This window comes from Xiphophorus maculatus, chromosome 10 (genome assembly GCF_002775205.1).
Source record: "Xiphophorus maculatus strain JP 163 A chromosome 10, X_maculatus-5.0-male, whole genome shotgun sequence".
Lineage (NCBI taxonomy): Eukaryota > Metazoa > Chordata > Actinopteri > Cyprinodontiformes > Poeciliidae > Xiphophorus > Xiphophorus maculatus.
Genome location: NC_036452.1, coordinates 7,581,212 through 7,852,146, shown reverse-complemented (window position 1 = coordinate 7,852,146; position 270,935 = coordinate 7,581,212). Strand labels below are relative to the sequence as shown.

Genomic DNA, 270,935 nt, shown 5'->3' with positions numbered 1-270,935 from the left:
ATGGAACATATTTAATTGGGGCATTTAAACAAATGAATTTGACTTATTGTCTATAAAACACAAGTGCCATTAAAGATAATAAAAACAAAAAAATCAGAATGCAATACCATCTACCTCTCTGTATGTGGGATAAAGACACATGGATTTTTGGGTAACACTATTTGACGGGTTGTGAATAAGACTGTCATGACACAGTCATAAACATAACATAACACCTGCCATGAACATGACTAAGTCTTCATGAATATTTATGACTTGTCATAAAGTGTCATTCAGTAAATCATGACACTTTTAATAGAAAGTTGACATAATTCAAAATGTCTTTGTTATGACAACTTGTTATTTACCAAGAAATCATGATTTGACATGCATTTGTTACAAAAGTATTATTGATTAAACTTTAAAAAATATGTAGCTTTATCTTAATAATGCTAAAATTTAAAAAAAGATGTAGCTTTATGTTATTAAAGCTAAAGTTTAATCAGTAATACTTTTCTAACAAATTTATGTCAGATCATGATTTCTTGGTTAATATCAAGTTGTCATAACGAAGACATTTTGAATAATGTCAACTTTGTATTAAAAGTGTCATGATTTATCGAATGACACTTTATGACAATAGTCATAAATATTCATGAAGACTTACTCATGTTCATGACAGGTGTTACGTCATGTTTATGACGGTGTCATGGCAGTCTTATTCACAACCCATCAATTTAAGTGTTACCGATTTTTGCAACCTTGTTTGTCATAATTTCAGCTTCTTTTACTTGTATTTTTTGCTGTAGATGTGGAAATGTTCAGTCACTACTTTAGAGATGTCATTACTTATGAAGTTATGAAATAAAATTAACTTGAATAAAGTGGTGCCTTGTCTTTTTGAAGAGTAGCTAAGAAAAACAGGCCTGCGTGTCAAGTCATATTTAAATATGTTTGATTTTTAGTTATGTTTTTATTAGACAGTCCTGTAGTTAGTATTTTTGTTGGTATTCAAGTGCTTCATTCATGAAGTGGTATGGTTTGGTAAGACAAAAACATAAATGTGACATAACCACCTACCTTAGTAAACACACAGGTCAGTTGAGTTTCTTGGCTCTGGCTCGCAACACGTGAAACCCAGTGCACCTGATAATGCGACTCCCTGTCACAAAACTAAACAGCATGCTAGAAACTGAATTAGCAGTAATCACTGATGCAGGCAGCCCATGTACTGATTGTCACGTGTGTGCTGAAGTGTAATTTTCACACCACGACGTGTGAAACCTGAACTCCCATCTTTGCATTTGTTGCCTCCCAGGGTAGGTTGGAGCACAAGCAGTGAGGCAGAAGATGCCTGTAAAGAGAAGGGATGCGTCACTGGATTAGTGCCTGAGAATCTGCCCCAGCCTCTCCTCTCTGAGCCTGCCGAGACATCTCCAGAAGGGCACGACACTCACCGCTCGCTTTCCCTCCACCAAGCCTTCCACATGAGCCAGCCAAGCCTTAGCTCCGCGCCAGGATGAAGAAATACAAGAAAACGCATGCATTCATGTTCCTCCTGCTACTTCACTACAGTTTGGGTAAGACTGTTGTTTTTCTTTTGCTTGTGTGTGTGATCGGGGGCGTGCGTGTGTGTGTGTGTGTGTAGCTAAGACTTCTTGCCTTGCTCTTATCTGCTTAATCCTCCAGCATAAAGAGGGGATGTCCGTCTTACAGTAGACTGTTCAGGCTGCTTGTGTGTTATTTACTTCATTGTAATTTGATATATACATTTGAATTTGAACAATTAAACTTGAATTTATGCATGGATAAATTATTTCTTATGCTGATCCTGGAAAAATGCTCTTTGATTTGGTCCGACTATGATTGTGGCACATAGGCTACCCAATAAAATTTTATATATATGCATATATACAGCTCTGGGAAAAATGAAGAGACCACTGCACTGAACCCCATTGAAAACCTCATGGTTATTCCACCAAATATTGATTTCTGAACTCTTCCTGAGTTAAAACAATAGTATTTTTGTTTCTAAATGAATATGATCTTGTTTTTGTTGTATTATTGGAGATCTGAAAGCATTGTATCTGTTTGGTTATTTTTGACCATTTCTCATTTTGTGCAAATAAATACAATTTTTTTTGTTGGAATTTCAGAGACATGTTGTCAGTAGTTCATAGAATAAAAGAACAATGTTCATTTTACTCAAATATATACCTATAAAAAGTAAAATCAGAGAAAATCATTTTCTGGTGCCTTAATTTTTTCCAGAGCTGTATATAAATATACAGAGAGCATAACACACACAGGATATAACTCCATTATTCCCACTCTTGTCTAGGATTTCTGCTGTTCTTCGTAAATGACTGCAGTTGTTCATAGTCCATAATTAGCAATTATTCATAAAGAATACTCATCGATGTTTTGAACATAATCTTGAATAACATCTATATAATTTGTGTTATTTATCTTATTTATGGAGTGCATTGGACACCTTTGTTTGCTTATTTTTTCCTTCTCAGAGTATTTTCTTCATCCTATTTATCTGTCTTGTTGAACAGGGCAATCAGACTATGCTCCATATTTCTATGACAACGGTCCTAGCAGCATAAGTGGGAACATGGCCTTGTTCAGCATCTCTGAGGATACACCTGTTGGTATGTCCACTGTGTTTTTGAATGTCTCCACCTTTTTATGTTAAGATTTGAATAATCTGTGACAGAGTTTATACTGACATATGTCAGAGAAAACAAATTTTATGCACATTGTTTGGTTCTTAAGTCTAAAATTTCTTGAATATGTACTGGCACTGTTGCTAATCACAGTTATAATACCTTTAGGATTGTGACGCACGTCGAAGGGTTGCAGGAAGAAAACAACACAGTGCCTTGCAAAAGTTTTCATACGCCCAATACAAAGTAATGCATAATTATGGAACTGAGGAAGCTAAGCCACAATTTTCAATCCTTTTTTGCAAACAAAAATATGAAAAATCCATTTAGCAAGCGTTTGTACTTAAATCTTTGGCCTACATACAAAATGTACATGCATTCCTACCCTGAAACATGGTAGTGGTAGCATCAAGCTGTGGGAATTTATTCTTTCTACAGGGCAGCAAAGCTGGACAGGGTTGATTAAAACAGAAAGCAGCTAAATAAAAATTATTCATCCAGTAGCTGATCTGACTTAACTACTCATGAGCTATGAACTTCAAGTTATGCTTTTCAGGCATGTAGCCTTAAATTTAGACCTGTGTTTGGTGGTTGACAGGAACACAGATATACATCCTGAACGGGACAGATCCGGAGGGGGATCCTGTACGATACGGCCTCACATTTGAAAAAGGCTCCACTGAATATTTCAGGGTGGAGCCTAAATCAGGAAATGTGACTCTAATTCAGGAGCTGGACAGAGAGGTGAGCCTGCTGATGGACACATTAGAGTTTAAAGCAAGCTAGCCCTTTCACCGAAGTTAACTGTAATCATATTCTTTCTCCAGAAACAAGATGAAATCTCTGTGATTGTCAGCATAACAGATGGACGCAATAAAGTAAGTTTGCTGTGTAGATTTTGTTTGCTCGATTATTATTGTTTCTGAACAACTTACATACGGCAGTGGTTCCCTGCTGTGCGGTTGCTTTGGGTCATGAAGACACTAGGTGTAGGGTCACCAGAAATTATACATAAAAAGATTTTACTAATGGTGCTACTAGGCCATATCTGTGACAACAGATAAAAACAAATGCAATAAATTAAAACTAATGTGAGAAATTAATTAGAAGTGGTACATGTGTTCTTGTCACCATTGTACACAATATTGCTGGCTTAAAATAGAAAACAGAGAGTTTTATTCATGCAAAGTAGTGTTGTTTCCTCTTAAATTTAATTGGGGAACATAATTTTTTGCTTTTTCTGAATGCTTTTATTTATTTATGCTCACTCGTTTAGATTATTTTTTTCTGTTCTCCTGACATTATTTACTACATATTTTTCTGTATTTTTGATGCAAAATGAGTGACTGTCTACAACATACTTTCCCTCCGGTATATTTGCAGTTTAGATGGTGAGTAATTGGCCTAATAGTTTAATCCTCCAAGGTTAAACTATGTTTTCCTTGCTTTCTGAAGTTTATCTTTCTATAACTTTGACTGTTTATGTAAATTGAAAACAATGTGATCAGAAAATAATTCATAACTGAATCCTATCTGTAATGGCTGAACTCTTAAAACATAAAAGTATTTTTAAAAATCTTTTTCATACAATAAGAAATAAAGTTATTTTTAGTCACAGACAAGTATTTGTTATTGTTATTGTCCACAGGTTGTTGAGACTGTGAGAGTGTTTGTGACAGACGCCAATGATGAGCCACCAGAATTTCAAAGTCTGCCTTTTATCACTGATGTTCCAGAGGTAACGTGCCAAATTAATACAAGCTCACTGAAAGCCTCACAATTTGTACTGTTACATCTGAAACCTGATCATAAAGTTAAGTCTCTTTACCAGGACACTGCTCCAGGAAGTAGCATCTACAGAGTCCATGCTATAGACAAGGACTTGGGTTCAGGAGGCAGTGTTTCATATTATCTGCAGGTAACTTTTCAGAATGCTGTTTGTTCAATTTTTTTATGTTTTTACTTTGAGTCTATATGTAACTCTTTCATCTTGATCAAGCACATGGCTACAGTGGAAAGAAACTACTCTGTTTTAATGGGGAGAACCTCTTGGAAAAACCTGCCTCAGCATGAACAGCCAATTGAATTGACCAGTTGTGTGTTGGAAGACTAGGAGACACAAATAATACAGAATCACTTAGCCAGACATGTGTTTTATCAGTAAGAAAAACAAATAGTAGCAACACTTGCTCTCGTCAGTAGCTTCATTGGAAAAGTAGAATAACTACATATAGAAGAACTGACCCAGAAGTACCTTTTATGGATGGAAAAACAAAAAGTACACAGACTAAATGGAAGGCTTAACTCTGTCCTGAAACACAGCTAAACACAGAAGAACAGAACCAGGAGTACTTTCTATAGCGACAACAATGATTCCTGTTTTTAAGGTACACACAAACAAATGTTTCCTAAAGGCTTTCAATCCCTTTTATTTTAAAAGCATTGAATCTACTATCTTCACTCCCATATCAATTTGAAAAAGCTCTCATATTTATACTGCAACAGCTTTTATTCGCACAGAAAGTAACCCAAGATAACCTCGTCACACCTCCCTCAGCCCTCTTTTGAGGAATCCAGCTGAATTTAACGTGGCTTTCAACCTCCGAATTCTCAAACAATTAAATTTGTCCTGACATCTCTGTTTCCAAAGCCTCGTTTGGAATACATCATTAAAGTTTTCTGTTACAATTTAACACGGTGTGTTTCTTTTTTATGCATTTAGTTTTATGTTTACTATTATTTTGGGGCTTTTTTACTCAGTTTAAAAGCATGCATCATCTTTTCACATATGGTGGTGCTAGCAGCTGGTCTAACATTCAGGGTTAGGAACAGAGGTCAAGCTGTCATCATGAGAGTTGTGCTGCCATGTGGACGGAGGAATCGAGTGATGGGACAGCGACAAAGAGAAAGATTAATCTGATACCAAAGAGAGCAGTCTGGAAATAGCGTTACTTTAGTGGATTAAATTTCAATTACATTTGAGCAAAGCACTGAGAGCTTAATGGGAGCTCAGATGTGGTGTAGGCCCAAATACTGGCAATGCTGTGTTTGTTATAATTCATGTGTTAAATGTCACATCAAACTGTCCATGGCTGAAACTGCTGAGAGCAAATAATGCATTAGCATTAGCTTGATTGCTTCTCGTTGTTTCTGTCCCAGTAACTGTTTGATTTCTTAAATCTTTAGAGTTCCCCATTTGCCAAGTTCACTATAGATGGACACAGCGGGATCCTCAGAGTAAAACCTGGCGAGACTTTGGATTATGAGACCACACCAACACATTTTGTTACAGTGGTCGCAAAGGTGAGCAGCTGTTTTCACTGAACTAGCAGTCATTAGGAGTTACTAATCTATTGTCGTAGAAACATTTCACATTTAAGTCATGTCTTTTTTGAAGTACGTTATACTGCACTACCTAAGCAAAGCCTTGATGACTAAATCAATATTAAAACTACTGAGCTTTAATTAGCTGCTTTGGAAAGTGGTGACAGTTGTTTCTGCCAACAATTCTCTCACTTGCAGGAATACTGTGACAGCTTATATAAACGTCTATTTTTATTCTTGATTAGTTTTTTTTGTCTATATGACAGGTCATAAATAGTCAATATGTTATAAAGGTCTGATTAATAAACATCGATAAAAAATACAGCAGCATAATATTTATACCCATATATCTTTGTGAGTTTTTACCCTTTAGAAATTATTTTATTGAAACCACTAGTTGAAATAAGTTAGTTTAGTATGAAAGTAATTTTGTGTTTTTTATAACCTACTGAAATTTGTGCCATAAGGAATATTTTAAAAGCTATTTTCAACTTTTTTTCAGTGTGTCTCATGCCAAAAAAGTTTTTTTTTTAAGTATCTCTTGCCATAACTTTATAATTATGACAGCAGTCAGTAACTTGTCAGTAGTAGTGCCACTTCTCTCAGAATGACCTCACTTTGAAAATGATTAGTTGTAAATGTAGAGTTGAGCCTTTTTTGTTATTTCATCATCTGTCTCTGAATGGGCCATAGTAATACCACCACATTACAGGAGAAACTCACATTCAAATCATATTTTTTAAAAGTGTGTTAAGTGTATATTTGTTTTGTATTAAATAGAATAATTTGAGTACAGTGAAGTGCCTTTGTTTTCACAGGATGGAGGTGGAAAGTACAAAGGGAGGCACCAGGTGCTGACCTCCACGGCTACTGTAACAATCAATGTTCTTGATGCCCAAGACATGCCCCCAACCTTTGTGGGAACCCCATACTTTGGATACATCTATGAAGTCTCAGTCCCTGTAAGACCTTTGCTCTCCATATGCAACATACATTTTACAATATTGTTTCTTTCTTCACCCACTACTTTTTTTTTTTTTTTGTAATTTCAGGGGTCTGAAATATACACAGTGTCTGCTAAAGACGGGGATCAAGGCAATCCCAACCCTATCCATTATTCCATTGTGAATGGTAAGGATGAAAATTTACAGAAATATATCTCTAGTTGAGCTTCTTGTTGTTAATAATACCACGTTTCTTGATCTGACATGTTTCCGTCCAGGAAGTGATGGTGTTTTTGACATAAATAGCACCAGTGGATGCATTTCTCTAACAACTCCTCCATCTCTGCTGAAAAATGAACTCTATGAAATAAAAGTAAAGGTAACTATCTTTTTTCTATTCCATCACAATCACTTTTTTTTCGGGTGTAGCTACCTTTCAGACAAGCAGTGCCTGGCAAAAGTAACCAGAAGTGAACCAAAATTAAATACACTAAATTTCACTTTTTCTCATTTTGTCAATCACAAAATTGATTTTATGTGAGTAAAGAGCACAAAAATTAAGACGTAGAAGTAAAATAAAAAACGACAAAATCTGAAAAGTGTGGTGTCAACGTGCGCTTTAAGTGTACTGCACTATGTCTTTATTCTGTGGCTTGCAATAGAGTCCTTACACCTTAAATTCTTTTCACATTTTTCTAATATGCAAGAGCAGACTTCAATATGTTTACCGGGATTTTAGTTTGATTGACCAACACAAAGTAGTCCACACTTGTGGAGTGGAGCCACATGGTTTTCAACATTTTGAAAAAATCTAAATCAGAAAAGTGTGGTGAACATATGTATCCAGCATCATTTACTCTGATTTGCCTAAAGGAAATCTGTCCATCTATGTGACTGAAATTGAATTTCATTTTCCTTCCAATCCACAAATACGCAATTATACAACCTTTTGCTGTCCTGTCACACAAAATCTCAAAAAAGGCATAGGGGACTTTAATTGAAATATGACAAAATATAAAAACATTTTGCAGCACACTGTGAATATAGTGAATCTCTCATACGTGTTGATCTCCAGGCATTTGAAGTCGGATCCAACAACCAGCAGTTAGACTACGATGTTACCACAGTGACTGTCCGGGTGGTGGATCTTAATAACCATCCTCCTACGTTTTATGGAGAAAATGGACCCCAGAGCAAGTTTGAGGTCACCATGTATGAACATCCTCCTGCTGGAGAGATCCTCAGAGGCTTTAAGATCACAGTGAATGACTCTGATCAGGTGAGTTCATTCCCAATATTTCATCAAATGATTGGATCAATTCCTAAATATTGATTTTAGTCATCCTTAGCTGGACATTTCACTGGCAGATACAGTAATACCTCTATGTACAGCATTACATAAATATCTATCCAACATTTCAAGTACAGTACATCTGATTATGCAACAAAAGATATTCAGAAAATCTGTCAGCCATCATGTTTATTCTCTCCATCTGGCATCGTAATTACCCTTTTTTATGGGTATTATTTCTAAAACATCTACCCTGGTTTTGTCACAACAATAAATTGGGTAAGCACCTTTATATTCACTAGACATTTCTGACTGTTTCAGGGGGCAAACGCTAAATTTAAACTGAGACTGGTGGGACCCAGTAGAGTTCTTCGAGTTGTTCCCCAGACGGTCCTGAATGAAGCGCAGGTGACCATCATTGTGGAGGACGCATCTGGTATAGACTTTGAAAAGGGACCAACCCTATCTTTTAAGGTAAACTCTGGTCAGTGTACAATTTAATTTTATTAGGAATGACATAGAAACTGTACTTCTGCTTAAAGAGACCATGTTTTATATTTTAAAATAGTTTCAACGGGTTATATAATGTTTTGTGCGTGCAAAAGAATAACAAAGCCAAAACTATTTTGGACCAGATTAATTCTGGTTTAAAGAAGCCTTACCTTTTAGAAAAGCCTTTTTTGTAGTCCAGACTTTTCTTCTGTCTTTAAGTCATTGCCATAAAACACTTTTTCCATAATATTTTTGTTAATGATGGTAAGACAGAAAAAGTTTTTTTGTTCTGGCATGTCTGCCAAATACCTGGATAGCAAATATTTAATATCTAAAACTTGTTATGAAGATTCAGTGACCAAAAGATAAAACTGTGCTGCAGTTTTTAACATTTTTCTTCACTTCCTGTATCATCCTTCTGAATGTTTGTTTGTTCTAATAAAACGTGTAGAGGTCAGAGGATGAAAGAAATTGAGTCACGTCATAATTATTCCCCAAAGAATCATGTTTCAGTGTGAGACTTTTTTAAATTGCAATGAATGTCACATTTATTTTTAATAGCATTTCATGAAACTAATTCATCTCCAAATTATTTTTTTTAAAATCAGTAGCAAGTCTCACATCAAATATTTTAGAAGCAATTCAAAACAAAAAATTTGTCCTTTTTTTATTCTCCAGTTACCGAATGTTTCATGAGAATTTAAATGTGTGAAGCCCCCAGAATATAAAATGTATTTTCTCCTTGTGTAAACAATTGAACTATAAAATAAACTGACCCGTCACTTTGTCCGTTTCTCTCTCCAGCTGCTGGCGGTAGAGATTGACACGCCTGAGCGTTTCAGTGCGACAGCCGACATAGTGATCAACCTGCTGGACACAAATGACAATGTCCCTGTTTTCACATCCGAGTACTACATCGCCAGAGTGCCTGAGAACTCCCCTGGGGGCTCCAGTGTTCTGTCTGTCACAGTGAGTCCATTGTTGGTTTAACACTGCTCTTGTCAAATTTATGCACACAAGCTTGCATAAATTTGTGTATATTTTTGTATAATAAATATACAAAATGTATTATTATCAAAAATGCATTTTTGATATTTTGTATAATGTGGAAAATAATTTTTTACCCTTACTTAAATTTTTCACATCATCAAAAAAATACTTAAAATTACTTAATATCAGTGTTTAATATCCAGCGATAAGAAAGGATCTGGGCAATAAAGACATCCGCTGGAGAGTTCCCAGGCCAAGACAGCTACATATAAAACCATCTGATAGACATTTTGATAATCTCCAAAATTTGGGTGAAAATATTATGTGGTGTTCTGAGACATTTTGGAAGCTGTGTGCCCCAGTGTATGTATTATTGATCTAACAGTGTTTCAGACAGATGATCATATTGACAGTCAAATATGGTGATGGTGTCATTGTCCATCAGGAACTACGGCTATAAATTCTGCAGAAGCATGTTTGACCAGCAGTTTGTGGCGATGATCCAAAACATACCACCACGTCCACCTCTGAATGGCTAAAAGTTGGACATTGTCAATGAGATAGTGGGCACTTAAAAGCACCTGAACAATAAATTGGACTGGAGTCACAACACTGATGGTTTTTACAGGAAGGGTCAGAGCAAACTCTACCTGATAAGTAAACAGTAGTCTTCTGGAGAGCAGAGGGTGCTCCTAAACACCCCTTTTAATTCTGTGGTGGCACCAGCCTTCTCCTGTGGTGTAGTTTGTTGAAGCAGCAGCTTATCTATGGCTGAGAGTAAACAGTTTGATAAGCTCATCAGGAAGGCCAGCTCTGTCCCAGGATGTCCCCTTGCCCGAGTGCAGTTAGTGGAGTGCAGATCCTTCCTCCCAGCAGTTCTAAGATTTTATAACCATCACCCTGTCATCTCCCAACAAACAAAAACTCATTGAGTATTTGTATGCCAGCTGTTAATTACACAAATCTTTTAATTTTCTTATACTTTGTTGCTTTTTGTCAAGATGATATAAGCATCATAGATGCAAATTCTTCTGAGTTAAATTTGCTTCTACTCAGAAGCAAATTTTTATTTTTATCTGAGTATGTGACTTTTAATAACTTTACGCTACTATATATTCTAATGTTGCAAATTTGGCTGAATTTTCTTACTCTTTGATAGATGTTGTTGCCAGTTGGAGGAACAGCCAGTTGTTATGTTTAGGGGGAAATTAATTTTTCATCACCAGGTTGGCTTGGTAACGTTTCCCCTTTAATAAATGAAAACATAATTTACTGTCGTTTTTTTTAATTTACTCATGTTGTCATTGTCTGACATTAAAATTTGTTTGATGATCTGAAACTTTTAAGTGCAAAAAGGTAAAAACTGAAAAAAAATACTTTTTCACAGCACTGCACATTCATTTACTTCCTAACTGTGTTCAGCAGTTTTTTAAAATTAAAGAAACAAAGTAAAAACCTGGAAAAAAATGTCTGTTTTATAAGTGAAAGTCATATGAAATGTTTAAAAAGACCACAGTGAATTCCAAATTCAAAGAGTTATAGCATATATCATCACATAATGTTCAATATAACATGCACATTATTGGATAAACAATTTCAATGTGCACATATTTTACAAAGCATAATGGATTAACACACTGTACTATTTTGTTTTTCTTCCAGGCAAATGATCCAGACTCTGGTTCCTGGGGTGAAGTCAAATACACGATTTATGGATCAGGATCAGATTTGTAAGTTAAAACCTTTTACTCCTGCCAGTTTATTATTACATCATTGATCAGATATGAAATTTCCTCACTTCCACAAAAGATTAAGGAGATTTTGGTAAGCTCAACAACAGCAATACTGGTTTGAATTCAACTTTTTATCAAAGACTAAAACAGGAAAGCCTGTCTATACTGTACTGTTCAAACAGTTTACTCCAAAATGGCTGCAAGATGCCGACTAATCTTCTAATTGGATTGGAGGGTTAAAAATAGCCATCCTGGCCCCATCTCACATAGGCAGAGCCAATTAACATGCAATGTGACAGCTGGAGCTACAGAAAACGGTAGCTTTGAAAAGCCAGGCAGGCAACACGAAGCAGAGCAAAAGTGAGAATTTATGCTCGTCTGCAGACATCAACATTAATTGTGCGAAAGTTATCAGTTTCAAAGCAACTTGTGAATTTTCACTGAGAAGAGTATGTAGAAAAGAAAGATAAAATGGCAGCGATATCAACTAAAAATAAATTCCAATTTACATTTGTTAAAACTAAGTATTTATGTGATTATATATTAATATTTTAAGCATAGTTTTTATTCAGGGAAAATAATTTTGGTTATAAACAAAAAAATCCTAATGAGGGGGCAGCATAACATGCTGCTTCAACTAGAATAAAGCCAAGAATGATACAGCTCCATACCTTTTTCATACTAGTTTTATAAAAATCAATAAAACAACTACACAGTAATTAACGGTATTAATTACAAAGTAATTAATACCGTTAATTACTGTGTAGTTGTTTTATTACTTTGTAATTAATACCGTTAATTACTGTGTAGTTGTTTTATTGACCATGATCATGATCATTGGGACACCTGTCAAAGTTCAGGTACATTTTTCTAATCATTATATACAAATGTAAACTCTATGAGTTGGTCATGGAAGAAAATAAAACCAGACAATCACCTGGTTTATGTTGTCGTACGTATTGTAAAACCAAATGGTACACTCTTTTCATTGGGCAATATCAATACAATCATAAAAAACATTGGAAACTTACAATTTAAAGTCAGAGGTTTTTCACAACAATGTTTTTAGAAGTTATCTAATTACTAAATACAGTCCACATATGCGTTATTTATTAGTAGATATATTGTATAAGCTTTAAAAAAAACATGGTGGTGGATGTTTATGTCAAAATGCTAAAGAGTTCAAAGAATATCAATACCTTGCAAGGTGTTCTAAGTTCTATTCAGTAATTTAAGATGGTGACACACAATAAAACACCTTTGACAATGACTCATTCAGTAGCTAATCTTGTCTTGTCTGCAGATTTGCCATCCACCCATCAACAGGCCTTATCATCACACAACCCTGGACCAGTCTGGACGCAGAGATGAGGTCAAAATACAACTTCTATGTCAAGGCAGAAGATTCAGAAGGCAAGTACAGCATAGCTGAAGTCTTTGTCAGCGTCCTTGACATGAATGACCATCCTCCGGAGTTTGATGAGGAATTTCAAGAGAAGACCATGATCATTGGGACACCTGTCAAAGTTCAGGTACATTTTTCTAATCATTATATACAAATGTAAACTCTATGAGTTGGTCATGGAAGAAAGCTGAATTTACGTACTATAGAATTATTTCTATGTTCATTTGTCTAAATATTTTTTCAATAGTGTACTAAAATGTTCCGGTTATTCAAGGGTTCCATAATAGTGTACACTCGGGGAAGGTTGCAGGGAGTTTCAGAGAGAAACAAGCTCCCAGTATGACAGATCCTTCATCTGGAGTGTTTTTAAAAGTTCAAACTTACTCACATTCATGTTTCTGGTGTTAATCAGAAAAGTAATTTTCCAATCAATCTTACAACCATTTCCTGGTTTAGGAAGACCAACAAAGCTGCCTTACCTAAATGTCATGTTCTCTCCTTTTACTTATTTAAAGAGTGACAGTAATAACTGAGCTACACCTTAAACTGGAAGGTGTGGACTAAATTGAACTGAGACTCTGTGGGAAGACTGTAAAACTAATATGCTCACTGCAACTCTTTCTTCATGCAGGCCGTGGATGAGGACGCAGAGTCTCCTAACAACGTCATTGAGTACTCCATCATGACAGCCGATCCCGACAACGCGTTTGACATTAATGCAAACACAGGGGAGATCCAGCTGAAGCCTTTCATCAAGTCTATGGAGATTGTGCACAATATCACCAAGCAGAAGGATTGCAAGTGGTCTCTGGTGGTCCAGGCCAGGGACCGGGGATCTCCATCCTTTAGCACAACAGCTGTGGTCAACATCGATATCACAGAGGCGGTAAGGCTTTTGTTCTAACTCGAAGCATCCTTCCTCTTCCTCCTTCTGCATGCCTGAGCTGTAGCTTGAGGCAGTTTAGTATGAAGCAGAGAGCATCATTACCATGCTAATGTTACTTTGTTTTATCTCCATCTCCACAAGCTCCATCCTTTTTGCATCCTGAGTTTATTTTTGTCTTGCTCTTTTGTGTAAAGTATAAAAATGATTTAAACTTCATAGCTATTAAATGCAAGTTTTATTTTTTATTTAAACACCATGTGTTCACAGTACATACATTTTGTCGCCGTTCATCATGTTTTTGGCTTTGTTTCTGTGTTGTGGTCGTGCTTTTTCCAGATCAAAGGTCGAATGGTTTCATACTTCATGGGCCTTAGCAAGCGTCCGCTGACGGTTTTTGGAATTTGTTCCAGCATTATCACGTCTCTCATTTTTCTGACCGTCTGCATTTCCACAATCCTGTACTGTAATGCAGTGAAAAAGTCCAGAATCAACCCTGAGAGTAACTATATCAAAGTGATCCGCAGAATGAAGTGAGAAAGAGCCGGTACTTCAAGACCTAGCTCCAAGCATTGGTTAGCTGGTTGTTGTCTGTAAAAGAGTACTGTAACAATTTGAAAATGTTTTTTTACGTGTTTTAATTCTTACTATATTTTATGACAAAAAAATGAAAAATGTATTATTTAAAAAAAATAATAATTTTTTAAACCTATGATCTTAATATTTTTCTTTAAATAGAGCATGACTTGACTAAGTGATTTTTTTAAATTAATTTATTTTAAAGGTGTACACCCCTGATAAAGATGAAGTCTCAAAATAATATCACCTTTTACCACAGTCGCAAAATCTCATATTGCAAATATGAGAAAAATCCAATTTATAATTTAACCCTCCTGTTATGTTGCATTTTGACAAATTGACCCGTTTTAAAGTTAAAAATTTTTTTTACGTAGTTGGAAGTAATTTTTTTGCATGAAACTTTTACTACTTGTCTTAACAGGAGCACTCTACATATAAATTGAAAATTTATTCATTTTACACATTTGCAAAGACACACACACACATGCACACCCCACCCCCACAAGCCCACTTTCTCACTATTCTCCTTACTTCACTAGGAAACTGCGAGGAAGCAGGTGTTCATGCAACTTTTGACTGGAACATTTTCTGTCCTTGTGGGAAAACTCCACCCACACTGAGTGACCCTCAGCAGAAGTGGAGGAAACATAAATGCTCTCTGCATGGCTCATTTGTCTTGATTTTAATCACCGGGTCAATTCGACCCAGAACACTATACGTGTCTCATATTCGATTATAATGATCACCATTGAAAAAAAAATCCAAATGTAATATAAAAATTTTTTCAAAAGATCAATTTCAAGGAACTTATAGTTTTTTTGTGTCTAGGTTTTTTTCAGTGGACACAAAAAATGTAAATTCCATTTTTTATGAGTAAATGAGCAGGTTGTCGTCATTGATCCTTTATTTGTGAGCATTGGAGTTAATAGTCAAATACAAATATGTTTTGGAGGAATTTTTTGGTTTCTTTCACTATTGCATGATTAAACACTCCCCGGGTCAAATTGACCCACGAATATTATTGCTGTACCCCAGAAACGAACATAACAGGAGGGTTAAGATAATTTAATCAGTTGGGAGAAAAAATATTCTGTTAAAAACTTTACTTTTTTTTGACAGAATTATTGAGGCCTCAACAGACTTTTTCTTTTCCTGGGTTGCAAATATAGTGTGGCCTCATTCTTTTGAGTACTAGGCACCAGCCTGCATGAGGACCCATATTTATCTTGCCACCATATGCAGTGAAGAGGAAGTCTGTTAAAACTGGGTCATCATTGGGTTTTCCAAATGGATCATAATCCAAAACGTGCAAAATCAAAACAGAAACTGTATATTTTAGGGCTGCCACAGTCTTCAGTTAATGAGTGTGTAACTGTGCTCAATTTAAATGTTGCGTTTTTCTAAACTTTTCAGTTTGAGATTATGCAGCTTCAACAAAAATGTAATTTTTCTTAGTTTTTTACACGTCTTTGCCAGGGGTGCCAAACAAGTGCACCAGTATCTGTATCTTTTTTCTGACTTAAGCACCACATTTCTGGTCAAAAGAAATCGTTCTCGCTATTCCCAAGCAGTCAGAGAAACCCCATTGCAGCGCACTGCCAGACGTATTCCCAACATCTAGTAACAATAGTTCTAGGCTTTGTGTCAGCAGTTGTATTTATTAGAGCAGAGTAAAATAGAAGAATGAGAGTGAGTGGGAAACTGTTTGCTTGAGTGGTAGACATGTTGCCTAGCTCTCCTCTGTCAGTGCTTTGCAGCGTCCATTGTTCATGCTTGCATGCTCTGTAAGAATGCTTTACCAAACCTTTGATTCAGATTCAACTTGATTGTATTTGTGCTCTTTCACAGACTCCTCTCAAGGGGCCAATGGGAGCATTTTTAATGAAAAGTAGGGACAATCCTCTGAGAGCTTTAGGCATTGTCACTTTTATCATTCTCGTACTGGTAGGAGTGACTGTAATGATCTCTACAGTCATGTACATGCGCAACTCAAAGTCAAACAGAATCATGCCAGTCCGACGCATCATTAAGAAGCGACCCAGGGACCAGCAGACTTGGAAATTCAAGATTCCTGTCATCAAGTTGTCCAGCCCAGCAGAGAAGTTTCTGATCAGTGACCCAGAAAGCAACCCACTGCAGGAAACCAGCAGCCCCAGGCTGAAGCCTCCACCTCCTACTGCTCCCTGTCTGCCCCCTCCGCCTCCATCTAGCTCTCGGGCTATTGAGCGGCCCCGGGCGGTCCCAACCATATCTGGTGCACTGGCCTCCAAAGGTTCAAAGAAAGCAAAGCCTGGCCGCCGCAAAGAGGGAAACATCAGTTCTGCGTTGGTGTCTGAGCTTAAAATGAAGCTGGAGCAGAAGATTAATGAGAATAACCAAGGGTATTATTAAACAGAACCTCAAACACATCTGGTTTAAGGGTTACTCAGTCCATTTATCAATGGCTCTGTGCTCTTATCTTACATGCAGCCATCGTGATGATTGGTTGAAGGATCTAACTTTGGATTTTTTTTTTAAGTCTTAACAGACATCAAAGAAGTAGGCTGCACTTCATCCTCCACTGTATTAGATTTAGAGAAGTGCAGAGAGTCAGTGGTGCAGTCGCAGATAATTCACCACACTGACATCTTGAGGAGGATTATGTGATCTTAACAGTAAGAAGCACTAGTGTAAATTGTCCTGGGAGAGGATTACTAAGGTTTAGTGTCTATACATCAGTTGCATAACATCCTGAAAAGTGTGATGCTCACAAATGTGCAGTGTTTTCAGCACAAAAAATATTTTTTACCAGGTAAATTCCCATTACAGAACGGTGTGTTTTCGCTCAGTGGAGCATGCAGCTAAAACAATATGGCAACATTTTACAATGAAGTGCTAAAGGACCTGTGTGTTGATATTTTACTGTGTTACATCAGCCGCTTCAAAGCTGAGAAGTTGCTCCTTTGTATGAAGACAATGTGCCACTGTAGTAACATGAGCCTGCTTGAGTAATTCTAGGAAAGAAAATGCTTTTATATAAATGAACATGCATCCATTTTAAGTGTTCAGCACTGTATTATTTTTAACTACATGAGTACAAAAAATTTAACTCTATTAGTGGGGAATTGTTGTTGATAAGAGCTAGTCATGCTTGAAATTTCCAAGCTGACGATGCTGAGAGATTTTTATTTAAATAAATGTTTATCTGGAGCATCTTTGTCAAACGTGTAGAAACTGTGCATGGATACTTTCCATCTCATTCTCAAATGCCTTTCAACGTAGGCAAAGAAAATATCATTGCTGTAACCATAACTTGCATCTGGGTAGTTCTTAACTTACACTTATTTTAAATAAGTTAAGATAAACTATATACAATAAATATGAATTTCACTTGCCTGGTCCTTTGAAAAAAATTTATATTGTCTTTGTACTGTCTTGATTTTAAATAAATATTTGAACATATTTTGATCTATGTTGCGTTCTTGTGTATAGAGGCTGGATGACTGCTCTGTGATATTAAGCTATGTTCAATTATATTAATGTTCATATAAAAGTACAATAATGAAAAATGAAAGATTGAAACCTATTTAAAAGAACAGAAGAATATTGAGCCTGATTTGCATGCTGAGCCTGAAGGTTTACTTTAAAGAGTTGTTATAATATCCCCGAAAATCTTAAGTGGAAAAAAAAAATGGACACTATCATTACCACATCAAGTTTGATCACATCTGATTGAATCTTAAATGGTGCACCTGAGAGGAATCTGCCATTTTGTGCTTTAAGCCTCTGGCACCTCCAGGTGGATCTTCCTTTCATCTACTGCTTGTCCTCTGGGTCGCCTTCTTCACCAGCAGGGTATAAATCCTTTAATGCCTTCTGGTCACTATAGGTGCGATACAAAATAGTAATTCAATTTGAGGCTAGAGGGGTTTCTTCATTATTTTCTTCTATCACGCAAGAAAAGTTATTTGCTGTTTCAAATCTCTTCTAAAGCGTTCCCTCTATTACGATTTTCCTTTGCACTGTTTTTTGGCAACTTTGTCTCTGGTCTCCGTAAGTTCTGTGGTTGTCTTTAAGGCTTTTTGTATGGAAAAATTTACTAAGGTCATTCCAGTTGCTCCCCTGACACAAATGACAGGAATATGTTTCAGAATATTGCTCTTGTTGCTGCTTTGTATGCAAACATTTAACTCTTACAAATAATTACTGAAATAAGATGTTTAGATTTATCTGGTCAAGAATCAATTGTATGAATTAGAAACTGAATTGAAAATACATTTCATACCTTACAATGGGTGTAACAATAATTTAAGACCACATTCTGAAGGTGAATGGTCAAATCTGGTGTGTGTGAGTGTAGGGGTGCAGGCGTGTGTGTGTGCGTCTTGTACATCTGAGATTTATTTACTCTTTTTACTTCTTAATGTTCTACAATGTTTTTAAAGATTTCAACCAGAAATTTATAATGCAAAACACTTCCCAATGTTTCCAATAAAATAGACACTTTGTCACTGCAGACTCCTATTTTTATAGTACATTTGATTTTTGCTGGAGTCTCAGACTCCTATAAGGGAAAATGACAGAATTAAAACCTTCATACACCAGCCCTCTTGCTTGCTCACTCTCATCACGCCTGGATCCTTACATTATTTTGTTTATTTTCTCCGTAAATTCTAAATTTCAACTGTTCTTTTTCCAGTTTGAAATGATGAACAAACACCTTTAAGACATAAATTCATAAATATTTCAAAACGTTTCTAGACACTCCTTATTTTAGATAAAAAGCCAGACATTTTGTCCTAATTAAAATTTGGTGCACTCAGAGATGCTGTTAAATAGAAATATCATGTCCTCCTGACTAGGATTCGGATGGAAATTCACTTTAATCTGCTTACTGGCGTATGTATAAATTCATGAAAATACTGCTTACGTAACAAATCCTCTGAGTGATTGTGCTGAACAATCCCAGTATGTCTCAGCATTTGTTTTTTTTTTTTAATCCAGATCAAAAATCCTGCATACCATTTATAAGACTTCACATTTAGAGATCTGGAAAAGGAAACAATAAAAGATATTATTTTTATTCAAGACAAAATGCAACACACTGTGCCCATAAAATCACACACAGTTGATATAATAAAATTTATTCACAAACCTGTGACAAAGGAATAACAAAGTATTCATTATGACTTACAGTGCAGTATAAAAAACAAGAAAGAGTACTCCAAAATACTTCAGTTTGTACACGTATATATAAATACAGGAAATACAGGGTATCAGCAAAGGAAGAAAGGCATGTTAAATCTCTGGTGATAGTTTGTGATTTTCTTTTACATTTGATATAGGAACTTTTAAGTTTTCTAAACTTTTCAAGTTTTATGTAATCATTAAACAAAATAATTAAATTTAAAATTATTTTGAGCTGACTGTTAAAACAATATAGGCTTGATACAAAGACTAAAGCTGTAAGAAGGCACAGACTGGAGCTAAAGATACATTTTTTTTCTTAAAGGGAGACATACAGTATTTTCCCCACATTGATTCTAGTATAGATGAGCAGCACTTCCCCCTCTGCACCTGTCTTCAGATTTCCGCCTCTTTGTTGGTTTTTCCTCTGAGTCCCTATACAGGGCTTCATCGCTGGCTGCCTGCAGGCTGTCAAAGGTGTTCTGCCTTTCTGATCCCTCTGCGTCCTCAGCATGCCTCCTCCTCTTCTTCCACAGATCCACACAGCGGTCCAGGCAGCTGAACCTAGCCTCCGTGGTGCATGCGTACATGCCTGCTGGCACTGCCAGTACCATGGCGCACACAATGACAATGATGTGGATGAGTCTCTCCCTCTGCTCCAGCTGACTAATGTCGCTACCTGTCACAAAGACGATGCACTGGCCCTCTCTGGGGGGGTGGTTTTTCAAGGTGACGCACACCTCATATTTGGTGACAGGAAGCAAGTCGCTGACCGAGTAACTGTTTATGCCAGGGCCAATGAAGATCATCTCTTTCTTGGGTGAATCGTACTTACCAAAGTGAATGGTGAACCAGGTTTCTGCTGGATTGTCCGTCACGGCATGCCACTCCAAGGTGATGCCATAGACAGTCTGCTTGGCGATGCGGATGTCAATGTGGGGACTGTCATTAGATGACAGCATGGGTACAGGTGGAGGAAGAGGAGCTGAAGAAATGGGGGAATCAATGTTGAGTGAGATACAAACAGAGGAGTTGCCAATGAAGTTGTTCGCCATGCAAGTGTAGAGTCCACGATCTACCAGGTGCACGGACGGGATCACCAACTGGGATGTGATGGTCTCCTCATCTATCTGAGTCTGGGTAGCTACAAGGATACAAGAAAAAGACATCATTCTACTACATTAGAATTAACAAAAGTCAACATCTTCCCTTTATTGACAGCAGTTTCACACCCCAGATCTTTGGTTTCATTTAAATGAACCTCTGATTTATTTTACAATTGTAATCTGCTTTCTTTAGGATGCAACACCAAATCCTAAATCTGTGCACATTTGGTGTTGTTCCACTTTTTGTTTTTGCTGTGAGCAATCAGGAAAAAGGGTGACTGACTGCTTCTTCTTTCTTCTTTTCCTTACTGGTCAGTGCATGTGGCAGACAATACTGTCCCAATTAACAGCTGCTGAAACTAAATGACGCTATGATATGCATGTGGTTCTAAAGAGTAGTGTGAAAGTGGCCCAAACCAGATGAAAGCGTGACATTTTTTGATAGTCCAATCTGACTGACTAAGAATGGTGAAGTGAAAGGGTCCCATGTCAGGTTATGCAACAGTAGTTTGAAATATAAATGTACATAATAAAATGAGTTCACATTTCTTTTAGTTTTGTAATAATTAAAACTTAAGACTTACAAGCAAATCCTCTGATGATCTTGAGAGGATACAGCCATTGAATGTGTGAAAGTGGCCTGGCTTTGACTAGGCACGTCAGCGTTGCATTTGCTCCCAGAGACAAACTAACGTTAGACTCTGCCACCGAGGCCACCGGCTTCATGCAGGTTTTCAGCTGGATCTCATGGAAATATTTGTCCACTGTGGTGCCTGGGCCAGAGCACTTCAAGTAAGAGTTCATGAGGATGACAGGAGGGCTCACCTTACGGATGAATTCAACGAAACCTTTAAGGCGGCAGTCACACGACCAGGGGTTGTCATGTAGCGCTAAGACCACATTGGAGACCAGACCTTCTTTCCCCCACGCTTTCTCTGCTATTTGGTAAAGAGGCCAATTTGTGAACACTTCCTTTGATGTGATGCTAAGCTGATTGAAGGATAAATCTAAGTAGGTCAGTGCAGGCAAGTATCTCAAAGCGTGCTCCGGCAACACATCTAACCGATTGTGCTTCAGGTCCAAAATTTTGAGTCTTGGTGTGCTCTGAAATGCTGTCCATGGTACCGAAGTCAGCTTGTTGCCTTGTAGCCTTAGCTCGGTCAGGTTGGAGAGGCCCTCCAGGCTTTTGATGTTCATCAGCGTGATCTCATTGAAATTTAGCCAGAGGAACTCTAAGGCATGAACTTGAGAGAAGGAACCTTGGGGTAACTCAGTCAGGTGGCAGTTTTCAATTCGGATTTTAGTAAAATCATCAGGGATGTTCTCTGGGATGTGCGCCAGGGGGGTTTCCATGCACAGCAAAGTCCTAGAGTGATACATGACAAAGTGTTTACAAGACCATCTATTTCTGGATTTCATAAAGTAGATGCATCATTTTCTCAAATTAGTCAATATTTTCAGTTTTTGAGACGTTTGTCTTCCATAGAACATTTTAAGAAACATTTAACATTCTCAAAACTAGCTCATAGCGTTGATACAATCAGATACTGAATGTTTCTACAGACTTAGTGATTTGCCTACCTTCCCAAGTTCTCATTAGTGCAGGAGCAACCCAGCAGACATGCAGATAATCCAGGGGTGATGATATCAAATACAAAGAACATCCCAAACACGGCACAAAATACGTCCATGTTGCTGGATGAGCATGTGAAGCAGGCCAGTCGGAGCAGAACATGCCTATCGGCTGCGTGGAAGAAAGCCTATTACCTTAATCTCCCTTGACGTAATGCTTAAGACACCAAATGACATGTGAGACTAACGAAATGAGTATTTATAGCAGTGGTCCACTTTGCTCAAAAACATTGTCAGACCTGTTGAAGAAATCTTTCATGTCTCCTTCACTCAGAGTTGTGCTGAATTGTACTTTGACCGTATTGGGATTTTTCTTTCAGGTGTGTCCTCAAAATGCTTCTCTTCAGTCTAATTTAATTTATTTGAACCCAACCAAAGCAGCAGCTCTGACATGATAAATAGGAGGCCCATCTGTACTAAGTGGGCCGGAGCCCGTCAGGCTTAACGGCGCTGAGAGGGAGGGCCGCAGTGAGACAGAGACAGATGTCTGGAAAGGACTGTAATCTGACCTCAATAATCTGAACACTGGCCGCCTTTCAGGTTGCTCGAGTCATCATTTGAAAGAAGAGGTACAGGTAGACAAACAATAACAAAGTAGATTCCATCTTTTAAATTTCTCTGTCAACTTTTGGGCAACTTAAATTTAGTAAATTAAACTCTTGATAAGTAACAAACATAGTCTCTTAGTTTTTAGGCACCAGGACATTTACAAATTCAACTTTTGGACTTCAAGTGATGCTATAATATGGCATTAGCATTTTTTTTTATCGGGCACGACTCCTAATAATGTTTTACGGTTTTGTCATTCTGGCTGTTCTGTAAGGTTAAACTTATATGTACAAAGCACAACAAATATTCCACATCAATTTTGAAACTAAAACTTAACATTGGATCCATTGATATGATTGGATTAATAGTTATAATGCTGTGAGTTAACTTCAATATATGAAGAGATGTCAAGAAAAAAAGATTATAAGCATAATTGGATATAAAAAAATATTTATTTTCAGTTGTTATATGCATATCATTGAGATTACAAATGTTTACATATTATAAAATGCACTGTTGTTTAAGTTTATGAGCCAACAACCAATCTGGCACATTATGCTGTATGCTGACATGCAAAACAGGCTAAACAGACGGTTGGTGCTCTAAACTTTTCCTTTTATCGTTCATACTTAACATACTGTGCTTTTAACACAAAGCAGAAGTTACTCTTAGGGTGAAAAACAATAACTGACAGGGTTTATGAAAGTTGAGGACATCAAGAGAATTTTCTTGGAAAAAACATCACTTTCAATAGTGCACCACAAATAAAAAAGTTGCTCTTTTAATCCATACACAATATTAAAACCAATCTGTTCTTATTTTCCCTTTCCCTTTTCAGTCAAAGAAGTTACTGATTTTGTTCCTGTCAAGGCTGTAAATTAATCTCTTTTGACCATTAATGACAGAGACAACTCCACAAAAAAATGTCCATTTGAGTCTCTGAGCAGTCCAGTCCTTTTTTCGATAAAGATTCCTCGAAAACAAAGTGCATCTTCTTGACACTGTCTGCTCCATTTTAGCAGAAGTATTCATTAGGTGGCCCTTCAGTCCTCGCGATAGCTTCTGAATCGACACTTGACCTCGCCGACAGGAGCCTGTTGGATTCATCAGGGTTTAGCCTGGTCAGATATTCCCCCTCCATCCCTTTAGCCTTGCCTCCAGGACCAAGAGTCTCAAACGTTACATAGGAGTCTTGCATGTCTTTTGTCTGCTGCCCCAGCATTTTTTGGCAACGTTTCTTTATTGCCCCACAGCAAACAATCAGAGTCAGGGGGACTGCAATCACACATGCAACAGTTATCACCACCACATTAATGAGCTTCTGTGTGCCACTGGCACTGGCAGCCTCATCCGTTGAGAAGATTACACACTGTTCCTTTTTCGGAATCAAACCTTTGACGCAAACACATGCTATGTACTTTGTCTTTGGTACAAGGCCTTCAATGGTGATACGGTTCTTTCCAGCTTCCACATTAATACGACGCATATCTCTCTCACCAAAAACGGCATATAGGACACTGAATTCGGTGGTGTTTGTGGCTGTGGGGGCACGCCAGTTCAAAGAGACGGTGTGATCCGTGTCCCCAATCACTTTTACCGATCTTACCACCCTCTTATCAGGAACTTGCTGTAGGGACGAGGCATTTGCCACCAGGTTACCTAAACCTTGACTCACCTCCCCTGACTTTAGAGGGTAAGAATTTTTGGACTGTCCTTGAGAATTTCCATCAGAAACACTGTAGCTCTCAATTTCATATCTCCCAGTCACTCCTTTGCCATTAAGAGGTTCAATGATGGGTTGAGCTGCAGTGCTGGTGGGTGGTGGAACATATCTCGCAATGAGTTTTTCCTGGTAAGCTGCTCTTCCCATGCTCCCTGGCTTCTTTCTGCTGCCTCTCTTAGAAACGCCACCAACTGCTTCCTCCGATCGAATGGAATCAGTGATCACCAAGGAGATGATGGCATCCGCAGTGCCCACAAAGTTGGTGGCTTTGCACACATACTTCCCAGAATCCCTGTAGGAGACTGCGGGGACACTCAGAATTGACCAAATGATGCCTTCCTTTGAAATCTCTTGCTGAACTGAAAAATCCAACAAATATACACATAGAGTTAATTAGATTGACACACAAGGGAAGACCTTTAATCTCTCTGATATTTAGTGTTGGACAAAAGTAACTGCTCTGAACTGACCTGTGCCATTCATTTTCTTGCCATCAGCACGGCTCCAGAAAAGGTCCGGAATGGGGACCCCAACAGTTCCACAGCGCAGTAGGACGTTGTTGCCCAGTGAGCTCCGAACGCGAGCCACAGCCGTGTGCACCCTGGGGGCCTGGCACCTCTGAAGCTCTGCTTCAGTAAAAAAAACCCCAGACAGGCTTTCAGGATCAGCGCACCTCAGCCGAGTGTCAATAAGTGCCACGGATGATGAGGGGGATTTCTGAAACTGGATCAGGTCGTAGAGTCGGCAGTCACACAGCCATGGGTTATCATGAAGACCTGCAGAACCAAGAATGAACAAATGCTATAAGCTTTGACAACATCAAGTCCAGAATTAGCCAAACGCTCTGACATACAACAGAGAAGTACTATAGTTAGACTAATCCCTAACTCAAAGAGGGCAGCTCTAAAAAGAAAACTTTCCAGCATCCTAAACAGTCAGAGCTTGATCCTCACCCAGAATTAGCTTAGATGACTCCGAGTCTTGGGAAGGCTTCACGCTCAGCCACATTGTGAGAGCCTCTACTGGAAGCGTTGTGAGGCTGTTGCTGGATAAATCCAGATAAGTGACGTTTTTAATGTAAATGGTGGCCGAGGCCGGGATAGAGGAGATCTTGTTGTTGTGCAAGTCGAGGAGCCTCAGGATGGGCATGTCACTCAAAGCTTCCCAAGGGAAGGAAGTGAGGGAGTTTCCATCCAGCCTGAGCTCATCCAGGTTGTAGAGGCCTCGAAAACTGTCTGCATTAAGCGAGTTCAGGGAATTGAAAGACATCCAGAGAAACTCCAGGCTGTTGAGGTAGTGAAAGTTGTTGCTGGCGATGCGCGTGATTGCCGTCTTCTCTATGCGTAGCTTTGATGTGTCAGATGGGAAGTTTGGAGGAATCACAGTGATCTCTGGGTCATTGCAAAGCACGCTCCTGTAAAAGCAATAAGTAGAATTGTGATTACTTTAAGCCTGAAAATAAATGCAAGAATAATTGTGAAATTGGAACTTGGGAAGCTTATAGGTGAATATTTGCAGAAAAACTAGATATCTATAAGCTTTTGTTTCAAATAAAAAAACAATCATTCTGAGGGAAAAGGTGGTAACCTATTGTTCAGTTATAAGGAAAGGAGATTAAAGAACAGCAGGGCAACCGTTTACTACAAAGTGACTGAATTGTAGAAAGCAGCAGTAAAAGCAGTTGGCATGCAATACAAATTTAACTGCTCCCAATGTGAGCTAAATTAAAATAACTTACCTTGCCTTTGAGCCGTCACTTAACTTGTGAAAGAAGCAGCTGCATTGTGCAGGACATGATGTGCTTAAAATAGGAAAAAAAACTAAAGCCAAGCAAAAAGCAGCAGCAAAGTGCCGGCTCATGTTTCCCCCCTATCTGCAAGCAACTAAAGCTCTACAAGACTAAACTACAATTAATTAAAGAGCAACAATTAAGGTCTAACGGAACATCGGGTGCATGGTGGTGGTTCGAGGCTCACAGCTCCAACTGCTCCGCCTGCTCTGAATCCACAGATAAAAAAGGGATAGGCAGGGATTAGAAGAGGACTTGGGTTATTTTCATTCACACGATTAGGCTATTCTTTCCTTGAAGCTGATAGGCTGCATGCTTTTCACTTTCAGAACTGCTTTCCAAACTGTTTATTGGCTGCTAAAATAATAATGGAATATTGAATGTGGCATCACAAGCCTCAAGCGGATGTGCACAAAAGAAAATAACCAGATTTAGCAGTTTTGAGTATTTTGCACAATACATTTGTGTTTAAAAAAACTTAAACATGTGATGTCAGTTCTAGTATTTTTGAGTTTTTACTTGTAATTATTATTGTTTTCACACAAAAATATAGTAGACTCAACACCCTGACGTTGTTATTGTGTCTTGTCTCTTGTCTTGTCTTGTCCCTATGCTGTAACTGCGAAGTAATTTCCCTGCTGGGATGAATAAAGTACTTCTATTCTATTCTATTCTATTCTATTCTATTCTATTCTATTCTATTCTATTCTATTCTAAAAAGGATACAAAAACAAAATTGCACTGGTTCCCCACTAGATGGCAGTTGAGAGTAAAAAGAGGTACAACGTGTTTTGTTTGGTTTTATTCTGTCTTGTTTACATATCAGTACTCAGATCTGATGAAGGAACCATGTTGGTGAAGTGCATCCTTGTCTATTTATCCGTGCTTTTTGACTATAATAAGTTCCCATAAGAAGGCAAAATGTACCTTTTACAAACTGAGCTAGTTTAAAGTGAGTTTTGAACTTTGCATTGCTCATATTCATCATATGTTTAAATTCAAATGCATAAATTCAAATGTATAAGTTAAAATAAACCCCTCCCGACCCCACTGGAAACAAGGGTGTACAGAAAATGGATGGATGGAAGTTAAAATAAATCATCAAGAACACATAAAAGTATATTCATGCTTATGATGAATGTGTGTATACGTCCTTGCTGGATGGAAATAAATGTATATTTTTTTTATCCAGTCTGTAAAGTGTGCCTGCTTGTGACACACTTTCTGAATGAGTCACAGTCCCTGGGTTGTTTTTCTTTTTTGCAGGTCCAGAAGTTTAATGACACGGCGGCTCTGATGGGATTTTAAATCCTTTAATCCAGTCATCTCTCTGTCTCTTTATTATTTTGTCTTTGTTCTGTTTCTTCATACAGAGGCTCTCCTACATAAGAAAAACGTCCATTTTTGCATCTATCTCCATCGTAGCACCTCATCCCTGGTAAAAACCCAAATATAGCAGCTCTTGGCTCAAGCATGATAAGATGGCATGGTATTTCAAGGAACACATTTTTTTAAAATCAGAATTGCTGTACTGTTTGACCAACCCTGAAAATATTGTTACATTTTGCAGTCAAAACTGATGTATCAAGATGTATGTTACGATGTTATTGATAAAGTCAGAAAGAGGGTGAATGACACAGAGAAACAAAGACACAGTAACAGAAACAATAGACATACATACTGAACAAACCAAGGGACTCAGGGGTAAAACACACAATTCTGCAAATTTTCTAGAAAGCATATAGCCAAGCCACCTTGCTCATTTAGTCAATATCTATTTTAACATCTTTTTTCCCCAATATTTAAGACAATGACAATAAATATAGGATCTTAGTTCAACCTCTTATTTTCAGAAAATGACAAATTCCATGCAATTTTCATCCTCCCACTTTCTGCTTCCCTTTGTTCTAGAACAACATTTTGCCATTTTACAGTCAAAAACTTGCTTATGAAATGGACCAACTTAAAGCATCGCATCATTGGGTAATTCAAAAAAAATAATACATCGTTTTTAAATTCTTTTAAATAAATATTTGAAAAGCTTGCTGGGCATTTATATTCCATCCTAGTTCTTCAATGTGTTGTCCTCTTATGATATCTAACAAATTTCTGAGGCCCTCAGAACAGTTTTAAATGTGCTGAGATTAAAATACACACAGGTTGAGTCTCGTTACTAATTGGGTCACTTCTGAAAGCACTGAATTTTATTTACAGTTATCAGAGTAAAGGGGGTGAACACAAATTGACTCCAAGTTTTTTAGATTTGCATACATTAAAAATAGAAAGATTGCCTCCTCTTCACAGTTATACATTACTTTGTGTTGATCTATCACATTAAATCAGGTTGGAGTTTGTGGTTGTTATGTGGTAAATAGTGACGTTTAAGGAATGTGAATACTTTTGCAATGCACTGTAAAACAAAACTACTTTCATTTCAGTGATTTACCTCTGTTGCAACAGTTGAACCTTTGTTTCATTGCAAAGCTAAAAGATTATCTTGCAGTTATTAACTATTTGCCAAGGGACTAATGTTCAACAGCGAGAAAATTGCAAATACACCACTGGCAGGTTTTAGGGTCAGGTAGGGCAATAAGTTTAGCTCATAGTTTCTTTTTTGCAGAAACATGTAAACTAAAACTAAAGAGACATTTGATATTTAAACTAAATAATGGTTCTTTGTGGATTGATTTGCAACTCACAGACATTTTCACTGGGGTCTGCATTCTTTCAAATATCAAAATCATTAAGAAATGTATTCCCCTCTGATTTTATTAAACTTTCATCAGCAGGTTTCAACTTGGCTCATTTACAGAAGTCCACTACAATCATTCTCTGTAAGGCTGGCTTAGACCAGCTCCACTTTCATCACCCTTAGCTGTGGTAGCTTAAAAGATTGTTATTGAATCTTGCATGTTGTGAAATTTGTCCCTGTTTTATGTTCCAGCATGACCTCACACTACAGCTTTAGGTAAACCTATCGGGCCTCTTGTTTGTGTTAGTGATAGCGAAGATAACTTTCTGCATCGAATGCTCCACATGAAATCTCAGCATCTTTTGTTGTCGGAACGGCAGATGCAGACAAGCTTCATTGTTGTGGCTCTCCTCTGTCTGGGACCCGGAGTTGTACACAATATGGGAGGATTCAGAAAAATTGGATTTTATAAGCCCATTGGGACACATTGTTGCTGCATGGTTAATGAGTTTGTGGTAATCTGGGCACAGATTAGTAGAGCCATCAGACTCAGCCCAAATGTTGCATTTTAAAAGGTTGAGGTTGCTTTGGGTGAGTGTCACAATTTTGTGCTGTCCTGATTTTTTAGGGGTGATTTTGGTAAACAGATAAGTATTTAAATAAATGAGGTCCTGATGTTTTCAGTGACCTTTCACATTAAATGTAGCATGTGAAGTAGACAGGATCCATATTAGTAAAAGGCCAATATGTGAAATGTTCTGCTTTTTACAACCCTGAAAGTCGTATCCGATTGGAGCCACAAACATCAACTATTCAGATTTTCAAATTATAGACAAACACAAAATAGCATTTAAGGTGAATTCAAGTCAAAAAGTTCGTAATGTATTGCGTACAAAGTTCTGGACGAAAACCAGTTACAGGCTGCAAAACAATTAAGACTAAGTATAGAGTTGCATTTTTGCAAAACCAGACTAATTTATTATTGGACTTTGATTTAACCATGTAGAACTGCCTAGTCAAAGTACAGACCAAATCCAGGATGTCTGTGTCAAGACTTAAAAACTGATTTTCACAATAAATCGAGTTAGGTGTTTTGCTAAGAAGAATGAGCAAAGCATCTTCTCTCTAAAGCTTGTAGAGACACATCTCAAAAGAGTTGCAGATGTAATTATGGTGAAAGATGAGCACTAATATGTAAAGCCGGTATAATTATATGCACACATTTCAGATTTTGAGTTTGAAAGATGTTAAAATCATATTGTTTTTCTTCCTATTCAAAACAATGCACAACTTTGTTTTTGATATAACATAAAAAATGGGAAACGTTTCACATTTGTGAATACTTTGCAAGGCATATTACACTTTTCCTAGACATAGCCAACATCACAACTACACCATTGCAATTAAATAAATATGTCAGAGTATTTATATTCTCGTTATATTAGATACTCATTGGTTTCTCTTTTTTTTTTTGCCCAGGATCTGGGACACCTTTTAAGCACTTCCTGTTCTAATTAACACATACAGCTGCTGCCAACTAAACAAGAGATTACAAGAAGACAAACGTGAGAAACTGCTTTGATTTCCGAAGAGTAAATCAAATGAAGAAAAGAGCACAAATATGATCTTACCAGCAATTTTTCAGCAAAAAATTAAATGTTAGAGCTGAAAAGATGAACAGGAAGCTTTGGAACAACACAATAAATAAGATCTAACATTATCTAAAATGAGAAAAAAGAATTAAAACGTATTTTCATTTATAGTGCTTTTATTTCTGAGCATTGTATTTAGATCCTCTCCAAAAAAGAAAGGACAGTAAGACATATATAAACTGTATAGTCTGAAGAAAGACAAAAAAAATCCCACCAATTTCTCTGTCATTTTTGTGTTTTGCAATGTAAATGAATACAGTTGTTTCCATAAAGTATTTAAAAATGCTCATTATTCCCATTAAACCAGTTGAATTACTGTATGAGGAAAGACTGTGAGATTGAGTCCAAATCGCTGCTTAAAGACAACATTTCCCATGCTCCCATTGTTTCCTTATCACACACTCCAAGTTGAAGTAGGTACAGGAAAGGCTATAGTTTCTGTCCACCACCAAAGGTTCTACCCATTAGACGTTTCTCAGCCTTCAGATCAAATATTTATTCAGAAAAGACCCTAAGATTGTTTTCTTTCCCTTTTTTATGCGATCAGTAAACGTTGCCGTGAGTTTGCTAAAGGTTTGCTCGTTAGGACATTCCTCCGAGGATTGCAAAAGTGGACGGATGGGGGGGGAGTTTAACCCAGATTAGTGTCTTTATGCTTTTTCACGTGAAAAAGCCTTTATAAAAAAAGACGACATCTTGAAGGAAACGGTGGTTTGATTGTCGCTGTTTGAAGGAAAAGAACTGAGTTTGCAGCTAAGTTTACTTTGTACATCCAAACATGGGAACATATACACTACCGGAGGGATTCTCGGACTTTGACATGTTTGCATTCGGCTCTGCGCTTCTTGTTGGGGGTAAGTTTGCAGCGCAGGATGGGATGTTTGTGCAAGATTTAAAGAGACAGACACCTAAAAAAACACACACACACACAAAAGTTAAGCATTTCAAGTACAATGGTTGAAAGGTGCCGTTTTGTGTGATCAGGAAGTCCGATGTCCCCTTACAATAAATAAACTTCATTTTAAAAAGAAGATAGTAAAACAGGTTTAAGTTGCGAATATGCGTCAGCTGTAGAGGTCCACAGTTTTTATGCTTCAGAGAATGTTCTTTTTTCCACAAATACATTTCTTATAAATCCCAAACTATATTTTAAAGCATCAATACTTTGTGCAGATTAACAAAGTTAAAGCTTGCTTGATTGTAAATTTTTTTATGTCCTGTCTCCTCAAATGTTTTCAAGTACCTATATAAAATATCAACTTACTTGATGTGTTGGCTCATCCCTGCAAGGATTTGATGCCATCAAAAGGTGGCTGTAATTTATAGGTTGTTTTCACAATTGAACCATATTGCTACAATAGAAAAAGAATGCAATGTTTATGTTTCAAGTTTTAAATGCTGAAATGAATCCTGTTGCACAGTAACAACAGATTACAAGTCAATTGACGTCAATTCTAACAAGTGAAATTGTAAATATTTTATATGTATCATATAAGGTTTTATTTTAATGCTTGATCTATTAAACCTTTTTCGGTTTTGTCGACTTACCAAATTTTGCTTCTGCTTTCTTCCTTATACTCAATTAGTTGTTCATGTCACATGTCCCATGCAGATTGAACTTTTTTTTTAATTTATTTATCATATTCATTGAATGCATTAAAACTAAGCACTCTCACTGTTTTAGCCATAAACTCAAATAATCAGAAAAAAAGTTGGGGAAATGCACTTTGAGGCAAATGTTGAAATGGTTGCTGAGTTAAAAATGAATGCCTAAACACTTTAATATTGCATTATTGAACATTTTTAATGTACTGCCCTACCCAGTGGTCCCCAAACTACGGCCCGCGGGCCAGATGCGGCCCGCCTCCACATTTGGTCCGGCCCCCTGAACAATACCAGAGTATTTTCATATATGTGCATTTTTATTTGATAAGTTGGACTTTTGCAATAAAATAAATGTTCCTTAGTAATGAACTGTATTTATTATTAACTACTAGTTAGTAACTATTTTATACATGCATATAATTGACCCTAACCCTTTTTTTTATGTGGAGAACCCAGTGTTATTTGGTTATTATTTATTTCATAAATAGTGTTATTTCCTGACTTTTGTTCTCTGAAGAATCCAGTAAAGGTTATTTGATTGTGCTTTCTGAAAAACAATACATTTTTATGTTTAGCACTCTTACAATCGTCACACTTTTTCTGTTACAAACTGACCCCGGCCCCCCATCAGAGAAGGGACAAGTTATGTGGCCCTCACAGGAGAAAGTTTGGGGACCCCTGGCCCTACCCATTCAAGCAGTCGTAGCATTGATAAATACCATTAAACTGTTTTAATGTACATTCATATCAGTTTCATATTCTTAGTTTGATTATTGGGTGACACCAAAATAGATCCTGATTGACACTAAACATGTCGGGTTTGTAGAAGAAAAGAATATTTTGCAGGAACAACAAGCAAAGCATGTAAAGAAAATAAACATCTATTGCAGCCAAATCCCATGTTTGATCAATTCTCTGAACCATTTAGGAAATACTTCTTGGTAGGCTTTATTTTATTTTATTTCCTTATTTCATGTTTTTGTTTTTAAAACTTAGCTGTGCCTCTGAGTGTGAAAGCTAGAGCTAGCAGGAAAGGAGTCTTCATAAGGTAATAGTCAACCAGTCAGAGTACTTTAGATACCTTATGGGTTTTGTTATATTTCTCTTAGCCAAGAGAAAATGTTTGCCTTTATTCTCCCTTCCACATTGTTGAAACGAGAATGAGCTGCACTTGTATTGTGCTTTATCTAGTCTAGAAGACTCCAAAGAGGTTTACATTATATTCAGTCATTCAACCACACTCGTTCACATGGTGGTGGTGGTGGTGGTAAGCTACATTGTAGCAAGCCATAAACCAGCATTACCGAACCCTCTGAGCACCATCAGCAGACAAGGTGAGTGAAGTGTCTTGTCCATGGACACAATGACTGAGATACACAGAGTGAGGGTTCAAACCAGCAACCCAGCAGTTACAAGATGAACTCCTACCTCCTTGATCCACTGTGTTTATATAATCAACAAAATATTCTTGTTAATGAGACTATTCCTAGGTTAAAGCTGTTTCCACATTCAAGGTTTTAAAATGTGTGATCATTGTATCCTAGCATACCATTGGCGCAATGACCATTGTTGTATGAGGCTCTTGAAAATATCATAAACAGTTTTTGGTAAAATCTGGTGTGCTTGTGAAAACTACAATACCGTAGAGAGACTGTCATTATCATTAACCTTTATTTCACTTGGAAAATCCCATTGATTAAAAATCTCTTTTCCAAGAAATCCTGGCCAAGACTGCCAAGAGCATGGTTTACAGGAGATTAAGAGCAAAACAGAAAAACAAAATAAATTAAATAAAAGATTCTTCAGCTAAAACATTTACAGAAAGATTATTCCTTCTCAAACCCAAAAAGAACAGTCGTAAAAACATTTAGTGACAACAGAACCTTTAGGTTCACGTATTTCTGGTGCAGGTTCCAATAAAATGGAGCAGAAAACTGAAATGATTTCTTTCCAGGTTCCAGTATCAAAATAATCTCTATGCTTTGTGGTTGACCACAATTACATGATTTTATTTCTCTTAAACATCTAATAAAATTTATGGAAAGATTGTGATGATGATTGATGATGTGTTTAAAGGGAACGCTGTGACTTGTTTTCACCTGCAGGGGTGCTGGGATTCTTCCTCAACGCCATCAGCATCCTGGCCTTCCTCCGAGTGAAGGAGATGCGAACTCCCAGTAACTTCTTCGTGTTCAACCTGGCCTTGGCTGACATCAGTCTGAATGTAAACGGTCTCACAGCTGCTTATGCCAGCTATCTCAGGTAACAACCCATGTTGTCTTATATTGTTAAGGCTTTTCTTCAAAAGTAAGGCTACTTTGGTTCTGTACAGAATCTGCTAATATTTGAATACAGGAACTTATTCTGCTCCAAACAAGTCAGCTTCTGTCTTTTATAATCCAGTCTACAATCCACTTTGCTTGGACTCAAGATTTTGCAAGCAAATCTGTAGGGTTTTAGAAACCACATAGCAAACCTTAACACTTCAATAAGGTGGATAAAATAAAACAATCTCCACAAGTTTTGGTCAGAATGTTTCATAATCTTAATTTTACTGTAGCACCTATTTATAATTCAAATATGTCAAATTAAATGCTTTTTTTCCAGCAAGGGTTTTCTTTTCTCTTTCACACCCAACTTTAACATGGAGTTACATTATCTTCTTGCAACAGTGCAAGAGTTGCCCCACTTACAATAAAATCTTTATTTCTTTTAAGTTCATACCATTTAATTCATTTTAAATAAATCCCAAAGTTTTATGATGCATGTGACGTAATGCAGCTTTTGTTTTGTGGATCACCAGTGAGGGAGATTTGAGCTGATGTTTAATCTGTTAACAAATCCCTGTTCTGTTCTGTGTAGCAAAATTATACAGTTAAACTAAGTGTGATTCATGTTTCCTTATACTTTATAGGTACTGGCCATTTGGTCAAGATGGTTGTAATTATCACGCTTTCCAGGGGATGATATCAGTCCTGGCTTCTATCAGTTTCATGGCTGCGATCGCGTGGGACAGATATCACCAGTACTGCACCAGTAAGTGGGAAAAAATTCCATTAAAGTACAAAAAGGTGATTTCAAGTTGGATTCCATTCCCCATTTGATAGGGACTGCAGTTTTCCTAGAAACCCTGGCTTTTGCACCCCTATATTTTCTGATTTGTAAACCTGAGATTAAAAGGTAGCCTGATCATCAATGCTGTCTCTGCTAAAGGTGTGTTTTATAGTTTGTAGATACAGTTTAACCCCGGTAGTTCACATCTTTAAGTTTGGGTATACAAGTACAAATTCAATTCCAGTTCTTAATATTTTGCCGAAGAATGATCACAATTTTCTAGGTAGGAGACTCAGAAGGAATTCATAATATTTAAAGTATATTTGCGTGTTTTGGCTTATGTAGCTCCTAGATAATAATGATCATTCTACTGTTGAACTCCACTCACATTTTATAAGGTGAATGTGTATACAAATTAACTAAAACAAACATGGATATTAGATAAATGGATTTTGACTTAAACAAGGAAAAATAATCTAAATAAAGCTGTGTGGACATAAATAAAATGTGTTTTAATAAGATTGTCCATTTTAATTTAGATCTACATTCACATTTGATGCCTTTAGTTTACCTGGTTGCACTGCAATCTTTGCAGAAATGATAAAAGCTCTGCTAAATTAGATTTATGTATCAAAATTCCTGACTGTTTCACTAAACATTTCATCATTGTCAAGTCTATAAAAATCTGTCCTAAATCTGTCTTTAGGTGCAAATTATGTTTATCAAAAATCTATCTTATCACAAAAATGAAAAAGGACATGGATGAGATTCATATATTTATGAAAAATTGTTTTAATAAACACAGTATTGACACTTTAATTGAAACTGAATGATTAGTGGAGCTATTCACTAATAGGATGAATAATTCTATATTTCTATTCTATTCTATGTTTCTTTTTTAAATGTCGATCTTCACAGTTTCTTTCTCAGACACATATGAGAGAAAACATTCATTTTCTATGCAGTAACACCTTAAATGTGTTTTATTTTCTCTTATTTTCTATAAAAATGGTTGATAGAGGGGAAATTATTCCTAACACAAATGTGCTCTTGAGCAGAATGTTTCCAGCATGTGTCGCTGTAGTGATTGATTGTGGTTCTTGAACTATAAAAGGTGCTGTATAAATAAAGTTTACGTACATTGCTTACTGAACCAGTTTTGTGCCAGATTGATCCTGGAGTTAACTCACTAAGCCACTAATCCTGCTTTATAGTACATGCCTTAGTACAAACCTAAAGATTAGGACGTCAGATGATAAAATAAATTAAATTAGTCTCTAAACAAACATGCTGCAGTATATATATATATATATATATATATATATATATATATATATATATATATATATATATATATATATATATATACCCTGTGGTATATGCTTGATTGCAGAAATTGTAATGGTTCTTAAAAGTGATAATCTCTGGGAAAAAAAAGTCTCAAACACAGACCTTGGAAGTGAGTGTCTTGTTAGATGATTTCACCCTTAGTTAAGGCATCAATTAACAATTTATGTGTAATCCACAGATAAATGTATTTAATTTGTAAAACTAAATGGCAAAAAATTATGTTCCATTTAACTTGACTAAAGAAATTATTTATTTTCACTGCAGTAAGAAAAATAAAGCAATTAAAATGTTTAATTCCATTTGTGTTATAATCAAACATCTTGTTTGCATCCAATCTGACTGCTGTGCAGGACAGAAGCTCTTCTGGAGCACGACAGTGACGATGTGCAGCATCATCTGGATTCTTTCCATCTTCTGGGCCGCCGTTCCACTCATGGGATGGGGCGTCTATGACTTTGAGCCAATGAGGACATGCTGCACGCTTGACTACACTAGAGGAGACAGGTAGAGTTATGTAAAATTACAGAATATACTGAGACTAATGCTCCGCTCAACAGAATGAATTATTTTATATGAATTTCCTTTATTTTAAGCCATAAACCTTTTTTTTCATTCTGACAGGGACTACATTACCTACATGCTTACTTTGACGGTGCTCTACCTGACTTTCCCAGCTGTCACCATGTTTTCTTGTTATGATTCCATCTACAAACACTTCAAGAAGATTCATCAACACAAGGTAAATTTGCTGAAATGTCTCTAGCTGCAGCATTGAATTCTGGCAGAGACAAATATAGGTGGAAGAAAGAATAATTAATGTACAAAAAGAGATTCAAAGGTTTCCAATATGATTATATATTGTATATTTATAGTAGCTGATTAAAGAAGTAAATCACAAAATTTAGCACCTGAAAGGAGTATGTAAGCCTTGAAAGGAAATTCCAACAGGGGATATTTGTAAAATGATCTCAACTTTATTTGGAACAAAGACTGATGACCCATTTTTTTGTTTTAATTCTTATTTTTTCTTGTGTTTTTTTTTTAATACTGTAAGAGTTTTTGATCACATTTCATCCAGTGATATACAGGGAAGCTACATTTGGCTAGCTGAACTTTTTATATGCTTGCATTTAACTTGACAGCCGTTAATTGTACGCTTCAATCATTCATTAAATAGAAAACTGTTTTATTTGGCTCTGACATAAAGAATGGCTCCTAATGTTACTTAGGCATGCTTCCAAAAACCTTTATAGAAGTATTTTTTTATGGCAATTGTTTTTTTTTTATAAAACGTTATATGAAAGAATCTTGGCAGATTTTTTGTGTGTATAATTTCTGTTTCACACATTTCCACAACCCTCCAATCCAGCCATGTACTGCTTAAACATGACAAGCTATTCTCTGCTTCCATCTTTACTTTAATCACATCACACTGAATTAAACAGCATGTAATACTGTCCACTTATTTTTCAGTTTAACACCAGTTTGCCTTTGAGAGTATTGCTGTCATGTTGGGGCCCTTATGTCCTCATGTGCATCTATGCCTGCTTTGAGAACGTGAAACTTGTCTCTCCAAAACTGCGAATGGTAAGCTCTTATTGTCAAAGTATGCTGTTTCTGTATCCAGGACCCCTACAGTTTCTATGTCATAATTCCAGATTAAAATTGTTATTTTAAATTTACTTTATTGTTTGCTATCTATTTTTTTTAGATAACAAAATAAGGAAGGAAGTCTAGAGGCTCAAAATATTTTTCATACTGAATTTACTTTTTCCCTGCTGGATCTCGAAAATAATCATAGAAAATTCTAAAATCTAAGAGTCCTGTGTATCAGCAATGACTTTTTGTCCCTCTAAATACTCACAAAATTGTTGTCATTTTTTTGCAGTTGCTTCCAGTTGTTGCAAAAACAAATCCCATCTTCAACTCTCTTCTCTACTCATTTGGAAATGAGTTCTACAGAGGAGGCATTTGGAACTATCTCACTGGACAGAAGATTGTTGAGCCAGACGTTAAGAAGTCCAAATAAATCAAACCAATTAACATGTTTTTCAAATCATATAAAACTGTAATTCGCTCTTATGATAGGCTCCTTATACTAACATACTTGGATGTAAAGCCATTGTGATGGCTGCACACTTGCTCTTCTCTCCCTTAATTAGACAGTAGTGAACTCTCTGGACAGTCTTTCTGTTTGTACCTTTCTTCACCAAACAACTTCAAATGTTTTCATTAACATTCTACTCTGTAAATGAATGCTGCTGCTGCTTGTCTTGCTGTGTGCTTTGTTTTGAAGCTGTTGAACCTGGTTATGCAACGTCTCTTTAATGAGAGGAAGCAGTTACTGTTAAGACTGTCTTGTACAATTTTACTACGCTTAAAGTGCAGCGAGTTTAATCATTTTTTTACATGTAGAGTCTGATTATTGTAGTGTATTCATGAAGTAATAAATACAAACATGTTGTAGTGATTATTTTACTCTAGATTAAGGGAAAGATTTTCTTTAAAAACAGACTTTAAACTGTGTAAATAGAGCCTTTCTACTCCGTAGATGCTGATGTGGTCAAAAGCAAATAATGGGGGGAGTAATGACCTAAAACAACTAAAACAAAAATCAAGCTAAGTTCTTTAAAGATTACAATACCAAAAAAATGGTTCAGGGATTTAACTTGACAGTTGATTTTCTTTGTTTGTTTGTTTTTTTTTTTACATCCATTGCATTCATTGGTCATTGATGTCCTAGGTCATTGACTGTCAGCAGTTAAATATACACACTCCATAAATAACCTGCAATGAAGCAAGTCTTAGTTACACTAACCCCAGCGTTCTGACCTTTAGGCTGTCTGTCAGCAGATAAAATCCTCTCAGTCAGTGGTTCAGTCTTGTGGAAGGAGAAGTTGTCTGATGAACAGCACTAATGCAGCCTTTAAAGTTCAACATCAAGGAAAGTGTCAACAATTAACTGATATTCTTTATTTCAGAGTTAAAGTTGCAGCTTTTTGATGTATTTATTTGGGATTTAAAGTTATAGTCTAGCACCAGAGGACATAAATGTGAAGTTACGCTTTAGAGTATACTCAATGACAGTAACAGGAATTAGCAGAGTCATTGGTGTTAACAGTATTTTTTTTATATTTTATGCATTCAAACACTAAAGGCAACACTTTCACAAACACATGTTATGTAGGACTGAGTGTTTAGCTGACTTGGTTAAATACAAACTGTCAGAAATGTAATTTAGTTTATTAGTTTATTGGTGATCCTATTATGGCGGCACTAATAAACCAGCAGCATCAATGGATTTTGAGTTTGGTGAGCTGTGGTCTGTTGTGTTTCAGGTCCAAAGCCTCAAAAATCAACATGAAGTCAAAATCTCAACAGTTCAAATCCATAAATCCAAAATGGCTGCCGGGTGCACAAAATTTGGTGCTTGCTGCAAGTGAAAAATGTTTATATTTCTTTTGATATGCAAGTCATTAAATCAGGGATACACAACTTCAGGTCAAGAAAATGATACTACAGTGCACATGTAGAAGAGATATTCTCTCTCTCACTCTATTCTCACTCTTTCCACTCATCTTCTTGGAGTTTAGACGTTTAATTTGAGTGTGACGTCATGCCCAGGTTCATTTTTAGACATTTAAGAGTCTAATAATAGCTCTTAAATGTCAATTTTTAGACACTCTACTTGGAGTTCCAACTTTAAGGTCCATTTAGTTTTTTTGGTTCCCCTAAAAGACAGTTTCATACAACGAAGTGCAAGGTGGTTCCTAATTCCTGTACATTTTTGACAGTTCATCATTTCAACAAATCATGCATTTGCTACCTTATTTCTGCATTTGTTTGTTTTTTTTTAATCAAATGCAGAAGTAGGATTTCTACCAAATTACCAAAATTGTACCTGGCAGGTTGAACCTGTTAAATATTTGTAAGCATGACTGATATTTTTTAGTTAAGGAACTTCTGCAAAGCTTTTTCTTTGAAGAAAAAAGACTGAACTTGTTAGATAATGAATGCCCCAATGAGCCGCTGACTCAGGAAAACTGCTTACAGACGTCTCCGCATCGGATAAACACAAACAAGCCACTCATCGGTATTTAACACATACTCAGAAGAAAAAGATTCGTCCTTAAACTGCTGGTGCCATTTCATTTACCTGGGTTGTTGAAGGATTTCCCAGAAGACTGAAGAATCCAACGGATTAGCGCCCAATTCCTGGTAAAAGCAGTCCAATTGACTAATCTCTGATCAGAAAGAAGAGGGTGTGTGGAGTCGTGATCTAATTTGGTCAAAGCCGTGGATAGAAAAAGTGGCCACACACTCGAAGGAGAAAAGTAAAGCTACTTGCTGCAAACAGATTAAACCTTGTTAAACTACCAACACATTCTGCTTCAAGTTGGGCTTCAATATTTCAGTAGAGTAGGAATACAGACTGATAAACACCAAAATACGATTGTCAATGAATGTTGCTTTATTAGCATTAGGGATCACATTAACATTTTGCCACCTTAAAGCTTTAAACTTAAGTGCATTTTAATTGGATTTCATTCAATAGACCCAACACAAAGATGTGCGTAATTGTCTCAAAAACTGGGAGAAAAATGTTACAATATTAATGTGTCCAGATATGCAAAGCTGGCAGACGTATCCAATCAGCCTTGCAGATGGAACAGCAGCAAAAGAGAAATCCAGAAACACTGGACACAGCAAAACCTTGACACAGGGGGACTCGACACAAATGGACACCACAAGTTTTATTTAAAAAATTTTTTAAAACCACATGTTTTTTTTCTTGATGATGTTGAACATATTTAAGTGAAGAAAAGCAAAACTTTGGAGGAACTTTACACAAAATTGGGTAAAAACAGTAATGCAAGAAGCAAATAATGATTAAAAAAATGATTAAAACCACACAGTAGCAAGTAATTTGGACTTGGTCTTAATTGGGTTGGACAAAAACTTCTTGCTCTTTGTGTTGTATTTATATCTGTTTCTTCTGTGCTGTAAACCAGCACACACACCTCAGCTGCTGGCAGCTTAGAGTATCCAGCATGGAGAAGTCATGAGGCTCATCAACTAATCAGATGAGAACTTTGGGAGAGGTGTGGACATGTCACATCACAGCAAAAAAGAAAACATGGATTCTGCCTTTTTATTTCAAATGCATTGTTTAAAATCAACAGAACTCAAGGAGGCAACCAAACTTTCATTTTAGGCTAAAACAATCTCCTGGCTAGAGTCTGTGCAATCAAGGTTTCCAACACATAATTGTTCTAAGGACTACAGATATCATATTTATACATTTATCACTAATTAGAGTTAACTATTCTGGAACTATTTAAAGTACGCTGCTAAATGTCTAAATCAGCAACGTGTGATCATTCAAATAGGAGATACTATAGAGAAATATTCACACACATTGACAAGACTTTTTTTTTAACAATTTAAAGGTCATAATACCACTGATGCACTGGAACTTAGAGATATCATTGATATGTGATAAGAGGTTGTTTTTGCTTTTCTAGTAGGTCTGCAGGTTCAATGTGTGTGAGAAGCAAGATTTGGTGTGTTTGTGGTATCTCAACAAATGACCCCAGGACCTTTAAAGCAGTGACTCATGGGAGTGTGAAACTTCTGGTTTTGTAACATCCTACAACACCTTGCTGTGTTAAAGTTCAAACACCATCTTACATTTTCATGGGAACTTTAATGGGAGATCTGACTTTGGGATGAGGGGGTTAATTCCTTATTTTACCTCTAAAAGCACTACCATTTTGTTGAATGCTGCATTATTTAACCAGTTTATAATCCTTGCATGAAAGGGTTAGAAAAACGTTATTTTTTTGTAAATAGAGTAAAATTTTGAAACTCACAACGTACAAGTTTGAACCCAACAGCAGGTCTTCATTCAGTATCACCTCGGCAACAAGCATGATTACTCCTGTGGACAAGGGTGAAAGCTACTTAGAGAAAAAACAAAGGTCACTGTAAATCCTTTGAACATTATACACGACATGTTACAGGCCAGATTATACCACAGCTAGAAAGAGACATAATAAAAAAAAGTATTGTCTAAATCTCAGTTGCATGTTATGTAATTCTGTGGGTGGGTTAGTTCTTAAGAGATAGACTGAAAATGCAATTTTAACTCCTCACAACAGATTAATTTAAAGATGTCATACATGCCATGAGGATTTTTATATGACATATCTTTTATCGGATTAGACTCCATTTGCATAGAAGAAGATGAATCTTTCCTTTTTTGCATAATACACTTCTTGTTCACAATGTCCACACACTGAGATAACAGCACATCATCAGTAACTCGTGAGGATTATTCTGACACTTGTCTATTTGATTCTGACAATTTAAAATTACGAGTCAGCAGAGATTATCCATACAGTCACAGCCTCTCATGTGACAGATATATTAAAAGAAAAAAGTCAAGGCATAGTATAGGATTTTAATATGAACGCATTTACAAAAAAAGAGTATTTATGTAATGGCTGCTGCAGTGCCAAGCCTCTGTCATTAGTAAAATTGGGCAGTTATTTCCAGTGGCGTACTAATCCTCCAGTTGGTGTATTCATGCTGCCTTTTCTACTTCAGATAATCCACTGAATACTGAGAGCAGCGGTCAATATAATCTACTGTTTTAAAAGCACGGCAATGTCCCACAGAGAAATCATGACGGCAAAAAAGACATACAGCTAAAGGGAGAATTTTGTTTTTATTATTATTATTATCTTTATTAGCTGCATTATCAGCAAAATTTAACATTATTTTTGCTATTTCTATGTCGCCCCCCCCCCAAAAAAAAAAAAACAGCTGCCATGTGCACTTCAGTATTGGTTAGCACCAAAAAAGAGCAGATTTAATTTTAGTGTTTTCTTATTTACATATCAACATCTTCCTAAAGTAATGGCCTAGGTCATTTTTTGCCAACAGGGATTTCTTTTTCTGCCTAAATCATGTTTTGGTGAAAAGGGGGTGACAACTTTTAAAAATAAATCGCTTTTTGCAAAAAAAAAAAAAAAGCCCTATATGTCATTATTTTTGGAAGGTGACTATATTGTTGCAGAACACAGTCACACTGTGTGCTGCCAACTGAAAGACATTTTTGCTATGAGCAAGTCTTTGCTGCCCTCTTCTGGGAAGATTTGGACATTTTTCGATCCTGAACAAAATGTGAAACCGAGGGAAATTACAAGAAGTTGTAACGGTTCCACGAACTCATTTTAGAAACAGAAGAGGTAGGTCCTTTAGAGCTGTGACTTCTAAATAGTAAAATGAGTTACCTTCTTCTCTGAACTTTCTTGACTCTGTTCATTCGTTTAAGACAAAGCCCCGTTTGTTCAGATTGGCTTTTATCTAGCTTTATGCTGGTTAAAAGTATCATGTATGTTATTTTACTCTCCTTAACGTTTTGTTTTTCTGTCGTGTTTTATAGTTGCATTAGTGTGAAGCAACTTGTGGTTTTATCCCGTGGAATGTGCTATATAAATAAAGTTTAACTCACCTTACAAGGGTAAAGGCAATATCCATATTTTCCTGTGTGCACCTGTTCATAATCACCACCAGGTGGTAGTATTATCTACATAAATACCAAGCTGAACTTCATGCTAGAATTTCCAATCCTACCTTTGAGGTACACTTCTTTCCCGCCAATGTATTAGGCGTTACTTTGGAGACGCCTGGTTCTAAGAAATGAATTACATCTAGAGTGTATCATTAATTCACCAGAACCCAAATGTTGTCTTCTCAGACTAAATTATGTGGGTTAAAGAAAGAAAAGATGCTAACCAAGCATTGTCGTGTACCCACCTCACCTTGGAAAAACTTGACTTGTTCTTCAGAATTATTCATCTTTTATTTGAATATATAGACTGTGGTTGACTTGATTTCGTTGTCTGGTGGAGCTGTCCAGAGCCTCGGGGTGCTGAAAACGATGTAAAGGTGGCCTCTTATATTATTTAGTATTCTTTAAGATCATCAATTTAAACTATGTTCATTTGTATATTTTGGTTTGGAATATTGATTTTAATATTGTGGTATATAAATGTAAAAACACCACAATGCTGCCACCAGTATTTGTCACCAGGGTTGGTGTTTTCTGGGCTATGTGCAGTATAGTTTATCTCCACACAGAGTTTTGCATGGAGTTTCGGTCTTATCTGACCACTAAGTGACCTGGGCCAAACTGTTAGGTTTTTTTTGTTTGTTTGTTTGTTACTTCTACAGTGCCTTTCTTCTTCCCACTTATTCCTTAATGACATATTTATAGAGTATGTATCTAATCATGTCAACAGATTATCTCCCCTTGACTGTGTATTTCTGCAGCTCCTCCAGAGCTGACATGGCCGGCCGCTCAGCTTTTTCGTTGATTAATGTCGGCTCAATGTCTTATCAATTTCTGATAAGTTTCACCAAAACATGATTAGTTAAAAGACAAGATTTAGAACTAGATTAGCCATGTGTGTTTACATGATGACAAAGTATGTTTTTTTTTAATCTAAAAATGTGTGTATTTCCTTATCATTTTGCAAAAAATCTGGGGTATTCTGAATGTCAAATGTGTAGTGGTGCTAATTGTGTAAAGTGTTCTGAAAAAATAGGAGTTTGATTTTAGAAGACGCTGTAATATAGTGTAATAATTTAGTTGAAATCTTACTATCTTGATCACAATTTTATTGACATTTCAGAAACATATGGGATTTGTTTTTCTGTTCTTGCTAAAATAAAATGACAAGTAGTATGGTGAATTTCTGCCACTTTAAAGAAAGAAACACTAGCACATGGTATTTGATGATTATGGCTTTTTAAACAGTCATGAGACTAAATCTCCTACGTGTGCCTTTGACACTAAAAGTCATGACACTGAACATAATTATTATTTTGGAAGTGAAAGTCACAATTTACCACCTAATGTTTGGGATGTGAGATTTAATGTCACAATTTTGAGAGTTAAAGTCATAATCTTTATGTTATATCTCACATCGCTTCACTTAATAGTCAAAATTATGTTTTAGAGTATCATAAGTATGAAATTGGAAGTTGAAATGTCTAGTTATGGTATATTTATGTGTTCCAAGTGATATTGATGACATTCAGAGTTATCATTTTTACTTTAGATTTCATGTCATCGACTCTGAAAATGCAAATAATATACTATGATTTATAAATGTAACTATGAATCTCAGAATTATTCATTTGAAAGTCAGACTTCTGAATTAATGACAGTCTTGTAATTTTGACACTGAATGTTACACATGCATGATATTCAGTCATTATTCTAACTTTAAATCTTTAATCTGTTATTTTGACAGTCAAAAACATCCGTTTGAAACTCAAAATTATAATTTTACATCTTAGAATTGTGAACTTGAGAATAAAAATCGCAACTGAACTTAGAAATAATGACTATGAAACTCAAGATTAAATCTCAAATTAAGATCTTTAATCTCACAATTATCACTCATGACACTTGTGCCAATTTATGTCTTCTGTGTACCGAAAACAAGATTCCACAGAAGCAAAGAGCCTGTTTTTTGTTGTTGTTGTTTGTTTGGTTGCCCTTGTCTTTGCTCTTCTGGTCATCACTTGCTCTCATTGGCTGAAGTGATTGTAGAATTACCATACAGGAGGCAAGTGGCTAAAGGACCCACTCGGTGGCAAGCCGGTGGTGCGTCACAACTCCTTAAGAAAAAAAAAAAAACGGGGGGAGATAGAGGTGGAAGGAAAAGAGGACTAAAATAGCGCAGAACCTGCGGGTTAATGTGCACCAATGGCCACCAAGCCATTTGTGGTCTCAGAGCGGAGAGAAGAAAAGTGCCACAGGTGATGGAAGACATGAGCTGCTTTGAGCGTCACAGTGTATGCGGGTAGAAGGTAGCAAAATTAATCTCTGTATCGAAAACTTTGCCATGTGGGGGAAAAGCGGCTCAAAAAAACCTCTGCAAAGTTGCAGAAGTTGAATCTGTTTAACCACGTCACTTCTGGGGAGATCATGAAAGTGCATCGCATGAGAGCAAGTGGAGGAAGCTGAAGAAAGCCATCTCTTCACCGATGAGGCAGCCAAGTTCCCCTGCGCCTCTCCCTTTACGCACAGGCGAGGCGAGGACGGAGACCACCACATCAAGACACTGAAAGATCGGAAGCACAACTACTTTTCTATTTTCTTTTTTACTAAAACTCTTAACTTTTTAATAAGAGAAAGGGGGAAAGCACATCATGGATGGAGAAGGAGGATCGTTCGGGCTGGCCAAATCAGCCGCAGTAAAACTCTCCGAGATGGGCGAGAGGACCAAGCAGCTGGGCTCCGCGATGAGAGACCCTCACCAGCAGAAACGGATCATATTAGTGATTGTTTGCGTGGCTCTTCTTCTGGACAATATGCTCTACATGGTCATTGTGCCAATTATCCCAGACTATCTTGCTGACCTGGAGAGCGAGCAATCAGAGCACGTCCACTTAGTGCTGCACCCCAACACTTCCTCAGCCAACAGCACAAGTCAAGACAACAGCAACAAGGACAATTTGGACATCCAAATAGGAATCCTTTTCGCCTCTAAAGCCATCCTGCAGCTCCTGGTCAACCCACTCTCGGGAACTTTCATAGATCGAGTCGGATACGACATCCCTCTCCTCATCGGGCTAACCGTGATGTTCGTCTCCACCTGCATTTTCGCCTTCGCGGAGAACTACGCGACGCTCTTCGTGGCCAGAAGCCTGCAGGGTCTGGGCTCTGCTTTCGCGGACACCTCCGGCTTCGCGATGATCGCTGACAAGTACACGGAGGAAGCGGAGAGGAGCCGAGCGCTCGGCATCTCCCTGGCGTTCATCTCGTTCGGGAGCCTGGTGGCGCCTCCCTTCGGGGGCGTCCTGTATGAGTTCGCCGGAAAGAGGGTCCCCTTCATTGTGCTCGCCTCTGTCTGCCTGGCTGACGGTTTTCTGCTGCTTACTGTCATCAAGCCCTTCTCCAACAGGACTCGGGAGAACATGCCAGTGGGTACCCCGATATACAGACTCATGGTAGACCCCTACATCGCCGTGGTGGCCGGGGCGCTCACCATGGCCAACATCCCGCTGGCCTTTCTGGAGCCGACTATCGCCAACTGGATGGAGACCACCATGCACTCCACTCAGTGGGAGATGGGACTCACCTGGCTGCCGGCTTTCTTCCCTCACATCCTTGGTGTGTTCATTACTGTTAAACTGGCCGCGAAGAACCCCCACCTGCAGTGGTTCTACGGGGCTTTAGGCATGGTAATCATAGGGGCCAGCTCATGCACGGTCCCTGCATGCAAAACGTTCGGGCAGCTCATCGCCCCGCTGTGCGGCATCTGTTTCGGCATTGCGCTGGTGGACACGGCGCTGCTGCCGACACTCGCGTTCCTGGTCGACGTGCGCTACGTCTCCGTGTACGGCAGCGTTTATGCCATCGCTGATATCTCGTATTCGATCGCTTACGCTATGGGTCCGATAGTGGCCGGCCAGATCGTGCACAACCTTGGCTTCGTCCAGCTGAATCTGGGCATGGGTCTGGTCAACGTGCTTTACGCGCCGGCGCTGCTGCTGCTGCGCAACGTGTGCCAAATGAAGCCGTCTTACTCGGAAAGGGATAACCTGTTAGACGAGGCTCCGCAGGGGCTGTACGACACCATCAAGTTGGAGGAGGTGAGGGCTAAAAAGAAGGGCTACAGTTCTTCGGGGAATTGCTTGTCGGTGGACGAAAATGGGTTCGATCCCTTCAGAGTGCAACAGTCCTCCGATCCAGACTACACCTAGACATTCCCAGCAGTGAGGAGTTTTGTTCTAAGGATGAGACAGACAGGTCCTAAACTAGTGATTTCAACTTTTATGTATGTACAATATAAAACACCCAATCAAGAAAATCATGATTGTGTGAGATGATTGCCAAAGCATCTATTTCTTTCTTTCTCTCTTCTTTCTTTTTCTCTTTATGTCTTGCTTTGTTTGTTTCTTTTTTTCTTTCCTTCCTTCCTTCATTCTTTCTTTCTTTTTCCTGTCATACCGTGTCAAAAAAAAGTCTACGTGGCGTTCGTCAACAGGAGTTTTTGTGACAGAACTTGTTGAATTTGTGTGTACTACTGAGTATTATATTAAAAGGATAAAGACAATAATTAATGTATGGGACCAACCAAACTGTCAGCAGCACATTCTCTCCCTCCTTCAGCACAAAAATAGAACATTATCTTCTAGTTAGTTTTGCACATCGAAAGGCCTCCGTAGATTAACGACTTTGTGAATTATTTTCCAGATCAGTTTTATTTTTCTGTGGATATTTGAAGATAAATGTGTCATGGTAAACGGGATGTGTACATAATGTGGATATATGCACAATGTAAAATTGTTTACGCGTTTGTTTGTTTGTTTGTTTGTTTGTTTGTTTGTTGGCGTGTGTGCGTGTGTGCGTGTGTGTGTGTGTGTGTGTGTGTGTGTGTGTGTGTGTGTGTGTGTGTGTGTGTGTGTGAAGACGACGGAAACAACAATGTCCTGACGATGAACAAATGTGTTTATTGGGATGAGCTGTGGTTTAATAAATCTTTGTTTGGATCTGTGTTATAACACTGGTTTCGTTTTTATTTCATTGTAACTAAATAAAAAACGAAGTCTTACCGTTTAGATAGATAGATAGATAGATAGATAGATAGATAGATAGATAGATAGATAGATAGATAGATAGATAGATAGATAGATAGATAGATAGATAGATAGATAGACAGACAGACAGACAGACAGACAGACAGACAGACAGACAGACAGACAGACAGACAGACAGACAGACAGACAGACAGACAGACATTTTCCTTTTATTTAATGTTGCCGCTTAATTGTAAAACTTGCACTTATTTTTAATAGTACAAATACGCCTGTCTGTCTGTCTGTCTGTCCAGTGAGATGGTAAAGTAATCCAATACATTTTTTAAAAAAATCATAGTAGAATAGAGAGGCAGTATGCTAAAGTTGCGCAATAGTGCAAATGCAGGAAACGCACAAAACCAGTTTATAAATGCGGAAAAAATATGCAAATATTTTGCTTTCCACAAAAGTCAACTCTTCTTGTTTAAAGGCAACTGCAAAACCTATTAATTCCAGGAAAGGCACCACGCTCCACCAGTGGGGTCATGACAGGAGCCCGGAAACTGGACTCCGTGTCTTCTTAATAAATGCAACCAATTTATTATCGGATGCGAATGAGGATTGGGGGGGGGGGGGGGGAGGGTGAAGGGGAGGGGGGTGAGCTTGTCGGATAATATGTTATGAGCTGATTTCGATGGGAGGAGTTTATTGCCCCAGGGGAGAAGGTGAATACAAACACCTTCAGCATCTTTTCAAGCTGCGCTTTCATGTGGAGCCGCAGCATCGCGGCGAAGCGATGTTTTTTTCCTCGCTGCAACTCGTAACATGAGAATGCCGTCTGGCCACAATGTGAACTTTAGCGCTTTCCTCGGACTCCCCGAGTGCTGCAGAAACAAGGTAAGAAGATTTTTTTTTCCCTCATATACCACTCCTAAAATTTGATTGATTTGATTTTAATTTAATTTAATTCTGTACGTATAACATTACCTTATCTAACAATATTTATTGACCTATAATTGCGTGTGCATTCATCCGCTTAAAAACATTCAGAACTTTGAAAATATTTAGGCCGACTTCTGGTACTTGTTCGTTTATTGAAAAGTCTAAAGTTTTTCCGTTTGTAACTTTTAACATAATTGACACAATCTTCTTTTTCAAATTGTGTTTTGTTACTAAGTTGTACATTTCATTTCGGACATCATTCAAACTTTAAACTGCCTATAAGATGTTATTTTCTAGTTTCTTCAACCATTGTTGTGAAGCGGAGGTTCGGATAATGATTAATATTTTTCTTAAGCGGTCCAATACAATCTTTTCACTTATATTTTAATAGTTATATTTATATTTCATTACTTTTGTGTGATTGGATTAAAATAACTTTCTTTGTAAAGTGCCTTGAGTTGATTTGTGCTATGAACTGAAGCTATGCAAATGAATTGAATTGCATTATGCTTGTGCGTGCGTTAAAAACATCAGAATTTCAACTTGTTAAGAACTGCAAAAACATTCTGACTTACTTTAGGAATTTGTTCGTGGATTTTTTTTAAATATCGTTTTTTCACTCAGTGAAATAAATTGACGTGTGTCTTTATAAACTTTTTGTTTGTTGAAAAGTTCATAGGCAGTTTTAAGGAACTGATTTTGGTCACTTTCATTCTTAGAGTTTGACATTTTAGGCAAACTGGCTACTTTTTGAGATGACTAAATTTTTAAAAACTAAGTATGTCCCACAATTTTGCAAAAATACAAGGTTTTGCTGTAAAACACGTATTCCAGTGTATTCAGTCAATGTTTAAAAAAAACTACAAAGTTGTATCAAGTTGACTTTAATTACATTGATAATTATCAATGTAATTAATGAAGTAATACATCTGCTGGGGCGTTCATTGTTCACCTTAGATAAAGGACTCTATTTGTTGACTAAATGTGTCAGTCTCCTCAGGAATGAATGATGAGAGTTAGTGTTTAAGCTGAATGCCTCGTTGCGGCGCTGAGCAGTGGGACGCAGCTGGAATTCAAGGACATGAAACAAATTGCATTTAAGCTGCAAAACGATGAAGAATGGAAGCACGTCGAGTCATTTCCAAACAGCATAGATGCATTTCTCAAAGGGGCATAATTTTATTTATTCCCTGTCTTCCTTTTTTATTTCCCCTCCCTGTCCTCTTTTAAATGTTCCCCCATGTTTCAAAGCAGGGACGGTCCTGAGAGGTTATTTTTCACCCGATCGGACTGAACTGCAGCAATGTCAGCACTACAGAAACAAGTGACAAGAGGCCAAGACCGCCATGTATGAAATGCTACTTTTTTTTTTGATTGTTTGTCTTCTTTAAGTTTGGACAAAGAACTTTGTTCTTCTAGAGTCAATATTGGGGGATTTCCGAATTCAGTACCGCGGAGAGCGCACAGATCAGAGACCCCATTTGACCACTAGGGGTGTATATTTCAAAACTGTCTTCAGATAATTACTTGAAAACTGCCGTTATTTCATATTATCCCGTCACAATCACGAGTTAGTTTGTTTGCCGAATAACAGAATCACTATTGTTATTTTATAGCTTCCATAACAACCACTTGGAAATATTTCTTCAAATCCACTGTGGAGCCTCATTTCATTACAACCCCCAACTTATCAATATTTATCACTTGGCTTATAAACAGTATGCATATCAACATCAGACAGAAAACATAATCACTTTGGATTTTCTAACAAAACCCAGGAGGTGGTGGAATTTATTCTAAGACAAGCCTGGGAGCCAATGGGATTAAATGTTAACTCAGACACAAATGAAACCAGATTCATTAACCCTCTTTGGCATGGCGTTGCCCTCAGGCAACAAACCACATAGCTGTACCTCACATTGCTCCTTTATTTTATTTTTTGGGGGGCATGATTTTTGACATATTTTTGTCCAAAAAATAGTTCTTTTATGAATATAGTTTTTGTTTGATTTGTATTTCATTTCTCATAATCAGTGTAGACAATCTTGGTGTTCTAGACCAATGTTACCCTGAGGCAACAAACCCAAATCTGGTTCCAGGAGGTGTCAGAGTCCGATTTTATGATTGACATGTAATTAGGGACCACCAAGCTCCCAAAGAATGCAGGAAAATATTTCTTCCCCACAAAAATAAAAAGTCATGCCATAGAGGGTTAAAAACATCTTTATCTAAAGAAAAAATACCCTGAATCTATGGAAATACATACAGGTGTAGTGTAGCTTTTGTAATCGTATGTTTCTCATTGACTGCAGTGGATTGGTAATGTAGAAACACACATAAGTGTGGACTTCATACATTATTTTTTTTCAGGTTTTCAAGAGTTTGAATTCATTTTTGATTATTTTCTTTTTCCTAAAAAGCCAGAATCTGACTAAATTTACTTCAAAAGTCAAGTTGGTTGGGTTCGGTCGATCCCACCAAACCTTTATGCCTTTTCACCTGTAACTTTCCAACCAAATTTTATTTTATTTAGATGTAAGATGACTCCTTTAAAGGGAACACTCAAGCCATTCATAAACTGGTATATACTAGAACACCAGTATCATGGTCCACAGTGAATTCCGTTTTATATCATACTGAACTGAGGAAGAAAATAGCCTGTTCTCCAAAACTAACAAATTCAAGATTGGCTGAAATTTGCGGCTGAACACATGGACAAAAAAAAAGTCTTCTGGACAAATCTGTTATTGCGAGAGCAGACAAAGACTGAGCTATGTTGAGAACCGTGGTGTGAAGTAAGTTTTGGAGGTGTCAAAGTAAAGCTTTCAAATCAAAGAATACTGTGTCAACAGTAAAGTACAGTGGTGGTAACATCATGGTGTTATGGATGGTATTTAACTCTACCATTTTGGCTTGTTGGTGTTTTTAAGGAGCATGTGGTGTTACTGGACATTTAGCCAAATATTATTTGGGATGCATGCACATTTGCGCCTGTAGATACAATTTTATCCAATTTTAGGTTAAAGAAATTCTAAAAGACCTGACTCCACACTGAAAAAAGAACAGTTTGAATCATCGTCAAAAGCCAAGAATGAGTTTATGATGAGCTTGTGAAGACTTCTACCCAACACTGTATTTGTTTTTACTTCAGGTCTTGCCGAAGGTCCCTGTGCCCCCACTCAAACAAACCCTCGACAACTACCTAAAATGCGTCCAGCATCTTGTGAAAGAAGAGCAGTTTAAGAAGACTAAAGCCATAGTGGAGAAGTTTGGGGCTCCAGGAAGTGTCGGGGAGATTCTTCAGAAAAAACTTTTGGAGCGGAAGGACAAAAAAGCCAACTGGGTAAAGTTTTAAAAATGTCTCTACCAGTACTATGAATGTTCAACTGAGAGTTTTTCCTGGACCAATAAAGCTTCTTGCACCAGGTTTTTTCTTCGTGAATATGTGTATGTGTTTCTCCTTTGTGTATATAACAATATTTCATAAGTTCAGTCACTAAAAAGGATTTATAGAGCATTCCCTTGTCTTTTGCCACCTCATTTTTCCCTTATGTGTCTGGGTAAGTGGTCCAGCTCAGTGAAGTCCATCACACTCCCACTCCTCTTTTCACCTGGTGGATGATGCACGGCATTGTTTTTCTTTACTCCATTGCCCATTGTTCTCATATCTGAAAGCAATAGAGCTTTAAATAAAGAGCAATATTTCTTACAAAGTGTCCCTGTGCTTCCATTCAGGTCTATGACTACTGGCTGGAAGACATGTACCTAAACAATAGGTTGGCCCTGCCAGTTAACTCCAATCCTGCCATGGTGTTTCCAAAACAGGCTTTCAGAGATCACAAAGATGCTCTCAGGTATATGCTGCTTTTTTATTTTCTAAGTTGTAGATTCTATTTCAGTTTGTTTGTAGCCAGGACGAAAACTTTGAAAAATTTCTTACAAAAGTAAAAAAAAAGAAAAAAAAAAACACTTTACATGTTAAAAGATTGAAGTACACAAGTTGAAACTCATCTGAATCGCTCTGATGATTCAGATTAATCCATCTGATGAATCCATCAATATAAAACCTGATAGGTTTATTTTAATTCCTAACTTGCAAAGATTCAACCAGACACAATTTTCTTTTCTGCAGAAAAGGAGAAATTGATCCTCGAGACGGTAAACCATTGTCAAACACTGTCTGGGATCAACTCTGCCAGATCTTTGTCTGCATTTGGCTTTATTAGAAAATGCAAAGAAGGAGGTTGGGCTTTTTCACATAGTCACACAAAGAATTTGACCAATGACCTTTGCTACAGGGTGTTCTGGAACCTTCTGTGGACATGCCCTTAAAAGGGCATGTGACTGACCACAACCAATCAGTTACACATGTAGCTGATAACACAGGAATGTGCAAACGTCTCTAGCCTCCAGGCAAACATCCTAAAAATGGTTAATAGTGTTTCACAGAAGAAAAGGAGTCAAGTAAACACCAAACAAAATAATAATATGAAAACAATACCTTTCAAATAAACTCACAAGTAAATGAACTTCGATAATTATTCTAACAAAACCCCTTTTAAATATTAATATAAAACCCATTTTTTACTTACTTAATTTCTGGTTTGACTCTTAAGATCTTTTATTGGGATTTTATATGACTGACTGAAAAATACTGCATAATTTTGAGTCGGGGGGAACATTACGAATAATTTTATGCTTCTTTACACTAGTACAGCTTTATTTAAAAAAAAAAGAATATCCCACCCATTGAACTTCTCCCATACAACTGCTGGTTTACATGACAAATGTAGCATGTGGTGGAAAACCAGCATTGCACATAAGCCTGAATGCATCATTTCCATCACAAAGCATAGTAAGTGGGAACATCTCTGTCTTGAGGATGCTTTTTTCCCCCCAAATTAATAAAACTATATAGAGAGCAGCCCTGGAATAAAACATGTTAGAGGCTGCAAAAGACTGGGGCAGAAGTTCATCGTCCAGCACAACAAATGCTCTACACACACGGACACAGCTACAATAGGAGGGATTACATTAAAGCGTGCTCATTTACTGAAATGACCCAGTCAAAGTCCAGACCTAAAACCAATTGACAATCTGTGGCCAGACTTGAAAATCGATGTTCACAGCTGCCCTGCATCCAATATGATTGTCTTAGACGTCTTTAAATGATTGAGGTTCTATTAAGCCTTAACTCAGAAGTGTTGTATACTGAGCACATATCACACATTAGAAACATTTTGTAAAAATAAAAAAATAATAACTATGTAGGTTTAATGGAATCTTTGCTTCAAGTTTCTTTCGTTAACAAAAAATAATCTATTTTTGCTGTTGACACCTAACACTGTTTTGACAAAGCGTAAATAATCACAGAGAAAAGCAATAGGAAAGAATATGCAGCAAAGCAACTTGTAGCATCAGTTATACAGTGCAGGCAGCATCAATCCTGTCAGTTGCAGCCTGTTAAGAGGGATTATCGTAATGTTTATAAATTCCACATTTATCACAAACAGTATAAAACATACATGTTGAGTTTGTCAGCTGATGACAAGGTTTATGTTCATTTCAATGATGCTTAGATTAAGATCTGAATTACAGTCATGCACATCTATTAAGTGAACCCTGCGCCACCAGGCATGAGGTCTGCTCCGTCCATCTCTGTAACCCGACATCAGCTTTTGTCAGCTCATGACCCACAAGCTGAATGTTTCCAGAACACACACACAAAAAAAGCAGCTGGATACCTACTGACACGGCCACTTATTAGATCGGGAGTGACAGGGCCAAGCTCTCCACAGAGACCGCCGCTCAGGCCCCATTCAGAGGGTTTGGTGTGCTGCAAATGACTCCTCTGTATCGATTTGGCTTTGAACGTAATAACACTGAGACAAATGACATACAACATAAGACCTGACAAGTTTGCCTGCTCACACACACAGATAAATGCACGCACTGTATCCTAGTAATTTACCATGATTTGATTACTGTTAGCCTTTTGAGAGATGGGACGTTATTGAATTATACTCACCAACCAATCCTCTTTGTGGCTTCAGTGTTTTACACCAAACATTTGTTGTGTTTTTAAAGTTTCATCTATTTCTGCTCCCCTAAGATTTGCTGCTTGTCTCATCTGTGGGGTGTTAGAGTATAAGACTCTCATTGATACGTAAGTCCAGTCTGTAACTGATCAACTACCATATTGTAGATTCTTCTGATTAATCCTGGAAACCCCAAACAAAGAGTAGGAGGTCTGACTCAAATGTCTGTAATGGTGTGTTTTAGGAGACAGCTGCCTCTGGATGTTGCTCGAGGACAGTTAGCAGGAACTCCTTTGTGCATGGCGCAGTATTACCGCCTCTTCACCTCCTACCGCTACCCGGGGCTGAAGACGGACACGCTGAAGGTTGACTTGAACGCTGCCTCCTTGGTGCCAGAGCACATGATTGTGGCGTGCAAAAACCAGGTCAGTTAAATGGCTGCTAATGAGGCTTTTTACACCGCATCACACTTCTAACTGAACATAATATTGCATAATTAAGAGGTGGCTTTGTCAATACAATTGATGTAAATAGTGTGCACAATGTTGTTGAAATGCATATTTTTTGTGATTTGGAGTGTCCACAACTGTAAAATAAAACATTTCACATTTGATTTAATTTCAACATTCAGTCTTCTTTGGTTTACACCAAAATCAAGATCTCACTACCATCAATGGCATTCCTTATCTTAAATATGGGGCCCAGACATCCTTCTGGATGGCCCTGGCTCCAAGGTCAGTTCAAAAAGGCAACAGGAGGCAGATGGCCTGAATGTAGGCCATCTGCAAGGGATGGATCATCCCTTGCAGATGTGGCCCGAGAGCTGTGGTCAGAGGTCAATATGCCAGTTGAAGCTGCAACCAGAGGTTGTAAAAGTAGACACCAACAGTGATGCCATTATGCTAGACAAAGAAACCTTTAGGACCTGGTTGACTCCTAAAGCAGCTGTCAAACCAGACAGACGGAAGATTCTGTGGTGAAGAATCGTAACTGGAAGAATGAAGTCCTGGACAAAGAAAATATGTCCAGGACCACCTTAACTGATTCCTGGTCAAAGGAATCAGTTAAGGTGGTTAGGGCATCTAATGAAGATACCCCCAAGGATGTTCATTGAAAGGTTTTCTGAGTATGTACCAAACAGGAGAGAGTCTCAATTCAGACCAAGACCACAATGTAGAAGGTAAATTCAAGGAGATCTGGCGAGGAATGGTTGTTTTCGTCATGAGAAAACTCTCCAGTCACTTCAAGGGGGGCCGGAGTTATCCTCAAGAGTTATCCTCACAATCTGATCAATTTCGGGAATATTTGCAAGATAGAGTTAGTAAATAATGACAAATAAAGAACACGTTATGCTGCAGTTTAATCTAAAGATGCTTTCATGTTTTTTGATCATATTTCAGTGCAACTGTTAATTCCAAACATAAAAATAGGGTTTTTTTTGTACATTGTACCGCTGAATTATGTAAATTAGTATGGAATGTAATCTTTTTTTTTTTTTTTTTTTGCTAAAGCTTCAGAGCAACAGATTTGACAACATATTTAATGCTGACCATAGTATCACTTTATGAGTCAAAGTGATATTATGTCATCACTTTGACTCCAATGGTCCCTTCCATTTGCTCAACAACAGTATAACTTCTATTTGACCTGGTAGCTTCATCTGTAATTTTAATATTGTCTGGGATAAGACATTGAAACTCCAGTGTAGTGAGCTACACATGGCTCAATGTCAAATTTTGAGGTTTAAAAAAAACAGATGCTTTCAGGAAACTGTGGTTTTCTTATCTGATGTTACAGTGTCCATTTGAATAGATTTTTCAGATTACGAGGACGAGGAAGTAGGCCTTCTAAAGGACAGACAGCTTTTTTATCCATGATAATAGTGACACATATCCTCTTTTGAGTTAGAAACCAAAGCTTTAATAGAACAGTAGTAGCTAAGAGGAAAAACACACTGATTTACATGTTTAAAGACATGAAATATGCCAGAGAAACATCAACAATTCTTGTGCGTATTTATAACAGCTGACAGATTGATTTCTCTCCTCTGACTGCAGAATCTGAACTCCACTCCAGCAGAGGCTGATAGTATTGGAGTAAAATATAACTAGAAATATTTTTTGTGACTTTAAATGTCTTTTATGAGAGATTTTGTGGTTTAAGACTTAACTGTTCCCAAAACAGCTTCCCTCAGACCTTGTGTGTGCCCAGTGCCGTCTCGTTCCCCCCAATTCCAAGCAATTCTCATCATTCACACAAATGCATACAAGCCAGCGCCACCAACATCTGGAGGAGCTCTCACCTGGAAAAGGCTCTGGGAGCATTCAGCAGTCTGTTGAATATAAAGGTCTGTCTCTGTGGAAACAGGAAGGAGTTAGCTTCATTACTGCTGATTAAATCTGCCACTTTGCTTTAGCTCTTCTTCCAGTAGCATTATTTTAATGAATGGTAGCAGAGGAGCTGGATACTAACAATGGGACATTTTTAGTTCATGACATAACTGTCAGTGCCACAGATAAAAACACTTATTTGCCAGGAAGCCATTTTAACAAATTACAACAAAGCCTTGCCAAGGTGTTCACATGCTTTTGCTTTCCTCCTGAATCCATATTTCACACAGTCACACTTTGCCGCAGTTACAGTTGGAAATGGCTTAGTCTCAGTCAGATTGATTAATACCGTTTATAGGACCCCTGAATAGCAATTCCACAGACCCTCCCGGCATGACGCAAAAAAATAAATAAATAAATAAGAAAATCTTAAAATGAGCTCTAAAATGCAAGTGAAGGGGAGCCAGGATATGGGGTGATGTGCTCCCTATTTCCAAACCCCCATTAGAGGCTGAGCAGCAACATTCTGGACTATCTGCAGACATTGGAGCTTGGACTGGCTGACTCCAAGGTAAAGAGCGTTACTGTAATCAAGCCAGGATGCAAGGAAGGGATGAATTACTTTTTCAAAATGTTGTTTCAAAAGAATTGGCTGCACCTTTGCCAGCTGTCTAAGGTAGTAAGAACAGGATTGCAGGATTGGATTCATGGTTTTCGTTTAATAAATTAAATCATTTAAATATGCATTCAGGGTTTCTTTGCTGGTATTGAAATTTGCCTCATGATTTGATGATGAGTCAAAACAGCAAAAATAGGGAAGTAAATATTTTTCCACAGCTCGCATTTTGTCAGAAAGTTCAATTTTGGTCTAATTCCAACCAGAGCTCCTCCTTTTACATGTTTGCAGTTTCAACTATGTGATTTTGGCAAACAGTAAAAATAATTAAAGTTTCTCAATAGTTTTTTCTCATGCCTTTTCCACATAGGACTGACTGATGGTGCATGACTAGTAGTTGTCCTGCAGAATTTTCCATCGGGGATATTTGTTGATTTTCCACAGATTATTATGGGTCTTGTCCCTGCTTCTCTCATTTACGCTCTTCTTGGATGGCCTGTCAGTTTAAGCCTATTGAGTTGTCATGCTCTTTCCATTTCCACTTTTATATACCTAACTCTTTAAGGTATCCAAAGCTTTGGATGTGCTTTTGCTGCTTAACTCTTGAGCTGTCTGCTGTGTTTCTTGGCCCTCAGGATTCTGTTTGCTCATCAATGTCATCTAACAAACCTCTGAGACCTTCACAGTACTTTAGACTGAGATGAAATTACCCTTTGATTACTAATTATGAAATCTATTTTTCCTCATTAGTTTTTCCTCTTGGATATAGTCGCAAACAACAAGCAGCTCAATGAGGCAGAGATCTTTCTCCAGCTGGAGAAGATTATGAAAATGTCAGAAAATGCTGAAGAGAGACTCCCTCCTTTTGGGATCCTGACCTCAGACGGAAGGACTGAATGGGCACAAGCTAGGGAAGCACTAATAAAAGGTCATCCAGTACCTTCTCCAACTTCCTCATTACTATCTTGGGTTTGTAATAACCTGACAGACATGTAAATTCCCCTCCTCCCTTACTGTGTCCAGATCAAGCTAACCGTGACTCTCTGGCTCTGATTGAGAGCTGTATATGTGTGGTGTGTTTGGACGAGCCCTGCGGCATTCCGCCCAGCGACACCAACAGGGCTCTGATGATGCTGCATGGTGGTGGCGGGGAACGAAATGGCGCAAACCGCTGGTATGATAAATCAATGCAGGTGAGATTTTAATACAGTCATTTCACTTTTTCTTCAACGTTATAATCTGGGCAACTATTTACTCCACCTTCTCTCAGTTTGTTGTAGGAATGGATGGGGTGTGTGGGGTGGTGTGTGAGCATTCCCCATTTGAGGGAATAGTCATGGTGGAGTGCTCAGAGTTCCTTATGAAACGCATGTAAGTCAGCACCCTACAGCGACTACCATGCCAGTCAATGCATCTGACACAGGCAGGGTATTGTTGTTGTGATCAGAACAGGGAGTCCGTTCAGAACGGTTCAGCCGTCCAGCACCAGAGCACTCCCCCCTCCAAGGAGGCTGCTGTGGAAATGCAACTCCCACGTTCAGGCTCTCCTAGAAGCATCTGGAGACAGACTGCAGAGGCAAGAACATCATGCACAAAAATTTCCTAATCTAAATGTACTAATTCAGTGCCTTGCCAAAGTATTTATATCTCTAGAAGTTTTGAATTTGTTGTCATGTTACTTTAAACTTGATAGAAATTTTAGTTAATAGACCAACATAAATAGTGTCTTATTGTGAAGTGGAAGGAAAACAAAACTTTTTTTAGTTTTTCGAATTATTCACAACTAAAAATTTAAGGTGTGCATTGTCTTTGATTTGTATTCCACCATTTACTGTAATTATAGCAGCGAGTCTTTTAGGGTTTCCCTGAATTTTTGTATATACCTCTTTCCAAACCAGCTCAAGCTAAGTCAAAGTGGAGGCAGAACATCAGTGAACATCCATTCATCCATCATCTATACCCGCTTGTCCATGCAGGGTCGCGGGGAAAGTGGTGCCTTTCTTCAGAGGTCACTGGGCGAGAAGCGGGGTACATCCTGGACAGGCTGTGAGTCCATCACAGGGCAACACAGAGACACACAAGGACAAACAACCATGCACACACACTAAGAGCAGTTTAGGAGGCCAATTAACACTCATGTTTTTGGACTGTGGGAAGAAACATGGAAAAAAACATGCCAACTTTATGCAGAAATACCTCAGACTGAGCTTCAAAACCAGGACCTTGTTTCTGCAAAGAAGTGCTACAATAGTATGACAGTAGTTTTCTCAGTTGGACAATAAATTTGTGCTTTTGAAATCATTTAATTTTAGCTCTCTCTATGCAAATCTTTGCATAGAGAGAGGCAGGCTCCCTTCAAAGATTTCTCTGTATTCTGTTTAATCTTTCTTCTCATCAACTTTTCTGTTCTGGATTAATCAAAGCATCACACTGCCATTACCATGTTTCATAATGGGAGTGGTGTGTTTGTCTCATCTATCCAGCACACCCTTTTTCACAAGTTTGTTATGTTTACTACACGGGTTTTCCAAACATTTTGAAAGCTGCAAATGCTTTTCCTTCCACTTTGCTTTTGTGTGCCTCTTAATGTTGGTCTATCATATAAAATCCCAATGACAGCATTTAATTTAGAGAATATAATGTCACAAAATGTGTAAGAGGTTAAGGGAAATGAATACTTTTCGAGGCACTGCAATTACAAATATTCCTGTTTCATATTCTGTTTCATACTCTTTCATGTCTCCCTTCAGGCTGGTGAACAATCTTGATATGGATGTTTTCACATTTGAAACTTATGGAAAAGAATTTATCAAAAAACAGAAGATGAGCCCAGATGCATTCATACAAATCTCCTTGCAGCTTGCATTTTACAAGTAAAGCATGCCATTCGCGCAGTGCATAGTAAACACCATGTGGAACATGTAAATATAATCGCTCGTTTCAAATCAAAACCGTTAGATGCAGAGGAAGGTTGGTGTCCACGTATGAGAGTGCTTCGCTTCGTCGTTTTCAAGAAGGTCGGGTAGATAACATCCGTTCAGCCACAGCTGAGGCCCTGGCCTTTGTGAGGTCCATGACCGACGAGAGAGCAACTTTCACAGTGAGTCATTTGTCTCACTTTCTCCCTGATAATCAACTCCCAGAACAATGGTCACCTATAAATGAGACAGGTGTGAACAGCCAGTTAAAGGCATGCCAAACCAAGTGACTCCAATCAAACAGATGATCTCCCTGCAGATTTATCCAACGCATGAAGCATAATATGCTGCACCGCTTGATGTGTTTTATGTTGCTTGAAAAATACATCTTGTGTTTATCTTTTTTAACCAATCCAAGGATTCTGAAAAAATGAAACGATTGAAGGATGCAGTAAAGGCGCAGACAGACTACACAATCGCAGTGAGTATTGTGTCTGTTGAAAGGGTTAGGGCCAAATATACAAATATATTCTGATAATTTTTCACAAGATAATTTTGTAAAATCTTTTTTAAATTACTCTTCAGGTCAGTATATTATAAAGTAGGCTTAAAGATGCAGCATAACAAACCTCAATCTAAAGGAATACCAGAACTGAAAAGAAATGCCATTGCTGACTTCAATCAGCCTGGAAAAGGCTTCAATCACATTTCTTAGGCTTCGGGATTCTAACGAACTACTCTAAGATCAATTATTTATAAAAAAAAAAAACAAAGGTCCATTTTACATTCGTTAAGTAAATATCTTGAATGTTCCAAATACAACTAGGGAATATTCTTTGGCAGATGAGCAAAAAGGGAAAGGTTTTGAAAGATTTATATCCAATTCACTGAGGTGAAAGGCAAAGCTCTTGATCTACGTTCGAAAGACAACACTCCATCATCACTTTGTGATGTTCTGGAGTAGCCTAGTCAAAATCTGTTTAGAAGCAACGGAGAAGCTTTGACCAGATTTTAATGCCTAAAAAAATGTCCAAATTAAAACAATTCTGGATTAAAATTTCTCCAAAGCAATGCCTTTGATCATAAATGTTTGGTGGCTGTTTCATAAAACTTAACCAGTATAAAACTTGGGCTGAGCCTCTTACCATTTTGGTTTTCTAATTGTATTGATTTTTCCTCAGGCAATTACAGGAATGGCAATAGACAATCATCTCCTTGGACTTCTGAAGGTCTCAAAGCAGCTGAACATGGAGAAGCCAGAGATCTTCTGTGACGAGACATATCTGGCCAGTAACCATTTCACCCTCTCTACTAGTCAGGTACAATTATCTGCTATTTATTTTCTAAAATATCCTGAAGCTTTTAAAAGTATTTGAGGATTTTTTTAAAACTTAAATGAATTTGTAATATCATCTCTGGTTCAGTGAAGATGCAGTTAGTATATTCGGAAAGAGAACTTTTAAAGAGTGTGATTGCAAACTCTTGTACGAAACAATAAAAAATGTGCAACACCATTTTAGAGCCAATTAAGACATTTAGCTCATCCAGTTGCACAGACTCATGCTGATGGCTCAGTGTTTGTTGCAAGCAGTCTTATTAATTTTAGACTCCAGTAAAACAAGCTGCCTCAGCAAAACGTTTGGTTTTTCAGACCTCTTTTTTTCCCCCATTGGACACTTTCTTGGCAGCACTTAACGCCCACACTTTAAATAATTAGTCTTTCTTATACACTCTTTAAACGAGGGCATGCATCAGGTTGATGAAAGGAGCTTTAACAATAAGCTTCCACAGAACCTGGCAGTTATAGTGCTTGGCTAAGAGGTAATTATATTAACCTTGAGCATTGGGGAAATATTACTGGCCACAAATCCAGTAGAGTTGAAATATAACAGAACTTGTTAGCACAGATAAAAAAATATACACTTATCAGTCATCTACTATAGAAAAGAGGATATTTTATTAATCAAAACAGACCTGTCAGGTAAAAACAGAGAAGATTTAGTTGTGCCTTGTCCTGGGTTAAAAGAAAATTTTATTCTAACGTTACTTGACTGTGAAAAAAATAATGACAACAGCTTTTTTTGTACTAGAAATAACATAGAAATGTCCAAGCCACTCAAAAATTCCTGAACTGTATGTGTTTATCTCCAGGTTCCTACAACAGTGGAGATGTTCTGCTGCTACGGACCTGTGGTGCCCAACGGCTACGGCACCTGCTACAACCCGCAGCCGCATCACATTGTCTTCAGCGTGGCGAGTTTCTGGGAGAACACAGAGACGAGCTCGGCCGTTTTCGTCAAAGCCCTAAACGAGGGCCTGTTGGAAATCAGGGATCTGTGCAATAGAAGTGCAACTGCAGATACCAAACCACCCGAAAGCAGCCCGGTGGCTGGCCAGCCTCGTAAATCAGGAAAGTAAACTATACAGATAGAACCTCCCCTATACTCGCCTAATCAAATCTTAGAGTTAGTGTCAGTTAGCCGGATAGTTCAAGAGAAATGAAAAGCCTTATAAATGAATATTTAACTACATAAAATATATATATAAATCTTTAGAAAATATATAGAAAAGAAAAATGAGTAGGTAAATTTCATTTTTGGATGTGTAAGAGTGATGTGGGGCTCAAAACTGACTCTGGTGGACTGAAGTTAATCAGTCTGCTGCACTTAAGGAACTTGAAGCCATGTCTGTTAGTAGCACCAGTCTGAGGATTCAGACTGAAAAAATCTGAATAGAGTATAGTATAATTTATTAATGCCATCTGGTATTTGTGAATGAGCTTTGCCATTTGATCAACACTGTGATTTTAAATGTTCAAATATATGATGTATTAATATGTGTAATTTATTATTTTTTAATCATAAGGTTTCCAAAGAGGTGTGTATATGTGAAGTATGTCTTTTAAAGCACTTTAACACACACACAAGCACGCCCACACACTCATAGAAAATGTAGTTGAAACCAGATATGTACAAACACTACAGATGATGCTTTCAAGCCTCTATTTTATGTAATTATGATTATGTTCTGCTTCCAGCTGACTTAAAACCTCACATTTAAGATTAGAACATTTCCTCAGCCTAATAGAAGAAAACATTTTTACAACAGAAATTGGGGCTTCATGAAAATTACATATAGGACTTGCTTAAAGGTTGTTATCTTGAAAAGGCCCTTTAAATCTGACAAACAAGCCTAATTGGAATTCATATTCTAAGTCAACCATTAAAATTTCACAAAGACACACAACAAATACAAGATGATAATTTATTTGTTGGAATTCCAGGGTAATATTTATAACTATCTAGACGTGTTATGTATTACAGCAGTAGTGGCAATAATAGGTGCATATGTGTTATCAGTCATCAGTGCTGCTTTATTATCAAGTTATTAACAATATGCTGTATATATTTACCATATGTATATATTTAGAATTTGTCTTTTCATTTGCATTTAAAGCAGATGCAATAGAGAAAATAGATAACAAAACCAGTGATGTACTGCATAGCTTAATCAATCTGTGCAATAATATACAAAGTGCAGTGAAGGTTTTGTGCAATCTGACAGATGAGTTCATTATGTGCATGGAGCTTCTTCATTGATAAATCAATACGAGTTGCTATTTTTATATTCAGAAATAAAAGAAACAAATACTATTTGAAGTTATGAAATTAAAAATGTTTATTCGTCAGAAAAAGTCCCTGTAAGTACAGTATGTGTTGTGGGTCTTATTTATTTTGTGAACTCTAAGTGGCAATCAGTGTTAAAGGTGTCAAGATATTTACTGTCTTGTTGTATATCCACAAACCAAAGTGAATGTATTATAATTTTAATGCTGAGATAAGTATTATACCTGAAATGTGTGTGTTTAATTCTCTATAAAGCTACAACCATTTTGATTAAATATTAATAAAATCTCATTAGTGCAAAATCAGAATGCCTTAAAACGATGTAAAAGTATTGCTGTCATTTGTCTGAAGAAAACACCTATTAATGTAGGAACAACATGGGTAAGATGTATTTGTCACAAGTTGTTTTTTTCGTATGTATCACCCAATAATGTATTTATTGATAATTATAGGAAAACACTGTATAAATGTGGCTTCTGCTGAAGAAGTGCTCACATCACTTGAATTCTTTTCTCATTTTGACAAGCTGTGGCCTGTGTATTTTGACCCATCATGTGATGGGTCCACACAAAGTGGTACAAAACTGTGAAGTGAAAGAAAAATCATAAAGTGTGTGTGTGTGTGTGTTTCTTTTTCTTGAAAAATAAAAATCTAAAGTGTGGTAAACATATTAACTCAGATCACTTTACTGTGAAACCATTAAATAAAATCTAGTGCAGCCAGTTGTCTTCAGAAGTGGTTTATTTAGTAAACAGAATCCACATGTGTAATTTAACTTCATTGTGAAACTGCTGTGTGAAAACCTCAGTTGAAAACTAACACTGCACATCACCATGAAAACATCATCCCAGCACTGACACATAAAGGTGGAACCATCGTTCTGTACAGATATTTCTTCAATAGGAACTGGGAAGCTAGTAAGACGTGGTGGAAAGTTGGATGGAGTAAATGCAGGAAGAGGCTCGTTTTCCATCAAGACCACATTCACCTCAAAGACTTAATTGGATGCAGTTCTTGTACCATGTGGCGCACATGAAAATGTTTGATCTCCTTGTAATGGTACCCTGAGCAGTCAAACTGAGAGATTTTTCAATGCAACTGTACACAGATGGCTAAAGATATGAACCTAGAAATCAAATTAGGATGCAGATGCAAGCGTTACCTACTATAAGATCAGATTTGCTATAACATCAAAACAAATATTTTGGAGAGATTTATCTGGTAGTTTGTCTGTAGTTTGTAGTAATGACAAATGGCCACTGAAAAACTGCCACTGAAAAAATCATGAACTTTAAAAAGCTGTAATTTACGAACTCTTCAACATTAGCGTTAGCTCTACTGAGAGTTGACACCCACAAAAATAACATTATATAATCAGATTATCTATTTACAAACCTGCTGTGATAAAACATCTGTCTACTGAAAGCAAGATACTAACAAGAGATAGTTGCTTTACTGAACCTCACTTAGGAGAGGCTGAGCTCTTTCTTTTAATGTGTAATTTCATGTTTCACTTCAACATAAATTCTCCTAATTTATTAAGCCAAATACTAGTGGAGGAGTTAATTAATTCTTTGCTTTATAATTTAGTTGGTTTATTATTTTTAGTTTGTCTCATTTTTTTTTATCAGTATTTTTTCAGCTCTCTAATTGCACAGTTGTTGCTCATTTCCTCACGAGGTAGATACCGCCATCTGCTCAGTGCCTGCACAAGACCAATCATAATTTCAAAAAGAGAAAAATAGATTTTGCTCCATGGCAGAGATCTAAAAGTACAACAGGAAGCTCATTACAAAACGCAAGATACCCTTAACACTTACACTGAAGTATTTAAAATGATAGTGCTACACGTAAAGAGCCATGTGCTCAAATAAGATGCCTTTCCATAAACATATATGGAAATTTTTGCCATATTTTGAGTTTGTTACCACATCAGACAGATGTTTCTGTCTAAAACAGATGCTTCACAGACATTTCAAAGGCGACGTTTTACTGCCTTTTTGGCCTTGATCATTTTCAGGATATGATTAGATTCCAGCATATGGCAACAGCCACTAAGCAAGGAGAAAAAGTAAAGAAAACAAGTCTGAAAACATTTTATTTTCAAATAACATAGTAGGGGCTTAATGCTAGTGAAGATTCAATTTATTTGAAAAGAGATATTGTCTTCTTTTATTTTTAAACTCTGTAAAGCAGTACTTTTACTTGCAAAACACATGATTCCATAGCAATGATGTGGTGGTTTATTACTGTGTGACAACAAACTAGAATTGTTGGCAGAGAAATAACTTTTCATGCATACTAGTTGTTGCACGCCACTCTGGTTGGGTCATTGGATAGAAGCAGAACCGGCCATGCTGGTTTCATCACAAGGTTGCAGCCAGTATTTGTGTCGCATCCCCCCACTGCTCTGGTTTCAACCAAAATGTGTTACAGCTAATAGTCCATGCTTTCGGCATTAACAATGTGCCATGCACAGGACCTATGTACAAAGTTCTATATAGGACAGAAAACTAATGCTTCAGATTACAACACTTAAATAATAATTTAAGCAATCTATTTTGCAAAGATTTTGGAAAAATGTTTCCACATTACAAAAGTGGTAGAGGCACACACAACTTAAAGCTGTACCTACTGGGAGTGGGGTGAAGCAACAACCACCCATTTCTCTGAAGTTGGAAAGAAATACCAAATATACAGTAAAATACTGATGATAGATAGATAGATAGATAGATAGATAGATAGATAGATAGATAGATAGATAGATAGATAGATAGATAGATAGATAGATAGATAGATAGATAGATAGATAGATAGATAGATAGATAGATAGATAGATAGATAGATAGATAGATAGATAGATAGATAGATAGATAGATAGATAGATAGATAGATAGATAGATAGATAGATAGATAGATAGATAGATTGATTAAGATCAGAAGAAGAATCAACAGCTTCTTGATGTTGATTCTTTTTTCCCTTTCTTTTTTGCAGCATTTTGAAAGCCAATAAGACTTCACTGGTGGCTGAGAACTTCATGCTTAATAAGAAAACTCCTTTTTGCTTTTTGTACAATATTAATTGGATTTTGTCCACAGAATCCCTCCCAGTTACTGAAGACACATAATTCTCCTTGTAAATAGAAACTATTATTTTTTATTGTGCTCAGCATCTTGTTTCTGCCATGATCAATAATGAGTTGGTATATTTAAACCAGCCTAAAAAAAAAAAAAAAAACCAAGACCTTGTTTATTTGAAAACTGCCTTTTCTCAAGATAAGACAAGTTAATTTGTGTAGCACATCTTAGCAACGAGGCAAATCAATGTGATTTACACAACAAAAACATAACAAAGGAACCAATTGGGAATCATTTTGTCAAATGCCATCATCAAAATCATCAAGCAAATATACATAAAATATATTGATCAATGTTTCAAAAATTTTAAACAAATGGGTTTTAAACCTTGATTTAAATAAATTCAGTGTTTTGGGTGTTGTGTAATTTTCTGGAAGTTTGAACCAGATTAGTGGAGAATAGAAACTGAAAGCTACTTCTCCATGATCGTTCTGGTTCTGGGAATGCAGAGTAAAATAGAACCAAAAGACCTGAGTGGTTTGCCACATCTGCTTTTAATTTTTTTAAATCTTTGCACAACTTATAAGTCTGTATAACTACACAAATTGAAACACAGAATATTATGTGTGAACAAGTAATCCCCGAACTTTACATAACATGTTGAACAGAATATCATTATAACTATAAAGCAAGCCTTGGCATTTAATGGTTGTAGGGACCACAACTGCTTAAATCTAAAGTATTTTACTAATATTTGAGGCCCTCTCTAAAAACTTTTACTTTAATAAAAACCTATTTTAATAGTTCAGTAATGTAACTCTCAAAACCGTTGTTGTCAAATGAAAAGTTAAAAAAAATAAAGTCAGAAAATTACATAAAATCCCTGTAACTTTAACCAAAGATAACCTGAGTTTAATTGCTCAGTGAGACACTCTTCAGATACCATTACATCTGGAAAGAAATGCAGACTAAGCACATATGAAAAGCACACGATGGGGATATTGTTTAATGATCCAAAATGTCTTTGAAATATGGGAAGGATTCTTTCTTTTTTTTAATCAAATTTCTGAGTGGTGATTTGTACGATTAAGAAAAAAGGCAGAATAAAGCTTTCTATTTGTTGCTTTTAAGAGTAATTTACATTTTGGGTTGACCTACAAATGCTTTGACTTCTGCTTTTTTATCAGATTAGAGATAATCTTCTCACTTATTTGACACCAAAGACGTTATCCCACCTCACATGCCATGGTTTTTGTCATCTCAGTGTAGATGTGGAAAAGGCTTTATAGTCTTATAGTTTCTTTCTGTTGGGTAATTGTAAACCATACAAACAAAGCCTATTTGTCTTGGGCATCTGCGCTGTCCTGCATTTCCAGTTTCCTTGACAAGTGTTGCTGGAAGGGCCATAAAGAGGCAGAGGCGTCATCCTTCAGCTCTGTCCTCTATTACATATGAACTAACCTGACAGGCTTATTTACACCAGGACACATGCAGCCTTGATAAGACCATTGCTCCTCTGCCAAACGCTCGTGGCTCACAAAGAGATCTCACAAAAAAAAAATTACTTATAGTTAAAGTCAACAGCGACGGTTGACAATCCCTGTATCAGTACACTATTCATTTTGTTTAGATACTCTTGTTTTATAGTTAAGTGGTTTATACCCTTTTCCTCTATTGGTTTTCAATCACCAGAGCGTCCATAAAAATCCGAAGATCCTCCTCCAGAGTGAGATATTGTCACACTGCTGGTAGCTATAAGAGAAAGATTTAAGATGTGGCCCTTCCCTGTGACAGAGACCCAGCAGGAGAGTCTGCTCTGTCATCAGACAGCGCACTGCTTTCCCAATTCGCTTTTTAAAACACAGAACAATTATCCAGCTTTGACCCTGCTCCCTTTCTCTCTATCCACCATCCCTTTTGTGCTATTTAAACACAAATGTTCCCATAAATGCATACAGAAGAATATGTTTTTTTTTTCTTTTGCAAAAGTGGCAATTCAAAAATTAACACATCTGTGTGGCCCATAAACCTCCTCATGCTTCTAATTACGTCTTAGTGCTTGGATTATTTTTATATCATAAGGAATTCCTTTGCGATCTATGCGGCCTGATGTGTTCGTTGATCACAGTGTGTAAATCCCCTGAGGTGCTGTTTGCATTTCTGCTTTGTGATTTTTCCCAACTTGCTCCAAGAAAGTTCAAGTTTTGTTATTTCTTAAGAGTCAATGGCATTTACCTTGGCTTCGTTGAAAAAAAAATTTACTTCAGTTTATTTCAATAATTATTTTTAAACTTGTACTTTTAAAGGTACTCACGTATTAAATATTACTTTTTTTACTCTTGTACAGTGATCTGTTGTTTTTCATGAGATGTCACTCTGTGTAAGTCAGCTTAACTGAACTGAATAAAAAATAATTAAACTAAATTGAATCAAACTAAACTGAATTCAATTAAATTTATGTCAGCTGTACTGATGCTTCATTAAGACTGTATGGCAAACAAGAAAGCCTTTTCTGGCAATAATGCAGATTCAAAAGATCAATTATATTTGTACCCAAAACATGTGCCAGTAACAAATCCTGTTGAAAAAGTCTAACATTTCTTTACACAAACTATATCAAATCAGTGGCATATTGGGAAATCTATGCACATTCTCACCTGTCAATGTCTTATCTGTACTATGGTCCTATCATAAGTGGAGATGCTTTCTGTAACATTCAATTATAACTTTGCAGATTAGGTCTGATTTTTCAACAGGAAGCTAAAAAGCTGATCAGCATCAGCCTTTTTCTCCTCCGTTATCCCGAGAGTGAACTAACACACCTCTACTGTCCCATCTGCCGAGACAGCATTTGTTCATCATTAATGGGCCGCTGTAATTGGCAGGAATCAGGAAGCAGGAGCTGCTTCATGGAGCGTGTTCTTAGTTACTGGAGTCTTGAAAGTGATGGAGCCAGTAGCAGCAGCTGTGGGCTCCAGAACGCTGTTACTGCCCACAGAGGCCTCTGCTCATCTCCTCTCCACCCCACGACGTTCTGCTCCACAGGGACAACGTTACTGGGACAAATGGCCACCTGGGAGCCACAAACCAAATGAAGCACGCTCTTATTCTTTTTTTATTTTTTTTCAGCGTCAACCACTTTCCCTAACGTACACAATCTCTACATCTCCCATCTGGCTTGACAGGAAAATAGATCTGCTCTGGAACTGTGGGGGGTGGGGAGGAGAATTGCATTTTGCACACTGTGCTTCACATGACCAGAGATGCAAAGCTTGCATGCATGCAGAGCCATGCCTTTTTATTTGCCTTCATGACAGTACGGCCATTAGCTGCCTGGTGGTGGTTTTCACTTGTCAAATATTATGAGAGATCCTCCAGAACTCATGGCCAGTTCACAAATTCCTCTGCATTACTGAGGCGGGTTTCAAAAGAGGCTGCAGTTATCCTAATGAGTTCCTTCCATCTAACTTTTTTCCTTCCTGTCGCTCTGGATCCATTCAGATTTGACTCTTCTGTAACCAGCACCCATGCTGAACGAAAAGGCCGATGCAGGCAGACGAACGGTTGTTACTCCGATGTGAGGAAGGCTTTTAAGTGTTTGTCACTTTGCAGGACTGTAGCGGATGACTGAAGATCAGCCTGGCACAACCTTTTACCTTCCAGAGTTTTACTTGCCACGCTCTTGCTTTTTTTTTTTTTTTTTTGGTTTATCTACATAACGTGTGAAATATTTAAAGTAGATACAGGTGCCTCTCAATAAATTTATTTATAATAATTATAATAATTTATTAAAGTGTATTTAAATAAAAAAATGAAAACTCATATATTACATAGACTTGTTACACATATTTTTTTTTTAAAACTGCAATATAACACAAAAACAATAAAAAAAGATTAATTTTTATCAAATGTAAATGTTTTGTCATGGCAAAGCAATCATGAGACAGACTGCTGACTTGACATTTTTTTTCCAGCAGTGACCGCCACTGACTAGAGTAAGCCACAGTATTGGATTGCTAAAGAAGCTGGCTTATCATAGCATGTTAATTGAAAATTGAGTGGAAGGAAAAACTGAATTAGCAAACATGCAGAACAAGAAAAACAGCAGCCTTGAGAGGCTTGTGAAGTCAGAATCTATTTAAGAGTTTAGGGGATACTCTCGAGATGTGGACTGCAGCTGAAGTCAATATCTTAAGAGTCACCTCACACACAGACAATTCATGCAAAAGGAGCCCCAACTATGTAATAAATGCATTACATAGACATAACTTGAACTTGGTTGATATTTTCTGCATCAGATACCCTTTTTATTGTGTAGGTAATGTTTTAACATTTAGATAAACTGAATTTTGGGTTTTCATTCGCTGCTCTGAAGCTTCCCTGTGTTCATTCCCTACACTATGTAATGAACACATAAGCTCAAACTAATGATCTTCCTTGTTTCATAATTCCAGGTTATCCCCCCAAGCTGCTACCTGTTATTTCTGGGATTTCTTTTGCTCAAGCTCTCAGTGCAACAATCATCAGGATCAGAATTACCACAACCAGCAACCTCAAGGTTCCTCTAGCCCATCATCCTGCAGTCTAGTCTGTCAGCCCTCTAATGCTCCACTTGGACGAAAAACATGACATAAGACGTCCTAAAGAAAGCAGTGTGTGTTGGGTTGCTGCTTAAACTTTGAAATGCCTTGCTGCTGAAATGTGCTATACAAATAAAATTTGATTTGATTTTGATTTAAAAATACATCCATATGTATGCTTGCGTTGAATTGAAGTATTTTGAATTATCCAATTAGAAGCTCATAAAATCTGAGTTTTCCTAAATTATTTAAAGGCATACAGGTGTTTACTTGACTTTGACTGGGCATTTACAAGTTTATTAAAACTATTTTATTTCCAAAAAATGTATCTCTTTCATTCTTCTGGCATTTAGCAAATGGAAAAAAATGAAGAAAGGTTTAGTTGTTTTATTTTAGATAAAAAAGGAGAAATGATTGCATCTTTCTATACAAAGTACGTAAACATCTGGTTTCAACTGTATGCGAGTTTCACTTTTCAATGGGATTCTGATTTAATCAGATGAACCTGCATGTGTGCACAAAAGCATAATTGCAAACATGAATCTATACAAGTCATGACTGTCTGGAGCTACTTTCACATCCTGACCCTTTCACTTACCATCCCTACAATTCACAGAAAATCCCGTTTCCACAGAGAGCCTCTCAAATTAGCCAGAGCTGTTCGGTGAAAGCCCAACCAGCGTTGGACCTGTCAGAAGGACGAGGCATAAATCATCCCGCAGAGCAGGAGCAATGGCAGGACCAGAAACGCATCCACCGGCGGAGATTTACGCCGCACATCGAAGCAGAGAGCTTGGACCCTCTCCACCAGGTCATCTTCAAATTGGTTATTGATCCTCCAATCCCAAAATGAATCATATGGTGCCAACTCTGTTTAGGTGCTATGTTTACAGTAGTGTGGTTGCAGCTAATATGCAGCCCCCTAGATGGATTATAGTTTGGAAACCTCGAGAAAACACATAGCTGAAGCTGAGCAGGGTGTAATTTACCTTGAGATGAATGGATGTCCTGTTGTCATGCAGCTGAGCCTCATTAGACCAGCTGAAGCAGCCACTGACAGCAGTGTGTGTGAAGAGTTTGAAGTTAGGCATTTTACTCTGGTAATTATGACAACAATCACTGGGAATAACTGAAGAGCTTATGACATAGTTACAGTGCAATTCTTGTAAAATACACAATTGTTTGGAAATAGGTCTCGTATACTGAAAAGAAAAATAAAACTAATAATATTCTAAGTTGTTCCCAATTTATGAGCTGCCGTAAAACCAACCAGATTCGAATTTTAATGTTAAGGATTCTTTCAGAGAATAATCGCCACTTTAGTCCAAATCTGCCTTAAATGAGACTTGTTCTGTCAAAGCAGTTCGTGTCTACTCTTGGCACGTAATTTATGTTGGCAGATTACTTAATGGACCCTTGCTTCTCGCCCAATTACGCGCCAATATGGTGTGTAAACGTAGCTCCTTCCTCGGAAGCAGTTTCCTCATAAATGCCAGAATGGCCATTATGACAGTCCCTTTGTGAGTGAAAACAGACACCTAAAATAACGTCTGGGCTTTAATTGAAAGATTGTAAGGGTGGCCTTGGTCCTGTTTCTTTTTGGGCTTCCTTCTAAATGTCAGAAAGAAGACAATTAGATGCGTTTCTTCTGTTCCTATTTGAGTGAAAATGTCAGGCTCATTTTCATTTTCAAAGATATCTGGATCACTGGTCCAGTTTCTGAATATCCTTGATAATATCAATGGTGCAATAAGACACTTGATAGGACGAGCATTGATACATCTTTGCATCTTATTGGGATCGTATGTGATAAGCCACCACAAAGTAGTGAAACGTGTCAAGTGAAAGGAAACGGATATATGGCTTTCAACTATTTTTTTCTATTTAAAATCTGCAAAATATTGTGTAAAATTGCAATATAAAACAGCCAAAACACTGAGTTCCTTTAAATCTAAACTAAAAACCCTGTTTAGAGTTGCTTTTGAACCATAATAAATGAATGTGTAATGACAGCACTAGATAAAATGTAATGTTTTAGTTGTTGACTGTGTATTCTATGACTTTGTACTTTTGTATTTTTATGATGTAAAGCACTTTGAGCTGTCTTGTATATCTGGAAAATATTTCAAGTTTTATTTTTTCACAATTTTAATAACTATGGCTTACAGGCTTTGAGTTTTCTTGTGGTAATGAAAACTCAAAATTCAAAGTCTCGGACAATTTGAACTGCACGTCGGACTAATTTGTTTTAAGCACAAACGCAAGCTTCTGAAAAGTATGCAAATTTCTATACTCTCAACACTAAGTTGTGCCTCCTCTTGCATGAATTAAGTGAAATGAGTGCCAATAAAAAGAATTGTTAAATAAAATTTAGATGTGAAGTGAGAATAGCATCAACCCCTCTCTATTTCACTTGCACCTTTTATAGCCAATAATGAACAGGAAGAATTGGGTCTGGATGGACAGCTCTGGGTCCTTCCTCTCTGTTTCCAGTCGATAGCAGCCAGCAGGTGAGACCTCGACTATCTGTACAGCGTGGCAGACGCTTATTAGTGGTAATGTTCTCCCATCATCCATCTCCGGGTGGGTTTCCTCCATTGATCTCGACGCCAAGTCTTGTGACAGGCTGTTCCTCTGGTAGCGAGACCACTGGTCGCCGCCGGTGCTGGCGTTCAGTGACGCAGCTTATGGTTCAGTCAATAGACTTGAGAATGGAAAGTCAGAATTTGATTTGGGACAGAAAATGTGTTTCGTGCAGTGCTCCCAAATTTAGCCTAAATCAAAAACGATCACCATAAATGAAGGTATCTTATCCCCAAAACATGTAAACTTATTTAAGACTTAAAGGGACAATTCCAGTTTTTTGAGTGATGTTTTGATTATTGTCTATACATAACTCTTATTTGGGCATTTTCATTCAGCATACAGACAGATTAGTTTGTCCTTGAGGATGAAGCTAAACAAAATCAGAGACATGCCAAGATCCATATTAAAACAAATCCAGTAGTAATTACTGATAGTGATGGTCTTTTCTCAGAAACATACTGAGAACAGAACACGCGCATTTGACTCCCTTTTACTTATGGTTCAATATTTGTGGTTTTCTTTAGAACACAGTTTCATAATATTCACAAAAATGTTTTCATAATGCAAGAAAATGCAGCCTGGAAAGCTGAAATACCAAGTCGCAACGCTCTGTGAGATTTATTGGTAGAAAGAAATGCTATTGTTAGCCACACAGTAACATTTAGCTTATAGCTTTACTTGCATAGAAAGCTATACCATTAAGAAGAAATATTTTTAATCAGCTCAGATCTCTTAGAGTACCTAGATGCTGGCAATCATTATTTCATTCTTTATAAAGTTGAGCAAAAACAAAAACACCAACATTTTAATTGTAAAAAGAGATCAGTACAACATGGGCAGCCGAATGTTTCCTTCCTCACTTCCTGCAATAGCTTTTTTTTTCACACCATCTGCCTTTATAATTGGTCCAATCCTTACTCCTGTGTGAAGGCAGACATGGCCTTGCATCATCTTTCATTCAAGCTGAGTCAGTATCAATCATGTGACAGTCCAGTGATGGATAGGCAATCTAATAACGGGAGCAAAAATAACTTCACTCACTCAATCCTTGACCTTACAATGCAAGCATTCAGTTTGGTTAAAAGCTGCAGCTCTCACATAAAATGGATTTTTTCCTTTAGGATCAATTGCAGAGGAAATATTTGAACTGTAAGTGGCCACAGAAATCTGTCACTAATAAATAATTGCTGTTGTCAGGGATTTATACATTGCCTGCACCTCCTCTTTCGAGAGTATTTTCAGCTGCAGGCTGTTTAGCCCGAGTAAAAGGCGACGCAAGCAGGTTTTGTGGAAGAGTTAAGGAACTGCCTTTGGAGAAGGAAGCTTCTCAGCTGCTAAATTACCACTAAAAGGCTTTGACTATGCTGCTTCTGAGGAAGAATAGAGGACACTGAGGAAGGTGATCAGACATGCAAATCATGCAGAGTTCAAACAAATCTGAATTACAAATTAAATCAACAGACAAGCAGATTTTTTTTTATAGATGTTTTGTATAAAATTACAGAACAAACTTCAAGAATATCAAGATTAAACATCAAATTTGGGCTGAAGTGGGGTGCTGTGGTCACACATTAGCTAATCAAATGTTGCAGGTAGTAAAAGTTTAGTTTTTGTATTTTTTTTCCTGTTTCTGTTAACATGTTATTATAAGTATTATAAGTATAAGAATAATTGTTTTTGATTTGGAATTACTTGTAGATTAACAGTAAACAGTTTAAATTTGATCTCACATAAAACAAGTTTCAACATCAGCCTTCAAAATATCTGATTTAAAACCTGATTTGAACAAGTCTGAGTTCAATTATATGGTACACTGCAACATTTAGATTTTTAATGTGCATATTACTTCCATGAGAGGACTTTAATAAGAACTTACTGTCTCCAAATTTTAATTTATATGAGGAAAATGCAATGTAATGCAATGCAAATGTGCCAAGATTGAGAATTTGCCATTTTGATGTTACCCACTTTGATATTAACCATTTCTGTAAGTACTAATGGTACTAAAAGTATAAGAATGGCTAATTAGCATATCAACATATCCTTATTAGCATATGAACCCTAATATCCGAGGTGCATTTGCAATCTTATGTCTATGTTTCTTTCCCCAACAAACAAGAAGTAGTAAAAAAAAAGGAGGCTTGGGGAAAGAGCGGTCACGACACCAAGTATTACAAACACAAGCCTCAGCTTCCAGGATTTCAGTCAACAAATCAATATTCAGCTGATTATACCTTTAATCTGCAGCCAGGAGAAGCCAGCATTACTCATCCAAACACTGCAGGGAATTTCCACTAATGATCAAAAATGATAAAGAAACATGAAAAGAGAACTTTTAATTACCTTAATTAGGCCCTATAATTCATAATACAACACCTTACGAAAACACAGATAACCTTGTTGGATGGAGGCAGAGAAATGTTGATTATTTAACTTCAAGAATGAAATTATGAGCAGTCTAAAGAGGCCATATGTATCTGACACTTGCAATGAAGAAATTAGAAGAGATAAAACAGGGAAGGAAGGATGAGGAAAAACACTTTATTTCATAATGGAGAACAAAAATGTATATTACCTAACTAGTTTTTAAGTTTACTGAAAGCAACAAAATTCATAATAAAAATTTTATTTTACATTATTCAATTTTACATTTTACCCTTTTCTTTTAAAAAAAATCTTTTTAAACACAAATTAGACTAGACTAAAAAACACTTCTGATACTAGTTTTAACATGATGATGCCATAAATTAGCATGATATGGATAAATTAATGCATACATTTTATGTTAATAAAGTATGTGCATAATTCATTTGAAAAGTATCTCCAAAGCTTTATAAATTTTAAAAATGTGCTTGAAAACTTCATGTGATTTTTTTTTGGCATGTTCCCAATTGTCCTAAAATGAAAATGCACAAATATTGCAGCTGATTTCTTACCTACAAAAGTACCACAACAGTTCCACAATTTCTTCTTTGTTTCTTATTCAATTTAACAATGAAATACAAATGTCTGTCCTACAATAGTCTGTCCAAACAGAATAAACATAGGATACCTGACCAAAGCTACAGAGGGGGTTTGATCAAACCTAAATCAAATTAAGGAATCTGTGGCAACAAGCATTCCCAAACACTCCAAGTTAATGCTTGAAAAAGCTCTATGTCCAGCCTGAGCTGATTTGTGTGGAAGAATGGGCAAATATGCAGTCTCTGGTAAATTTGTTAAGATAGCGACATTAATCAATCAATCAATTTTATTTATATAGTACATTTCAGCAACAAGGCAAGTCAAAGTGCTTTGCATACCACTAAAGACCTATATTTATGCACAAAATATTGAAGTAGCATGTATTCAGGCTCTCTGTGATAGTAATATGCTTTAAAATTGTTGTTAAATTCATCATAAAAAGGTTTTTACTGTTGTGGTAAAGTCATTAAGAACCTGCATATTTTATGTTTGCATTAAACCCAAACTAGACAAACATTAACACTGTTGAGTATTAATGCAAATCACATTGTTTTCACTGCATTCAACAACATTTAGATGGGGTCAATACAAATGTATGTTAAATAAAAGTCTATACTGTAACAGTTTTAAGTGGATGTTAGAAATAGTTAAACGTGGTATGAATACTTCTGCAAGGCTCCGTCTCAGGTATTTCCAGCACTAGGCTGCAGAACAGGGATCATGTTACCAAAACAAAAACACTTTATGTTTGTGACTTTATGGCAGGTGCCAGCCTAAAGGTCAGAAACACACATGACGTTAACTGCAGTGGGATCACTCCAGTAGGATACCCCCCGTTTGTGTCTATGGTGTATCCCCTCAGGAGATAGACCCCCAAAGGCTGCTTTTTGAACTCAGCATGCAACAAAGAGCGACCCCCTGCCTCGGGTCCTGATTTCATAAAGGCAGGCGGTGCCAAGCTTTGACACCTACACTCTCTTTAGTAAACTTAGATAAGCCCACGAGTTCATTCAAAAGAAATTAAACTAACTTTCCATTCAGCTAAAGATGGTTTAGGTTCAAACAGTTTCTGCAAACAGAAAACAAAACTAAAATGTTGAAATGGTAGGCAGCATAATTAGAGATTTATCAATGTAGTGCATAAAATTTTACTCCTAATACCGAAGAAGCTTGTCACTCCAGAAATGTGTCCAACTCTTAGATTGGCTGAGCTGTGGTCCACTCTTACATAGTTTTATTTTCAGATTAAATAAGTGCAGACAAATACCAGAAAAATTCAATATTTGCCTTAAACATCAATGTATCAGGCAGCTATCAATCTAATATTTCAGCAATGCATCAGTTACATCTATAGCTACATTTGAAAAGAGCTGGTGGAAAGAATTAAAACTGAGACAACATTATTTATTAAATCCAATTTTATTTGGACTCCAAAACAAAATACATCAGGAAAAAATATAAATTAATTCTTGTGTTAAAACAATGAATGAATAGCACTAAGATCAGTGGAAAAATAGAAAATCACATCAAATTGAGCGTAATCGCATTCAGCAAAAATCAAAACATGTTCACTAAACTGTAGTCTGAACTCATTGTGATAATGAAATAAATTACACCCAGAGGAAGACTGCTCTTTTAATCTAAACTGCTTTCCTACTGGTGATCCGAGTCTCCAACAACAATTCTTGTCCTCCTTTAACTTCATTTCTGACAGAAAACCTAATTAAACTGAATAAGTGTGGGTATAAAGACCAGCTACACGACAGAGAGAAAAGATGGATGGCAACCTTTGCCTCAGCATTAAACATCCAACTTGCATCACAGTGGAACCCAGCGTACCCATTGCAACAAAGTGACCAGAGCAGCAGGCAGGGCCACAACTGACCAGTTTGGTTTTCATCTTCATGTTCCTCGTTTCTTCATGTCAACAGTGAGAACGTAATTTGGTTTATCCAGGGCTAATTATAAAAGACCAAACAAACTGCCATAATCAAGATTTTATGCCAACTAAAAGTACAAAACTAACAAAAAGAAATTTAGATGTATAAAATATGGAATGCAATTATACCAGTGTTAATCTATTTTAATTTGCCTTTTATTTTTTAAATCATATTTACTTTTTCCGAATCATTTTTTGCTTGTATATAAAATGTATTGTATCCTATTTACTAAAATACCTGGGCTATTTCCATGGGTAAGGGAGACGATGGTGGAAAAAAGCATCAGGAGTAAAAAACAAACAAAAAAAACCAAATCTGAAAAATAACAGGCAAATAAAAATAAAAATAAAACCTCTTTCTAAGAAAATTTTCTTCACAATTTAAGTTCTGTATTTCTATCATAACAATTCATTTCTGAGCCATTTATTTATTCCTGTGTTGATTACGGCAAGGTGACAAAAATCTTGGCACTCTGTATTTTCCCAATTTAAAGGCAAAGTGACTCATCAGCATCATGAGCTTAATGACGCTGTGTGGGTGAGTGTGGGCCGGCCGAACCTCTGATGGACTCATCCGGCGCCTCTGAGGAGCCGACCTGTCCGTAGATGAAGGAGTAGAGGCTGATGTCAGGGCGCCGGCGGAGGCAGTTCTTACAAACCGAGCTGTAGTACTGCCCCAGGAGGTCATACACCTCCCCTGTGATGGAGACAAGGACATTGTATAGACTGCCTTGTTATGATGAGAAAGAAAATGTTGACTTTCAAAAATCTACAATTATTAGTTGAGGTTAACTTTACATGCAATCCTATGAGCATGAACGAAGCATGAATTTGTTGAAGCACTTTTTTCGGGTTGCAATGAATATACAACATACAACTTAAAGGACATTTTAAAATATGGATTAGATTTAAAAATGTACAGTATTTTACAACAATCAAGTTTCTGTTATAAAATGAAATAAATGTTTGTCTACTTTTCTGGACAGAGTTGGTGCAGTTTGTTTAAATTGATTGGATTTCTGTTAGCCTGGTTCATTCACGTTTTTGAGATAGTTTGAATATTTTATCAACTTTGTGCAGAGCACCAGCACCACTGACTGACAGCATGCTGCCACCACCTTCCACCACAGCTACTACAATGTTCTTAGGCTTGAAAGACTTTCTATAAGACTTTGCTATAAAGCTCAAGCATCATCTCTTCTGATGAAACACTTAGTTTCATGTGGGCTGTTGAGATGCAAATTCAAGTCTAGCCTAAGGGAGATTATTTTGGGATTAGAGCTCCGTTTTGTTAGATTTACTCTTAGCTGAGGACAGTGACACAAGAGTTTGAGAGTTGGAATAATCCTGACTCTCAGAACCACTCTTCTTTTATCTGAGGGAACCATTTGGACATTGGAACTGTGGTTACCCATCTGAAAACATTTTAAGTAATACGAAAACAACTAAGAGAAAACTAATAGATGTTGGACTTATTGGAAGGCATTTTAAAACTTCAGCACAACATACTGTATATACACCTACCAAAATGTATGAAGACATGGGAGGCTGTCTTCATAGAAAGAATAAACAAACCAAACTCAAACACTGATGCCATTGGCTAAGCAATAGTGTTAGTGTTAAAACCACGGGCTGTAAGACTACTTTCAATAAAAAAAGAAACAGACGGGATGTCTGACTGCCTCACCAACACTGATATTCCTCTGGGTGAGGAAGGAGTGCATGTTGTGGACATCTGTCATGAGCTGGTTGTCACCAAAGGTGAAATAGGCGACGTCTCGGCCCGCCTCAGCAGCTGCCAGCATCTGGATCAGAGCTGGAGGAAAAGAGGGCTGTAAAACCTCAACAACAGAGAATGTTTCTGTGCTCGGTGCGAGAAGAGCAAAGCGGATACAATGAAAGCTTGGAAAAAGAAAAAAATTATTTGAAAAGATAAAGAAAAAGATTTAAATAAATGAATAGTTCCTCTAAAGTTGATGTTTCCATTAAAACCACATTAAAACCAGTCTCTGTATCCTGTACTGTAAAAGGTGAGTAATCAAGGGATTAGATCTCACCCCCACTGTGAACTCTGGATCTGTTAGTAAGCAGAGCCCCGACTGGCCCCGGAAAGCTGTGAATATTTTAAGAGACTGGAAATACGAATGCTGATTAATTAAAGTGTGGAAAGTGCCGACGTAATGAGCAAAAGTGAAACAACATCTCGATCAGCACTCAACACTGAGCACTTCTATCCATCAGCAGTTTGTCTCGCTGCCTCTGCTTCAACAGCTGTCCTCAAAAATAATTTTTGTAACTAAAGAAAACGTGGCAACGAGGGACCAGAGAAGCTAGTCCTCTCAAGTAGGAAATATCGATATAGTGAGTCATTAAACTGACTTTGTGTCCTCAACATAAATGAAGCATTTTGAATCACTGACCCCAGTAGCAGTCCACACTAAAGGTACACAATATATCACTAATTTACTGTTATTGCTTTGTGACCGTATTCAATATTAATATTTCAAAGAGCTGCATGAACTACAGTAACAGCTTATCAGATAACCACACATTCAAGCTCTCTATGCCAGTGATATCAGAAGAAGCTTGCACAATATAGCAGAAAATTAGGCATTTGGATGTTTCTGGTGCAGTCGGCAAAAGTTATAACTAAGTTATTTCATCACAATTAGAAAACGATGACTATTTGTTTATCACAAGTCATATTGTTCCACATTCACAAGCATTATTGCATATTGCTGTAGCAGAAGTCCACATCTTGTGAAATCTCCCCTAAATTCTTGAATAGGCTTTGTGTTACAAAGTATTTTTTTTTAAATAAATGCTCAACTTTAATATATATGGCTAAAAATGTTGTAGTTATATCTCATGCCCCCAATTTTACCCATCAATCTGCAATTTCTAGCCTTTTAATATCTCTTTGTAAACATCCTGCAGATCTCATTATTTCTTTTTTGTTGTTGTTTGTTTGTTTTTTAATTATTATTATTCACCAGTAGGTGTATGTATATACAATAAGCATTATAGAGTGGCAAAAAGGGGTATTGACCTAAAAAATAATTAACCAGATATTAGAATTAATAACAGAAGTCAAATAACCAAACAAAAAGAACAAAACAAAAAAAACAGAACAAAAAAAAAAAAACACACAAACCTCTCAAGGAGGCAGTTATGTCTGTTACTCTACACCTTTTACTACCAGTTTCTCCTTTCAAGCAACTTTCCATTAATATACACGGATAGAGCGTTTTGTGAGCCATAATTATCAAACTTAACAGAAGTAAACATTTCAAATAAATCAATCTGTGTGTAACATGCCAGTTTCATGCCCTTGTACTGGATCACTGAAGTAAAGCGACTTTTCAATAATATATGCAATGTATAAAGTGTGATACAGATAAGGGCTGAAATGCATAAATATAGTGAAAAGCTAAGTTGCTATTGCAAATGAATGGAAAAATGTCTCCTAAAGCTCCCTGAGGAGTAATAACAACACAACACACACAGAAAGCTGGAACTGATTGATGGATTCAAGCAGGCAATCAATTTCACTATTAATGCAACATATCAACTTTGGCATTAGATCAATAGGAGGAAGGCAAAAAAAAAAATGCCTTAAGTAAATGTACAAATTCCTGGAAGACAAATGGATGCCCATGCTGGAGCGCTTTCTAGTTGAAATTTATTCTGCTGCATCCAGGAAAGAGAGTCCAATTAAAGTGATGATCTGAGCACTTGTCTAGTCAAAATGTGCTGACGTCAACGTTACGCAAGAGACGTGAACCTTACCTTTGAGTCGTGTGTCGCCTCCGAAAACACCACAGCCCCAGTTTCCTGTTGCCACTGCGGCGAGGTTTTGACTTTCCTTCTCAGAGTGAGAAAAGCCACAGTAAGCCTACAAGGAGAATCAAAAGATTTAACAGCAGTGTCAGACAATAAGTTCAAAAAGAGGATGTAAAAAAGCGCAGAAGTTATGAATATTAAAATAAAACATATATGGCCTCACAAATCCTCTAAATTAAGCTCTGTATTACAATGTACACACATAAATTTATTTATTTCCTTCGTTTGATTGTATTTTTTACTGTATTTCCTTAAAGTGTATGAAACAATTAAGCACCCAGAATAAAATAAAAATGCATGCCAACAATTATAAGGTAACAATATCTAAAGGCACTAAAAGAGAGCCAATCAGGCAGTAGCTGAAGCATCTCAAATCATAAAAGTGCTTCAGACACATTAGAATGTATCACTATCACAGTAAAGAGCAATAGATTTAAAACATTGAAAGGCTTGTTTATTTTAATTCCATCACGTCTACGAAACAATTTCCCAGTGGGGCATGCGCTTTAGTTAGAACATTTTCACTTAAAATTAATCAAATGAAAATTATGTGAAAATACCAGCTACTCTTAATTTTTTTTCCATTAGCTGTGAGACTTTGCTCATACTAAATACATGCCATTGGGTGATTTATCTTTCCTTAAATTTTTTAATGTGCCATTTTGGAGATATAAGAACAAAATCTGGCTTCACTGTCGAGAGTCATAACTATAAAACACTCCTGTGTAAATCTGAGGCATCAGACATGCCATATGAGCCACCGTTTTAAAAGCTACTTCAACATAAGATCCAAGCGAGCTTGAAATATTTATTTTAACGTTAAAACAAAATGCACAGTGAAAATAAATGGTAAGAGCCTGTCCTCCCTTCTGACCAGTGATAAATTCTTCTTGGGAAAGGGCAGATGTGACATTTAACTGAACAATATTCGAAACAGGATTGATATCTGTGTTTATGCATTCTTCACCCTGATGTCAAAACTGTCAAACTGCTCCATGCTTTCTGACAGCAGACCTGACAACATCAACATCTTGATTTTTTTCCAGAACAAATGGCCATTACCTCTTCGGGAAGCTTAAGGATAAGTATAAAAGCCGAATACTATGTAAATATGATACATGGAACTGGTATCCTGACAGTAAATTTTCATGATTCCAATTAAAATCAATGATGGATAATTCTGGGTACTTTAATTAAACATATTTTCATAGTATGAATTGTGTGTATATATATTTTCATCTAAATCATTGTATATGAGAATGGTGGTATATGGTAAATTGCATGCAGCAAAAATCTAGCAACATTACAAAGAAATGAAAAAACTTAGGCAAACAAAAAAAGTTTACGGTCACCTTGTTAAGTTCCCTGTTAAGTTTGTCGGGGTGAAACTGTTCGAGAAAGTTCCTGAACTGTAGCGCATCGATGGCAACAATCTCTGTGCACCGTCTCCTCCAGTCGTCTCTGGAAGAGTCAATATACAGACTTTAGAACAACAAAATGTGGACAAAATACTTAGGAAGCATGTTGCTCAAAACAAATAAACAAAGGAAAAAAAGACAATACTTCTGCAAGGAATCACAAATAAATAGACATTCAATAGATAAAATATTCAACAACAGGCTGTAATCAAAACACCAAACAGATCATAATTTAAACTTCAAACTTCAGGACATGGCTGATGCCCGCTGATGTTAAGATAAAAAAAGAAATGGATTTATACCTTGGAATTGTATCGTGGTGACAGCCAGCCCACTTATACGTCTGAGAATAACCCGTGTATTTGCTATACTGTTGTGATCCTGAAAGACAGCAACATCAAAAACCATGTTTAAAGTTTGTTCATGATGCTAGTTATGATGACGAAAGAAAGGTAAAATTAGAGAAGTTTTAGTGGAACCTCAATACTGTGTCCTTTTTTAGTCAACTTAAAGCTTAAAAGTAAGGGATATAATATGACCAATGGTGGCAAAATAAAGCAACAAAAATGTCCAACATTAAACAGAAAAAAGATGTACGTGTTGTAACAAAATAAACAAAAAAATACTCCTCCTACTCAAAGCAATTACAGAAGAGACGCATATGAAAGAGCTCTGAACTCCAGTTGGCATCATCATCATGTTGCTCTTAAAGTAATGGGCAATATAATTCAAAATCCCTTTATAAACAAAAAACAATTACATAAAAACATAGGAAACAAATGCAGAACAAATTTTCCCACATAGTAAACGCTCTTTAAAGGTTAACTTTGATTCAGTATAAATGGATATTGTGACTGCTCAATTAATTTTTATATTGTAGGAATAAAGCACAGTTATTAAACAGGAAGAAATTACTTTAAGCTACTATTTCCAAGTGTTCTGTTTAAATTAGAACTTAGAAATCTCAACAATGGAATAATATCTCTGTCATAAAACTGGAGGGACATCTGTTTGCTGTTCAAGAACATGACATTTTATTGGTCCCTGACATTTTTGCATTTGAGCAGATAATACTTCAGGAACAAAATTAATTCTTCTTCTAATTTTTCGTGAGCAAAATGTTCTTTGAAAAGGTATTTGTGGAGGGAAGCATATAAATACCGCATTTAGAGAGAATCAACTATTAGAATTATTTTATAAATAACAACAATCAGCAGGTCAAAGTAAAGTATTAAAGGTCATTTTATTCATGTGCAAATATATCCAAGCATGAAAGTCTCACAGATGTGCTGGACAAGGCAGTGAAAGGTCAGAAGTGCATCTCATTGCTATGTTAATTCAAAGCTGGGAGGAGTGAACTTTTTTATCTTTAATTAACTCATATCAATGTCTTTCTTAATGACCAAGGAATAAAAAAGGAAATATTTTGTTTTTGTGAACATAAACAACAACATAAATTACATAAATTATGCTATCAGAATATTGTGGATAAGTGGTGTAAGATGTGAAACATTGCATAGACACAGCAGGCTGCCACTAGTTTTATCGGTTTCCACCTTCCGGATAGAAAAAGAAATACAATCTCCATGTCACTGCTTCCTGCTTACTGATTTAAAGCATCTCCTGGTCAGCATCGTCTTTAAACCAATCATGTGACTTCTCCCTGATACTATTTATACTGTTGACCGTCTCAATGGCAGCCAGATATCTACCAATCAAGAAAAATTCAATTAGCCAGAGCACTTTTGCAAATTTCAGTGCAGAGCTTCAATCCATTAGTCTGTTTTGCTGCATGCCAAGACCTCTTGCAGAGAAATATGATTTACCGCAGTGGGCCACGAAGCATCCGAGGCTTGGAGTTTTACAATGGGAAGAAGAGATATTGGCTGAGTTTAATAAAGATGATGGAATGGAAGAGTCCATTAGCGGAGCAGGTATTGGGCAGGTCTTCCAGCTATAATTAATTCTGTGCTGGAGTAATAAAGTTAAGTGGAGCAGCGGGAGCAAAGGCAGGCACGAAGTCTGAAGGTGACTCGGCCAAACGGGAAGACACGGAATGTCTGGAGATCACAAAGACAAAGAATGTGATGCCTCACTTGCTATTTTAGTCTACAGTTCTGATACCATGTATATTAAAAGACATATTCTTTAAAAAATGTGACAACAAAAGCCAGAAGCAAGTAGAATGGTTGTTTCTTGGCAATGCAGACTGAGAAACTGAAAAAAGTTTCTCAATCACTGCTCATGTCAAAGAGTGAAGAAAAAAAAACACCACAGCTGAATAAACTTTATTTTCCTGTCTTAAAGTAGAAAACACAGTTTTATTCTAGAAATAAAACTAAAAATAATTTGAAAAACGAAACTAAGAGAGATTATCATCATGTTAATCAGTAAAATCCAAACCTTTGTTAAAGAGATTCTTTTAATCCGTAAATTATACTAAAATACAAGGCATACTTTTTTTTTTACTAGCCATAACTAGAATACACTGATTGTTGTCCTCTTTAAACCCAATCAAGCTCCTGCAAACATTTCCACAAAACAAAAAGAAGAAGTGGAGTAAAGGACAGGTGCCATCAGCCTCCTGCAGAGGGAACCCTCATGTCTGCCGTCTTGTTACTGGGTCTACACAGGTTTCTGACAGCCGTGTTTGTTGCAAACATCCAATTGTGAAGTACAGACTGTACTAGGAATTATTTAAGAGAGAGGTTCAACAGCGCAATCAAGTCCACCAACTCTCCATCTTCCAACTGCCTCTCGAAGCCAATCAAAAAGAAACGTGTGAGAAGGACCGACCGGGAAAAACGGCAAAGCCATAAACATCTTCAAGCTGACCCAGAATGGGGTAAATTGAAAATGTAAACATCAATACTTTTCACATCAAATTAAAGAGTGTATGAAAATTGAAGCACAAATGGAATAAATCTTAAGAATTACAATTCCAATCTGGAAGGATAACAATCTAGGGCAAATTCATGAGTGTATTTGCAGGCATCCTTGTCTTGAAGAGGCCAGATGCAAATAAATATCTGCTTTCAAAAGAACTCTAAGGAACAAATAAAATATCTAATTACAGACACTGTTTGCAGGCATTTTAATAAGGCTAGAAGTATACAAAGTCCACCAATGGTTTCTATATCAGAGGAAATTGTAGGCAAAGCAAATAGTTTATCATTCCCAAAGATATTTGCAAAGACCGTTTGCCTCATGTAGACAGTGCAGAAGAAATACTGCCTGCTGAAAGCTGGAGCTAGTTAAGGAAAAGAGAAAAATACAATCGTGATGCTGAGTTTACAGAAAAGGACCGCAAGCTTGAATTCAATCTCTTTTCCCATGAAATCTGCCTCATATTTTGATAATCTACTTACTCCAATTTGCTGGACATAATGAGTGTGTTTGCATCTGCATGTATTCAGAGAAGCCTCTTTCAAAAATCCAGTGCAGAAAAAGGAAAACAATGGGTTCAAAATCTCCCAACCAACTCAATTAGATTATAGAAGTAGAAAAATAAATGCCTAAAAAAAATTAAGTATCGTTTGGATTCACTGACCTGTGATAATGAGGCACTCGTTATCATCGAGTGCCTCTGTGAAGAGACGCGACACGATGAGCTCAGGGTTTATGAGGAACCGAATTTCTTCTTGAACAAGACCAGCACCAATAACTCCTCCTCCTACAAACTTGTTGGCAAAATCCACCTGAAGGATAAGGTAAAAAAAAACATTCAAGCTTCTGCTGACCCTGCTCATTTTCTAATCAGTCAGATTTTGCAAAAAAAAAAAAAAAAAGAAGAGCAAAGACAAGAACAACTTCTCAAACTTTGGAAGCAAAACATGCCATGAAATTGTATTTGCCCTTTATGTTTTATTTTTGACAGAATCCATGACAGGTTTATTGGGGAGGTTAGCCTGAGGTGGTGGCATTACTCAGGCAATCTGTCCACTATGCCAAAATGAGCTTTGAGCTCTCCTCGTTGCTACATTTAGTTCTGTAGCCACCAGTAGCAAATATCAAATTAAGAGATTTATTTAAGGAAATAAACTGCAAAAATTATGCTTTCTATTTATTTTTGCAAGTAATTAAATTATTTCAATTCATTTGAAATTGTACATTTTCAGGGCTGACAGTTTTTACTCCGTGACCCACAGTTGGCCCAGACCGAACCCATCACGGCCACATAAAAATGCTACAAAAAAAAGTTGAGCAGCGGGGTGAGGGCAGATCTCTCCACTGTGGTCACTCAACTTTGGGACAACAAGCCAGACTCCAGAGTCTGCTTTGACAAGCTGTCAGGACCTCAACCCCCAGCCCCACCCTTGCAGAGCATCCATCAATCGGAGCTACTGCGAGCCCCGGAGCTGGTCGTGTGTGCACATCAACTGTCAGCCCGTGGCAACCAGAGGCAAACAAAAGGTGAAAGTCGGAGGGGGCTGCGCTGACAGTGTTTGGGACGCTTAGCCAACATAGAGAGCCGAGGAGGCCCAGAGGCCTCGACCCCAGTCCCAGCCCAAACTCCCTCTGACGTGTAAGCAGCTCCCTTAAAGGGGCTTATTTTGCAGTGCTAAGCATTCTGGGTGAAAGACTTCAAAATGTGGTGGCATAGTGAATGACTACTACAGAGGAGAAACAGCTCCTGGTACATTTAAGTTGCTGAAAAGTGTAAATAAATCTAAAGCAGACTGTAACATGTTTTAACTAGTGTACACTTCTAATAGACAGGGCCGTACACTTTTTCCACAGTAAAATTCAAGGACTTTTCAAATATTTTCAACATACACTTTGGAGATAAAAACTAAAAAGAAAGTTTCAATTCACTATTACATAATGCATTTATTACTGTTATTAATAATGTCTTGTGATTGTACTCTACATTCTACAGAAAGGACAAGTTAGACTAAACTATAACAACATTTTATGTTTTGAAAAGTTCTCTCTCACACAACCTATACACCTGACTGGCCTAAAAACAAGACACAAATTTGACCAAAAAAAATCCAAAATTTCAATAACATAGTTGAATGTAGAAAATATGAGACAACCTTTATTTCAATTACAGATCAATAATTTGAGCTACTAGGAATAATAAATATTCAAAAATAAACTAAAAAAAAATCTTGCTACAAAGTTTCAGCAAATAGAAATAACCCAAAATTAAAAAGTTTAGTCGGATTTAACTTCAGAAAATAAGAAAAGAAAGTCTGTCTTTTTATTAGGTGTATGCAAATATTTGGCTTCAACTGTAAAAATAACCCTTTCCCATTTTAGGCGTTTAATCAAACATTAGATTACATTTTATTACAAAACCTTGCAATTGGAATACCAGGCGTTTCAAGAACTTTATACAGAAACTGAGCACTCCCTTAACACCTATTTGAAATTCAAGCATTTTCAAGGATTTCAAGCACCCATACAAACCCTGAATAGAGGTCTTACCTGAAGCATCCCATAACCATCATCCTCAATGGTCCCTTCACATGTAATGTGGAGCCTTGTGAGCAAAGTCGGCGAGCTGAAATGCAAGCATTGTTTTCCACATTCCATTTTTAGTAAGCTCCTGTATCTTTGGTGCTCCTTATACTATTCTAAAAAACAAAATCAAAAAACAAAACAAACAAACAAAAAAACAAAAAACGACAGCAAACCTTTTCCAGTTGGGAGGTTTATCCAGTCTTTGACGGCTGAATGTCACAAGTCCTGTAGGTTCTGAAAGACACAAAAACACAAATAAAAAATGATTGCTTAGTTTTCTCTACAACAGTTCAATTTAATCAAAAAACAATAAATCCGATCACCTACTCTGTTCAGTGACACTTTTAAAATAACACATCAAGGTTTTCAGCTTCTCAATCTTTCTGGAGGATGAGCCTTCAAACAGCCTGAAAGGAAAAAGATACAGAGTGACATTTTTATTAATTCTGCTGCCACCTATTTATTTATTATAGTTACTTCCTACATTTCCACTGAGAATTTCATCCATACAATTTTTTAGATTTTTCAAAAAACATTTACCTAACCAAATTTTACAATCTGTACATTTCACAAATAATCTTCTGAAGTCATCTTCAGCTGGGGTAGCCCTTCTGCTTCAAGGCTTCAGGAATCTTCATCCTTTCTATAATCTTAAATCAGTCCCCCCCATTCTACTGTGGAATCAACAAGGTTTTGTAGTCTGCGTTACTGCTGGTCTCAGGTTATTTTCTCATTTTTAGACCATTCTGTGTAAACCTCAGAGATGGTTGTAGGCAAATATTCCAGCAGATTTCTAGTTTCAGAAAAAAAGATCAAGTTGTCTGACACCAACAAGTATGCTACATTCAGTCACTTAAAGCCTCTTTCTTCCCCATTCTAATGCTCAGTTTGAACTTCAGCAAAGAGTGTTCTTCAATTCCAGATGTCAAAATGAGTTTGAGAGTCTCCATCTCTACAAACAACTACTTAAACAGATATACCCCAAATAAAGTGCTGTGTCATTGAATACGATTATATTTTCTTCCTGAGGAAGAACGCTCAATCTTTAAAGAAGTTGGCCATGACATACCATCTTACCACCAACTGACTAAAGTCAAGACGACCAAAAACTGTTCATTTGCAGAATCATTGCTGGAGAGATGGATGACCTCCATTTTAGCCCCGTGAGTTCAGTCATGCTTTAACTTTTGATATGAATTAGTTCATCTCTCACTCAGCCTCCTTTTCAGTCGCTAGCCGATTATGTAGGATCTCCTTTGCAGTTACGAGAACAAAGTTGCCCCAGGCTGTCCATCACAGTGCAACACTCCTGCACTGTCCCTGCACTCACACATAAAAAAGAAAAGAAAAAAGGGTTCAGAGATCTCTCTGTCTCCAGGGATACATTAGGAAACGCTGTGTCCCTTTAAAGCAACAGTGTCCTGAGGAGGAAAAAAGGTCCTAGCACATATATAAAACTGCTGGCAGCGAGAAGCGCTGGATATACGGGTGCACTTTGAACACTAAACTCACAATATCCTTCTTAATATGAGTCTAAAAGAAGCACACAGATGAGTCACTAAAAAAAAAAAAGGAAATTTTATGGAACGAAAATGAAGCAATGACAAAAGCTTGCTGCACTAAAAGCCCTTCAGGGACTGGAAAACTCGTTCAGTAAAGCCAGTTTCTGCTTTCATTTGTCTTTTTTTAGTCAAAGTGGCCTCAAGAAACAATCCTCCCTCTTGTAGCTCTCAGAAAAAATGTACTGGACATGAGTCTGCCACTGCGAAAGCAGTCTTTTAGTAACAAACTGTAATATAGTCTTATAGAAATAGAGAATTTACCTACATTATTTATACAGTATTTGTCATCAATTTAGGATTAAAGTCATGTTATAATTTTAAAAACATGCGACTTCTGTCTAAATGTAATAATATTTTGAGGTATCATACTTCATGATTTTATGTTTAAATATGATGAGTCTAGAATCTTTTTTGTGTACATCTATAACTTAAATTACAAATATATAAATATTATAAAAAAACATTTATATATTATGAAATAATCTAGGTTTGGAAATATATAAAGAATAAATAAAAATGGCCAAACAATTGGCCATTTGAATACTTTTCCTATTGACTGTAGCTATGAAAAAAAAACAAAACAGGTGACTGCATTTGGTTTTAGCATCATTTTTACAAGTCAACATTCTTTGACAACAAGAACACACACTGAATACTTTTAATATGTAAGGTGAGAGAGAACTAAAAGCTTCCTTTGCAGCCGGTGGTGAGACTGTATCTTTATTTCAGTTGGCCATTTTTTATTTTTTTTGCAAGACTTTTTGCCAATTTCTACACATCTGCTGTGGGGTGTAAACATGCCAAGAACAAAAAAGATGTCTACATGTGGGAGCAGATGATCAAGCTTTCCAAAACTGGCAAAAGGAAAACAAAAAATCTGGACCAGTTGACAACGTACTGCAGAAGTTACATAGAAACAACAAGAAATAAACTTAAATATATATTTTTTAAATTATAAAATTACTGGCATTTATGGTACTGGCACTGAGTGCTCAGCCTGGGTGTCTGATGGATGTTTCTTCCCATCGAAGGGGCGTTTTCCTTTCTACTGCCACTATACAAATTCTTAGTATAAGGGATTGTTGAAAACTTAAAGACTTCATACACTGCTACATGACCTTTCGGGAAGATTAATTGCTGCAAAGTCAGTGGCTCGATATAATCGGCTGAGTTTTCTTAGATAGAAATATGAATAATAAACTGAATCTGAGTGGATTGTTTAAATCAAATTAGAACACTCAGGTCAATACATGACTTTCAATCTGTCAACATGATTGGACTGAATTCACTATACATTTGCGTACAGATTAGATGCTTTATGATGTGCCTTGAGACAACATTTATTAAAACTGGTGCTATAAAAAGAAACTTATTAGAATTGAATTAAATAGGGTCCAATGAGGATATTTAAACTAAGGCATGGATACAGAAAAATATTCCCACCCGAGTTTCTAGTTAGGAATGACTACCGTCTCTCCAAAACCATGTTACTGAGACAAAGTGCATTTGCTTAAAAAATATTGAGCAGCAAACAGCATCATATCTTAGAGCATGAAAACCAAATCAAATTTCCAAGTATAATATGTACATACATCAACATCAGCCTTTTCTTTGTTTTTAAAGCAGAAACGTTATTCTACAAATGCACAACAGCAAATCACGTCTGGTAAACATTGTAAATGGATTTTATTATTGACCATAATTGCCATTCAAACAAGACTATATAAAAACAATGTGCAGACACTTAGTGACTTAGCTAAAGGTTGGAGTGAGCACTTTCCCAAAGATCCTCTATGTAGAAACAATGGATGAACTTTTCTAATCCAGGTAGATGAAGAGGATGGATTTCTCCTTACTAAAGTCACTCTCACAGTTAAAAACACTTTTTGCCTCTGAATTATGAAAGAACTGAAATCAAGGCTTTGGATAAAGAACAATACAAAGCAGAAGGAATTGAATATAGCAAAGTTCATGACACAATTCCAGAAGATGGCCTCACTCTGCAAAATACCTGCAGATGTCTGCTGCTCACGTTATTAATTAACCCAACATTAGTGTGTTCCCACTGCATGTCTACTCATGATTATTAGCTGCAGCAATTACCTATTTTTCTCAGTGTCTGAGCCAAATGAACGAGTGAGCATGTCAGTTTTTTGCACATCAGTGTGGCAATATGGGTCAGAAACAGAGCAGACATGATGTGAAGTGATTCATATTTTTTTCCAGAAAATCTTTTTTTTTTCACGAGCTGCCACTGTGGTGACTACAGGAAAACTGAATTAGCCACAGAGAGCTTTTAAATTTCTGGGTATGGTGCATGGGTAGTTACCCTGGGTATGGGTAGTTAGCTTCCTTCCTACTACCTGCCAGACAACATTTACATGGTTATTAGTTTCTTCTTGGATGACTATTGTGTAATGTTTCGACACATGAGTTTGATGTTCCATGGAAAACATTTACACTTCTTGGCCAATATTAGCCACCTTACGTTTTATGTATTTTATGCCATCTTTATATAATTCAAACTTTTCAACATAGAAATGAGTATCATGAGCTACAAGGTCAAAATTAAGTGAAATTTGTAAAGTCATGCCCTTTAAAGTGAAGGAGAAGAAAAACTCTGAGACTACTTTCATTTTAGCTCATTACACTTTATGTGAATGAAATTCTCTTGGAATGGAAACTTTTCTTTTTTTTTATAAAAGCCTGTGGTGCGTTCCTTTGTCAAAAGCAGCCATCTGAGTCGCTTTTAATCTAATTTCCTCTTCCATTTAGGTAATCACATTGTGATTCCAACAGATATCAGCAACATGACTAAGCAAGAGATCTGTAGACAGATTTTACATTACATCCTAACTGATGGTCTTTATAGCGACGGTTTGTAAGGAGAGAGAAATACGGAAGATTTTCACAGATGCAATCCCTTGACTAAATCTAAAGAAACATTTTCCTGAATCAGATGTCGTAGAGTAAAATCAAACAATGAAGAAACAGAGGTCAGGAATTGGCAACACAGAAGCAGATGAAGTGAGAACACTTCATCTGGTACAATACAATGGCTTGCACTGGATATTATTCAGAGGTATCAGAGTTAAGGGGAATAAACACAAATGAAAGCCACATTTTTGTTGTGTTGGCTTCAATTTATGTCACTTAAATTCTTAAAAATCCACTGAAGCTTGTGGTTTAAATGCAAAAACACATGAATACATTCCAGCTGTACGTATACTTTCGGATGATTTTTGATGAGCAAGTTATTCTAAAATTATACCATGTTAGAACGAAACGTGCTTGTGCCAGAAAAGGTTTATGGTTTACCAATCGACTATTAAACAAAGCAGAACATCACACACACAATACCTGATAAAGTTGATATCTGGGTAGTTGCAGTACTCAGTCTTTCTGGAGTTTCTTCTGGGGAAGGTACAAAAGAAGGCGTTTGCGAGCAGACATGCCACCTGTTCCTGAGACATGGTGATGGAGTGGCTCATGCCTCTTTTCAGGAGGGGGATAGGCTAGAGGACAAACAGAGGTACAACTGAAGAAGGATAAAATAATTTGTGTTATGCCAACATGATAAGGAAGCAATCTGCATGAATGCAATAATGTGTAAACTCTGAATGCATTTTTATTGATTCACCTAAAAAGAATGCATATGTGGCTTTAGTACAGATGTGCTATGTTACAGTTTCTTTAAAGAAATATGTTATAGGTCCTCACCCCTTTTACAACAACTAGACAAGATACTTTATCATCTGGGGACCTTTGGGATCAATCTGCTGCAACAATTCACCAAAACCAGCCAGTCAATGCAATGCGTAGTTACTGGTGTTACCTTGGTGCAGAGCTCAGATGCTCTCAGTGCTAATTGCACCATGTCTGGCAGCAGAGAGTCAAACAGATGTTCCACAGCATCACGCTCCAGGACCTTGGAGACAGCAAGAGATCTGTTTATGTTTGTTGTTTTGCCATAAACTACAGCTGCCTCTCTATTACTCATTCAGGCTGATTAGTTGAAGACATATTAAATACACTTGTCTGACACTCATTTAAATTATGAAACAGTAAAACAAACGATATTGAAATAAGAAAAACCATCAAAGTATTATTGTTGCAGCACAAATTTTGACGACATGAATGGAAGCTATTTTTTAATGTATATAATGTGAATCCGTGGTGTCATACTGTCAAAATACACATTAAAGAAGTAATCCAAAAATTCAAAATGTTTGTCGTTTATAGAACGCATTTTTATATATTACTTGCATTAGCCCAGTAGTGGCACCAAAATGTCAGAGTTATCAATCACGACGCAATTTCATCAAAGTTGCACAGCCAAGCAAACTCATTAAACAATCTTCCAGGAAGAGATGCAAATGACCAAGTGTTCGAAATAAAAAGGGCTCTGTGTGCCCAGAACAAGAAGCTCCGGCTTGTGATTTAGCTTGGAGCATTTATATTATGGCAATGGAAGCTTGGCTAAACACCGCTGTAAGTAATGACCACGCTGACATCATAAACTGCTCCTCTGGGTGTAATAAATGACGGCAGTTGACACGATGGGGATAGTAGATATAGCTGAGGTAATATTAGGCAAGCTGTGTAAATCAGCAGCAGACAGAGACTCACATAAACTGACTTAACTGTCAGTACGACTTAAGACCAGCTCCGCACATAATACCAGATGATAGAAAAAATCTAACAAAACTTACAGTGTTTTTCAAAAGAATTCATGATTCAACTTTTCACATTTTGTCACATTATTAAACATACATTACATTGGGATTTTATGAGATAAACCACCACAAAATAAGGCATAATTGTGAAGTAAGAACATTTTTTCTTTTTTCATAAAAAGCAGAAGAATATCTGCTTTTCTTTCTGTGTTAAGATTGTTGGTAATATTAAATTTAAATTAAGCAAGAGGGAATTTTGCTTAGACCGACACAACAACAGCTAGAAAAATACAATTCAGTTCTTTTGGTCTAAGTAAGCAGTCAGTCTATGAACAGGTGACTAAGTAAAAATGAACCCCTTTGTGCTAATAAGCATACAAAGAGTACTTGTTGGGCAGCAGAGAGAAAAATGAACTGAATTCAACAAAACTGAGGCTGTCCGTCAACGGCTATTCCGTTATTCATAAGGAATACGAGCTGAGATGAATATTCAATGAGGACGCCTGACCCGTCACTCCATGCCATTCATGTGCATTTTTGCTCTGACACCAGAAAACATTCTGCTCCAATCCAGCACAAGAGCTTGAACTATAACAATCTGAAGAAACAGATGCATTGTACAAAAGTGGTATTGTTATTTCACTCTGAAAATGAAACTTTATAATCAAAACATCATACTTCATTGGCAGTTTTAAATTATTTTTGAAACTGTGCTAAAAATATTATATAATATAATAAAATAAATTTTCTATTATACAATTGAAAGTCAAGTTTGCTGCACAAGCAATAATTGCTTTCTTGAAAAGTGTAAAATGTGCAATATTAAGATCCATAAGCTAACTTAAATATAGTTACAAGCAGCAGTGTAATAAATTTTGTGCTAAACCACTATTTTTCCAGACCTAATTTAAATAATTTAACTTATTTACTGCAACTTAATAGTCTTAAGAATAATCATTTATTTCTCCTTTAAATTAATAAGAATAAAAAAACATCAAATATTTGCCATCAATAGGAGTTCCACCTAAATTCCATCTTCAACCATTCTTTTATCCATCCATTGTCTATGCCTGCTTATCCTTGTAGGGACACAGGGGAGCTGGTGCCCTTTTCTAACCTTCATTGGGTGAAAGGCATTGTAGAGACAGATCACCAGTTCATCACAGTGCAAAAAACCCACAGGGGAAGCATCCAGTGTACACACACACATACTTAAAAGCAATTTGGATTCTGGAGAGAGCAATTAACCTAACAGTCATGTTTTATGACTGTGGGAAAAAGCCAGAGTATCTGGGGAGAACATGCAACCTCCACGCAGAAAGATCTCAGTGCTTCCATGCAGCCCCACTGTTCCTTTATCCATTGCAGAAACAAATTCAGTCATTCTGGTTCGACATCACAGCTAAATCAGATTTCAACATTAAAACTAAGCCTGTGGCTACAGCCTCTTTTAGTGCAGGCGTTTGATGGAATATCCTTTATTTTTGACATGAATTACATTTGTTGCATGGTTATTCAACAGAAACTGACTGGATTGAGCTACTGCCTGTTATTTAATGTCATTTCTGACAAGTTAGTAAAAATGACCTTTTGTTTGAAGATTCAATTATTACTCAAAGCTCCTGCTTTTAATGGCTGGAGAATTTTCCATTTCGTTCAAATCATTTACTGCTCAAACTTGCATCATACTGACATAAAACAGTCACTTTTTCCACCTGGAGTATGAAACACTATTAAAACATAAAGCATTGCCAGCAATAGTCTAATAAACTTGGGAAATCTTATTTCACTTGTATCACAACAAAGCAATGTCTCAAACAGAACGTCCCTCTCTCTTTAATGATCCAGACGTTCAGCCACCTTCTGAATCTTTACAGAAGATGACGCAGAGCACTTTAATATGACAGATGGCGTATGGCCTCCAAAAACGACTGTCGAAGACACTGGCGACTCTGAGCAAAGAGCAATGAGCGAAAGCTTTACTGGGAAAAATAAAGCACATCTTTGACTTGAAGAAAAACAACTAGGTATTGTTAATTATTAAACTTAGGTCAAAATATTATACGTGTCTTTATACATTTCTCTATAATATCGCATGTTGCTATCAGTCTTTGGATTTGATTCATGTAACTTTGCTGATAAAAATAAATAAATACTTGCGTTGTGACTTTAAAACCTAACCCTGCAATCATATTTCACTAGAAATACAGCTGCAGGTCTTAGACTCGATGGAGAGTCTCTTTCTAACCTGGCCACACAGTTTCAGTTGTAATCCACTTTCAATTTAGTTGATCCTCTTGCATTTGGTTCTGGACATTGACTGGGCCATTCTAACACAAGAATATCATTTGAATGTTGCCACAAAAGTGATTTTGTGGCAACATTTAAATTATATTTAGCAGGTGGAGGCAATTATATACTTTGATTATTTTATGAATGTAAACCATTTCTGTGTTCCTCAAATTATATATATAAGTAGCTTTAGATTCTGAACTATTTCCAGAGACACCATGATACCTAAAAACAAATCCCAAAAAAGTAAGAGAGGAAAACAATTATTAGAAGAATAGCTTCAGGGATATGACAGTCATGATGCTCTCTCAGAGCTCAGAGGTTATGTATTTCTATTGATGTTGATGAAAATAAATAGATTGAAAAGAAACATTTCATTTGATTTTTTTTCTATATAGATGGATAGTTGGACACTTGACGGTTCATTACCATTAGAGTAATCTTTTGGTGTCTTGTGTTTCCTACTTTTTTATGTTTGCATGCAGAGTAAAAGCTTTGTTGAGCAAAACAAATATTACTTTACCATCTTTGGAATCAGAAGAATTAACAAGAAATAAACAGTAACAGTGCTTTAATAATTATACTTTACCTTGTTACAGTATAAGTCCAGTGCTGTGAAGTCCCATTTTTTGGCATGTGAGGCACTATATTTCAGCACTGCTTCCTGTGCCAAAATCAAACACATTTCAGCTTTTTTTTAAGCAAAAGAAATATTAATTGCAAGTTCAATTTATGTGTTCAAAATCCATTGAAATTTCAACTACATGTTATAAAGCTTTGTTCTTTTCCTTTTCTGAACCTGAAATGCCATCTTGTGGTGTAACCAGGTAATAACAACTATAGTTGTGTGCACGTTACACCTGGTCTCATTTTTACAAATTCCAATTCACTAATTTGTAAACCTAATGCATAAACACTGGATACTGGATAAACACAAAACAATGCATGACAGATTTACACATCTTAAAAACAAAAACTCCAGAAGAAAATATTTTGTGTGATGTAGAATGAAGGGATAACGACGTACAACCACTTACCTTCAACTCAAAAGCGTTTGTGAATTTCTTGTCTAAAGTTTCCTTGATCAGATCCCACCGACTCTTTTTCTGAGGAAAAACAGATGGCATTAGCATTCAGTGGTGTAAATTCAGATTGGTAACAAATAATGACACTGTTGTGCCTTCTACTGGTTAATAAGGCACATGACTACATGGTTTTTTATATTTATTCCAGTGAAATTAGTATACATTTAGACTTTGTAAGAAAAAACATCTAGACAGCTTAAAAAGATTAAACAACATAAAGTCTTTTTAACATAATGTGGCTTTAAATGCCTCTAGAACTCAAACATTTTATTTGAACAAAAAAAATGTTCATACAAAAGCAAATTAGAAGTTTTCCACCTTTCAGCCCCACACTTTCATACAAAGTCTGCATCTGTGATGTTTTGTGTTATTAAACGAGCAGCATGAGAAACACTTCCAGTTTTACCTCATCATCAACTGGAAATAAATTCCCGTTTGAGCAGGGCATCTTCACATGGACATCATCCCATGTATCCAAAAATGTAGCTGGATATGGAATAGGAACTTTACAGTTTTCAAGAAGGTCTGTCTATCAGTGGGACAAGCAATAAAAAGTAATGGTGTTAATGTGTTAGTATTCATGTTTCCTAAACACTGCCGATCAGATTGGGATAAGTCTTTTAATTTTTTTTTATTAATGCATTTACACTTTTCTTTTTTCAGGCTGTAATTGTGATATGACACACAACCTAAATTAATTTAAAACAGTAATTTGGTGGACCATTTTCTATTCTTTTTAGATATTTTGCTCAAGATAAAACAGACCTAAATACACTCACTGGAAACACACACATGCCTACAACTATTGGTTTAAAACTCTTTGCAATTTGCCAATCGACCAAACACTTTCTGTAGTCACCGAGTTTTTGGCATATTTTTTCTGAATTTCTAATCATCACAATAAACTTTTTTTTGTTATTATACGTATACAAGCTACACCAGTGTCAAGTTGGAAATCTACATTTTACAAAACTATTACAGCAGAATTGTATGTATTTTTTTAAAGTAATCACAAAGGCTGTGAAATTGAAAAAGCATTCCTAAAACTCTTTTTGTGCTGTTTAAAACAAAAAAATTAGTTCTCAAACCCTTATCATCACGACGTGCTGGTCAGGAACATCTTTCAGCGGAGGAAGCTTCCCACCACATTCCGGCATCCTCCTGAGCTTGCCGATTGGCGTTCCCAACCATGTAACTCCAGGAGCTGTCTGTTCTTTGTCTGGATCTTTCCTCTCTGAAAACTTATTTTGTCCACCATTTATCACAGCAAAACTCTGTGATGTGCTCCCTGCAAAAAAGTCTGTTATTTTTGTTCTCTGTCTGGTATAGCCGTCAGAGTGTGAAGCGCATGCCTCCACTGGTTGTTCTTCTATCTCAGAGTCCTTGGCAGCAGGCAGTAAAGGACAGGCCTCATCAAACTCTTGTGGTGTTAGTATTTGGGTATCTTCATCCATCGAAGAAACTGAGGACTTCTCAGCATTTTCATAGTTTGCAGATTCAGCTGATGGGTTCAGCTCATTTTCTGTCCTTTCCACATCCTCTTGACCTGGACACACTTCTGCACTTAAACGTGTTGAGGGCTTTACCAACCATTGTTCAAGGGTATTTCTAAACTTCTGAGTCGGTCTCGGGCCGGTGTTTTGAAAGGCGCCTTTTCTCTTTACGCCCCGTAAACCGCCTGCTCCAGTTTTAGGTCGCATGTCCATTTTTGTTTTTATTTTGTTTTCCTTGCTTTCTTTATTTATTGTCTCATTTCCGTTGCTGTGGTGACAAGAACACACACCTAAGGAAAAAAATAGAAACTGTAAGAAAAATTGGTTTGTTAGACACATTAGAAAAATATTGTCTGAGCAAAGTACCTTTGTAAAAAGTCGTATGTGCTGTTTGTTTTGTTGTCTCAACTTTTGTTCTCTTTGATGGTTCGAAGTCTGTCAATGCACTTATTCTACAAAACAGCGAGGCATCGTCAAATACATTTTGATGCGAAACAGAGAAATATTTAAATTTTAAAAAACTAGAAATGTACTCACAAAAAAGCTTGAACAGACGCCAGATACACGGTGTTGTTTGGTTTAGTTGAAATTAACTGTGGCTTTTTCAGCTGACAAACTAGTTTTAGCAAACGCCACGAAGCCATGCATGAGAAACTACCTTACAAATAAAGGACACGACGGGAGATTGATTAGAGGCATGAGTAATACTGCAGAAATTACTTAAAATTTATTTATTCTCTGTATTCAATCAAATGATGATAGCTCACGAACTAGCTGCAATGCTAAGTGCCCCTTTTTTATTACAGCTAGCAGCCAAAAGAAGCGAAAAAACTTTTTCCCGAATATAAAAGAAACTATCACGAATTTAGATACTACAGTACGTGGACATTTATGCACATATCACTTCATAGAATACATTGAAAATACAGCTGCTGGTTTGTTTGTTGTCAAAAAACACGTCCTAATGTAACGTCTTTACGTCACAACTAGCTATTCTTCTTCTTCTTCTTTAAGTTGCCCCAGTTAGGCGCATCAATGATGTGTTGCTGCCATCTGCTGTTCATTGTTGGACAACTCAAATGCCACGAACTAGGGGTAACCAAAAATCATCGTACTCAAGTTAACGGTATCACCACTTCAACATATTTTTACCCAAGTAAAAGTATAAAGTAACCATCCAAGAAATTACTTAAGTGGCTGTACAAAGTATTTTGTTATACAGTCCATAATTGGGCCGAGTACCTTATCAGATCTGATACATTTAAGAATTATGTTGTCATGCTGAATAAAATGTAAAAATATGCGCAAATTCTGCCATTTTTAAGACTAGCATGAAAAAATAATTATTTTTAAATACTTATTTTATTCTTATACCTATACATAAGATCTTATTACATAAGGTCAATAAAAAGCCATTTTTAAAACAAAAGGCCTGCTAAAATATATATATATATAGATCCCTATAGTATGTATGGACACTATATATTTACTAATATAGTTTCTATAAATTACTACATTATTTACAGAGTAGTGTGGAGGTCAAAAGCCTGAGTGCTTTCTCATTTGTTAAGGAAAACCTGGCTGCCACCTTTAGCTCCTCTGCATTCACTGGATCTGGTATCCTTAATCCTCCTTTATAGATTCTCTAGTGGGGTGAAGTCAGGCCAGTGTGTTGGCCAGTCAAACACAGTAGTCTGCTAGAGTATAAAATCAGAATGTCAATTAAGTGTTTCAGCAGAGGGAAGCATGAAATGCCTTCCTGGTAAATGGCTGCCCTGTCTTTGAACATCAGAAACTTCGAACCACTGAGCAACAGTGCTTAGTTCAACCCAGGTACTACTAACATCAATGGTTAGGCAAAAACTTAAAACAGGGAATTGTGAAAGCTTTACCCCATATTCTGTGATTGTCCAGCTTTTGTAGCTTGGATTCCTCACCCAAAATCTTGATTGGATCTTACCTGACAATCTTTTGTACGTAGGTTGCGGTTCTCCATAATGAAAATTTTGTTAATTAATGTTTTTTTTCTCCCATCGAACAAAAAAAGAAAAAAAAAAGGAGCAGACTTGTAGTTATTAAATGCCTAAACAAGAGTCATCTTTAACACAAGAATTTTCTATAATAAACTCCAGATTCCCTGAAATTTCTAATGAATTTGAAATGTCTTTTGGGCAATTTTAAAAATGTTAAGAACCAGCTTTGTAGCAAGCATAATTTCCTTTCCAGAATACTTTCTTAAAGTTTAGGGCAATTTTTAGGAATTAAAATGAGGAAATTTCAAGCAACAACAAAATTAAAGTAAAAAAAAAAAAACACTTATGGAAGATTATTCTTTTAATTTGCAATTCATAATTTGAGGCAAACAATTGGTTTTTACAAAAATAAAAGTAATGAATTGTTATTTCCATATTGTAGAAAGAGTTGCATTATGAAGCCCTGGGTTTAGCTGGGCAGGGGCATTGCATAAGTAGAAAAAATAACAAAAGTTTTAAAAAAAGAGAAAGACAGAGATTCAAGTAAAAAGAAAAACAATCACATAATCATAATAAAGTCACACAATTGGCAATTCTTGGAAATTAAGACTCTTACTGGGTTTTCATTACAGTTAGAGGAGACAAACCAAACCCTCACACAAAGTATTATTCCTTTTTAGACATTTAACAGCAAGTGCTAAGTAAGACTTTGAAATCAATTTATGCCAAAAAACATGGTGACATATTTATTTAGAGTAGGAAATTCTTGAGTAGAGCCCTGCAGCCTGAGGCAAGACATCTTCAGTAGATGGACATTCTGTTCAGCTTAACTCTTCTACACCTCATAAAGCCTCTGGATGAATTAATTTACTTTCTTATCACTGGTGCTATCATTGGCAGCTGTGTCATAATGGCACTTCTCAACACATCTTCTCGGAAACCATCCTCGCACGCGATCTCCAGCTAAAAGGAAAGCAGAAAAAGCCAGAAAGGATTCGTTCAAAGCTGATATAAAGACAGATGTTTTAGTTACAGAGATTTAAACAGTTTACCTTTCGTTTCCTCTTCATTCAAAACTTTGTCTCCATACATCCACCATCTACAAAAAGAAAAAAAAAAAATCTGATTTCTGGATAAATTACACTCAGTGACTGGTCATTTTTGTGTGATGAACATACTTGGTGCCACGGGTGGCCAGGATGATGTCCCCTTTACTGAGGGAGATCCTGGGTTCTTCAGTGCAAGGGGTTCTGAAAAAGGTTTGTAGACCCTTGCTGAGAGGGCAGCAGGCTCCATTATAATCCTCCACTACCTGGTACTGGACCTGCTGGTCAAGGCAAACATATCACATTATTTTGCTGATCCGATTATGACGTTCAGTTTTTTACTTGTCTAGATTGTAACACGCATAGTTTGTTTTCACCAAAACAAATGCAATTTTTTTTATACTTCTATAGGATTTACTGTCCCAATCTGAACATCTTAGCTGTCAAAAAGAACAATTAGATATAACGTAAACATATGGTGTGAAGTCACTCAAAAATGTTGACAATCCTGTTAAAAATCACAGCTTTGTGACCATGACAACTGGTCTAATTTTTCCTCCTTCTTAAATGTAACGTATACCCTGTGTAATCCAACTGAAAATTTAATTAAAACATTTGTTAGGAGTAAAAAATATGAAATCAAAAGAAAAAAAGAGAACAACCATGCTGCATTATTGTGTCACGGTCAGAATAATAATTTGATCAGACACCTTTAGATTCAATTTACCATTTAATCATCTTTAATTAATTTCAATTTATTAATAGTTTCCTAATCAATCCAAAATCAAAATTAGACATAACATGATCCTGAGTTAGGGCTGAGTGCAAGTCAAGATAATAGCTGTATAATATTTCTAACAAAGAACTGAGCGCTAAAATTCCATGAAGAGGTCCTTCAATGAGGTATTAACTAAAACGTTTGCTCATTTATGCCACCAGGTAATTGTAAGTGTCTTTACATTCATCCCATAAACCGGTTTATTTTTAAGTTGTACAAAATAGATGGTGTGTCCCATTAATGGCAGAAAATGTTTAAAATGTAATCATTATCAATGCTGGTCATGGCATTTTTGAGATTCACTGTACATGGAGAATAAATATCTTACATTGTAAATCTGCCAACCTATTTATGGCAAAATAAGGATTTAGCAGGTACTTACACTTCTAACTCTTTTATCAGCTTTCTGCTTCAACTGCTCTATCTGTAAAATACACAGAAAACAGGACATATTTAGGTCATGACTATTGCAAAGTACCATTTAACATAAATAATTAATGCCTCATAAATATTTAGTTAAAAGAAAACATCAGATTCAGAATTATTACTTAACACAGTGGTACTCAACATTTCCAGGCCGTGCCAATCTTTCAAAGTGGAGATCTTCTAATTTCATACTGCTAGAATTAATAATATATAATTGAGAATATCAGATGATATACTCATATGTGTCGATAGATCAACAAAGGTCAGTCAGATTTGCCTTAAAATGCTTTGTGATGTCACTATTGACAAAATAATTTGATTGCGTAACATAGAAACAATTAATTAGACTTTGAGAACCACTGTCTGGCTGACTGACGGAAGAGCAGAACATTATAATACAACCAATATGGAGAACCTACAGTTAAGGTGTGCTGGTGACACTTGGGATGAATCGGCCATACAATGCCGTCTCCCTTCGGTGTCCCTGACCACGTGAAGACTTGCTTGAAATTCAGCCAGCGGCCCCCGAGGTCATATGGGAAGATAAACTCCTCCCCTGTTTGGTAATGCTGTATTCTGTCTTTGGCCTAAAGGGAAAAAAAACATTGTGGCAAGTACATGATATTTATTTTTTATAATCAATATAGTAGATTGCAATAACACAGCCATCTACGCAACAAAATAATAGCCACATATGACAATAAAATGTAGAAAATGTGTTAGAAAAATAGTTTTTGTTAAATGGAAACACTGAAACTGTGTTAAATAAAAGACTAATCACATTAAATAATAAATCTGACCTTTTCCTCAATCCAGGATTCGATTGAGGTTTTATTACGGAGAATGACTTTCATCTGAAAAAAAACATTATGATTTATCATTAAATCGTTAATAATGGTACATTTGTGTAAAAACAGAGTCATTGCATTGTTTATAGCTTCAGCTGCTATTAAAATGTTTCATTTCTGGATCCTTAAAGTGAAATATTCCTCAGTTATCCTTAGCTTGCATGCCACTGAAACACTGTGCAACATAACAAAAAGTCCAAAAATAGAGGGAAGCAATACTGAGAGTAAACATACAGCTCTGCTGAACATCAGTGTGGCTTACATAGTTCATTGTGGCTTTGCATGTTTTCAACTAAATGCACATGTCACTTGCAACTTTGCATGGCAAACAACTTATGTAAAGTGGAAATGCCAAATGCAAAGCTCAGGGAAAGAAAAAAAAAACTACTTACTTGAATGAAGAAAAGCATTCCAACTGCAATCGTGGTGCCCAATGCCAAACCTAAGGCAAAGAGAGTGGCAGCAAAGGCAGGCACACTGAAGGGCATGAGGGGCTGAAACTGACGCACAGCACTCATGTCAATCTTTACTGTACTCCAACCAAATGATATCTGCAGATAAGAAAAAAAGGAGGTTTGATACTTTTTCTACAGTTGCAAAAAACACAAGAAAGTCAGGCAGAGTGAGGTGGAAGTAATAACTACCCTCTCATACAGCTGTGTATACATGGTCATAATGAAGATAATGGCAGCGTGTGAGCATCCCAGTGGAGCCAGCAGCAGGAAGCTAGTGAAGTAAGCATGGTTTAAGTGGCCACAGCAGTTGTTGATCCATGGGCAGTGGTGATCCATCTTCATAACACATCTGAAGGCCAGGAAAAACCACAGTGATTCTCCTTCACAGTGAATCAGAGTCAAATATGTAAACAAAAAAGAGAGACATTAAACTAAAAGTACAACATAAAACCCGGCCCTCAATATGTGGACGAATGAACACAGTAGCATAGTTAATTAGCATCCAGTTTATCAATGTGACCCAAATTTTATTTAGTACATTGTTCCATCTGGATGATAAACCTCTGACAACAGTTTACTGTTGTAGTAGTTCTTCTATTTTTTATTTATTTATTTTTTACCAAATAATGAAAACTTGTTAAGAGAAGAAAAGCAGTTCTTATCAAGTCTTGGACTTGGTTCCATAAATTCCAGATTTAGCATTAAATTTCTGGCTATTGTTTTAAAATACAAATCCAAATGTTCATCCCAATTTTAAGATAGCTATAGTTTACCAATCAGGCTTTTAGGATGGAAGAGGGAGGGACAGACTGACGAATGGATGGACACGGACAGAATTACGGATGTGATGACAGATTGATGGAAGAATAAAGTGATAAATGATAGATTAATGGACATAAAGATGGACAGATAGAGATGAATGGGTACATACTATTGATGAATGGATAGAGGGATAAATTAATAGATGAGTTAGTGATAGAAGGATTGATGTTTGGAAGTTGTGAATTGATGTATGGTCATAAAATTATAGAAGAAAGACTTAATGGATTTACAGATGGCTAAATGGATGTACAGTCAGAGGACGGATGGATGAATTTACAACTTCTATTAAAAACCCTCATAAACAATCTGGAAGCAATTTATTTATAGAAAGGTTGATATTTATCATGTAGAAAACAATAAAATAAGGTCTTGAAAAATATTTTAAATACATTTTACATTAAATCCCATAGTTTTCCAGACCTTTTATACAATGGGCAGTAACTCCACTTTGATTCAATGCATTAGACACTGTAATTGTGTCAACTGCATAATCCAGGTGCTGGATTAGTCTTCACAAGCTGCACCTTACATAACAGCAAAAGGTGTAAACATAAGCCAACTGTCCAGCAGTTGGGAGCTCCGATAACGGCTCAGTTCCTGCCACAGAGCATTTCCCCCAAGCTCAAAAATGAATTCATAGGTGAGAAAAGAAAAACATAACCAAGGTTTGTTTGTGCAGGTGTTTACCTGTTACACTTTCGACAGTGGTGGGATCTAGGGGCCTTGTAACCTTGGCAAACTCTGCAATATTGTAGGTACTGAGCATCATGTTGATTCTCCTGTTTGAGAATGAAAAACAACAAGTAACAGAACTAGAATGAAGTGACTTACCACTGTGTAGGAACATTTGGAGGGTATTATATAGTTTTCTATTGCTTAAGCACCAACATATAAATATATATATAAAAAAATAAATCTTACAGGTTTCCAGCCAAGAGGAATGTATCCTGGTCCAACAAACATAGCATTGAAGTAGTTGTAGAGAATGAGCACAGTCCAGTTGATGAGCATGATGAAGTTAATGCTGCCCCCTGTAGTGTCCAGGGGCCAGTACCAGATAATAGAGTCCAGCATTGCCATGGTTGAGCATATAGCGATGACAGACAGTGCTATGATTGGGCCCCAGTGGCACAACCGCCGAACCTCATGGAGGTTCTCAAATGCCACAAAAGTTGACAGGAACTTCATCCTTTAAACTGGAAGATAACTTGCGTTCTTTTTGGTTCCGTTCCTGAAATGAATGTTCAGTGTGCTACTCTTTTCCACTGCTATCTTGCAAAGCCAGCGGTGCACATGTTTTTTGTCGTCTACTCTGTAACACGTGGCAGTCCTGGCCTCGAGTCACCTGGGATCTTTGAGTCCCCCTGATTCTTGCAGTGATGAAGTCCAGCATCCTTTTCTGTCAACATCTATAACACACCATCCCAGTGAGAGACTCAAATTTCCCCATCTGTTAAGGAAAAAAGAACGTATTTAAACAAATGAACATGTGCAATGCAATTCTAATCCAAAACTATACAGGTGTATCTCAATACATATTATGTTATAAGTGAAAAATTCAGAAACAAAATTCAAAACGGAAAGTTCTTGATTAACCTAAATCTATCACAGACTGCAATTGATTTCAAGTAGTTACTATTATTTGTTTTGGTTATTGTGGTTTACAGTTACAGAAATCTCTACATTCTGCTTTTCAGAAAATCAGTAAAAGCTGGATTAGGAATCACTAGCCAACACAATCATGAGGTAGAATGCTGACTTGACAAATAGTCCAGCAGACAGTCACTGAGACTCTCAGTAAGTACGGGAAGTTACAAAGAGTTAATGTTTTTATTTAAGCTGTCTGTTCATAGAGTGCTGTATCCAAGCATTGAAAGTTGAGGGGAAAGAAAACGTTTGAAGAAAAAAGGGGGAATATCAACAGGATACCTGACATCTTGACACAGACATACGTTTTACTACTCTGAAATGTTTGTGCTAAACATCGTTTTTCCCCTTTAATAACATCTGAGATACAACACTGTGCACAATGAATCTATAACTTTTGCTTTTTGAATTGACCTAATAAATAAACAAATAAGTAATATTAAAGTTAATTGAGAGCCACCAGTATTGTTTTCCAAACCAACAGACTAAGTGAAAATTTGGATTTTCTAACTTCTGTCCTAAACTAAGCTTAAAATGAATCGCTGTCATGTCAGTGACACACCTGACATCATTACTCAGCTTTGACACAATTTCAAAATTTGGACTAAAATTTCTATTTTTGTCTTGTTTTTTTTATATTTATTTTTGACGATATTACGTAAGGGAAACTGAACGAGTATGTCAGTGGTCTAAAAGGAAACGTAATAAAATAAAAATAAAACAGTGCTAATTGGCTTCTAATTAGCTCATGCTGCCAAGCTAGCAATTTCGAACCAAAAATAAACATAAAACAAAAATAATCGAATTTATGCATATTACTTTTTTATTAGAGGCAAAGGGAACTGCTATGTTTTTTCCACTTCAGCAGGTGAATCATTATCAAATACATCATGCTAATGAAGATGTCTCCGCTTAGCTGTATAGCAAACTAACGTTAAATATCCTAGCTTCCCCTCCACCAGTTTTAACACGATCACCGCTACAAGCCGACGCATTTTCAAAAAACATAGATGAAACAGACCGATGTAAAGCTATCACAAATACAAATCCGTTTACGCATTTAAACTGTATTTGTAGAATAGCAAAAAAGCTGTCACTTTAAATTACAAACCTGGCCACTTCCTTGCCTTTTTTCCTTCAATTTCTCCTGTGTACACAGGGTGGGAACCTTACTCATCATAGTCACCCAGACGCTAATACATTTAAATATCAGCAGAAATTTCTTTCAAAACCTCGTTAAGTCCTCAAAAATGTGAAAATATATCACGCATAATCCGCAAAGCCTAAGGTGAATGACATGTGCTATTGACTCACCGAACCCTTTTGGGGAAAAAAAACAAGTCTAGTTTCTTGTCGAGCCCTTTTTGTTGCTACTCAAGGAAAAGACTCCATTCGAGACTTGTTGTTATTATCCGATGCTAACTGCCGACCAGACAGCTTCTTCTGTGTTTAAACTTATTATTCGAAGATGTCTTCAGACTTTGAGACCTACGAGCAGGATTTTGGGACTATCACCGCAGAAGTAACGAACAAAATTGGCAAAATTCCTAAACTAAGTGGAGGTAAGAGAGCTAAATTTGTTAACGTGACTCGGGGAGTTGCTAGCTAAGATGTCAGTTAGCTATCGTGTCTCAGCTGTGAGGAGGAGGTTGTAGTGTCAGGTGAAGCTTACTGGTTGTGTGATTTGATACAGTCACTCGATATTCCTCAAGGGAAAAAAATATTAGTCTGTTATTGTGTCACATTTTCCTGTTCTTGCTTGTTAAATAACAAACTGAATGCGAACGCTTTCCTGTGATGTTTATTTGATGGATTTAACAGCCGGATGTGCATGGTGATTGTGTCTTAAATAAAGTGAAACGTGTAAACACTGAAAGCATTTAAATATAGTAAAGTACAGAAAACATTGAGTTGTTTGTCAAATCAAACGACTTAACGTGATACAGCAATTCAATAACTTGTATATCATACAATATTGTGGTAAGTTAAAATTCATTCATAAAGCACTTTAAGGACCGAACAGTGGTCAATAAAAATACAATTCATGATTAAATTGAAGTCATATGCAATAAATCAGAATATATATCTCGATTAATATAATTTGTCAGATTAAAAGTACCTTTTGAAAATAACTTTTAAGCTGTTGTTAAACATACTTGTCATTAAGACCGCATTTCTGTTTTTTAAAATAGTTTTTTTATTAGTCTGATGTAACATTGTAATTTTAAATGTTATGTTTTCATTACCTCTATGTGTGAAATCTTCATAATTAACAGACATAAAGAAATAAAAGCTTTCTGTGTCTAATTAATCTACATAAAGTGTTTCACTTGTGATAAAGTACCTAAAATAAAGCAAGTTTTTAATATTATTCTAATTTATTGAATGGGTCTTTAGATCAAACAATAGTGAGAAATAAAGTCTTTAAAAAGACTTTAAACTCTCAGGACCTGAGGCCAATCTTTTCCATTGGCTGACTGATTGATCAATCAATCAATTTTATTTATACCATTAGGCAGACTTGGTGATAGTGAAGTGAGTGATCTTCTTTGTCAAATAAGAAATTTAACATAAACACAGGATAAATATAACTATAACATGATAAAAAATTAACTGGTGTTCAATACTTTAAAATATCCAAGTAGATACAATTGCGTTCCAAAAATAAAACTGCAATTGTGTATTTATGATATAATAAGTATTGAACCTGTCACTATTTTTTTGTAACAGAAATCTTTCTGACGGACCATTCACATAAAATTTACAGCAGGCATGTTGGAAACAAACCAAGTAATCTAAGCATACAAAGAAGCCAAAACAAATTAATCTATAAATAAAGGTATGGTTAGGATGTTTGCAGCCCTAATGATTAAACATATTCTTTCTGTCAAATATTTCTACTTGTCAGTTGCAAATATACACATTTGAAACAACATGAATTATTTTTTTTATTTCAACCAGACACATTTACCCACTTTTTTGAGAGATAGTTCAAAATCAGTCTGATTACATGGAGAGTGTCTATGAACAGAAGTTTTCAAATCTTTCCAAAGATTCTTAAGATTTATGCTCGAACATTTACCAACTCTTCCTAACACACCTGAAGAAAAGCACCACCACAGCATGATGGTGCCATTGTGTTTCACAGTGGTAATAATGTGTTCAGGGATATTGGTATTGTTTTCAAGCATAGGTTGAAAGCAATCTCCTTGAAGTGATTGTTTTTGTTGTATTTCTGACTTGTAATTCAAAAATCTAACTTCGGTGTGCAAAAATGACACATCATTAAATGCAGCAAGGAAAGTTACAGCATTTTCTGTGTCAACCAAGTGTTTAAAATTCATATTTTGTTGATAACTTGAGTATGTCGTACAATGAGTGTAATTCTTTAAGTTATTCTCCAAGCTTGAATGCTCTGAATGTTTGTTGCAATAAAATATGAATACTTTTCCAAGGCGCTGTCTATATGTATCTTTCTCATTTTCCATTAACAAGTGATGAAAAACAGCACCATCTTTCATGTTTTTGGATGTACAGTATTCAAAACGTTGATTTCTAGTTTTCCTGGAGATAATTTATTCATCATGACATAAAATTTGCCTATTAAAGTACAGTGAAATGTATGAGCACTATTTGCTCTTACATGATTGCTTTTAGGTGGCTGCCTACAGAAGTTTGGTGCTTCAACTCACCGTGAAGCACCACTGTTTATCATTTTTTTAACGTGGACATTAAGAAGTTAAAATAATTCTTATACTGATGCAAACAAATAGTTCAAAATCAGTCTGCCAGTAAAACAATTTACTGGCATTGTAGTTGATGACTACAATATGATGTAGATGATCATATTTATCATCTTCCTAGCAAACTAGTTGGAAACATGTAAAGACAAATCTTAGCAATTTCCTATTTCTCCAAGAAAATGTAGGTCTGCAGTCTCTTGTTTACGCCTCTTTAGAGATTCTGTGTGTGAAATACGCTCTTGCAATTTCAGTTTCTGCTGCAAGGTGCCTGGAAAGAGCATAATAGAGGCATAGTATGATGCAAAAAGTAAACTGGAAATCACAGTGTTTGTTTACAACCCATCAGAAATGGTAGCAAAAGTTCTCCCTGCTTGTCTGCACTCGGCTTGTATATTTGTGTTGAGAAATAAATACTTAATATATAAGTATGTATTTTGCAGTAGATCTTCGCAGAAAGTGTCTTGAAAATGTAAATGTTGCATTACATGTGTAAGTGCTGGACGCACATACAGTAAGCTTTAATGGTTTCTTGCCTTCAAGATAAGAAATTATGTGCTCAAAATCTGGGTTATTTTTTGCAGGAACTAAAAGACCTGTGACCTTTTTGAACTTCTGCCGCTAAGTTGTCTATAACTTTCATTTCTTGTTAAGACTCTATGATACTAAGTGTAAAATATGTGAGGTTGTATACTACTATATCTACTGTGCTAATTACCACAGTCTAAAATTACGTTTAGGTATAAATTTTGATTTTCTGCAGTGGGACAACTTCTAAACTTCTGGCTTGTCCACAAGTCAAAGTTGGAAGAAAAATGGTCAAGCCCTTTCTTCTTTATTTACTTGACTTCTGTGTGCAAAACTCCTCATGTGTCCGTCAGCAGTTTGTAGTCTCAGTAAATATCCATACATATTTCACGCCTCTCCTGCTTGAGTTTGAGTTGGAGAGAGAGCACAATCTCACCTTTCTCTCAATCGCCTCTGGCTGTTTACTGTGTACGTTGTGAGGTTGGACACAGGTTTTAAAAATGTATTTGAGGACTGGCAAAAGGTAATCTTGGCCCATGGATCCATAATAAATGACGATCTAGGGTTAGCTTTTTTTTTCTTCTTCTTCTTTCTTTTTTTCTTAACATTGCAGCCCCCATCTGATCGACCTTGTGATTTGCTTTTGAGTTAGAAGTTTTGTTGACTCTTGCGTTTAAATATTTTAAAATACTCTTAAATTTTTCCAGATAGTTCTTCTGATTCATGTAAAATACATTTAGTCATATAACTACTGCCTGAGAGTAGCTTGTAAGAACATATCTAAAATTTCTTTTGAATTTACAAATCCTTTGTTTAACATTTATGAAAAATGCTAAACAAGCCTTTGTGATTTGGATTTTTTTTTTAAAATAAAGTTGTAATATGATTTTCCTGTTCATTGTCAAACCCAGTAATTTTTTTGTTTGATTTGTTATGCATTCATGAGGATATTCATGGGGACTATTACCAATATGTTTCTTGTGACCCTGTTGAGTATGTGAAACAAAACCTTTGATGGTGATATAATCACGCCCCAATATCTTAGCAATTTCAAGAGTACTGCGTCCCTCTGAGAAGCTTTTGGTAATTTTTGACTTTTGAGAGTCAGTTAAATCTCTTTTGGCCCATTTTGCATTTTACACCTTCCCTCATTACACAGATATATCATCTGTTATGCTTAAATCCTTTAAGCAATCAACTGTATCCAGTTCAGTTTGAAAATATGCCTAAAAATGAAGATATGGTCAAAATACTCACTTTCCTAGCAATTGTGCAAACAGTGTAAGGTGGTACTTGATCCCCAAGCAACTCACCACGCTGTTCAATTGATGTTCCTTCCTGGGATTGTTGAAAAGAGCTAATTTTAGAGCAAATACCAATTTAGCACCTGTACTCAAAGTATGAGCACTGCTGCCATAAGTAATGATTGAAGGTTCTGAAGTTTATATTGGAACTTGAAGTCCTAATGAGTTTCTATGGGTAATGTGGAAGAGCAGCCATGGGGTGAGGTGTGGAGCAGAGTGTTAGTCATTCTGAGCGGGATTCACAGTCGTGGCAAGTGAGCAAAGCTGACACCTCCCATCCCTTTGAGTTGGCATGAGGCGTCTCACTGCTCCTCAACAGAAACCAACAAAGGCCTCACACACGCCATAACTAAGAGACATCAAATGTTGGCTCTTCGTGTGGAGAGAATGTGTAAATATATCTTCAAATGTGTCCTCGTGTGTTGTTTTCTCCCACTGTCTTTCTATTTCTCTCCCCCATCTCTTCCCCTGTTGTGGGGGAGTTTGGCTGTTGTCACGAAGCTCTGTTCCTCCGTTGGCTGATCAATAATGGTGTTGTTTTTTTCTCTTACAGAGGAGAAGACACAGCTGGTTCTAAATGTCGACAAACAGCTTGAAGAAGTCAGAGAGTTGGTATGTCTTTGATCAGTAATTTTCTCCTTTTCCCATTTTCTAAATTATGAATTTGTGGCAAGAGGAGGGGAAGGGGGGGCAGTTTTCACAGCAACCAGACAACTGCACCTGTATTATCCCGGTGCTGACATGACATGCAGACATGTACGCACTTCACATGGCGGAAAGGAGGCTTCCTCCTCACATGATTACTTCCCAGTAATCTGCTTTTAAGTGACACCCCTATGACACATTTCAAGCCATTATCTCGAGGTGAAAGACTTCATGTTGCTGTTTAAAAATAAATAAATAAAAGGAAGCAGTCACCTGACGGAGACAAATTGTTTTTGCAGTTGTCTTGTTGTGGCATGGTGATTAGATTCCTCCAAGTCTGCCAAGAAGAGATCCGTGCACCGATGCATCAGATGTACTTTTCCCTCATCCGCTGTGACACTGTTGAGCCCATTCATGTCAGTGCAATAAAGGGTCCCTCATATGTTGATGCTGTATTTATTTACAGAGATGCTCTATTTGTTGCTACTTTTATCACAGCTGAGTGACATGAGCAGAAGACATTACGTTTTTACAGTCAGTGCTGGAACATAATATTGCTGTAGTTACAGATTTTTAAAGTTTTCTCCTTTTTTTTATTGAAATATTTTTAAAGCCTCGTTTTCCTTTGAAGATATCCTTTTTTGTTTTATCGCGCAAACTATGGTACAGTCGTGCAAAGTCACCACTTTCAGAAGACAGCAGCCGTGATTTTAATACTTTATATATTGTGTTGGAATAATTGTAATACAGTTATTTATTACAATTATTTGTGGATGTAATGGGATTCTTTCAATGCCAATGTCAATTTTATTTATAAAAAGCTTTAAAAACAGCTTATATATGCACCAAATTACTGCAGCATATTCATGAAACTGTTGATAAAAACGTGTCGGAATAAAACAAGAAGATATAAAAAAATAAATAGAAAAAAACAAATAAAAAACAGAGACAGGACAGGTAGATCACAATGTCAGGCTCTCAGTATGACAACCCTAAAAACAAATTCCATGGTTTTATAGTATGACGACATTTACACAAATATTTCTAAACACAATTGTACAAAAATATCTAATAGCTTTTATTTAAAAAAAAAAAGCTATTAGATTTTTAGCAGCAGGAAGTGTTTCTGCTGCTAAACTGGCATTGCATGATGGCTATCGTTGTAACAGTATCTTGCTGTTTTTAAAACTGCATTACCATATCAAGATGGTTCCTATTCATTTTGCACACAAAAATAGTGACAGTTGTAGTTGACAGTTGCTGAAAAGAAAGCATGTTATATCCCTCTTTCAGCCAGATGACCGGCAGTGCGCAGCATCAGGTAGTGAGGGGCAGCTCTGCCTTTTTTTGTCTTCTAGTCAAGGGTAAAGGGTACTAACCATCTTTCATTGCACTGACCGTATGCAGCAACAGAAACATATTTAAAATCATTAAATGCGTTTCAATTTGCAGAGAAAAAATATGATGTAAAATTTCTAGCAAAGTGGTGGTGTTTGGTGGGTAAGGTTTTTTGCCATATATTTGACTAGGGGAAATATGTGTGTTGATCCTCGCTTCAAAATTGATTTTTGATGCTGCTGAAATGTATTTTAAAGTGTAAGAAAACATCTTGGAAATGTTTTGCCATGAACTGTGTTATTTGTGGGTTCTAGCTTGAGCAGATGGACCTGGAGGTGCGGGAGATCCCCATCCAGAGCCGCGCCATGTACAACAGCAGACTGAAGAGCTACAAGCAGGAGGTGGAGAAGCTCGAGAAAGACTTCGTAAGTGCCTTTAATAAACTCAAATTCTCACCGGATGATAACAACACTATCTCCTGCGAATACACAACATATTTAAACAGTTTCCACACAAAACAAAATTTGCATGTACGCCATATTTAAGGTTGTTACTGTCAACCATCATCAGGTCTATTTGCACCATAGTTTGGTCTCTAACCCAAGCACCTTTTCTCTTGCAATCATTTTTACTCACACAAACAGCCGAGCACAGAGGCCCAGCGCTGCATCCGCTGAGGTTAATTCACAGTTTATTTTTGAACTTGCAAGGAATGCCCACTGAGAGCAGGTTGTGCATGTTTGTGTTGCTGCAGAATCTGGCCTTGTTTAGTAATTCATAACTCACTGTATGTTTTTGCTTCATTTCAAACCTCTGTCAAAGCTTAATGAACAGTCTATTCTTCTGGGTCATTTTCTTTTTACTCTATATTTGCTCAAAAATACTCAAGGTATTTCACCTGATCGAAAACCCTTTTTAAAAAGAGGCAATTATTTGATTCAACTACTTTTTTTTCTCCTTTGGAAAAGTATGATCTTTTTTACTACAAGTTGTTGAGGATTTTTCAATGATAAATGTATTTTGTTATTTGTTTGTTTTGTTTGTAGTGTTGTGCTACTGCTTACACTGCAGTAGAGTGTTCTTGAGTGTTCTCAACTGCAGAGCTAGCAGACGAGAACACTCAGGTCTGTTCCTTCATGTTTCTGTTTTGATTTATTTCCACATTTTACAATTATTTGGAACAAATCACATAAACAAGGATACTAGACATTGTTTGTAGCAGATTTTTGAAGACATTTCAAGAAAACTTACCTAGAAAAGTTAAAAGATCTTTAATATGTGTATTTTATTAGTCTCCATGAAAGGGACTTTGTGGGTAGCTTGTTTTCTACAAAGAGGAGACAGGAAATTAACTTTCTCTAAATTCAGTGGACATTCAAACATTGACTTAAAAGCTTTTTAATCATACTTAACAGAAAAATATTAATATTTTAATAGCATTTAAAAAATAATGGGATTCAAATCTGTGACATTGTCATATAACTATTGTTGAGGTGAAAAATAATATAGTTTCATTCAATATTTAAAATTGGTTGCTGTAGATACACAAAAGTAGTATTTTGTAGCAATTTGCTATGAATGGCATGTTCTCTTCTCTTTCTAGTTTTGAAGAGTTTGCACATTTCCTGTCTGCTTACAATAAATTCAGGCTGGTAGTGCCACAAAATCTAAACAATTCTGTGAAAATAGCAAAACGGCTTCAGGTTGCATTTATTTTTTCAGAATTAAAAAAAAAAAAGTTAAATTAACTTTAATTGAAATGATAGTTCAAAAATTAATGCATTACTATTTTTTTATTTAATACTTAATAGGTTATTGTTCATTGACACTCATCATCATAATCACCATAGCAATAAAATGAATGAAATTAATGTTGAACTGTTATCCAAAAATATTGGATTTCTTTCTCTTCTGTGAAACATACTGAACTGAAAAGTTGATATCAGTGGGATAATGCCTCTACAATAAAAGATTATTCATTTTAAGGTTTTTACCCATCTTTGCAAAGCATAACATTAAATGTAGAGAAAGCTGTGTTATGTCTCAAATGAAATAATATTTCAAACCATCGACGTAAGCATGCTTAGAAACCTGCTAGGACGGAGACATAATGCACCAGTAATCTGTGAACACACCAGTCTGACGGAGATGACAGAGGGGGTCTCTGTGCCAAGACAGGTTGCTCTCCTCACCCTGGGTTTTTAATTGGCTCATGATTAATCTTTAACTTTTCCTCCTCCTTCACTCGCTGTGCCTAATCATCAAGCAGTTATCAGCTGCTGAGGCTGATGTTAGTCTTAATTTTCATTATTGGTATTATCTTTTTATTATTAAATCTCCCTTTGGAGCATATGGGAAACTTGTTATGCATTCCTACACTCAGCTTACAATAATATATATATTAATAGATGAAAAAACAAGTACATTTGAGTCATCTTCGCACACCAAAGTTGGGTACATCACGGCATGCAATAATGAAATGCAAAGACGAAAGAAGGAAAGAAGCGGCAACCATAGTTCTTGTTGTTTGAGCATAATTAGCCTTTTTTCACATCATGTGCTGTGGCCTAAGCAGCACACATGGAAACTAAGATAACCCAACTTACATAATTATATTTTTTGGGAACTTTTTTTCCCCCTGATGCAAGTGTTCGGAAAGCAAGAACTTCCACTTCTCTTAGATGTGCATCAGAAGTGCCAAATGCTATAGCCAACCTCAGCCTCTCACTTCCTACAGGCCAATGAAGGACATGACACTCGGTTCGAGAGGAATCTGGTGGAAAAAAGGCAATTTCCTTTCTTTTTAATGTAAAAAGCTCTGTCTTTGTTGTGCTTTCCGTGGATATCAAAACCTTTTCACTCCCTCACTACTCAATCTTGCCGTACTTCCCACCCCCCACTGGCCTCCCACGGGTGTCTCCCTCCTTAGCCTTCTCTCTCATCCTCTCATTCACCCATGGTTTGAAGTGTTCCTACCACCGGTGTGCCAGCTTGAGACCTCATTCCCGCTTCTTTCCAGTTGGGGCAAGAGTCGACCTCGCTAACCCGTCCATTTCATCTAGGAAGACAACTTATCAAACAGGCCTCCCTAAGGTGGATATATAGGCTTTGTTGCTGTGGTCAAGAGCTTCATCCTGATAATAGAGGAGGCATTGGGGGTCTGAAAGGTGCAGCAGCTGAAGGGGATGCCATCCTTTTAAAAAGTATATAACTAAGATTTGAACAATCCTGCTTGCCAGGGTTCAAGCAAGACAAAGCAGAATGACTCAGCTCTTAGCAGCAGCTTTCATCAATTCAAGACGACTCGCAGGTTTTTTTTTAGAAAATCCCCATCAATGTGTTGATAATCTAATAATAGATTATCAACACATTGATGTAGTCTTAGTTTTAATGCAGTTAAAGGGAAAAAATATGCTGATTTTCAGTATTTGGCAAGGGAACATTATCTGATTCAGATTGATGGCTGATAAGGGTGTTTCTGTTCACAGTGGCTGTGACAGGGCCAATTACTACAAGTATAATTTGTAGTAAAATTTCTTACTTCCTTGAGAATCTAAATGTCTAAAAGAAAAATTACCAGTGATGATTGCCTTTTGCTTTGTCAGATGAGATTCTTTTTGGAACTATTGAGCAGACCTCTTTGAATTACCGAGGAAAAGGTATTATGATATGGGATCCTCTCTAAATGGAACAATTTGTCAACATTTTTAAAATAATTAAATTAATTGGTGTTATTTGATTAAATTACATAAGTTGGTGTTGTGTTTCTGTTGGTTTTTTAAAAAACAGTATCGTCCTTGCTTTTTTTCTGAAGTTTTACTGTTTTACAACACCATATAAAATGTCTCTTTTATCATACAAACTTCAATGTATTTTATTGGAATTTTATGTGATTGATCAACACAAGTTGCAACATTATTGTAAAGAGGAACGAAATAATGCAAGGTTTTACTTTTACTTTTGCAAATCTGAATACTGTAATTGATCTGCATTTGTTGACACATGAATATGCTTTGACCTACAACATTCTGTTGTAGCTCTGGTTGAATATTTCAGGCTGTTGTCCTCCAGTAAGGTCAGCCTCCACCATTGACATACTTGTAACTCCACCCATCTTGCCATTAATTCTGACAAGCTTCCTTGTTTCTGCTGAAGAAAGCACCCCCCACAGCATGATGCCATCACCACCATACTTTAAATTAGTAATGGTGTGTTCAAATTGATGTTCAGATTAGTCATTTGCCCTCTCACCTTGCCACTCTCCTGTTGAGACCAGATTTTTAGAGTGCATGAGTAATTATTGTCATATTTGCCCACCTAAGCTGTCATTATGTATAGCTCCTGCAGAGTTGCCATTGGGTTTTTGGGCCACTTCTCTGATTGTGACTAATGGCCAATCCATTGTAAGCTCTTCAAATATTTGAATATTGTTTTATAATCTAATACAGCTTTAAATTTCTCCACAACTTCATCTCTGACCTATTTGGGGTGTTCTTTGGTCTTCATGATGCTGTTTGTTCATGAACAATCTTTAGCAAACCCCTGAGACCGTCACAGAACAGTTATCTTTACACTGAGATTAAATTACACACAAGTGCAATGTGTATATGTCGTATTCTACAGAGATGTTCTTTAATGACAAACGCATTACTAAATAAACCAGCTATTTACAAAAAAGGTTCAAATGGCAAGTGCTGGGAATGACAGAACCCCTGGAGACCTGCCTGTCAGCCTTATATACTGCTCAGATAATATTGTTTACTTGGATTACTGTAGAATATTCTACAAAGTTTGTGAAAAATGCTTGTTTCATAGGATTAAGTGGTACATTCATAAACATGCAACAAAGCCCTAGAAGGTTAAAGAGTGTTTTAAAATAATCAAGAAGTAAACTTGTTTTAGTTGGATCAATCTTTCTAAGCTTGCCAACAAAAGTTCACTAATGATGTGATGTCTGAAGGCAATTGGTTAGACTGTTTTATTTTTCTCTTTAGGAATAGCTAAAGTAAAACGCATCAAAATTTATGATTTCAACATGACAACAATGTGAAAAAGTTCAGGATAGCTCGCCAGCATGCAGCCCTGGTTCCACAGGCTTGCATGGATGTTCAGGTCTTTTTGCTGTAGATGGCACTATTGCTCTAAGGATTGTCTTTTGTCTCAGGACAAACATGGACAACATTATCAATTGCTTTGAGGTGTTGGAGTGGAGTCAAAATGACAAATTCATTCCCCTTATTACTGTGTTTAACCTTTTCTTTATGTTTTCTTTTTGATATATTTTTTTTTTCCAATATTCACAGCATTCTTCTAAAGTTTTAGATCAGGAGAACAAAAAATAAAAATATGTGAAGTCTAATATAATTTTTTAAAGGTATTGTAAGAATTTCATAATTTAGGCCTCACCAATTTTCACATCTCTTTTAAAATTTCACATATTCCTTAAGAATATGTGAAATTTTTTTTATATTCAATAGCAGAAGGGTCTAAATGTAAGAGGCATTTTGTTGAAGGATACTTGACTTAAATAAGGTTAATTAGAAGCCTTTAAATATAAGCCCCGATAAGTTTTATTATTGAGTACCTCATAGTTATCTCTCTTTTAGTGTCTCTTATGGTCAAGGCAGTTATATTGATGGGAGGAGAGCCATTGTGCGATGCTTTTGTTGCAGGGCTAATTTACTTGGATAGAAATGCTGATGCTGATTCGTCATAAGATGCTGAATATTATTTCATCAAGGACCCCCAAAAAGATGCCATTCATCACTGCGCTTCAATGATTTCTTTTGAAACACACACTCTAAGCCTTTTTTGTGAGCTTGGTAAATATGTTGTCACAGCGCACAAAGCTCGTTATTCCACGATCTGAAAACGTGATACGGTCACATTTTTTTGTATTCATCTGAAATACAGTACTTGAAGAAACGTGTTCATTCTGAAAAGGTTTGAAACGATGATGGAATGATTCTTTTACGTCTCCCGCTCATTTCTGGCTTCATTTATTCCATTATAGATCATGAAATTAAATCACGGACCCCGCTGTCGCAGGGATACAACTATCCCTTCCTAATTTCCAGTTGTCTGCTGGGTATTGTTTGGAGCTTCAGTCATGGTCAAGGGGGATGTCTGGACTGCCTCATCCTTTAATAAAAACGGTTTAGATGGAATGCTTCCTTGTGTCTGCCCAGGGAGATAATTAATGCATTTCCAAAGAGTCGACCAACCTTGAAATATTGAACAGTTTATTTTCCAGGTACACAGAGTTGAACATAATGGGGGGAAAATATGGTCTAAAAAATGTTTCCCCTCTGTATATCCCTTTCACAAGTGACCTTAAAAATAAAACTTAAACCGCTGGACTGTTTTTTTAACTTTTATAACATATATTTAAATCTTTTAAAAGGAAAAAACATGTTTCAGTTTTAATAAAAAATTAATTTAAAAAAATGCAAATACACTAAGAAATGAAAGATCAGATTAAACTTACCGACTTTGAGCATAAATCTGACCAAAACATTTTTTGTGTGTGAATCAAGATGCACTTTGGTGACCTGTTTTATTGGTTGAAAGTGTCATAATATTAGGGTGTTTACTACTCACTAAGCTGTTCATTTTTAGTACTACATTTACTCATTTAACAGTTGTTTAGTTGTATAATTTCAATCTGTAGCGTATTAAGTCTGATTTTATTGCTTTGCTTAAAAACAAAAAAGAATAAGCATGTTGAGCAAAAATTAGAGAGGTTGAGAATTACCTTTTTTATATTGAGTTAGTTTTTATAACTAAGCCACAATATTTCAAGGTTTCAGCAACCATTTAAGTTCCATTAATGCTCGACATGTTTGATATGATAAACAACTTTGATGGAGAAAATAGTTTGCAAAGTCATTTATCAAAAAGTTGTGTATTAAGTTTCTTTGCCCTTTAAAAAGTTAATTTTTCCTCCCAAATGCTGTTAATTATGTTGCAGTATTTTTGATAGATTTTTTTTTTAAGGAGGGTTGGACAAGTTTAATTCTTTCGTTAACCATGCTTCAAGAGATTATGTATTGGGATTGTTGTAATCCATCTTGAAGGGTTTATGTTTTTATGCCCCTTGTCCTCATTACTATGACTCTTGCAAGAGACAACATGACAGACCAACATGAGTTGGTTGTTCGACACTTTTTAAATCGCCTTAGGTTGGCTTACTTGTTCTTACCAGAGACAGAAGTGAAGACAAATTGACTCTTTGAATGTTTTTTTGTTTTGTTTTTTTGCTTAATAACCCATCAACGCTAAAGTCTAATCACTCATAACAAGTTATAAAAGGGACTCCCTTAAATTGTCTGGGATTTTCTTCCTCCATTTACTCTGCACTGAGTGCAGATTTAAGATGTAAGCAAGCGGATCTTCCTTTCTACTTAAGAATCACGGCTTTCATTTGGAGGTTGCTGTGAACTGTGCATCTTCCTCAAGCTATTTATCAATTTGGAGACTTGGAGGCTTTTCCACGGCTTTTAATGGACACCACTATTGGCTTCATTCATGGATTTAGTTCTTGTCACTCAAGTTGGTTGAAGCAGTTTGTTACAAAGCTTAAAAGGACGCAATCATATGTAATTTGGAATGTGTTAGGTAAATAAAAACACCAGCACCCTTAAAATGGAGTTTGTGCAAGGGTTAAAGAAATCTGTAGATCTTTTTTCTAAGACATATTTTGACTAACTACAAAGCCATCTTTCGTTATTAATGAGTAATTAGATAAATACACTGTAATTTGTGTAATTACATTATTATTAATGGAGTCTTTTAAGCTACAAGCTGGAGATGCACCAGTCTGGCTTAGCTGATACAAATTGTGATTTCTGACCAATTTTTGATTTTTCTTTTTTTTTTTTTGTCATGTAAAGAATACAACACACATAAGACAGCATATTTGCAGGTTCTTATGAGAGCAAGTTGGTAATTTTAACACATTCATGAAATTTTAAAATCAAATTCATCGACATATGGCCTGCTGGGCTCTGCTCAGAGCTGATTAACGGAAATTTGTTCTTGTTTTGATCTCTGCCAGATTGATCAGTGCATCTCTATCAATCAATCTTTATATTTTGAGTACTTTTTATGAACAACATGGGAAACGCAAAGTGTTTTACTAGGAATGAACAAGAGGCAATGAACAACACAGAAATACCAACAAAGCAAACTAATTCAACAAACTACGGTAGCTTAAATAAGGATGGGAAAATTAACCCAAATGCACAACATTGTTTAAAAAAGAGTGGACATTGGTTTGAACTTACTAAGGAAAGGCAGCTGTGTTTATAAGACAAACATGAAAAATACTAAAATGCTAAATTCAAACAACGTATTTAAAAGTTCTTCAATTATTGATGAAACAAAATAAGTGGATATAGCAATTATAGTCAAACCAAAACTGCAGTAGAACTACAGTTATAATTAACTTTACATAAAATCAAAATATTAAAAAAATATTTATTGCAAACAGTTTGCTATTGGAAGACAAAAAGATGCCATTTAAGTTGACTTTTAAGCATATCAACACCCTGTGCTGTCTTCAGGTGAAGGCAGAAGACGACGATGATCCATCGCCTAAATCATAATCAATGAGGAATGGATAAGCAAATGGCTTCTGCTATCATAATGCACTTTAAATTAAGATTTGATCTAGAATAATTGATAATTTTGTATGTATTACTGTCATGAAGAATAGTACATACAGATACAGAATGGAAATAGTTATGTTTGCCTTATTAGATCTGAAGTAAACATAAACCTTATGCCTATTTGCAGATTTTTTTATATATTGGGTAACAAATAAGCATTAGGAAAGCACTAGGAAAAATTTTGGTATTTCTAGTGATAAATTCTATTTTTTGTTCAGAGTTGCCTCACAGAAATCACATAGCCTCACATTTGTAGTGAGGTCTCCCAACTCCTTCCTCCTGTTCATCTCTCTTATGGTAACTTTTGTCTGTAAGGAGGGGGATATCTGCATTTTGCCCGAAGCACCGGATTTGTTTGTCAGTGTGCAAATTCGGCCGTTATCCGACCAGCCGATCGTTTCCTCTCCCCGCTTATCTCTCCTGGCCCCTCCAAAGTCACCGCACTTCTACACACAGTGACAGCGATCAGTATAGCTTTCAGACGCTTGTCTGGCTCAGTCTTAAGCGGGAAGTGAAGGCCCTCCCAGGTCCCCTCGCTGTCCTCGGGGCTTGTGTGATTGAGTGACTGGTGAGAGCGGGGGGCTAAAGATAATAAGGGGGGATATAAAGACATGGGGAGATGATATGATAACGCCCCCTCCTCCCTCACTCCTTTCCACCTCCCCTTCACTTTTTCTTTCTGTTCTCCTCTCTGTCCTACTCCCCATTTTTATGCAGCGAGCCCATCCCATGCACCAGTGTAAACCAGAAGTGACATGTGACACCCACTCCCCAGTGATGTGCTGACAAGCAGGTACTAGAATAGGTGACAATGTTTTCTTTTTTGCCAGACTGGCTTAAGTATGCTGAGGGGGATTCATGAAGTATTTATGAAATATATTATGAATCATTGGCTCTGTGTTTTCCGTCTGTATTTTAGGCAGTGGCATTTGATTTTTAATAAGTAAGCCTCAGAGAAGGAAACACGGTGAATAGATGAGGAACTCTTTTTGCATCCTGTGTTTACTGGTGTTTCCTAATAGTTATATTTCCATGTTTGCACGTTTTAATCCCAGCTCACAACCCTGACACACACACACACACACAATTAAACCTAAGTTTCTTCCTCTGATCGTAAGTGTTTCTAATGAGGGAGCATGCCAAAAAGAAAGGGGGATGTACTTTTGCTCTCTGCAACCAACAATTTTGCCTTTTTTCTGGTGTTTTTGAAGCCTGCAGTGGTATCTAGCTGTGGCCTTGATCAGAATTACATTGTGGAAGATGAATTAAGTGCTTTTTCTTTTTTTTCAATTATCCCAGAGGTTGGCAAACATTAGAGCATCAGCTTAGTCCTGCAGTGAGACTAAAGTCTTTAGTTTTGTTCCTCTGTTTGTTCTCCTGTTTGCTTCATTTTTTGTGTGTGTTTTCCAAAAGCACATAAAATGAGAGAAAATTTAATAGCTTATTAGATAAATAGTTTTAAGCTAGGCATTGGTCATATGAGATACTTGCATACAAATACCATGATTTCATGGGATTTACACAAAATGTAAAATAAAAACATGATCTGATTAGTTTTACTTAAAATAGAAAAGCAACCATTATTCCTGGATGTTGCTCAGTTGACATTACTTTGATCATTGGCAGGTGTGATTAAACATGTATAAATTGTTGGAGTAATTTTTTCCCTATTGTTATTTTTAAAAATGAACAGTGAATCAGTGATGTTTAATAAAAAAAAACTTGCTATTCCTTATTAGCCAGGATTGCTAGCCTGAAGTCTGCTGCTTTACAGACACACCCCTTGTAGCTTGGCAGCTGTAATTTTTAAACTATCATCTTTATAAAAGTGATATAATGCACTCCTATAATTCCTACACTATGTATTTTTTTGGCATCAGAAATATTTCCAAAAAGTCAAATTTGTCATTGTTGTAATTGAGGAAAAAAAAATAAAGTAATTTTAATTCAGTCATCCGCAGTGCACAGCAGTAAGTTGTGGAGGACATCTTATTTATTTTCACATGTTATTTATTTTATTTATTTTGAACATGATAGAAGTATAAAATCACACACATGAACAAGGAATGCAAAAGACACATATTTTTGTACTACAATAATCTTAACATGCTCGAAAAGAATTAGGAAGAAGTAGGAAACTTAGGAACTCCTACTCCATAAACTCATGTAATATTTTCAGGCCCTCATTATTAAATAAAAAAAATAAAATAAACATATTTTGAACATATGTTTAACATATTTTGAGTGACCAGAGTTACGAAACTCTGGTCACTCTTGACACACTATGGCACGTCAAACGGACTTTAAACCATACAAATAGTTGAATGGAAAGTCTTAGCAGTTTGGATGTGGACTCCACTAATTGACTGACTGGATTATCAGTACTATCAGTATAAAGGGGAAAAGATATCTAATTTTTCAACAGCTGATCAGCAGTCCACAGGAAGAAATGAGAGAGGGGCAGCACTATGTTACTCTATGTTGCTTCCACTACCACTATTTCTCTGCCATTTTATTAAAAGAATTTAAAATTGCCTGAAAGTTATGAAGGACAGTTTTTGATGAATTTATGCTGTAGTGTTTCCACTTTTACATGTCTACCTCAGTTAATTCCCCTTGGAAACATTTATTCTACATACTTCCTTTTGTTTACTTAAAAAAATATTATTACACAACTGTGATTGCTTATTCTAACCCATTTTATTTTTTATTTGACCCTTTTAAGTTGTCTTCACTTCTCCACCATAAGCATTAGTTGGCCATTTCTCCTAATTTTCTAACTGCTGGTGCATTCCAGCGCAGAACCTGCAGACACCCAGGAAACTGTGAAGTGCATTGGGAAGTTCAGGAGGGCACATGTTGGAAAGGCTTGGAAAAGAGGCCTAACTGGCCTCATCAGCATTTCAATGTGTTCCGCATAGTGAAATGACAAAGTATACATAAATATATAGAGATAATGATCTGGCTAAGTCTCTATGTGTGCTGCTGCATTCTTATGCTAATGGTGAAGCAATTCAGCACCAACAATGGACACATTACAATAAAAGGCAAAGCACTAAAGGAGATGGCCTTCTGTGTGTGTCCACTGATGGACGCGCATGTGCACACGCTCAGCAGGCCCAACTCCTTTCCCTTTGTGTCTAGTTTCTTCTTTTTTTTTATTACATTTTTCAATTTTAGATAACAGTCCAAGAATAGACATCAAACAGAAATGAATCATAAATCGAGGTCAGGACTGAGCCTCTTTCCAAAGCAGAGGAAGGGTTAAAAGTGAAGGTATCTTTAAAAAAGATGGGAAGACTGATAGGTGAGGAGTTCTTCTCAGCAAAGGGATCAGTGAACCATATGTAGGTGCCCACAGGCTAATGGGCCGGTTGGTCCCTGGCTTGCCAGGTATCCAGCAAGCACACAAACACATTCATACACACGCTCTCTTTTTCCCTCCTTGTCATCCTCCAGTACCCACCTCTCCCACCCCTCCTGTGAAAATACCTCCTCCACTTTTCCTCTAATCTCACCTTTTTCTCTGGTGCTGACCCGGGGAGGCCGACTTTATTCCCCACTGCACGCCAGAAGCCAGCGTTGTGATCGGAGCCCGGGCCCCTGCGCTGGTTCTCCTCTCCTCTCCTCTTTTCTTGCCCTGGCTACCCACCTCCCCGACGGCTCTACTCTATTGATTTACTCCTCCAACCAATGCTGTCTGTCTCTGTTTTGCACCACCAGCACCCAGGTCCCTCATCTTTAGAACCTTCCCTCTCTTTTTATTTTTCTATCTTTTCATACTTTCTTTCTGTCCCATCCTGCACAACTTTGCTCTTGGTAAGACAAAAACCTGACGGGATGAGAGAAGACGACAAATAAGAGTGATGGGAAGATAGTCTGGGAGGGAAAAATGGGGGCTTTGATTTTTTCTTTTTAGAAGCACTTTCATATTTTAATATTGGGTTTAATCGCACTCTTGTGCCTTAAAGAAATAACCATCAGCCTTCAAAAAGTATACAGTTCCTTCTCCATCAAAGTCCTGCTTGATATTGCTCTTTTGTTTGGAGTTCCCTTGCAACCCCTGCCTGTGCTCTTCACTCACACTATCCTGGCCTCTTTCTTTATGGTAACAGTTTTTAAGCTTATATTGACTGATCTTACCGATCAGTCATTTCTACTTTGCAGTAGAAATTACTTTTTAGGGAAATGCACAACTGGTATCACAGAGAAATGAGAATAAAAAGCCTCCATCAGAATAGTATTCTTCTACCGTCAAACTCTCTTCCAAGAGTTGAAATCCTGTATCAATGTGGTTTAATTTAGAAAGTGTATAGATTTTCTAAAAACATGTCTGGCTTTTATTTGTATTTTAAGTATTAGAAGAAAAATGGTAAAATGGTTACCAAAAAAACTTGCGTGTCTTTGAATTTCAGTTCAAATGCATATGTTGATTAAAGTAATTGTAACTATTTCTAATTTATTTGAACAGTACCAATTCATAAAGGAAAATAAAAGAACAAAGGTAAAGAAAATTGCATCATAAACAATAAATGTATTCTACGACTAGTCATAACAGTTAAGACAGAGTTAAAATAACCCACAGAAAATAAAAACATACATTTTCTGTGTTCTGTTTTGACAGGGAACCCTTTTTTTGGGGAAATGTTTTCAGATGGCAGCAGCTTGAATAAGTAATTGACTTTTGTGGGCGTTAAAATTTCTGTCTGAGGTAATGAGAACAAAATTGGATTTTGTCATTTTTCCATTAAGCTGCAGGAAAATTTGACCCATCCTTAGTGGATATTTTTCGACTCCTGTTTTGTGGTCACAGAAATATAATGTATATTTCTGTCATCAGTATACATATGGCAAGAGTTGTCATAAAAGTACTTTTTCTTAGATCAGGGAGCATATAAATATTAACCTAAAGTGGGCTGAGATTGCACCCTTGAGGAACCCCTTATAAGATTTTTGATTAGATTTATAAATGGCACAATTATAAAAGAACATTCAAATTATGACTAATAGATGTAGATAATGCATTAAAGCAGTTAACTAACATAGAATATGTTAGTTAACATCATAAAATGGTAGCATACATCAGGTTAAAACATGGGATGTTTTTCACTACAGTGTTTTTTTTCATATATTCAGATGAAGATAAATGTCAAAATTCAAATACTACTAATAGCTACTGGGCTTTACAAACATGAAAACTAGAGTTTATTCATCACATGCTCAGTTTGTCATCTAAACAATGTCATGTTTAGATGACAGCAGCTCCTGAACAGATATCCTTACTGATTCACACAAATACCGTATAAAAGCTACCAATAAATTAGGCAATGTTGATTCTATATTTTGCGAGTGAAATGACAATACAGAAATATAATAACTTGAATTGTATACTCTAAAGCCACCCGATCCTCGGTTACCAGCTCATATGGCTCAGTTTGATTTATCGCGTTGTCGTTGCTGATCTTTCGCCTTTAATGTTTTCGACATTCACCTCTTGAAGCCTCCTCAAGGTATTTCGTGGAAGTAAAACACAATGCAGTGTGTACAGAAGCCACCAGAGCACCAACCTGTGAGCTAATGAGAGGCCCCATGCTGTTATCTGAGGCTCAGGCTTTTCTGCAACTGCTGCCTTTTCTTTTAGGGGAGAGAACACACACGCGGGGTACGTCGCTCACATATGTTGCACGCATACTTCCTTTAAAGGAGGGTTTCTTTAGGATGCAAAGGTCTCATAAAAGTCTCAGTTATACAAACGGTCGCCCTCGTGCGCACACATGGACTCGCACACAGCGCACAGCAGACATAATTGAAGGATCCAGCGGCACCAAAGACCACAGTAAAGCAAAGGCTCAAATGACACCCTCCTGTGGCAGTCACAATTGTAGCTGCTCCTCTTTGTCTCTTAATATATCAAATGCTTTCAAAAAGGAAACTTAATTGAACGACCTCTCAAAATTTGTTAGTAGTAGGGGGGGAGCAAAAAATGCAACGCAACAATTTTTTCTAGAGGTTTTTTAAAAAACGTTTTATTTCCTTTGAGTGTGCATGTTTTCCTTTGTGCTGGGTGTGCGTGTGCACGCAATAAACACCTACCGTGCAAAGATGCATTATTTAAGATGCTGTTGTGATACTTGCGCCTGCTTAAAGGTCTCTGCTTCCTTTAAACGCCATGCCGCGTCAGTCAACCTCTGCCCCCACATGTGGGGAAACTAGAGTGGGACCTGCTGGCAGCGATCCACATATAAGCTGGGAAAATCACAGCTGGGGAGGACAAGAAGTAATATAGATAACCTTTCAGTTAAGCATACAAGTAGTCATTTTTCTCAGCATTAATTTTTTTTTTCCCCATCACATAAAGTTTTAGACATTTATTTTGTGGAGCTTTATGATAAGAAAGCATGTAAAATTTGTAGGCATCCATTTGCGATTCCTGCTCACTTAGAGCTTGTTTAACACTTTGCTTTTGATCTGTTTGCCATTTCTTACAGAAAAGTGTAGCAGGAAAAAAAATATAAAAGGCCAGTTTGCAATTACATGAAGCCGGACATGAGAGTTATTAAACCTAACTCACCCAGTCGCTCTCCTACTGCTGAAAAAGCCTGTTACAGAACACAGCATTCTAAATTTTCTATAGTTAATTATTCTTCATGCTATGCCACCAGCCGTGTGTGCAGGGTGGAAAGGAAAAGCTCGGGAAAGTAGAGGAAATAAGCATCTGCGGAAGATCTTCAGGGCCCCTCATTACACTCTGCCCCTGGGTATTTTTACGCCTTTTATTTCCCATCTAATGAACTGTTTACATTTTTTTATTCCTGCTTTCTAGGCACCACAATTATTCGACTTGTCCTTGTGTCATTCCTCTCATGAGGCTGGGACCAAGGAGGAGAGTTAGAGGTCACTGAATTAAGATTATTTTGATTTTACTTTAATTGTTGGATTTCTTTTAAATTTGTTGAGGTATTGGTTGCAATCCGTTTCAGATTGAAATTTGATTTATATATATATATGTAATTACAAACATCTTTTAAAATGTTTAAAAGATTGTTTTAGATTGTTTTATCTATTGTTTTATAGAGGAACTTCACAAATCTTTCCATTAAAAGAATCATGATATATAAGCCAATAGACTATAAAGGATTTTTTCAGACAGAAAATATCCGTGTATTTGTTATAATTAGATTAAGATCATTCTCTTCTTAGAGGATTATGCTGAACTGATTAGCATATCTGATATAAATTGTTCCTTGTGCATATGTAATTGCATTTTGACGGGCATAGAAGATTGCTTTTTCTTTTTTCTTTTTTTTTTTTGTCAGCCATCATGTCAACAGAGGTAAAACGTGTGTTTTTGACAGGACACCGGCACCTCCGTCGCCGCATTTGACAGGATGTGTAGAGATTTTTTAAAGGCGGGCCACTTTGCATAAAGTTAAGATGTATCTTTGTACTTTTCTTGTGTGCTTCCGGGAATAGAAGCAGTTTCTCACCCTGGATTAAAAAATGTGATAAAAGACAGACCTTTCAAAAGGATTAAAAAAGCTTAGTTTTTTCCTTGTATGAGCAATAAGGTATCTTCTGAAAGCACTTCTTCTGTTTTAGATTGCAAAGCCTGATTAGTTGGTTTTCTCCTAATATGCAGAACTTTGCCTCAACATACTGTAAATAAAGAAGAGAAGGTTTTTACTATGCACAGCTCTGATTCCTGACCTCGAAACTGAGCTTCTTGTCATTTAATCCAACAGCAAGCTGATAATAAAAAATTGTTACCACATGAAGCAGTGTTGCACCTGCTTATATTTTACATCAAATGGAAAAGCAGCAATCACTCAGGAATCTGTTGTTTTCCAGAGGGGGAATCCAAAAAAGCCGAGCGCATACTGTAGGTACGGGGGAAGTGGCGGCGGCGCTTTCATTTCCGTGACATTTTCCATTCTTCGTGCTCTCTTTGTTATCTGCTCTGTTCTCATTGCAGAAGCCCCTTCATGCATTCATCTGCAACAAACAGCTATTTAGAAATACAAAACAACACAGAAAAACCCTGCGTATGGTTTGAAGGCGACGCAAGCCTCAGCATTCAAATCAATGCTTCTCCCGGGTTTCTTCGTCTCAATTACTGGAGAAGTCGTCTTTCCCCCTAAGTTGCACTGCAGCTCTTTAAGATGAAACTTGACTTAAATGGAAAGTGTGGGTGTTTTGTCCCCCCACCCCTCTTCCTGGCAAAAAAGGTGTATGTGTGTGCCTGATGTGTTAGTGTACTTGCTGCCTTAATCTCGTTTTTCTTTTTACGCTTCTACTTGCATCTTTAATTTCTTTTAAAGTTACTGCAAACAGACACACATTGACCTAACGGTAGACTTAACCTCTACCAGAAGGTGGGGCTGAAAAAAATGAGTAACATGGCAACAACAAGGAAATATTATTTATTTAAATATACATTCCCCTACAAAGATATCCATATCCCGTGAAATTTCCCACATTTTTTTCACTTTACAACCACAAAACATTTTAATTTTATAAATATTAATTTGTAAAGATTTATAATATTAATTGTGAAGTGCAAAGGAACAGGCTAATGGGTGTTGAGATTATTTTCAGCCAAAATCCACACAGTACAGCAGGTGTTTGTAGAAGCTCCCCTTTTACTCAGCAACTCCTAAATAAAATGTTTGTTTTGAGGCTTTCATAAGAGGAAAATATTTTTAATAAGCAACACTTGGAAAATGTATATATACTTAAATATATATATATATATATATAACACTTGGAAAATTGATAAAAAAATATACAATAATTTATTCATATCATCGATTTACTACAGAGATTTTCATATATTTTGTGGTGGTGTGCAGAATTATTGCACTTTTAAAGTTTTGTTCTTTACAGTCTAATGCAAGTCAGACTGTCTATTTATATATTGAGCTACCTCAATGACAGTAATAGATGGCGCTGTCTTTTGGAAACTGTATCTGTTTAAAGTCTCACTTCCTTGATACTCTGTGAAGTAATTTGAAAATGTCTTAAGATAATTGGATACACTGGATTTTACTTAGGTGTGCTGGAGTAAAGAGGGGATAGAATAAAAAAACCACACCACACTTTTGAGTTTTTAATTTATATAAAAAATTGTTTTCCTCTCACTTGAGTTTGAGTTTGTGACATAAAATCCCATTAAAATTCATCCAAGGTCGTGGTTTTCTTTTACAAAACACTATCACCTAATTTACTTGGAATGTGCAGACTTTCAGTTGCAAGACACTTTTACAATTGGAAATAAAGCAGATCATTTTGGATAATTCAACTTAATTAAACACATTAAAATGACTTTTAGGAGCTAAGAGGGAATTATGTTTCTGAAGATTTTTAAAGAAATAATAATTAACTGTCCCATGACTGAGAATTAAAGTGCAACAAAACCAGGATTTATCAATTTATGGAGGAATCAGATCTTATGTGGCACATTTTGACAGTGATTCTGTCCTTATGTGTGCTCTTCAAGGGGCCGGGGGTTAGTGGGCTGTGTTGTGTGTTCGAGTCTGTGCTGCCAATCTTTTCTTCTTTTTTTTTTCCTCCCACAGTAGGCGTTCAGCGGTTGGCTTTGCTCCCTGTGGTCGAGTGTTGTTTGGGTGCTCTCTTTATCTAATGGGTTTTTGTGGTCTGGGTCAATCAGGCCCCTCTGTCTCCTCAGTAATTACTCCTGAGAACTGTGGCTCTCGCCATCATGATAATAACAGCCAAATCACATCAGCCATGACTTTCCACTCAGTGCTTCAGATTATGAGGAGAGACAAAATAAAATAAGGAAAGAAATCAGTCGGCTCGATTGCAATGGGATTCCGAGTTATTTCAATCAAGCAACTTGATATCATCTCTCTGGGTTTGTGTGTATGTGTGTGTGTTTTTTTTTTTTTTTTAAGAATAGTCTTTTTCAAGCTGCTTCTCCTGAGGAAGGTGGCATGAATGTACCTAATACGATACCTTCTTGAAACTTTCCTACTTTAGAAAGTGTGGGGTGAAAGAAAAAATACAGCCTTTCAGGAAAACAATGGCCCCAGCAGGTAATTGGGTGATCCTTCACTGAATTTCTTTATTTTGTTTTGAATATAAATAAACTGCATGTACTTATTTTGAGTCATTTACAAGCTAAATAAATTATTAAATAAACAATATAAATAATTTGTGTGAAAGAAAAGCGATATTTTCATTCGTCTGCTTGTGTTTGCCTTTGATTTTTGCCCACCTCCTTGCAGCCCACCTAGAAAACCCTGTTAAAGCAGTGAGGGGGGGGGAGCGAAGGAAGGCTCAGTAAACACTTTCTCTGTCTGCTGCTGGTGTGTGTTTAGTTTAGAGGGCATGCCAAGAGGCTGTTTTTCCACGGGTCGGGCGTCTGTAAACAAGTAGTACAATGGCAGCCAACTCCAGCACAATCGGAGGTGGCATTCTCTTGAAGTCTGTGTGAAATGTGTGTCTGAGTGTTTTTCTTTTTTTGGGGGGGTGGTGTTTTTTTTTCTTTCTCCTTTTCTGTTATATATTTATTTATTTTTTTGTGGGACATGGCATTCCTTTTTTTATTGTAGCCTATCTGGAGACACACAGAGAGAGAGAAAGAGAGAGAGAGACAGCGGGTTAGACTTTGTGTGTCCGTGTGCGAGGCAACCCTAAATCCGATGGGCCGCCAATGGGTGATGAATTATTCCCTGTCTAAGTCACAGCATTGGTGTTATCACAGAGGCTGCCAGTGCACTGAGATGACAGCGGTGACAGCCCCCCCAGAAAAGATTTAGCTCTGACAAGTGATACTTCCTCATGGCCCTCTCCCCTGTCCCCCTGCTCCACAGCCTCTCCATGCACATGAGATGTTTCATTACTCAACTTGTATTTGGTTAAGTGGGCAAGGTGATGTTGGGAGCTTCTTTTAAGAACACTGGCTGTAACAGATCACTTGCGATAGATGGATGCACGGGCATAAACACACACTGCAGCTTGTTGTCATTACTCGAAGCACTTACTTGCACACAAACATCCACAACCAGCATGTGTAGGATTGTTTGTCACTGAGTTCCATTAGGGGGCTCTCGTGCTTCAAGAATGCCTGTTACATTTTTTGCATCAACTGAACCACTAAACCATATTTCCCCTCTTGTTTTCTTTTTTTTGCTCCCCTTCTGTTACTTCCTCCTCCTCTTCTTCTTCCTCTTCTTTTTTTTGTCCTTTTTCCTCATCCTCCTCCTGCTGCAGAAAAGGTCACGTATTGCCTTCAGTGATGAGGTGCGCAACGAGCTCCTGGGGGATGACGCCATCTCCTCGGAGAGCCAGGTAAGGTGCTAATCAGTTGGTGAAGGGGGGCGCGAAACAACGCCGGTGTGGGTGGCTCGACTGCCCCCCAGGGTGATTAGGTGCCCTCCCCACTCCACCCTCCCCTTCCTCTCGCAGGGGCCATCGAGAGCTGAAACCGCCACTATTGTCACCAAGTCATGTGGAAGCAACACTGTTTAATGCAAAGCTGGCCGGCCAGTTAGAAGGATCAGGGCATGGGACCAGTGTCTGGCCCATGCCAGATTGGGACCAACACATGCACATCTTATAAAAAAGAAAGACATAATTGAACACATTTCAATCCGAAACCCCACTATTCCCAAACGTCCAACAGCTGTTCTCCAGCTGGGTGCCGACTTGGATTCACAAGAGATTCTCACGATGAAGACACAAACAAAGACACACTCAAATGGACCTAGAAAATTGATTAATTTCACTTATTTCTTTACTTTTTTTTCTGTTTCTAAATTTTAATGTTCACAAGAATGTTTGATAGAAGTGATCAAAAATGTTAAGTGGTCACAAATATCACTATAACTTTATATAACACTAAAACACTATGACAATAAATTTTAACAATGCCTTTTGCATTTAAAAATTTGAATGTCAATTTTCATTATTTTTCATGATTTTAAAGATTGCATTTATTTATTAATTTAGTAAAAATTAGTTTATTGTTTATTCAAACAGTGCAATATCAATACCATTTTTCTGATAGATAGATAGATATACACTTAAAAGGACAATTTTTGAAAAATTGGTGATGATTTAAAAAAAAACAGGCAAAAAAAACATTTATACAGTTTATTTATGAATTAAAACTTTAAGTAACTTTTGGAATATTTTGTGCATCTAAATTCCAAATTGTTCATTATTATAAATAGCTTGAATAATTGTGGAAAAAATAATCTTAAGTATTCTTGTGCATTTTAACATTTTAGACAAGCTTACCTATTTCTCACAAGTACAGCTGCTGCCATGTGCTATGCAGCCACTCTCGATCTATGACCAGCCGTCTTTTGACTAATTATATTTTCTGTTTGGACTCGGCTGTCAGGCCGCATGGGTTACTGAGTCTCAAGGCGAGCATGGAGTTGTGCATGTTGACATTCAAATAAAAGCTCTGCACTTGCAAATTTGCAGGCTGAAAAGAAAAGACAGAGGAATAGTCAAATGCACCTTCACATTTAGTCTCACAGTGCTTTACAGACGCATGCAAAAGAGGGCAAAGGCAAATAAAGTTCTCAAGTTTTTTTTCTCCCCATCATCCTTTAAGTCATGACCCATTAACTGCACACTTTGGAGACATGTAGCATGAACCGAGATTTCCTATTGATATGCTTATTTCCTGGCAATTCAGTGAAATGCAGACATCACCTCAACGTTGTAAATCGAGGTTCGAAGGAGATTTGCTGTCAGAAAGGACAATTTTTACAAACTCCATGATGCAAAGTATCTTTCCAAAAAATAAAGCAAAAAAATATTAATCTTGCTTAAGGCTGTATTTCTATTTTACTGTAATCATAATTATTTTACCCAAATAATTGTAATTAAAATTAAAATACCTGTGCAAATAATGTTACAATTTTAAAAAAAAGAAAAATAAATTCCTTATTATATGTGTGTGCCTGAATGTTATAATTTAAAGCCCAAAACACACGTCATTCGCATTATTAATAATTCTGATTTCACACTGTTATAATTAATAATATATAATTCAGAATATCTATTATTTATTATTAAAGGATTCAATAATTAAAAATGAAATGACATTATGCATGGTGCTAAATTTACTCTACCAGGAATTTAAAAATTAGAAAATGTAGGACAAATATTTTGCTATTTAAACCTTGTTTTGCAAGAAACATACGATAAACATCTAAATATCTTTAAAGCTTGAATTATAAAACTAATGAACTGTAAACATATTGAGATTATTTTGAAAATTAGGCCAAATGTTTGATGTTCAATTTAAAGAAAATCCAAGTCTATCTAAACTCAGTTTCAGCAAGTTGTGAGTAACAAAAGGAAAATAAATCTACATGTTGGAATGTTATTTATAGCCCTATTTGGTTCATTTTTTATTTCTAAAGTTGGGGAGATAACACTTGTCTTGGTCTTGCTGTGAGTGGAGTACTCAGAACTTGAGGGATTTTTTTTTTTTTTATCTAACAAGACGGCGTCGATAGGAAAGGGGAAAAGATGGTGGGGGCCTGGGCAAGTCGGTCAATTTAATTCCTGACGATCTGAAAGAGGTCAGGATCATTTCATATAGCCTTGGCAGAGCAGATCATTACCAGTCACAAATCTGTTGGTTACATGGCAAGGATTTATTGCTAAGTAAATAGGCAACCGTCATAAGTTCTAAAAATGGCGTGTTGGCCCTGCGATAATGGCTAAAGGACGATTTAATAGACTTCGGCATTTATTCGTTATCTGTATGCGGACAGAGACTGAATTGGCACTATCGCTCATTTTTTTTAATAATGTGGTAGGCTACCATTGCACTTTCCCCCCCCCCCCCGTTTCTTCTGCATGCAACACACACACATGCACACCCCCATGCACACAAAGCAACAAATACACACACGAACACTAAACGGAATAGTTTCGATTTCAGTCACAGCAGAAGGCTTGGCCACAAGAGATTGTGCTGGTTTGAGCCGGCACGGACCAGATTTTACAGGCTACAAAGGAAGCAGATTACCACTTGTATCGAATTCCGTATTGGATAAAAAAAAAATCTTTTGTTTGAAAAAAAAAAAAAATTGCTGATTATCATAACAGAAAAATTGCAGCAGTGCAATTTTGAATGCTGGCTGGAATCACAAAAACACAAGGAAAGGCGCTCATGCAGGAGTAATTATACCATTTACAATATTCTGTGTTTACTGCTGTATATCTCTTAGCAACACAAACACGGTTGGCAGTACCAAAGAATGGATGCCAAAGAAAAACAGAGCAGAACAGCAAGAAGCAAGAATCGCAGCTCTAGTATAGTTTTAACAAATCCTCCAGAAGGTCTTACAATCAGTCAGGCAGCACAAATAAGCCAGAACAAGTTTTGTTTGGTATCCATTGACTGATTGCAAAGCCGGGGTGAGAGATCGCAGGATCTGATGGGTTCGTTCGAGCCCCAAATAACCACATCCACAGTGTCGTTTTAAACTTTGGCCTCTTCAATAATACATTCTTAGCAGGGAGTTGTTGCTCGACTTAGAAAGACACTCCAAAGTACGTCTTGTTTCTGCCAACATTTTCAAGGGTAAGAGCTCTTTGGAAAAAAAAAAACAGCAACCCACATTAACACTTGTTTACTTCCTACACTACATGTAGGAAGCCATTATTTATTTCGTTTTTCTACATGCACTGTATTTTTATTTTAAACAACAAAAAAAATCAATTTGTTGTTGCTTCTGGAATTAAAAAATTGGATCAATCTAAAAATTCTAAATCAGTGTGTTTTTAAATAACATAAGTGACAGTATTTTGATTTTGTTGAGTAAAAATTAAGAACAGATTAGAATCAAGAAAAAAATAATGATTTAATTAAAGCAGTTTTAACACGACTTTAGGGTACATATATTTTATTAGAGTACATGGATTATACAACAACTTCAAACATCTTCAAAAACTATTAGTTGCATAAGTTGTATTTTGTTGTGATTTTTTTGCCCTCAAATTCACTAAAGGTCAAAGTTATACATACAGAACCCAACTAATATCCTTCAAAAACGATATTATTAAGGAAAAAGGAAAGCAACCCCACAGAATTTGTAGTCATAAACGAGGATCTGAGATAATTCTGGTTGAATAAATGGCCAGTCTTTTTATAAGAACTCATTTAAAGTGGTTTGATGGTGTCAAGCCATTCTAGAAGCTTAAAGTTACCCTATTTTGTCCCTAACAAATTTAGATATTTATTGGGAATCATTGTCCAGTTGTACACAAATTTGTTTACAAGTTTCAGTTTAGTCTTAGTTCTTTATTATTCTGTCCACATTAAGCAATGAATCAGTACCTTTAGCAGCACAACAATTCCTCAGCATAATGTCCCACCGCCATTCTTAACAACTACAGTGTTATTAGATGTGAATATCTCACCTTGACTCAGTCAAATCAGCCTAATCAGTGCAGGAGTAGAGTTAGGTGCAGGCAGGCACTTCTTTCTTTTTTTCTATTGATGCTAACGTTAAGCTAACGTTAATGATCAACTTAAGCCTTAGTTGGTTCTTGACTTGTTCTTTTGACGTCCTAAAAAATGATTTCATCTATGTTTGTCAAAGTAAATAAGCCTGTTTTGTCACTATTTTAATTTACATTTAAAAACATGCCAGGTAAGCAAAATTTTTAGTTGTGATCTGATTCATTATCTGGGACACAAGTTTCAAGAAAACTTTTTATGTACTTATTGTAATTTTGCTATTTTCTATCATCCAAAATGGATAGCTGGGCAAAGATTAATTTTTCATCATCTGCAGCTGTTCCAATAATGAGCTGCAGTTTACTTGTGTACAATGGTAGCCTCACGTGACTCTCCATATGTGTTTTGAACAGCATGTGCCTTTACTGAAACTGGATAAGCAACATTAAATATTGAGAACATATCAACACCAATAAAAAGAATTTCAAGTACATTTTTTTAACTCTGCTCCAAAGGGGCACACATTCTTTTTATCCTTTTTCTTTTAAATAAACAAATCATCAAAATGACAGATATGAGATATTTCCACAACATTTAAATACACTGTAAAGACAATATTTAACTTTCTTTATCTTTTCTATTTCCATATCAACTTTTGCGATGTGACTTCCTTTATAACGTAGCAGATAGTTTAACTTGAGCAATCCAGTCTCCTCCTTGTTTAATCTGACAGCAGCAGGACTTGATCTCTGTTTGTTGACTGGATTCTTCCTGAACAGTGTATTTAGATTTGTTTAATGCATTTCTCTTGCGCTTTCCGAATATTAAACATTTAAACGGATGTACCATCAAACTTATTTCTTCATTCTAACCTCGAACGTGGTGGTCTTCCTCCCATGTTTCTGCCTTGTTTTTATCTGTCCTTCACCTGCTCCATCTTTCTTTCTTCTTTCATTTTTGCTCTCCTGATGCAGTTGATAAAGTTACGTGAAGAGGTAAGTGCTTCTATTAAAACCTCCTTTTCCTACTGAAAATTTCATTTGTCCTCCTTTGCAGTAAATTATAATCTGCTCACTGGACTAGTTTGCATTTCTGGAAGAAAAGCTCTATGGGTTTGCTTAGGCCAGTTTCCCTATTCCTTCACACTTTAAAGATAAGAAGGTTTACATTTTATTTGAGATGGGTCTTTGTGAATACAGACATTAGGAGATGAAGCAAGGTAAAAAAGTAGCAGTTCAGACATTAATGAACTTATGTGTGAGTGACACGTTGCTAATTTTGATTAATACAAATATTTTGACATGACTGGTTGCAAATAGAGCAATCTTCTGTCTGTTACAATAAACCAAACTTTTGACAGAGATAATTTAATTCTCATCTTTCCAAGATCAGCACTGTTTTATGATTCATTGTGTGATGTGCATTGGTAACAGTGGGGCGAGATTACACTACCAAATCCCTATTTTCCCTCAGTCTTTTAAGCCATTTTCCTTGTGGCTGAAGTTGGAGAGGCATAGAGAGACACTTAACTTCTCCTCTAATGTTATAGTTTTGATAATGGTTGAATACTGTTAAATTACCCTTTTCAGAACTGTTCAAAGCTGCTTCTGTATTTTTAAGTTGGCAGTCCACTCAGGCTGTAAACAATTCAAGCAAACTGTGAAATCAGTGTTCCTTATCTGTTTTAGCTATCTATAGTGGATAAGTAATACTAAGGTCATTAATAGTACTTGTGTTGAACTAATAAATGCTATTAGATTGTAATGCAGCCATTAAAACAGAATACTGTAGCAACAGTCAGAGTGAGTCACACTAAAACCGTAATTTGTATGTCAGATGTCCATTTTCCAATGTCAGTGGAGCTCCCTTTAAGTTTTCAGTGCTCTACATTAATAACTGTAATATACATTATTTATGCATGCTCTGTTTGAGGTTTACTGTAAGGTAAAAACCAGGAGGAGGGGGCGATTGTTGCAGTGACTCAATGCAGTTGGTTGTGTTTCCTTCAATGGAAAACCTTTTATCTAATTGCAAACTGGACTATTCCTGACTAGTGTTTTGTAGCTGCATTGAATTGGAACACATCCAATCAACTCTGTCAGTTTGACAGAATTGAATTGATCCTATATTTCTGAATAGGTATATATTGCAACTGATATCACCATTGCAATGTTTTATTATATTGTTCTTCACTAATGCAAACACAACAGAAAATCCTTACGTTTTTCATGTTATTGTGAGCATAGCTTAAACAATCAAAATAACTATCAGTTAGAAACTGACAAAATAAAAATAAAAGTTGATAACTAATAAGCATGGTTTATAGAAACATTTATGTGTAGAGACATTGGGTAATAATAAAAAATATTTAAGGAAAATTTGTCTGATCCTAACTGAGGTATTTCACAATTCTTGTCATAGTGTGAATTTCTTGGTGAGAAGCTTATCTTTGTTAATCTATGAGGAATTATGCTCAAACACAGAACTTCTGCTCCTTCTTTTTCACGCTTATGTATAATTTAGAGTTGAAACTTGACCCAGATGCAATGGCATAAAGCATTTAGATTTTATTTAGCAGTACTTTTGTGTCCTCTTCTTGCTGCTCTGTTATTTTTCTATATTTACTTTAGCCTCAGGGTCATAAGACATCTTTAGCTACCCTACTTGTCTTGCCTTTGTTCCATTGTCCAGTCTTTGTAATCGCACTCGATTCTTCGCCTTCTCTGCCATTGGCGCCTTTAACTCTTTCACTCTTCCTACATTTGATTCAAAGGCTGGCAAAGCTTATGCACACTTAAGCCTTGCTTTTAAAGAAACTACACTTTCTTTTTCCTTCAGCTGAAAAACATGTTTAAATATTTAGCACCCATATTCACAGCTGTTTGACACTTGTAATTCCTCGTCTTACAAGTCCCAAACAAACGACACAGAAGATCACACAGTCAGTCTGAATCACAGCTGTCATCATTATTCACTTTGACTCTCCCCCACCCTTATTGAAATAATAAGGAAATCATCTGAACTTTGGAAAATGGTGATAGTAACTGCCTGTGTTTGATATTGAAAAAAGGCAGGAGAACGAAAGAAGAGGGGAGAGATTTCTTTTGAGCTACAGCTGCATTGTTCTGGGGCTCCCTGTTAATAACTTACAACTGAAGAGTGTTTCTTGACGCAAAAAAGCACAACAAAAACACACCATTTTTGAGCTTCCTAAGAAGATCTTTGTTCAAAATGTAGGTGTCAGATGAAAAGGCATACATTGGCAGAAATAGTGGTGGCAGCAGAGAGGTACACCTGAGCACACAGAGGCACATAGTTTATCTTATACTACATTTAAATACTTTGCTTCAAGGTTCCTTGAGACAATCTAGTATAATTTGAACATATCCTTGTGTTTTTAGGAGGAATACTTGACAAGTTTAGGCTGCAGGTACATCCTAAAGCCTAAATAAGGATTAGTATGCAGATGCCTTTGTTCTAAGGGAATTGCAACAGCTACGAGAATCACAAAGATCAATCCTAAATGGATGTTATGGAACTGTAAGGGCCCTTAACAAAAATGCTGACAGAGATGTTTCAGAGATTTTCATCTGCAGCAACTGCAGAACCCTGGAATTGTAATTCAGTATTGAAAAAGATAAATAAAAATACATTTATACAAGAAATTTGTATTTGTAGACTTTCCTTTAACTATGTTTAAAAGTTGTCCTTCATCCATCTGTCTGCATTGACAAAATCCAGTTGTTTTTTGTCAATCAATCAGTCCATCCATCCATCCATCCAGCCAGCCATCCATCTGGCAGTCTATCTGACCACATTTTTGTCCATCTGGCCATTAATGGTTTGTCAATCCATCCATGTAACCCTCCATCTCTTTGTCTATACATCCATCTATTAACCATCTCCCACCCACTGTTTGTTTTTCATCCATTCGTCCATCTATCCATTCATCCATCCATCTTGTAGTACATCTACCATATATTCATAGTGAGCAAATGTATTTATAACACATCCATAAAAATAGAACAGCCTAAGAACTCCGTAAATTTAAAACTGGAAAAGTATATAATTTTGAAAATGTGTAAGAACCCTGTTTGTTGTGACATTTAAATTTTTGGGATAGCAATCTCAATAGTAGTTCTGAATATAGTGAAGGATGCTTGGTTTTAATTTCTAAATGATCTTCCTACGACCATGGGTGGGTTGTTCCATTATTAGGACCATCAGAGTGCGCCATTACTGGAATCTCAGTGGCTGAATTTTCACCTTTCCTTTAGGTTTTTTAACTGTCAAACTCAGAACGTATTATTCTAATGAACGCGCCACCACTACCCCTGCAGCACCCCCGTCCGCCTCACCAACCCACCCGCGCTCACCCTCCTCTCCCCCCGGCCCTAAAAAGAAGACAGAACGAGGGAGAGAAAAGACACAGAGAGGGAGAGAAATTCAGGAGGAGAAAGCTTTGAAGTGGCTTTCCATCGCAGCAAGTCTGCCGGCCGTCTCCCCGAGACGTGTCACCTTTGCCGAGAGGGAATAGGAAAATCACGTTTCGAATGGTAATGATAACATACTAATCACTTGAGCTCTTTGAAGAACCCAGGGAGTGCGTCTGCTCTGTCAGTATCCCCGGCTGCCTCATGCTCCCAGGCACACACAGGCAGTGCAGCCATGGTCTAGGTGTATTAGCTTAAGCATTGCATGTCAATACGTCCCCACTATTTCAACTGATCCATAGGGGCTCATTATTGCCCAAGTTTGGTAACCGTTTTCTCCCGCAAGCGCACTGCCACCATGTCTGTTGGTGCCGCTGCGACTTTCACACCTATGTAACCCACCCTCAAAGCCCCCTGCCACACCTTTCAGCAAAAGAACATAACACCATATATCCTGTCCCACTCATTGTCTCTATTTTGATTCGCACCTACCACAAACTCATTTTGGCACCCATTTCCTCCACTCTTTCCATCATTCCTCCTTTCTCCCCCTGCCCTTGCTTTAACTATTAAAACCTATCTCTGCAATTTTAAATGACATCTGTCAGACACACAAAGAAAAAGGAAATGAGGGAAGGAAGAGTTCAGAGGGAGTTTTCTCCTCCCTGCTCTTTTCCCATCCCTCTTGTTGTCAAACTTTGAAAAGTGTGTCGTAGGCTTTTTTCCCCCCCTTTTCCTCCACATTTTTCATTTCCTCTGAGTGATTAGCTGGTACACATTTTGACAGCCCAACCAAGACTAGAGATTTCAGTTCTTCCCCTGTCCCTTTCACTCATGTGATGGGCATCAAATATTGTCAGCGGGGTTGTTGTCATTCATCGGGCTTCTTTTTTACTGTCAAACGTGTTAAATCTGATCAGTTTCCTAACGCAGCGTGTTAGAAAAGGCCATCAAAACAAACAGCATTTGGGTAAACACTTAACTCTCCCATGTTTATGCTATTTGTGATAATCTACTGTATGTAGTATGGGTTTAATGAAAGCTGAGCCTTACAGGAGTTTGAACTTTAACATGAAGATCTCCAGTATGTTGTTAATCAGAGTCCTTAGTAGTTGCTTTTAAGAGTTATTTGTGCCTTAGATGAGTTGTTGAAACTTTACATTTACCAAACATAGAATAAGTTTGTTTAAAAAAAGGACATAAATATTCTAATCCCACATATAATTTAATTCAGTTGTCTTTTTGAAGACGTTGTATTTGACCTTTCTCCATTTATTTTGGTTCTGATTCTTCTTTGGGTTAGTTAGGTAGTTAGTTGTAGGTATTATTTGCTGATGTCATTTAATCAAGCTTCCTAGTAGTTCAGTAGAATATGATCAATCAACGATTGTCAAAGCTGATTGACAATCATTTCACTCACTATCATCAACGAAATGCTGCATATATATGTTCAGACTTTGAAGGAACAATTTATCTGCAAAATGTCTCCAAAACAGACAGGAATTCATACATGGTTACTATGAAACAAGCAAATTCAAAAAGGTCAGGTAGAAAAAGGCAAAAATTGATAGAAATGTTCTTAGATCTTAACAATGGTAATATTTTCTTGATATAAAACCCCCTTTTCTTTTGGAAGTTTTGCTCCTATTCTTCATATTCCAGAATATGAAACACTGAGGAAAAAAACAAAGTAAAAACTAGAGAGGAAAAAAGAAATCTTGTCAATATTTAAAATGCACTTGGAGCTGACATCAGTTGGGGAAAAGTAATTATCCAATAAATTGTTCAACGTCAGTCCTTTTTAAAATAATGCATTTTAAATCTGGGAAACATAATTGTTATCCTATCAGCTATATGAAAGCCCCTAGGAAACAGACTTTAGCTAAATGCAGCAAAAAATAATTGATGTAGTGAGTTAAAGAAAATGTACCACAAACATTCAAAGCATTGATGGTGGCACGCAAGTACGAAGGATCATTTTTCCACTAAACCAGACTCAACAGACGATTTAGTTTACTACTTTTATGCACAATAAGAGCTTTGATGGGAGCTAAGAAACTAGGCCTAATCAACTGTCTAAACTTGCAAACACATTATTTCAGCCATTTTGACCTTCACCAACTTCCACTTTTATCAAATTGCTAATTTATTGGATAATGAAACATCTTTGTACATTCTTTTTGAGTCAAAAAGAATGACTCAAAAAGAATGAGTCATTCTTTTTGAGTCATTCTTAGTTAGTTGTTTTAGATGCTGATTATAATAATGAGGAAGGAAGGAGGACACACAGTAACCCATACATCATGAATCAATTTAATTCACTTCAATTCATGTATATAATGACAATTCACAATCGATAGTTTTTCAGATAAACATATTCAACTTATGTCACCTTATAAAGAATTCAGTTCAGTCCAAATTCGATGAAATACAATTAATTTTAATTCAGTTAAGTCATATATTCAGATTTCCTGACTTCATTTGGACTGTTCTTATGGGAAATATAACCTACCAAGTATTTTCTCAACAAAAGCCATAAAGATACACTTGGAAATATTCCCAAAAAGTCCGACTGCTCTCAAAAAGTGAAAATAAATAAAAAAATGAAAAAATGACTAAAGAATTACACACAGTACAGCTTGTGCAGATGAAATTACATTGTGAAGAAAGTTTTATTTAATAAAATGGACAGTAGCAGTTCAGAACTGTTTACTGCAAAATGTCGCATTTACATGTGTAGACTATGAAGGGACAATTTATCTAAAATTTCACATTGTAAAAAATGAATAAAAAGGTTTTCAACTGATTTTTAAAGCATGTCTGTTTTGTTTGAATCACTTTGTTTTGATTGGAAACCTCTCCCAATCTATTGCTATGCTCTTGATCTGTTTTGTACCTTACCTGTTCTCTGATCAGGTCATAAAAGAATATGAAGGAGCAACAAAGCTCCAAGTAGTTTGTCTTTTTATGTCCAAGATGAGGCAAACCTGCATTTGCTTGCTTGATACTCCATCAGCATGTAAGACATTGTCATGTGAGAGGGTTATTGGCAAGCTGGTTGTATTATGCTGTTGCTGTAGGTCTCTCTGTTTGGGTGACGGTGCTGATGTGTTTCTTTGAAATAGGTCCCAGGCCTCTCAATCAATTTTTATTTTCTGTTTGTTTCTGAAGCGTAATGTTTTTTTTTCTCGCTCTTTCTTTCTCTCCCTCTGTTTAATACAGAGAGCGCATCTGTTGGACAACACAGAAAGGCTGGAAAGGTCATCTCGGAGACTGGAGGCCGGCTATCAGATTGCAGTGGAAACTGGTACGTACTCTGCTACGGATTGGAAAAGAGTGGGGTAGCAGTGAAGGGAGGGGGCTCAAGATAGCGACGAGGATGAGTGAGCAACGGCAAATTGTCTTGCTCACACACGAGGTGGGTGGATGCGTGTGTGTGTTTTGGAGGGTTGGATTGTGTGTGGGGAGGACTGTTAAAAAAGAATCTTTCCTTGACGCCTGATGACATTTTCGGGTGCACATCAAAGGTGAGAGGAAGAAGTGTACAGGCGGCATATCGGGAGCCGCTTCCCCTGAAAAAAAATTCAAGTACCCATATAGTTGTGTGTCTGTAAGTTATGTATGCAAGTGTGTTGGGTTTTATAGTAGATTTTTTTGTTTTTACTCAAGCAGGAGGTCTATGACAATAAACAATGTTAGCATTCTTAATTCAGGAGTGGGACGGACAGAAAAATAAAACAAATTCCTCATTATCAAGGGTGGTTTTAATCTTAAAATAGGGAAAAAAAATCTCATTGGGAGCCTAAATAGATTTAACCAGTTACCATGTGCCCCCCCCCACCCCCCACCCCTCCCCCCCCTTCCTGTCTTCCTTCCTGACAGCCACCACATTATTGAGGCACAGTGTATTCCTCAGAGAGATATCAAAGCTCATTCTTGAAGCATCAACTAGGTTTCTGTGGCTTCCGTTGTAGTTTGGAGAAAAGTTTGTCAATTTACACTATAATCGTGGGGTGGCTGGTGCGTGCGACATCGACAGATTTAATAATTCAAGTCAACTAAGGTTTGCACGCGGACCACCTGCTTTTGATGTTCCCTGTAACTTGCATTCACAAATTCATAAATACAGTCTGCATCTTCTGCCTAAAAATGTTGATTCAAACGCCTCGGTTGTTTCTGACGTTATTCCAGTTTCTCGATAGTGTAGAATTTTACGACAGCTGGGGGATTTTTTTTTTTTTTTACTCTCACCCAGTCGCATCTCATACAACAGCTTGTTTGGATCATTTGCCTCACAGCTTGCTGGGCCCTTAGCTTAACATTGATCAGTACCTACCGGGCCCAGCGGTTTCTCCTGCTGTTGTCGGCCACATGCCCCTTGACCCCGGGTTGCCGGTTGGCTGTCTTATTCACACTGTGTGAGGCAGGGTGAGAACAATGCTCGTTTATCCTTGCTCAGTCCCACACACTTGGCTTGGCGCACACCAGCTGTGGGGTATGTTTGTGGGGAATCTTCACCCTGCCTCTTTTATCCACGACCCTTTCCTTAACTCTGCTGTCGATACGAACCATTCGCTCAGATGCACAACCTGAACTGGTGATGTCTCCAGGTCAAATTAGGAATAAATCAGCACAAGGCCTAGATTGCATTTAGATTATGTAGTCTTTACGAGACTGATTGATTGTTTTTGATGCAAAGCTCTCAAAAGTGGAAGTGAATTTTTGCAAGCCAGATGCATCCATGTTTGCTTACAAAGTGGGCAAAAATGCAGTTAAAAAATCACTTATTCAGTTATTTACAGTATATCTCTGACTACCAACAGGCAACACAAAACCCATGTAAACGTTGAAACAGGCCAAGTGACAATTTTTCACACTTTTAACATCACACTCCTGTTTCTTTTTACCCACAGTAATAACTTTTTTATCTTAAAACAATTGTAATTTTTAATCTGAAAGCTGAAATGAGAAACGTTTGACAAATGAGGAAAGCACATTTGATTATTAAGATTATAATTGGGATTATTGCCAATTTAATATTTTTGTTGAGAAAAAACAACCATATGTTCTGACAGACAGATATTTGTTTATCTTAATTTTCACAGCTGAAAGTACTTTCTTTTCTGGAGTAAATTGCAAGTTTACCCAGATGGGCTTTCATCTATTGTCCATTTATTAAACTGTGTACAGTTTCTTAATCTTCAAACATTTTAAACTAAAATATTTATTTAACCTCAAAAAACAGACATTGTTTATATTGCTGAAATTATTCAAAATTTTGCTCATTATGGAGTTTTCAAGTGCTTATTGCACAGAATATTAGAAAAGACATATAGCTTGTGAGAAACAAGTCTTATGGGTGGCGCCCTTAAAGTTTCCACACCATAACTCTTGAGTTTTTCATTTGTCTTTATTGTAAGCCAGATAAAGTGAAGCAGCCTTCTTTCAGCCCACTGGCTAGCAGTGCACAGCAGCAACAGGTTAGTGTGGAGGTGTTAAATGTTTTAGCAGTATGAAATGTCAGCCGCTTGAAACCCTAACCTTTTTAACGCTTGGTATGCCTTGACAGCAATAACCAGCCCATACATGATACTTGCTGATTCATTGTGTTTTCTTCATTCCCATGCATCATCATAGAAGAGTGCATATTTATTCTGGCATTAAAATGTAATCGACTTGTGGGTGTAGTTTCTACCTTGTAATCCTCGCCAAATAAGTGTGACTGCACGTCCAGACACACAACAAAACCTTTTGACAGGTGTGCTGATTGTAGCATCCCTGTCTAGATCAGTGTCAGGGAAATACAATATATATTTATGATTTATTGGCATGTATCTGCTTTTCCTAACAAGCTATGAGTAGATTACAAAATGTTTGTTTAACTCATGAGTTTTTAAAGTGGCTACAAAGTGTCCTAAAGATGGGAATTAATTATTTCACAGTCTGCACACACGACAGTCGAGTATATTTTATATTCAACTTTCCTTTACAAAATGACCAAAGCTACAAATGTATGAAATGCCAAAGGGCTGAAATGAAATGTGCTCCCTGTTGTTCTTTGATCTTATTCTGACTCATCAGTTTTTTTTCCCCTCTTTTTTTTTAGAATCATATACTGACTTTATGTTGCTCAAGTGCTCTTTACCTGAAAATTGTTGCTATTGTCTACGTTTTTGAATAAAAATACACTTTTTGAGTTGGGCAAAACAATATATGTGTGCTAAAGGCCTGGTGTATCTCAATATGTTCATCAATTATTTCTTGCGCTTGACCTAAACTTGCAAAACTTAAATATGGTCTTTGGTCGCCGTGCTCAGGTTTATACCTATTGAGCTAAATTTATACAAAAGTAAACTGATAAAAAATTAGTTTTGAAATTTTACAGGGAAAAAAGAACATATTTTGCGATATAGCTTACCTCAATATTAGATTATTAGATAGAAATATAAATATATAAATAAGTGCTCATTAATGTTACCTAGTTGCACATTTAGTTTCTTTTAGATAATTTTACTCATCAAGATGTCTCACTTGATATTATCTAAATATCATGACATGCTTTGGATCAATTAACAGAGACTCTAGGATTATACTTTTACCAAAACTGTAATGAATTGTGGCTACTTATTTTTTTGCACCTAACGAGAAATTGAAAATAATGAAAACCCAGGTAAGGTGACGTAATTTATTCCAGCACAATAGAGAAATACTTTTGCTATGTTCCTTCCAATAAGGTTTGCGTATTTGAATGATTAAGTATGACAACCTCAACTTTTAAACAGGAATAATTAAACCACTAAGCTTTTGTTCCACCTGACACTCTATAGCCACACTGTAAGTGTTTTTAGCTACACATCTTAACTATCCTCTAATATATATTCTCTTAATGTAAAGTACTTAAGCACTTCGGGATTATTGCCAATTGATAACTGCAACTTCAGATAACTGCAAATATAACCATAACCATATTTGCAGTAATCTGAAGTTGCTTTCTTTAGCAGTTGTGACACTGTCACCCTTAAGAACTTCCTTAGACCGATCAGAAGTGGAACGAAAAGACATTTTCTTGCAAACCGAGTGTTTTCCAACAGAGAGATGGCATAGACATGCTTTATAGCCTCACCTTTCTCCTCACTGCTAAGAATACATTTCTTAATGACCAAAAAGAAAAAAAGCTACGATGCTTCTAGGTCACATTTTAGGCAAAAATAAGGGAATCCTAGTTCTGAGAAAAAATGAGTCTCTACATGGTATCATTTTATCATTGCTGTTTTGACTTCTTTGCTTTTTTCCAATTTTTTCCTTCGCTCTCAACATCTCCAGTGTTTATTGGAAGAAAACAAAGGCTTGCCAAAAGCAGTGAGAGCCCTCAGAGGGATATCATGGAGACTTTTTGGACATGCAGAGCTATTTACCACACGCACCCTCAAGAAACCAGGGTTCTCTGTTTGTCTCATAAATAAAATATAGAACTTTATTAGTGAAGAGCACTGCCTCAAAAGCCCAGGCACTACACCAAGAAGACATGAGGGATAGCCCAGTTAAAAGGGGGTGATAAATAAAGGGGAGGGGTATGCAGTTAGCTAATTTAAAGACATTTGAGTCAAGAGCATTTGAAATGCCCAAAAGTGGAGGCTTGTCAAATGTGAAGACTGATGTTTAATCAAAGGCATGCCAAATGTTGGCCCTTAGCTCCAGACTTGAAAAGATTTTGAATCATTTATGGCTGGTTGTTTAGAAATAGAAAAAGCATGTCAGTAAAGACATCAAAGCTACAGTGAATTGCTATTGCACCTTTCTACTCTTCATTTATTAAAGTAGGGTTGGCCTCAAATTTCTTTAAGAACAAAACAAGTAAATGTATTGATAAACTGCCTGATACGGCTTAAAATTTCAGTAAGAAGATGAACATATGGATTTGAGTTGGAAAAGGCAGTTTTACTTTTGACCCAAGGTCTTTTTCCAAAGGCACAATACTGATTAAAAGAAAATGTGCAATTCAATGGAGATTCAGTTCAATTATTAAAATAAATTGCAATTAAAACTGTATTTGGTAATTGTGCTGATAAATTATTTTTCATTCTTTAGTGCATTGTTTCAGATGCAATTAAAATATAGTAAATGTATAGCAGGGGCATTTTAATGCCTAGAAAAGTCCACGGTCTTAAATGTATCTTTATTTTAGCCTTTATAGCTGCACTACAAAAGGTTTTGAAATGTTTTTATATTTTTTCTTCTTCATGCAAAGGGACAGCAAGGCTAGTTGTTTACCTCAGCTACCAGCAGCCTAGTTCACCTTATTAAATAAGATAACTTCCAGCCTGATGTATGCAACCTTCAAAATAACCAGGTTTATTTGTTTGTTTGTTTGTTTGTTTTTACCTTTGAGTCTTTTTTATATTTGTGAGGACAGTTAAATTATAAATACAAGACTTTACCCCTGAAATAATTTCACAAATGTCTTTTTTTTTCCCCACATGAGCATTAAGACTGCAGATAAGACACAGGCCTAACCCTAAGCTATTCTAATTCCAAACATATATAACATAGATAACTAACATGCAGAAACAAAGAGGGAGGCACAAGAAAACTCATCCACTTTAAAACCTGACTGGTAAGAGATTGAGGGAACTTCTTAGGTGAGCATCTTGTTGGTTTGTGGTCTGTAATCAATCCTCCGAAATGAAAACACCTCATTAGGAATTGATTTCAGTCCTGTTTAGATAAGCAGAGAGGGTCAGGTTTCAGGGACCCGGGGGCTCCAACCCAGCCTAAAGTTCACACCATGCCAGGTAGAGAGCAACACTGCAGGCTGTCAACTTTATTAGGCTGGAGATAATCTGATTAGACATTGTCAATCAAAGGTCTCAGTGATTCAGCCATGATCCTGGGGATTTTTCTTTCTGTCGATCCCCTTTTCCTTTCTCTCTATTCTCAGAAACTCTCTTTCTTTTTTTGTGATGAATCATTGAAGCAACCTAAACCGTGACAGCCATCGCTGGGCTCAGCTAAGCAACCCTGCAGTCGTCACCAAGACAGACACACGAGGACCCTGTGATGATGTGATGACTGTATTAAAGGGTACATCAATTTGTTTTAGAGGAGTTTGATTTTCAGCTGCCGTGGTATTAAAAGACGGAAAGGGAGGGCGAACACGGCGGCTTCATCAACAGGGTTTTAACGACAGCGTGAGGGGTGCCGGGGCAGAAAGAAATAAACAGACAAATGGGAGAGTGACGTGAAATAAATAAATATGTTTTTTGGGAAACTTGAAAAAAAATATATCCTCATGACTCCTGTTTGAAGCAGAGAGTGGCTTTGAGTCTTGCTGGGAGTCCATGGGTGCTGGAGTGGCCCAGTAACACAGAGCACATTTGTCCCGACTCTCTATCTCTCCCCCTCCATCTTCTTTCTTTTTCTCTCCCGCTTGCTTTCTTTCTCCTTGTTCGCTCTAAAGATCAGACTTGGTGTTTCTTTTTTGTGCCGGGCCACCAAAGTCGTGCTTACTACTCAAAAACTGCTGCCAGATTCTTAACAAGTGACATAATACATCGCATTTATAGACCTTATGTTGTATTTTAACCACAAGCCTTAATTGTCTCTAAAGAGAATTTAATTCACTCTATACTTTTTAAAATATTTTCATCCATTTTAGCAGTATTTTTTTGTTTTTCTTCCTACATAATGCATTTCTAAATGTTTACGTGAATAAAAATAATTTCAATAAATTTTTTTTCAACTCTTAAAAAGATCAATTTACAAGTTATATGATTTATTTAAAGCTTTTTTCTTCTGTCACGTGATGAATATATAAAAATCTGAAGCATATTTATATATATATAAACTATGTAAATGTGACTGAATATTGTTTCTGTGCTTTGTTTTTAGTTCATTCTCTTTGCTCTAGAATGTAGCTTGAATATTTTAAACACTTCCTTTCATTTTCTATTTTAAAAGACGTTTGCTAAAGTGGTTTTCCTTGAGGTACAGCATAATCAATCCAGTTTTTGTAGGCTGAAACAATTGGTGTGTAGTGTTGGGTTGAAAAAGAATATAAGGCATTTGATATATGTCTCATTAATGGAAGCAAGAGCTGGCACTTAAATATTTCACAGCTTGAGTTTTCAGCCAAGAGATTTTTTTTTTCATATGTGGAATATTTTTATGTGACTTTCTAAAAGCTAAACAATTGCTAAAAAAATAACAGATAACTATATATATATATATATATATATATATATATATGTGTATATATATGTATATGTTTGTATATATATATATATATATATATATATATATATATATATATATATAATTTTCTTTTCTTTCGTACAATGTCTCGCTCTCAGCAAATCTAGCCGTGGGTGAGCTGTTTATCGGTAAACCCCCGGTGGATGAAAGGGGTAGCAATAATGATTTTTTTTCTCTCCTAATCGGACCTTGTCAGCAAGGCGTCTTATCGTGGAGAGGAAAATGACACCGATCCTATCGAAGAGCCTGGAGTCCGAGTTGGCGGCGTGCGTTCCCCCCACCCGCCCAGCCCCCCCTCCCAATCATAGTCGGCCATGGCCTAGCCATATCTAGCGCCGCCACAAACGGCGAGCGTCGCTTTTTTCATGTGGACTTCAAAAACGTTGCGAGTCATTAAAATTGCACCCACGTTCGGCGGCGGGGATCAGCCGCTCCGGAGCGAAAATGGGTTGTGGGAAGAGGAGACTCGGTAAATGTGTTAATTCCGTCCTCACATGTTTACGGCTTAATTTTAATCTGTTTGAGGGGGGAGGAAGTGTTGGAGGGACGATTGGAAAAGGAAGGGGGAGGCAACGAGAAAACCTCGCACTGCAATAAATCGCCATTATCTTTGACACCCTAGGACTCAGCTGTTCCAGGGATTTAGGGGTCCACTGGCAACAGTGTCTATCATAGGGCATGAAAACACTGTTTACGCTTGAACTGCGGTAGCTAAGGTGCAATCTCTAGTTTCAGACTAGCTAGACAAAAGGCCTGACTGGGACAATGGTGGGCTAGCATAGGGGCCCTCAATGGAAGAGCTGAACCAACAAACTCAAGTGTGTGTTTGTGACTGTGGGCCAGTTTCTTGTATATCTTTGGGGGAAGTCTGTGTTTTTCCAAGATGTAGTTGCAAACTCATAAACACGAACCTTTGAATCTTGATTCCTCAGTAACTCTTCAATCCACCTACTGCTAACCTACCACTGCTTCCCTCCTTGTGTTCCTCAATTAGGTCCTCCCAAAGTGTTATGGATAGCTGTAATAAAATTATGAGAAAATGTAATAATTAGACCTTTAGTCAGTTATTAGTTTCAACAAGCCTCTCAGCATAATGAGACTCTTGGAGGTAATGATCTGACTAGTCAGCTCATCTAAGCTTGACTGCTTAGTAAAACATGAGGCAATATTGTTACCACAAATTTTACTCTTTTATGAATAAGCAATATTGTAACAGATTCTAAATGGTTACTCAAAACACACAGCTCTTAAAAGTGAAGACACTCCTGTAAAAATGGCAAGTTTATGTGGTGTAAAAAAATGAGTACACGGTAAATTCGTTTTAAACTTCATCTTCAGTGTGACCTATATCCTGTACAGTTCAGCTGAAAAACAGCCCGTCAGAGGGAAAAATGTAAAAACATAAATAAAAAATGAAACCTGCAATAACCTGGTTGTGTAAGAGTGAACACCCTTGAATTAATTCAAGTTTTTATTCTTGATGATTTCCCTGCTTTAGCTTGGCAAAGTGCTCCAAATGTGTCATATTGTGAAGGCATTTCTCATCCACAGCCCTCTTCAGGGGAACCCTCAGGTTTCCTGTCAGATTCAGGTCTGGATTCTGACTAGGCCACTGTACAGTTTTTCTTTTTCTTTATGTGAAATGATTCTGTTGTTGATTTGGATGTGTGCTGCGACTCACTGTGGTACCACTAAATACAATCTTTCCTCATGTTCTGCTTTTGAGCAGACACCCTAAGATTTGAAATGGCACATAACTTAATCAGTTTACAAATACATTTGGATAAAACACAGTTTTATTTTAAGTAAAGTTACCCCAGAGCATGATGCTACCATTACCCTGTTTGACTATGGTTATGGGGTTCTTTTGGTGTTCCTTTTTTTAAATTTCGAACACCCTTTTTGGAATTGTGGCCCAGACGTTTGAGTTTGGTTTAATTTAACCGTGACACATTCTCACATAAGGTTTCAGAAGATTTTAGCCAGGTGCAGATGTTTATCACGTTTTATTTTCCAATAATTGACCGCTTTGTGCCTTAATAAGTAATAACTCGTCTATATTTTTGTATCATTCCCCTAAATGTAAACACTGAAATCCTTTTGCACATTTTTAACTTTTTAACCTTTTTGCAACTGAAAGAATTTCAGGAAAGTAAACCTAGGACAGCAGAACTTTAAGGTAATTAGAATTACTAATTAAGGTTAGGTGTGAATTCAGTAAGAGTGAAATCTTAAAAAACAAAGAAAATCAAAAGGCTCTGTGAAAAAGTATTCAAGGGAGTGAAATTGTTGACACTTTTTTGTTTTTGATATTTTCCCCTTTAAAAAATTTGGATTCTTGGTGGAATTGTGGAGAATCAATATCACATCAAATCTGAAAAAATACTTGTTCCATTACAAAATAAAAAGGAAATCTAACAGGGGTGGGTTACATTTTTTATACATTTAAACATTTAGGACACCATTTAAAGCTTTAAGTAGAACTCTTAATTAATAGACAACAAAGTCTGTTTCTAATCTTAAATGTGAAAGAAAAAAAACAATAAGAACAGTAAAAATGAGTAAAATTCTTTAACTACCATTGTGAACATTTGCAACAGAACAATCTGTTCAGCATCTTTTTTAAAAGTAAACCTCAAACTTCCCACAATATTTTTTTTGTTCTCTGTCATACTTTTGAACATATAACAGCTAGTTAATCCAGTTTTAGTAAATCTCTGTCTTTAAAACTGCTAAAATAAAGTTATTTTGTAATTATGTTCCCATAAATCATTTGATATAATCCAGCCTCGATCTCTAGATACAAAGCACCTTTCAGTAGCAAGATAGTGGTTTGCTGCTATTTCTTAAAAGGCACCCTAAATCATTTTTTATTCCTATTTTTAGGTCACAGTAACAAAAAAAGATACCCCCTGCCTTGGTGCATGCAGGAGAAAAAAGTGTAGCATTGACCTCTGTCTGACACAGAGAAAACGGAGGGAAGAGCGGGAGACGGAAAAAGAGGGAAAGAGGGAAGAAAACAACAGCATGAGCGACGGAGGGGGAGAGAGAGCTAAGACAACAACTGTGAAGAGCCGCATAGGGTTAAAGAAAAACAGTTTCAGAAGGAAATGGGAGACAAAAGCAAGGACTCGCAGCCCCCCTATGGGCGCTTTAAAGAGCCGCTACATCTGAAACGCTGAAATATTAAAAGCAGAAAGGACGGACAAATAAATGAATAATACAAAAAAAAAAAAAATAGGAGTGGAACTGATAGACAATGGTGCCACCTTGTCATTAGGGAATATTTATCAAGAATATTAATCTGGTGATGAAAATAACTCTGATTGAGAAAAGAATTGACAAGATGTTAAATAAAACAGACTTTTATCTGAAACCAGAGGCAGGAATTCAAGTGAAAGGAGAGTTACCAATAAAATGATTTTATTTTTTATTTTGTCGTTTCAACAACAATAAAAAAAAGTACTATTTAAACACAATCCTGCCTCACTTTAGCTACATTGTCTTTTCTTCTGCAGTATCAGCATTATATTTTGAGATAGAAAATTGCTTTCAGCTTTTTTTTATAACAGCAGTAACAGTTTTATTTTACTCTTTTATTTTGTGAAAATAAAATAAAATGTATCAGTGACGTATTTTTACAAAAGTGAACTCTTAGCCACTATTGACTTTTTTAAATGAATGTATTGAATGGCACAAACTTCATAGCAAACAGAAAAACAGCCAAAAAGAAAAACAAACTTAATTTTTATTTCATTATTATGCAACAGTAAAATTAGGGGTAAATGTAATTATATTAAATTATTGCAAAAGATGAATAAATATGTCTAAACAAATTGATTAATTAAATATGGAAGATTTTCCCACACTGTTCACAAGTACTTAAAAGTTGTTTTATTCATTTTAAAATGCCTGTTTTTAAGCCTGAAATTGATGAAAAAATAACAATAATGCAAATGCAAATAACAGTCACATCCTTGAAGGCAATTTCCCTATTACTCCCATACTAAGAATGTATAAACTTGAACAAGATAATTTGGTGCTTTTAAATATTTATGTGGAGTTTTTAGAAAAAATTCTGTTTAACAATTGGAAAACCTTCCTTATTGAATTGATCAGATTGTTTTTATAAATAATCTTTGCTCCTATATAAATGACATATATGCCATGGAGTAATAAAAACTGTATTTATTGGATTTTTATTCTGTTAATCACATTGTTTTCACTTCTAAAGAATGTTTCCCATCTGGATTGACTAAGTTTCTGATTTGTTGTGTCAATTCTCATTTCACCAGATAAAGTCTGCAAACTGTTAAGTGGCATGTTTTGCAATAAAAAAAAAAGGCTCACACTTTTAGATGTAAATAACCTATGGTGTAAATATGGAAATCAACAACTGATCATGAATCCTGCATAAATGAATGTTGGCTGCAGCCTTGAGGCTACTGTTTTTGATCCTGTGTTGGAAAGCCATATAGAGCTAAATGTGGTCTTTAGCTCATTAAAAAAAAATCTGCATCTTCTATAGACCTTCTCAGAACATACCACCCCTGCACGATGCACAATTATAACGTCCAACCACAGTGAAGCACATTAGCCCTCTCCGTCTGTTCCTCGCCTCTCTGTTGCTCTGTGGTAACCCCTAGAAGCACACCTCCCATCCTCTGTCAAAGAAGCCTCCTCCTTGGCCGTTCTGCGCCCATCTGACGGGGCACCGGCCCATTTAAGACACCCGGGGAACATGAAACGGAGCCGGTCCGAGATGTCAGCTGGTCGCCCCATCTGTCAGTCAGTGGGATGGTAAAGCTGCTGTCCTGGGGGGTAACCTTAGGAGTGCTCTGTGTCCCGTTCAGGCATGTTTTCTAGGCGATTTGTGTGTGTGTGTGTGTGTTTATGGGAGTAGGAGATTCTGCTTCGCAGTTTTTAGCAAACAGGAGGCTGACATTGTTTTAATTTACACTTCTGGTGACATGTTGACCAAAATGACCACAGTTTACATTTGTAGCATCAGAGTGTAGTAATAGTTTGTTTAAACCTTTTTAAATGACATGTTTTAGGAATCTGTTGTATTCATCTTATATGAATCAATTTATCCGGATTGAAGTTAAGTCATTAGCAGATATAAGAGAGTTGTCAGATTTTTAAATTACCTGGATATTGCTTTCTCTGCAAAAAAAATAAAAAAAATAAACCCTAACAAAAAGAAACTCTTTGAATCCCTTATAAATGAACCATAGTAGTGACTCGATGTTGAGTTGAAGCAACAATTTCTATTCATGCATTCTGACTTTTGGTAGATAGGCCGCGCCCTTGAGCTGCTTTAGGATGGAGTCGTTGCCTGTTCGCTCTTCTGTAAGATGGTCCTGAAAGAGAGCCCTCTGTGCATGCACAAATACACACACACACCCACCCCTGCGAATGGGCCTGTGTGAGTTCCTAAAAAGAAGGTGTTTGCACAGTCAACACAAACTTATTTATTTAGTTTGGTTCATGAGATTGTCTCTGTCCAGGTTATCTAGTTAATATCTGTCTTTTGCCTATCTTTATCCATGGATCTTTTTGTATCCTGCATTCACCGTGCATTTAAGTTGTAACATGATCATCTAAAATCATATTTACAGCAACAAAATCTTCTTCTCTTGTCCTGTCAGTTTTTCTTTATTTTCTTTTTTTTTTTTGGTGTCTTTGCTTGTTGACCTCTGCGTTGCAAACTTCTTTTAAGTAGTCCAGACAGCCCCCATGTTCACATCAGTCGGTCTCGCCACATGACGTGTGTAGCTGTAGTCCTGAAGGGCTGATGTATGCGCAGTTATGCGGCGGCAAGTCCTCGACGAGAACTTCTATGATCTCGGGTTACTCAATCATCAATCGGGGCCAACCGCGGCGCACTGTTCTGTCGCCCATCTTTTAAAGCGCAGTTGTGAAAGACTGACTAAGTCGGCCTAAGGGACACCTTCCTCGGTCTGGCACATCTCAAGTTTGATGTACATAGGTGCCTAGTTACAACTTACACACAGAACAAAGTTGATGCATTGATGTAGACTTTTGAAAATGTTTGACGAAGGCCATTTGATCGCGGGGATGTTCTTTTTGGTATTTTTTAAAAATCATTTTTGCAATTTTGTGAGGGGGAGATTTGTTTGAGTAATTTATCAATTTGCTACTTGAATTCTCATCATTTTCTGCCCTTAGCTACATTACCAAGGTGCAGAAGATTAACAGAAGGAATTAAAAACCATCATCTTAAGAATGTATAAACTTTTGATTTGTATGTGGAATATCTTAAATGTCTTATTTTATTGCTCCTCTGTGATGATTCAAGTTGATAATAGAAATAATGAAATATGAATTGTTAAAATGTTTTGGCAATCATAAAAGCAGCTCTCTTAGAAAGAGAAAAGATACAAAATACTTTGCAGACAACACTTTAGAATTAAAATGTACCTCCAGAATGAGACTTGCTTGAAAAATGTAGAGGCTAATTAAAAAAATATGGGCAGGCAGACAGTAAAACAGTTGTGCAAGAAAGTGGTATCAGCGCATCAAAAAGAAATATACAATAGTTGAACTTTCTCTTCAAAGTAAGGCAAACAAATTCTCAGTATTAGCTACATTAGACTTGGATCTAAATGAGACTCTCACTGTATAACAACCTTAGGTATGATTCTTTAAAACAAATATCCATATCATGATGTAATTACTTTTAAGTATATCATCTGAAAAGACAATTTTCCCACTGTTGATAAAATAATACATTGATTATTATAGGTATAAATCACTTTTAGTTGTCCCTGTTGTGAGGGAAATCTGTAGTTGCCGTATTTCAGCCAGCTGACTGCCAATGCACAGCAACTAGTGAGGGAGGGGCTGTCTTATGAAGAAAGGAAACTCCTCTCACTCCATCATTTTGTCTGGCATCTCATTAAACCACAGGAAGCATATCCTCAATACCAGTAACCAGTCCATGCATATGCTGAATTTTCCAGTTTTCCAATGTGCTTTATGTTAGGTGGTTTGCTGTCTTAATGAGCTATTTAGATGGCCATCTTGAATTTGAGCTTAAACAACCAACTTGGCGAATAATTGTTATTGCCTCCTAAAGGCCAGACGCGCAGAACTTATGCAAATTTAGAGCAAAGGGAAAATCTCTGCATCTGAGTGTGTCTTGGAAGAATTGCATTCCTTTCATGTGAACCACATACACACTCTGAACAAGCAGAACAGATGATGGTGATGATGATTAAGATCTTACACATCTGCAGACACTGTTTAGTGTGTATGTGTCTGAATTTTTCTTTTTCCAAAGAAAAACCTTTCTGTCCCCTCAGTCTGCTGTGACAGGTTGAACCATCTCTCCTGGGGAGGATTTCACTCCCAATTTAAACGCAGCCGTCGTCAAATGACAACAATGGCTCCGGCACTCTACCTTTGGAACATGAATGCAGTTAACTTAACAAGTCTCGATATGTGAGCTTTATCTTTGATGTAATTGATTTGAGTAGTTTCAGCATCTTTCTAGCAGAAAACTTTCTTTTTTTATTATTTATTTATTTGTTTGGCAAATCTGTCAGGATGATCCTTAGAGGAATGTACGTCATTATTTTCTCATTTTTGCTAAAATTTGTACCTTTTTCTACAATTATTCAGGGCATTGGTCGACATGAGATTTTAAGCCTAGTATGTGTTATAAAAACCTTGAGCAAAGATACCACATTATTACACTTTTTTTTACTAAAATAAAAAAATGTTTTCTTAGCCACAATTATCCCTCCTGCTACTAAAATAACACACTTTACTACAAATTACAGTTAAATACACTTATATATGTTGTCCAATTATTGTCATATACATTTACTTGAGTAAAAATATAGATTAAGTATGCACTAAGTTTTGTTTTCAGAGCTTATAAAATGAAATTTTGCATATTTTGTTATTTTTCTGTTCATACAGTAACACAGACCATAACAAGCTTATATTAGTGGTTACTATAGTCAAGCTATCTTATTCAGTTTTGAGCTTGTCGATCTACAGTGTTGTCTATTTTTAGATTTTACACCATGACTGTCTGTTATGGACTACTGGAAAAGTTTAGAGGCAACCAAATGTGTCTTTCCTGTAACCAAAGGATGAATGTAATAGCCTTCTTTCAGCTAGGTTGTTGACAATGTGCAGCAAAAAGTACAATACTTCCTCTATCATGTTGAACTTTTAAGTTATCATGGAACATTTTATCATTTTTAAAACCTTTTAAAACTTTGCTGTAATTTTATAGACATTAACACCTCAAATATATGTCTACTTTCTTCTTTAATATATACCATAGAGCAGACCTAGACTTGTTTCCAGTTCACTTTGTGCAGGTTCACAGGAGCAGCAGTGCAGTTCTGTAATCCTTCAACTCATTCATTCTTGCTACAGAGGAATCATAAAAGTCAGTAATAGAAAGTGGATCAATGAACAGATCTGTTGGTCATTTTACTTGCAAGTTATTTAGTTTCTTTGTTTAATGTCCCTGTAATGTCTCACCATTGTAGGTAGTAATTTAGTGTGACTGGAGACAGTTTTGTACATGAGTATCTATTGTTTCCTCTTTGATATTTCTCTCCAGCCTCTGCAACACATTAGGCTTGGATGTTGCATCTGTTTCACAGACATGTGACAGTAAACTTTCAGAAAATGAGAACATAACACAAAAAGAAGGAATACATTAAGCAAGACTTTTCAGTCGATCAACGTCAGTCACATACTGTAAGAGTTTTGATCAAAATACTTTTGTGGAAAATAATTAGAGGCAACCTTTAAAGATTAGCCAATGAAATTGCATCTGTTTATTGAAATACACCAAAATGTCTGTTAGTTGTTGTATGACATATTTTCTTCTACAAAACTTTGAATATCAGGTTCATCTTAGTGAATTAGAATATCATGGGACAGGTAATTTATGAAATTAAATTAGTTGAAAATGTCAAATTCCTTTGTTATATAGCCATTACTCACATAGTGATATATTTCAGTGTCTAGTAATTTAGATAATTATGGCTACATCCAATAAAAACCCAAAATTCATTTTCCCTGAAAAAAAGTATTACATAAGACCAATAAAGAAAGAATATAACTTTATGGACTACAAATTGATGGAGAAGGAATACTGACTTGAAAGTTATCCAACTGACTGCCATTCACACTCTTCACAGTAACCGTATGTCATCAAAGTTAATTCCTAATGAATCTGGCTGTTCCTACAGTTCTTTATGTAAGCATATAAATTGAAATTAAGTCTAAGGGGAAAGACACCATTTTGTGAAAGATTTGCAATTCTTTGCTTGCATCTGGAGGCAGCGCCTTTCTAAGAGAAAAGATGTACCTGAGACATGAACAAGTGTCCTGTTACCTGTGCTTTAAAAGTCATTACTGACCCAGAGATGTCCGAAGTGTTTTAGGTACAGAAATGTTTTTTTAGAATGGATTGTTACAAAGTGATCCAACATCTGTTCCTATCAAAGTACATTTTGAACTTCATTTGGAAAACAAGTCCCCAGAGTGTGCAGGAGGAATGGAGAGGCACAGAATTGATGATGTTGATAATTTGGGGTCGTAAGCTTTCTTCTGCTGATGAGCTTTTTGGGGGATTTATTTTCCAGCAGTACTTGGCACATGCCCACAGTCCAAAAATACCATTTTTGGACCATGGCTTTAATGACCATGGTTTCCCTGTGCTTTACCAACCAGCAAATTCCCAACTTGCCTAAATTAAACCACAACAGACCCAACAATACAGACAAGCTGAAAGCTGCTTTTAAAGCAACCCAGATTCTTTAGCAGATGTTCCAGAGGCTGATAGCATCCATACCACACCACATCGATGCAGTACTTGATGCAAAACAAGCCTCAACCAGGTGTTGATTGCAAACGCTGCGCAGAGCATGGACATACCTTTCAAAAGTCCAAAATTTCTGCATTAAATGTTTTTTTTAATTGTTATTATGAAATATTTGTTTTTTCAGTGAAACTGAAATTCAAAACCAAATCCTAAAAAGCAGATAAAATAACTTTTCAATGGTATAATTTACTTAGATTCATGACTATTAGTGTTGAACTGTGTTTGAGTGGGTACATTTCTTTATACAGTTTGTGCATCTGTCTGTGAGATTAAAGCATGTGTTCAGTGCAATGGGCACGCGTCTTGAGCCACCTGGATTATTTGGGCCAAACAAGAGGACCCGGGTCTGTCTGGGCCCCCTCTTCTGTCTGCACAGGGGCCTTAAAGCCATGAACAGAAGGTGCCTCCTCACAACTCACACCTGAGCTCCTCCCAGCCTGGGACCGTCCTCTGTTTCCAGTTCTCCCTCCGTCCGTACGGCCTGTTTTCTCTTCTTTCCATCGCTCTCTTCTGTATCCTCTCCACTTCTCTCCCAGGCCGTGGCCTGGCCTACTTTTACCTCTCCCACTTTGGACCCTTTGATGTCAGCCACGTTGGCCCTTTTCACAGATCAAGTGTGCTTTATAAATATATCCCATTTGGACAATCCTCAGTCTGTTTATGAATATACATTTCACAAATATGATATGAAGTTAATGGTCTAAAAAAAAGCATTCCCTCTCATGTGTATTAGCTGTGCTTATCATTGTAAATGATCCTAGGGTTTGCACTTGGAGCTGCTCTTCTGTTTATACTTTCTTTTTTTTCAAACACTGAAAGTTTCTTTGCCTTTTTTTTTTTTGATGTTTTTATTTCAACAAACCTCCCGACTCAGTTCTTAGAGGAAAATGCTTTTATTCAGTGCGTAAATGCGTGTTTGGTTGTCTGTTAGCATCTTTTTCATTTAATCTTGAAGTGACAGGGTGTGAAGCTGGGTAGGCGTGTGCATCTCAGAAGTCAAAAGCTCAAACACTAACAAGACATCAAGTTGACTGTTTTCCCTTTTTTAAGTTAAATTCAACTTGCACTGCAAAGATTCATGTTCTCCTGGTCAATTCAGTGACTATATGAATATGTTGCAGCTGATTTTCCCATGAATAAACATCTATCCTGCTTCCTATGGCAAACAGAGCTATTTATTGTCTGCACGGACTTGGATGTAGAAATTTGTCGGCTTTTTGTAATTACTTTTTTGTAAATAGTAATATATGATTGATTTTAAAATGTTGGCATCTTTTATTAAATTGTGTAAGGCCTAGATTTAATTGTAACATTTTTGGATGAAAATCTTTGGCTTTATTCTAAACTTCAGTTCAATTTAATGCTGTGTTTTAGCTTTGTTAACTTTTTTAGATATTATTTAGATATTGTTTGTAAACTATGTGCTCCTGTTCAGGGTTGCTAGATAAGTATCATCTGGTCTAATATTTCTTTAGTCACTGCCTAGTTCAGTTCAGGTGTTGTATGGAAAGCCTGTCCTTCCCAAAACTGTCTGGCACGAACCTACAAAAATGAATGCATCTCTTCCACTACAGTCAAGTTTCTATTTCTTTAGTCACTGCTATCTGTGATTCCTTCAGCTCACATGTTTCCCAGGCATCATCGTCGATATATTATGTGGATAGTGCTGTCATCACCACTATTCACTGTGGAAATATCCTCAAATTGATTGACTATTCTGGTTTTGGAATGCTTTCCTTTGGGAGGAGCAACAAGCCCTCTGTAAACTAACCCAAAGTGCTTTTTGTTTTGTTTTAATTCTCCTCAGCTGTTTGGTGTCTGAAATGTATGGTTTCCTGTTACATTTCTCTCCTGCTTTCGTACTATGTTTTCTATAATTATTCAGATACTACAGGAAATTGCACACAACCAGCTGGATGTTGTCAGACATTAGACCTAGCGCCATATCAGCATGTGGGTCTGCATTTGCAGATAGGTGTGTTTTCCCTATCAGAATAATAGTGTGAAAGATTATTCTTCAAGATGTCTGAGACTGTAATTAGTGGATTGCTTTGAGCCAGTCAATCCCAGAGCAATGAGATGGTCTTCGGGGAGTGAAAGGAGCAACAATGCGAGTAGATGAGGGAAGAAAAGAGCTTTCCATTTTATAGCCCTGATGGAGGTAATATTTTCTGTGACAACTGGACCAGAGTAATCAAAATGTGTTAATAATCCCTTGAAAGAGCTTGGCGGCACATCAGTGGAGAGCTTCATTGAACGCCCAATCCTCCACCAGACCTGGGTTCTGCTTGCCCCTCCTTCACTGACCCTTAGTTGCTTCCTTTTCTTCCCTGTGCTTCTCTCGTCATCTTTTACTTTTGATCTTATCCATCTCGCTCAACCAATGTTTTTGTTCAGTGTCTGAAAAATGTGGACTTCAGGCACAACCTTCAGCTGAATAACTTAGGTTTGTTGAGGGTTGTAGTTGTTGCAGTAGAGACCAGGCCTAGAAGAGCGCATTGGTCTGAGTTGTTAGGTTTTGTTTGACACCATGCTGTTTTTAGTCGGCCCCCTTTGGGATAGTTCCAGGTCAGACTGTATAGGTTCCAATAAGTTCTACCTTTTGTTTGAGGATTAGCTCAAAGGTCAAAGTTCACAAAGCTGGCCAGATGGGGTCTCTATTGCTAAATATCCATACCATCCGCTCCTAAAAGACAGTTGAGCATCAGGATCAATAAAGTCAATCGATGGGCGTAGTGGTGGAAGTAATGCTGGCAAAAAGTTTGATTATATGCATATTGATCAGAGTGGAGCTAAGAAGCTGTAAGGCTATTGATTCAAGTTTTTTTTTTTTGAACACATTTTAGCTTATTTTATGTTTACACACAAAGCACAACAGTGTAGGTAACTGTTAGCTAATGGTAAATATTTAAAATAGTTTAATCAGTTAGTGTCATGGTCATTGTATGATTTCATACTTAATTTTAAACAGAGAAAGGACATTGAAAGAATCCTGGTTTATTGGACATGTTCTAGAAAACCAGGCTTCCAGAAAATTTGGGTCAAGTTGAATAGAAAATAAATGGAATGTCCTCAAGTTTTAAAGCTTTTACTCTTCTTAAATGTTTGTATTATGTATTTTGTTTCCTTTTTGTATTTATTAATCTAGTCTATGCATCTAACATCTTTGTAATCCATCCTTTTTTATATGTTCTAAACCTTCTTAATTCTGTTTAGGATCACTCGAGGATTCTTGTAATAAATGAAATGGAGACTGTAACAATCAATAGATATTGTATTTTAGAAGTGGGAATTACTGGTTTGCTTTCTGTTTTCAGTAAAAGCAGTTCGATCTTGTTATACATATTTTTTTGCTTTATAACTTCGCTGTATGCATCTGACAGACTCATGTCTCCAGAAATACTTGCATGACTCTGCAGTCATCGTATTTTTAAGAAATGGACAAAAAGCTGAGACTAGAGAGCTGATGCACCGCTTTGTGGCGTGGTGTGAAAACAATTGTCTCATATTAAAAGTGAACAAACAATTGATGATTATAGATTTCAAGAGAAACAGGGTTAGGTCAAACACTTTCTATCGTGGCAGCAGAAGAGTAAACTGTGTAGCTGTTTCCAAGAACAGACAAAGCAGACTTTACTTTTTGAGGAAGCTTAGGTCCTTCAGTGATCACACCAAGATGCTGAATATCTTTCTATAAGTCTGTGGTGAAGAGTGTGATGATTTTGTGTTTTTTTTTTTTGCAATCACAACTGTTTTCAAACTGCTGAAATGTAGTGGCCTGTCTTTCACCAGTTGCCCAGCATTCTGCAGCAACAGGTAGGGGAAGGAGTTATTCTATGTTCCGCTCATGAAGAAAAGTCCGGTTACCCCAGCTATTTCAGTGGAATGTAATTGAAAGAATTTTATACCACAGGAACAGAATGATGGGAAAGTCCCCAAGTTTTGAAGCCATAACTTTTGAAAAATGGTTACAAATTAACTGTCTCTTTTTAAATACTTTACAATCAGCAGTATAAATCTTAACTAAGAAAAAATTTCAGCATAACTGAAATGTTTTTTTTTTTTAACCCCATAAGCTTGCCTCAGTCTTTTCATCCTAATAAGATAAAAGCTTTGTGACCTTACAGAGTGGATAAACAAGGGCAGAGCTTACTAGTGTGGATTTAGTATATTACAAATTGTCAAGGGTAAAAACAATGCTTCATCACAAATATTCATATGGATATTTTAAAGTCATGCAGACCGTCCTTTATTTGAGCTCTTTTGCCAATTAAAGAAACTCTGCCTCATTTGGTAGTCCAGTCGGAGGCTGTGTGTCAGGATCGGTTTGAGGCATTAAAAAATGCATGGGGACCAGGTGACGCCGCCGAGCCCCAGTTTGACCTGGGACCAGTTTGTGTGGCGTCTCAGGAGAGACAGCATCCAGGTTAGGGCGGAAGATGTGTCGGCACTTAATAATAGAGCAACACCATCAAAGTCTGGAGACTTTCACTGACTGACATGGCTTGCATCAAGAAATTGTGCTATGTAGTCTTGAAAAGTTTGGAAAGTATGGAATTTGCTTTTATTAAATTCCGTATTAACATCTGGATAAGGAATAAAGGTTTATATTACTTAATACAGCCAGTGATTTCTTTCCCCCACCCTGTTCACGCCTTAGTTTGAGCATGTTTGCTTATCAGTATTTAGATTTTTGAATCATTAGAAAATTAAAAAATGGGATAATTTTGCTTCATATGGTCCTTCAAAAAGTCAAACAAAATCCAAAAACTGTTATTTTAATTTCGATAGCAAAGAAAAGACACCAGCATTCACAAACTATGTTTTAAAGAAGAAAGAGAAGTAGGGCTGATCTAAATTAGTCAAGATGCCACCAATATGGTATCTGCAGTTGTTGTTTGAATACCACTCTTGTTGCAGAGCTTGGCATAAATACAGGACATGCTGTATAAATTTAGCGTCCACAATATGGCCCTCACTAGGTGGTGTTTGCTCCTTGGGAAGGCTAGTGTAGCTGCAAGCGCTAGAGGACTCATTGACTTTATAATGATTAGTGGTCAGGCCCCCAGCCCATGCTGGTACCAGGGGTCTGGTCTAGCCTCGGCTGCTTGCCCCTGGCCACAGCCGCGCACCACTATCGACTCACCCCTGGCCCCCTCTCTCTTTGGCCTGCCGGCGGTGTGTCAAAACCCATTAGCACCGAGTTCCTCAACTATAGAGAGGGGATCATTTTAGGTTTATCTTTCTTGCTTTCCTCTCACTTCTCAGTAGTCGTTTTCTCTCGCCGTCTCATTTGTTTGTTTGGTTTTTCTTCTTTACTCCATCTCCCTCATCCTCCTCCACCCTGCTAAAGTGAAGAGAATAGCACAGTAGAAAAAGGAGTAACCTTTGACAAGAGTTGTTCCAGTTGTGGTATGTATGGCTGTGTATTGATCTGGATTGGCTTTAGGAACTATAGTGAAGAGAGTCAGCGAGCTGCTGCTACTGCTTTCAAGTCCCACACATTTTTATGTTTTTTTTTTTTCCTCAGAAAAGAAAAGGAAGTTTCAGATGCACGTTGACCTCGATGGGTCTCATAAGCTATGGAGATTTGCTGAGAGAAAGGAGTGAGGTGTTGTACCACGTATATATGTGAGAAAGAAGGTCTTGAATGTAGGACCTAATATGTGATTTTCTTTCATTATCATTTCCGTCGTTTGTGTATCGGTATTGGCAACTGTGTGTTTTGATTATTTTACATTTCATTCTATTTTATTTTGCAAGCAATGCATCTTTTGGCTCTTCTTGTCGAATTTGACCTCTTGACACACTTGGTTGCTTCTTTCAAGTTATTGACCGACACAGCTAACTATTTCAGAGAATAAAACTTATTTATTTTTAAAACACACAGCAACGAATTGATTGAATTTCATTATGACAGACCCCACCAAACACACACACAATAACACACATCTCAGCAAGGCAGCATTCTTCCAACCCTGGTGCTTATTTTTCTGATACGCTCAATCTCCCATGAGACAAGTGCCTGTCAAAGAGTCGTCCAAAAAACAACAGGAAATCTGAACAAATCATAAAAAAAAACAATAAACAAACACACCCTTCTTTTCCATCAATGTTCATCAAACCATCTAGCTGCGAATTCATTATTTAAAGAACTTTTGGGCGCGTTATTTGAATAATGTGGGGTTTGACGAAGGGAGGGGGCAGGCTGTGTGAAAACAACAAGATGACAGCCACACCAAAACCACCCGAGGGCACATGCCAACACATCGCATCAGTGTCATTCCTTCTCGCTTTGCCCCCGTGGGCTTACTGCTCTCCTGGTAGCCTGGCAAACACGAACACATTCACACAGGCTGAAAGCAGAGTAATGCTTACTATATTACATTCTAAGGCACACATAAAGATATAATTTTGTTTTCTTGCAAGAGGGCAGGAGAAAAAAAGTCTGTAGTTTCTTGTTAGATAAATATAGACTGTTGACTCTACAACTTTTTCTCATACACACACACACACTCACACAAAAACATATATATATATATATATATATATATATATATATATATATATATATATATATATATATATATATATATATATATATATGTATATTCACCACGCCCTCAGGCTCTGGAGTCAGCAGCAGCGGCATCTGTGGTCTGATAGATGGATCCTGTCTCCTTGTGATCTTCACTTGTCAGACAAGCGTCACACAAAGCCTAAACACAAATGAAAAACACAAGTATGGTGCACGTCAGTTTGATAGGACCTCACGGTTGCCTCCCCATCCATCAGCAGCTAAGATGCTCATCCATCGACTTGGGATGAGGGACTAATGTGCACCTGTCAGTGTTTGGGCTATTGATGTACCTGGTTTAGCAGACTAACAGGTCGTTGTGTGTGGTTCACACTGTTACCCAGAGTTTTGTTGTCATCTAGAAACTTTTCCTGGCATTATTATTATTAGTTTTTGAATGGATGCCTATTTGTACAATGTGACCTGGAATAAAGGGTAAAGACAGGTATGCAGACCAGCAGTGCCGTACTTATGCATTCCCCTTTAACAATTTTTTATGTATTTTGTTGGGAAACCAGTGCATATTCTTAGTTGGAGACAGACATATGGACTACGTACTAAGCCTCATTCTACTCTCCCTCTGATTCTTTCAAAAGGCACCCAGTTAGTTAATATAGTATAATATAATCTGCAGAACAAAGAACCCAATCACACAGCCAGAGTTATTGCAGAATAGCTGTAATCAATTATGTCCCAAAATTTTATCACATGGGATAAAATTGTCAAGTCAAATTACTTGTGGGACAAAGAAAACAAAATAAAAAACCTCTGCTATGAATTTATTTACTTCCTCAAGAATAAGCTAAGCATCCAATATTTTTATTAACCAAATAAAGTAATTTGATTATTTTTTTGGTAGGAAATGGATGTGTGAATCATTGCAGACAAAAAAACTTTGCATGCTTGTCTAATTAAAACAAGTTTTGCTAATTCTTTTTGGGCTCGATTGGAAAGCAAATTTGTACAAAAAAAATGATGTCCTGTTTACTATGAAATTATTACTATTAAGTTATTAAAAAACACATGCTTCGTGGCCTAAACATGTTCCAGATTTAAACTTGTGGGTCATAATTTTAATAATTTTGTGTGGGTGTGCCACACAAAATCAATCCAGGAGCTGCAAATTTGCTCTAGGTTGCACTTTGGACCTCAAATTTCTTAGAGTCCCTGAATTTGCTGATTCAAACAGACTACACCTATCACTGTAGGTGAAGCCCTCCATTACAACTATCACCACTGTAACTTTTGCCTCCAGTTGTGGCTGTGGATCCGTCCTATCACCCGACTGTCACAGGCAAACCACAAAAAGGCAGCCTTCTTGTCCAACAACACACCGCACCCGATTTTGCTGCCAGACAGGAACAGCTGAGACTAGACCAAAACAAAAAACGAGGCAGAAGCCACCTTTTGTTTACTACTCTCAAAAGGTGGATCACGGACCGGGCCTGGTAAAGGATTGTGACAGAGGTGATGTCTAAATTAATCATTCATGCTCTTTCACATGGGCTACAGTAACGGCTCTGAAATATTAATGGCAGCTGCAGAATAAATTTGATTCCCTTTTCTCTCTGATTATAATCCACAGGCTCGCTTACACTCACACATGTTTATTTATGCCCTGGAGATGAGGTATGGGGTCACTATCAGGAGCTTGCCTGCACACATAAAAAAAGAACAGACTCTCTTCTTCCTTCTCCTTTTTTGCCACTCGTGCTGGTGTACCACCTCATTGTTTTGGAATATGTACATATTTTTCTCATGTGGTGAGCAAGTGGGCTATACATTATACATAATGTGTTTGTACTGTCTGTGTGTAATATACCACATAAATACTGCGTAACCGGGAAGCAGTGTTGTGTTTTTTGTAATTTAATTAGAAGAGGGCCTTTTTTTTGTTTCTTTTATTTGGAGAGCACAACCTGAGCTGAGAAATGGAGGTGCCCCTCTTGGTCTCTTCAGGTCATGCCAATCTTCAGTTGTTAAACAAGGGTTAGCAAATTATTTTTAAGTGATTCCAGTCAAAAATTATGAGTTGACAGTATTGCTGAATGTTCTTTATGTCACATAGTTTTAGGAAAAGTGTAGTCTAGCTGGAAAGTCAGCAATCAAAATGACCCTTTCTGTGGACATTGTTATCTGACTCCTCTGCACAAATGCTGATGGTTGTCTGTCATAAAATGTCTTCTGGATTTTGTTTTTCTGTCGGATCCCACACATTATTTTCATCTGAACCCAACTCACAACACCATAAACCTAAGCTTGTCGACCGGATAACTATCAGCTGTTTACGTCTCAACATGTCAGTCGGGATCGTCCTTTTCTGTCACCTCCTGCATCCCTCTTTTACTCAGTTTTGCACCTCCTACTCGTCTGTAATGACGGATACATATTGAGCCCAACAGGTTATCTTTTTAAAAAGATTATACACAACTTCAACTTTCTAACTTATGATTGCAAAAGTACAGTTGGAGTTTTGTCACAAGAGATTCATTACACGCTGATATTTTTCCTCTACTGCGATAATTCTATTTGTAAGTATTTTTTACAACCAAATATTTTTAAAAAAGACACCGACATTTAAGTCTGAAAATGTATGATATATAATATATGCCAACTAGAGCATGGAAAAAACTTTATGTTTACGTTAGAACTAAACTTAAATATTTTTTTTAATAAGAAAAAACAAGTGTGATTTCAGGCATAACTACAAATCCAAGTTAAAATCAATCTGTTTCTGTTAAAACCTCTTTAAAAAAGAAAAACATATGACCACTGTGCATTATCCATAAGTCGAACTTACTTACCAATATCAATTAAAATAATTAACATTTTCATCACTTTCCCCCCTTTGTAAATAGGATTTCCACTGTTTCCCTTGAGCTTTGGCATTTCGGCCACCTAAACCAGTGTACAGTGTATACAATAGCAGGGAAAGTCTATCCAACTGGCCAAATAAATGATTGAAATGTAGAGTGTAAATGTAGCAAAATGTAAAAGGCTACCAGATGTTTCTAATAACATCGCTGTTTGATATTGCACAACTCCAACTTAAAAAGATCTGATAAGATTAGGTTAGGATCAACATTAGGTTACAAATACAATATTAAAACACAAACATTTTATCCACAATTTGAGCATGTCTTGAAAACTACTGCAGGTGCCATGAGTAAATACAGTCATGAACAACTCTGTGTTTACCTTCCGAAACAGTCAGGTAATTTCAAGCTAATCTGTTTTCATAAAATGTTATGACAGTGATGTGAACGTTGTGTTAAAGCTTGCTTTTGGAGTTGTGCTCACTCTTGTGTTTCTGCTTCTATTAAACAAATGTATAACTAAGATGTCGTTTGTCATGGAATCATTTTCTTTTTTATTTTTCCTGTCGGTCTCAGTTGTATTTAGCCTTGACTGGCTTTACCACAATCTGCTTGCCAGTTCAACATGACAGGGGGCCACGACGTCATGCTCTGTTTGAGGTTGAAAATATCAGTCAAGTGACTCTTTCTTTCTTTTTTTTTCTGTGCAAGCATGCATGCAGGCAATTTCTCATGTCTGATGGAGTGTATTTGAGCTTTCTGTACATAAATATTGGTGCGTTGATGTGTGGATTTGTATATTTGTGTGTGTGTGATCCTAATGATCCCTTCTTCCGCTGCTTCTGTTTGGCTGTCAGCACATTGCTGGTGACTGCCGCACACATTACCCCCCCGCTGCCCCCTTTTCCTCTCTGAAATCTTGCTGAGATAGGTCATTTTTCAGTGTCAGGACAGACGATTCACGTTGGCACCAGATAGATCCGAGACACATTGGACTCATTACTCTGTGTTTGCAAATGTCTGCTTCATACCGACACTCTAGCTGACACATACTGAAGGCTTGCGCTGAAAATCGTTGTTTCTGTTGGTTAAATGAAGAAACATTGTTGTGTATTTTAGGTGAAATACAGATTTGAATTACCTGTTTAGTTCAACACACAAATATTCATCATTTTTTCTACGTCTTTTATTGAACGTTCATGGATTTTTTTTAAACCTTTTTTTTTTTTTTTTTACAGTGTTACGTTACATTAAAGTTCCTATCCTTTTCAGCATTTTTTGTTTGGGCCTGTCCCTGTCACTGTCTTCCATCCTCACTCATCCCCACCTCCCATCAATTTGACAGGATGGTAAACTGTGTGGGTAGACATTTGGCAGTGTGGGGTATCTGAGGGGGTCAAGGCCTGTGCCTCAGGAGTGTGGTATTTTAATGGGGACTATTTGTACTGACAAGCCTCTTATGAGTGTTAAGGAGTGGCAGATTGAGAGGCTCTGACTGTATCTAATCACTGTCAGGAAAAGTAGCTGAAGAATGTGACAGACCCCATCTCCCTTTTCAGTGTTCTCAGATAGCTTTTGCTTTGCTTGTTGTTCTTAAAGGTGAATGAAAGGTCTTTTTTATGTTCCTTTTATTTTTGCTTTTACTTTTCATTTATTTATTTTTGATGGTATTCAGGAGTATCAACTTGCAGGGTTAATTTTTTTTTTTTTCCTCATCTTCTATACATTGTTGCACAGAGCAAGCTGGTATTTATAGCGTATATCCAAATCTGAAAACCTTTACACCTTTTCTTTTTGATACATCTGCTTTGTAAATATGCTCACCAGCCACCGTAATAAATTCACTCCACTAGTTCTGACCCAATTTGCCTTCAGGACTGCATTGACCCATTAAAATTGCTGAAGTTTGACCAGAAAGGCAATGTGCTGCATGCAGGACATAAAAATGGTAAGACATTTTAATCCTTCATAGCTTTGATCCAACAAGGGCTTATAGTCCATATTGACATTATAGCATCATTTCAGTGCAGCAGATTTGCCAGGTGCACATCCAAGATTTAAATTTTTGATTCTACAGCAACCCAACAGTCTACTGGTATGAGATCTGGTGACTATGAAGATTAATGGAGCAAAGCAAACTCATTGCCATGTTAATCATCACAATGAGACAGTGGGTGGGTACCACCAACAACAATTCACTACCAAAGATGATGTGGATGCAAGCTGGTAGAGAGACATTGTTGACCAGTAATTTATTTACCATGATTTCTGTCCCAATGTTTTCTGAAGCTTCAACATCAAGAGAATTGACATGTGCTACTTATCTGCCAAATGAGATTTATTCCCCTAATGACTTAAGAAACTACTTCTTCCTGTAGACATTAGAAACACAAGAAATACAATTTCAAATTTAATTTGCTCCAGCTTTGTTATGCGTTTAATCCACTTTGATAAGCTCCTTCATAAAGGGTGTAATAGCAAATGTTATCTGGCAACTTTTACCATGATGAACTATTTCTTGTATACAAGCATTTATTACATTAGATTTAAGTAAAAAAATATTCTTAATTGAAATATATCAAATATTTATTTTTATTTTGTCAATTAAAGATTGAGCAGTCAGCTGAAAGTCTGTACAAATTTAGATCACTAATGGAACTTTTCAGGTTCATCACACTTGCTGCTCTGACTATCTCTTTCCCTTCGGTGCAGGACAAGGGTGGCCAAGCTTTGCCCAGGTGCCGTCTGTGCCATTGGCGCTAAAGCAAGGAGAAACTGGCACACTTTGGGCATGGCTGCAGCCCCTTCTTCCTCAAAGGCTTGCCTCGACTCCCTTCTTTTCCCTCACAGTCCCTGCTGCTCCATAGCCCAGGGAGCTCATTAGGCCAGACTTCCTCTTCATTTAATCCATTTTTCATAGCCTAAAAAACAGTCCCTGATCTCAAAAATCCTGGCTAATTTAAGCCTGGATGTTACGGAAAAGGAGTGAAAATATAGTTAAAAAAGGGGCAGGCTGTGCAGCCTTTTCATATCTCTGATGTCAAAATTAAATGTTTTTATATGGTAGCAGTATGGCTAGAATGGAAAGATATAGAGAAAGCTCTAATATGAAAATGTTTTGAACAGAGTTTTAGACCCCAATAGACATTATCCTATACCGTCCACTTTCTTGCCTCTTGTCTGTCGGTCTTGAGGGAGACTGACACAGTAACTTGGCCTAATGAAAACATTGGTAATAACATGCTCCCTATCCTTGTTCCGTTAATTATGTATCTGCAACTGGATACCAGGAGGCCCCCATTGGTTTCCTCACTTCTTTGTGGAACTGAAGTTTCATTTGCAGCTTAGCGTCTGGTGAAGAATATGCAAAGGAAGATTTTTAAGATTCCCCTTTTATGCTTGTTCTTTTCCTGTGTAAATAAAACTTCTAAAACTATAAACTCTCTCAGAAACACAATTATTCAAATGTCCATGGTGTCTTTTTCGTATATAAAGCATTTCGTCACTCTTTGTCCATCTATGTTGCTAAAGTTTACACACTCGAAAGTTGTCCTGAGCTTTGTCCTTTATCTCTTTCTAGGAGGACAAAGGGTTTTTTTCTTCCCTCCTTCAGGAAACCGTCACAGCATTAATATACCTCCCAGGTTTAAAGTGCTGATTAGTGCCTGTCTCCTCAAGCTGACACATATTTCACCAAAGGTGTCAAATGAACATTCAGAGTAGGTATGGGGGTAGTAGGGGAGCCGCTTGCATACGCAGCTAACTGATGTGGAAGAATTGCTAAGCAGTCTCAGCTGCCCTCTCGTTAGCCTCTGAGATGCCTGGTGACAGAGGTGACATAGTGAAAGTTGCCGTGGGTTAAGAGTGAGAGGGGGGTTGGTGCCCCAAAGGGTACCATGCCATGGCCGTGCCAGGCCAGGACCCCGTACCACCGTCTCCAGTGCATCCTCTGTCAGCATGTCCTATGCTCCGGGCCACAGCCAAGAGGGCACTGGGGGGCTGTCACGCGTCGTCCTCAATTACAATCATGGAGCGGAGCGTGCAAAGACTGCCCACTGTCGCTTGTGAAAGCTATGCTAAATCATTTTATGCAGGTGTGTAGCCTTTTGAGTCTACATTTAAAACCTCACACTCTACCACAAATTGGTTTTGATTAGTGTCTTCATAACAGTTCCCCCCCCCTTGAACTCTGGTTGCTGTTGAAAGCTCTTTGGTTTAAGATCTTTTTCAAGACATGAATGTTTATTTGACTGAACTTTATCTTCCTGTTCAACTCTCTGTGTTAATAGACAAACAGGTGATTTAAAGAGGTGGATACTGTCACTACAAATGAGTTCAGTGGAGTAGGAGCTTAAAAGAAAATTACTTGTCACCAAATAATCTGAAAGCGGATTTAGGTATATTTAGTTTAGATATATTTTCAGTTATCTTGCATACTATGTTGAATTTGATTATTCTGAAATATTTAATTTTAAGCTTGAAATATAGATAGAAACAATAGTGACTGAATATGTTTGTCTGCTTAAGGTCAATTTCAATCACATGTAGAGTGAAATGTTGTTTGACTTTTGGTTGTTAAAATTGTTTGAATTAATTTGAATTAACAGTATACAGCTTACTCGTTTGTGCTGGAAACAGACTTCGTGTATTTTTAGACCTGACATTAACATACACTTCAGATAAAACCAGTTTAGAAGTAAGTGAATGAATCTGACTAACGCCTTTCACATCTGGCATTAAACTCTATTCTGATTGATCAGATCACAGGTCCCCATTTTACATGGAATAAGCATGAAGCCACATCACAAATTGGGGGTGAGCTGAGCTATCAACTGACAAAATGTCAAAGGTTCAATGTTTTTGTATCTAAGATACATTCAGTCAGCTGTACTTCACTTCTAACACAGCTAAGAATCATTTTACTTGTATTTTTGTAGAATTATATCAATGACAAAGTCTTCAGCTTTCAAACTCATTACCTTTGCCGATGCAATAATGGCAGAGGTAAAAGAACTCAAACATTTTTGGCTAGAATGAGTTCAGCATCAGCCCACAGTCACTATAGATAAAAGATTTAAAAACACAAAACTACAACATGTCTGGAGACTCGTTTCACTGTCTTTAGCCTAAGCAGAGGGTGCTCTATAAAAGTGAACAGACGTTTCACTAACAGAGCAGGTTTGTGCTTTTTACGAGTCATTTTATACTGCATTGAACACAGTTGCTACAATAACTCCAAAAACAATTAAAATAAACAATATACTGGTATCCTTTTGCTAGTAAAATAAATGTAGTGTTCTGCAGTTAGGTTGAGTGTGAGTGGGCTACATTGTCTAATCATCGAATAAGGATAAAGCTAAAGATAATTAATGCTCTGACAGATTTAAATTTGAAATAATCTTTTACTTTTACAAACAAGTGTTTGTAATCAATATTGTAAATTGATTAGGGTGATGGCAAGAAGCCATTCCAGTCTCAGATTTTTTGCACATTTTTACATCAAATTGTCAATTATGAGCAATTATAGGATGCAATTGATTTCTTTAGTCCCAATAAAGTCTCTTACATTAATTAATGAGTATTACATTAATCATTTTTAACATTCCAACTGTGGTCAAATTGTTATTTTCTGTTTGGAAAGACCTGTTTGATTCCATATCAATACCTAACATCTAGATTCTAGATTGAAAGAAAATAACCTGAAATATAAATCTGTTAGAGGTGTGAATAATTGTGCACTTAATACGTAAATGTGAATTCTATTCACTTGCTATTTACTTAGTATTTCACTTTCTAAGTCAAGAAAAAAAACTTTTTCATGGTTTACAGTTCCCATTCCCAGATTATGTAATCTGAGCTGAACTAATCTGCAAATAACTTCTCATCTGCTTCTGAGTTTTATTTATTACTCAAAACTATTGCTATTGTTATTTATACACAGGTCAGAATGGAGATGGTGTGTTTTGAGGCTTTCTGTGATTGACACATATTTTCACAGAAAATCTTATTTACTTAAAAACATATGAGTTTTATATTTATTTGGTCTTTGGTGTTGTAACCTATCCAGGGCGTTTGTTGCTGTTCCCATCATTCATGATTGTATCCATATGAATTCCTCCTTTCTCAAATTTAACAAGGCCTCCTGGCTTAAACAATCACACTTTTCCCCCTTCTTATAACCAGCAACATTATAGTTAATTATTTAAACTAAATGGCATGCATCATTAATACATAACAAAAAGGCATGTAAGGTCATGTTATTTTAGTGTCGATGGCTCCTTTAGTGAGGACTTCAGTATACTACTATAAAACCCCACAGAGAGCTGCCTCCTTTACTGGGTTGCAACATTCATATGCAGACATAAAAAAAGTCAGCAAATGATTTTGTTCGTTCCCCAGAATGAGTGTGTGTTCTGTTATAGATTAAAAGAAAATGACTTGCTTTCTAAAAAGAGAACTCGAGACAAAAGGGAGCAGCATTAGGTTTGAAAAAAAGAGATGGCTACAGAGTTGACAATTGAGTTATAATATCATGTCCTTTATGAATAATTAATTTGATGGTGCCAAGGGCCCTCAGAAGGTAGATTAAATTCGTTCTGCCATGTCTTAAAAGTTAGATATGCTTCATTAGTATGGCAAATGGTGGCAGGCATGTTGGGTTTTCACTTAAGCTGCTTTACTTAATGATGAGGACCATGCGACACTTGTCAGCCTCATGGTAACGCACAATGTTGGATTAAATGTATTCTTAGCTTCTTAATTGGCAAATTCAAAAATTTTATGCATTTTTCTCTCCATGCCTGCTATCCAGGTGAGCATGGCAGCTTTTATGATGTGGCATATTATTTCACACACAGTTGTCTCAAAATTTGATCAAAATAACTCCCAGATGACTGAAAACTACCAGAAGATATTTAATTTCAGCAAAAATCAGTGTCTTTATTGAAACAATATTTCACGAACAAGGAGCAAAATTTAGTAGATTCAAATATTTGAGAACAGTTTGAAGTAAAATATCTTGTAAGTGTTGTCTGATGTATTCAGCATTTTTATTACAACTGAAGGTAACAGTTATTTTCTAGACACCAGTTTTCTGGACAATATATAATACTGCCGCTTTAAGTTGATCAGAGGGTGTGAATGTCTAATTATTGAGTAATTTATCCAGTTTTCTGGAGTATAAATGTGGTGTTACAAAGAAGCTAAACCAGTATGGTTGAGTACCCAAGTTTAACTTATTTACGGAAAACATATGTTATAATGTTCTGGATCTTTCATGATGAAGTGCTTGAGGACAAAAGCAAGAGATAAGAGATCGCTGTAAAAGCTATTTTATTTTTTTCACATTTTAAAAATTGGTTTAAGCATATTAAATTACAAGTTAAATGTGGTCAATTTACTCAGTAATGACCTTCTTTGATCTTATGTACATATGAAACTTAAGTCTGTAAAAAGCATGTTGTTGATTTTTCAAATCTTTAATATATGCAAATTGAAGAGGAGTGTTATGTTTGTGGCCTACTACAGTTTCCTGGCTCATATGTAAAAATTATTTACTGATTTAAGAAAAAAATTGGTTCAAAATTGTAATTTTTGGCTCCTTCATATGGCCTGCTTCTTTGATTTACAGTAATGTCTGCTGGTTACTTTCGTGAACTTGTTTTTCTTCACCGCAACATTCCTGCAGATGGTCTACTCCCCCCCAGTGATCGTTTATTTTCATCCAGGGCTATTTTATTAATTATTGATTTAATGAGGAAGAAGTTGTTTGAAGTAATAAGTCTCGAATCTGTTGGTTTACTAAAACTTTAGTTGTGTGCATTGAGAGCAAGGCCAAAATATTTTTGTCAAATCAAATATTCATTTTTTAAAATCTGCATTAGCTGACTGGAAGCAGCCGGTGTGCGGGGAGCATCAGATGCGCATCTGAACAGGAGGTGTGATCAAGCACTGATCAAGACAGTGCAGAGCTTTCTTTCTGTTTGCTTCACTCAGTGTTCGCATTAGTTTTACAGTAGATTGGGGCTGAGTTGGCAAACCCAACAAAGTGCATTTAGAAAGTTATTTAATTCATTTTGCAACAAAAGCCTCTTACCAGTAGGTGTTGAAAAGTGCCAAATACTCTGCATAGAGGAAGCCTCCCAACAGGCCCTGTCAAAACATGCAAATGAGCTTGACGCCATGTCCGATTTTGACAAACATAATTAAGGTGTTTCAATTCAAGACATGTTAATAAGGAAGACTGCAGGCCTCCCCTAGGTCTTTATTAATCAAAAAGCCTTAAAGCTTTGTGTGTGTGTGAGTTTGTGTATGAGATGTGTGTTCTCAGATTTTATTGGATAATGAACTGTTGCAGAATGTTAGATCTCCTTTCGCATCTTTCGCTGAGTTTGAGGAGATAGGCAGGGAAGAGCTGCCCGAGGTGTGGTGTTGTACAGATAATTAAAAGGCAAGAAATTTGTGTTTAACACTTTGATCTGCCTGTCAAGTTTCTGATTAGAGAAGCAAATGCTTTTAATCAACAGTAATGTGATGATTAACGTTCCTAAACTGTTAAATACAAATCAGAGGAGCGTCAAGTTTTCCCTTTCTTCTTCCCCCGCCTCTTTACATCCCTCCCTCAGTCCACTGGCAAACTTTTCTCCCTCAGTATCCACTTAGGGTTGTTAAATTAGATGTTGTGTTTGATTAGGACCAAGATACAATTTGGTTTGCCTCCACAGTTGTTGTAACTCTTGCTACTCTTGGCATGAGCGCCTATTCCTCCAGCTTAGATATTTAAAGTTGATCCTCCAAACCCAACAATTTGTGACTGTCAATAAAAATAAGTGTTTTGTTTTCCAACAAATCTGCATAAGACAATTTTCTTTACTGTCCCTCACAGTGGTTCCCAAAGATTTTTGTCTGCCCCCCCTCCCCCACCTCCACCCCCAGTGGTTCCCAAAGATTTCCTGGGCCTCCCTATGGATTACAATAAAATCCCCCCCAAAAAAGAAAAAAAACATCAACTGGGCACACACATCGTTTAACCAGACATAAACCTATTCACATATTTTGTTTTCAAACTCTACTGAAGTTTATTTCACACTTCAGGTTGCAACAAAACACACTACAAACCATCTTTCTAGTGAAACACTTTTGTGTAACTTTTTTTTTTTTGGAGGGAAGGGGGGGGTTCATTCATCCATACTGCTTCCTGCACCCTCCTGCAATGGCACTGCGCCCCCCACACTTTGGGAACCACTGGTTTAGCATACGAAGACTGTTCCCAATTTCTAAAATTTTACAAAGCATTTAAATACATAAAAATGAGTAAATATACACAAACATGCATACATACATACCAATGTAGACTAGATTTGCGATTCAGTATTCACAGCTGCAACTTTTGGATCTGTCCCTGGCCCAACACCAAAAAGTTTGCTGACAGTATCTGATTTGAGCCAAAACTTTTTCTGTCCTGGTTTTCACTTGATGTAATTTCTTCCAATGTTTAGCTGAGGGCTTAGCTTACCAAGATGATATATGAAAGGAGAGAACACTTATATTAAATCACCTATAAATCATTGTAAGTATGTGTTTAAATGTGTTAAAGCTTTCCAATGTTTTCAAAAGAGTTATTGTACTGATATTTTGTACACTGTCTTGCAAAAGTATTCATAGCTCTTGTTTTTTGTTGCCTTTTCAAATTTTGTCACATTGCAACCCCAAAACTCAATGTTTTTTAATTGCAGCTTTATGTGGTAGACGGACACAAAGTAAATTATTGTCAGGTGAAAGGAGAAGGACACATGGTGTAAAACATATAGTTTTTTATTAATAAATTGTAGAGGTGTGGCCAACTCAGTAGAGTTTTTGTCTGCAACTCTACTGAGTTAATACTTTATGAAACCTGCTTTTGCTGAAATTATGGGTGCAAGACTTTTGGGGTTTGAGCCTACCAGGTCTTCTCATCTAGAAACTGAGATGTTCTCTCATTCTTTGCAGAATAATTCAAGGTCAGTGAGAGTAGAAGGAGAATGTCATTGATTTTCAAGTCTTGTAATGGACTCTCAGTTAGATTTTGGTGTTTTCTCTGACTGGTCCATTGTAAAACACAAACGAGTTGGATGCTTTGGGTTGTTGTCCCGCTGGAAGGAGAACCCATCTCAAAGGTGTCCCTCCAGTATCCATGTAGTTCCATACATCCTCCTATATATTCTGACCAGTTTCCCCATACTTACTAAACTAAATCCACCTCAGTGCAAACACAATGTTTCATTGTAGTTATGGTGTGTTCAGGGGTATGTGCAGAGTTAGTTTTCTACAACTCAAAACATTTTGGATTTTTAGGGCAAAAACATTTGTTTTGGTCTCTTCTGACCAGGGAACCTTTTTTCATATGCTTGCATATTGCATAAGTGTGGTATTAAACACTCTTAAGAAACTACATTTCAATTGTCATCCATCCATAATCTACACATTGATAAAATACTTTATCAACTGGATGGACTCTAGCTGCCCTAAAGTTGAACTTTTCATAGCTGAAATACTGAAGTTCACAAAGGAAGGAAGAAAAGAGGGAATAAGATGCAAATAATTGTAATTTATGTTGCTTTGATATTGTCTAGGATTGAAAAGTGGTCTATGAGAAGCTTTGAATGTTGTCTAACAGAGGTGCCTATCTCCAATCGCAGACAGATTTTTAGTGCGCTTGGTGTTTTGGAGAAGGTTTTTTCCTTCTCCAAAACACCTGATACAAATGAATGGCTGAGTACCAGGCCCTCTGCAAAACTGTTTTGTGCTGTGATTGTTCTTTGAACCTCCCACAGTCTTAGTGCGATGCTCAGGAGAAATGCGGCAGATGTCACGGTCGGATAGTGAGGAAGTGAGAGGGATGTCCCATCAGACCGTCAGTTCCCAAAACCACATAAATAATTTTTAAAAAACTTCTAAAAGTACATCAGCGTGATCCCACTGGACCCAGCACAGAGTAAAAAGCTTACAGGGTCAAATGGTCCTCATCTCTTACAGGTGAGGCTTAGACCTCAGCACTTCCTTCTAATTCACAAATATTCACTTGTTTTGGCCAAGCAGTTGCAGATCCATTGAGGTTTGTGGTTGTAATGTTACAAGAAGTTCAAGGTAGTTTGACTACTTGTGCAATGCACTATACACTCCTCCTGCCTCAGCTTAGATCTGATTATATTAGTGTTTTATGCTTATGAGTGGAAACACCAACATTCACAAAGCTTCTCGGCCAAAATTAAAGTCTAATTATTTTAATTGTTGTACTTAAACTCTGATTTTATTGTTTAGATTGAATAAAGTTTAATGTAGTAGTAGTAGGGTTGTTTTTTCCCTATTATTCATGCACTACTTACTTTTTGTATTTTACTTGCTATGTGGCCAGCACAATTGTGTGACACAAATGTCAGCACTATGAATAATGCATTCACAAATTAGCTCATTCGGATATGAGTTTTTAATTCTACACTTCATTCATTCTTTTTTTTTGTTGCAATTTTGGCCAAGTTTAATCAACACATAAAAAATCATTTTCCACTCCTTGAAATACAATTAACAAGTCAGCTCTGCTTGAGCTTCACAATTGACCAGTTGTGAGTGGCGTTGGAATGGGTGCATTTGCTGACCAGCCGCCTGTAGAAATTTCTTGTTTTTTTATTTTTTTATTTTTAATTGAAGACCTCCGAACATACTGCTCCTTCCCATGCATTGTTGCATGCGGGGCAATCACTGCAGGCATCCAAGTCCATTAGTTTTCATTTGGATGGTTCAGTGAGACTGGTTGATTAAGTCCAGGCAATTTGCTTGTAGGAGCCCTCATTCTCCACTCAATCCTCCTGCCTCGCAGCCCTTTGCCACCAGTGGGGTTGTCGTTCAGGTTAATTTAATCTTGTTTGTAAGACATTTTTACACAATAGCTTGGTGGCTGTGTAGACACCTCGACATGGCAGAGCTTGCCGTAATTTGCGCGTTGCATAACTTTGCATGTGAATACAGCTGCTGCATTTGCAATTACACATGCAGCAAGTATTTTGGTACCAATTGTCACTTTAGTGAGGAAAGTAATGTAATATTTGACTGGTAATGTCAAAGTTTAAAGTGTTTGTCCACTGGGACATGTTGGTATAGTTACGTTATGCATGTAAAACAAGCATTTTCTTTTCAAACCCCATCAATTTTCATTTTAGGACGGTTAGGGCGACTTCTGCTGTGGGAAATAAATGTAAATCTGGCGATCTGAGAATTTGACTTTGAGGTTGAGGTGAAGGGAAAAGAGGAGGGGGAGCTCAAATAGAAAGAAAATGTAGCTCTCAGTTCTCTCCACCCTAGTACAGCCTTAAACAAATGGTGTTATTACCAGCTGCTCTCCTTCAGGCCCGGTCATTTATACCCATTAAACTTGCGTCTTATCAACCATAAGACGCCCTTACGTCTCTCCATCCACCAATTGTCTGTAATCAGCCATTTAAAACACCAGCGGAAATTTCTTTTGTGCTTTGCTCCGGTCTGACGGACAGGCAAACGAGCTGGGAGGAGGAGGGACGGCGGGTAGGGAGAGAAGAGAAGGATATTTTCTGTGGAATGATGAATAAGCCAAGTTGAGTGGCTGACTAGCAGAGATCTGTCTTAATCAGAAGTGATTTGTCAGAACAGGAGCTCTGCGGGGTCAGGGCACAGGCGATGAATAAAACACAGCCTGGCGAAGTGAAGAAAGGCCCCAGAAATTCACCCTGACTGCCCACCACGACTCAAATGCATGCGAGGGGAAGGGCCGATGCAGGGGCTAACTTAGGATTGACTGGAATGGGCCAGCTTTAATCTACGCAGAATATTTCTTGGTTGGGTCTTTTTAAGTGCTTAATCTCTCGCCTTGGCTGGTCATTAAAGTTGCCATGTTAACATTACTGTTTGAGTGAGCACACTGCAAGAGAGAGACTGTTAAAATAATAATAATAAAAATCTTTCTAGGAACAGTATGCTTCTTGAGGGAATCTTCTCGAGTTTTCTCTTAACCATGCAATGGTGGTTGTTGTCGTTATTATAAACTGTCTGTAACAGCAACTCTTGAGTCCCCAGATCTTCATCGCCCCTTTGTGACATAATGCTTGGCGTTCCTTTATTGTGAGCTATCTCACACTGCGAATGTGCTAGCCTTATGGCCTGTGGGCTCAGCAGTACAAATACATTCCACTGTGGGTAAAACTTTGATGGGGTGATGAAAGTGTGTCACCATGCAGTTGCAGACTTGAGAAGTCCTTAAAAAAAGAAGCTTTTCTGAAAGCATACAAAGACAGGTAACTTTTCTCACCTGGGAGACGTATAAGTTGGCTGCTGCACTGTTTTTTTTTTGTTTTTTGTTTTTTTGTGAGAGTTTGAAAGCGGGGAAATGTATGGTCTAACATTTATCAGGCTTCTTCTTGCGTCCCCTCGACCATCCATTGGGATTTCATACCCCGTTTGTTGGCAATGTGTGGCTTGTGTTGAGATAGAGGTCTGTGTGGTAACCCTCACAAAGTGGTCTCAACAGCTTAATGAAAAGAAGCTTTGCTGAACCTCGAAGAACAGCACTGTCAGGATTTGTACCCTGTTGGCTCTGGGGGACAAAAACTGCTACCCACAGTAAGAGAGGTGTAAAATAGATTATACCTCCAATTAAAAGTGACTTGAGAAACTTGAGTCTCTCAGTTTTTATTGTTTGCTTTCTAAGTAACATTTTAATTTTCTATGATTTCCTCAGAACTCATAGAAATAACACAAAGATGTTCTCAGTAAAGTATTAATCGCAGAATTTATTTTGGGCTAATTGATGCAAAGTCTAAAGAAAAGTAGAGGAATGTAATATCTTTGATCCTAACACTGCAAGTACAATGTTTTGAAAAAGCATTTTCTCCCCACTGATTTATGCTGTTTTTGAAACACCTACATGTTTCGGATCTTTTACAAATGTTATATCAAATATAACCTGAGTAAATACAAATAATTTTTGAAACAATAAATAATGTCAGAATGGCCCACTGTAGGCTTAGTGGGCTCTTTGTTTTCATAGGGGCTAGGGACTACAGTCTCTAGCAAACAGCTAAAATCAGCAAATACTTAAGACCCCCTCTAAAAGCAGTTATAACTGCCTATCTTAATAGTTAAAACACTAAATCCACCTTAATATGCATAAATACAAACAGTGGAAGCCGCCTTAGCACTAATACAGAAGCTAACATCCATGGTCTTCCTAATGCTGCTCTTGGGGGTTCAGAGCATCAGCGACAAGGGAAAATGAATGCCCCGCTTGGATTGGCTGATTTAGAAATACCCACCAGTATCATGTCAAGTACCAAAGCAAAAGGCAGATTTTCTGCAAATAATTGCGTTATGCAGAAAAATCCACAAATACTGACCTGCTAATAGATGGAGATCCACTGAATGAAGTAATTTATTGATTTAGAACATAATGAATTACATCAATCAATAACTAGCAACAAACTAACAAGCTTTTAAGACATTTTTATACACTCTTCTTTGCACAATTGTTTTAATACAGCTACAGTGTTTTTAAAGCATTATCTGTAAAAGCATGAGCCTTTTACGGGTGTGCCAAATTTAGGTAAGGACTTTGGCTTGTCCACTTAAAAGCCTTTATTTTTTTTGTTTTGTTTGTATTTTTCATTTTGGGATGGTGTAATTTGTACATCTGTATATTATACTGTTGCACAACCCATTTAGCTTAAGTTCATGATCTTGTGGCGAATGACTTTCTATTTTATGTTTGTATATTCTTCATTTTAGCTTATCTTCATGTTTTTCCTTAAGAAAAGCTCCCCACAGCTAAACATCCCAGTTTTAGTTCAAATTTACATATTTAATTGAAATGAAAACAAATTATAAGCATGGAATCAGAAAAAGTGGGAGCTGCTTTATGACCCATAAAATGTTGAAGAATCAGGGTAAATACATTTCTTATTTTTAGTTAGTTTTATTTATGTTTCACAATCACAGATTACATTGTTTATTAAACTTCTGATATTTTTAAAGATTTTTGTAGAACGGAAAAAACCATAGATGTTCAGCTGAGAAAATGCAGCCAGAGTCTGCTTTGCGTGTGCTCTGGTCATGTTTTTAATAGGGATAATTCCCCATACAAGCATTTGTTTTGTTGTTCTATTATATTTGATTTCTTTTATTATTTAGAAAAAACTTATTTTCTGTTTTTACATTACAGGAAGTAGTTAAATGAAGGTGCTCTGGTGCAGATGTAAATGTAATGTAATGTAATGTAATGGAATAATGGGCTTGTTAAATGGACCTTTGGGGGGAATCTTTAACAAGAGAGTCAGAGCAAGGCCTGCGGGCCAGGGTTATTTAAATTGTTAATAGCTGCTTAAACAGGCGAGGAATGTTTTATACGCTAACGAGCAACAAGTCAGGGACATTAACAGTAAATGAATTCTCCTTGCCGAGTTGTTTTATCAGCTGTATGTTTTTGATTTAGATTTTCTTTTTGTAGTATCTGTGTTAGTTTTTGTTATAAATTATGTATTTTTTTAATTATGCTATTTTTCTGATATGAATATGTGACTTTGCAGGAGCTAAAAGCTTAACTTCATATCCTAGAACTTTAGCTTTTCTTTTTGTTTTGACCTTTGAAAATCCTTTTTTGCATGAGGTGACTGGTCTGCATATGTCTGATATATGGTGTTTATGAAGATTTGATGGAAATAATGATGAATAATTGTGTTCACAGAAAAATGAACTTATTTTGTTTATAATAGAAGAAGTGTGTGTGATATCGTCGTTTAAATATGTTGTTATGCTCAGGAAGGGCTTCACATTTAGGAGAAGGTTATTCCAATAGAATTTCTAAGAAGATTCAGCAAAAGTTCATATTTAACTAAGTTTAAATATGAACTTAGTTAAATCAGCTCACACAATGAGATTAAATACAATATTTGGTTCATGGGCAAAATTTATCCTGTGTTTTGAGAAAACTATGAATCTATGAATCCAGTAAAACTTTAATAAATCCTAAATAGTGTATTTGAACAGTGGACCCCTAGTATTCAAGGGGGTTAGGGACTATCCCTTCCAAAAAGCCTTATAGCTGCCTATTTCAATAGTTGAAACACCAAATATATGTTACTATGTATTAATACGCACAATGGAAACCATCTTAGCACTTTCTTATTTCTTAAGTTTTTACACTCTTCGGTGTAATCAAACAGCTGCAAGGAAAATGAATGCCAGCTGGCAAAATTCCAGCCAATAGCCTGTTGAGTAACATTCCTCCTGGGAAAGTCAGACCACTGTATGCATTTTTCTTGTTTTTTTCAACAAATTTTAGAGTTAACCTAAAAGATTAAACCTTCAAAAACCAGTGGTAAATGGAAATGACAGCTTCATACAAATAAACCGCAGCCTAACCCTAACCCATTCACTTTGTCACCTAAACATCCTGTAACCCAAAGTTACAAAGAGTTCCTATTGCTCAATACTCTGGCTGGAAGTTTTTCTCACCTGCAACCTCATCCATCTTTTGACAGAATGCAAACCCTTCCAATAATGCACTTACTTTAAGAAATATATATATATATATATATATATATATATATATATATATATATATATATATATATATATATATATATAGTCCTGCAGTGCTTGTCACACACTCATTTATTAAAAAAGAAGCCATGCCACCGACAGAGATGGATCGATGTGGTTATTTGTCTCTTTAACAGCAGATTTCCGCTTCAACTCCCATCCTGTTTACCCCTTGTTCTTCTCCAATCAGTACGGGGGAGGGCTTGTATTTCTATGGTTATTAATACCTGCACTCAGTCTTTTAATCTGCCCTATTTGTCACATGTGACTGTCTGACTGCACTGTTTAATCTGGGTATCCTTCAATCTGTCTTGTTCCAGATTAGAAATTAATGAAGGCAGGAAGAGAAACATTTTGAGTCAGTTACAGTGTAAGAGGTTGTAAAACGGAAGGGTTGAATGGGAGACGAATGTTGTTCATTTGACAGTGGTTTTTCCTTTTCTTCTTCTTTTCCCTGATCCCTTTTCTCCGTCTCTCATTCTCTATCATCGTCTCCCTCTCTCTCTTTTCTCTTGTTTAGCTGCCAGATGTAACCCATTTTTGCTGCCCCCACCCCCAAACAGGCGCTCAGCACGTGGGCCCTTTGGTGTGCGGCACCTGTGTAGTGTAATACAGTCAGCAACTGTGTTGTTTATTCTGGATTTGTTTGGTGCGCTTGAAAGCCTGTCTTTGATCCATGCAAAGATTTGTCACTTTTTTTCCCCTCATTCTCCTGATTCATCCCCTGTTCCCCTCATTTTTAACCACTAATGTGAAGTTGTCTGGTTACATCAATACTTGCATTATTGTTTTTTAGTAGTTGTGGAAGAGGGCTACTTATTTCCTTTTTTTTGTTCAATTTATGTTTTTACATTCTTTCTCCTTTTGTAAGGCTCAGAAAAATGGCACAGAGATCATCTGAAGCATCTTGTTGGTGAATATAGGCTGATAATGTTTACATCTACAACGCAATAAATGTCGAATGGAGCAGTGAATGCTGTAGCTACTGTCATATGTGATCCAGATTTTCTTCTTCATTGCAGGAAGATTTAATTGTTGCCATTTTTCTAAAGACTAAACGATCTCAGAGTTTAATTGAGGATCAGTCACAAAGGGACAAGCACATTTGGCTACAGTATGTGAAAAGAAACGAGGCTTGAAGCTGAGAGAAACTTTAAAGCTATTTTTTCAGCCTATCGTTCTTTAATTTTACATCCGAAATAATCATTGGACCTTAATATTTTTCCTGCAAAGTAATGTGAAGTTCTCAGTCTAATCCAAAAAAATTCACTTCTACTGTCAAGCTTCTTGTTAAATCAGATCCTTACATAGAAAGCCCTCAAGTCATGTCGTCACACTTTGACTTTTCTCTCTCCCATTTACTTGGCATCCTTAGAGTGTAAAGGAGGGACAGAACTATCTATTGCTAAGCAGATGTTTGAACATATGTGAACAAGAATTTTATTAATTTCCATCTGCAAATCAAGAACTATATGAAAATAAAAACACATGTAGAAGGTGCTGAAAATTGCTCGAAGTGATAATAGACAGCTAAATGTGAGCACCAAAGCTATGATAGGAAAGTCTCCAGCTCAAAATTGAGTTCATAAGATGAATGTTTTTGTGAAATATGAACTTAGAACCATAGTTGGAGACCCAACAATCTGGCACCCTACCCAGGGACATAAAGATCTCTGTGAATTGCCCGATCTGTTTGTACTTCTCCACAGTGATGAATGGCCCCAAAAATTACAATTTAAAAAACAAAAATTTCTATCAGCATTTGTGTGCATGTAATTTCTGCTCCTTATTTACCCAGCATTAGTACTCTGATGTTCATGAAATTATGACAGCACTCCCATTTTTTTCCCCGTGAGCAATGAATAATAGGGTGTCGATTGTTGGGGATTCATTCAACATATTCACATTAAAAATATTTTTTTGTTTTCTTCTGAAATTCAAACTGTTTTCTATTTAAGAGTATTGGCAGTATCAATACATTTAATGTGACTATTGTGTTTTCGAAGAGCCTCTTTTGTATCATAGAAGTATATTTTGCATTTACTCAACTCCCTTGTGAAATAGAGGAAATTCAGGTTGTTTTTCACTTTAAAGGCTCTGTAATATGATGAAATCTACCCTGTGAGAGTGTAAACAAAATCTTTTCTCAGTAGTTTTTCTCTCACCAGTAATAATATGTTACATTGTATCACAAATCATTGCTACCTTTTAGCCATTGCTGAACACACTGTTTTCTCATACTGCATGAAAATGTTGGCTTTGTTTCTTTTTGTTGCAGAACAAGTGGGGCAGGAGATTCTTGCCAACCTTCACACTGATCGTGAGAAGATTCAGAGAGCCAGAGAAAGGGTGAGTACCCACCTGCCACCTGCTCAAACTGGGTCCTCTCTTCCAACAAGTGCATGCAAAACCGTAAGCCGTGACAGCTGGTTAGCATCGCTGTCATACTTTTCCTTCTTTTGAGTTTGTCAAGTAAACACAAATTCTTGTGTATACTTGTGTGCCTACTGAGTCAGCAGAATTGGGCTGCCAAAGCAAGTTGGGTGCCTATTTATGGATATCACTGCTTTCCAGTGTTGTGGATATTTTTAGTCTTGAATAACTACACACACCACGCAACATCTTATGAAGTGTGATCAGGTTGCCTGCATGCTTTCTGCGGGAATGTTGCCTTTTCTTTGAGATAGGTGGGCTTCACCATGTTCTCTTCTTTTTTTTCTCCAGTCCTCTTTTACCTTTCACCAGTCTTCTCCATTTTCATTCTCTCCATCTGACTTTTCCTCAGAGAGTCCCTTCTAATCCTTAGCTCTGCCCCCTCCTAACACGCAGCCTGCCAAACGCACAGGTAGGCAGACACAGAAAAGACCAAACACAGAAAGGGGGCGCGGCCCCGTTGGCCCACTCAACGCAGAATGCTTAAAGATCATAACATGGCAGCGGGCCTCGCACAGACGATTTCAAAGAAAATCAAACATCTCCTTTCAAAACGCTCCATAGTGTCTACTGAGAGTACCTGCTCTCTTTCCTTTTCTTTCTCTCTCCTGCTCCCCTCTTCCCATGAGTCTCCTTTGCTTAAACTCTCCTCACCACATGTACACAAATTCACACACGGAAGTTTGAAGAGCAAAAGTTAAGTTAAAAAAAACAATATGTAAAGAGAAAAGGGTTGAAAGATTGGGCACTACATTGTTTTGCACTGAATATGAGATATGTTACCACAAATTAACCTTTTTTATATATATATATATACAAACACGTTCCACATTACACAAACACACAAGAATGCACAGCTTCACATGTGAACTTTTGTTTTGACTTTTATGCTTCAAATAGAAGTCGGCTAAGTATTTATAAATTTTTTATTGCATGTGTTTTTTATGACTGTATTTTATGTTTATGTCTCCTTATAGTGACATTTGTAATATTTTAAATATTTTTATGTGTTCTGTATGGCACTTTGGTTCTTTTGGTAATTTAAAGTGCTTCATAAATAAAGCTGGATTTTATTAGATTGGAAATGTTTCACCATGGGATTATTTGAGCATGTAACCATCATCCTAGTTTATAGCAGGATTGGTGCTATGATATAAAGGAAGAAATGGACAAAGATATTTCTTTAATCCGTTTTATTAGTCCAAATTATTGCAAAGTATAAAAGTTAGGGGTTTTAGCCTTGATGAATTGAATGTCTGACTACTCTTCTTAACAGAGAAGATAGCACAAATTTAAAATATTCTCTTATTTGGCATGAAGCTGACTTTTAATCCAACTAGTCTACTGTTAGACAGTTTCATCGAGCTTTCAATGTATGTTTGGCCTCATTTTCTGTTTGGATCATCAGATTGTCTCCGAGTTTCAACTATGTGACCAAAGAGGCAGCCCTCAGATGAAAGATAATTGGTTAGAATAATCACAAACAGTCCATATCTGGTCTGTAGCCAAGACAGTACTAAAACAGTACTATCCATTGTAAAACCCCAAATCAACAGCAAGGGAGCTGAAACACATTTGGGTGTTCCAACAAGGCTTGATTTCAAACGAACCTCAAAACCATTTTTCTTAAAGTTTTAAAAAAATAGTGGGTAAAGCAGGCTATCCTTATGGATCAGGAAAGGTCCTGACCTCAAGTCCTTTGGAACATTTAAATAAAATGCCTAAAAGGAGTGACTGTGTCTGAAAAAAGAATCTGTTTAAGTTGATTCTTCCATTTCTGATAAGAAGTGTGGTCAAACATCCAACTTCACTTCAAATTTCCAAAATTACATTTGAACAGAGTAGCAAACAATTAAATATAATAACTCGACTTTAAATAAAAGTCATGCTTTTATAAAGTAATTAAAGTTTTTTATTGTGTAAGCACCCTAATTTTCTTTTTCTAATTTATTTGAGCCTGAAAAAGTCCTAAGTTTAATCGCCTAAAACATGTTATGATGCTATGCTAGAGATCAGTAAATTAATGTTGATATTTAAGGCAATTTTCTTAAATATTTCATAATTGCTACCTTTCTCTATGTGGTTAACTCCCTCAAATTAAGACTGGATATGTTTTTGAGCTGTGCTGGGGAAAACTAAAAGTTGAAACTGCTTCGGTTCTTTCACTCCATATATAGGCAAACGCAGTTAATTTTAGAAACTCGACTGAACACAATTTTCAGTTGGTTCCCATTTCAGGTTAAGGAAGGAGGAAAATGAGATGGAGGGGCGGTATAAAGAGAGAAGTGTATTTTGGGAAAAAGTGTGAAGTATCTGGGGGACACATCTATGGGTAGAGGCAGACATCAGGCAAACTGCTGGACTTGTTGTCTTTGCCAGAGGGCCCAAACCCAAGGTCCCCCACCTCCTACCCTGCATCACATGTATCCTTGGCTCTGGCAACCTGCATCGCATCAGTCCAGGCTGCCAGAGGGTAAGAAGGAAAGATGGAAGAAGATGAAGAAAGTAGCAGCGAAGGAATGGAGGGAAGAGTGCATGAATATCAGAGTGGAAGAGAAAACGGCAACAAGCACACTGCTGGATGCATTGTATGAAAAGGGGGCAAATGGAAGAAGATGTAAAACGGAAGATTAAAAACAAAATGGAGCAAACTAATGAAAACATACTGTGTGAGAGAGAATTCATCGGAGTTATGAATTCTCCAGAAAGATGGAGATAAATGACTCCCTGCTAAGTAGAGAGAAAATTCTCCGCAATGAGTATTCCCCGTTCTCCCCATCATCCTCTGGAAACACAACTACAGGTAGATGTTAGTGGCAGCTCACTCAGTGCCGTGTCAGCTTATTTTCTCTTTCACACCATGTTGGCAACATCTCTGCCAAATCATTTTACTGTTGAAGTCCCTAAATCTGATAATAGAGTGGAATGAAAACATTCCTGTGACCCCTGAGGGGAAAAAAGGCTGAGAGAAAGAAAAGAGAGAAAATACATCAAGAAAAGGGAAATATCCAAGGCAATTAGTCCTGAATAGCCATGATCATTATTTCAAGGGTAGCTTCAAGGACTCCTTATGCTTGCCATGTACGTCAAAAGTAAAGGTGCCTCTTATTCTTTCTTTCTACACTATTCTGATGTTAGCTCTGCAGCAAGATGAGCAGAAGGCCATTTGAGCAACTGCTGTTGACTACATGATTAAAGCCAGGGAAGATTTCCGTTCACATTGGTAACAATTTATAGACTATGAAATAAAAAAAAAGAAAAGGCCAAGATGGTTTTTACACTCAGTCATGCCTTTCCTGTTTGGGATAAATTGGCTGAGTGTTTACTCAGTAGGTGGTTTTGTCGTTGGTTGTTCCTATACAACCAAACAACTTTAAGGTAAAATAGAAAGCTCCCTTTCTGGAATTTTTGTGTACAAAATAATAGTCGTCCAAAAGAACTAACCAGAACAGTAACTGTTTCTAATAGAAATTACTTTTCGTCTTTGCAAGTAATTTAATAGCAGATGTTGTAAAGTAATGGAAAAACCAACTGACCGAGCAGTCATGGTTCTGTAGAAGTGAATCATTATTTGTTCATAATAAAAGCAGTATGAAGTTTAATTGGTGAGGTAATTCATTCTGTGGATACAGGTGGATCTGATTTAATCTTATTGCTTGTTGTAATGCTTTCCTGAGTAAAGTTGGTCATTCCAGACATTGTTTAGATCTGAAAACAGTCTAAAAAAGATTTTAATATTATAACCTCTTCTGGGAAAATATTATACAACACAGTCCAGTAAAGACAAAGCAAACCTGCAACCTACTGTTATTGCCTCTACGAAACTACTGCATTGTGTTTAACCTGTAGCACTAATGTGATTACCAACTAAACAGCAGCAGATTTAATGCAGTGATGTGGAGATTTTGTAGTTATTTTTTGCAAAAGTAAAAAAAAGTGACATTTTGAGTTAATATTCTTCATCGGTCTGAAAATGAAAAAAGCAGTGCAAAAAACATTGGCATCTTCTTATTTTTAACATACATTCAATCTAGAGAAAATGTAAGTTTCTTAATAATATGTCTTGTATTCTTTCAATACTGAGAAAATGATTCATAGGTAATTAATGACTGTGATGATTGTACCAAAGTGGATTACTGGACAGAAACTAAAATCTATTTCGCACTGTCTCTGTCTTCCCAGTTGAGAGAAACGGACGCCAACCTGGGGAAGAGTTCTCGCATCCTGACCGGCATGCTGAGAAGGTAAGAAGCAGGTAGGGACACTGTTTCTGCACCTTTCTCTGTGCGTTGTGCTTTAACAGTGTTGTGAGCTGTGAATGAATGAATAAAACATCTTTTCTTCTAACATCATACAAAGCATAGCAAATAACATGATCACAATCAGTCAGCTGTGAGAAAAATTGGTTATTTCCTTTCTTCCTGTTAAAGTTGTTAAGATGGGTCTCTATTTTTTTGTTCTTGTTTGTAAACCATTCAGATGAATCAGAGCCCTGACTGTGAGTGAACGACACTTAAAAATATGAGGTTGGATGGAATATCACTGTATTTATGGCATAGAGTCTTGGTTCGACTGTACATAAGAACATCCCAGTACCAACACTTCTGAAAACAAGTTCACACTGCACACGTCTTTTCTTCTTTCTTTGTTTTCCTCAAATCCAACTTCCACTCTTTGTTTCTATTGCTTTCTGCTTCATGCACAAAGCAACCCCCAACAAACAGCACAAGTCCAAGCATTCAGATGCAGACATATCAATCGGCCTTGCATTATCTTGTGCCCACCCCTCCTTTTGCGAATGCGCATGGAGACACACGCGAACGCACTTAATACCTTGTCACATCTCCATTTCATAAAGTGCTGGTGGTGCTTAGCTCTGAACCGTGACGCCACAGTTTTGTTTCTTGCTCTCTGTTGTTTTTTTCTTCTTCTCCTCCTTTTTATTCTCTCTACTCCTTGCTCGTTGTGGATTTTGATTAAGAGTAATATGTAAATGACACCGACTAAATGTAAAATCCCCAGGCAGGAAGGAAGTGCCAATTGAAATAGATGCTTCAGTGCCCATAGACAATTTGCTGGGCGGCTCACGGGGCGACCAACATAAAGTAGGGAGAGGAAGGCCTGAGCAGGGCTGTGACGCCGACTGTAACCGATATTTCTGCATATGTCTCCATTTTGTCAACTCTGATTATGTGAAGAGGAGTGGGGGGAGAAAGGGGGTCAGCTCGCCTGGCTTGTCACCCAAAGCTGTCCAGAAATCATTCATCATTCCCTCCTCCTCTTCCACCTCCCCTCCACCCCCTTTGGAGCTGAAGTAAATAACACGCACTTATTTCAATATTATCATATTAATGTTAAAGTTCAGCTGTCACCTAATGGGAAGACTTAATCAGACGTAGCATTTTAAGAGGCACACCGCCGCTCCCCCTCCTCCTCTTGATGTGCCTCAGCTCCTCTGGTTAGTGCCCTGCTGAAATCAGGATTTATGAGGGCTCTCCAGACTCAGGCTCTGACTGCAAACCCCTCTGACTACTTCCTGCCATTTTTTTTTCTTTTTTGCATTTTATCATCGTCTACGTAAAAGGTTGAGTTTTTATTGTGAACCTAACGTCTAAAGTCATTTAAAACCAGAGAGGCAGAACTGAGAGCAAAAATTATGTTCAGGATGCTTGAATGATTTCTCTCTACTCCCTCCACCCCCCACCACCCCTGTTAGTGAAATGTTCCCAGTTTTTTGATTAATCGTACATTCGTTTTTGATGTCACTTGCTTTGTCATTGCGCATGAATTGGAAAGGCAACAAAAGAAGTGGAGTTTACAAAAGACTTTTAAAAATAGGTAAGATTTTCCACTGATACAAGCCAGAGGTGGTTTCAAATATTTGTGTCTCCTTTTTGAAGCCGCTAAGTTTCGACTCAAGAGGATTTAACATTTACTTTCTAATGCAACTTCACATTTTTCTGCATCAAACTGAATGGAAAAAGTAAAACAAATGCAATGGAGATAATGTATTGTAAAAGGTTGGTAATTTTGGCTCTCATCAAGGCCACAGTGAAATAAGTGGAGTTTGTCTGATTGTGATTCACAGGATATAAAGATTTTCCCCCTTTTTTGCTGATGTAGTGCACTATAACTAGCAGCTGTTCAAACTGTCCTTTAGGTCTTATGACTGTCACCCCTGCTGAGAAACAATTATTCACTCATTAAGCCGGCTGCCTTGGTTCAAGAAAGCCAATTAACTTTAAGACTCTGTGAATATCACTTATTGTAAGGAACATTCAGAAACATGTTTGCCTCTAAAAAGCTGTTGTTTTGTTCGAAAATAAAATGTTACAACTTTCAAACTGGGAAAAATCCTCTCTGCCAGTGAGGGTAATTGGTATAAAACACTGGGTATGGTTCTGTTAATTGGCTGTGTGGAATAAGGCCTGCAAGTATAGACGCCGCTTATATTGTCTCCTCATACTGATTTGGTTACTTCTTAACAAAATCCAAGGTTTTTGTAACGTTAAACAAGTTGACCTTGTGAAATTATTAATGCTCTACCGTTAATGCAAAATACATTGTAAAATTCAAGTGAAAACTACCAATCTACAAGAAAATATGTATGTATATAAATGTTGTTGTAACTTAATTGCATCATTGTGCACATCCCTAGAATATTTTTGACACATTTTAATTTATTTTAATATGTATTTTGAGTTCACACCTGCCATTCACCACAGTGAGTCTGACTGACCTGAAATCAGCTGTTCTTCTAGGACCAGAACATTTTTTCAAGTGTAAGGTTACAAATGATCCAAAAGTATTTGTTCGGACAAAGGTATCAGTCAGGAGAAGGCTACAATGTCTTGCAAACATATTTTCAATCACTTGAAATTTTGCATTTTTCATATTATAGTTTTGACAGTGTCGTTTTTTTATTTTACAAATAAAAACTGGAAAATTGTGACGTGTATTTTTATTAAGCCCTCCTGAGTCAGTACTTTGTAGACCTGCCTTTCTTTTTGTCTCAACCAGCTTTGCACATTTGAAATTTCTGCAGACTTTCTTTGCAAAATAGCTCAAGCTGAGTCACTGTATGTGACCATATATATTTAACCACAAACGCTCAACTTTAGGACTCAAGACATTGACTGGGTCATTCCAATGAACAAAAACGTTCTGATCTAAACCATGTACTCTCAACTCCGGCTGTATGCTAAAGACATTTTTCTACTCAGAGGGTGCTACTTGTTCTCAGTTGTTCTGAGACCTTCACAGAACAACTGTAGTTATAATGAGATTAAATCGCACAGAGGTGGACTCTAGATTATTTAGGAGGTAATTGATTGGTTTTTGGTTTGTTTAGAAACCAAAAACCAGTGCCCATTTACCCCAAGTTAGGGTAAATAAGCTAAATACATATGCACTTTGAATCATTCAGATTTTTATTTTTAAAAATATCAAATCATATATCATGTTTTTCTTCCGCTTCACACTTTTGGCAAGAAAACATTGAGACCTGGTTAAAGTCTTAGAAAAAAAAAAACAAACTTTGAGTGGGTCCATTGTTTTGGATGAAAACAAACTTGAACTAGAAAGTTGAAGATGAGGAGGGATTTTCTGTTTCTGTGTCAGCATGACAGGAGCTCTAAGCTGGCTGTCTGCTGTTCCTGATTAAAAAGGCCATAGCCCCGACTAAGGCCTCTCTTGTTTCTGTGACATGTTGACACCAAGGCGTTCATAAATACAAGATGATTCTCTGACAAGAGTAAAATCCTTCCAGCTGATTTTCTGAACTCCTCCAGCATTTCACCCACCCATGGTCAGAACATTTGGGGTATGGGATGCAGCTCCACACCCAGTTAGGACCACTGGGGCTCCTGGCAACTTCACGGAAGCAGGACGGAGGGGGGGGGTGATGGTTACAGTGAAGGGCAATGAAGCAGCAAGAGCAGGATGAGGGGGGAGAGGATGTATATTTTGAAGCTGAGGGGTTGTCTGCTCTCACTGGCAGCTGATCCCACATGCAGGTGGTCGACTCAGTCGCCAGGCAGATCAAAAAGTCAAGGCCCCGGGTGGACCTGCCTTTGAAATGGGAATGGGGTCTAGATATCAGACAGAAAACATAAGCAAGCTCACAGCCACAGAACAGCTCCATATTCATGGCTGGGACTGGCAGTAGCGACGGACGGGCAGGCAGGATGGACAGAACTTGGGCTCATTCTGTGCACTGATGAAGAGATCAGCCCATAGGATGATGCGAGGATGATGCTTACATGCCAATAGTGCTGCTCAGTTACCAAACCATGAACTTACTTTCTTCAGCTTCATTTTCAAGTGGCCATTATTTGCTCTTTGGTTTTACATACTAGATCAGTGGTAAAAATTCAGCAAAAACATGGAACTAACTGAATATAAACAAGTCACAGAAAAACATCTATAGAGGAGAGAAATTCAAATTACCATGTATCATGTATCACAGGTTTTATTTTATCAGCTAGGATTTTCACAAGTCATTTTTCCAAATCCAGTAAAGTCCCAAGTGTTTTGCCCCAAGTCAAATCAAGTTTCAAATCTCTAATGGCTTAAATTAACAGTCTCTCATTAACTCACACAATCTAGCTGCCTATAAGACTGAATTTCTCTAATCTAATAATATATTGTTTTATCATAATTTAACACATGCAGTCATTTATTTAAGCACATTAATCAAGTAAACGAGCTCTTATGAACTCTACTTTTGATAGTAAAGGGGTGAAATATTCCCACAAATAGCAAAAATCTACAAATACTTGAGATCCACTCACTTATAGTTGCCCAATTTATACCTTTAAATCCTAAATGGAGAATCAGCGATCCAGCCAAAATCCAGTTGTTATGGATGAATGGGGAAATATATTTACTCACAGGACATTTAAAGAACTGTGTACAATTAAAATAAGCAAAAATATCCAGCCGGAGATTTTAAATTTAGGACACAAAGGGTTAATTGTTCAAACACCAAATATGCCTTAATATGCTTTAGTGGAAGTCATCTTTCCATAATATTATTTCAGGAGCTAACAACTAGTCTACCCACAGCAGTCACCCCTAAGATGGCTCTTTAAATCTCTTGTTTGTAGCAATAAGATTGATTACAACCGCAGCCAAATACTCACATATCGTGTTGAAGTACTAAGTTATTCAGTGTCTTTTATGTAGGTTTGTTTGGCCTATTTTGCTTTTTTTTTTGTGCATTACACCTGAACACATCATGGCAGCCATTTTTTTTTTCCCAAGTGTAGCAGATCATTCCTAGTGGATCTTCCTCTCTCTGATCTGCTGTCTGTGTGGCTGCCACAATAATTCCACATACTAAATGTGAACATGTTCGTTTTGCTTTTCAATTTGTTCATCCTGGCATCCTTTTCCATCACACGCACACACCTTTTCCTGCTCCTCTTCACTTTTGGTTTATTCCTTTGGGTCAGTCCCACCTCTGCCCTTTCCCCTGTTCCCATCTCAGGAGACATCCTATTCGTGTTTGAGTTTTTAATGTCCAGTCTGCTTTTATTTTGGCAAAGAAGCACAGTATCAAAGTTTGAAGCATGTGTACTCCCTTGGCACTGCTTAGGTTAACTTTATAGTACATATCAAGGTGAGCGCAGCTGTTGTCTGATATGCTTAGAGAAACAAGGATAGGATGCTATTTTAGCTGTTAGAGGTGATTTTGTTGTTTTTTGGTGATCTGATGACTGAAATTTTTTAAGGGTTTGATCATTATTCTTGCATAGCTGTTTGTGTTTTCTTTTCTAGTACTTTGCTGTATTTTTTGCTGGTATAGTAATAGAGATTTATAGTTTTTGATAGTAATGGAGTACAGGTGCAGTGCTGTATATTCAATATGATTGAGAAGTGACTTTTTGCAGCAATTTAATTTAAAAACTGACTTGTTGTAGTTTGTAGTTGGTCACAGAATGATGTATATTAAGCATCTTTCTGTTCATTTTTATTAAAATAGCTTACAGTTAATGAAAACTTAAAATTCAGCTTCTCAGAAAATTATATTGCATATGACCAGTTTAAAAAGGGGATTTTTAATCCAAGCTATAGTCTACATAATCATGCGGAAGACTGCTGACATGACAGTTGTCAAGTAGTCTCCATGCGGCTGAGCCACTAGCAACTGACTATTCAGAGCAATAGTATTTAGCTGCAGACTGTTAACACCACTTCATTAGTAAGACTCAAAATCACCCTAGGGCTCCACAGTCTGAAACCCATTCTGGTTTGTAAATACCAGTAACCTATGCACACTTCTAAACTGTGTACAGGCTGAGAAACAATAAATAATTTGACAACTTATTAATGTAATTTGTCATAAAAGTGTGGGTCAAGAGAAGAGTAAATGTTAGGTTTAGTTTACATATTGTAGCATGAGAGTAAAGTATTTTTGAACTCCAAAAGAGCCGACAGTGGTGCCTACAGCTGTATACTTCTCAACCGGTGTTGTATCAATGGAAAAATTAGTGGAAGGAAAAGTGTAGGGGAAAAAAGGTGAACAAGCAGCAGGGATAACCACAGCCTTGAGAAAAATGTGAACCAAAAATAATTCAAACATAGTTTTTACCCCTATATTGTAAGTCATGGCCTTTGAAATCACATTTGTTTTTGTTGAGGTAACATTGTGTTTATGATAAATCTTCACACTTTTTTGCAAAAATAAAAACAGCCTAATTTATGTAAAAGGACTTACAAACAAAGACACATTTTTCAGCTTTTTAAATATCCTTCATATTTAAATATCCTTTATTGATGGGTCTAACTTAATTTTCAAAAATTTCTCAAAGGAATGTGGTTGAATGCAAATATAAACTGTGTGGCCTCTTCCTAAAGGCATCAAATAAAAACAAAAACAAACCAATAAATTTGATTTATTTCGAAATACCTGTTTAGGTTTTAAATGTCAGATAAGTGTGCAGTCTGCAGATAGACAATACTTTTTATTATTCCTCTGTGTCTGTGGCCACAGGCTGCTGCTGGGACAATGACAGGGTGCGCCTCAGCCTCATTACTCACTGCTCCAGAGTCAAACAAGCACCGCTGCTTACTGTTTCTCTTTCTCACTCTCCTTCCCGCTCCATCGCTGTCTTTTTCTCTCTTTCTACACCTCGCCCATTAGAGAGTGCTGATGGGACGTTTTTTGCAGGAAGAAAAAGATGCACACAAGCCTGAGCTGTAGAGTAAGGGGTTGTTGACAAGGGCAAAGACGTGTTGTTGTTTTATATAAGGCATGCATTAGTCTGTTGAGGCTTGAATTGCTTCACTGACTAGCAAAGCCCCCTTTTTCCCTGAATTTATAGTGGGCATCCTTTTTTCTTCCAAGGTTAGTTCCAAGTGAGTGCAATGAAATATCGCTTCAAAATTCATCTTTGTAAAAAATTCCAGGATTTAATATGGGCAGCAAACTTTAAATACAGTACAAAATATTTGCTTTACCCCTTCTAAGGCAATTTGCATTTCAAGTTAAAGCAAAGCAAGCAGAAACTTTGGGCATATTTTGAGTTAGACTCTTTTATTGGTACAAGTATCTCTCGGCTTGTCCAGGAACTCGTCTTCAAAGCTAAATCTCAGTATTTCAACAACAACAACAAAAAACAGACTTTGTGCCATCACTTCTCCAATTGCTCAGGGGTCATCTTGTTCCGACATAGAGGTGATGCTTCGTTGGACCTCACTAACAACGTCCGAACCGATGGAGTTTCTATATTTTTCCCTCCACACTCCTTTAACCCTGACAGACTGTCGTTCTGACGAGATGACTGGAGATCAGTGGCGCTCTCATCCCTTGAAGTGGCTCCAGGTGTCACTCCAAGGGTACCCGCCCTTTTTGATCTGCCGTCAAGCTCCTGTCGGGCCACGGCACCCTCTGATTTCCCCGTCAGAAGGGAAAGAGGTTTTCCTGTCCAAAAGTTCCACCTCTTACTTTTGAGTGATGGGAAGGGTGAGGAATTGGCAGATGTGGAGCACATCGTCCCCATAATCATTTGTGGAGCTGGGCTTCTTTCCAGTTGTAGATATTGCCTAGTTCGAGTTTAGCAGCTATAGGGAATCCTCTTGACACCTCCACCACCCATGGGAGTATTGTATAGGAATGATCCTGATTTGATGTCCCAAGCCCTGACAGTTCGCAGAACAGAAGAAAGCAAAATAAACATCAAATGAAACCAAAACATCCTCAATGATCATGCTGTGGGCCTTGTCTTGAGAACAAAAAGCATCCTCTCAGACATCTTCAGATGCTGTCCAAAGGAGGTCCCTGTTATTACTGAGGTGCTGCACAAACAAAGAGGGGAAGATAAAACAAAATGGAGGAATAGAAGTGTATATCTTCTCAGCGAATATAGATGCTGGTTTCCTTCCTGCCTTTTGTTTTATTATATCCCTTATGTTATCCCCTCCTACTGTGAGCTTCTGTAGAAATTACAGGTGAGCTCTCAGTCTGTGGCAGGCCCAGCCTTTCGTCTAGAGGGGAAAATATAGTGGGTATGAATGGGGTTGTGGGTGGAGGGGCTGAGAAGGAGAGGAAGAAGAGATTTGTGCTTTTGCAGTAGTGCTGTGTTGTTTGTTGAGCGCACCCTTCCCTTTGTCTGTCTGGCGATAACTTATTCAGCACAGGACCATTCATCCAGGGGTTGAGCGCAGGCGTCCGTCAAGACAGAAAATAATGAGGCGACAGCAGCGCAGAGGATAGCTTTCACCCTCTGCATACCCTCCCCTCACTCCCCTCCTTCTCCTCCTTCTAGCCTCCCATTATCAGCTGATTTAAATAGGTAATAGGGGGCCTTCTCCAGGACATTTTGAAGCAATTAGAACTTATCACATTGTCTGTTCTTTGACTCCTTTTTCCTCCCAGCATGCCATCATAGATACTTCTGGGCAGGCTTTTGCCACAGCTTCCAGGAATTTTGTGGAATGCCGCTTCATCAATAAAAGCTTGTTTTGAATAGAGGAAAAAAAGGCAGCTGTGGTGTGGTGCATAGTTTTGCAATAGTGTCACTCGGACAATTTGCTGTGATGATGTATGTTCCTTTTGTTGTTGTACTTATGTTAATATATTTAAACCACATGTATAAAGTCTACACACCCCAGTTAAAATGTCAGGTGGTTGTGATTTAAAAATAAATGCACAATCAATCCACTCAGATCTTAACTGCCATTAATCCAGAAGGTTTGCAGCTTTAACTGCTGCGACTCTTCTGGGAAGGTGTTTTCTAAAGTTGAGGAGGGAGTTTAAGGGAAACTTTGATCATTCTTCCAGAAAAATGTACATATTGTTCCTTTATTCTTAAGTTATTTCCTTCTGTTGTCTGTACACCATGACCACTTGAAAACCAAAGCCAAATTCCTTGTTTGTGCACACAGTATTGGGCAGTAAATCTGATTCTGGAGTGCATTTGTGTGGTCAGACACTGATGTTGGACGAGAAGGTCTGGCTCACATTCTCTGTGTTCTGTGAGGCTGAGGTCAGTCAAGTTCTTCCACACAAAACCTGCTCATCCACATCCTGATGGATTGGAGCTTAAAATTGTCCAAAATGTCTTGGTGTGTGGATTCATTAAGAGTTCTTCTCACTGGAACTAAAAGTCCAAACCCAACTCATAAAAAACAGCTCCACACCATAATCTCCTCTCCACCAAACTCTAAACTTAGGACAATGCTGTCAGGCCATATTCCTGGCAACTGGTAAATACAGAGTCATCCATCGGGTGGCCAAACAGAGACATATGATTCATCAGAACAGAGAATACGTCTTTATTGCTGTAGAATCCTGTGGCACCACGTTTTACAGCCCTAACATTCGGCATTATTGGTGGTGTAAGGCTTGGATGCAACTGCTTGACCATGGAAACCATTAAATGAATTGCTCTATGCATGATTGAGTGAATTTGAAGGCCACGTAAAGTTTGGAAGTCTGCACTGGTTGATTGGTAGAAAGTTGGAGACCTCTGCACACTCTGTGACACTCTGTGATTTTATGTTCCCTCCCACTTTGTAGCAGAGTTGCTGTCATTCCCAGTCACCCAATTGGCTGTGGAACATCTTGTAGCGAGGCGATTTTCTTACTGCAGTCATTGCATAGGTGGGATTCTAACACCATAACACACTGGAGTTCACAGAGCCCCTGAGAACAAGCCATTCTTTCACAAATATTTGTAAAAGCAGAGTGTGTACCTAGATGCTGGATGTCATACATTTGTGGCCAAGGAAATGATGGGACCACCTGAATGAACTGTTTTGGGTCTGTGAGAAAATGCTTTTGGCAAAATAGTGTTTATCCTGTAAAAATTCAACAAAAATATGATAATAGAAAGCTGGTGTTAAGTTTGCTGAGTTTATAACTGGACCAAAATGCAGACAGCAGAACAGGATTATCATTGCATTCATATTTTAATGAAGATAAATGAAAATGTACATAAAATGAAGCTGCAAGATTACGACAAAAACATAGACGTCAATGGGACTAACCATCCAAATAAACGGGTCATAACACCCGGGCAATATTTCTCAACCCTGCACTTCATGTCATGAAATGGTGGTGTATGGTGGTGAGGAAAACGCAGCAGGCTCAGGATGAGATGAGATATGGTGGTTTAATAGTAATCCAGGAAATAAACACAGCCCCAAAAACGGTCCCAAAGCCGGGCAGCACAGCCAAGCTGAAGCCAGGGCTCGACGCCGGTAGCAACCGGTAAACGAGGGACAAGAAAACAGACTGGACACATGGAACGAACTAACGCCAAGAGTGGCAAATACCGACAAGGACCCGACAAAGACACAGAGACACAGGTGACACTAAATACACAAGAGGTAATCAGGGAACGAGAAACACCTGGGGACTAATCAAAGGGAGACAGGACAATACAGAGACACAGATACCCAGGAAACTCAAAATAAACACACAGAAAACACAGATCCTGATACTTCAAATGTTGTGCAAATCTAATAAAATCTGAAGATATCTGTCATTTTCAGACCTCCTTAGGTGACCGTGCAAAGTTTCAGTCAAATCTAGTTCTGAACTTTTTGGGCTATTCCAAATCTTTGTTGTTTGTTTTTTTTTTGGGGGGGGGGGGATTTTAACACATACTGGTGCTAAAAAATAAAATCCTTCTTTATCTTTAGCTTTCTCGCAGGCTCCTAACGAGTTCGGTGTTAGCTATCAGCTAATATTTTGTACTTTTCATGATTTCATCCACATTGAAAAAAGTCTAGTTCTAGTTTTCTGTCTAATGATAGAAACCCCCAGGGTGTAGTGCTGGCACCACCATATTTTACTGTTGGTTTTGAGTTGTTTTGGTTATGAGCCGTGTTACATTTTACTGTTAGTGGTGTTGCTCTTCTTTGCAAGGGTGCAAATGCTTGAAATATTTAGAAAAGCTCAAATTTTTACTTGTCTTAATATTTTCTTCTAGCTCATCAATCATTTACTGCGCCTCTGTATGTCTGTTTCTCATCCTCGCTGCCCCCCAGGATGGTGCAATGAAACAAAGGCAGAACATTGTTGCAATGTTGTTGATGGCATGAAAGATATTCTTTATCACAACTGGGCAAAACAATAAAACACAATCACAATATTTTTTTTTCTTTAAGAAAGTTTAAAGGTTTAAAGGAAAAACATTTGTAGACAACAGGAGCTCCTGTAAAATACTTAAAAATCACATTGGTCCTGCTTCCAAGCAAAACACCCTCTAACCTTGAGCGCTTTTATACAAAACACAAAAATTGGATTTATATTGTATTTCTGTGCTTCAATACCAAAGCCTGGAAGGCAAAAGGCCAGACCCACCCATCCCTTAGTTTGGTTTGGTGATGTTGTGAAGGCATTCCATGATGTCTAAAACACAAGAGGTTTTATTTAACAAATACTGAAGAAAAGCACTTTCAACATGTCTTATTTGCCAAAATCCAATCTTCAAATTCAATCTCAATCTTGTTTGAATTCTTTCTATTGTCATATGAAAATTGGAGTGATTCATTCCTGACAGAAGTGTCACCGATTAAAAAAGATACAGCAGAAGGGAGGAATAACTGAATCGAAGAGCGGAGCTTTTGCCTTTTTGTTATTGATTCACATCATCATTGTTGTTTTATTCAACAGATTTTATTACCCTGTGAAAGTAAAAGATGCCATTCAGTTTTGTCATTTTAAAAGAACCTTTTAAAGTGTTAAAGCACACTTGTTTTCTTCCTTGTTTGTTCAGGTTTTGTGTGGCTTTTTCTCAGTTTTGAATTAATCTTCAAATAAATGCTAAAATTTTGATCAATTAATCTTGTAGTGATTGCTGCAAGATTAAATGCTATTACAAAAACTAAGGAAGTAATTCAGATTATGGAAAAAGAGACTCATCCAGTCGCTCTTATCATTTGCACGTAGCTTCTTCAGGATTTGAAAAAGCAATTGTTAGTGTGAGAAGGATAATAGGCCAGTAATACTTTTGTCTAAAAAGATTTCATTTATTTTTATTCTTTGCATTTGGCCCAGACTTTACTTTGTCCCGATAATAATTGAGTTATTTTCTATAAATAGTTTATAGAAAAGAATTATTTTTCTCAGACTATTATTTGGCCTTTGGTCTGTAATTGGTGAAACTTCATAATAATGTAGATTCTTGAGATCTTTGTTATAAATTCATTCTTTGAGTGTTGAACTCTGTTCTCTCTTTGGCAGTGCTTGTTGATAATAGGATGTATTCGCAAACATATATGTTGAAAATGTATTCTTATTTTAGATAGCAGATTTTTAGATCATACATAAACACTTTTCTATATGAAATGGTTTTACGTAGGTGCACACAATTTGTTGCTCTAAACTTTGTCTTTATAGAATGCTTTTCTGGTTAAATGTTTTTGCAAACATTAGTTCATCACTCTTGCAAGATGACTTTAGAGTTGGTGTTATGGTAGAATTAAGGGAATAATTAAAGACACACACTCTTTAAAAAATGTTTACGACATAAGTTGGAAATTTTATTGATGGATTAGTTTGAAAATATTGCTTGTAACCACAGCTGTATGTGGTACATCAACCGTGTAAAGAATCATATCAAAATAAACAGCAGAAATTGCGCTCATGTTTTCTTGGTGCTAATTTAGCTTTTTTAAAATGTTGAAGCTCTTTTTTGTTTGATCTTGGTCTTAGTTTTAGGCTGATAAAAGGCCTGCGTACCTTTCCACTTTATAATGTGGCACATTTTTATTATAAATTTGTCTTCCATCTGTCCTAGCACAGATTTAGAGAAGAATGACAGTAGTTACACCAGTTCTGGTAGTGACAAAATTACAAAAAGTGACGCAAGTACTTGCATTGCTTTAACATTGTAGCCAATTTAATAAAAAAATTAATTAATTAATTAAAAAAAAACAGTTTTAACCCGTGTAAACTTTGAGAGCACGTTTTAATTTAGTTTTATTCATTGTCACTTGACTAAGATGTAGTTTAGTTTTGGTCACAATTTAGCCATCTGTAGTGATTTTAGTTTTAAATCTATTTTTTGTTCATCTTACTGCATTTTTAGTCATCCCTCTCAAACATTTTTGCCTCGTTTCAGTCATTTTGATTAATAATTCTAATCCTAATGTATTTATTTATATTTAGCTCATTTTTATTCGGAAAATATCTTCAAAAACTGAGGAAAAAAATTCAACAGAATTTACCTTAGTTTATTGAGATAAACCTTAATATGCCCATTCCACTCTAAAGTTGGAAATATCTGAATATTTTCTATAAGTTGTATAATCTACAGGTAATCCCAACCTAAATTAAACTATTTTTCTATTTGTATGTTTTTCACTTTGTTTAAGCATCTCTAATTTAAACGTAACATTCTCATTCCAAACGGTTGACAATTAAAGTTAGCGTAACTTTTTAGGTGTTAATAGACACAAAGCAAGTGGATAGCTTGATTCTCTCAAAGTGTCTTTGTTGGCAAAAACGGCTAAGAAATTTGTTAAAGTCAAGTGCATTGCATACTGAAGCTGTTGGCCTGGCTTGGGCTTTTGGGGAGTGTACCAGCATTGCACTGCTGGTAATGACAGGTTCCATGTTGCCCGTGGCTTGTGGCCCATTGCACTGTTTGTTTGGAGAGTGTTGCTCGGCCGTGAAGTGCTTGCCCAGCTGGCAGAGACGCCGTGCCCCATTGGCCCCAACGGCTGGCTTCTTTTTGGACCACACCAGCCAGGCAGACTGGCATTCAGGAGGCTGTGGGGGAAAGACACGGAGAAGGGAGGGTGTGACTGAGGGATGGGAGCTGTTGGCTGTGCACCTCGGTGCTAGATCGGGCCTGCTGCCAGCTCTAGAGAAGATTTCCTTGCTCACACCATAGTCTTCGCGTCTCTTTGGCGACAGGGATCACAGTTTGCACCTAAAGGGTCAACATCATCCCATTGTGACCTGCCTCAGCATGAAGATCCATGCTCACAGCACAACTCTGAAAACCCTTTGTAGGCCTTTTTTATTTGTATTCATTTGTGAGCTAGCAATATTATTGTGACTGGTAACATTTTATAAAAAACATTAACGTCTATTTTTTGTTATTTGCTTGTAAAATTAAATGTTAGGGCTATTAAAAAACAAGCCATATGACAAAAGTTATTGTAAAAGAAGTAATTAAAATTTCTAGGAATGTAGATTAAAAAATAATTAGTTTCTGGGATCCCATATACTGTTTATGACTTTAAATTACCAAGATCAAATCACATAACAAATTGTACTTTTAAGTCTACCTCTATCCCAAACTTTTCACCTTCCCGCCCTCAAAAACCTATGGTAGTGATCCCTGACTATTACTATTATTATTTGAGTGTACAAGCATTTCTACCAGATCAATTACACAGGGCACATTCACAATACAAATGTCATTAAAAATTATATAGCATATTTATTTATTTATAAAGAAATGTTTAATAAGTTCTTGTAGTAGTTATAGCATACATTAGCTTGACTATTATAGTTTTTGTGGTTTTGTGTGATTTTTTTAAAAGAAAATTCATGCCCCTACTCTTATGGATTGATCCTACCCCCAACTTTTGGAACCAGTGTAATATGGTGTCTTCTATCTGATATACTAGCCGGTTAGGTTCTATTGTATCAGCGATGCAATAGAACCTAAAGATGGATATGGATGAAAGATGTTCTCACAGTTTGAGAGATTTAGAGAACCTTTGCAAGCCAAAGAATGCAAATTTTGTCTAATCAAAAAGGGGGCCTGCTACAAGACTCCTTACAACCCCAGAAAATTTTGCCTTAAGTGATATCTTTATCTTTAAGCTAATCTGGATACAAATTGCTACAGCTGTCACACAGCTGCCCCACTCTTGCCTGTTAGATGCAGGGAACACAAGAAAAATATCCAGTTCTTCCTAAAATAACACTGAATTCTGAAATTCAGAGCAGCTCAGCATTTAGAGCCATCTTGTTTGTTTTCTAAGAGTTTGCTGGGTCCCTTGCATACATCCTGTTAGCCATTGTGTAAACCATAGCCCCCCTTACCCCACATTCTGATGGCGCCATGGCTAACATTGCTTCACTGTTACAAGGAAGTTGTGAGGACACTGATGTCTTGGCCTTGCATCCTAGTGTCATTTTCCCAGCCTGTTTGTGGAGCCCGCCAATACCCTCATTCTCCTCAGCTGACCTGACTGCATCATGGAGTATCACACACATGTGAGGAGCTTGATATTCCAGCCAGCAGCAAATGTTTTCCTGCTGTATTTGTCCTCTGTCCTGGCTCGTGTTTAGGCTCTGTTGTGCGGTTGTTTTTCCCTAAGCCTCTAGGCTAGGACTCTCATTTTGTTTAACAAGACGTTGACGTACACTCATCCCATCTAAAAGTTCCCTCGTGGTGGAGCATTTAAAAAACAGACTAGACATAAACCATTTCTAAACACTGGTTTCATTTTACCAATCTTTAATTACATCGTAGCAACCGAGGTACAGAATTGAAGCAAAGCAGCATGTTATCAAAGCATATAATAGCGAAGGATACCACAGCTGAAAGCCAGTGGGTTTGGAAAAGAAAAAAATATCAGACATAAAAAGTACTTAAGAAATGTTAAGGTGTTAAGAGCCTGCAGATTTCTAATACTGTCTTCATGATTTTTGTCATTTTGTTTTAAAATGTAGTGTATGATTATAGCTTTGTAATAAAAAAAAAACAAGCCACTGTTCATTCACTTTCTTTCATGAAGTCCTGCATACAACCCTACGAAAAAAGTATTTTCCCTCTTTCAGATTTTCTTTTCATAAAAACCATATAAACCCAATGTGAAAACATACATACATTAGCTGCCCTAATAACTAAACCACGTGCCAACAAAGTATTTGCTTTAAGTGTTTTTTAAACCACTGTGGAATAATTTTACCCCTTATTACTTCTATGAACGTTTTAGTTGTGCCACATTGAAGCATTTTCTCTCATTACCCCGTTTATGCAACATATAAATTGCGTTTAAGTCCAGTCTTAAGTTGCACCACTCCAAAACTTTTTAATCATCAAACATTCTGCATAACCCAAGAATATTTGAGCTGAAGATTAACTGATTTCCTGACTGTGTTCATAGGAATTTTATGGTAAATGTTCTGGCAAAATTAATTTTTTTTTCAATGACCCTGACTATTACAGTACTACTGCCAAGTTTGGCTGTAGGGGGCTTGTTTCTTTTCTGAAAAGCTGTGCTAGTTTTGATGTAACTGGACAAATAACTTAAAACTTCTGCTGTCATCAGTTCAGTCGATTATAATGACATTATAATTACTTTTGGCAAATCTCAGATTGGCCTAAGCGCAGGTTTTTGATCAGTACACCTTTGAACTCTCCCATGAATCTGTTCTTTCCCAGTCTGTTTCATTTGGTTGAATGTTATCCTCTGACCTTAACTAAGCAGACAGATACAGTGATTTAATTGTTCTGGGTTACTTTGTGACCTCCTAGATGAGTTGTTTGGCACCCTTGGAGTAATTTTGTTGTTTTTTTATATATTTTTACATGCCTTATGTTGTCAGTCAGGCTATGTTTAAGGGATTTCTTAATTGTACAGGTCTGGCAGTAATCAGGCCTGGGTGTGGCTAGTGAAATTGATTGCATCTTTCTAGAAAAGTTGATTCACAGTTTAACAAGGGGGTACAATTACCTTTTCACATAAGTACCTTATTTTCCACACAATAAGGCGCACCGCATTATAAGGCGCACCTTCAATGAATGGCCTATTTAAAACTTTTTTCAAATATAAGGCACAGCGCATTATAAGGCGCACAGAATAGACGCTGCAGTAGAGGCTGGGGTTACGTTATGCATCCATTAGATGGAACTGCGCTAAAGGGAATGTCAACAAAATAGTCAGATAGGTCAGTCAAACTTTATTAATAGATTACAAACCAGCGTTCTGAAAACTCCGTTCATTCCCAAAATGAATAAACAGCTGTTTGATTGTTTTCCTGAGGTAAAGTCAGTGACGTGGTATTCGTTCGTGTGCAGATGGAGAGATTACGTCTTTTCATAAACCGAAGCACCAAGAAGGACCGCCTCTAAATTCATTGATGTTAAGTTTGCGTGTTAGCGCTGTTGCCTTCATTCGAATAATGATTGTACTGACACTTCTTCTGTTCAACAACCCACTGTTCGAGTTTGTCTTCCAACTGTAGCCATCTCGCTTTGTTCATCTCGGAAACTCTGTTTAGTCTTCTTTACTTGGCGCAGGTCATCTTGTTGCTTCCTCCACTTCCGCACCATTGATTCGTTCATGTTAAATTCTCTTGCTGCTGCTCTATTTCCGTGTTCTACTGCGTGACTGATCGCCTTTTATTTAATCTCTGCATCGTAAGCGTGTCTCTTAATAGGAGCCATTTTGGGCTCTTCACACAAACACACAAATGGAAATGAAACGGCATGCTTCACGCAGTCATATATCTCAGCATGCACCGCGCACTTCTTCTTCTACGGGGGAAAATGAAGTCGGCAGCTGCTTACTGTAGTTGCGAGACCTGTTGTGGCTCAATATTGGTCCATATATAAGGCGCACCGGATTATAAGGCGCACTGTCGCCTTTTGAGAAAATTGAAGGGTTGTAGGTGCGCCTTATAGTGCGGAAAACACAGTACACTAAGGTGGTTTGGATAGATTTCTCCCCTTAATAAATGCAGTCACTATTTAAAAAAGTGCTTTTATGTACAGTATTCAATCGGATTATCTTCATGTGATGTTAAAAACTAATTGATCAAAAACGTTTGAGAAAAAATATTGAATCACTGATGTGACACTGTTACTAATTAAACTATCTTATTTACTTTACACCTTTCTTTAATTTCTTTTTCTCCCCATGTAACTCCATTGCTCACATTTTTAGTGTATCTTCCAGTGACAACCCACAGTCAAATAATTGTAGGTATACAAACCACGGGGTTGCATTCCCGTTACACAGACTCTCGGTGTATTACGATGTCATGAAGAGTGTCATTGTAGCCCAGAGCGATAGACAAGCCTTCTTCCAGCTCTGTGACAAAGGCCTCAGTGAGGTCGTGACCAAGGCCAAGACTATCAGTGCTATTAGTCTAGCGGGAAAACACTATAACAACGTACCCTGTCAAATAATGGTGTCAACAGTGGGATTGTGCAGCTTCATTTGTGTAAGGAATGTCCCTGTTTTAATGGTGACTTGTCGCTGTCTATAGACTCAGTAGGTCAGATTCTGCCATGTTTCTCTCTGCCTATTGTGCTTTTGAATTGATTTTACCATCTATAAGCTGTACAAGGATTTAATATTTTTACTTTCTATAAACTTTACAAAGTCATAAAGGTCAGTTGTGAGGGATAGATAGCCTAAAGACATAGGTGTGGGTGAAGACATGGTGGCTTTTTCCCCTTCCTCTGACAACTTGTGCTTTACTTTTTTTATTTATTTTTTATTTTTTTGTCTTATCAGAAACTGTACTCTACTCTGGAGTTTATGGTTTAGGTCAAGTTCTGGCATCAACATTAAGCATTTCACATAAATCCTATTGTTAGTGCACACATTGCTAAAAAGCTTTCAAAAATGTATAAGTTGTTTATATAAGTCGTTCTTATTGAATTGTTTCTGATTCTGATAGCAGTTTAGAAACCTAAAATAAGATTTGTTTTTGTTCTGAATATATTATAACAATTAATTATTATTATACTATATATTTAATAACACAACATATTTGAGTCTATATAAGAGAAATGGCAAGTGGTTTGTTCACACAGTATGTTTCCACACTGAAGGCTTATAAATTCAGACGTGAATTTTGATATTTGCGTTAAATTTTCCACTGCTGTGACGTACCCTCTGAGTTTCCACACTTCTTTCTCCTGACTTACTGGATAAAATGGTTTCTTTGGCTTCTATCTCCTCCTCTGGTCAGAGTATTGCTTCCCCCTCTCTCTGCTGCTCCACATCTTTCTCCCTCTTCGAACAGTAAATGTTAAGATCCAGGAGTGGATCAATGGCTCTTATCCTTTGATGTGCCGAGACGCATTACGAGAGGTGAGTTCTAATTGGAGCAGAGAGTTAAGGATCGATGTTGGGTGTAATTGCCTGACACAGGGATGGGTGTGAGACTTTATTATCATTAATATTTAGACATAATGTGGGTGGACTCGGCCCAGGCTAAATGTACAACAACCGTACAAACCTTTGATCTCTGGAGGTAAGCAGATCGATGGGAGTTTGTTGAGGAGTGGTCAAACAAGAAGAGATGGTGGAAGTGGCTGGCTGGATGCACAAGTTAAGAAGAAGATTTTTCTTCAATTTTAGCCTTTGATACAATTTAAAAGGCTGCAGTAGATCTTAACGAGAACATAAATGAGCGCAGAAGGTTAAGTTTGGTTAATAATTAAGGTTATTTGTTTTACAATTTCGAAATAGAAACAAATCCTTCAGCATTAACCCTGCCTTTGCCCTTTTAATTTACTATCATTAATTTAAACATAATGTGGTCAAGGTTTCTTCTTATGCAGAGGTCCTCGTATCTGGAACAGTTTACTATCAACATTAGTATTAATATCATAGAGTTTTTTATTCCCAGGTGAAACAATACAAAAACAAGTAGTGAACTCTGATTTATACAGGCCTATTTAGAGGTGGAGAAGTAGTTTTCTCTAATATGCACTTTCATCTTTTTTTGTCTATAGTCATAAAAATTCACCATATATGTTTGTGTGTATGTGTGTGTGACAGGAATCTTTAATTTTAATTTAGGTGTTTTTTAGCAAGGACTGGGTTTGTAAATCAGCCAGTATGTACAAAATGATAGTTGCTCTGTTTTTACATGTAACACTTCTTTATTGTGCTGTTCTTGAAAAACGAAGAAATACTTGTGTTTACCTTTTTGACAAGGTCTATTGTTTGGGAATTGTAACCAAATATGATGTAGGACGAGTCCTTAAGGGAATCCGGGTGCTACCTTGGTGTCACCAAACACAAGTCAATGTTACCTAATATTTTTGGATAAAGGAGATAAATGAGACTGATGGAACTTTCTCCGTCTAACAGCATGACCAGAGGGAGCAGAGAAGATCCCCACAGAGGAGGTTGAGGGCACACTGAAACTGTGATGCTGTTATGTTTCCTCCCAGTGCTGTCTCTGCCTCTGTTTTTGTCTCAAAATGGTTCCCGAAGGACTGATACCTTAATCATTGTACTTAGCAGACAAAGATGGGTAACAGGTTGCACAAAAACAGGTGTGTTAGCTTTCACGTGTGTGACCTGTTGTCTGATATTGGACAGGCTAGGGAGAATCCGTCCAGGAACCAGGTCATTGGGATTGCTGATTCTCCAATGAGATTGAAATTTGAAGTAGCTCTCATAATTTACACATAATATTGTAGTGTGCTTTCATTAATCTAAAATCTAGAAGTGGGGTTTTCCACCAAAGCTCTAGTGCTTAACAAGGGCTGGTGCTAGAGCCATTTCTTTACTGGTTTGTATCAAATTACCAGCTTGGTTTTCCACAGCCAGCGTGGAGCCACATCATTCATCGCCAAAACATTTCTTCTTGTAAATGTTTAACACACTCTGTCGCATACAGTGAAAAAATACAAATTATACACTGCTGCATTGAATTTTTCTTGTGTTAACACATGTTCATCTGGTCACTGAAAGGGTTTATGGGTTACCAAATGGGTAACCAAATATCCAAATTTCAAACAATACTCAACAAAAAACCATTATACTATGTTCCTTCAGACCACCAATAACTGTTTCTTGAATGGAAATCCCTATCTTTTATTCACATATTTACCAACTCAGAAGTGACACCAAGTGGCTACACAAACAACACAACAAACCCACAAAAAACATGAACACAAAATACAAAAAATAAATAAAGCTCCTACATCTCCAACATGTAGATCACTCTGTGGAGTTCAAAACAACTTTTAAAGCAAGATTTATCAATTTATCAACCACTGACTCAGTTAATATAACAAAAAGTACAGATTTTAGAAATTGGGTTATTAATGGTCTTTCAGGTGGAAAATAATCTGTCAGTGCATTAACACACTTAAATAACATGATAATAAAATAAATATTGGGAACATATGAGATGGTGAACTTGTGTTATTACTACAACTGTCAGTTGTATTGGCTGTTTTTGTCAGCCAATACAACTGACAAAAACAGTTTGTCAGTTGTATTCAAAAGTGAAAATAACCCAGGGGTATTAAACATGGCCTGGCCTTCCAGTTACTAATGAAGGCTGTTGTTTTTTATGGTTCAACAAAGACTTGGTGCTGAAATAGCACCAATTTAAGTGTACCAGAGTTGGTACTTGCACCAGTGGAAAAACAGATAACTAGTGCTTGGCAAACACTCACATCACTTTAGCTCTGGAGTTGGTTTGGAGTAGAAAACTGCCAGAAAAAAGCAGAAAACTGACATTAACAAGTCAAGGAAATTACCATCTAACTATTCACAGATTAACCCCAGATTGGTGTGTCAGTTTTTCCCACTGGCCCCTGGCACCTGGATAGTTGACATTTGAGGTCTTGCATCTATTTATTAGAGATATTCTTTACCAAGACCAACATTCATCTTATATGATTTTTATAGTGTTAGTTACTACAGTAGACTCCCACCTATTTGCAGTTCAGTAATCACAGATTCACCTATTCACAGATTTTTTTTTTTGTGGAGTATGACTCCAAATTATTTCGAAAAAATAGCCTGTTCAAGGATTTTTTCATAGCACATGTCTAAAATATTTGAAAGATCCTTGAGACACCTAGGTACAACTCAGATATATTTACCAACTCAATTAATTGATACAGAATCAATTAATGATCCTGGATCATTAATTAATTGGCTGTTACCCCCATGAACGGAGATAAGAAAAACTGTAGATATGAGTTCCTGGTCTCAAGTATTCAAAGACTTCAGGTATTTGTGGGTGGTTGTGGGGTCCATCTATTTAATGCTACCTGTACCGTTTAATCTCAGTACATTTTTAAAGAAATTGTATTGGGATAGACTTTGTTCTAGTATCCAGCCCCTATTGACTCCAATTCATACTGCACCTCAAGGCCCATTCTCACGTTCATCTATGATCAAGCAGACAGATGCTGATTATACTGTGTAGATAGTAAGCGTTACAACTCCTGCTCCCATCTCTCGCTAGGCATCCCCTCATTTGTGTTGCCAAGGTTTTGTGACCAACAGTGGCTCTTTTTCTCTCGGGTCATGTCTTTCCCTCTTTCCATTCCTGTCCTGTCTACATCACTGACAGTACAGTACATTCCACTGACACTAGAGCCATTGTGGGAAAGTTTGAGGTTGTGCAACAAATGGCCCATTATGCAACATTTTGATCATTTTACAAGCGTTAGCTGAGTTGACTCAAAGATATTTGTATTTCTGATGAGGTTCAAATGTGAATCTCAATGAATTTGAATAGCAATAAAGTGATATTGCGTTTTACTTCTTTTAATTTTGATGACTATGGCTTTCAGCTAAGAAAACCTCAAATTTCAGTTTCTCAGAAAATTATAACATTACATATGACCACTAATGATTGAGAAAAGTATTCTAATACAGAAATGTTTGGCTGTGACCTCTTTTGATCATATTTTAATAATTTGAGATGCATTTGTATTACCAGCTTCTAATGAAAAGGAAACAGCCATATTGAACTCCTAATAATTTTATCATTAACATAGCCTTTTCCCCATTACGATGTTTTCTTCTTTAAATTTGTGCATTTTTAAAGTCCATGTTTAGCCTCTTGTAAAACCTTTTCCTTTATGATAAACACTGAAGTTGACTCAGTTAAAAGTATGCTATCTTGTGAGTATTTGTGTATTAGTCCTTATTTTGGCTGTAAAAGTTGTCTCATGGCTGAGTCTGCGTGGATGAGGGAATGAGATAGGAATGAGATGAAGAGGAGCTTTCACAGTCAGAGGCGTCCCCATCTGTTCGCCTGAGCCTAATTGTTCCTGCATGCGAAGACATGGAGAGAAAAAGGAGGAGAAAAGCAACTGTACTCATCCCCTGTCCCAAAGTTATTTCTGTAACATTAAAAGACTGCCACCAGCATGCTCAAGATTATTGCCATGTAAATAGTGGCACTTGGCTCGATTCCCCACTAATGAATGTCATTTACTCTTTTAAACGAGGATTAATTATCGACAGAGGACCCTTCTCTCCTCCCACAGGGAGCATGTCGCAATTAGCTGCCAAAGGATGACTGCTAACATTTCTGTTTTTAAAGCATCTATATGTAGGCATATGCTCCTGTGACGAAAACCCTTCCAATTAACTGTCTGTATATTTCTGAGCTAAATTTGAGATGGGAGAAAAAGCAGCTGATGTAAGAATAATACCTTTACCTAAAGTGGAGCATGCAGGCCTTGTATTCGATGTTGTTGCTGGACATTGTTGTGAAAGTAAGGGAATAGAGAAAGTCGTACTACTTTGGAGTTAGCCTCCTGGTTGCAAAATAAGGCCGAAAAAACAAACACAAGCCTCAAATTAGATTTCCCAAAACATAGCATTCCCTCTCATTTTACACACCACTGTGGCCTGCAGACGAGAATAGAATAACCAGTGAAATCCGCCTCAGGAACCGACTGGCACAATCACAAGAACACTTGACAAGGAAGAGATCTCTTCATCTATTATTATTAAACTTCATAACTTCTTTAAAAATCAAGCTAGAGTTTTTCTTTTTTTAGCTTTTTTTTTTGTAGCTACACTGTCAGATCTGCCTCTCTTTGCTTTCTTTTTTTCTGTCGCAGAAGCTCTCATTCCCCTTTTGTGAGCTGCTTGCTCTGATTCCTGCATTGGAGGGTTATTTCTGCTCCCAGAGGGAGTGTTTCAAGTTTTAACCTATTTCATGAGGTGTGTTTAGTGAAACACAAGACCAAAGATTCACTGATGAGAGATTTTGTGGTCAATTTTCAGTCACCATTTTGTTAAGCTCTGATTCTCAGATACTAATTTTAGCTGATTTTTCTTAAAGCTCCACTATGTAACTTTTACAAAATGTTATTTTTGACATATTTGTTAAAATTGTCACCATCTCATGACTGTAAGAAGAGACAGATAATCTCTGAAAAGATCAAGCTCCTCCCTGAGCTACTATTGCTATCTGAATCGGTTTTCATGCTAACTAGTCTAAGCATTCACAGCAGCATCTGTTGTGGTGAACCATCTGTAGCATAGCAGAGAGAAAGGGGGAGATTATGAGCAGCATGTACACAAGGATGATTGACAGAGCTAAGGCCCTCCCCCTGCCTCTGATTGGTTGCTTCTAATAGAGCAGTCAGAATGACAGCAGGTCCATGTCTCATAGCATACTGTCACGACATAGTGATAGTTTTAACAAATAGGTGAATTTTTTTTTTTTTCATAAAAGTTACATACTTCTGCTATGAAGTGCTACAAATATTGATCTTGATAACTGGTGGCTTTGAAGGAAGATAGAGTCTGGAACTAGTTACAGTTACCATGATAGTGTCCTCTTATTTTTTCCCTTCTTCCTCTTGTTTTATGACCTGTTCTGGTCGCTTTTTACTGGTTCGCCTGCCCTAAATCTCCCCATCAAGCTTGGAAACAAACATAGACATGGTCAAGAGATGTTTGTGTTTGAGTTTCCTGAGTGCATCAGTGTGACAGTGACTAAATGAAGCATGCTACATATGTGTATAAACTTTTAAAGGAAGATGGACTTCTGATTTACACACATTCACTGAACTGCTGACATCATTCCCAGAGCAGCAGGTAAACAGCAGAGGAGCCTCATGTTTTCACTGCGAAGAAAACAGTCCTAAATAACGTTAAAAACTAAAACCTTCCGACGTCAACACTCTCGTACCTATTTTCACTTCTTCTCCTTACTTTTCCTTCTATCTTTCTGTCAGTGTCAGGGTGAGGGGCATGCTCCAGGCTGTTGCAGGTTTAGCAGATTCTGAGGAGCACAGGAATAATTTGAGATCCGCTCTGTTTCATCATCCTCTGCTGTCAGAAGTTTGTTTCTGAAGCAGGAGCCTGAACATTTGCTTCCTTGGATGATCTGTCACAAGTGGCACTTTGTTGTGCAGTTGTATTTGTCTTTGGCAGGTTTTACACAGTAAATATGAACAGAAATACACAGTGATACAGTGTGCAAAGTCTTGTTTCTTGTTTCTCAGAACTTGTTTTATTGTTGCGTTTGATTTTGTTTTTATGGTTTTTGGGGGGGAAATTTGTTCTTATGCAGTAGCCCCAAAATTAAATTCGTTTATACTACTTATGTACAGTCTTTTCACTCTCTCCATTTATACAGATCTCTAGTAAAGATGAATGAAGACGCCTCAATTAAATTAAGTTGCAGTATTTTATAGTAATAATGCTCTCATTATTACCGACCTTTCTTAAAAGATCATCTTTAACAATCAAGTGGATATGAAATCACTGAACTCATCCATATCTGCAGTCAGAGCAATAAGAGAGACATTTAAAAAAGCCAACTGTGCCAAGTAAGTCCATCTTACCTCCAGGCACAGTTAGGAAGACAGTAAGGCAGCAAAAGCATTTCCCAAAGCTTACAATTGAAGAACTGTAGCAAAGATGATCTTGTGGTTCCCATGTTGCCATAACAACAATTAGATGGTAAATCTAAAAGGTTGAAGCCGAAACTCCAGGTGGGTTTGGCATGAAATAAAGGCTAAATATGTGGCAAAGCAACTTTCGCCTAATGGGAAGTGAGGTGGAAAACCATGGGAACCTTGTTCACATGCAAAGTATAGTACAGCCTTTAAATTCCAGGGTGTTTCGAATAATGTGCTGACTTGTCTTGGAAAAATTAAAAATATATTCTCCTTGGCTCTCGCAGGAGTATAACAAATGTCTACAATGATTACAGCAGGGTTACATGCAACTTTCTCTGCAACATTTTTTCCTTCCACTCAACTTTCCATTAATATGCATAAATAAAACATTCTTTGATATATATACAGTGTATATATATATATATATATATATATATATATATATATATATATATATATATATATATATATATATATATATATATATATATGTAGGCGTGTGTGTGTGTGTGTATACATAAATGTAATTATAATTAACATGTTTTGTGTAAGTGTAAGTTTAAACTGCAGTAACAGGGATTGTTTCCCATGTTGTACCTTTTATAGTTCAGAGGGGAACCTGAGGAAATGGATATGAAGTAGTAAAAAATGTTTTAAAGTGCCCATGTAAGGAAGGTGTAAGTGAATAAACAGATAAACAACCAACAGCCTTTACAGATCGACTCCCTCTGGCTGCGGGCCAGACAGGTACTACCTCCGGCATAGTTTTGGAAAGGGCCACAGCAAGCAAAGGCTGCCTCAGAAGTCAGACAGTCTGCACATTTTTGCTGCTGATGGCATACCAGGGGCGCCATTTTCCTCCTTGAGACAGACAAGCCAGAGGATCTGATTGGCCTTCCGCCAATATGCACTCACAAAGGCTCCTTTGACAGCAGGTCAGCCGGTTAACCAAGCAGTAGGCAGAGGGAGACAGCTGGGAAAAAAAACACTTCTGTACTCTTTTGCTGCATGATTAAAGAGTCCTACACATTTTAAAAGGTGCATCATATTCTTGTCAAAAATGTTAGAGCAAACGTACTTTTGCGCTCCTGCAAATTGTGCTGGCCTCACATCCCGAGACACAGGTCTGAGAGAGTGCTGTTGAGCAAACATGACCCGTGCTTGTACATTTTCAGTCTGGCCTTGCATCTGTGTTGGCCTGTGTAGACCTCCAGGCTGCCAAAAGAATACCATAAGTATGTAAAATAAACATATCCTATAGCTGTCAAAAATCTTTAATATTTTTCTCCTCACTGATGCAGTTCAAGTATCTGTGGTAGAGGTAAAACTTTTGTATTCTGTTGCAATAGTTTGTTTGTTTTGTTTTTTTGTAGATTTAGAGTAACTTCCTATTGTCAAAATTTAAGAATGTGGATTTAGGTATAATTTACATAACACAAACGACATAACTAAAGCCAGAATCATGCACATGTAATTTTGTGTCTGCTTTTTAACAATGATAAAATAAAAATGCACAATGGTTAGTTCATCCCTGTTATAATATTGATGCAGCCTCGCAGCATTGTATTTTTATCATAAAGCTGTGTAGGTGCTGACACGGTACCGTTAAATAGCTGTTGATGTCTTCCTGTCGGCTTCTGCGCTCATTATCTCTCCAGTCCAGACCTTGCTTCCCCGCTTTCTCCTGCCGCACATCTCCTCCCCTGCGAATCGGCCGCTTTGCATACGACTGATGTTTAAATGCTGCATTGTTAACTGACGTGGGGCAGCCCTTTGCTGACCCGGGAGGTATTTGCTCGTTTGATCATGGGGCAGCAGTTTTAATGTATCGAAGCAGCTCCGCTCCGTAAAGCCCCCAGTATAGGGAAGAGGCTGTGGGCCAAAATGGACGAGGGATCCATTGGTTGTAGGCCTGCAAGTGTAGAAAGAAGGTGATTATAAAAATATCTGTTGGTCAGCAAGGCCAAAGGGGAGGGTGCTGACCCTGCATTTCCACTTATGCAGCTATGGAGGGTGTTGGTATTTCAGGGGGTTGTTGCGAGGGTTGTGAAAGAGATGGAGAATAAGACTATTGATGAGCAGATTAAATATTTCCATCATTGTCTGTGTCCAAGGGTTTTAGTTCTACAGATCTCTGAGTATTTGCATGTTTATTTGTTTTGGTTTTTGTTCTGTTTAGCACCAGTAATGTCCAGTTTCAATGAATACAGTAATAAAACATACAATCTTGCTTTTTTCTTAGTGAGTTACATGTTTTGCCTTTAAAATAAGCTGATAAACACTTTTTCTGGCTTTAAGATCATAAAGATAGTAAAGAACTGAAAACCTCAGTGTCAGTGAAAATATTTCTCTTTTTACCTTTTTGTCTCTGGATAGAATAATCCCAGTTCGCCAACTGACAGTCCAACAAAAGTGTTGAGAAAGAAAAAAAGCAATGACACACTGTACAAGTTTGTGCTTACACCGAGGGACCTATGTATCAAACCCCTGTTTGCACTAAAGGTAACCAGGCTCTGGCCCCTTAAAAGAAAATATTGAACCCCCACACACATCTTTATTGCCTTTTCTTACCCTTTTGTCCTCTTTCTCCTTTACAGTTTGGTTTGTTTTGTTGTTCTTTTTTTATGGAAACTCTTTTGGACTGGCAGTGACCATAGATATCAGTTGGGTGGGGGGGCTGCAAGAAAACTGGCTTCGCTCAGCTAGATCATTAATATTTGATGGATTGGTCCCCCATGAATTTCCCATAGCATTCCATACTGAGCTTATGATGTGCATGAGACTGCAGAGAGTTTATTTGACTTGAAGCCCAGCTCACAGTCAGGTTCAGGAACATGGTAATCACATGGATCATTGGCTAGCAAGTAAGCTATTTTAACAATTATGTCCAGTTTGTGTTATTTTGTCTGATCGGTGTCAATGTTGCGCACATTTACACACCTGAGGAACTAGTTCTAAGTCCAGCTGTCACATTAACATGACAAAAGTATTGTGGAAAAAGTTACATTTTGGTAAATGTAGCTATATATTCTGTATATATATCCTTCAAAGCTATTTTTGAGTTATTAACACGCCAGAATCTGTTATATTCCTGAACAGCTGGCTGTCCCAAATTGGAATTAGATAGAATAGAATGATTTTTATTTGTCCATCAAAGGGGAAATTCAATCTATCAGCAAGTTACAGGTGTACAACATTTTCAGGAAAAAACCTTAGTCAATTTTATAAAAACTTTTGCCATTTTTATAACCATTTGCCTCCATATTTCCTCAGAAGTATAAACTGTGAAGAAAATTAGATCTGTAGTGGTTTGTGGGGGTTATAAAATGGTTTGCTTATGAAAATGGAAGGATATTACAAATGGAAAAAATGACGAGGTATAAGAACACCTTCTCATGTTTTGTCTACATATTCACTGTATTGTAGTTTAATTAGGGCTGAATATGCAATCCACTTAAATGACTGTTGAAATTTCTGTTTTGACTTGTGAAATATATAAAATACTTGAATGTACATGTTTATAATTTTCAAATTTGCATTGATAGCAGGTATATACTCCAGAGGAAATACATTTTTTTTCTTTCCAACAACATTGCCCAATACAGAAACTAAGCTAGTTTCAGTAATGGGCAATAAAACTCATTAGATGCTTGGCTTTACTTAAGCAACACTATCAAACATTTTTGCAGCTCTCAGCAATTAGCAGGACCAAATATATTCATAGTTTCGAACTCGTAAAACCACATAGATAAACAACTGGCTTGCAAAGTAGTTCTTTAAGATACTGATATATTGCAACATACCTGCACTTTTCTGCAGATGTGGGTTGAACTTAATGAAATATTGAAAGAATATAGCTGGTCACCTAAACCTTCCCATATCTACAGTCAAAGAATTAAAAATGTAACTTTGACAAACAAGGCTGGACAAGAATCCAAGTTTTATTTTTCCACCATTCACTTTGAGGAGGATGGTAAGGGTGTCCATGCTCATTAATAGAGAACTGCAGTAAAAAAATTACAATTTGTGGTCAGTGAATCTACCAAACCATTTATTTTAAGACCTGGCGTCAACAATTTAGGACAATGTTGTAAACAAAAGATAATATCTAAGCTGTAAATCTATTAATACATAGACATAGGTTGGTCAGGAAGATAAAGATTTAAGTCGAAGCTTGAATAAAGGACTTTGTGTAGCAGCCCACATCCTGAAATTACCTCTTTATTTAACTTAAAGCAACTAACCTTTGTCACCACAAAGAAACACCACAAGGTTAGGTTTATAAAGTGTTAACAGGTTCAGAGTTCCCCAATAATATTAATAACCCTTATGACTGAAATCATTCAAACCCCTTTGTGCAAACTTCATGCAATTGGGTCATTAAGTACTCTAGAGACTGTTGTCTCAAAAGGCATACCTTTAAATTCCTGCATGAATAATAATGTTAACTTGCTCCAAATGAACTCCCTCCTTCTTATATATGTGAGTCGAGCTCTTTGTGTCCTCATGAGATATCACAACTGGATTTTGCAAATATGATTTGCCTCTTTTATTTCCAAATGTCCCAGAGCAACCCAGATGCCCCTTGACTTTTGAACTGTGGTTCACAGGAAAAGTAGAGGTGAAGCAGCAATCTGCATCTCTCATGGCGCTTCACGCCCACGCTGTAGCTGAGATGGAAAGATAGCATGCCACATGAGTTTACTTCTAAAACAAAGAGGAAGAAAATCTTTGTCGATAAACTCCAGCTGTCATCATTGGCCCCTTCAAGTTCTTTTCGTTTTATTCCCCCAACCTTATTTCTCTTTTTTTAATGGTTGCTTTATTATTATTTTCTTTTTTTTTGTTTGTTTCAGCAGATGATTGACTCTGCAAGGATGCAAGCCCTGATTAGCAGGGCTTCAGAGCTCAGAGTCTATTGATCAGGCCTCCAGAGCACTAAGCAAATGTAGCTGGAGAAACCAGTCGATATTGCTGTTTCTCCAACAATCCCAGTCACAGTGGTGGCTTCCCCCGCACACTCACGATTGGTATTTTTCAGGGATTGAGAAAAAAGGAGAGATTTGTGTTTATTGCAGATCGTTGTCTTATTTAAACTTATTTGTGTACACTTACTTTGTGATTTCTGTCCTTCAGGTGACTCTATTTTTTCTAAACTATAACTATTTTATGTTCTGGAAATTGGAAATATTCTTAAATTAGGTCAGTGGTTCCCAAAGATTTTCTGGGTTTCTGGATTTTACAGTTAAAAGAAAAAAAATCATCTGGGCACACACATTGTTCAACTAGACATAAACCTATAAAGATATTTTGTTTTCAAACTCCACTTAAGTTTATTTCACACTTCAGGTTGCAACAAAACACACTACAAACCGTCTTTACAGTGAAACACTTGTGTAACTGTTTTTTTGTTTTTTTTCATTCATCCATGCCACTTCCTGCGCCCCCTCCTCCCTGTAATGGCACTGCACCCCCCGTAGGGGGTGCGCCCCCACACTTTGGGAACCACTGAATTAGGTGAATATAATAAATGTTTCCTACCTCCTCAAGTTTAATCTAATCCACCACCTAAGCTCCATATCTGTTGCCTTGTAACTCTTGGGTCTTTCTCATCTCTGAGACTATGGAAGCTTGTCTGCAAATTTAATGGAACAGCATGGATTATTTAGACTGACTAAAGTCTACCTTGTAGTGTCAAATGGGGGATTGTAGAATGACATTATACCCATACATCTTCTTCCTCTGCTGCACTCCTACTCTCTTCTCTCACTGGCTGGATAAAGTGATTTGTGGCTGCTAAATGTACATTACGTATGTACATTTGTTCTGTGTCATTTTTGACTAGGTTGTGAGAATTTCTCCACCAAATTGCCTCCACGAACATGCAAAGTTGCATTTGCGTTTATAAAAATTAGCAAAAACATTGGTCAGACTTGTTCGAATCTGTTCAAACTCAAAGGTATCATTCCAAACTTGTATGAATTTGATCTAACTAACGTGCCAGTTTAAGTTCACAATTTAGATGTACAGGAATCAAGCCGAGTTGAAATGAACCAATTCACTGCTGTTCTTCTGAATTGGCATAAACTTATTCAAATTCACAGGAATCAGTTAAAACTTGCTGGCTTTAACTTAAAGCTAATACAATTTAAGCTCCCAACAACTAGTTCAACTATACCAAAGAAAACAAAGGAATCTAGTAAAACCATAGTAGCTTTTTTGTTAACACCTCCTTATCTGTTTTGATATGTGAATTGATGAAAAAGCACAAAATAAGTAGTTAAATATTAAAACAAAATGTTTGGAAAAAGCATTAGCAGTGGAAGGTTTTTAATAATGTTCACACTTTATTTAAAAAGACCATTGAAATGAGACTTTATTGATGAAAGTTACAAGCTCAAGTAGAAGAAATGTCTACTTTTTGTTGTTAGTTTTTGTTTTGTGAACGACTCTCTGTCTGAATCTTAATTTATTCACTAGCATTCTCAAATAGTACCACCATTACAAAGCCATTTTTCCTTCTATTGGGACTGCTTTCGCATAGAAGTAACTGATAACAAGGTAATATTGAAGAATCCAGTTGAACTATATAATAAAGTTTGCATAGTTGAGAATTGGCCAACATCAGATTTTTTGCATTTGTTTAAAACAACCAATTTGTGTGGGTGTGTGTATTTGAGTGGCTTAACTTAGTGTGTGCCGGTGGGCAATAAAACGTCATGGTATGTGCAGAGACACATGAAGCAAAAACCACACGGGACTTGAAGCAAATATTTAGATTTTATGAAAGCAAACAAGCAGCATTTAGAGGATCTTTGTTACCCGTTTATAAAAAGAAAAAAAGTACAGAAACAAACATAAATACTAATGTCCTCATCTTTCTCATGGAAGCTTAAATAGACTGGATTTGTTGTGACCAAAGAGTTTAAACCATTTATCACAAGCTGGGATCTTTTTTTTTTTTTCTGGGAAAACAGTTTTAGGCACCTCGTGAGTTAAAGCTTTGGAGATTATGTATGTGAACTTTCATTTAAGAAAACAGATTACTCCAGCAATTAAACCAGCAATTTAACCCTGAAAGGAAAAATGAGCTGAAAGTTTTAATTTCACACATTGGTTCAGCGTTTTATTTACTGTCTTTAAGACATTTCGTACAATAGTGCTGGTTTTAGGTGTCCAAGCATGGATTCACATTATCTGTCTGTAAAAAGTAAGCCAGCAAAAGAAAAGCAGCTCCGACAGGTTATCTTGAAAAAAGTTAAAAGTTTAGCATGGCGTTAACTCGATTTATGTACGTTAATGACATTTCGACACTGAACAAACAGCAAAAATTTATTGAAGTCATAGGTTTTTGAAGGCCTGCAGCTGTAATGGGTAATGTTTTATTTTCTTTCACCTTTTTTCACTGTGGCCAGAAATCGGATCTGCAGCTGGCCCCCGGCCCTCGTGGAATGTATACAAGTGGGATTTAGGGTCTTTTTTTATGGGGTAACCTTAGCACATGGTGCAAAATGTCAGTTTTCAACAGTTTAACAAAGTTTTGTTTATTATTTTTAAATTTAACATTCAAACATGTGTTCAGATTTATTTTAGAAGACTGTGCGCTTATAAATCAAGTCATGTTAAGTTATTTAAAAAATGCAATAAAAAAATTACTTTCAGCTGTTTCGAATTCTCACATTATCACATTTTTATGGCATTTGCATTTGGCAGGTTGGTCTTTAGAAAATCTTATGAAACGAGGAGTAAACACAAAACAAAGTTAGCTTCTTCATACAAGTAATAAGTGTATCTGTTCTTTTCATTCAATATAAATTTAATAATGACTATCAATGTTTAGGAAGGAACTCTTACCCCATGTAGTTTTGTTTTTTTACTGAATTAACTCTACTTTCTTGTTTGCATTGGGTGAAAGCAGTTGCAACACAACAGAGAAGCACTAATTAATTGGACAGAGAGAGATTCTGGCCATTTTTCTCCTTCTTTGAACTTTTCTTCTTCTTATTATTATTATTCATTAAATGCATCAAAACCAAGAATTCCCAATATTTTCAGTCTGTAAATGCATCAAACAACTGTGTCGGACAATTAGGGCCATTGTAGATAGAGGAAAAAATTATTATTGACAAAGACAACATTTGAGTACATTTCCACTACTCTCTGGTGTCTTAAAGTTATAAATTGCAAGAAGAAAATTACAATTTCCTCTGATTAAAGGCTTAAATTTCAATAGATGTGCATTTGGGATTTTACTCCAGGTTTATAGTGAGTCCACACTCTGGAGATTTTGTTCTGACACAGGAAAAGAACCCAACTCTACTACTTACACTTTGAAAAACTCATCTCAATTCTCATCTCATAAACTTTCCACTTCAACCTTATAGAGGACCTCTAGAGCTTTTGTCACAAATCTTAATCTGTATAGTTTTTAAAAACCTTCTAAAGTTTTTTTTCTTTCAAATTCTTGACTTCACAATATTTTATTATATAATAGATTACTGTAATTTTATGCCTTTTAATCATAAAAACTTTAGTTTTGAGAGAACAACTGAGATTTTTATTGTAAATACGTTAATTTATTCTCAAAACTTAAATTCTTTGGTAGAAATTTACTCCTCCCTTACCAATTAATTTTTTTTTTATCCACAATTTCTATAACCAACAGCATGCACTTTAATGCAATTCGTAACGTAATGTATGACTTGCAATAGTCTTGTAGTTCCTTTATTTTCTGTCTGATTCAAACCTGCTAGCTCTGACAAGAAACCTTCATCAGAACTGGCTGTTCTTTGTTTTATAGACCCGAGAAATAAAATTGGAATCAGTTGAACAAACGTGGACCACCAATCAGCATCAGCCAGGAGAAACCTGATCAGTGACTATATAAAATACCCTTAGTGTTGACATTTTCTTTGAGTATCTCACCAATTAAGGATAATGGAACTTGTTCAAAATAGACCACTATCTCTCTTAAATGCTAACCAAGATGCTGCACAGTCTTATTTCAGGATGCTCTGTTCAGAAAATTACAGTTAGTCAATATGGTATGCCTTCATAAAGTGCAAATCTACTTAAAAATACATGCTGCTATCATCTTACAGCCTGAACAGAGAACAATAGGGAAGGGGAAAAATTAGAGAAGGTCAACCAAGAAGGGCTTTCTGTTGAAAGAACAGAAAGTAAGCAGAAGGTGTGAGGGAGGGGACATAAAGATGAGACAACTGTGCACCAGAAGAGAAAAGACAGAAGAAGGTGAGGGTTCAGGAAGGTTAGCTGTCATGGGACTGATCTGTGTGTGTTTGGAGCTTTGAAAGCCACCTGCACCGAGACCAGAATGAGGGAAAAGTTGCAGCAGAAACACAAAATTGCTGCCGGCAAGAAAAGTTCTTAAAAATTCCAGAAACAGTTGCAACATATTCCTTCTTCCTCTTTCACCCATTTCAGTTTCCTCTTTCCATCTCTTTTTTCCCCCTCTTTTAATCCTTTATCTCATTTTTTGCATACACGTTACTGCCTCCCACACTGAATTTACACCTTCTTTCTGCTAACTTTCTCCTTCTGCCCCCATTCCCTTCCTCCTTGCACTACTTCTCCAGCAGACTGCTGAATCCCAGTCTAGCCTTGAACTGCTGCCGCTGCTGGCCGTGGTTGTTAGCAGCCAAATAAAAAATGGATGAACTGCTAAAGCTCTGGTGCTATTTTCCTGCCTTTAGTTGGAAGGAAAAGGAAGAAAGAAACTGTATTGAATGAGGCCATGTCTTCCTTATTGAAACCTGACCAATTAGGTTTTATATATTTTATCAGTAACTTTAAAGGAACCTCTGGTATTATTTTTATTTTACTAAAATTTAGCCATAAATTATTATAACTCATTAATTTAGAAATATTTTATTTGTTACATCTTTATTTATTGTTTGCTTTCATAAGAGGAGTTGGTTTCTGTGCAGAGCTTCCCTCATATTTTTTGCAACTCTATTTTATAGATGCTTGCGTAAAGTTTGAGCTCTACAAAAGTAAATGTATGTTTTTGTATATTTACATTTATTTATGCTATATACTTGCATTTTCTTACACTGTACTTTTTAGTAAGCCTATCTACAGCCATTGCTGGACTTTAGATACTGGCTTAAACATTGAATGGGATTTCAATCTAAAAACTTTTTTTTTTGCTGCCTAACAGCTCTAGTTTTCAGAAATAAAAAAATAGATAAACAGTAAAAATAGAGATGCCCAAATAAATCAGAATCTGAACCACACTTAAGCGCTGAAACAAAAGTATTGCTCTTTGGTTTGGATTCAGTAACTGATGGAAGATGATGATTGTTGTTCTTTCCAGTATCCATAACTCATTTCAATATTTAGACAGAGGAAGTAAAAACGAAGTTTTAAGAGGTTGTTTAAAAGGAAACTGTATTTTTGCAAGAGAGAGCAAGACTTTTAGCAGGTAACAGTAAGGCTAACGGAAGTATAGCAACTTGAATTTGTTTTATCTTTAAGTCGTCTCAGCCTCTGTCAAATACCATGAGACCGATCTTTACTAACCCCCCACTAAGTATGCCAACAATCACCCTGGTAACATTTGAAATGTTACCAGGGTGATCGTTTTTAACTTTTTTCATATGTGGGTTCTGTTACTGCTGTTTACCGCTGCTTACTGCTGTCAGGGTCACTGACAGCAGTAAGGGTAGAAAAAACTATTTTTAAATTATAGTTCTTAAAGAGAAATCAACTACCATCAGGTTTGGGCTTTATAAAATATCAGAAATCAGCAACAAAATTTTGATTTCTGCACCTCAAATTAGGAAAGTGATTCAGCACGACAGTTTACTTTTTTAAATCAAATATTGTCTATTTCATCATTGTTCTTATTGTTCTAAATGTTTACATGTACTTTTCCTAAAAGAATTTATTTAAATTCCCTCCACTGCTGCATGACTGCCTATAATAAGAGCTAATATTCTCGCTCTTCGCTCTACAGTCAGTATATAAGTGTTGGTGTGTGCAGGCTCTTAAATGTTGTTTTTCTTTGGGGAATTACATAGTGTTGGGGTCTTCTTTAAATAATTACAGTAAACAGCATCCAATTAAAGACCTACTTTAACTCTGTGTGAGTGTGTGTGTGCAGATGTTTGGAGGGGGGGGGAAATCACCATTTATCTTTAACACCCCCTTGGGGGCAGTAGGCTGAGCATACATGGCGGGATCAGATCTCTCTTACAAACAAGTCAAGTCATTATCTCTGGTCTGCAGAATGAACTTGATCCAACGTTCCTGAATGCTTCGGCTTTCCTGTTTCTCGTTACGTTCACTTGTTTCAAACGTTGCACATTTTTCTGCCTAACCGGGGCGATCGCAGGCCCATCTCCGCCCTTTGTTTCATCATATTTCAGTCTGCGGTTTTAGGTTCTGTGCGTGTTCGAGAGTGTGCGGAAGCCTCAGACAAAGGGAGTCGGTGTGTGAATATTAGGGAGCACATGTGCTTCTACAATGAAACATTTATTTGAATTAGTTTCGTTTTAACAAGTCAGGGCGTTACTAAGACTTACCCCCACCAGTGCTCCACCTCCGTGTCCATCACTCAAACCATTTGTGAACACATTGATCCTTGCCTCCTTTTCCCATTTCTCTCCTCCTCCTCCTCTTCCTCCTCCTCCTTGTCTTCCTTGCTGTATATTCCCAGGGTTTGCAAGGAGGAGAGCCAGAATGGCTCAGACAGCCATTGATTTTTATTTTATTGGTTTACTTGTGGAAAGAGGACGGATAAGGGAGGGCCTGAGAGATGCAACTCTGCTGCTAAGTTTGCTCGTAGTGAAGTGTGTGTAGGGGCGTGTGTGTGTGTGTGTGTGTTTGAAGGTGGGTTGGGCCTGTCTGCTTATGTCTGTCTCACCGCCATTGTTTTTGTTTTGGGGCAGGGGTGTTATCTATCCGTCTGAAAATTATGTGTGTGTGTTTGTTTGCGTGTGGATGTCCAGCCGCCTTAGAGAGCCATCAAAAGCAGACTGTACAAGTGTACTGTGTGCCCAACGTTGTGTGCTTTCCATGTGTACACACACGTGTGTGTCATTTGAGGAGCTGGGGAATCTGGGGTGCTGATGGAGCTGGCACCAGGGACTTGGACCCAAACACACCCACACACACGCACACACACACCTGCGCGCGCACAGCTGAGGTGTATCCCGGTGCTCATTAAAGCTGGTAATAAGGCTGTGCTGCTGAAAGAGGAGGGAAAAAACAGGCAAAGGAAGGAAGGAAGGGAGGGAGGAAGAGGATGGGAATGGAGGAAAAAGGGGAGGAAAAAAAGGGAGATTTTAAATTTTAATAACACTGGTACGATTTTGTAAATCTTTCCTGACAGAAAAGTCCTCATTATTTTCATCTGTCTCTGAGGAGCCTCTCCTCCAGCTTTGCCTCCTCGGGTAAACGGACCTTTCTCTCTTTACCTCTCTTTTTTTCCCGATCTTCGGATCTGTGTTTCTCCCCTCACTCTCCACCTCTCTGTTTCACCCCTCCGCTCTTTCGTGTTTTTCCATTTCCAGCTCCTTTATTGTCCATTTCTTTTCCTTTCTCTGCTCTGTCGCTGATCATTTCCACTCTCTGTGTCCGTCTCTCCTCCATCGCATTTCCATCCGGTTAGGTGTTACCTCTCCGGTTACCTGCAGAGGAACAATGACGAGAGCCAATAGGATAGCCAGGACCCTGTACTCTTATTGGCTGTCACTTTACAGTTACTGCTCTGCTCTTTCAGTCAGAGATGCTGTAAATTTGTTGTTAGGTCATAAACATTATATACAATCATATTTAATAAATTGGAATATTGTTGAAAAGTTTACTAACTCCATTCACTAAATGAAACACCTTCTTTAGAGGAAAGCTGATGAGCAGGTATTTCATTATAAGATTACAAAAGTAGTGCTGCAGAAAACCCTTATAAAGAATTGGATGTTTATTAGTTTTAAATATTTTCTGCTGGCTAAAGGTCTTAAATGGTATTTACAAAAACATCAGGCACTGAACAAATTGCCCACGTTATATCACTTAAATGAATAAAACATCAGAATTAAATGATGAATTTATTAACATTTTACATAACATACTTTAACAGTGTTAACAAGAAAACATGATGTAAACATGAAGAAATTATGACTTCAAGCTGGGTTGAAAAAGAACCGGTGGGCCATAAGAGGGTATCCCTGAGATGACATCATCATGATTGGGGTTTTTATGCTTTTGTCATCATCAAAAGGTTGAAAGTGGAGTTCATTAATACCGTTTTTAACTTGTCACATTAAACAAGTTAAATTATTTCCAAGTAGGGAAATAAAAATTATTTTATTCCGTTATTTGTTTCTTTATTTTTGCCAAAAAAGAAAGAAATGGCAGGTTCTAGAGGTGACATGAATTTTGTGAAATAAATAGCTGAAACCACTTTAGCAGAATTGTATTAATTTATTTAATGAACTTTTTATCTATCCTGTCACAGAAAAACATATCAGTGCTTTTCTTTTGTTCACTTATTTTGCAACAAACTTTTGTCAAAATCTTATTGAAGGAAACATTTGGTTTAGTCTGATCCAAATTGCCCTATTAAGATGCAATACATGTAAAATGTTGAACATTAAAGTTTATAAAATAAGAAACAAAGGCTTCTGATGTAGTTTTTATCCTACAACAAACCATTTTAATTGAATGAATCTGCAGTATGATAAATCACTACATGTGCTCTTTAGTGTTATCATCACTCTGATCTGGAAAACATGGTTCAGAAGCTCAATAATGCATAAACCAACACGTTATGATTTGGGTTTTCAGTAGCTTAGCGTCATTGTAGGGATCTGAGTGGATGTGGGTCAGTGTGCACATCTGCACCCTTTTGTATGTGCACCCTTTGCATCAGTCACACATCCTCAATCCTTCGTCTCCCCCACCCCCACACACACACACATTTCTCACCCTCTGCCTTTATGTCAAGTGTCAAAACTGGAGGATGGATCCGGTTTGATAAGTTCTGTTCTGTCTGGCCACGTGTCAGGACAGGATCAACCACACGGTGGAGGAAAGCTGTGTTCACTTTCCTACCTCCCACTTTTTCTTTTCTTTTAATTCCTTTTACAGGGAGGGCTTAAAGGAAACATTTATCTATTTATCAATCAGGTTGCATTTTAGTTGTTTCTGTTGTCTGAGAAAATTTAAGAACATTCTAAATAACTTTTATCTATATCTACAGACTCATTGTCTCTCACAGACACAAAGGGAAATGAGTCATATTTCCTCCTCCTTATTGCTTATGAGATGCTGTCACTAAACCTGTCACAATAACAAATTTTGTTGGACGTTAAATTGTCCCAGAAGTTATTGTGATAAACGATGATATCGTTTTGGCACCATTTTCAAAAAATATAATGGTAATGGCATAATAATGTAAGTTGGTCCTCTCAAGGATCAATAAACTCTCATTTCCAATGAACATCTTAAAGCAGAACTGGAAGACATTTTAAATATTCTAAATAAATAAACAAAACAAGCTAATTAAATAATAAAATGGAAACTGACGTCTTTGTAAACAAAGCAGAGCATCAAAAAAGGGTCTAGTTCAGACCAAGCACCAGACTGAAGCCTTTTGTCATCTAGTCTTTTGTATAAAGAGAGACAGACCCGAGAAAGACAATCATGCAAATGGAAATTATTGAGCTCATTTTAATTTATCATGCGATTAATTGATTTATTGCTAATTACGACAGGCTTTGCTGCCGCTGCTCATGTGACTGTGTAAGAACAATGTTTCCTTTGTTCATCATTTGTTTGTTTGGACGATTATTCCCTCCTGTTCTGGATGTGTTGAGCTTGACAGGATTTTTACCTTTACTTCATTTTACTTTAGGATGGTTATGACGATGCGTAACAGTGGCAACAAGGTGGAAGGTTTTTGCAACTGGGAACTGATTAGCTTCCCCAAAACTCAAATAATTCTAGAGAACTCGAAAAGGTGGTTGCAGAGTAGGACCAGGGATCATATCCCCAACTCCAACGTCTCTCTGTCCTGTTTTCCAGAGATTGAAAGAGGAGTAACAAAAGCAAATGAGGTGGATTAGCAGTGCTTACCAACAACTGATGGTTTGATCCAGGACTTGTTGCTGTGGAATATGGTCTCTGCTGCCTGGATGTACAGTTAGATCTACAAAGTAAACAAGCTGAAAGTTTCTCGTGTCTTGCGTGATGTGCAGCGCAGCGCAGACGAGATAAAAAGAGGAATTCATAAAAACAATAATAATTCAAAAGTCTATTTGAAAGACATGACATTAAGAAGCATCCATTCTCAATCTTCTAATAATTTCGAGTTTTGTTGTTCCACATATTTGTAGCAAACGATGAGCTCAAACATGAACCTCTGCAGTTATATCCTTAAAACCAATCAAACTGGAATCATCTGTTCTCTAATTAGACATTTAGATTTTTAACTCAGCTTTCACTGTCCATTTAAGATGTTTAAAAATGGGGATTGAATTTGCACTTTTACCTTCCCTCAGCGGGGAAAGCTTTAATTGCCGATGTTTACATGATTTTTTTTCAGCTTTGTATCTGTAAACAGATGTTCCTCCTCTGCACAGAGGCTCCTTAAGTCAAAATATGTGTTTATGGGTATTTTTTTAATATACCCCTGGGACAGAAATAAATAATTAAACAAATTCCAGCCTTATCATATTCAGTGCAGCTTTGAACACTTGGGTTTTTGAAGTTGTTCTCTGTGTTTTTTGCTGCCAAATAAGACTCCTCTAATAAACGCTGGTTTATTAGCGCTCTGCCTCCTCATCAGAATGGATAAAGCTAACGTCCTGTACAATTCTTTTTCCAAAGTAAGCTTTAAGTTGTTGTTGTTTTTTAACAAACACCACAAAGCAAGCTGGCTTCTTCCAAAGCATTCACACACACACACACACACACACCCCCCACACACCCCCCACCCCCACCCCCCACACCCCTACAAGACACATGCTCCTCCGGGTATTTGGCTTGGATAAATAATCATTCTAAATAATGAATGTCAATTAATGGGGAGAGACGTGGCCTTGCTAAGCGTGCTCTGATGAGGGTTTCAGTGGGATCTCCTCCCCAGCTGCTTTCAGCCAATCACAGCAGCCTCATCTAAACACCAGAGTGGGGTTTACTCATTACAACTTCTCGATTACCGGTTCATATTTCACTGTAGCATCAGAATTATTCACCGTTTTGTTTTGGTGAGTGTGAAAATGCATTGCACTAGTTCATATGAAGAGAATTTCAAATTATTTGTTTGATTTGTCTGTTTAATTAATAATAATCTCCCTATAAATCCCTACTAAATCTCAAACATTATTTGTGGTGATCTCTCTAATGTCCAGTGTCTTATTTGTTTTAAAAAATGAAGTTCAAGGCGATTGAGTTTAGTTTATATACTCATCGATTAGGACGAGAGGAGCTGCATCTTTGCAGCTTTCTTGCTTAAAACATTCCTCCGCAGTCATGGCTTTAAACTAATTGGTTTGCTGAATCTTTTGTAAGTCTGAGCTGGTGGAGTGTAGAAGGCCGCAAGCTCAGACTTGGACTTTAGAGGGTAGCAGGGTGACTGAGCAACCAGCCAGCCAGCCCCTTCTCAACCCTCCCCAGTGATAAATGGCCGTGACATGGGCTATTCATCTCATGCTTAGAGAAGTGGACAGTACCCCCCCTGCATGGCCTCTCCCCTATCCCTCCACAAGTCAGCAAATGTGATAATTCTCTCATTTGTCAGATGCAGCGGAGGGTTGGGAATGTGTTTGTGTTTGTGTGAGCATGAGCGTGTGCTTCTGCCACGGTTTCCCGCAGTGTCCTAAAATGTCTGGAAAAGCGCTGAATTTGCCTGTATTATTCTCCAATAAATTAACAATGGTTGAGCTTTTCCTTTTTTTATCCAAGAAAAACAAATCAGTTTCTAAAAGACTATGCAGTTTATCTATATTGTTTTAAGTGGCATCATTTATCTCTGCTTTAGGACATCTCAACTTCAGGTTTTAACTGTAGGACGCTGGTATTCGTAGGAATTATGGACCACAGTAAAAAATCTGTAAATTCATGAGACCTCAAATATAACTGCTTATAAAAATAAGACAGTGGACATTAGAGAGTCTATTTCAAACTTTAAATATGCCTTAATATGCAGTAACACACACAGTACAAACCATCTTGGCAGTAGCTAATATCTACTGTCTTTCCTATCTCTGCTGTTAGGAGTACAGCCAATCACAACCAAGGAAAATAAATGCAGCTCCTGGATTGGCTGCTTTGTAAAGGCCAGCCAGTAACATGTAAAGGATCATTGCACTTTAATATTTCAGCTTCCCAACCTGAGTTTTTTGTTCTTTTAAATGTTTTAAGTACGCATTACAAAAAGCTCCTCAAATGAGCCAATTTTCTACAAATAACTTTGAGTTGCGTTCCACAGACAATATCAAATATTTAGCCGTAAATAGATGCTGTTCACTGTAGGTTTTGTTTTGTTTGTTTGTTTTACTGCAACCTGAGAAAACACATACAGTGCCGTGAAGAAGTATTCACACCACCTGAACTTTGTCATGTTTGCTCAAGTTGCATTAAATCAACACAAAGCAGGACATAACTGTGACGTGAACAAAACACAATTATAACATTTTTCACATGAGAAAGCACTCCCCCATCATGACACTGCCACTGTCGTGTTCCACCATCGGGAGGGTGTGTTCAACATGAAGTTTGGTGTTTTTTTATACCTCTACAAAAATGTTTTTATGGAATTATTGACTAATATTTGACCAGAGCTGGGTCTACAGCCAAATCTTTTCTATTTCTATTCTAATCAGTCTTTTTTTTTCAAGCCACTCATAACTTTCCTTTCATTTCACAGTAGTGCACTGAGTGTAGTGTTTTTTAAAGCTATCATATTTTTTATTATTTGATAAAGTGCTTATCTAAGATGGTTAAAATGCCAAAAGACAATCAAAACAATTGCTACCGTCCGGTCTGATCAGCATATGTTGTTTCATAATTTCTCTATAATAAACCTCAACGTCTCAAGTTCAGCATGTTTGCGCTTCTGCTCTCTGGTTGTGTTTTGTTGGTTCAGAACTGCCTCGCTTTAGTTAAAATGGCACCATTTTATTGTCCAAAAGACTGGGTTGTTTTATGGTGAATTCCTTCAGTAATTCTGCGACTTTTATTACCTCCAGGAACTCCTGAGCCACTTTTTCCACTTTACTGTGCAAATAAAGTTTTAGAGCCAGTTTGCAGTGTGTATATACTGATCTGTCACATTTGTTTATAAGTGTTTTGCTCTGTTTCAGAAGTGTACACACATTAGGGCAGCCTTCTTTTTACAGACACTACACAGGAGTAAACACAGCAGATTTTCTTTTCCCATTTTTCATTCAACTTTATGCAAGTTTTAATGTTCTCATAGCAGTGACCACAGAGTGATAAATACCTTGTATCCAAACCTCATGGTAACTATTAAACACAATAAGCCTCCAGTTGATTACTGGTCATTTAATTTGCACATAAACATGTGACTGTTTTACATGTTTACTGCTCTGTGTTGACACTGCATTAACTTCCCTTCCCTTCTCTCTCTGCAGGATCATCCAGAATCGCATCCTGGTCTTCGTCCTCGGAGGCATCATCCTTCTCACCATCATCTTGGCCATCTATTTAAATCTGCGAAGTCACTGATCTCTACTGTGTACCCATACAAAAACACTCCACCCCCCCAACGCCTCTCAACGCAAATATAAACACACACACGTACGCGTGATTAATAGCGACAACAGCGTTGTTCTGCTGTAATTAGGACAAATGGTACCCATGAATCATACTTTCCTAAGCCTGACAGGGAGCTTTTTTCCATTTGACTTTCCTTTTTTCCTTCTGGTTTTGTTCCTGTTCTCCACTTTTCACGTCCCTTGCTTTTTCCTTTCTCTTTTCTTTTGTACTCGGGCCTTTTTTTCTTTGCTTGTTTTACCATCTCTTGAGACAACAGTGGTGTGAAATGTGTTTTTTTCTGATGGGTAAAACTTTTCATGTCATCCTCGATGTAGATTTACAGCTCATCTTGTCTTGGAACTTGGAAGAAAATACAACTGTGTGCATTTTGCATAAGTGTTTGGACACAGTTCTGCACATGCATGCATGCATGCTTGCAACAGTCACAGTCATAAACTACAGCCCCTCTGACTATTGTTCACCTCAAGCTATTCTATGTGGACATGTGTAACTGCAGTATGTCAGAGCTTTGGTAACTTAATGAGTCAGCCATTTTTATGATGCAGAGAAGCGCTTACAGATAACTCCTGCATTAAATCGCTCCGCGCAGCCAAAAATATTATTTTCAGGGCAGAATTTTGTTCATACTACTAAAAAAAACATATAGTTTGGCTTATTGAAAGAATGCTGCTTCAGTTCAAGAACAAATGTGTGACTGTTTTAAGAGAGACTAAGATTTTTAACCTGAAAGTGAGCCCACTCTTAAAAAATCCTTAAAAGTTTCCATATTTGGTACATTTTTCTCCCAATACACACATCATAAATCAAAACTCTTTTCAACTTTCTTTGTGAGAACATATAGCTTATATATGTATGTACTAACATTTAAATGTATGTCATGTATAGTGTTTTTGCTTTCGTTGCAAGTGATTCTGTTACTATTTATTTAAGAATGCAGAGGTTTCAATTTAAATATCTGTGATATAGCTGTATGATTTATTTTGTTTAAAGATTCTTTTTTGTCTGAATTAACATGAATTGTATTGCAGGACCAAAAGAAACTGTGTTGGTTTTTAGTTGCTTTCGAGGTTCTTATTTTTTCTCTGTAAACAGATCTTACCTGTTTTACAACCTGTAATGTTTGTTGTCTGTATTTCAGGATTGTCACAATACATGTTTCTGTTTATCAGTATCCAAACCGATGAAATAATATGGTTACAGGTTTGTCCTCCCGTGTGGTTCTTATTGGCTCTTTGGAAAATCTGGGGTTGTTTCACTAAAGTGTTCATACCCCCTGAATTATCACTTTTTGTCACATTTCAGCCACACACTTTATTGTGTTTCGGGGGATTGTATGAGATGGAACAACATAAAGTAATTCATAACGTTAAAATGGATGGAAAATAACTCATTGTTTTCAGAAAATTTTACAAATAAAAATCTGCAATGAATGGTGCTTGTCCCTGTTGAAGAAAAGCATTCTCCGGTCTTCACAGAGCAACTGGATTTTTTTTTTGGAGATTTAGGTTGTTTTCACATGATAGTCAATGAGACTTGGTTTGATTGGGCACCAAAATTGCAGTATTTGTTATATTTTCAGATGCTGGGTTCACTTTCACACTGGACTGTGTCAAATGATTCAAACTAATTGAAAAATCTGTTCCCCTCCATGCCTGTGGGGGCGTTGCACCAAAAGCCACTGAAGAAAACGACATGAAAATCTCTGAAGCAAAACTTCCTTCTTCACAAAATGTAAATAAAAATGGAGTAGCGTCAGATTTCAGTGGTTCTACGATTTCTCTAATGTCTTTTGTAAAAGACCACGAGCCTTTTCTCCTGGTAGCACTGGACGCTCACGTTTGCTTTGTTTGTATTTTACCAGGATGCTGTGCGCTATAGTTTGCTTCCTGCTTTTGGAGCGGTCTCTGATCCAGAACTGCATCAGAGTTCACTTCAACCAAACTGAGACAGAGTTTTCAGGTGAATCAGTTTCTTTTATTGTCTGCATCAGAGTTCAGTTGCACATTCACAGCTCCCCAAACAAAATAGTTTGATTAACGTGAACTAAACAAAGCTGGGGTGAATGCACCGTAAATGACAGACAGATGAACCCTAATCTCTCTGAAGACAGTTGCTTGCACTGGATTTTATTTAGGGGTGTTACACTAAATATTAAAACAGGTTTTCTTATTATTTGTATAATATTCAGAAAACCGTGCATCGTTTCACTTCCGCTTCACAATCACGCATCACTTTGTGTTGATCTGACATAACACCTGATAAAACACACTGAGGTTTGTGGCGATAAAATGGCAAAAAGTGCAGGGGGTATGAATACTTTTTTGCATCACACACACACGCATTCACTGTGAATACTGTCTCCTGTGGTTGGCTCCCCGGTTCCCTGTGAGGACATTTGCTATTCTGTTTCAGGGCCGTATTCGTCATTTTCAAGATACAGGGGAGTTAGCACCCCACCCTCCCCAAATACACACATATACACACACACACACACAGACTTACAAATCTCTCCCTCCCCTGTCGGCCTCCATTTCACAGGCCCTCACCATCCGCGGCGTCACTGTCTCCTTCAAAGCACCAAATTAACGGCCAACAAAATATCGTCCCTTTGACCGTCCCGCGTGGGGCCGACCCACAGAGACTTATCATTAAAGTGGAGAAATGAGGAAGGAAAAAGAAGGAAGTGGACTGGGAAGAAGAGAGGTGGGGGGTTGGATTCCCGGGCAGTTTGACAAACCTTGTCTGATAATGACCCTGTGTGACTGTGCTTTCACTCGGTCTAAATGTACTGTGTGTGCAGCCTGTACAGTATGTGCTGATGTGCTCTGTTCTCTCTCTCCCTCTCTACCTCTTCTGCCACCTTTTCTCCTCCTCCCTGTCCTCCCCTCGCTCCCCCCCCCCCTCCCAGCCTGTCAGATGAGTGGTAGCTAGCAAGCGAGCGGTGGAAGGCAGCGTGGCGGCGGCTTCTATTTGAAGTTGTAATGGTGTCAAAAAGTCAGGGCTGACTGACAGACGTCAGTCCCACAGGGCCTCATTAAAAACAGACCCACTTGACAAGGAAATAATTGAGCGCTGGCGACAACTCGGGGGCCCCTCCGCGTTTTTAGATGTTTTTATTTTCTTTTCATTATTAGCGCCGAGCTATTATGTTCATTAAGAAATGGCATTAAAACAAGTTTTTTTTTTTTTTTTTAAAGCGGGGGGGAGAGGCGGAGGGACGTATGGAGGTGGAGAGATAACGATTTGTTTAGAGCCCCTTTTCCTGTTTTATTATTTAAACAGGAGCACTGTCATGTGAAACCCTGGCAGACGTCGGCTATCAACTCTCTTTTCCTCTTTTTCTCCTTCCCTCCCTTTTATGTTTTCCTCCTCCATACATTGCTCTCATTTTTTCACCTGTCCTCTTTCTCTCTCCATCCCTTTCTTTCTTTCTTTCTTTCAGTCTCCCCTACTGAGTGACGTGTGTCATCGGAATACAAACTAGATTATTAATCAGTGCCCACCCCCGCAAACCCCCAACACACACACACACCTTCACTTTACCATCATCTTTCAATCGGCCGATTTGGTTTTCGACAAGCGTTTCACCGCAGAAAGCTGAGGATGAAAACTTGTCAAAAATAGGTTATATCTTATTCCAAAGGGCAACAATAGCAGCAGGTACAGACACCTTTTAATATTTAATTTAGACGGGTGTTAACCCTCCTTAAGTGACTGGAGGAGCGACGTCTTCCATACAGACACCACAGGACGAGGGTGGGGCAATTAATTATTTGATGTCTGAGGAGTGGTTTTCTTTCTTTTAGATTTCCTTCCACTGTTTGCTTTAGAACGTTCTTCATTCATCCGTTGATCTCATGTTTTTCCTACACATCCTGCTGAACTCACCTCCCATTTACAGCTCCATCTTCAAATAGTTCATTTATTTCACTAAATTATATTATGAAGATTTTTTTTTTACAACTAATGAAAATCCAAAATTGAGTTTATCTGAAAATTGGTGTTTTCTGTTGTTTTTGCTTGTTTGCAGTGGGGGCCAAAAATGTCAAACTGAAAGTAATCAGTCTTCTTTTAAAAAATATTGCAAAAAACATTTTATTTCTTTATTTTGACCTGCTAAATAATTAGCTAAACCTGTAATATTTTAGTGAAACAAGCAAAGCAGTCTTAGTTCTGTTATTACATCCCTGCCTGAGCTGGCAAAACAAATTTTGGCATTCACTGATGTCGTCGAGGTCCAAACAAAATCAGTCCAAGGACTGCAAATATCCCCTGCGCCGCAGTTTGGACTCCTCTGGCCTGCACAGTTAGCTGCTAGTTAGCAGTTCACTCCATGATCTTTGTAATCATGGCGTGAACTGCTCCATGATTTCTGTAATGTTCACAACATTACAGAAATCCAAGTTGCTTGAATGTGAATGTTCTGCAGTCGTGATGATGCAAAAGTTTTTGAAGTCCAAAATAACCATCCAGCAGGAAACTCACGCTCCACATACTTCCCTCTACTGATGAGCTTTTTTGAGAAAGTGTAGGACTTGGCGCCTGTTTAAAAATAAAAAACACCAAAACCTGCTTTAATGGCCTGTTAAAGGCCAATCAAATGGTCCAGCAAACTGGCCTGGCCTGAACCCCATAGAAACGAACAGCAGTATTGTCAGGAGGAATATAAGCGAACCCAGAGACAACTATACAGACAGACCGAAGGCCGCTGCTAAAGCAAGCTGGGCCACAGGCTGTTCACCTCCATGACACGCCGCATTGATGCAGTAATTCATGCTAGAGGAGAAATGACCAAGGACGTTTTTCTTAGTAAGCAAATATTTATCAGTTTTATACGTAAATCTGATTTTCCAAGAAGTGAGCTGCAGGCTTTAATCACCAAGTTCTCACTTGAAATACAGCATGTCACTCTGTGTGTAAGGAATGCTTCGATTAAAACTTCTCCATGATATTCTAAGCTCCTTATCGTTTATATTGCAAACATTACATTAGAGATTCTGCGGTGCTGATTTTTCTTGGCCACCTTTGTTTGCATCAGTGCCATCCGCTGTGCCGATCTCAGCAGTTCTCCCTTCGTCCTTTCTTCAAGGTTTCACATAAAACTTGTAAAAGGAAGCCTCCCAGACAAGGACTCTCTGTGATGCGCCACCATTACAAACAGCCTGATGTTTGTCAGCCATTTAAGACGACAAGAGATTATGACAAGCGACGTTTGAGCCGTCTTTCCCCCCGTGCAGGGTGGGCCTTAAACTGCATAAACAGCGCCAGTGGTGGGATCTCGACGGGAGGGTGGTTCGCTTCATCTTCAGCAGGGTCCGCGATGCTGTCATCTGCCACACATCAACACACACGTGTAAAAAACATAAAGAAAAAGCGGGCCCGCAACAACGGCCGCCCAAGAAAGAAAGCCCACACACAATGGCGCTGTTTGAGGGCCACAATGAGCATTATTTTTGATTCAGCAGGCACACAAAAGTGCATGCACGCTGCAGCACGTATGGTGGATGCAGCCCATTAAGAAGAGGGACACGCAATCCAGTGTAAGCCTGTTAGAAGAGGAGCCATGTTCTCCGTTTGTACACGCCACCAGTTCCCAGCAGAATGGCCGCCTTTCTCTCATCTGTCTTTTCTTTTCGCCCCATCAGCGCTGTCAAGCATTTTATTGCCATTTGTGCTCACAGTGAAATGACAATGGGCCCCATTTGTTTCAGGAAGCTTCTGCAGCCGTAGATGCACGGACGTCTGTGGGCTTACATGATGATGCAGTTGAGACGCAGCCTGAGCGGTGGAATAAAACGGTGACGCATAGAAAGCATTTTTTATTTTTAACATTAAGTTTACACACCAGGAAGAAACATCAGAGTTTGGCCCTGAATCTGAGCTGATCAGCGTCGTTTCTTACTGTTTTTAACTTAAAATAAGCTGCAATTAACATAATCTGAGTCAAACAAGGAAAATCAAACAATAGTCCAACCTCTATAAAACAAAATCTCACAACCTGTTGTTGAATTTGTGTTAGCTTTTTCCTTGTAAATTGGGATTTAGATGGATAAAAATTCCACATTCTCAGGATGTGACTCAGAAATGTAAGTGAAGGTGTTAATTTACTGGAAAAGGAGTATTGGAAAGTGCGGATAATGCGCTCAAAATATTTGTGTTTGTAACTTGGACTAGTTTTCTGCAGTGGGTTTACCCGTTTGTGAAGAGCTGCAGAAAAACCTCTGGTATTCTAAGCTGAGGATATCGCTTAGAAGACTCAAATGATCACTTTCAAGATATCTAAGACCAAATCTGTTTTTTTGAGCCCTGGTTCTCTTTCTGTATCTCTTGCTCTTTTTGCTGCCACGTTATCTGGAAACCTTTGCTGTTTTCTCAAGGTATGACATGGTAAATCTTTCTGAAAACAATAATTCAGATAAAAGTACAAACAAAGCACTAGCTGTACTTAGCGATACTTCGCAAAAAAAGGGGGAGGGGACTTTAGTTCTGGAAACTAAAGTCCTCTATTATTGCCGAGCGATTTGGCTGCATGGAAAATTGGAGCTTGTTCAAAGGAGCATTTAATGCAGATAACTATTTACAACCAAATTGCAAAACAAATGTAAATTAAACTGTCTGTTTTGTTTCCTAGAGGCAAACAACACATAGGATTGATTGTTTTAAAAGCAAAGTAGCAAACAGCTTTAACCTTTTTAAATTCAGGTTTAGTTTCTCTCAAATTTTGCAACACAGGCTACTGAACAATTAGTGATTGTGTTTGAACAATTTAAATGACACTTTGGATCAACTAACAGCATTAGCATGATGTGATAACTCACTATAATTAAGTGTTTCTTGGGTGCGCTTTTCGTAAACGGGGATATGTTTACAATTTTCTGTTTGCATACGATTGCTTGGCAAGGTTCTATTGTTTAACTAAACAGCAATTTTTACCCTTAGCACAGGTAAATAAACGGCTATTTGGCTTCTTATTTTAACACTGCTCCAACACTAAACCTATGCATGGGTAGATTGGCTAGCTGAGTGTTAGCTCATGTTGAGTTTCGTTGGCTTTGAAAGTCCTAATTTGGAATTTGTGTTGACATTACAGCCTAATTGAACTTGTTCTAGGAACAAGTTCAGTTGTTGTGAGGCTTTCTAATGTTAGCGATAGCAATTGTAACCATATGAACACACAGGGAACACACCCGCAAAAGGAGATTATACAGTTCTATGCTTGCTTTGTTTTAATGAGGCACCATAGAAAACAGAGTACGTCTGATTCGTTCACTTGAAAATTAACATTTTTGTGGAATTTTTTTTTGTTCGGCTACTGAAGATATTTGAAGACCGATGGAACGGGTTTTTCTCACCAAATGATTGAATTCAAGGTATTTATTGTATATAAAAGCTTTCCTGCTTGACTTTTGTCCAAAAATTGTGGCACAACTAAAAATTTGTATTTACCTTAAATTGCCACCGCAAACATTTGGAAAGATTTGTGCTGACTTTCCAAATGTCGGTCTCCCGGTAACCAGCTTTGCTACCAGCTGCAAGTGAATAACTACTTGAATAACTTTGGAGGCAAGTAGAAAGGCAAATCAACTACAAGCCGTGTGTTTTTAAAGCCTGTTAATGTTGTTCTGTAAATGTTCAGCCAAAGAAACATTAAAACGCAAAGAAGCAAGTAAAAGCCGAGCTGAGATGGCCAAACCGAATCACTTAGCAGCATTTACCAACCCCCTTCTCCCGTCCTCTTCCTCCTCCTCCTCATTTCTCATCTCCATCACACCTCCATGTTTCTCCCTGTAGAATACCGCCACAGCCTTTGAACTGAAATTAACACTTTACCTCTACAAAGACGTACAATTGTAGCAGCAATGTCATTTGCATGATAATCTGAAGATGTTGAAAGGCGAGCTGCTAATGGCAACCCCCCCCTTTTTTTCTCCTCTTCATTCATGTTTTGCCACTTTTTCGTACGCCCTTCACCCCTGACTGTACAGTCAGAGATTACAGCATGTCCAAGTAAATGTTAAAGAAAGTCATTTATGATTTTTCAGATGTTGGGGTCGGGTCTAATCTTGTGAAAGTTTCTCCTTGGGTCGGTTGTCAGTTTTAAAAGACAAAAATCGTAGAACGAAGATGGAAGGTGAAAAGTAGGGATGAGTGCAAAGGAAGCCAGGTTGCCTGCGAGGCACTGAGTGGCCTGGACGTTCTTAGAGAGGAGAGTTTAGTTGGGCTCGCCCCTGTACATTAATTTACTTTGCATACGGTGTCTTAGCAGACACGATTCTAAATTTCCAACTGGGAGGCATCAGTGGAGGAATCGCTGCCTTCAAAAGACGTCCTGCCAGTCACGCTTCTCCCGTAGACGGAGATCTGAGCGCGCCGTGATAACCTGCGACATCTTTCTGGAAAAACGGGGAGTCGATCAGCTTTGATGGAGCACATCCGCCATGACAGGCTACTGAGGAGCTCGCTAATGAACTGAAAGGGTGGTGGGGAGGAGAACTGAGGGGGGGATTTGCTTAGCATAAGAGCACAGAGATGGGTGGATGATTTGGGGAACGGATGGATGGATGGACAGATTGAGAAGCTGAAGCTCTCAGACATTTAACTAGATGGAGGACAGAAGGAAGTAGAGATTGTTTGCATAGAGATGACGCCCTCCAATACTTCCGTCAAATCTTTGTTTACCACCTCCATCTATATGCAGCCTCCCCACAGGTAGATGTTGGTAGTTAAATATTCATCAGAAGTTATGCACCATGGAAACTCTCTGGTCAGTTTTTCCATGACAGCCAGGAAGTTTTATTTGATTCTCAGACTGGTGTACTGGGTCAGCTGAATCAACACTGTAAAGGTTGCAGTACTTGCATGATCTCTCCTTTAAAACAGTATTTTCATTTCTCCTTTTTCTCATGTAATTATGACCTTTCTAGTAACATCCTTTCAAACTTTTCTACCAACTGGATCGAGATCTGCTTCGTTTTATTTGCTTACAAAATGCACGTACTGTAAGTCAGTAGGAGCAGCTCTGTGATTCTGACTGGATGATGTTTGAATAAAAATGCAGGTGTTGTGAAATTTAAGAAAATGTAACTGATTATAATTGATTTTATTTATATACAAAAAATCATCTCAAACAGATTGAGCTGTTTTAGGGCCACTTGTCACTTTAAATCACTTGTCACAACTTATTTGCTGCTATGGCCACGACGCCCGACTCAGTGCTGACACTTGAACGTGAAAATGGCTGCAAACAGATGCATAAACATACAATCATACAGCTTTGAAAAGCAAAAGTAGAGACTCCTGCACAACCAACAAGAATTCAGCAAGTGGTTTCTGTCAACAAAACAGTTATCTTTTCCAGCAGCCATTGTACAACTCATACAGTGGTAAAACCAGCTCACTTAGCAACTTGGATTACTAAGGAGGAACTGGGCTCAGCTGGGGCTGATGGGTAAGAGCGCAGTGCTGTTACCCATCGATTATGACTGAACAGTCGGGAGGTTTTTGAAATGCCTCGTTTTCCAGACACCAAAAAACATTAACTTATTGCCAGATAACAACTAGGTTGCTTTTCTTAACCTCTTTGACTGTTTATAAAAGCAGCTGAGACCCAAAGGAAATTAGAAAAATGTGCAAATGTCAATTTTGCATTATCGTCCTCTTTTAAGAGATGTGGCAACCTCGACAGCCTCACAAAAAACAGAGACTTCAGCCTTTAGGTGCCAATCACATCCCGTCTTGGCACCAACATAACTCCTTCTCTCTGTAGCCTCTCTAAATTCTTCCTACAACCAAGTTCTTGCCAAAACACCTTAGGAGAAAGTTAGGAGAATTTCCCTCCACTTGACCATTGCACACAGCTGACTCACAACTTGCGGCAGCAGGTAGGATAAGGTGTCACTCCTCATTCCATGCAACCCTGTGTCATATAAACGGAAAACAACCCTTAACCAGCTCTGGCAAGTTATTAAAAGGAGTTTAAACCACTGGAACATTTTTTTAAAACCATGGTATCTCTTGAAACCAAAGACCGACCCATGTTATACTCAAGTACCAAATTGTAAACCAAGCTTTTCTGGGAAAACATTTTTGTGTTCACCTTAGAAAACAGCTCGCAGGCACTAAAGAAAAAAATAATAATACAGGCTTTCTTACTGTGCACACACTCTCTGAGCTTTACACACAAACACACACTCCCCTATTGAGACGTATGGACGTGGCAACAAAATGCACAACTTTTTGTTCATCTCAAGGACTTGTGAGGGCCCAAGTGAACTGAGAGGCCTTATTGATTTTACCTCTTTTCATGCTGCGACTCTGGGATTACCCATTTTCTCATTCATTTTTAAACACCACTCGAGAGATTCTTCTTTTCCTTTTCCCTCAGTTTTTTTCCCTTTTCCATAACCCTTCACTTCCACCCAGCATGCGCGCACATGCACACCCTCCACCCCCCTCTCCCACTCCCGCCCCCCACACACCTGTGCAGCGGTTGTACCTACCACTGTCTCCTACAACCAAGTCCTTCCTTGACCCTGGAAATTGTAATGCAGCCATAGATCACAGCTGCTGAATATCAGGGCTTACAAAAGCGGTTAAATAAAATATGTTGAAATCATCCGATCCCAGAGGCCACACCAGAAATTCTAATCAGGTGAGAGGAAGGGGAAGGAGTCAGGAGGAGGATTATGGGTAAAGAGAAACGTATGGATCTACAGGGCAAAAAGCAAAGAGAGGTGAGACTGAATGAAAGTCACAGCCGGTTCAGTCAAGTCCTCGAAATGAGGGTTTTTCAGATGCCTGACTGCTATTGTGACTATAATTGTCCAAAAACTAAAGAATTAGGGTCAACTATGTGTCTGGCGTCACTTTTAAAGCTTGTAGGATAAACCACCCATTAGTTTTGACCTTCATCCTCCAGATAAACTAAGCTTTACAATTTAGATCAAATAAAGTATCTTGAAAAAATATCAACTAATCTCTGTAAGTAATGAATGATTTTAGTGACATTCTGAGCTGCTGCTGCTGTTGTTGTTCTGTTTACACAAAACCCTTCTACAGCGGCGTTGGACTCTCATACGAGACAAAACAAGGGACAGCAAAGGTGAAGTATTTCACTTCAATTTTATTATTATTGTTCAAAAGTGAATGGTGAATTGTTTATTACATCAAAATTCTGTTGAGTGATTGCATGTGTGAAATATTTTAAATGTGGGAAACAACCGCAGGCAGGGATAATGTTCAGATAATGCATAGCTCTGTTTGTTGCCAATGCAAAGCTAGACTGAGGAAAGACTCAAAACTCTCTTTAAATCACAAAAAGCAAATCTCTTAAAACATCAACATGAGGCCGGCTCTGCATTACACAACGTGGTGAAAGGCAAGACAAACAGGGGGAAAAGGAAGTTATATTAACTGCATATTAGGAAAAAAAAATCTGTGATAAACAGGTAATATGTAACCAGTCTTAAGTGGACTCCACATCATAGGAAGACTTCTCGGAAAAGAAGTTTGCAGAGGTAACATGTTTTTTTTTTTATTTGATTCATAAACTCCTAGTTAGAGCATTGAAATAACTTTCATTTTGACATCTAAATAGATATTGTTTGACATGTAATGTTTTAAACTGCTTTATTTTGCTGAAAAAGAGTTGCCGTTTCTTTTAACCCTTTGTCAACAAGTGTTTATTTTACATTTACTGTAGTTGTATGTTTCAATTTGGCACTGGTTTAATTGTAAGCGAGGCTTGTTCTGGCTTATTTTATTTAGTCTAATAATTTACTGGACATTATATTCTTTCTCTATGATCTTTATAAATATGTTTTGTTTAGTTTTTCCTTTCAAAAAAGAAAACTAATCTTCTTCTTTATGATTGTGTGTTTCAACTCGCTGGAAAGACCAAGAATTGATTTTCACATGAATGAACTTCATGTTTGTTTATGCACATTATAGTTACTTCAAGATCATTTAGGAGCCAAATACACTAATTCATAATCTGAGACACAATATAATTTTTTTGTGGCTTGCAGGACTTCACAAAGGTATTTTAAAAGATTCTGAACAAAATCATTAATTTCATTTAATCTATGCCGTTCTGTTTTCCACAATTCATTGGAAAACGGTCATCGCCTCAAGCGAGCAGTCTTCAAAGTGTTGGAGCTCCTCATAACCTGCGGTGTCAAACGACTATTTGTAAAATAATTGAGTCTCCGGATATTAATGTTCTCATTTTATGCTAAATAGGCCAAGTACATCCCTGACCCATAGGTCTTCCTTTGACCAGACGTAGGAGGGTGTAAAAACATATTAATTATTCTCCTGGCATGCTTGTTAAAGCGCACCACAAAGGTTGACCCAGCTGAAAGCAGCCCATTGCACAGTGCTGCTTTAGATTAACACATTTAGTGTGTTTTATTTTTTGAATCTCAGACTGATTTAAACGAGGTTCAGTTCTGACACAAGACATTGGCACAAACCCCAGTTTTCAAAAATAATTTTTCAATGCAATGCGAAAAACATAAACCGACCTTAAACGTCAGGGTTTTTTTCTTCTCTTTTTCTTTTCTCTTTTTACGAGTGCCATGAAAACTTTCATGCTGTGGTTCCCACGACTGAACACCCCACGGACTCAGCCACATGTAAAAAAAAAAAAGAAAAAAAAAAAAGAAAACTGCGGACAGTCCGGTGCGAGGTGATTGATCGCACTTCAATCCCTCAGTGGTTCTCCAAACACGGAGACGCTCAATTACACTTCAGGATCAAAATGCTGAATTCACACACTGAACTCAGGAGAGAAGGAGGTGAAAAGAGAAATATGCAGAGACCTGTGATGGGGATATTCTGTACACAGGCCAACAGTTTGACTCTAACAATTCACAAAGCACTTATATTTTTTTAGTTCTACATACAAAGACTAAAAAGCCTTTGAGTTTTGTTTTATTCCATATATGTTCAATGCCTTAAAGTTAATATTGAGTTAAACCTTTGGTAATGACTTATTTAAAAAAAAATAATTAGACATTTTACTCCCTTTGGTAGAGAGAAAAATCTGTATTTTAATAGGTTTGATTCAGACTGCCCGTGTATAAATAACTATCCTTTGAATTTGTTGACAGTTTGTTTCACTGCAACCAAATAACTTGTAAGTGTTTTTAGGTTTTTCTCTACCAGCTTTGAATATTTATGTCCATTCTGCTTTCCAAAACAGCCCAAGCTCTGTGAGATTGGATAGGAAGAATCTGCAAGCACCAATTTTAAAGACTTGTCACAGGTTTCAATTGAGTGTCTAGACTTTGACTGGACCATTCATTATGGTTCACAGCTGTTGTCTTTTTAAATAAGTACTCCCACTTCTTATTTCTGCATGTCATCCAGAGTTACTATGGGTAGGATGGAGTATTAAGGTAACTTAAAGAAAAAAATAGTGGAACATTTTTTGTTTTTTGCTCACCCATTTCAAATTTAAAGTTGATATGGTGATGAAAAGCTGGAAAAAAATCACACCTTGGCTATATTTTCTGTAAATTCAGCATCAATTTCATGTCCTTGTTAATGACACTCAACTCTTCTTTTCTAATTCATCAAATTCATCACTTCCTTCCTCTTCCACCACTTCCTGTTGAGCTCACATAAAATCCTGGTTTGTGTCAAACTTCCTTAACCAACAAAGTTTCTACTCTTTGGCTCTAAATCCATCCTATCCAAAGTCAACAGTTTGTCTCCGTGGTTTCGCTCTGATCTCAGGCTGCTAGTTCTCTTCTCCTTGGTCTGCCAAATAAATCCCTCCAAAAACTTCAAATGGTCCAAACTGACTAAAACCCCTCATTTTATCATATCTCCCCAGTCTTACAGCAACTTGTTCAGAATACAATTTGTACACATTCAAGGCCATCCAGTGCATCAATCCTCCCTACCGGTCCAATCTCCCTCATTCCCGCTCTCCCTGTTCTTTCTTTTCTATCCACCTCACTATTCCCTCTGTCTGCCTCGGCACCACGGGGAGCAGAACCTTTTCTCTCTCTGCTCCCCAACTCTGGAACTTCGTACCTCCAGACATCCATAATATTGACTATTCTGACGCTTAGATCACAACTCAAAACTCAAGTTAGCTTTTTCACTCATCTTGGGGTTTTTTTTTTGTTTATTTTTGTATTGTTTTCATCTTGTAAAGTGCTAACAAACAAAATGCATTATTATAATATTATTATTGGGTAAATGAACCAGTACTTTATAGTAGGATTTTTTTTAAAAAAAGGAAAAATTATCTTCATCTGGATGGAGACTCAAACTGAGATCTAGATTTGTAGGCGGACCAGAGTTCGCTCTTTTGGTCCACATCAGAGTTTGATTGTTTGTTCACACCTCCCCAAATGAACCAAACGTTCCAGGCAAACAAGTTAGAGGTTGATTAAAGCGAACCAAACTGTTTATGTTCTAGTGAGGTTTCCCCGAACCAAAAGTGGATTCAAAGTATCCGTCCCTCTGAATTCAACTGTAACACTAGTCCTGTTGCAAGAGTACTTCAGTATTTCTGAAATGTAAAGGCTAAACAAATTATACCATTTGATTAAAAATAAATCCTCTTCTATGGCTTTCACAAAGCAAACTGCTTATTCATCCAACCCCCTGTGTGCACTATTGAAACCAAATGTAATCTTGCATTAGATTTTGATGGAAACGGTTGAAGGACAAACAATTTGGATACAGAGCGATCTCAGAGTAGAACGCATCTAATTCCTTTCAAAGGACGCTCAGAACCGCAGGACTCATTCAAAGAGGGAAAATGCTTTCTCGAGTGGCCGTCTTTCACTGAAGCAGGACAACGGGAACAAAAGGTAAATAAAACTGGTAGACTGATGCTTTCACAAAGAATTTTGTTTTTCCTTACTCAAAGATGCAGAGAGGTCGAGTCGTGCCGGGGTGGCTGTGCGTTGACCTCGGGTTGTCCTCGGTTCTGAGTGGGCGTCTTCTGCTCCTAACGCTGAGCTCCAGATTATCTTCTGCACAGTTTTTGCCTCTGTTCTTTCAGACAACTCTTCTCTTTCTGTCCATGGCGACCAACAAGTGTCCTACTGGGACACTTGTCATAAATGTGCATTGTTCATCCATCATTAAGGCCCATCTTTTATTTCCACATGGTCATTCAACACCGTTTCATTGTGTGGAAACTTATCTTTTCTCCTTGCTCAAATTTTCTAAGGGATTCATGATAATGGCTGCAGATATGAATGAGTGGTTTGAATTATTGCTGCAGTTAAAAGAAGTGAAGAACACGACTAAATTTTGTTGATGATAAAGGCTTGTGATAAATTTGATATTTTCTCCAAATCAAACATTTTTTATAACTTATTACTTAGAGTAATAGTGAGAAACCCTCATCAGCGTCCTCTTCATTTCATTCATTACATCATCACAAATCACTAAAGAAATGAATGAAACAGCTTTAAAACCAGATTGTCAAAGGGACTCCATTAAGTGTTCACCTGAATGCTGTAGTTTTTTATTTTTCCAGTATCTCACTTGATAACTGAACGGACAGGACTCAAGGCCTGCATGGATTCAGAGGGATGGTCTGAGAGTTGCGCTGTATCTTTAAGGAGCAGTTCAGTTAACAGATGCACCTCTTGTTCCCTTCCTGATGAATATAAACCCTCAAACTGAGCTGCTAGACTGTATATCGGTGCTTTACAAGGGGAAATATTTTCCCCACGGTTGCAAATTACAGAATTTTGGAGAATGTTTTATGACCTTAATATCTAAAAAAACTGAGATTAGTTGTAATAATGCCCTAATGCTTCAAACATATTAAAAGATGTTTATATTTTTTAAACTGGAGGTGTGGAGAAGCTGTGTTAAAGTAGCTGCCTCAGGTACAAACCCATGGACTTCCTGTTGGATTCTGTTGCCGTCAACTCTGGAAAAGTTCACACTACAGGCCAGAATTTAACACCCAGGAATTACAAACAAAATAATAATAAAACAAAACTATACAATTGAACGTTTTCCTGAATTTTTGTTTGCATGTTTTTAAACCAACTTAAGCTCTCTTGTTCCCATACCCATTCTTTCTGATATAAGTGATGTCTTAAATCTGATTAGATTTTATCTTGTCATCTTTTTAACCGCGGTTTCCTGAAGAAAAGCTCTTGACTTTATTAGTTTTGCTCCTCAAAATTTCTGGAAGTTAATTCCATAAATTCCCCAAACACATACAGAGATGCAACATTCAGCTTTCATGCAACACAAAACTGGAACAAACGTCCATAAAACAGCTGAAACACTGAGTTCCTTTAAATCAAGACTAAAAACCCACCTGTTTAGAGCTGCTTTCGAACCAAAATAAATGATGGGTATTGATGATTTTGAGGACGGCACTAAACAAAATGACAAGATGTAATGTTTGTTGCTGCTTTCTCAATTGGTGACTACATGTTGTTGTTGTTATTATTTATTATTTTTTTTATGTTTTTATGATGTAAAGCGCTATGAACTGCCTTGATGATGAAATGTGCCTTACAAGCTAATTTGATTGATTTATTGATTTTGCCATAAAGTGACAAGACATGAAAAGAGTGATGAACAGATGTGTTTTTGTCTCTTAATAGGCTATTCAAACTGAGAAGAAGAGGAAAACTTGGAAATCTTCCTGAAGGTAAGGGTTATCTCGGTGCAAATTAAACATGTAAGTCAAACCAATGTATTTAGCAGCTTTATATACAGAACAAAACATCTTATAAGAAAACACTCATTAAGCAAAAAAAAAAGGTTGTGAAATAAATTTGGAAATTTGGCTAAGCAGAAATCCATGTGGGCAGAAAAATAAAACCTCATACTGGCCCCACATTTATTAATTTCACCACAGTTAAAAGTACGTAAAAAAGCCTTGAACTAACTTTCTTTTTTCTATTTTGTGTTGATTTATTTGAGATAAAAGCCTTCAGTGATTTAAGAGACATATTATTGTACAGCAATAGCATAATCTCAACCAAAACAAAGAGGATAATCCAACCTTCAGTGTAAAGTAAAAGTAAAAGATCATTGATGGAAAACCAATCAAAAAAACATTTTCAATCCAATAGATATCCAAAGTTAAATCATAATGTTTGTTTTATTTAAGGTCAGGTGTGTGTTAGTCAATAGTCTTAAATGAGTTTTAGCAGTCGTGATGCCTCAGTAGATATCTGTCAGGGGTTTAACTCCAGGAGTTACAATATCCTGACTGATGGATGATGGCTATCCACCTGAGAAGACCAAGAATCCAAGAAAAGGCCAGACATGTGGACAAAGACAAGCTGAACATGAAGCCGGGGGACATGCATGAGAGGTTTGCTTCAAAGCAGAGGAAACCAACATGGAAAGGGAAATCATCTGACCTTGCAAGTGAAAGAAAGGTCCTCTTAAATGTGAAATTTAGTTTAAGGGTTTCCGAAATGCCAGAAAAGCTGCAAGAGGACGACTTGTGAGGGCACAACGTCAGGCTTTGGCATGCAGAATGGAGAATTAAAGACTCTTGTGTGACAGACAAAGCGACAAACTCTGCAACATATTTGACATATAAGATTTAAAGAGCCAGATGAGCATTTAGATCAGAAACAGTGTTAATCAGGTTTCATCAGCACCATGGACAGCTACACAACTTTTCACTGAGTTTTTAAGTAAATTATCTTTCTCGTTTAAAAGTAGGACAGATTTAAATAGGAATAGCTTTATCTAAAATTACAAATTAGGCAGAAATTTGAGCTTTTGGATGTGATCTTTCTTTGGTTTTAATCCACTTTTCTGTTACAGTTACTGATCTTCAGCAGCTCCCCTAATAATGCTTATTAAAGTAAATCTGGAACATTTTTAATTCATATTTTGGTTATCAAAATGCATAGGTGCGTTTTATAACAAGTAATCAATAAGGCTCTGTTTTTTTCCAGTTTAAGTATGAATGAATTAGAGACCCATTTCTCTTAGACACTCCTCAAAATGGGAAAGACGAGAAACCATTCTATTCTAGAAAGGCAGTTGTCAGTGACACTCCAAACAATTTCTGAAAAATAAATTAAGCTAAAGCACTTTTAATGTAAACTATGTACTTTATAAAGGTGACAGAGTGAGTCTATTTCTCTAAGCTGCTCCTCAAAAGGGGGAAGATAGGAGAACATATCTTTCAAGCAAATAAAACACCTAATATGAACCAGTCCTGACAATTCCTACAAAAGAAATTTAAATAAAAGTTTTAAAGTTGACTCTTCATAAGTGGAAACACAAGCGAACATGATGGTTAAGTAAGGTGTTTTCAAGTTATATAGACATAATTTACTTATCTACGCCCAAAATGGAAAAGACAAGAAAACTCACGATTCAAGTAAATGTGTAAAACAGAATTTGTAGCTCTTATTAATGGTCCAATAGGATAAATGTAAATGAAGCACTTAATATATACTGTTTTAAATTGACAAAAAGGACAAACTTCTCTTCCTCGGCGCTCAAAATGGGAAGACGAGAGAACATGCCATTCAAATAAAACAGATGTGTGATGATCTTAATTCAGGGATTCGTTGTTTATCTGGCTAAAAAAAAAAGAAGGTAGAAAAAAAATGTCCAAACTCTTAAAATATTTATTTATTATCAGGCTTTTTACTCATTGTTACCAGCAGCGCCAGGAAACACAGAGAACGGTGTAACTTTTGGTGACTACAGAACCCACAGGGCTCAAAACGGACAAATAAGCTGGAGAAAATGGCTTCATTACGGCTGAGAAACCAAAGCAGCGGTGTTTTACAAGTGGCACACACTGATGCTCAGCCAGACAGATTGTTGACGAAGCAGAGGGCTCTCCTGGTTACACCACGACTCCTTAAAAAACAAAAATCCCCCGACGAAGCTGCAGCTCGGAGCTGCCGTGGTGTAGGGGGCCGGGGTCACCGGTTCATCCGTCAGAGAGGCTCGGCGCTGATGGATGGCACTCAAAGCAACGCACGCTCAATCCGCTGTAGCCCTAACCGCTGAGAAAGGGCCTTTGCAGGCAGGGAAATAAATAAATAAACAGCAACATCAAAGGGATGTTCAAAAGAAAAACAAAGCTTGCACAGGTTCGTTTGCGAGCACACACACACACGCGCGTACGCGCGCCGGCTCTCTTGCACACACATCCGGAGAAAAGGGAGGCGGAGGGGAAAAATACAAAGGACTGAAAGCGTACACATAGTTTACTCTCCAATGACACTCAGCTCGAAGAAAACCCAGACAAACAAGGCAGAGTGGTGAAAATTGGAGTGTTTGATGGTTTGATATTCACGCTGAAAAGACTCAAAAACAAAGAGCGGGTCAAAAACTGAATAAAAAGTGAATTTTCATGTAATTTTTGGCCCGATTCAAATCTGTTCCTCTAAACAGCCTTAATGACCTTCATGCAAATAACGGTGTTGAAGCCGCAAACAGATCCCTTTACGTCTTAATATAGAGTTTGTTTTACTTTAACAAAATCATAATTTACATATTAACTCAAATATCAAGTGATGTTTCTGATTGATGTATTTGTTTTATGTTATCAACACTTTTACGGAAAAGAACCACTTCTGTATCTGCTTGACTTGAAATATTATTTTGGTGCTGTCCATAAAACAGGCCAAACTTGCCCATATTTACAGTCGAGGATCCAGGTCCGAAAGTATTTCTAAACATCACTGATAGAAATCTGCAGGTAATAAGTGGCATCTCAGGTTCGCCAAGTCTCCATGACAACCATTAACAAAAGAGCTGCTTCTGTCCTACCATCACAAATGTGAAGCTGTGGTGTTTCCTAAATGTACTGTAGCTGTGTAGTTTGGGTAGCAGAGACTGAGATTTAGTTTTATGGCAAAAAGAAAACATTTTTTGCAGCGAGATTGTACCTGGTTTATGTCAGAGCAGAGGTTTTTTGGTATGGATGTTTGGATGTTCTTCCCCGGTTCTCTCCAGGTACTCCAGAATCCTCCATCATGTCACTTAGCTTCTACAAACTCCCTGTAGCAGTAACTGTGCAACTCCATAAACACTGGAGTTGTTTATGTTGGGGCTTAAAATTTGGAATATGTTTTTCTCCGTAAATATAAACTCATAGGGATTAATATTTTCGTAACTTTCTTAACTTCGACCTGCTTGTTTTCTTCCCCACTAAACTAAAAACAACCAGGCTTGGGTTTGCAATGTCGAGAATTGGGGTAGAAAGAGACTTGACTTAGTTAGAAAGAATATATTTTTTTGAAAAAGGACCAATGACTGACTTCACTGCTGCCTCTTCAATTTATAAATTATCAATTGCATCCTAACTAAATTCCCAGATATTTAAATAAACTGTATAAAAAGAGACAATTTAATCTCTCTATACTTTGGTTTCTCTCTATCTGACAAAGAATCAGAATAAATGTTTCCTTTATTCAGTTAAGAATACCTAAAATATTTTTATTTAGTAGACTAAAGAAAAAATATGGATATTTTTCTTTTCAAAATCAAGAAAAGTTATCAGATGTGGAAGTATGATAGATTAGTCAATGTCCATTTAGAAAACCCATTTGTCCCCATATTTTAGCTTCCTGAGTTCTTGACAGGTTGTTTCAATATTCAATATTTTGTCGTATTGTTCTTTTCTCACAAAATGATAAAGTTTGTAAAGTGCACCAGTCCCTCTAGCCACAAAACGCCCACAGAGCACAATACTGACACCTCTGTACTTCAGAGCTGACATGTTCTCATGCATTTTGGCCCATTGCGCCCAATTTCTTTAGTTTCAGTTTCATCAGATCACAAGATGTGTTAGTAGAATTTATGTTTATTGTTCCTCAGTGCATTGTTGTTCAATTGGCTTCTTTGTCTCTGAGCGGCTTTTCAGCCCATGTTGGTGCAGAACTGGTTTCACTGTGAATTATGACACTTCAACCAGTCTCTCCACAAGCTCTTTTAACTTCTGTTCTCTGGTTGATTCACACTTTTCACAAAAAAACCACAGTCACAGAAGCCTTCTTCTTCTTGAACAGTGTGATTGCTAACTTTACCAATTGGGCTTCACTTTCAGGGATCACTATCTGGGGATAATTGAAGCAACTTTGCGAAGGAAAACGTTAAAGAACTTTGCATGAGGTAACTTCATGCAATCAACAGAAAACAAGCTTTACTTCTAGAACTTCTACCTGTTTCAGACCCAGAGGATGCTTCTATTTGTATTTACTCAGTAAGTGTTGTGAATTCTTTAAGCTTTCACTCACCACAACAAAAGGTAAAACTTTACGTCGTTTATATTTAACGGTATTAATCTTTGGTGGGGGGGTTTCTGCCCTTTGTATTTTTGAACCAATTCCTGGGAAGTGAAGCTAAATATTATTGTTTTCATGATGGAGGATATTGGCAGCTGGGAAGCAGATTGTGAACTCTCTGGCTGGTTAGGGAGAACTGCTTGCATGGCCTTGAGTTAGTCAGCATGGGCCCAAGCCATGAAATATTGAGGAAGCTGGGAAGCCTCGTCTGGGGCCTCATGTAGGGTTTGCGTACATGCGTGTGTCTGCGCATGTGTGTGTGTGTGTGTGTATGTGGGGTGAAGAATGCATGATGGTGGAAATGGAAGATATTGTGTTTGCTCCCCAAAACCAAAACAAACTCTTATAGCCTGTTAATGTGTTCCTGAAATGTGAAAAATCTGCTGCGATGCGTCTCAGCCTGAAAATATAGCATTCTGTCTCTTGTTTTCCCATCCAGCCTCTCCCTGCTGCTCTCATCCGCCTCTTCTGCTCTTTCGAATCAGCCGGGATCATGATGTCCGAGATTTAATCTCATCCTCATTCCCTTAATCTTTTTGTTTCTCTACGTCTTCATTTCCATACGCAAATCACTTCTTCTCATCATGCTGGTTTTTCTCCTCTTTCTACTTTTTCACTTCTGTCTGTTTTTCAATCATCCAAGGGGGTTGTATATATATATATATAAATATATATATATATATATATATATATATATATATATATATATATATATATATATAAATATATATATATATAAATATATATATATATATATATGTGTGTGTGTGTGTGTGTGTGTGTGTGTGTGTAGTCAGCCAGTGAGTTGAGCTACAGTACAGACAGTTTAGTACAGTTGAAAGAGCACATCAGACTCCTGCCCTGCTCTCTCTGAGGGCTGATAATATGGGCCCCTCTTACCTGTTAGGAGCTAGTGAGCCGCTGCTCCTCCCTTTAAATGAACTTCAGAGGGGGGGATCGGATTGACAGGAACACAGAGAGGGCTGCTCCGTTCGACTGCCGGTCCTGTCAAGGCGAGCCCAAGGCGCTCTCTCCGGCCCACGCTGCTTTTTTCCGCCAGGCTGCTCCGCTTTGCTGATCAGGCCATAATAGCGCGATAATGACCCAAAACAAACTCATACCCAGTGCCAGCCGTAAGTTTACATACAATCATAGTGGGTGTGATTCTCATTCAGATATGAGCTCTTATAAAAATGGATTTTGAATGGGGGAATCTTTATACAATTTGCAGTTTTATGGACTTCTATAATCAAGAGTTGGGTGCACAAGTTTAACTTTATTGTGAATCTTCTCTGAGGGTGAAAATGATCTGATTTGGATTTATTTTAGCAACTTGCAGAGGAACCTTAAATGTTTTCTCATCAGCAGCAAGTTTCTACTATAGTTCTGACTGCTTATTTGATTACTTTTCTCATAACAAAAATTGTAAATTTAATTAAAATTAGTTTGTTTTCTAGCTTGAATTCATCATGTAAAGACAGACTATTCAATTTGAAAACAGTTGAGGTCAAGTCTATTCCAAAAGCTTAATGCTAGGCTACTTTATCCATTTCATAACCAAATTGTGTTGCAGTTTCAACTATCTCACCCTATTCAACCCCATGTGATAAAAGAAAATATGTAACTAAGTTCAAGAACAAGCCAGGAACCAGCGAGGCTCACACATGTCAAAAGCAGGAATGTGCTGAAGATGATGTCATGATCCAAAATGAAATTTTCAGCTGCAAAATTGGACCAGTCAAATATTCTCTGCAGGAAACGTGTTTGAGCTATAAAGAACAAGCTTTCCAGCATGGTGGTGACAGTGTCATGATGTAGTGGTGGAGCTCACAAAAGTGGGTAAAATATTTACAAAGGACTACTTCCAAATACTTCAACCTCACCTCAAATGAGCAGTTAGAAAAAACTCCTTGTGCCAACAGGAAAATGGTCCTGAACAAAAAGAAATGCTGGTGTTTGAATAGGTAAAATGAGCTAGCATAGAGATACGCCTCAGTCCTGTTGAAGTAAAACAGCCAGTTTAAATAAATTAAAAATTTTTTTTGAAGAGCAGTAGTTGAGTATCCAGACAGAATTATACCAGATTGGTTGCTGGCGGCTTCCTCACAATTTCTTGATGCATATTTTTTCCAAATATTTTTGGGTAGTTGTATGTATAATTTTGATCCTGTGGGAATTTACCAAACTCTGCAATAAAATAAAATCTAATTTGTGAACACATTTTGTGTTTTTAAAGCTGAAATTTTATCTTGTCTCATCATTTCACCCTAGGAAAAAAAGAAATGAACAAAGCCTTTGTGCCTAAAATAAGTAGATGTGAAATTCTGACAGGCATTGTAACCGTTTATGCTCCTAATGTCTCAGTCAAGGGCATTTTAGCAAAAGATTACAGAACCCAAAAGCCAGCTAATTTAGCAAGTTAGCATCAACCAAGCCTTCCTATTAATCCTTTTTTCCCCCCCAAAGTGTATAAAGCTGAGTCTGGTAGCTGTTTTAGAAACCATTAAGGTCTCGTTTTCCTCCCTTGACAGATTCTGCATAGTAATAAAGTAAAGAGGAAGCTTCTCTTTAAGCCTCTGCACCTTAATAGCCCGTATGATGACACTTTATCTATAGTTTGTGCATATAATCACTAAACTAAAGGGGGCGACCTCGGGGCTTGGGTTCACCCGCTGACACTTGACATCTTTATAATTAACTGGGAAGGTCTAATCTCTGTCTTCAAATGACGCGTGGCCACTCTCCATTTAATATGCTTATAAGCACTATGTATTATTCAAATATGCTGATGAGGCTCTGTTAGAAAACAGACTTTGTGACACAGGTTTTCTGCCCCTCTCCCGTGGCTGCCGGGGCGCAGGGGAGGCCACTAATAGACCTGCAGGGATCGGAGATCAACACCCCTCCTGAAATTTTTATTCCCCATGAAAGACGACAAAGTTTTCTCTCTGCGTTTTCTTTGTCTTTGTGCTGCTGCTTCAGTTTGGCAAACTCAGGGAAGGCGGAACTGATTTGTTTCAAGTGCAAAGACAACATATTTTTTCTTTTAGGACTTTTTTTTGTTGAATCGTTTTGGCTTTGAGATGTTTGGAGAAACGAGTCATCTCCAGACTGAGTGAAGCAGCACAACTTTTCATATACGTGGGCTGGAAAGAAAGGAGCCTCTCATGTATACTTTTTTGGCTCGAGTTACGTTTGAGCGGCTGCTGGTCGCCGGGTCAGAGGCTTCAGTGAGCCGGTAACCGCTACACGAATCCCCCCTCCGTCCTCACCGGAGCTTCTCAGCTGCGGCGGCGCCTTGACACTTTTCACAACCTTCTCTCCTCTCAGTTTGAGGAGGAAGGAAAGTCAGACCCGTCTGCTGTGTGCTTTCTGTCTAAAACACTGTTTTGTGCTTTCGCCTTTTTCCTTCGATCCATATTCATGACTCACTCGCAAATTACAAAATCAATACAGCACTGTGATTACACTGTGGGGAGGTCATCCGGTCCTGCTATTTGGAAATCTTACATGCACATATCAACTTGGTTAGATAAATAAAGCATCTCAAAAATATTGTAATGAATGCATTAGGAGAGAGGGTCATTAAAACGAGAATATTCATTACATCTTCTGCCAGATTTTTGATACCACAGTTTTACTTGTGCTGTTGATGATCTACAAACAGATTGCTTCATATTTGATAAAATCCGTCTTTAATCTGCAGTTCTCTGGGTTTCTAAACCTAAAAACAGCACTGTGATGTTTCTGCTGTGAACTGTGAGCGTTGTTATCCTCTTTGTAAAGTAACTCAGCAATAGTTTCCCTCCGTACTGTACACACTCCACCCCCATGTGCACGATTCAACATCTAAGGGTGATAAGTAAGTAAAATAATTCTGCATATGCCCTTTGTTTCAGGTTCATCCTCGTGTTTGTTGATACTGAAATTGCCTAATCAACCTATTTATTCCTTCAAGGTTATAAATGAGGGTTTGCATGTAGTGAATGCATTTTAGGTTTTCTTCCTGCCATCCATTGGGATTTATTGAGTGCTTCTTTCTTTTCTTTTTTTTCCCCGTTGATCCCAGGCCTCCAAATCTTTGCTGCTGTCTCCTCTGCCTGGAGCCAGCCCCAAGCCTCTCCTCCGCCTCCCACCGAGCTCCCTCCGTTTCTGGCCTCGTCTCCAGCTCCCTGCTTGTCCGGCTAACCGCTGCACGTTACCTCATGCAACCGCAGTTTTCTATGTTGCCCTAAAATGTGCTACATAACTTTTAAAGGAATGGTCTAATGACAAAAGTGGAACTTTTTGGAAGGTGTTCCTTTTACAGCTAACAGTATTTTTATTCCAATCTAATTATTGTGTTTGATTATTAGAGTAATTTAATGATCATCCTATTGATGAAACATGGTGGTGGGAGTTTGATGGTCTGGAGCTCATTTGCTTTTTCAGGACCTGCAGACTCGTTATGGAGATGGAACCATTATTTCTGCTCCTTGGTCATCACTTTATAACATTTTCTGAAGTAAACCAGATGATTCGCCTTTGAATTGCTCATTAAAAAAAACCAAACAAACAAACAAATAGAAGGTTTTAAAGTGGTCTCGTCAATGTCTGGAATTGAATCTGATTAAATAGTTGTCGTGGGACCTTGAACAGGCAAATTGAATTATATCAATTTTACAAAGAAGACAAAAGTCTCTCCACTGTTTAGACAGCTATGTGTATAAGCTACAACAACAAGCAGATTGAGCTGACTGGGCAGCTGAAAGTCTCAGCAACCCAAACTGAAATTAACTTGTTGTAATTTTGGTTGTTATATTGGACAAAATTAGCATTTTGTAGACATTAAGCATATTGGAACTACAAAACAACTTTATAGCTGATCCTTTACATTTACCAATGCAAGTTTACGTAAGTAAAAAGGCACGGAGTCTTAAACTATGGCTGTACTCTAGGTTGAAAAGGCTGCTTGTATCTGTCCTGGTGAAACAAGTCCAAACAATGCTGTCTTCATCTACAAATGTGTAAAAAGGGATCAATTATTTTAAAAAAGTAAAACTGTCCAGTGCAGCTTAGATTTACACATTTACTGTAGCCTTTGTGTAAAAGTTGAGAAAGACACAGATTTGATTTTTTTTCCTTTTTCTTTTTGTTCTGATGTGAAAGTTAAAAGCATCCACTGCTCTGTTTGGTGTGCCCTAAAGGAGTACAGTAGTTTATTGCTTATTATTTCATTTTTTATATATTCTAACCTCCTTCTTTTCAAAACTGAGGAAAAAAAGTGACACAATTTTATAAAAAACATTTCTAAGAAACTTTATAAATTCAAAAACAATGATTTTGCAGTTTGGGTATTTTAACTTATTGTTAGACATCAATCACTTTAGGGTAGAAAACAACCTTATTTCCTGTCATTATTCTCCCCTTTTTAGAGAGAATAATGCCATATGTCACTTAACCACATTTAAATTCTGGTTACTTACAGCTTAGATGTGATGACATCTGAATAATATTT

General features: G+C 37.3%; 9 protein-coding genes across 16 annotated transcripts; 5 read left to right on the top strand and 4 right to left on the bottom strand.

The window, feature by feature from the left end:
• Positions 1-1,246: 1,246 nt before the first annotated feature.
• Positions 1,247-17,679, top strand: LOC102220210 (cadherin-related family member 1-like). 2 transcript variants are annotated; one of them, XM_023340386.1, is made up of 17 exons: positions 1,247-1,559; positions 2,541-2,636; positions 3,250-3,395; positions 3,479-3,529; positions 4,300-4,389; positions 4,483-4,569; positions 5,838-5,954; positions 6,794-6,937; positions 7,028-7,106; positions 7,198-7,298; positions 7,995-8,198; positions 8,532-8,684; positions 9,507-9,671; positions 11,355-11,422; positions 12,729-12,957; positions 13,462-13,716; positions 14,053-14,335. In XM_023340386.1, exons 1-17 carry the CDS (start codon positions 1,499-1,501, stop codon positions 14,248-14,250), a joined length of 2,244 nt encoding a protein of 747 aa, XP_023196154.1. In that variant the 5' UTR covers positions 1,247-1,498; the 3' UTR covers positions 14,251-14,335. The 2 variants fall into 2 exon arrangements, with proteins under 2 accessions (XP_023196154.1, XP_005794806.2); XM_005794749.2 differs by lacking the exon at positions 14,053-14,335 and adding an exon at positions 16,141-17,679 and having other exon boundaries at positions 1,250-1,559.
• Positions 17,680-19,442: 1,763 nt separating this feature from the next.
• Positions 19,443-22,255, bottom strand: lrit2 (leucine rich repeat, Ig-like and transmembrane domains 2). The gene is made up of 3 exons (XM_005794573.3): positions 22,146-22,255; positions 21,149-21,930; positions 19,443-20,602 (listed from the first exon to the last, which is right to left on the bottom strand). Exons 1-3 carry the CDS (start codon positions 22,253-22,255, stop codon positions 19,815-19,817), a joined length of 1,680 nt encoding a protein of 559 aa, XP_005794630.2. The 3' UTR covers positions 19,443-19,814.
• Positions 22,256-23,218: 963 nt separating this feature from the next.
• LOC102219103 (leucine-rich repeat, immunoglobulin-like domain and transmembrane domain-containing protein 1) lies at positions 23,219-26,435 on the bottom strand. Its single transcript, XM_005794572.2, has 4 exons — positions 26,207-26,435; positions 25,422-25,882; positions 24,939-25,244; positions 23,219-24,827 (listed from the first exon to the last, which is right to left on the bottom strand). Exons 1-4 carry the CDS (start codon positions 26,326-26,328, stop codon positions 23,761-23,763), a joined length of 1,956 nt encoding a protein of 651 aa, XP_005794629.1. The 5' UTR covers positions 26,329-26,435; the 3' UTR covers positions 23,219-23,760.
• Positions 26,436-31,008: 4,573 nt separating this feature from the next.
• Positions 31,009-39,095, top strand: LOC102219951 (RPE-retinal G protein-coupled receptor). Its single transcript, XM_023340490.1, has 7 exons — positions 31,009-31,455; positions 34,312-34,468; positions 35,121-35,242; positions 36,961-37,114; positions 37,232-37,349; positions 38,084-38,197; positions 38,499-39,095. Exons 1-7 carry the CDS (start codon positions 31,380-31,382, stop codon positions 38,637-38,639), a joined length of 882 nt encoding a protein of 293 aa, XP_023196258.1. The 5' UTR covers positions 31,009-31,379; the 3' UTR covers positions 38,640-39,095.
• A 7,240-nt stretch (positions 39,096-46,335) lies between these two features.
• LOC102219694 (probable vesicular acetylcholine transporter-B) lies at positions 46,336-49,247 on the top strand. Its single transcript, XM_005794747.2, has one exon. The coding sequence runs from the start codon at positions 46,841-46,843 to the stop codon at positions 48,395-48,397; it is 1,557 nt and encodes a 518-aa protein (XP_005794804.1). The 5' UTR covers positions 46,336-46,840; the 3' UTR covers positions 48,398-49,247.
• A 680-nt stretch (positions 49,248-49,927) lies between these two features.
• Positions 49,928-66,396, top strand: LOC102218840 (choline O-acetyltransferase-like). 2 transcript variants are annotated; one of them, XM_023341619.1, is made up of 15 exons: positions 49,928-50,110; positions 51,410-51,503; positions 53,307-53,498; positions 53,891-54,009; positions 56,268-56,321; positions 56,438-56,618; positions 59,890-60,067; positions 60,163-60,332; positions 60,410-60,510; positions 60,587-60,715; positions 61,890-62,012; positions 62,098-62,239; positions 62,476-62,538; positions 63,239-63,376; positions 64,209-66,396. In XM_023341619.1, exons 2-15 carry the CDS (start codon positions 51,459-51,461, stop codon positions 64,473-64,475), a joined length of 1,902 nt encoding a protein of 633 aa, XP_023197387.1. In that variant the 5' UTR covers positions 49,928-50,110; positions 51,410-51,458; the 3' UTR covers positions 64,476-66,396. The 2 variants fall into 2 exon arrangements, with proteins under 2 accessions (XP_023197387.1, XP_005794628.1); XM_005794571.2 differs by having other exon boundaries at positions 51,407-51,503.
• A 13,948-nt stretch (positions 66,397-80,344) lies between these two features.
• On the bottom strand, positions 80,345-103,648 carry LOC102219446 (poly(ADP-ribose) glycohydrolase-like). Its single transcript, XM_023341326.1, has 17 exons — positions 103,206-103,648; positions 103,035-103,120; positions 102,264-102,958; positions 101,582-101,704; positions 101,128-101,196; positions 100,680-100,754; positions 96,958-97,050; positions 96,483-96,637; positions 91,888-91,967; positions 91,734-91,794; positions 91,525-91,600; positions 89,642-89,789; positions 86,394-86,472; positions 86,026-86,134; positions 84,620-84,725; positions 82,518-82,646; positions 80,345-81,527 (listed from the first exon to the last, which is right to left on the bottom strand). Exons 1-17 carry the CDS (start codon positions 103,310-103,312, stop codon positions 81,352-81,354), a joined length of 2,367 nt encoding a protein of 788 aa, XP_023197094.1. The 5' UTR covers positions 103,313-103,648; the 3' UTR covers positions 80,345-81,351.
• Positions 103,649-104,984: 1,336 nt separating this feature from the next.
• Positions 104,985-112,063, bottom strand: zdhhc6 (zinc finger DHHC-type containing 6). 3 transcript variants are annotated; one of them, XM_023341369.1, is made up of 11 exons: positions 111,978-112,063; positions 109,938-110,466; positions 109,704-109,795; positions 108,384-108,543; positions 108,132-108,290; positions 107,692-107,745; positions 107,311-107,478; positions 106,848-106,889; positions 105,820-105,968; positions 105,694-105,740; positions 104,985-105,604 (listed from the first exon to the last, which is right to left on the bottom strand). In XM_023341369.1, exons 2-11 carry the CDS (start codon positions 110,202-110,204, stop codon positions 105,504-105,506), a joined length of 1,239 nt encoding a protein of 412 aa, XP_023197137.1. In that variant the 5' UTR covers positions 110,205-110,466; positions 111,978-112,063; the 3' UTR covers positions 104,985-105,503. The 3 variants fall into 3 exon arrangements, with proteins under 3 accessions (XP_023197137.1, XP_005794627.1, XP_023197136.1); XM_005794570.3 differs by lacking the exon at positions 111,978-112,063 and adding an exon at positions 111,775-111,974 and having other exon boundaries at positions 105,820-105,965; XM_023341368.1 differs by lacking the exon at positions 111,978-112,063 and adding an exon at positions 111,775-111,973.
• A 15-nt stretch (positions 112,064-112,078) lies between these two features.
• On the top strand, positions 112,079-245,370 carry vti1a (vesicle transport through interaction with t-SNAREs 1A). Of its 4 annotated transcripts, none has more exons than XM_005794568.3 (9): positions 112,079-112,225; positions 116,789-116,847; positions 118,533-118,643; positions 138,123-138,200; positions 143,319-143,339; positions 150,000-150,084; positions 195,179-195,249; positions 199,516-199,577; positions 244,019-245,370. In XM_005794568.3, the coding sequence occupies exons 1-9, from the start codon at positions 112,132-112,134 to the stop codon at positions 244,110-244,112; spliced, it is 675 nt and encodes a 224-aa protein (XP_005794625.1). In that variant the 5' UTR covers positions 112,079-112,131; the 3' UTR covers positions 244,113-245,370. The 4 variants fall into 4 exon arrangements, with proteins under 4 accessions (XP_005794625.1, XP_023197138.1, XP_005794626.1 ...); XM_023341370.1 differs by having other exon boundaries at positions 199,516-199,588; positions 244,019-244,102; XM_005794569.3 differs by lacking the exon at positions 143,319-143,339.
• The last annotated feature ends 25,565 nt before the right edge of the window (positions 245,371-270,935 follow it).

Coding starts and splice junctions, on each gene's coding strand:
- LOC102220210 (XM_005794749.2), top strand. CDS start 1,499: ATGAAGAAATACAAGAAAACGCATGCATTCATGTTCCTCCTGCTACTT. Junction 3,396..3,478: donor TTCAGGAGCTGGACAGAGAG/GTGAGCCTGCTG, acceptor TTCTTTCTCCAG/AAACAAGATGAAATCTCTGT. Junction 8,199..8,531: donor CAGTGAATGACTCTGATCAG/GTGAGTTCATTC, acceptor TGACTGTTTCAG/GGGGCAAACGCTAAATTTAA.
- lrit2 (XM_005794573.3), bottom strand. CDS start 22,255: ATGGACGTATTTTGTGCCGTGTTTGGGATGTTCTTTGTATTTGATATC. Junction 21,931..22,145: donor ACTAATGAGAACTTGGGAAG/GTAGGCAAATCA, acceptor GTATCACTCTAG/GACTTTGCTGTGCATGGAAA. Junction 20,603..21,148: donor GATCATCAGAGGATTTGCTT/GTAAGTCTTAAG, acceptor GTATCCTTGTAG/CTACCCAGACTCAGATAGAT.
- LOC102219103 (XM_005794572.2), bottom strand. CDS start 26,328: ATGAGCCGGCACTTTGCTGCTGCTTTTTGCTTGGCTTTAGTTTTTTTT. Junction 25,245..25,421: donor GTCATCTAAGCTAATTCTGG/GTGAGGATCAAG, acceptor TTGGTTCTGCAG/GTCTTCATGATAACCCATGG. Junction 24,828..24,938: donor CAAGAAAATGAATGGCACAG/GTCAGTTCAGAG, acceptor TGGATTTTTCAG/TTCAGCAAGAGATTTCAAAG.
- LOC102219951 (XM_023340490.1), top strand. CDS start 31,380: ATGGGAACATATACACTACCGGAGGGATTCTCGGACTTTGACATGTTT. Junction 31,456..34,311: donor CTCTGCGCTTCTTGTTGGGG/GTAAGTTTGCAG, acceptor TTTCACCTGCAG/GGGTGCTGGGATTCTTCCTC. Junction 35,243..36,960: donor ATATCACCAGTACTGCACCA/GTAAGTGGGAAA, acceptor ACTGCTGTGCAG/GACAGAAGCTCTTCTGGAGC.
- LOC102219694 (XM_005794747.2), top strand. CDS start 46,841: ATGGATGGAGAAGGAGGATCGTTCGGGCTGGCCAAATCAGCCGCAGTA.
- LOC102218840 (XM_023341619.1), top strand. CDS start 51,459: ATGTCAGCACTACAGAAACAAGTGACAAGAGGCCAAGACCGCCAT. Junction 62,240..62,475: donor ACGAGAGAGCAACTTTCACA/GTGAGTCATTTG, acceptor AACCAATCCAAG/GATTCTGAAAAAATGAAACG. Junction 63,377..64,208: donor TCACCCTCTCTACTAGTCAG/GTACAATTATCT, acceptor GTTTATCTCCAG/GTTCCTACAACAGTGGAGAT.
- LOC102219446 (XM_023341326.1), bottom strand. CDS start 103,312: ATGGCTTCGTGGCGTTTGCTAAAACTAGTTTGTCAGCTGAAAAAGCCA. Junction 103,121..103,205: donor GCGTCTGTTCAAGCTTTTTT/GTGAGTACATTT, acceptor GCTGTTTTGTAG/AATAAGTGCATTGACAGACT. Junction 82,647..84,619: donor AGGCGACACACGACTCAAAG/GTAAGGTTCACG, acceptor CTTTTCCTCCAG/CTCTGATCCAGATGCTGGCA.
- zdhhc6 (XM_023341369.1), bottom strand. CDS start 110,204: ATGAAGTTCCTGTCAACTTTTGTGGCATTTGAGAACCTCCATGAGGTT. Junction 105,741..105,819: donor CTGGCCACCCGTGGCACCAA/GTATGTTCATCA, acceptor TTCTTTTTGTAG/ATGGTGGATGTATGGAGACA. Junction 105,605..105,693: donor GAATGAAGAGGAAACGAAAG/GTAAACTGTTTA, acceptor CTTTCCTTTTAG/CTGGAGATCGCGTGCGAGGA.
- vti1a (XM_005794568.3), top strand. CDS start 112,132: ATGTCTTCAGACTTTGAGACCTACGAGCAGGATTTTGGGACTATCACC. Junction 143,340..149,999: donor TGATAAAGTTACGTGAAGAG/GTAAGTGCTTCT, acceptor TGTTTAATACAG/AGAGCGCATCTGTTGGACAA. Junction 195,250..199,515: donor TTCAGAGAGCCAGAGAAAGG/GTGAGTACCCAC, acceptor CTGTCTTCCCAG/TTGAGAGAAACGGACGCCAA.